This window comes from Palaemon carinicauda, chromosome 25, assembly GCF_036898095.1.
Source record: "Palaemon carinicauda isolate YSFRI2023 chromosome 25, ASM3689809v2, whole genome shotgun sequence".
NCBI lineage: Eukaryota > Metazoa > Arthropoda > Malacostraca > Decapoda > Palaemonidae > Palaemon > Palaemon carinicauda.
The window spans coordinates 24,424,633-24,659,632 of NC_090749.1; the positions used below are offsets into that span (position 1 = coordinate 24,424,633).

General features: G+C 42.3%; 1 protein-coding gene and 1 pseudogene across 3 annotated transcripts; both read left to right on the forward strand.

The window, feature by feature from the left end:
* Window positions 1–96,970: 96,970 nt before the first annotated feature.
* Window positions 96,971–204,237, forward strand: LOC137619213 (zinc finger protein OZF-like). 3 transcript variants are annotated; one of them, XM_068349395.1, is made up of 4 exons: window positions 96,975–97,065; window positions 136,228–136,361; window positions 201,988–202,065; window positions 202,208–204,237. In XM_068349395.1, exon 4 carries the CDS (start codon window positions 202,476–202,478, stop codon window positions 203,898–203,900), a length of 1,425 nt encoding a protein of 474 aa, XP_068205496.1. In that variant the 5' UTR covers window positions 96,975–97,065; window positions 136,228–136,361; window positions 201,988–202,065; window positions 202,208–202,475; the 3' UTR covers window positions 203,901–204,237. The 3 variants fall into 3 exon arrangements, with proteins under 3 accessions (XP_068205497.1, XP_068205496.1, XP_068205494.1); XM_068349393.1 differs by lacking the exon at window positions 201,988–202,065; XM_068349396.1 differs by lacking the exons at window positions 136,228–136,361; window positions 201,988–202,065 and having other exon boundaries at window positions 96,971–97,065.
* LOC137619355 (5S ribosomal RNA) lies at window positions 103,161–103,268 on the forward strand (annotated as a pseudogene).
* Window positions 204,238–235,000: the final 30,763 nt, after the last annotated feature.

The window sequence follows — 235,000 nt, forward strand, 5'->3', positions numbered from 1 at the left end:
GATTGATTGATATGAAAAGAGTTATGAGCGAAGCCTTCATTCGGGTTTAGAAAATATCCTTTTATTTCATTAGCTTCAAAAATGAATGGAGAAACCAAATAACAATATCATTTATGTTTGATGACGTCATCCATCAAGTTGCAGAGAATATATGATTTTAATTAATATTTTCCTTTTGCAGGTGTTCGAACCGATTAGATCTATTCCATCACAAATTCTGATGGAAATTGATTTCAGTGCACAAAACAGGAATTTTCCCTTTGACGCTGCTGATAATCAATATATGTATTGCATTGATAAAAGATATAATTTAGAATTTTATTATATTAATTGATGGATAGTATGTTACAAAAACATCACATTATACAAAAAAAAGTATTATAAAACGACTAATGTCGTCTTACGTACTGCAATTATTGTCCTAGAATGATCTACTCTCATCTTGGTGAGACGATCATAGATATAATATCATCATGTGCAAAAGCTTTCCTGCTGAAAGAGCTACACTTGGTACTAACTGAGGGTCGTCCGGGGTCAATATTATTCTCCATTACTTCTCCTGGTTGGGATCCGTCATTACTTCTTATGCTCCCTTTCAACCCTTTCAACCCTGAGAGAGAGAGAGAGAGAGAGAGGAGAGAGAGAGAGAGAGAGAGAGAGAGAGAGAGAGAGAGAGGCGTTATGTACGCCTCACATAATTTCAACCAGGAATTTTCCTTTTCTCCCGATAAAGTAACATTATCTTAACCATTTCCCTATACAGAGATAAAGTGATGGAATCTCAGCTCGTTCTGGCTTCGAGGTTCATCAAATATTATTTCTCAGCAATGAAAAGTCCAATTGAAGTTTCAGGACCACCAATGACAGAACATTTGTCCGTTTTGGCGGTATTCAGAGAAATGCATTTTCTTATCTCTCTAACCTGAGAGAGAGAGAGATGAGAGAGAGAGAGAGAGAGAGAGAGAGATGAGAGAGAGAGAGAGAGAGAGAGAGAGAGAGAGAGAGAGAGAGGGGGGGGGGGGGTTGCTACTTCAGTTTGAGATACTTCTTGTGTGTTCTCACGTAACTGTGATAATGACTAAATTCTTTGTTATTGTGAGAAACTGCAATGAGGATATATTGGTGGGGATTGCAAACCTCATCCTCTGTGCATATAGGATACATTTGTTTAATTTCTGAAGTCTCTCCTCACAAAATCAAAGGATAGTTACTGAAAGAGACGAAACGTATCTAAGAAACTTAAAAAGGATTATAAACCAATATTTATGAAACGACTTTGCATAATAATATGAAAAAGCAATATATGGGGATTTCCATCATACGAGTCCTTGAAATTATAAATTGCTTACTCGCTCTATATTTAATGATTCCTTTGATATGAAATGAATATCAATCAAACTTTGACACCAATTGTCAATTCGATCACTGAAGGGAGCAATAATAGGGTCATAACATGTTCTGTTTAATAATTCACTTTCAGGAAATTTGATCTTAATAACTGATCTTAGGGTTTAGTTAAAATCTCATCTCTCTCTCTCTCTCTCTCTCTCTCTCTCTCTCTCTCTCTCTCTCTGTATGTGTGTGTGTGTTTCTTTGTTCATAAACCCTTGTTTCCAGTGATATAATTAAAAACCTTGACCGGTTGATATCGTTATAGTTCAAAACGACCATTGGTTGACAACTCGAAACAATACATACTTATTTGGTTCTTATTTTTGCTTTTATCTTAGGTGATAAAGGCACTGTCTTATTGTTGGCCGCAACGGGGAAGGGCGGGGGGGGGGGGGGGGTAATTTCAAGGAATAATTTGATAATGAAACGATTACTCATGTTTTAATTGTACTCATATCAACCTACAATTATACCTATTCTTGCGTCATAGGACCAACTGTTTCGAAATGTATTCATTCATGTATGTATGTGTGTATGTATAACTATGGAGGAAATGACTTTATACATGATTGTTCCAGCAAATATCATATACTCTATGTTTTGATGTTCATATATGACCTTGTCTACAAATCAATGCCTTCTACGCTGTTTGGTGTTACGCTTTTTTCGTGTTCAATTGGTCCTTGAATATCAAAGCATTTTGGGATTTAATTCTTCGGAGGTTTAAATGATTTTCAGAATAAAAGCATCAGTCTCATTTCATTTTAATTAAAATTCTAATTGCCCCACTGTTTTGGGGGGATGTTGGCACAGGCAAACAGTCAGTAAATTAATGTCCTCTTTTAATAATAATCTATGACTTTAGGAAATGCTACAAAACTATATGACTCATTCAGTATTCTAAAGTCATTGAGTAAGGATGTGTTAGTGACATGGCTATCTGTTTGTTTTCTTATGGGAAATAAACTCTTATATATGAATTTCCAAGATTTCTTATACGTTTTCTTTTATATAATGGTATGGTGGACAAATAACAATGACATGTCTGGAAAAAAAAAACCAGAGGAAATAAATCTGACTCTCCATCGAAGGACTTCTGGACTCCAAGAACCAACAAATCGAATTGTTGGAAGGTCAATCCAATTGGGGAGGGGTGATTCAATTGCAAACCTCTTTGCCAAGAAGAATATCCCAGTAGACATAAATAGACTTGTATTTAGGTTTACGCTTCGAATAAATTCTGTTGCTGGGACTGGTTCTCTTTTTAAATAAAGATATATAGCAATAATAGCGGAACACTCTTATTGCCAAAAAGGGACTATTCTTGAAACTATGAATATTAACTTGGAAAGGAGGGTACCATATGTGTCTGCGTATTTATGGGTTTTAGAGAGAGAGAGAGAGAGAGAGAGAGAGAGAGAGAGATCGGGGATCATATTTACTATGTGGTGTTTGATTACCACTTTCCGTTAGTCTTTGGAAAACTTCCTTACACACCGCACAACTATTTAGCCTCAGAGGTGAAGTATGGGATCCATAAAGGCTTAATCAGACTCTGATGACAGTTGTGCTATTGGAAACGTCTCTGCCTAGCGATCTGCTGGACTGGGATTTGAGACCCGCTTAAACTCGGTAGTTTCTTGTATTGTCTGCAAAGTCACCATCATTTTGAGCTAGGGATGGGTTGTTTGGGGGGAGCCTATAAGTCTACCTGTTGAGTCATCAGTAGCCATTGCCTGGCCCTCCCTGGTCTTAGCTTGAGTAGAAAGGGTCTGAATTTGGGCGCTAATCATATGTATATAAGGTTAGTCTCCAGGGCATTGTTCTACTCGCTAGGGCATTTCCAAAACAGGGAAAATAGTCCAGTGAGGAAAGGAAACAAGTAAAAATAATGTATATATATATATATATATATATATATATATATATATATATATATATATATATATATATATATATATATATATTATTACTTGCCAAGTTACAGCCTCAGTTGGAAAAGCAGGGTGCTATAAGCACAGGGGCCCCAACAGGGAAAATAGTCCAGTGAGGAAAGGAAACAAGGAAAAATAATATATATATATATATATATATATATATATATATATATATATATATATATATATATATATATATATATATATATATATGTGGGTTTGTGTGTGTGTGACTGTGTGTGTATAGCCTATATGTATATATCGTCATCATCACCTCCTCCTACACCTATTGATGCAAAGGGCCTCAGTTAGATTTCACTAGTCGTCTCTATCTGGAACTTTTAAATCACTAGGCCTACTTTTCCCTTTATTGTCTCCTACTTCACGCTTCATAGTCTTCAGCCATGTAGGTTTGGGCTTCGAACTCATATAGTGCCTTGTGGAGCCCAGTTGAAAGTCTGGTTAACTAATCTCTCTTGGGGGATGCAAAGAGCATGCCCAAGCCATCTCCATCTACCCCTCACCATGATCTTATCCACATATGGGACTCGGGTAATCTCTCTTATAATATTATTTTTAATCCTTTCCTGCCATTTGACTCCCAGTATCCTTCTGAGGCTTTGTTCTCAAATCTACTGAATCTATTGGAAATTGTTTCATTGTCATACCATGACTCATGTCCATATAGTAACATCGATCTCACTAATCTGGTAAATAGTTTGATTTTTTATATGTAATTTCAGGGTGATATCATTTCCAAATTTTACTTGACCTAGCTATTGTCTGATTTGACTTTTCAATCTTTCACTAAACTTTAATTCTAAAGACCTAGTATTGGATATATATATATATATATATATATATATATATATATATATATATATATATATATATATATATATATATATATATATATATATATATATATATATATATATATATATATAAAACACAGCCATTTTTATTCCACTGCAGTTCAAAGGCCTCAGACATGCCCTTATTCATGTCTGGGGTTTGGACAATTCTCATCACCATGCTAGCCAACTGCAGATTGGTGATGGTGGGAAAATTTTGTCTGATAGCTCACAGGAAGCCAACCTATTATTAGTGACCCAGACTTTTGAAAAAGGAATAGTGTTTTTTTTTTGGCAGATTTCGATCGAAAAACTTACAGTACGAAAAAAGATATTTCAATTTTTATCATTCATAAAACATCAAGATGAAAATTGCAGATGAAATCATTTAGATGAAATTATAGATGATTGATTTTATTCAAATGTTAAAAGAGAAATTGTAAAGGTGTTTTCATTCATTAATTAGATAAAAGATTAATATTCTTCTGTTTCATAATTCACTAGACAAGTTTTTAAAAATGCATTCAAGATTTAATTCGTTCATAAGTGATTTAAAAAAATCACAGACATGTTTACATATTATCTATAATAATCTATATTTTTTTCAGTAAACTTCGATTAAAATTGATTTTATATAACAAAGTTCAAATGATAGTTATATGTTAGGTAATGATTCTAGCACTAGTTTTGAATTACTCTAGTGAAGTACGTTAATTTTCTATATAATTTATCAGTATATTGATACATTAAGCCTTTATTATACAATTAAAATGTATGAAGTAACTATTTGATACAATAGTACCTATAAAACATATTTTACATTGTGTTGAAGACTGCTAGGAAAAATTTGATTCTTGTTTTGAGGTAAACTAGATGGTTCTTACATTCAGAGATTAGGCATAACAGTCAGGTAGAATGATAATATATTTAACATCCCCAATGCACGAGAGAATTGAGCAATCAAGTTTCGAATTGGAGTTTCGTCAACCCTTCTGTCGAGAGGGTACTCAATAATAATACCACGGTTATTTATCAAGAAGAAAGTAACCTCCAATCCAAGCAATTTGATCAGCCTCTTTTTAAAATTCTGATTTCTTTTTCTATAACTATTTATGTTATTTTCCACTAAATATTCCACATAATATAAAGTTTTTTGTTCATATTCAACAACAATAATTATAAACAAAAAAAAAAAATTCCTAAAACGTTAAATAACCCAACATATTCAAAACACATCATCATAAAGATAAAATATCTTTCCATCTGATCGAACTCGTCAGGAATTTGCGGAATATTAACTGTTCACTGAGATTGGAGGAAACCTTTCCTGCTCCATCAGTATTTAATAAGTAAAGAAACTGAATGATAGAATACAAACGTGAAAACTTCATTTTCGTTGAATATAATGAAGGTTAATTTATGCAATTTTCTATAGATTTTGCAGAAAATAGAAGAACTCGCAACACAGTTTTCTTTCGTTTCTGTCTTGGCTTTCAAGGGGGACTAAATGAAATCTAATTCTATATCATCCCTTTATCAAAGTTTATATGTTAATAAATGTTGCATTTTTAATCCTTCTTATACTATAATGAGTTTTGATCTGTTTCTAATTATGTTTAAAGGGAAACAAGAAGATCTGCTCTTCTATTCTGTTGTAAGATTTCATAAAAACTTTCATATTTACGAAAACTATCTCACAAATTTTTAATATCAGATTTAGAGGGAGAAAGAAAAGATAGCAAACTTTGGAAAACTATAGTAATCATTTTCTTCCTCATTTACAGTGGCAATTCAATTAGATTGAGAGAGAGAGAGAGAGAGAGAGAGAGAGAGAGAGAGAGAGAGAGAGAGAGAGAGAGAGAGAGAGAGAGAGAGAGAGAGAGACAGAGAGCAAAGGGTTCTGTTCTCTATTTTTGTTTTTTCCGTAGGTTCTGAATGATGCTTATATAAGTACCAACAGTATTTCTGCAGCTCCAGGTAAAACCAATTCCAAAAAAAAATCCTACAGTCTGGCATCAAAAATTAAATACACAAAAGAATTAAGTGGCATTCATTGGTTGTTACAGTCAACAATTCTATGTAATCATGCCTATAAATAGGTACAGAAATCTAAGTAATTACAAGCTAAAATTAATGAGGTGCGTGAATTAACTTGTTATTTAAACACAAATCAATTAGTTTAAACACCCAATAGTGCATTACAGTTTGGAACAGGAAGCAACCCAGCGACCCCTTTTACTAATCATTGGCATTTTGCATAGCTAAAACGCACATACCAGAGCCCAAGAACACCTTCAGGTAAGAACTTTCTAGCTAAAAATGCTTCTTTGTAGATTTTCCTTTGTTCGTTGAAGTATACCACTAATATTACGTCCTATAACATCTCTTTGCCTATCAAAGTAGGGACTTAATCATTCTCCAAAATAGCCAGTGTACGAGTTTTATGGACGACATAACCAGGTTATGAGCGAATTTAAAAAGTTTCAAATTTCATGATTGCATAAATTAATGGTGTCAGATCCGGTTCGAAGGACCACTAAAAATTAGTACTTAATTTGATGTGTGGAAAGTGATTCCAGGAAAACCTACCAGCTCCGATTTCCGGATCCGGGATTGGAGAAGTAGAGTTCCAACACGCTCATATTCAACAAACCTGAGAGATTCAACAAAGACTCTTTGCTAACCATGCTCACGTTTCTTAGAGATAAAGTTTTAATTTGATTTATATCTTGAAAGGCAGCATAGAAATAAGTTTATATTTATTGAGAAATAAGTTCACAATAGAACTGTTAATATAAATACCTCTAACCGACAATAAATAAGTGATTCCTTTTGCAATGATGTAAGTCAAAATAAGAGGCGTTAATTTTCCCTCTGGAGTCAACTTGAAGGTTTCAAGACACTAAGAGGAAAGAAAAGAGATTCAGTTTATTACCAATTGTAAACAACAAGAAAAAGAATTTATATTTATTACTAATAGTGAAGCCGATTTGTAGTAACTGACTACATCGATGTAGGCGAGAGGTTTCATTAAAAAAGAATTTTAATAAGGTTTTTCTTATACCTCAAAGTAGATATTATTCCTTACAAGTAGATCAATTGGAGACGCATCATACACTGAAGGAAGGAACCCAGTTGTTACCACTTGACCTACCATTACCTGGACTGGAATTAAGCCTAAATAATGAAATCCCATTTAAATCTAGTTCTCTTAGGGAGATGCAATAGAGCACAAAGTATTGTGTAATATAGAGGAGGTTTTGGAAGTTAGCATCACGAGTTGATCAATTAACCAGGTCCAACTGATTCAGGTATATGAGCATCTAGGCAGTGTTAACATTTCAGGATGATGGAATAAGTTGCAAGCTCAATACTTAAAATTTCCTCTTTGATAGAATTTCTTTGAACTATTTTTGTTTATCTACATTGTGAATCGATATTCATTCAATTTTCAACAGACTTCTATATATATATATATATATATATATATATATATATATATATATATATATATATATATATATATATATATATATATATATATATATATATATATATATATATATATATATATATATATATATATATATATATATATATATATATATATATATATATATATATATATATATATATATATATGTGTGTGTGTGTGTGTGTGTGTCTATATATAAAATATAATATAATATTGTTTTACCATTTAGTATATAGCAATTAAACGAAAACTGTTTTGCAATTAATATTACGGTTTTATCTCTCTTCTTTCCGATTTCATTTACAAAAAGGATAATTGTCCAAATTCAAATTTATTCTCTAGATAACCATCAGCCCTTTTGTTCCAGAACCAAGCATTGTTCAATATCTTTTTCAGATACTGTTATCAAATGATGTATGAATGAAATGGATAATATTTTGGTCTTTTCTGATTCAATGCTACAAAGCTTGAGAACAATATTTGGTCGTTTCAAATCTAGAATGAAATGTGAAATTACTTATCAGTCATTAAATCACAATTAATTAAGATGGTTTTCAATATTATGAAAACATATTGGAAAGAAATTAAAATGATTCTGTAATGAAACTTACTTCTGGAGAAAACACTCCTTGGTTCCATCTTAATCATTTGTTTATACTTATTACAGCAATAAACACTTTATATTGAGATCAACATTTCTTTTAATTCATTTTCCTATTATGTAGTTGTTCGGTTGAATATATTTAATCGAATAGATTTGAACATGAAAGGGATCGAGGTATCTGCGGAAACAATGGTTGCACTCTTAGTAATAAATTAGGTAAAATGGGCAAGGATTGGGGGTTGGAATCCAGAACAACTGCTGTACCATTGAGAAGAACGAAGTGGTCTCTGTCTCTCTATAAGGAACCATCATTTTCCACTCAAGAAGAAGCGCTCAAACCGAATTTTCTTTTCGTGTTGCTTAATTATCCTTAGTATTAAAGTGTCTCAAAGAATTGTCCTGAATCCACCGCAGGTACGAGCTATTCTCTGTAAAGGTTAATTTCACCAATTAATACCTCATTAAGAACTTTGTCATTGAGTAGGATAATCACGCTGCCAACATTTGACAGCTGACTTTAGGAAGTCTCTCCCAAGGACTAAAGGGACACCTAGTACTTCAGTGTGATTAGTGTACCCTAATGGGTATGCAATAATATTTTCACAATTCATGTTGCATGAACTTGCACAAATAGTGGGATAATCTTGATCAGCCTCTTTCTAAAACTCTGATTTCTCTTTCTTACACTATATATGTAAAATATCAATAATTTTCCATAAATGTTACATAAAAAATGCAATCAATTTCTTAACAAATAAATATAAAAACAAACACAAAATCTTAAATAGTAACAATATGCAAGGCTGTTCAAGAGTAAATCATTACACAATTACTATTTACATATACAGTTCCCCAGACTGATATTAACCACGAAGGTTCCATCTCGGACTGTGAGTCAGCCACAACTCTCCTACAGATATAATTTTTCCGACATTCATTCCCTCATGAGGGTGGTTGTGGTTTGGTGGCAACGTCCTACTGACTCAATTGAGAAGAACAACGTTCGATTCTCTCTGCAGATGAGGGAGATAACTTTTGTTTCTGCTCTTATTGGTAATACTTTTATCGTTAGGCAAGATGCAGCTTAGATTGGATGGAAACTTGTAAGCTACACAGCTAATCATAATGAATAATAAAATGAAAGTGGTATTGCTTCATTTCACCTGTATTTTATTTTTACTGTTTTCATTCAGTTTAATCTTTACTTCTGCCATCCTTTCCAACCTTTGGTTTTGCAATCTCCTGATTCTCCAGATAATTGAAACTTTGCCTAACACACGGATTGGTAACAATAATTACAAAATGCAACATTATACCATCCAAGTTTGAAATTCCAAAGTATCAAAAATAAACTCCTAGAGTTAAGAAGAACATTCAATAATATAATTACTGTTTTCAATAAAACTTCTCTAAAACTGAGATTAAGCAAAACCAAAGAAGAATGAACCGTTGTAGAAGCCTTCACTATAAGTCACAAACTGCCTGTTTGTCTAAACAATAAGTTTCTTTCCTAGATATTATTATTATTATTATTATTATTATTATTATTATTATTATTATTATTATTATTATTATTATTATTATTATTATTTGCTAAGCTACAACCCTAGTTGGAAAAGCACAATGCTATAAGCCCTGGGGCTCCAACATGGAAAATAGCCGAAAGTTAACTTGATAAAACTCATAATTATTGTAAGTAAACGTTCAGTGTATTATCAGTTACATAAAAGCAAAATGGATTCTATAGGAATGTGTAGAAGTCATAAATTAAAGTAAGTTTTGGCCGTGACTTTCAGCCCAAAATGCTTCGCTTCCCCATCGGTACTAACTTAACTCTCTCTCTCTCTCTCTCTCTCTCTCTCTCTCTCTCTCTCTCTCTCTCTCTCTCTCTCTCTCTCTCTCTCTCTCTCAAAGACTTGTATTACTTGAGATTGTTATAAGTATGCTCGTATTATGTAGATCTAAAGTATCTCTGAAACTTTCGCATGCTGTATAGGCTCGACCTATTCCTAACTATACTCAAAACCTGTAACCTAAATTGATGCGGCCTAAATTACCTAGGTCTTCCACCTCTTCCCCCTTATTATTATTATTATTATTATTATTATTATTATTACTTGCTAAGCTACAACCCTACTTTGAAAAGCAGGATGCTATAAGCTTACGGGCCCCAACAGGGAAAATAGCCCAGTGACGAAAGGAAACGGGGAAAATGGAAATATCTTAAGAACAGTAACATTAAAATGAATATTTCCTATATAAACTATAGAAACTTTAACACAACAAGAAGAGGAATTAGATAGAATAGTGTGCCTGAATGTACCCTCAAGTAAGAGAACTCTAACCCAAGACAGTGGAAGACCATGGTACAGATTCTATGGCACTACCCAAGACTAGAGAACAATGGTTTGATTTTGGAGTGTCCTCCTAGGAGAGCTGCTTACCATAGCTAAAGAGTCCCTTCTACCCTTAGCAAGAGGAAAGTAGACACTGAAGAAGTACAGTGAACCCTTTGGGTGAAGAAGAATTGTTTGGTAATCTTAGTGTTGTCATTTGTATGAGAATAGAGGAGTATCTTTAATGAATAGGCCAGAATATTTAGTGTATGTGTAGGCAAACAGAAAATGAGCCGTAACCAGAGAGAAGGGTCTAATGAAGTACTGTCTGGCCAGTCAAAGGATACCCATAACTCTAGCAGTAGTATCTTGAAGGGTGGTTAGTGCCCTGGAAAACCTACTACCAATATTAACTTTGTAGGTTCCATTATTTGGGGAATATTACCTAAAAGATTTTTTCTTTACAGAATATCAAAGCATTTCTGGAAAAGTTGCCTGGTTGACAGTCAATTGGTTAGTACAAGATTACCTATATTAAAATTATTAAACAGTACTATTAACGTGGGTTAAAACCATATACATACACATTTATACCCAATTTCTGATTGCAATATTTAATGACACGCTGAAGCTGGAACATCTTACTGAGGGTGGGCTATCTTGTGTTAACAAATATTTCTTTAATAGAACAAATTAGCGCCTATGCTAGCCAGTGTCCGCCAATGTACAAACGTTCCAGATTCCATCAAACTATATAGACATTTCAATGAGAAATTAAATTTGGGTGCATCTTGCTTTAATCAGTTTAGTAACATTCTTAATTTGAATGGCGAGTCATGATGACAGCATTAAAATTTGATGATTTGAAGAATTAACCAGTAAATGTTTACAGCAGCTTTGAGGGCAGAATGAACTTAACTTCTCACCTACAAAGACTTCTGCAGCAAATATGGTTTATCTAAAGGTAATTGCATGCTTAGGTAGGTTGGTATATATTTACAAATGCACCGCTCAGAGTAAGTATGATATTTGCAGCTCAAAGATACTAAGATGTTTGCCAATTTAGGAGTAGGTATAATAGTTTAGGTTAATTAAGGTTGGGGTTTCTGCGAATTATTGTAGTTTTGTAACTTTGCCATATCATAAACGTATATGTATGGTCGTTTCGTATCCGATCAGAACTAGCGGAAGCAAGGTCTATAGACCTTGAGCGGAAGAGTTCAACTGTAGTTATTTTGTATCTGCGAATTTGGTCATTCCTCAACTTTATTTTCGGTTGTTTCTTAACCTATACAGATATGTATTAATTTTTTTTATTGTTCTTTGTTTTGAAACTGCATTGAGACACTTAATTTGTATATGTAAATGTTCATCGCAGTGTATTTCTCTGTTTTATCAGCTGGATGCAAATATTTCCTTTGTATAATACAATTGTGTAACATAGGCTACATAGGGTTTATATCACTTATAAGAACATTCGAATTTAAATAATTATTTTAGTATATATTTATGTATGCCAACAATATCACTTACTTTTTAATTGTTTCCGTTACTTTTTCATGTCTAAAATTGTTTGCTCAAAACTAAATGTACTTATGGTTTACTTAAGAAAAGAAAACATCGCAATCGTATTTTATCACATCTTTATTACATGCATACATACATATCCTACATACATACATACATACATACATACATACAGACAGGCAGAAATAAGACCTTAATAGAGTGTCTGCATAGTGAGTATAGTTGAAAAAAAAATAAAACAGTAAAAGGAAAAAGCCATTTAACCCTAGTGCATGTCTTGTGAGTCCATCTTTCACCTAGATCACATAAGATGGCCTGCTGTTTGGGGCATACAATTTGGTTTCACACAACACAAACTTCCATGATTTTTATTGTAGCACAATATAACAATTCTGACAAATTTGAAATAAAGAAACCTCACAACAGTTACGTTTAGTTTTCATGATTAAAACTGGGATTGTAGGAATAAGGTTTACTCAAGCTAATGATTGTTTTGAATGCCGGCTGATTTAGATCGTGGCTGATTTTGATCAGATTCGGACCTAACTCTTGACTGATTCAGACCATGTATTTAGACTGATTTGTATAATTAGTAAGGCTCATTCGGACCATTTGCTAGGAGGTTTTGAATGATTCGAACACAAACACAAAGTTACCTTTTTAGGCTCAAGCAATGACGTCCTGATGGATGGTTCCTTCAGTAGCTTCCTGAGGGTATATATGACTACAGTAAATATTCCCAGAGAATTAAAATAAAGGTTTCACAGAATTCTAACTTCTGGCGCGAGTACCCTTAAGGTTTCCCTTTAGGATATCGTATAATAACAGGGGACGTATGCTTGACACGCCACATAGCTATATGCACCCCACATAGCGTTTACGCTTCGAGGGGGGAAGTGAGGCAAGTATCAGGAGGAGCCATTACAAAACTCTCCTCCTGCGTTACTGTTACGGTACCTAGCGATGTAAACAAACGGCTGCCATAGCTAGCCGCCATCTTGGTTTACGTCACATCCGCACGCTTCATTCCTGTTTCTGTAGCGTACCTGAGCAGAGTGTTTTTCCCAGTGTTCGCTATTTAATTGCATCATGTCGCAATCTTCAGCCTCGCCTTCTTTTGGAAAGTTGAGTACCATATTCTTGTATTGTATAAATAAGCTAGAGCCATAAAGTAACGACTTGTTATCTTTAATTTTTGTGTTTTGCGGCTGAGCTGTGCCCCGACCGGAGGCATCATGTTTCGACGCTGTTACTCGCCTCACATGCTTTATTTAGTTAGCCAGAGCAACCTTCCCAGTCTTATAAATAATATCTACATTAGTTATTTAATCTTCATTGCTAGGAATTAGTTATATTATGCGTTAATATTCGTTTAGGCAACTATGTTAGCCTACCCAAGGTTAGATTGCTAGCCTAGCCCCTAGACTCGATAGCCTAGTGTTCATGTTTACTTCTTGCATGATATAATAAGTGTTCCTAGTGTTATTTTATAATAAAGATATAGGCATTCATACAAACAAGATTCAGTGATTGCACAGATGGTATTTTGCCTTCTAGGGAGTATACAATGGGTTTCGGTGATATTGGTAGTCGTCTCTCTTGCCCCTAACCTAACGCTGGGGCTATTGTATACTCCCTCACCTCCCTGGTTACCTTTCCTAAGGTAATCTCCTCCCTCTAAGGTAGCCTAGGCTACATCCTACCCCTCCTTACCTCGATTTGCTTTCGGGTAAGGTTAGGCTAGGATTTTTCCTACCCCACCCCTTGCCATAGTTCATGCACTTTGAGTTTGGGACGGAACCTCAGAGTACCAGTTGTTTGTCCCCCAGCCCCCCATTAGGAGAATGTACTCTCCTCCAGGTCCTAGCTGGAGGGTGAAGGTGGTGGGGCTCTGCCCTTCCCCCTAGTCCACACTTGGTTGGGTTAAGTCCCGTCCTCCCTGTGGCCTAGCGACTTGTCCTCCCCCTGCCCTTCCTGGTCTAAAAGACTAGCTCCCCTAGCCTAGGTTAGGCAGTCTGTGGGATTATGCTTTTTTATAGTTTAGGACAAGACATTAGTGCTGTACCTACTCTGTTCTAACCTACCTTAGGCTGGAGAATGGACTCTTCCTACCTAGACAGGCTAGCCATGAACACAATCTTCCCCCCCTCTGGGGGTGTTGGTGGGAACTATGCTCCCCCTTTACACCCCCCTCAGGACTCTCTCCCCTCCCCTTCTATCCCTTTGGGGTTAGCTTAGCCTTCACACCCCTGTCCGCCGTCCTACAACCCCACCGAGTGCCGGTGGGTTGCCGGTTCGGCTTGGTCCTTTCGTTGGTTAGTCCGTAATGCTATGCTGCCCGCATATAGTCGAACTATGGGCTAGCATTCGTCGGTCGGTCTGCCGGCAGAGGACCTCCCCTCTTTGATTGTTCTTCGGCCCTCCCTTGGGCCGCCATTGGCAACATAGCCGACTGCTGGCTCTCTGCCGCCGGATGAAAGGTAGCACCCTTCCCTTTCTTTTGAACACTCCTTCCAGAGGAAGATTGGGTTGGGTACTGGGTGTTACCCTTCCCTCTCTCTCCTCCTATCCTATCCCTCTCTCTCTTAGTGCCGGTCCACTGCCCCCCCCTCACCACTCTGCCAGCCCCAGGCCTCAGAATCTTCGGTGCCCTAACTGTCTCATTGAATGATGTCAGACTCGGTTACTGTCGACTGCCGCCTGCCGGCTGCCGGGGGCCGCCGGCTTACCGGCGATCTGCCATCACCTAAGGTGTCACCCTCTATCTCTGCCACATAGACTGATGGCTGGGAAGGGTCCATCCTTGATGGGGACCTGCCGGTGCCAGTCGAGCCTCCGGCATACCGCCATGGTGCCGTTGCCACCGATCCTGGCGTTACAGTGGACAGTCACTCCTCCCTCCTGCTGGCAGCTAATATTGTGCAGCTATGGATAATAGCCAGTACACCTATGTTATAGTTATACCCTAAACTTAAAACTATTATGTATAGTTGTACAGTAAAAAAAAAAAAGAAAAAAAAAAATTCCAGCATATAATCTGCGCTTACATGTGCAGTCTCTTGCCGGGACCTAATCTGATAAGGGGGCTTAGCTTATCCCCCTTTTTCTTAAACATTAAATGAATTCAGCTTCCCCCTCTTACTGTACCTAATTCCCTAGAGGAAGCTTAAGCTTGGCTCTTCCAGCACGGATGTTCTTCCTTCCCCTAGGGCCCATGACGGTCCTCTTCAATTAGTTACAGTATGGGGTCGTGGCAATTGGCTGGGCTGGATGCACAAATATGTGTCTTTCCTACCTCCTTTCCGGCCTACCTATCCTAAGCCTATACACACTGGAATCTTATATTGTAAGTTTAGTGGCATTCCTGCACCAGAAGTTCTGCAAGAGGGCATGCGGACCTCAAGAGGGAGCTTCTGACCTTGAAGAAGCAGCCGAAGAAGATCTCCGTCAAGGATCTTCACCCCTGTTCAGTGACCGATCCCTGGAGGCATGCAAAACACATGCCAATCACAACCGGACGCATTTTCATCAATGATAAGCTAGGTGCCGTCCCTCTCGAAGAGGTGGAGTTCTACCCTAGCTTCGACGCCTACCCGGACTGTTACATCCGTCTCAAGTCTGAACCAGTCTCCAAGGAGGAGACCTAGCCTAAGGAGGTCATAGTGTTTGACCACGCAAAGGCTCAAGCTAGGCTTGCTGACTGCCTCAAGAGCAGAGGATACACCAACTCCAAGATGCCGGCTTTGAGCAAGAAGCACCTGTCTTTTCTTGCTCCTCCCACCATGGTCTTTCCCTTCGTGAAAAAGGCCCTGAAATCCGTGTTAAAGACGGTGGAGGAAGAAAAACCCTACCCTACATTGGAGGAATGTAGGCCTCTCTCCCTCGCCCTACCTCCCGATGATAAAAGCTGGAAGGACATCCAGCTTACCTTCAGGGTTGGAAAGCTGGAGGCTGATGTCACTGGATGTCAGTTTAATGAAGACCTCCCCAAGCTCACAGACTACCTTTTGCGGCGGGAACAGGACACAAAAGAGAGGCTGGCCGCCTCTTTGTCTCTTCAAGTACAACTTGAGACAATGGCCGGGGACATTCTGGTCCCAGGCTACTACATAGTTCTTGCAAAGACCCACCTTGTGACCTTGCTGAAGGACTTGTACAGCTTCATCAAGGCCCGAAGAGACTGTAGAGAGTTTGTGTTTGCGGACGCCACCGTTAAACACGAACCCCAGAAACTGATATCCTCCAACATCTGGGGCAAATACCTTTTTCCAGTAGACCTGGTGAAAGAGATTGCGGACAAAGCCGCCACTGAGAATCGGAACCTTCTCAATAAGTGGGGCATGTCCCGAAAGAGGATATCTTCTCAGGATGACAGTCCACAGCCTAAGAAGAAGTCCAACAAGCCCCGACCCCAGCAGCGTCAAGCCAAACGCCAGTTTCCGGCAACCCCTACTCCCCAGATAGTGGCTCAACCACAGCAGACATTTCAGCTGGTCCCTCAGCCGGTCACCAGTCACCAGTTTTCACCCCTGCCTATGAAAGGCAATCCACTACCTTTCACCACAAAGGTAGAGGCTCCGGCAAGGACTCCTCTCAACGTCCATCTAGAGGGAGAGGGGGAAGGGGAGCAAGCGGCCGAGGTGGTAAACTCTCGGGAAACCAGAAGCAATGAAGTGCTTCCGGTGGGAGGAAGACTCTGCCTCTTCCAAGATCGTTGGACCTTCGATCCTTGGGCCCACAGCATGGTCAAGAAGGGACTAGGGTGGAGCTGGATAAAACCACCTCCAGTCTTCCACCAATTCTTCCAACCCTCAACCCCCATCCTGGAAGAATATGTCTGAGAACTCTTGAACAAGAAGGCGATCAAGAGGGTAAAGTCCACCAGGTTCCAGGGAAGACTGTTTTGTGTTCCCAAGAAAGACTCAGACAAACTCAGAGTCATTCAAGATGCTGACTCTTCAACAGATAAGAGCCCTACTGCCTCACAAGGCGTACACGGTCTCAATAGACCTGGCGGACGCATACTGGCACATTCCAATGAATCACCAGGCTTCCTCCTACTTAGGATTCAAGCTTCAAAGAAGACAATACGCCTTCATGGCTATACCCTTCGGACTCAATGTGGCCCCAAGAATCTTCACGAAGCTCGCAAACACGATCGTCCAACAGCTACGCCTTCAAGGCGTCCAGGTGATGGCTTACCTGGACGATTGGCTGGTGTGGGAGACATCGTCAGAAGAATGCTCGCATGCCTGCAGAAAGGTGACCCATTTCCTGGAACATCTGGGTTTCAAAATCAACACCAAAAAGTCTCGACTGTCTCCAGCTCAGAAGTTTAGATGGTTGGGAATCCATTGGAACCTTCAGTCACACCGTCTTTCCATCCCTCAGAAGAAAAGGAAGGAAATAGCCGGATCTGTCAAGAGACTTCGAAAATCCAAATGGATTTCAAGACGACAACAGGAACGAGTGCTCGGCTCCCTCCAGTTCACCTCAGTGACAGACCCAGTGCTACGAGCACAGCTAAAAGATGCATCGGAAGTCTGGAGACGAAACGCATCCATCGCTCGAAGAGATCTCAAGAGACCTCTGCCAACCAGGCTTCGCTCACTCCTCAAGCCGTGGTTGGAAGCAAAGACCCTGAAAATATCAGTTCCTCTTCCACCACCACCTCCGTCGGTCATCTTCCACACGTATGCTTCGCTATAAGGATGGGGAGGCCACTCCCACCAGCGACAAGTTCAAGGAACATGGTCTCCCCTATTCAAGACGTTTCATATCAACATCTTGGAGGCCATGGCGGTTCTTCTCACTCTGAAGAAACTGTCTCCTCGTCCTTCGATCCACATCCGTCTCACTCTGGACAGCGCCGTTGTGGTCAGATGTCTTAACCGTCAGGGCTCACATTCGCCCCAACTCAACCAGGTGCTGTTACCCATCTTCCGCCTAGTGGACAGGAAGAGATGGCACCTCTCAGCAGTTCACCTACAAGGATTCCGCAATGTGACGGCGGAGGCTCTATCGAGGATAAGCCCCATAGAGTCGGAATGGTCCCTAGACGCAAGATCATTCTCCTTCATCTCCCGTCAAGTCCCGGAACTGCAGATCAACCTCTTCGCGACGAGCGACAACAACCAACTTCCTCTGTATGTGACTCCATTAGAGGATCCCTAAGCGGAAGCGGTGGACGCTATGTCCATGGATTGGAACAGATGGTCCACGATTTACCTGTTCCCTCCACCCAACTTTCTGCTGAAAGTCCTGTTCAAACTGAGAACCTTCAAAGGAACAGCAGCCCTAGTGGCTCCCAAGTGGCCCCGGAGCAACTGGTTCCCTCTAGTTCTTGAGCTACAGCCCAAGCTGATCCCTCTGCCGGATCCAGTTCTCTCCAAGCAAGGTTCAGAAGTGGACTGTCTTCGCTTCATCAAAGAAAACACGAGACCTTCGTCTCATGATTTTCTCTCCCTATCCATGAAGAAAAGGTTTGGAATCTCGAAGAAATGTTTAGACTTCCTAGAGGAATACAAAACAAAGTCTACCAGAAGGAAATATGAGTCATCCTGGAAGAAGTGGGTGTCCTTCGTCAAGGCAAAGAATCCTACGGAAATAACCATAGATTTATGTATGTCCTTCTTCATTCACCCTCATGAACAAAGCTTAGCAACCAATACGATTTCCACTTGTAAATCGGCTTTGACAAGACTACTACTGTATGCCTTCCAGATAGACCTGTCCAACGAAATCTTCAACAAACTTCCGAAGGCATGTGCTAGACTCCGTCCTGCACCTCCACCAAGATCCATCTCCTGGTCTCTGGATAAGGTGCTCCATTTTGCCTCTAGCCTGGACAATTAATCTTGCCCTCTGAAAGACTTGACTCAAAAAGTTATTTTCCTTTTTGCTCTCGCCTCAGGAGCATGAGTCAGTGAAATAGTGGCTTTAACTAGAGAAGAGGGCCAGATACAGTTCGCCGAAACAGGGGAACTTACCCTCTTCCCTGACCCAACGTTTCTCACTAAGAATGAATTCCCTACTAAGAGGTGGGGCCCAAGGAGAATCTGCCCTCTGAAGGAAGATGTCTCTCTATGCCCAGTACAGAGTCTAAAGGTCTATCTTCGAAGAACTTCAGACTTTGGTGGAGGACAACTCTTTATAGGAGAAACATCGGGTAGTGATTTGTCACTTAAACAACTAAGGGTGAAAATCACCTACTTTATTCGCAGAGCGGATCCTGACAGTACACCCGCAGGTCATGATCCTAGAAAAGTCGCCTCTTCCCTAAATTTCTTTCAAGGAACGGATTTCGAAAGCCTTTGATCTTTCACAGGCTTGATATCCTCAAGAGTGTTCTTTAAACACTATGCGAAGCAGGTGCAGAAAGTTAAAAGATTCGTGGTAACCGCAGGTAGTGTATTCAAACCTGCTGCTTAGTGCTGCGTAGGACAGTGAGTAATTTCGGGACTCTAACTCAATGGGTGCCTGTGTTTTTCCTAGTGGGATACATAGTGATTTTTAAGTGCCACTTAGTGGCACGAAAGACTGTTCTTCTACAAGGTGAAGTAACATAGACTTGAACACGTGTGCCAGATGTTTATTTGGACATGAAGTGTATTGTGACTTAAAAGACTTTTAGTTCCTTTGAACCCATGAGTGTAATGGCATGTTTTTCTTTTCAGATTCTACACCCTTGTCTTATGTAGTCCTCAGTCTATGTTTATTAATCAATAATTTTATTGTAAATTATTTATCTTATTTCATATTATCGCAAATATTTTCTTGAATAAAATAGATTTTTGCTACTATATGCGTCTTATTTCGCCCCTCTATATGAAATACACTACTGTTACTGAGTTTTATTTGCCCCTATTTTAACCTCTATTATAATTCATGTTATAATATTGCTCCTGTCTGATATAAGCTCACCTAAGAAAAGTGAAATATTTGTTCCGACACAAGTACATAACTTTCCTGATCTGTCTACGAGACCGACAAGATCCTCATCTACAGGTGAGTTTGTCTTCATCAGGATACTTCGAGATGTTCCTTTCGTCCAAACAGGACTTCCCTGCCATGGGGGCAGGAAGCCATGTCATAGTTTATGCCATTGATAGTGACATGTAACGGAGATGTCACGGTCTCTAAGTTTATCAGACCAAAGGAATATTGTTTGAAGTAGAAGGCACTACCGAAACGGGGAAAATTCACGATACACTAATTCTCTGCTACACTTCCATCAGGACGTCATGGCTTGAGCCCAAAAAACGGATTTTGAGCAAAGCGAAAAATCTATTTTTGGGTAGGATAGTCATGACGTCCTGATGGACCCGCCCTCGTTCTCTATTCTGGCCCGTCAGGCCCCTCTCTTTTTTATTGTATCATGGAGGCTGACTGATACGCTAGATAGAATCAGGAATGAAGCGCGCGGATGTAACGTAAACCAATATGGCGGCCACCTATGGGGACCAGCTATGGCAACCATTTGTTTACATTTCTAGGTACCATAACAGTAATGCAGGAGGAGAGTTTTGTAACGGCTCCTCCTGATAATTGCCACACTTCCCCCTCGAAGCGTAAACGTTATGTGGGGTGCATAAAACTATGTGGCGTGTCAAGCATACATCCCCTGTTATTATTCGATATCCTAAAAGGAAACCTTATGGATACTCGCGCCAGAAGTTATAATTCTGTGAAACCTTTAGTCTGATTCTCTGGGAATATCTACTGCAGTCATATATACCCTCAGGAAGCTACTGAAGGAACCTTCCATCAGGACGTCATGGCTATCTCACCCAAAAATAGATTTTTCGCTTCGCTCAAAATCCGTTTTGACATAAAGAGGCTTATAACTAAGGCTTCCACTTTAGGAATTATTACCCTAAACTAGGGTAATTGGGACCTCTTTAGGGTAAAGTTGGGGTGATGCCATTATTAGGGTAATTTTAGAGTAATCAAGCCAAATTACACTCCATTCAATATGGATATACCTTAAGTTTATTTCCTAACGCTGGATGATTAATGAAATCTTAACGATTAACAAAAACAAAGGATTACGTATTATACTTTATTTTAAGGGCTGATCACATACAGTACGGGAACCCTACATTAGGACTCCCACAGTCATTTTATCATGTGCATTCCAAGGCATTCAGCATTTCACACCACATATTGCTTGTTTATTGTCAAATTCACACTATCGAAGTACTTAGAAAACAAGAAAGTCTTAGTTTCCTCTAGAAAGCCTTAATAATATCTTCAGTCTTTCAGGTGTGTAGTGGGCGCTTATTGTATAGTCTCAGGGGCGCACATTTAAAGGCTCTAGAGCCTACAGCAGACACATATCTGTGTTCCAATAATTTGAAACAATCTGTAACTTGTTTCGTTTCAACACGATTTGTTGGTTACACAATATGTAGCAATTCTCTCAAATACTTATGACGTCTGGTTCTGATAACTTGATGGATAATATTGTACATATTTTAAACTCAATTCTGACTGTGATACGCAGCCATTGTAAATCAAATTGGATAGGTGTGATCCTTTCTTGGAGTGGGACACCTTTTATCAGTCTGGCTTCTCTGTTTATTATGTTTTGTAACATAATTAAACAAGTATTTGAGAAAAAAATTGGGAGAGAATTGTTTGAAATAATGAGAAAGAGGCTCTTTTCGGTAATAATAGATGAAACAACAGATCATATTACTACAAAACAACTATGTATATTGGTATAATATTTTGATAAATGTAAGCTAGAAAACTAATTTGTGGATTTAGTTGAACCTCAGGATGATTCTGCTACCGATCTGTTTAATGTAATGAAAGAAAGTTTCACATAAAAAGGCTTCTCACTGGGGAACATAGTTGTGTTAATGGAGTAAAGCATGAGTTACTTTGGGTTGTGTTGGGTTATTTTTCCTCATCTATAAAGGCCAAAGTTTCTTAACGCTGATAACTTTTGCATTAATTTTACATCAAATGTACGTTCAGTAACAGTTGCTTATTAAAGGTCCGAGTCAACCAACCATGAAGGTCCAAATCAGCCTTAATAGAGGTCCGAAAGCGCCAAAGAAGATCTGAATCAGCCTGGTCCGAATCAGCCACGGTCCAAATAAGCCGTACCACGATTGTTTCTATGCTAACCAATGTTTATTATCATACCTTAACCATAGTAAAATATTAAAAAAAGTATTTGTTATTTGAATATTGATAATTGCTTTTCAAGGTCCCTATTTACTGTACTTTTTTTTGGCACTCTATTGATAATAACTTACTCTGTTGTTTGCTATAACTTGCAAACACAAACTTTTTTAATAATTATCTAATTAAAGTCCTTATCATTGACAATAGTCGGGTTCTGTATGTTAATAATGTAAATAATATGTTATGAAATAACTCATCGTAATCTCACCATATCATAACCGTATATGTTTGGTCATCTCGTAACCAATCAGATCTAAGGAATAAGTTATTTCGTAACAACAATGCAGTTCACCTCACTACTACCGATATTACCACCAACAACAAAGAACAGTAGAACAAATCAATTAAAAAAGCCACATATCTATAGACTTTGAAACGACCAAAAAAGCGATTATGAAATGACCAAATTCTCTTCTATGAAAAGGCATGATTATGAAATGCCCAGATCCCCTTCAGTCCCCCATAAGTAAGGATTGTATTCTAAGTTAGATTAGGTGGTGGAAATAGAAGTAGTTCCTACAAGAGTAAAAAGCATCATCTTTTTAATGGAGTATGACTTCAGTGAAGCTTGAACGGTTATTAAGTAGTTACTGTATAACTACAGGCATATGGCGTGTAAGACCCAGTCACCTGCCAGTCATTAAGACTGCCAATTTTGAATTTGTCAGCAAGCAATATGCACACACTCTTACTGTCTCTCTAATTTGGCTTTGTTCCTAAATGAAATACAAGGTATCAACCTTTAGTAGGAGCATATTGTTGGCGAAGAAGTTGGCCATCAGGTAATGGGGATGCCTCTCCTACCAAACAAATAGTTCACCCTTTAGTTGGACTTCGAGTGTTGGAGAGTACAACTGTACTAGGCTCCCTTATCTGGTTGTTTTAACCTTTCCTTTTCTTTTACTGTATTTTGTGCATTTGGTCTTACAGTCGTGTCTGGTATAGTAAAATTGGGTTTGGAGTGTTTCCTGATAACTCATTAGTGCATGTCACAGTTTCTGTGTTACCTAAAACTATCAAATAAAATTGTTCATTTGTTCCTGCACAAATACACACCATTCGCTCTTCACGATGGATATATTGTTCCGGCTTGTTGGAAAAGAAGCTATAGATTTTTAACATGAGGTAAACAACCTGCCACTAGTAAGCGATGGGTAGCGACGAATAGACCAACCACCCCACTCCTTCACTCCGCTAGACTCTACATCCACTTTTGATATTTTCTTGGAAGAAGGCAGACGTGCTCTCTCTTCCATTAACCCTTAATAAAACTGGCTATAAACTCTCTTTATTTCTTTCTTTTTTTTCTAACTCTACAGGTAATGCTCGACTTACGACCAATGCGACTTATGATGATTCGACTTTACACCGATTTTTTTCAGGGCGATGACGTCACAAGTTTATTGGAAATAGGACGAATTATAGTTTCTTGCATAAAAGTAAACTGATTTATCTTGGTAAAAAATTATTTTCTCTTATAGTTAAGATATAGAATCTCGTTTCAGTAAAATATACATTGCGAAAAGTTTTGATATGTCGAGTTCATATTAGATGACTGGTGACGTCATATCACTGGCGGAAAGCGACCGGGCAATGCAGTGATTTCCTTTCAATAGGCTAACGATTAGTATTAGTATTCCAATTATCAAAATATCAAGTAACGATACAAAGTATTTTGTCGTTCTGCATTGGTTGTCATGAGTACTACATAGCGTAAATTTGACTGGACGCTAGTTTTATTTAATCTCTGATAATAGATTGATATTTATCTAAAGAAAGTATAGTAATAGGACAAATATTTTCCTGAAAATTATATATTTCCTTTTACATTATAAAAATGAAATACTTCTGCTTGGTAAGTTATTATTTTCTTTTCATTTCTTGCAAGAAAAAAACAATAATTTACATATTTTGCACGTCATTCTTCGTAGAGTTTACGCTACGTGTCTTGTGACTTCATGTATCTGGTGGAAGCGCGCTGACAAACCGAATGATTTCCTTTCATTGTGTTACCGAGTAATCTTATTACAACATTCCCATCATTGAAACACCGTGTAACAATATGAAGTGTTTTAGCGGTCTGAGTATGAGATTAGTAGAGCTTACCGTAAATTTCAGAAAAAAGTCCAATGACGTCCCATTTCTGGTGGAAGGCGAGAGGAAAATCAAGTGATTTCCTTCCGATGCATTACTATTCCCATAATCGAATCATCGAATATTGATATAAAGAATTTTTTAATAATTTTCAAAAAGATATGAAGATTCAACTGAATTAAAAATCAAAATACACAGAGAGAGAGAGAGAGAGAGAGAGAGAGAGAGAGAGAGAGAGAGAGAGAGAGAGAGAGAGAGAGAGAGAGAGGGGGGGGATGCGTATTCCTTTTATAACTAATAATAATGTCTATAAACGGAATATATGGAAAATGTGATACCTTATGGCACTGATGTCAAGAAAATTTTATAAATCAATGTTATTTTTAATATATGTGCACATAATCGTAACACGGCAGCGTGACCTTGAGATCAGCTGATGTCAACCGAAAATAAATCAAAAGTATTTGCTGATTATTGATATGCTCCAGAAATTTAAAAATAAAATATAAACGTGCTTTAATAAACCACAATCAAATACAGTAATGTCTAATGAAATATAAAGGCTTAATATCGAACTAGAATACTAAATGAAGCTTTAAAAATGAACTACTGTACCTTATGCAATTGCAAGAGCGAGCACACACACACACAGATAAAGAGGTACAACAATTTTGTTTTATACCTAATGATTAGATGAACTGTATGGAAACTGATTACCTGTAACATATTTGCGCTAATGTAATATTCATCATGAAGATATTTCTAATAAGTTAAGAAATTATAAAAGGAAAAAATATGCCAGACATGTATTGATACGGTATGTAGCGGCACTTTCAGATCAGCTGATCATAACCAAAGGTTAACAAAATTTTCAGTACTTCTCGATTGTAAAATGCCTCCATAATTGATAAATAGAATACAAAAATGCTTTGATAGAGCATATGATATCCTATGAAATAAGAAAATGGAATAATGATAGACAGTAAGAAAATATTGATAAAATATGATCCAAATGATTGCCGAATCACAATGTATCATAATAAATCTACGGAAACTTCCCTTTTTTAGTTTAACATATAACGAGATCGACTTACGACACATCTCTCAGTCCTTATCTCTGTCGTAAGTCGACGACTACCTGTAATCGGTTTTCTAGGACTTATTCAGATGAGATTTGTCCTGGTATCAAAGGGCCCTCTTGTTGCACCTTCATATCCGCGCAGGAGACAGATCCTCATTCTGGTTGTTTTGGGTGCAGACAACACTCATGATCCACCGAATACTCACAGTACACCAAAACCAATTAATAACATACAAAATTCTCACAAAGAAAGTCTTGAGTTGAATTTCCAAACATCTATGTAGCTAGGGACAGATACTATTGGTTAGTTTAAGATATAAAAGGTTGAAATGTGGGAACAGAGCTTCTGACGCTGAACCAGATGAACTTTTGAACTTCTTTATCTCCTTCAAGATATTCTATCGTTGTGCGTAGTAACCAACTTTCAGAGTCACACAGGGTGTAGCTGGAAAATGTCTCCTACACTAGCGGTGTAACAGTCTCGTCTGCTTTTCTCGCTCCTCACCTGTAGTTTATATACGAGGGACCAACACTCCCGAATGTTCCTGATGGACGAGAAGGAACGCAAGGTTGAATTGGGTTAACCTCGTTGTCAAAATATGGTATTAGAAAAGAGTTTAAACTTTTTTGATAACCCATACCAAATTAAAAGTTCAGTTAACATATTGCCAAGTACTAAGAAAACACTTTTGAAAAAAAAAAAATCAGTATGATCTAATGGTAACTACTAATTAAATCAATATGATCTAATGGTAACTATTAATTATGAGGAACAAATATTTTTTATCAACTACTTAAAAAACGGATTTTGAGCGAAGCGAAAAATCTATTTTTGGTAAGATAGCCATGTCGTCCTGATGGAAGTTCCTTAAAGGCAGCTTCCTAGGGTATATTACAACTACGGCGATATTCCCAGAGAATTTACCTTCAGGTACCCAGAATTCTAACTCCTGGAGCGAGTATCCCTAAAAAGACCTTAGGGATATCGTAAATATCAGTGGACGTATTCTTGACACGCCTCATAGCAATCTATACCCCGAATAGAGTTAACACTTCGTAGGGGTAAAATGGCAAGAAAACGAAAACGATAAGAAAGGGGGGAGCCGTTCATAAGGCATCCCTCCTCCCCGTTTCGAAAGCGTGCCCTGCGCCGCTCACGGCGCCATCTGTATTCCTTGTAGCTATACACGAGGTGCTACAGATACTGTATATAGGGAGGGGTCCTACTATCCTTTTCACTCTTATTTATTTATTTTATTTTTGAAAAGGAGCAGGGCGGGTCCATCAGGACGACATGGCTATCTTACCCAAAAATAGATTTTTCGCTTCGCTCAAAATCCGTTTTTTGGGCTCAAGCCATGTCGTCCTGATGGAAGTATACCAGAGCATTACTGTATCTGTGGATTCTCAATACGTGCCGTACTCCTCAAGAATGTTTCTTAGTCAACTCGACTGACAGACCTAAGATGTTACCGTTATACATCTTTTCACTAATCATAAGCCATGAGAGTGCTTCCTGCCCCCTACAGGGAGGAGTCCTACTAGACTCTAGAAACGAACGAAGAGTACATATATACCTATGTATGAATCACTCGCCAGCCAGTACCATATAGTGGTCTCACTCTATATGAAGTAAAGCGAAGTCTTACGGGACTACAGTATCCAAAAGAAAAAGTCCCGACCAGCACCCTGGTCGTAGTAAAATTAGACAAAAGGTTATATCTGCGTAGGATTAAACTTGCTGCTACCACCATCCTCAGAAAGGGGTGGAGTCCTTATTGCTAAGGAAAGTATAAACCAGTATAATCCAGGCTTTGCATTAAGGAATAGGCTATTATAGATATCCCCGATTAATATACATAGGCTAAATGGTCAAAAAACAATATGAAATCAAAAATAGGTGAAGGAGACGCAAGGTTCCCGAGAACAAGTTTATTGAGAAACAATAAATAGACATGGTCACCATAAATATGTACATATGCTAGGTGGATGACCAACAATTTACACAAGTACTGTAGTGCATGGATGAATGATTATCTGAAAGAAAACATATGTGTCACTTACACATACCCCGGTATCAAACTTAACGTCCATGTTACTACTTTGCTGACAATAGCGTTGGCAAACGCTTGGCACACCTGTCTGTACTTGTGCTACCATCACCATAACGTTGGAACAGTCACTGTGGGCTCTGAGAGCCTTCACTACCAGTTATATCAACGCATATAACTAACCATTCACCCAAGAATCCAAGTCCCAAATGATTCCGCTGTTCCTCGCAGAGTTAAACAGCAGGGTTAACGACGCAACCAACTGCTACCACAGACCTCTTTAGCTGCTCCACTTGCTTAGCATAGTGGCGAAAGAATACCCTGGAAGACTTCCAGCCAGTGTATGAACGAAGGTGTTCAAAATCCATAAAGTTAAAGAAGTTTAATGATGAAGCAACTTTCCTCGGATCATGACCTGCGGGTGAACTGTCAGGATCCGCTCTGCGAATAAAATATGTAATTTTCGCCCTAAGCTGATTTAAAGATAAATTAGAGCCCGATGTTTCTCCTCTGAATAGTTGGCCCCCATGGAAGTCTGAAGTTCTACGAAGATAGACCTTAAGGCATTCTACGGGACATAGAGATGCATCTTCTTTCAGAGGGCAGATTCTCCAGGGACCCCACCTGTTGGTGGGCAACTCGTTCTTAGCGAGAAACGTAGGGTCCGGAAACAGGTTCAGTTCTCCCCCATCCAGGAACTGAACTCGGCCCTCCTCTCTCGAGAGGGCCACAATCTCACTAACTCTGGCCCCAGAAGCAAGGGCAAAAAGGAAGATCACTTTTTGAGTCAGGTCCTTCAACGCACATTCCTCATTATCTAGTAATGAGGCAAAATGAAGGACTTTGTCTAACGACCATGAAATAGGCTTTGGAGGAGCTGATGGTCTAAGCCTAGCACAGGCCTTTGGGATCTTATTAAACATCTCGTTAGCGAGGTCTACCTGGAAGGCATATAGAATGGGTCTTGTTAGAGCTGACTTACATGTAGAAATTGTGTTCGCCGCCAGCCCCTGTCCGTGGAGGTGAATGAAGAAGGATAGGCAGAACTCCGTAGAGATCTCGTGCGGGTTCTTATATTTGACAAAGGCTACCCATTTCTTCCATGCAGATTCGTACTGCCTCCTAGTAGACTTACACTTGTATTCTTCCAGGAAGTCGATACTATCTTTCGAGATTCCGAACCGTTTCTTCACCGCTAGGGAGAGAAAATCATGAGCTGCAGGGTTCGGGTTTTCTGTAATGAAGCGAAGACAGTCGACTTCTGGACTTGCTGGGACAGAACTGGGTCCGGGAGTGGTAGAAACCTCAGTCGTAGTTCCAGAGCTAGAGGGAACCATACACTGTTCGGCCACTTGTGGGCCACTATTGCTGCTACTCCCTTGAAAGATCTCAGTTTGTTGAGGACCCTCAACATCAGATTGTGAGGGGGAAACAGGTAGATCCTGGACCATCTGTTCCAATCGAGGGACATCGCATCTATTGCTTCTGCCGAGGGGTCCACGTATGGGGACACATATTTCGGCAGCTTCTTGTTGTCCTTCGTCGCGAAGAGGTCTATCTGCAGTTCTGGGACTTGTCTCAAGATGAAAGAGAATGATCCTGCGTCTAGGGACCATTCTGTCTCTATCGGTGTCACCCTGGATAGAGCGTCCGCGGTCACATTCCGGACTCCTTGAAGGTGAACTGCTGACAGGTGCCACTTCTTCTTCTCCGCCAGTCGGAATATGGCTAACATTACCTGGTTGAGAGGTGGGGATCTCGATCCCCGCCGATTCAGACATTTCACAACCACCTCGCTGTCCAGTACCAACCTTACGTGGATCGAGTGACGTGGGGATACTTTCTTCAGGGTAAGAAGTACTGCCATAGCTTCTAGAAAGTTTATGTGAAAGGTCCCAAATAGCTTGGACCAGATCCCTTGCACGTTTTTCCGATGGGAGTGACCCCCCCACCCTACCTTTGAGGCGTCTGTGTGTATTGTCACTGACGGGGGGGGGTGGCTGAAGAGGTAGAGACCTCTTTAGACGACTGGCTTGAGACCACGGTCTGAGAAGAGAACGTAGTCGAAGTGGGACCGGTCTCTTCAAGTCCCTTCGCTCTTTCGATGCAAAGGTTCTCCATACTCCCGCTGCATCTTTTAACTGTGCTCTTAGCACTGGGTCTGTTACTGATGCAAACTGAAGAGAGCCCAAAACCCTCTCTTGTTCGCGTCTTGATATCCTCTCGGAACCTAGAAGTCTCCTGACAGACCCCGCTATTTCCTTCCTCTTTGACATCGGGATGGAAAGACGGTGTGACACTAGATCCCAGTGAATTCCCAACCACTGGAACCTCTGAGCTGGAGAAAGACGAGACTTCTTTCTGATGATCATGAAGCCTAGATATTCCAGGAACTGAATCACTTGTAGGGAAGCTTGCAAGCATTCTGCTCTGGATGCTGCCCACACCAACCAATCGTCCAGGTAGGCTACTACCTGGAACCCTTTTAGGCGTAACTGTTTGAGAGCTGCGCTCGCAAGCTTCGTAAAGATCCTTGGGGCTATGTTTAGTCCGAAGGGCATCGCCCTGAAAGCGTAAAGTTTTTGTTGTAGCTTGAATCCTAGGTAGGGGGAGAGACGACGACTTATTGGAACGTGCCAATATGCGTCTGACAAATCGATGGAGACGGTATATGCCCTCTTGGGCAGTAAGGCCCTTATGTGTTGTAACGTTAACATCTTGAACTTGTGGTTCACTATGAACTTGTTGAGTGGTGACAAGTCCAGAATGACTCTGAGTTTCCCCGAGTCTTTCTTGGGAACACAAAACAGCCTCCCTTGGAACTTGATGGACTTTACCCTCCTGATCACCTTTTTCTCCAACAGATCTTGGATGTACTCCTCCAAAACGGGGGTGGAGTGTTGGAAAAATTGAGGGCACTGGGGCGGAGTACTGTACCAACTCCAACCCAGTCCATTTTTGAGAAGGCTGTGGGCCCAGGGATCGAAGGTCCAGCGATCCCGGAAATACTGAAGTCTCCCACCTACCGGCGACACTTCACTTTGACTGCCCTGCAGTCTTGCCTCCCTGGCCGCGACCACCTCTGAATCCTCGTCCCCTAGAGGGGCGTCTTGATGACCCTCTAGCTGCTCCTCTGGGTCTTGCACGAAACGTGGTCGACTGTCCCTCGAACACGGGATTGAATGCCGGGGAAGCTGATGACATGGCTTGGGGAACCCATTGGAAGGTGGTCGGGGTCTGGGCTACCAGTTGTGGAACCGGAGGCAAAGCTGGCTGCTGCGGCTGTTGTCTTTGCGGTTTGAAGGACTTGGCTGGACGGGAGGAAAACCTTGACTTCTTCGCCTTTCCTTTCGGCTGAGGGCCCTCATCCGGAGAAGACTTCCTCTTAAGGGACAGGCCCCACTTCAGGAGAAGATTGCGGTTCTCAGTGGCTGCCTTGTCCACGATCTCTTTGACCACGTCCTTGGGAAAGAGATCTTTACCCCAGATGCTGGATGAAATTAGCCTCTTGGGTTCATGCCTCACTGTGGCCGAGGCGAACACAAACTCCCTACAGGCCCTCCTTGCTTTAACAAAGAAATAGAGGTCCTTGGTTACTGTGGCCAGATGGATTTTGGCCATAACCATGAACATCTCTGGCATCTTGGGGTCGCTAGCCATCGTCTCCATGTTGGTCTGGAGAGACATCGAGGCTGCCAGGCGCTCCTTTGTGTCCAATTCCCTCCGTAGAAGGAATTCCGACAACTTGGGAAGGTTTTCGCCGAACTGCTGTCCTGCAATGTCGGCGTCCAACTTCCCAACCGAGAAAGTAAGGTGCACCTCCTTCCAGTCCTTATTGTCCATTGGCAATGCCAACGATAGAGGTTTACATTCCTCCAAAGACGGGCACGGCTTGCCAGCTTCAACCACCTTGATGACGGCCGCAAACCCCTTTTGCATAAAGGGGAAGGCCCTAGCCGGGGAGGATACAAAGGAGGGGTGCTTCTTACTCAAAGCGGCAACCTTTGAGTTTGAGAACCCCCTCTCCTTTAAAGCAGCTGTCAAAGTGGCTTGAGCCTTGGAGTGATCCAGGATAATCACCTCCTTTGGTTCCGTCTCCTCCTTCGAAGCCGGCTCCTTCTTCAAACGGACATAGCAGTCCGGGTAGGCCCCTCTACTGGGCCAGAATTCCACCTCCTCAAGGGGAACTGAGCCCAGTTTCTCCGACATGACGATCTTCCCAATCGTCATCGGCATGTGCTCGGCATATCTCCACGGGTTGGCATCCGAGCACAGAGGAAGGTCCTTAACGTTGAGCTTCTTTGGAGGTCCACGTGATGCTGTGATCTTCTGCATCTGGAGCTCCAAAGTAGCGGCCTTCTGATTATTCTCCCTCTGCATCTGTTGGATCATACCAACGATGGAAGAGAGAGCCTGTCCAAGCTCTGCTGGAAGAGCGGACGAGGTAGAGGGGATAGGTTCAGGGACCTGAACCGGCACGTCTGATGATACGGGAACCTCTTCCTCCACGGCAATAGGATCTCGATCCTCCTCCTCGCCCTCTGCGAGGAGATCCTGCTCCGCACGATCGGACAAGTCGGACATCTTGTCGTCCAACTGGATGTCCTGCATGGCGTCAGCGACATCCTCCTCCACTGGAATCTGGATCAGAGGGATCTCCGGCCGAGGCTGGGGAACAACAGCATCAGGGGAAGCCTTGGGAAAAAGGTATGCCCTCATCTTCTCGTTAGGAAGATAAGGTCCAGTGGTGTTTTTCTGAAAACCCCTTACCCATAAGCGAAGCCTCTCCCTCGCTGCATCTCTTGACTCCGCCGACCTAGGGGATTCAAAAGCCTCTGATAGCAGGTTAGTACATACAGCACATACCTGCGGATCCCAGTAACGATGGTCATCATTGGAGGCTGCACAAGCCGCGTGCCTCCTACACGAGGCATGTCCGCAAAAGTTCTTACTGCGGACATTGCAGAAGACACTATCACACTTCGGATGCTCCTCCTGTAAAAGAAGAAAAATTTCCATGAATATCAAGTGAATTTCAATTCACATGTAACAAATGAGTATTCAACAAGAATAAGGGAAAGACACCTACTTGTGAAACCCACACAAACACCTGTGGAAGCCCACCAGCCAAGTCACATAGTTAGTCTTTACTAGAATAACCAGAGAACGTATTTCCAAAGGAAATTAGGTGTAGCTCACACCTAAGGTAAAATATTACCATTCTGGCCAGGGATAAAAGAATTATCTTTTATCCTTGTAAGGCGACACCAGGTGATTGTACCAGTAACACAAGTAAGATAGAAAAGACAGTGTTGTAACCTACTACATCATGAACTCCCTTGGTTGAATATACCACCAAGAGAGGACTGATACAGTACCTGAGGGTGGTGTGCCAGCCGGCTATTGCCGATCAGCACCCCCCCCCCCTTGTTTTTCGAAAGGTAGATCTCAAGTACACAACATCAGATCACCTTTATTGGGGAGAACTCCAGATCCCATGCCTGAACCGGCCGGCAGTGGTTGCCGGACCGTAGCCACCCGGTTTACACTGCGTTGCCGGCCATCATTCTTAGTGGCCGGCTGACTGGGCAGTGTCGCAGGCCGGCCGGCAGCAGTAAACAAACCCTGCCGGCTGGCCCCCACACTAGGCAGCGCTCGGCTGCCGGCCCCACTTGTAGTGGCCGGCAGATGAGCAAGAGACCGGCCGGCAAAGGTATACACCCAACGCCGACCGACAGCAAGAGAACTGGAGAACACCCCTCCCCACCGACGGCCGGCCTGTAGGCCGGCAGACGGCAAGGACAACACATACTAAGAAAAATAGAATGAGTGCCGGGTTAAGAGACTATGAGTCTCTGGGCCCGGCACCCAAAAGAGTGCCGAAAGGAAGGGGAGACACTAAGTCAAGCTTCCTAACCGCTGCCTACTGAATCTTCAGACGGCAGCGATGGAGGGACCAAGAAAGGACCGGGCAGCACTCGAAGTAATGGTCTCTGCCGGTCGGCACACTTTGCCGGCCGACAGGAGACCACGTCAGTTCCTCATCCCAACCTAGGCTAGGCAAGGATGCAGACGACTGACACAAGGAACGGAAAAAAGAAGGGAAGGACAGAGGGTCCTATCCAACCTTACCTTGGTTAAGGGTCATTCCCAACTAAGACAGTTCATCTCAGTTAGAGAAAGACCCGAGAGGGAGGCCGGCACTACTGGCTGCCTCCCAAGAACCACGGCAAGGAAGGAATTGCCTTTCCAGAAAAGGGAACATATCCCGAGACCGGAACGGCAATAGGACAGTCTGATGAGTCACCGAGTAAAGGGATCACTACTGGAACCCAACAAGGTGGACCAAGGGGATAACCCTTAATGCCCGAGTCAATCAGCAAGGGAGACTCTGCCCCATGCCAGACAAACCGGGCTCAGACTAAACACTGTTGTACTGTCCCCCTCTGAACCAACACAGTTGGAACGGGAAGGTACAGTACTACTCCAGCATAGATATATTTGAAGATTAATTCAAATAAACCACTAGAGTTAAGCCTAAGGCTTAAACAGAGGGAAAGGGTTTGCCCCTTCCCCGAAGAGAAGGGAGCAAACGGGGAACAGATAATATTATAATGACCTAAGACAACCTAGCTTAGGCACTAAGAGAATCGATTACCTAATTCACCGAAACTCACACCAATACTATCTTGGAAGGAACTCGAAAAGGACTTATATGTATAACGTTGCCTAACGCTTAAAGCAATAAATTCACATTTGGAAGACTAATTATCATGCAGGAAGTACATAGGCCAACAACTAGCCTACGAAGACTAGTGTTGGCAGCCTTGGCAAAACTTCGCCAGGCACACTACTATCGCATCATAACAGAATTCCTAAATAAGCTAAGTAGCTAATATTTAAGCGCAAAGGGGCTGGGAACGTCGCTCTTGCTAACAAATAAATCCTATTCTAGCGAGCGACAGCATCCATGATGCCTCCAGCAGGCAACAGCTCTTGTATCAAAGATAACTCTTTTAATTACTTTAATTTTAACCAAGAGCCTACATTTATACATAAAAGAAATAGTACTCAACTTATCCGAGGCAGAAGAAGTTGGAGAAAGCATTATTAAGCGAGAAAATTCCAAGATTGGGTAGAAAACAGGGAAAACACACCGAGTCGTAGAGCTACGCAAAAAGGAATACAGATGGCGCCGTGAGCGGCGCAGGGCACGCTTTTGAAACGGGGAGGAGGGATGCCTTATGAACGGCTCCCCCCTTTCTTATCGTTTTCGTTTTCTTGCCATTTTACCCCTACGAAGTGTTAACTCTATTCGGGGTATAGATTGCTATGAGGCGTGTCAAGAATACGTCCACTGATATTTACGATATCCCTAAGGTCTTTTTAGGGATACTCGCTCCAGGAGTTAGAATTCTGGGTACCTGAAGGTAAATTCTCTGGGAATATCGCCGTAGTTGTAATATACCCTAGGAAGCTGCCTTTAAGGAACTTCCATCAGGACGACATGGCTTGAGCCCAAAAATAAGAATATTCAAACAGAAAAATAACGAATTTATTATTTTAAAAAGGGATGGTCCATGCGAGTTGAAATTAATATAATTTATCCTGTACTCCTAATTAACAAAGGTGATTAACCATTGGAATTCTGTGTCTTGCAATGCAAATTGAATCTCGAGGAAGACTCCTTCGTTTCATGGGGCATTGAGAATTCATCCTAAATGTCGCCTGTCTTTTCTTCCTGCCTACCAGAGGGAGAATCTTACCTTACCGCACAATCCCTGTGCCTCGAGGTGTCTTCTGAGACTGACCGATCTCGTTCTTGAGACAAATCTCAGGAACTAGAGAAAGCTGGGGTTATAGGGCACGCCTTGGCACAAGACTTCAGCTTAGACTTTCAGCGTTTGGAGGATACAGACGATGTTGCTGTACTGGAATCTCGATCTCCAGTAGATGAAGGCTTTCAGTGAGGCTTGCTCCTTCTTTGAGGGGAAGTGTCTCTTGGGGTGTCACTCATGGGAGAAGAACAGTCTGATTGGCAGTATTGCCATTTAGGATGAGGAAAGAGAGAGTGAGGATCATGAGAACAACAAGTCTATGCTTTTGAAGAATTAGGTTTCAATTGGTTTTGCACCACATTGTTTGTAAGATCATGAGCGAGAATGCTTGTTTATTTTGCCTTCACAGGCGAGCACACATGAGCCAGCGCTTGTGAGCATGCGGATGAACTTGGCCAATACTCAGATCATTTCCACTCTGAAGAATTTGAGGCCTTTCCTGTTCGTTACAGTATTCATGGTCAAGTATTTAAATTATAAATTCTTATTTTTCCTTTTACCTTTTGTTTTACAGTATACTGCACTTTAATTTTTTTCTCATCAGCCATCAATCATCTCATAACCATGTGGTTTTATTTCAGGTTCATGCAATGCCCTACACTCCTTAAGGGACTAGAGTAAACCATTTGGCAAAAAAGTACTTTCATAAAGTTCCACTGAATTGTAAATAAGAACTTTAGACATGAATGTTGATAATTATTCCTACACACTATACAAACCCCATATTCTTTACAATAGGAGAAGTAATCAGCGCTAGCTGGCATACTGTTATAAAACTTTTAACGAGGTGTAAACAACCGGCCGGTTTTAAGCATTTGTAGCTGGGAGAAGCACCTTCCCCACTCACGCACACCTTCTTCCCTTTGATCTCAGCCATGGTCGAAGACAGACGCCTCTGTCCACATTCCTAACTCTCTGTGCAATGAGACTTACTTTTTGTTAAATTCTCGGTTCATGAGTTAGTGTCTCGGAAATGTTGTCCTAGAGTTGAAGTTTTGATTATATCATGACTCCTTTACTCTTTAGGTTGATTAAAGATAAACATCTTTACTACCTTAAAGTTAGACTTCTTTTGAAGTTTGAATATCAGAAAACCTTTAGAATGGGATATTGTTCGGATATTGTGGCGTATGTGTATGCCAATCTGTTGATGGACACCCGTGAGCAACAAACAGTCTAGTGAGTCCTGCTGATTTAACATTCCGGCCATGCTTATTGGAAGCTGTAGCTTTGCAACTGATCACATGACTTGGTCAACGATCAAATCTCAAAATGCTCTAGAAGGTACCTCTCGGTACCCTCTGCGCATTCAAGTGGGACCTAGCCTTTCACTTGAGAGATATGCCAGCCTTTTATTTTCCTTTGAGCCTGCCGACCCTTCAAGGTTTTTGCGGATGAATTTGCTATGGTGACCTGATTTTCTACCCTGGTAGTTTATCTATCCTGGCAGCTCAGAAGTATTCTCACGGTCCTACGCAGAGTGTCCTAGCTCTTTGAAACTCCTATGAGATCCTGACAGCAGTCGCAGTGACTGAAGGCGCCAAAAGGTGAAAGCTAGCCTTTCACCTAAGATTTTCACTTAATGTAAGCGATTTCTAGCAAGCCTGGATTGTGGTGCCAAAGGTGAATGTTTTTTTTCCACCTGAGAGTTTGCTTGAAGCAAGTGATTTCTCTTACTCTCGTGAGTCTGGCTCATGACGCAATTCAAGCTCTTAGGAAGTCTAGATCTTGGCAACAAGGGTGAAAGCTAGCCTTCCCACCTGAGAGGTTTGTTTGAAACAAGCTTTCTCTCAACACCTCAAGACCTGGCTAGCCTGTGATTTGGAGTCGTGACAGGATTCGGGCTCACAGATTGCCTGGATATTGACATTAGGGGAGAAAACCTTTGGGAGAGTATTTCTTGGAACATACGTTCTTTCAGCGCCTCTCGACTCTGGCTCACAGTGATCTTGCATTGCAGCGCCAAAGGTGCAAATATATCCTCTTAATGGAGAGTTTGGCTCAAAACAAGCAATCTCTTATCCTCAAGTAATCCAGTCTCACAACACAACTCAGGATCGCAGCTCAAATCAGGCTCATGGCAAGCATAGATAACACGGTAAGCTCCTTGAGCTACTGACTATCTGACTAGGCCTCTAATTTGCTTAAAGCAATTAGGAATCTAGAATAAGTGGTTATACTGCTTGTACAAGGACATCATTTGAGGCTTAGAATTTAAGGATGTTTTATTAACAAGAAACCTGTGTTCTGGCGATAGTAATTGTATGCTATTCTGCGTTCACATTTCAAGAAAGTGTTTATGCAAACAATTTCCTTTGATAGCCTGAATCTCTGTCACAAGGCAAGAGATGAAGTTTTTGGATGATTTGATATTTTTCTACCAATTTTTTTCTCTTTATTAAGATTGCAATAATCCCAGGCTATCCTGTAAAGGTTCCAAAACTTTTTGGATGACTTGACTCAGGGATTCAGAAGTCTGTTGTTTGAAGAAATACAAATGGATTTAGATATGTAATTTATCTCTTTTGTGAATGCACGATCAACTCTATCCTAAAAAAAAGCAAGAATTCAGACTTCCTTGTGTGAAACACTAGTCTTCCCAGAGTAAATAAAAACAGAACGTTCTAGTACAGCGGTAAAGCTGTTGCCTGGCATTATGCATAGCAGCAGATTGATCCACAATGCCTTTGTAAATTTTTTACCTTGCTTTTAGTTTCTTGAGAAGCTTTATGCTAGAGGATTTGTACAAGCTTGTGTTCATGCATTAATATTTTCCGTTACTCAGCTGATGACGATCGAACAAAAAGCATGGGACCGTTTTCATTTGTGCAAGAAGAGTGAGAGGTGTCTGATAGGTACTAACACAGAGGCGAAGTGAATGCAAGTGACCTTTATACAAACTGTTGAGGGCAACAATGTAAAAAATAATTCAAACAATGTGAACCATGTTTTATCTATCATCAGTGCAGAAGAGAGCAAGAGACTGTTATGTGTGCAACCAATATAAAACAGATAAAAAAGCAATATCATTATATTGTATGAGCATGTATGTAAAACGTACGGTACATGGGTGCCATCCTAAAAAAGGACATGCAGGTGAAATAGCGCACATGGATATAGAGAGGCGAACTGTAGGTGGGTCATCTTGCAGAAGATATGCAGGTTTTAGACAATCAAGATACCCTGTCTTCTTTGCCACGGATGTTAATTAAGAAAGCCTGGGAGTGCAACGGATCATGAGGAAAGGGCCTGTGTAAGAGCACGCCAATGGTGGTTCGTTTACATCGGTGCACAAGATGATGTGGAGGATTTTTTAATGGTTACGTTCTGAGTGGGAACTTAGTCCGGGAAAGTCTCCTTATAACAGTTACATAAAGTTCAACAGGGGAGGATATGAGCACTTACTCTCGGGGCACAAACACCCTGCTAATACTTTACTGTCACAATTCACAAACCAACACTCTAAATACAAAGGGGGAAATTTTACTGTCCAGAGGCCGAAGCACTCCACACGTGGGATTAACAATAATTTATGGCCTACTCTAGCTTTGTCAGGTCTATAGTCATCTCATTCTCAGGCTCTGTTCCGGCTCCGTCCCAGCTACCCCAATGAAATGCTGGACAGTTATTTTACGTTAATGTAAGGTAGACAAAATCCAAAATGGGAGCAGTGATGTAAAGTAGTTAAAAAGTTTAAAGATAAGGATCTTTACCTTCGAAGCAAATATATCAATGCAAAGTTCCTCGCTGTTACCACCTATAGACTTACTCTTTAAATATTGGGTATTTTGTCCCGTGATCAACTATTCATTTCACACATTAAAATAAATGAGGGAGCAAAAATACTAAAGAGGTTTAATTAACCTAATATTGATTTATTCACAAATTTACATTGAAACAAAACGGACATCTTAACAAAATGGAATCATAAAAATGCAAATTAAAAGCAATTCAAAATTATAAAGATGATGGTTTAGACACGCGGTCTGCAATAATCAAAATGGGGTCTGGCACGTGGCCTACGTGACCCAGAGACTATGCTAGTCTCCAAGCAAGAAATAATAATGGAAAAATATTTACACACAATCCCACCGCACACAGTCCGAATAGTGTAATTAGCCAGGTTCCCTATCAAGTTAAAATTAGTCTAAGCTAATAAAAAACGGGGGAAAACTAAATGGCCATTGAAGAAGTACCTGCACTCCTTTAAGATTAGTCCTATGCCCGTGGTGGCTGTTGACCTGATTGTCGCACTAATCTCTTGCCTGGCTCACCCCAAGAATTCTCACTGTAGCTGTAACTAGGTACATCAGGGTCCTCTTCTTCTCAATCTCTCCGACCGGCAGCAACCTTTTGTGAGTCGAGTTTTGGGAGAGAGAGTGTGCGGGGTGAGCCAGAAGTGCTCGGGTTCAATGACCAGGCAGGTCAGCAGGCTAGGGCAGCTCCTCGTAGAATGTGCCGACACAGAGGTCGAGGAGATCACCTGGCTTCACCTTGCCAAACAAGTGACTGTCATGATGCGCACGGTAATCCATTGGGGTTGCCATATCGGGACTTAAGGACAGGGCAATATATTGTTGAAAGGAGTGCAGAGGAGGCAGGATTTTGTACTAAATACTTTAGAGAAATCTTGCTGCTCTAAGGGAGTTTATATATACAATAATCCTACCTATTCTGGCTCGCTAAAAATTGATATTTAAAATGATTAATTAGCAATGGACTGGTACGATGGGCATACATCTTAAAATTAACAAACCTTAATTGGTATTGAGAAATATAAGATGCATTAATTCAGCAGTATTGAAATTGATATAAAAATTGCAGTTTAGGAATTTAATCTCGACCCATGTAGTTTAAGGAAAGAACCAACATACGCCGGGGTTACAACTAAGGCCCTCTAACGTGCGTATCTACGCTGTGACGTCACGAGCATGGCGTGCGCCACTGTCAACAAGTTTAGGTTAGTCTTCCCTATATTTCGTTAAAGAAAACTAGATGTAGGAGAGAATGTTTAAGGGGTAGCTATAGTATTAGTAGAAGAGAGCTAAAAATACGATTGAAAGAAGAAGAGTGAAGAAAATTCTTCACAGATGACTTGTGTTGTGGTGTGTAAATCTCTGAGTATGTGTTGCTTTGCTAGGGACTTATATATATGGTGAGAGTGAGTTAATTTTCCTACAACATGATGTAGGTGCGTGTGAATGTCAGAGGAGATTGCAGATGGGAAAAAAATCAGAAGGGATGACCAACAGGTTGCCTTACACCATTACAGCTGCCAAGACATCCAAAGAGTCCTTAGGAGTGGTTCTTCATCCCAGGAGGACCAAGGGAAGCTGATTATACCCATTCAAGTCTTTGCAGAAGGACATAAAAGCTGCTTTGAGAGTGCAATGAAAATTTTCAACCATTCTATTGGCTTTTGGATTATAGGCTGTTGTCAGATGTTATATGATACTCAGGAGATTCGCTAATGATGTTCACAATTGAGAGGTGGAGGTGGTACCCCTGTAAAAAGTAATACAGTCAGACCTCATTTATTGCGGTTTCCTGCTTCGCGTTTTTTTGTTTTTGTTTTTGCAGCCAGGGAAAAACCAAAATCTTTGTAATGAAAAATCTAGGTGCCAGTCTTAGATACCATTGATTTCCTCTGTAAATAGTAGAACACCACCATCATCTCTATGGTGGAAGGTAAAAAAGATAGTAGACATATTTACCTCCAACCCACCATCTGTGTTGAAGGTAAATGGTCAATATATGACCGGAGCAATGGAGCCTAGTAATGCTTTGGCTGAAAATTTCTTCACTATATCATGCAACTGTATCATGCACTGTATCATTGCAACAGAAAAGGAGGAATCTTAAAAAGTTCTGTTTAACCAAATAGAATTGGATTCCATAATTGCATGCATCTGAGGATTAATCCTCGAGGAGTACACTGCAGGTGTCAGTAGAACTCGGATGTACATCGGCTGAGTTTTCAGATCACTGATACGTGGGGAACCACTAGCATCTGTCATTCTCCTTTGGAGGCTGTAGACTTATTTTCTAACTGTGCAGATTGATGAGTTTGATGTAAGGAAGGCTTGGTCTTCCTTCAGTCTTTCAGGTAGGCCTGCCATGATATTTTTGAGGGAGCTGGTAGCTAAGGCTATCTCTCTCCTTGTACTCCACTGTGAATTTAACTTAGTCTCAAATGTCCCCAGTGACGTCTGTTAACGTAGCTACTAACCAAGCAAGTAAGGTGGTGAAGGTTAGCTTTAAAGATTAAGAGATCTGTTGCCCTGTCCTTGGTGGGACTATGTGTTTCTACCATCAAAAGGTTATTGGGTCCTTTGACTGTCAAGATACGGTAGTACTACACTGGATCCCTCTTTCTGGTTTTGGTTCATTTTTTCCTTTTCCTACACATATTCCAAATAGTTTGGCCTGTTCTTTACACATTCTCCTCGTTCATCATACACCTAGCAACAATGCGATAAATGAGCAATTCTTCTATAATCACGCTGTTAACTACGGCCTTGGTTAAGTTAGAAGAGACTCTTTAGCTATGGTAAGCAGCTCTTCTATGAAAAGGACACTCCAAAATCAAACTAGTGTTCTCTAGTCTTGGATAGTGCCATAACCTCTGTACTGTGATCTTGGGTTAGAGTTCTCTTGATTTAGGGTACACTCGGTCACACTATTCTACCTTTTCTCTTCCTCTTGGCTTTTGAAATGGTGTGTTGGGCTTGGTTAATAGAAGGGTCATGGATGCCTTGTGGCTTAAAACAATTGGGGAACTTGGATGTGGTTTGTCGTCCTTCTTTGTGGGCCTTTATGCACACTTCTGTGCTATGTCGCTGGCTGCAGATACCGCAGATAATGGGGCCTGTGCATTTTTCTTTATTATGTCCAAAGCGTTGACATCTGTAACATGGAAGGGGCTCAGGTGTGTAATCCTCGATGGGGAAAGTACCCCAGACTCCTAAGTCCAGTTTGGAAGGAACTGGACCTATAAAGGTGGCGATGAGACGTCGAATAGGAACGTCATCCTTGCTTGTGCAGCGAACCGCACAGTCAATGTTGCTGCACGAAGTTACTATGGAAATAGGCATCGACACAGGATACCTGGTAATGACTGCCTTCTTCCTGATAAAAGCAGGATCCAGCAGTTTTAAGGTGGAGTCTTCCTGTAGGAATCTGGCTGTCTCAATGTCCTTGGGATAGATGATAAGATCACCTTTCCTGTTAGGTCTTGCAGTGAGTTTCATGCCAGGCTTGGCAGCCATGGCAGCAACAGAGGCATAAGAGAGCTCGTGGTTTGCCTGTGAAAGTCGAAACTTTGGCAGAGGCTTCTTTGGCTGTGAAGCTGACATGTTTTCTTGTATGGCAGTGGCTTCTTGCAGGAGAGTTTGGAGACAATCAGTGCAGTTGCAGTCCATGGAGTGGGCCCCTTGTTCGGTCTCCATGGCGTTGGAGGACTCAGGCTCGTTGGTAGAAGGGATGACCGCTGTTGCACCTGATTGCTGTGGAGTTGTAGGGACAGACAAGGACGAGTCTGTGCTCTCAGTCCTTGGAGTCACAATAGGTGATGTTGGGGCTGGTTCTGGCACTGATGAAGATTTGGCAGAAGTCTTCTTCCTTTTCTTATTCTTATGTTGCATGGCAACAGCCCATATATCATAATCGACGATTTTGTCAGTGGCATCTTTGCAACCCTCACAGTCACAGGAGATATGTTGATTATGTATTTCTGGATATACAATATGATTGTTTGTTGCTATGAGTTTAAAGATCTCAGTTCAGTGCTGCTGGTAAGCCACACAGCTATCACAGTCACAAGCTTGGCCATTGAAGTAGTCTTCACAGTGTCGACTTTTAGGTGGATAGAAATTCCATGCCTTTTTTCCCAAATGAAACGCGGACATTGTGCCGAAACTCTACGGGGATTGCAGTGAAAATTTCACCCCGAGAGATTATCCAAGTGTTGAACGAGAGCGATGTGTCTTTAATCCAGACGAGGAGTTGTTGTCGGCACCGAGTCTAAAACGAAACTGAGACATCTGATCTACCTTAATTTCATTGCTTGTCCAGACTGGGGAGCCTATCCACGATGTGTCATACTCATGTAAGGTTTATATAAAATCTCGAGCAGACTGGAATGGTATTTTGAGTGATCTTTTGAATTTAAATTAGTCACATTTGTACAAAAGTGCTAAGCCTGTTGTTCTTTGAATGAGAATCTGGTCAGCTTGATTAATAAGTGTATTCCCTATTATATGCTAAAGTACCGAGTGAAAGTTAAACCCTGGTTTAGTGATGATTATAGACATGCTTATTATGAGAAGTAGGAAGCCTATCGTCTTTGGAAGGGTAACAGATCAGATTTGATATGGAATAACTATAAGTTAAGAGCTTTTACTCAGAGACTCTATGCTTCAAATGAAAAGGGATACAATTTAACTAAGATAGAAATGCTTTCTGGTACAAACCAGGAGCCTAAGTGGTGAACTACCCTTAAATATACATTCTTTGATATAAACATACATAAGGTGACAGCTCTGTCACTCACTGTCCAAAGGAAAGGGTGATTCTTTAGGCTGATATGCTTGGCAATATGCTGAGTAATGAGAAACTTTATCTTTTCCATTGGCCATTCCAGCTTGTACTGAAGTCATACTCCTAAGTAAAGGAATTAGCTCTGCTGAAGTAATAATCTTTTTATAAAGGACTCAGGTTTATATTGCTGGAAAAATGATAATTCTAAGATATTTGATGTGTGTTTTTGGAAATGGGTTTCGAGGTGAATAACTTTGTACTGTATACCCAATGTAACTGATGGTCTCGCAGAAGGTGCTTTGCATTACGAAATATGTAAAGGGGTAGGAGGGGATTTTTAGATGCTTAAATGTATAACAGGAAAAAATGAAAGAGAGTTTCGAAAAAAAGAGTCTGTTATGCACATTTAGGAAAATTTACTCTTTAGAAAGTTGCACTTTTATTCTAGAAAACTCCAACATATTCACCTTTCCCTTTTCCAATTCTAGTTGTTCTCTATTATTTCAGCCTTTTCATCCCATTGGAAACTATCATCCAACTCTTGTGGCAAGATTGCGTAATCTACAGGAACTATCTGCAAGAGAAACTGTACTGGGAAAAAGGAAGAAGGGTCCTTGTTGGGTCATGTTGGAAGATTTTGATGTAATGTATGGTATGTCAGAATAACCAGTTTAGCAATAACTTTCTCTTTATTAGCTTTTGGAGATAGTATTGAAGAGGATGTCATTTTGTGATAAGGGAAGTATGAGGAGATCTGAATCCTCAGAGTTTCCAGTGAAAAGTGAAATTGAAGATTCGTCTTTACTCTCTGCAGTCAAGCCGGAAAATAATGATTTTTTTTTTACAGTACTGAGCTCTTTAACCACTTCACTGCGGAATGACCATAACTGATCGCTCAGACGATTGTGCCCATTCTGCGGTATGACCAGATATGGTTTCTTGTCGATTAAACCATTAACAATGGTGGGAAATGAAAAACAACCATCTCAGCAACTCAATATACTTTTACCGAAGGTTTTTTGCATTATATTAAAAAATGTCCTTACATACGTTTGGTAAAAGGAGATAAAAGGAATATTCAATATATGTTACTATCAGTGATACATCGGCAGAAATGTTCTCTTCTTTCCCGTTTCCCATAAGATGATTATATGGATAATCACTACACTCCCAGCTGAGAAAAGGAGTCCTGTCAGGTACTTATCTCAATAATCTTTTGCCTTGTTGTTAACGACTGTCTATCTATCAATATTCTAATACAAATTCACAAACAGGTGAATAATCACTCATAGATCTCTCTCTCTCTCTCTCTCTCTCTCTCTCTCTCTCTCTCTCTCTCTCTCTCTCTCCTGATATATATATATATATATATATATATATATATATATATATATATATATATATATATATATATATTTATATATATACATATATATACATATATATATGTATATATACAGTATATATATATATATATATATATATATATATATATATATATATATATATATATACTGTGCATATATATATATATATATATATATATATATATATATATATATATATATATATATATATATATATAAATATATATATATATATATATATATATATATATATATATATATATATATATATATATATATATATATATATATATATATATATATATACTGTACTTATACCTGTTGAATTCAGGTGTTTTGTACTTAGAATTGAAATCAACCCATCTTCACCATCGTAGCTAATTGGTAGTTTGTTACTTGGCATTTGATTAATGATAAATTTTTGCACATCTAGGCGTGTTTTTCATATTCAAATAAGCCATATATATTTTTGATACATTAATGTCTGGATTCTCCTAACGACCTGGGGATCAGAGCCCCAGGCCAAATCACACGAAGTAACAAACTACCAATTAGATACGATGGTGAAGATGGGTTGATTTCCATTCTAAGTACAAAATACCTGAATTCGACAGGTATAAGTACAGTAGAATTGTCATTGACTTTTACCTTTCCTCGTGGCCAAGTAGTTTAGTCACTGTCCATACAAGCTATCCGACCAGGGTTCGACTCCTGCCTGGACACAAGCTCTTGTCTTTGTGTGATTTCGCCTGGGACTCTGATCCCGAGGTCTTTAAGAAAATCCTGACATTAATGTATCAAAAATATATATGGCTTATTTGAATATGAAAGACACGTCTAAATGTGCAAAAATTTATCATTAATCGAATGCCAAGTAACAAACTACCAATTAGCTACGATGGTGAAGATGGGTTGATATCAATTCTAAGTACAAAACACAAAGGGTATCCTTATCATTCCTGCTTCTATAATTTTCTTTTAATTCTCGCAATTTAACCTTGTTTTCATAAATATCTAATTTAAACTTTTCATAAATATTAGTGTCGCATTAGTGTCAAGTTCACCTATGCAGTCTCTTCGGCCATTACTATTCACAAACCTCAGTTTGGTCATCTCTGCTTTTCTTGCTTCTGTTTTTCTTTCAATTTCATTTGCCACTTTACTTTTTGTTTCTTTTTAAATTTCTAGTTTTTTATTCTTTCTTACTTCTTCAACTTTAATATAATATTCATTGCATATCTCTTTACTAATTTTTCTCCAACATTCCCCATATGGTTCTCTTATTTGGTCTTCCACTACTTTCTTAAGTAGCCATTTGTTTCATAACATCACATTTTTCATACTGTATTCTATTTTCAACTGGCCGTATTCCTATTTCTGCTATTAGCCCTCAGTATGGTGTAGTAAAAATCTGTTTAAACAATGCTTCCATAATTTTGTACTGTTTACTCTCCAGTTCTTTCAATTCTTTTTTTTTCTATTACACCCCATGTCTAAATATTTGCAAACATTGTAGTTACTATCGTGAATTTTCTCCGACCTATTGTAATTAATGATTCTAGGCCCGATGGAATGGGCCGATGACAAGACCTTGAAGAGGTTTGCTTTCCAAAACTATTCAGGATTCAATAAAATATGATCACAATTTCAAAATTTATTAAAAAAATAACCATTTGATAGAGAAATAACACACAAGAACACTTTAAGCTAATTGAAAAATAGAACTGTCACCCTGAGGGGGTCTGCAACATGTGCTCATGAATCACAGAGTCCACGTTGGACTAAAAAAGACTAAATTTTCACAATTACAACAATTATTCCTTGGTAAATCACCTACCAAGGTTCACAAGCGTAGTCTGATGCATAAAACCAATACCCAGTCCCAGGGATGACAATTTTACAGATCGATATCAAGTTACATATAAAACTCACAAAAGGTACCGACCTGGTATCACGGTAGCAAGGAGCTGGAGACAGATAGACTTAACAATAGTAAAACTTACTGGGCTGGGGTCTAGGCAGGAATGAACGAGCGTCGTACTGGACAGCTCCGAGGAAAACTACGATCTCCCGCGCTAACTAAAGTGTCCTTGGGAGATGCGAGACAACTCTTACGTTATTTATTTGATAAGGGGTTTGATAAAGCTTCTTTATTGACCACAAGACGGAGAAACTATCAAAGTCTTACTTCAGATCAAAGGGTAAACTTAATGCTTCGGCTGAAGGCCATAATTTGCCGTAATCCAACAAACTAGAGAGTCCTTGGCTCTAAACATATACATCGATATTTTTATCGTGGTGAAACAGTATGATATCATTTTTGTAATTCATAAATAGTAAATACTTTGTCTCTCTGACACCCACCCCTTCCCCACCAGGTGGTTGAATTTTACGCCATAATACCGTCACGTATTGGACAACACTCATTCGCAGCAACGCCCGCGAGATCTCCCAATCTTACCCCAATTTAATGCAACGTTCATGGAGTTAAATGACGGGGATTTCGAATGATCAGATCGAAACTCCCGACAGGTACTACTACTGTCTCATAGATCTTTATTCTCACTAACAATGCCAAATCTCCTACTCTGTTACTGTCTCCATACTTCCTAACTTCCTGTACCATGTAGCCTATTCTATTATTGCTTCCCTTTTGCTTATGATGAGATTTTAGTTTCCTTTATCCTAGTACCATTTTCCTGATTATTTATATTCCTTAACTGTTTCTATCCTTCGGAGTTTCTTAAAACCTCGTCTTTTTAGTTCCATGGTTGATTTGTTGTCGGTGGAAATTGGGGGAAACAAAAATCCATGAAAGGACTCATTCATATCTTATACATGCAAAACAATACATCTCTCTGAAGTGCAAAGAATGTACCAGATATAATTGTGTACGTTTGGTGGTACATATCTGTTTAAGCTTAATTTTAAAAGCTTTTTGTTTTCTTATAGAGAGGAAGAATGAGTCGGCAAACTGAAGAGATATGAGTTGAGAGAGAACTTGATCAGGATGGATGGATGTGATGGCCATTGCAAGGTGCTTCATCAGGATGATGTCAACACATTTTATATTGTCTGGTCTTTGAGAAATGATAACAAGTGAAGCAGATGTCTGCATTGACATTAACAATGCCATGCTGTTATGAAACCCAAGAGACGATATACCATATCCCATATGTCGTTAAAGTTTCCTTAACAACCAAGTAACAAAACAGATTAGGGCTAACCAACCTCATGGTTTATTGCCCCATAAAGGTGCTGAAATCCCATTTTATGAGGAATTTTACATTGACATTTATCTTTCACTATCATAGATAAACAAAAGACGTCTGCTTTCATTGTAGAGATTTTTATCACATAAACTTTCCCCTACCCACAATGAAAATAAACTCCTAATCACAACCCCAAACTGAAGCCCTGCTTATGTCTGTATGTCTTTTTACTATCATTTTTTAAACTATTAAACATATGGGAAAGAATAAAGTGAGGATTTTATGCAAAATTTTCTATGGGTAATCATTCATAGTTTTGTATAAGTCCATTGAATAATAAAATTCACTCTACAGCAAATAAACTAAGATAAAAATAAAGGCCCTGGACAAAATATTAAGAAGATTCCAATAACAGAGGGTAGCTGGCAGATCTCGTCTAAGGAGAGTAAGAACTGTAAGTTACACTTCTCATAGTTTGGGGTGCTTATACATGAGAGAGAGAGAGAGAGAGAGAGAGAGAGAGAGAGAGAGAGAGAGAGAGAGAGAGAGAGAGAGAGAGAGAGAGAGAGCATGAAACTACGCTATGCATCCATTTACTCGTTAAGACGAATATTACATTCAACTTTTGTTTTTATGGTTGAATCCCAATAAGAGTCTCGATGAATACACATCTCCCTCTTATCTCGATAACCTTGACAAGATCAGGGTCACCAAACCGCATGCGCATGAATATACATATTTGGCTTTTGTCTTCAGATTGTAAAGCACCAGCAAGAAAAGAGTCACATCTTAGTTTTGCTTTCATGAAGGAAATGACCGAGTGTCAATTGTTTCACTTCCTAAGTCTCTCGTTGGCAAACAATATTTAAGAGCAGGTCTTGTGGCACCATTAGGTTTATAGTTTTACAAGTCAACTATCTGAAATACACTAACTTAGAGTTCTTTCAAAAATACAACTTAAATAGTTTAAAGAGTGAATAATGAGCAGACTTAAGGGGGTGACAGTTATAAAAAACAGATTTTGACACAGGAAAAATCTACTTTTTGTGTGAGATAGCCATGTCGTCCTGATGGAAGTTCCTCATTGGTAGCTTCTACTTAGGATATTTCTGCGAGTGATATACCAGAGAAAGTTTACCTTAGAGGTATCAATGTGAGACATCGCATCCATTCTTGTCGCTTCTGGATCTAAGTCTGGTGCTACATACCGAGGAAGCTTCTCGTTAAATCTCGTTGCAATGAGATTGATTTGCAGTTCTGGGACTTGCTCTAGAATAAAACAGAATAATTTTGTGTCCAGAGACCATTCTGTTTCCTGAGGCTTGGATCTCGATAGGGCGTCCACCGTCACATTGCAAACCCCTTCAATGTGAACTGATGAAAGATGAGATTTCCTCCTTTGCGCTAAAGAGAGAATGGCTAGGATTAAATGGCTGATCTGAGGAGATCTGGAGCCCTGTCAGTTGACACAGTGTACTATTGTATTGTAGTCAATGACCAATTTGATGTGTGATTTCATCTTTGGGTATAGTCTCTTCAGAGTCGCAAACAATGCCAGAGCTTCCAAAACATTGATGTGAAACTTCTTAAATGCAATCAAACATTGACACTGCAATTTCTTGGAAGAGGAGTGTCCCCCCCCCAAAAAAAAATCATTGTTCCGAGGCGTCCATGTGAATAGTCACAGAAGGAGGAGGGTACTGTAGAGGGATGTAGTTTGATACCCTCTTGGCAGTGGACCACGGCTTGGGCTGCTTCCGCAGTAAGACTGGAGTTTTGTGGTGAAGATCTCTCTGAAGATTGGATGCCTTTCTTCTTCAGACTCTGTTGGCATCTTTGAGTCTTGTTTTCAGGGTTGGGTCTGTCACAGTAGTGAACTATAACAACCCTAAGACCCTTTCCTGTTGCCGTCTGGTGAGTACTTCTGAACAAAGTAGTCACCTGATGTAGTTTCCGATTTCCTTTCTCTTGCCATGTCGTAGAGAGAGCGGATGTGACTGTAAATTCCAGGGAATTCCTAGCCACTGGAATTTCCAAGCTAAAGATAACCTGGACTTCTTGAGGTTGATTCGGAAGACCAGAGTTTGTAGGAAGTTCATGGCCTTTTGGGCTGTTCGAAGACATTTCGACTTCGTTGTAGCCGAGACTAACCAGTCGTCGAGGTACAAAATCAAATGAAGGCCTCTGTTCTGAAGTTATTGGACAACAGCCTCGACTAGATTAGTAAAAATCCTTAGAGTTATACTGAGTCAGAAAGGCAGAGCTTTCAATGCGTAGGCCTATCTTGCCAGTTTGAAACCACTGTGGGCGAGAAGCGCTGACCTATTGGAAGAGGCCAATAGGCGTCTGTATGTTCTACGGAGATGGTGTAGTGGGGTCCATATTCACGAGATAATCAGCATCTGGAACTTGTCTTTCAGGATGAATTTGTTTAGTGGCGACAAGTCCAGAATAGTTTAAAAAGTATTAGAATCTTTCTTGGGTATGCAGAATAGCAATCCTTGAAAGTTTTTGGATTTTTTGCAACGGATGACTATCTTCCGGAGGTCCTGAACATAATACTCTAAAATGGGGGCTGTGAGTTGATAGAACCTCTTGAAGCCTAGCCCTTTTGAGACTGCTGTGAACACAGGTATCAAACTACCATTGATCTCTGAACAGGTGAAGTCGTTCCCCTACCGGAAGCTCCTCATTGTTGTTGTGAAAGACGTGCATCTTTAGTCATCTTGCCTCTACTTCATCGGCCTCTAGTTTGACTGCCTCTTCTAGACCTTCCCCTGTTACCAGAGCCCTTTTTCTAAGCTTTGGCAGGGTAGAATGCTGTGGTAGCTCTCTCATACACCGGGCTGAGGGCTGGATACTGAAACATACTGCTGGGGAACCATGTACACAGTCTGAGAGATGGCGGCAACCGAGGCTACTGCGACAGGAAAGGATTTCCTTCCCTTTAAGGGACTTAACCTACTTGTCTATAAGGCTCTTATTCTCCTGAGCTGCTTAGTCCATGAATTTTTTAACTATATTTTCAGGGAAGAGATCATTCCCCCAGATATTGGAGTCAATCAGTTTTCTAGGATCATGTCTGATCGTAGCAGTGGCTAGGACGTGTTCTCTACATGCTCTCCTGGCTAGGAAGAAAGCATGGAGATCCCTATCAAACATGATTATGTGAGTCTTTGCCGAAACTGGGAAGAGATCAGATATGAAATTGTTTCCAATAAGCTTCTCTAGATCAGATTGGAAGGCTAAAGAGGAAGAAAGTCTCTCTTTAGCTTCCAATTCTCCATTTAATAGAGATTCTGCAATCCTAGTCAGTTTTTCGTTAAACTGTTTGCCTTCCGATGTCTTTATCTAGTTTTCCAACAGTGAAGATATTTTGGACATCCTTCAAGTTATTAGTATCATAAGGACTGGGAATGGCCTGCTCTCCACTATTGCTTTCATCATGGCCTCTAAGCTTTTAGAGCCAAAAGGGGAGACAATATCCTTGGGTGCCACAAAGGTGGCCGGTTTCCTGCCAAAGGCAGGAAGTTTGCTATTGGTGAATTCAGCAATATTCAACTCCCTAACCAAAAGGGATTGAGTCTTGCTATGGTCCAGAAGAATTGTTTGCTTAGGGATCGTATTATCACTAATGGACGCTTCCGAGTTAAGCCTTATGTAGAAGTAAGGAAAAATATCGATTGATAGAAAGAATTCCAAGTCTGAAACTGGCTAGGAGCCCAAAGTATCCCCAATATGGAGGAACCCTTCGGTTAAGGCCATAAGCTCGAAGCTGAGGAAGCCTTAGAAAAAGGTTCCTTTTTTCAAAGCTACTATCCTCACTGTTAGGTATGCAGAACAGCGTTCATATTTGGCGGATAGGTTCTCCATAATAGCTTTCATGAACGCCATTAATTCCAAGTTACTAGGAAGTGAAGGTTTGTCTAAAGTCTGAACTGGCATAGAGGTGGAAGCAGGGGCTTGAGCAGCAGTGATGGGGGAAAGTAAAGAGGCAATGGGAGCTGTACTCACATGATGTACATCCAATGATTCTTCTGAGGCTTCCGTGGTCAGCAGGATCTTCTCCCTCTCTGATGGCACAGAAGTAGACGACATGTTGTCAACGTCCAGACTCATAACTTGCAGAGAGTCTCGAACTTCCTCATCCGCATGATCTTTGGATACCGTCGGGAGTTGAATGGTTGGTAACTGATTACCAAACACAGAGGTGACCTCAGCCTTTGGAATGAGAAGGTCCTTCAGTTCCAGAGAAGGAAGATAAGACTTATCTTGTTGAAAGCTCTTCTGGAAGCCTCTTACCCAGTGTCAGAGCATCATACGACTTTGATCTCGAACGTCCAAGGAGACGTCAGTGGCATAGATGCTGGTATGAAGGAAATCCGTGAAAATCTGACACTTCGTAGGTTCCCAGATTGCAAATAATCCCTTGGAAAGATCTCTTGGAAACACGACAATCAGCATGTTTCCGGTAGGTCTTGTGGCCACAGGGCGACTTAACTCGCCTGGTACAGGTGACCATTGAACACTCCAAGTCATCAGCAACCTGTAAAGAAGAGACATTTCAATGAGTACATATCATTAAAAAATATATTTTCTGAAAATTAGTTTCACAGACCTCATCCTAAATTAAATGAACCTACTATCTAAAAAAATGGCTAAAGACCGAACATAATCAGAGCCTATGCCAAACAGCTCAGAAATCTAAAGAGATTTAAGAAGCAAAATATAATAACAATGTGATAGGAATAAGGAGGAAAGGTTCCCATCAAAGGGACACCCAAACCTCCAGAGTAGGTCTATCGGAACATCCTAAGATGGCAAGTTCACTCATCATACAGTTTAGACCAGCAACAGTTACCCCCAAGGTGGCAGCAGCTGCATTAAGGCAACAACTATTTTTAGTAGCCAATAAAAGACTGACCTGCCAATACCTCAGGCATGTCAACACAAGGCGTTAGTCACATTATAAAGTCAACAGGGGGAGAGTGAACAATCACATAGGGAAGGGTCCACATTCAGGGGAAGTACAGGAATGAAAGTCAGCTTATAAATGAACCTGTCAAGACCTGATCATTATCACTATCTTATGAAAAGTGGGGTGTAGCCCGTAAGATAGTGAGAGCCGTACAAGACAGCCAGGGCGCTAAAAATGAGAAATTCAAAGGATGTCCTGATAACCAGGCAGGATCCAATTGACCAACTCTGGAGGATAATTTTCCTGAGATGTGGGATAAGGCTGTACCTGAGGCAGCAGATTGAATGACCTATAGCCAACACAGCCAGTGCTAGTAGAACTCAAGCTGACAATACAGGAAGCAGAGACAGAAGGCCACACCTCTGTCTAGATAGGTTAACCAGGCCAGGGAGTCAAGACTTCATAGTAAGAGGGACATAGCACACGAAGTGAGTCTGTAGTCATAGAACGGGCTCTGAAAAGGCGGCAAAAGAGGACCCCATGGGGACCAACTCTACACCGAGATAATGTTAGGCCATAGGGAGAACTGTGCAGGCAAGCCTAGCCTACCCAATGGGTAAGGGAAAGCTCAAAAGCTAGGGTAAGATAACTAGACTAGAGGAACATAGTTCCCAGTACGGTCAGGTTATGATCTAACTAGGAAGGGGAAGGGGCAGAGATAACACCCAAGGGTGGTCTCTAAGGCGGCAGAGAGATTTTGACCTGGGGAGGAGAAAATCTCACCTATCTAGGGCCAGAAAAAATATCCTACAAGTAGGCATACTAACTGGCACAAGGATAAGGGAAGAAAGGGGTGGTGATGGGAGACTCAGAAAATGGTGAGGCGGCAGAACAGGAAGGTCCAACGGCGACATTAAAACAGCAATAGCGTTCCAGTGGGTCTGCCGTAATAGGTCACAGAGGACAAGTCCTCATAACCAGGCATAATAATGGTTAGGGCGGCACAAGAGGATCTACTTGTTAGCATCAGAACAGTCGGTAAAGCATTCCAATGGGTAAAACTAAGTAGACACAGGGAACAGCATCCCAAGACCTGTGCCACCTTGCTAAACATATAGGCTAAGTGGAAAATGAAAACAGCCACCCTAGGGCAACTGACAACACTAGCCAACTCCCAGAAGGACCTTCAAGATCGCAGCTCCCCGCCGTGAGGAATCGCCACATGGGAGGTAAGATAGCCTCATCCAACTAGTAAGGTTAGGTGAAAGAAGAAGGGGATGGTGCATGATTAAAAATTAACCAGGCATGGCAGCTAGCTAGCATAGGATACCCCAAGTCAATGCTGATAGAAATATCCAAGAAACACCAAGGAATGATGTGGGAATACCATAAACATACCACACCTTGAAAGAATAATGTAAAACATATTCTTCCAGTGATATGATAAGATGACTAAGCATTTCCGAGCAATTTTGTAACATGATGCAATGGCACTGACCGCATGCCGGCCTCGAAAAAATGAAAGCGTGCAAATCAAATAAAACACTGGATGGAGACGTGATATTCTCCAAGAAACGAAAAAGGGGTATTTAACTTGGTCAATGAGGAAGAAGCTGAAGCAAACTATTAGAGAATCATTAAAAAAAGCCAAGAAAAACAAGCGACCGTCAAAGATGGCGACTGCGAAGGGGAATGGATCAACAGGAAACATGTTAGTTGTAGCATATTGAGATCGGGAGTTGTAACGGCTTTCTTGCCCACATATCCTACCCTTACCTTATCCTTCGAGACAAGGTTAACTCAATTTGGGGAGGGATAACTAGGGCTTGTTATTAACACGTCCCTGATTTATACACGATATCTCTTGGGATATTTGCTCTGAGGATAAAACTCTGTTGATACCTCAGAGGTAATATATCTCTGGTATATCACCCGCAGAAGTATATCAATTAGAAGGTTTAATGTTACGTTCAACTATTGTACACGATGTAGATTATGCAAAATGTACAAATAAACTTTACTATATAATAAGCAAAACATTAGCGGCAATATGAAAATAATAGTCAGTAAACAGAAAATAGAACTATATTCAAGATTTATCATATTGTAGATATTTACAGCATTACACAAAAATCCACCGAATGCTCACAGCACACCAAAACTAATGGATAGATATACAAAGTTGTTACGAAGTAGGATGAGTTGACTTTCCAAACTTTTATAAAGCAAGGGACAGATGGCATGGAGTAGTTTCAGATATATAATGTTGACAAAAAGAAATATGGCTTCTGCTTCTAATGATGAATATTGATTCAGTCTTTTTTGTCTTCTTCAAAATACTTTATCGGTGTGTGTCTCACTAAAGTCCAGGGTCACAGAGAGTGTAGCTGAAGAATGTCTCCAAACACGAGCAGTGTTCAGTCAAGTTTCTCTCGTTTCTTCCTCCCCTTGTCCTATTATTCATCAGTCGCAACTGAGCTCCCGAGCCGTCAACAGCTCTTCTCTCTCTCTCTCGGTGATCCTCTCTAAGTAAAATTCTTATTGCGGTCACCATAGTGTATTGCCACCATGTCCGTCTTCTACCTTGGAGACTGGGCATGGGACTTATATTCAGAAGCTAACCGACACTGCAGGGACCGTTACAATGATCCTGAATGTGACTGCGACTGTTGTACATCGTATCAGAATCGAAATGTTCACCTGTTTTACACTGTAGGCCTTCGAACAACTAATGTGAAAGCCAAAACCCTGATTAACCATCATGTCAGATGCAGTTGCAAGGGATGCAAAGTCGCCTCTACAAATATCCTAAAGCATGTCAGGACCGCGAAACCAGGTACCAGGGAAGTGACTACACCCCCTCCCAAAAGAAGGAAGAGCCCTGAACGTCCTTCACCAGCGCCAGTACCAGCCCCACCATAGCCACTTGTGACTCCAATGACTGAGAGATCTTCCTTGTCAGTCCCTACAACTCCACAACAGTCAGTTGCAGCAGCAGCCACCCCTCCTACCTCAGCGCATGAGCCCTCCAATGCCTTGGAGACTGAACCTGTTGCGACCCAGGGGAACCATTCAGCGGACTGCAACTGCGCAGACTTCCTTACCAAACTCCTACAAGAAGCCTCAACCATTGCTGCAAGCATTCCAGTTTCACAGCCCAAGAAACCTCTGCCAAAGTTTCGACTTTTACAGACGGACTGCTCCGTCCCTTACGCCTCAGTTGCTGCCATGGCTGCAAAGCCTGGCATGCAGCTCACTGCTAGACCAAACAGGAAAGGTGATTTAATAATCATCCCAAAAGACTTCGAGACAGCCAGATCCTTCCAGGAGGAGCCATCTTTAACACTGCTGGAGGAAAGCAGTGATTACTGGGTATCCTATAACAATGTCTATCTCCATAGCCACATCATGCAGCAATATAGAGTGTGTGGTACGCTGTATGAGTAAAGACGACGTCCCTGTGAGAAGACTCATAGCCACCTTCATCGGTCCAGTGCCCTCCTCACTGGATCTTGGAGTCTGGGGGACGTTCCCCATCGAAGAGTATACACCGGAGCCTCTTAGATGCTACAGGTGCTAGTGTTTTGCCCATCACAAGGAGGAGTGCAAAGGCCCAATCATCTGCGGTGTATGCAGCCAGTGCCACTGTACAGAAGTGTGCATAAAAGCCCACAAAGAAGGAAAGCAGACAAAACCCAAGTGCCCCAAACGCTCCAGGCCTCACCATGCTTGGAATAGGCGCTGCCCAGAGCGACTGAAGGGGATAGCTGTAATAAAGAACACTTCCTCTCTAAAACAGCATAAACCACCTACAATCCAGCCACCTAAAGACCAGCAACCTCCTCGCTAGAGGAGACAACGACAGCCGCCTACTGAAACTGTTACTGTACCAGCCGCCTAGCCGCAACCAGCACCACTTCCTAAACCCACATCCTCCAACCCACCTCAATCCCTGACTCAATAAGTTGAGTCTATGTCCTTAGAAGACCTTATCCCTATTGCCTTTAAAATCCTCATCCGAGTCCTGTCCCTAACCAGTACTCCCACCTTTATGCAGTTATTGCAACAATTTCAGCTGCCAATCACCGAGCAGGGATAAGCTTATTTGCTTAAACCTTCTCCTTTTCTCTCTGACTAAAGAAAAAACTTCTCTCCTCTCCCAATCTCTCCTACTTACTGGGACTCGCTGCTATCAAAACTCTTTCCCTGACTAAAACGTTTCATTTCTTGGACCTAATAACGAGTCTTCTTTTCGGGTTACTTCCCTCCATTTCATGTCTAATGTCAAATCCCTCCTTAAGTATTTCATCCTCCACCTTTTCATGTTAAGTTACCCTTTCAAAACTCACCCTTTTGCTTTTTAATGTTGTAGTTTCGACCTCCTTTGGGAGGCCATCTCGTTCCAGGTTAATATACTCTAACAGGCTGTCCAACGACAAGACCCCATATCATGCTACAGGCAAGGCAATCTCCACCGAACCGAACCTGTCTATTATAGAGGGAACAATACTCTAAAGAATTCTGAAGCATTAGGACAAACATTATGCAATAGCCAGGTGCCAGGAACCTACTCTACAATCATCCGGTTGACCTCACATTCATCAGACGACTGGCAAAAAGTACAGTAGTTATGAGAAGTATCTAAAACCGCCAATCCATACCAACAACATCAGGCCAAAATAGCCAGTCACATTGAAGATCTATATGATGCATGGGAATACTAAGATGGGCACCAACCCCATGAACGGGAGCATACTTCTCAATAAACAAATGCTCATTTACAGGGACAACTTCCCTCTAAACGAGTGACAGGGCACAACCAGTATCACACATGATACAAACAGGGTGTAGTGAACAATCACCAACAGCAACAAACCCCTGACCAGTGTATGGCTTGTAAACCTTATCAACAGGTCTGGAACAAACACTGGAATTAACAGGCTTCCTGTCAAAAAACGTTGTCATTTATAGTGTTAACCTCTATTGGTAGCACACCATAACGAGGCTTTGGTAGAGTTACAAGAGCAACACTTTTATCCTCTTTCCTTTTCAACTTAAAACATTCAGACATTGTTTGACCTGGTTTCTTCCAATAATTGCATAATACAGAGCTGCTAGTAATAGAATTGGTATTAAAACTGATGCTTTGAGACTTGACAACATGCGAATCAGAATTAGACCTTTGATCTATATCATCAGTACCTGTATGGTTATCTGTATCCCTATAGTATTTTGTTCTATTAAACCTTTTATTATGAAACCTAGGCTCTTTGTGGGTCAGTTAATAACCATCAGCACATACAGCTGTTTCACAAAGGGTAGATAACTTTCTTTCATTTGAGTAAACCTTAATGTTCTCACTAACATGATTCTTAAACTGTTCAATTAAAACAGTTTCACTTAATCTATCAAAATCATCCCTACACTCTGCTGCTTTACACCATTTATCAAACTAATCTGATTGTTCTCTACTATATTCTACATATGTCTGCTTATCTGGTTTTGTCCAACTCCTAAACTCCATCTTATAAGCTTTAGGTGTTAATCTGTAGGCTTGTGGAAAAAAAAGGAAAAAAAAAAAAAAAAAAACATTTTTCAAGGTTTCAAAATCATATACTCTATAGGTTATTCAGGAATAGAAGCATAAACCTTTTGTGCCCTACCAAACAAAACTCTTTAAAACATATAATCCTAAAATTCTGCTGACCACTAGTTGGAACAACTAACAGTTTAAATTCAATACCAAAACCCTAATATCGCAACAGGCTCTGCCCCTCTCTTTTATTTTTCTCCTGCACTTCTCTTTCTCTCTATTTCCTTAATCTTTCCCATCCTGAGTACCTGCCTTTGAGCTATAAATTGGAATGTATCCAGGGGTACTCTTCTTTTCCCCATATTCCCCCCTTCCCTATTGTTGTCATTATGTTTAACACTAGTTGGCTGTAATACACTTGTGTTTCTTAGCTTTTGTCTCAAAACAGACTAAATATTCATCTAAATACTTAACATTATTTACATTAAAAGGAGGTACAACTCGATCTTCATTAAAAATGACTTACCTAGATTTTTTTCAGGATCACTAGAACGAGTCTGCTTAATTTTTTCTAGTCCTAACACTTTTTGAACTTTAAGCTCATGAAGCTCTATCTGAGCTTCCTTATCTTTGGCTCTCTACTCGCTTGTAATTGTTCACGTTCTAAATCTGCTTCCTTTCTCTCAAACTCAGTCTGAGCCTCTATTTTTTTTCTCTTAAACGAGCATCTATTCTATGCCTTTCAAGTTCCACAGCAGGTAAAGCAGAACACACTGATTCTCTATCCATCGTATCTAACACATTCTGAGGTAACACATCGTCTTTAAAGTAAGGTTTAACTAACACATGTTTAATATCCCCTTTCTTCATTGAATTTTTAACATTAAGCTCAAGATGTTTGCCTAAACTTACTAAGCTAGATTTCTTGAGATCACTTAACTTCTCAACTTGTGGATCCTCACAAAATTCGTCAAAAAACTCTACTGTATTAAACCCTGACATGTTTGCTGGCTATTTCATACTAGTAACAAAATATGTTTACTTCATGAACGATGTTTGAATTAACAACAGAATAACAACAACAACAATAATAACAATAGGGAAGTGGGGAATATGGGGAAAGGAAGAGTACCCCTGGATACAATCCAGTTTATAGCTCAAAGGAAGGTACTCGGGATGGGAAAGATTAAGGAAATAGGGAGAGAAAGAAGTACAGGAGAAAAGTAAAAGAGAAGGGCAGACCCTCTTGCGATATTAAGTTATTGGTATTATTTTATTGGTTAGCTTTTCCAATACAGAATAACAATTCAGATCCCAGCCAACCGCCCAATTCTGTTACATTCATCTACTGCACAAGACGTAGATTATGCAAAATCTACTCATATTTTTTTCTTAAACAATAGCAAAAAACTAACCTTAATATGAAAATAATATCCAACAAAAAGAAAATAAAACTATATTCAAGATTTAACATAAATATATACAGCATTACTCAAAAATTCATCGAATACTCGCATCACACCAAAACTAACCTGTGCCTGCAGTGTTCGTTTAGACTCGGTGCTAACAACAACGCTCCTGGATTATGTAATCGTAACCTCCCGAAATTTTCACTGCAGTTCCCGTAGAGTTCAACCACAATGTCCGTTTTTCATTTAGGAAAAAGGACATGGGACTTTTATATTATTATTTTAATATTATTGCTTTATTTTACTAAATTATTTTAAGTTTTTATAGATGTATAAGGTTTAATTACTGTATTGTTGAGGTTCAGGTGTTATTTCTGTCTGAAACTTGTGTATTAAAATTAAGTATATTTTTGTGGTATTTTCTTTGTCCCCTTGAATTGACTTTGCACTCTTATTGAAATTGTATACTATTCCACCTTTTGTGGACTTAGTATGGTACTTAAGTGAATACTGTTTGAAAAGTTTAGTGTTTTTGTGTGGTGGTCAAGCCATCAATCACAAAATGGCGACCGTGACAGGATCTTTTTGTTCCTAAGTATTCACCGGTGTATGTGCAAAGTAAATTCTTGGGGTTGTTTTTCAGGCAGCATATTTTCACCTCCTCGTGGTTTTTTTTTTTTTGTAATTTAGTATTGAGTGTATAATAGTGGTCATCATGGTTAATGTACTAGACCTCCTTAGCGGAGAGGGGTGGCAAGAAAGGCTTGCAGAGTTGAATAGGGAAGATTTGGAAATTGTAGCAGAACATTTTGAATTGGGATATGATGTGTCAATAAGAAAGGGTGTATTGCTATTGTAAATTTATGAATGTGTTAAAACTGTAAAGGCTGGTGGGGAACAAGTGAAACCTGATAAAGCGCTGTTGTCTGTAGAAATTTTGGATAGGCAAATTGCTCTGAGGCAGATGGAGTTTGATATAGAAAAGTTTAAGGCGGAGGAAAGAGAAAAAGAGAGGCAGCATGAGATTGCCATGAAAAACTCAGGTTCCTCTTCTTCCTCTCCCCCTTCCCCAAATAGGTCAGTAACGCCTGCTATTAATTTAGCGCAGGCTCTCAAATTTGTGCCTAAATTTGAGGAAGACAATATTGCAGAGTTTTTTGTATCATTTGAGAGGATTGCAGCAAGGTTGGAGTGGCCCCAAGAGTATTGGACCACTCTTATACAAAGTAAATTGATTGGAAGAGCTCAGAGGGTGTATGTAACTCTGGAGGAGGATCTGTCATCAGATTATGAGTGTGTAAAGGCTATCGTCTTGAAGGCCTATGAGTTAGTCCCTGAAGCCTATAGGCAACGCTTCAGGAACTTAGAAAAAAGTAGGGAGCAAACTTTTATTGAATTCGCAAGATCGAAGGAACAATATGCTAGTGATTGGTTCAAGTCCAAGGAAGTGGTAAATTTTGAGAAATTGAAGGAATTAATGTTAGTGGAGGAGTTCAAGAGGTGTGTTCCGGATAAACTGAAGGTTCACCTCGAAGAGTTAAAACTAGAGACCATTCAGGAGGTAGCCATCGCTAGTGATGAGTATTATTTGTCTCATAAGAGTGAGTTAGGGGGAGTAACAAAAATGGTGAAGTCCGGATGGGGTAAAGTAGGTAGGAATAATAATTTCAACAATAATAATAATTCTAACAATAATAATAATGCAGGGATGTTTACTAGAAATAATTATAGAGGTAATGATCAGGGCAATGCCAATACTAATATTAATTTTTCTCCTAACAGGAATAATAGACCTAAGATATATAATCCCGAGAAATTGAAAACATTGACGTGCTTCTTTTGCAATAAGAAGGGGCACGTAAAGAGCATGTGTTATGCATTTAGAAACTCACAAAATGCTAATGTTAGGCCAGTGATGGGTGTGGAAGAGAGAGAGAGAGAACCTACCCCAACAACATCTGCTGATCAATGACTACCTGGTTGTTTTGACAGATATTTGTCCTTCGGTAGTGTCTCTTTCGCCAATTCGTCCGAGAAAAGACGTGTGCGTATTTTGCGTGATACCGGTGCAGCTCAGTCTTTGATATTAAGGGAGGCATTACCTTGCAATTTTGTACCAAAAAGTGGGGAATTTGTGTTATTGGCTGGTTTTCCCGATACGGTAAAATCGTATGCCATGGAAAATTTTAATTTAATCTGCCCTTCCTTTGCAGGGAATTTGAAATTGGCCATCGTTGATAAATTTCCGGTTAAAAATGTTGATGTTGTGATAGGGAATGATGTTGCTCTGAAGAATAATACTTGTCCCATACTGATAAACCCTGATAGTGAAGTAGCAGCAGTTACTCGTTCTAGTGCTAAAGTTGTTGACGCTGCAGAGTCAACAATTGATCTAGATTTAAGTAGTTTAGAACGTAGTGATAGCGTAGTTGTAGATCTTGGGATTTTGAAGGACAAACTGAATTGGACTATTGAAGAGCTAATCAAAGCTCAGAAAAAGGATTTTCGGGATCTCCCTATTGAGTCAGGTGAGGTGACTGATATAACCGGTCCCAAATTTAAAATAATTAATAATATTTTATATAGGTTGACTAGGCCTATGGAGGCTGATAACTTTGATTATGAAATTTTGAAACAGATAATGGTTCCATTTGTTTACAGGAATGAGTTGATATCATTGGCGCATGAAAGTGGTTTGGCAGGACATTTTGGCATTCATAAGACTTCTGGCAAGTTGTTAATGAATTATTATTGGCCGAAGTTGAAGGCGGACGTAAAGAAGTTTGTCAATAGCTGTAATGTTTGTCAGAAGGTCGGTAAACCTAATCAGCTTATTCCAAAAGCGCCTCTATGTCCCATTCCAGTGGTTTCCGAACCTTTCACGGAGGTCATTATTGATATTGTTGGACCATTACCAAGGACTCGTAGTGGAAATGAATATATTTTGACTATCATGGATAGGATGTCTCGATATCCCGAGGCAATACCACTACGGACGATAAAAAGTGTTAAAATTGTAGATGTACTAATTGACTTTTTTACCAGGTTTGGGATGCCTAAAATTATTCAATCGGATTGTGGTTCTAATTTTGTTAGCAGGTATTTCAGAGATAAAATGGCAGAGTTAAATATAAAACATGTGACCTCTTCTCCATATCATCCAGAAAGTCAGGGAGCTCTGGAGAGATTTCATCAAACCCTGAAATCGATGGTAAAGAAATATTGTTTGATTAATGGTTCTGAATGGGATAAGGAATTACCTTATTTGTTGTTCGCTTTTCGTTCTGTCCCAAGTCAGTCTTTAGGTTTTTCGCCTTTCAGCATTGTGTTTGGCCATTGTGTTCGAGGTCCTCTTGATGTTGTTCGAGAGTCCTGGGAGGGAGACGTCCCTGAGATCAATTTATTAGATTATGTGTCTAATCTAGGTGATAAGTTAACAAAAGCTTGGAAATTTGCAGGTGAAAATTTATTGTGTAGCCAAAAAAGAATGAAGTACTTTTTTGACAGAAGGTCTAAAGCACGTGACTTTGCGGTAGGCGACAAAGTTTTGGTTTTGTTACCCATTCCTGGAAATCCATTGAAAGCATCTTTTTCAGGTCCTTGGAAAACTCTGAAAAAAATTAGTGAAGTTAATTATTTAGTAGAGACTCCCGAGAGAAGGAAACCTTTTCAGCTTTGTCACATAAATATGTTGAAGGCTTATGTAGAACGGGAGAAAGTCACTCCCGTGGCAACCATAGGGAATACTGTAGTTTCCGAGAACGATAAACTTTTTTCTTTTTCAGAGGGTGAAAGTATTGATGATAATTGTTTTAATGGAAGTGAATGGCGTTCAGATAATAAGAATTCTTTGAAACATTTTTCTGGTATGGTTTCTCATTTAAGTAATGAAGAACAAAAGTCTTTAAAGAAATTGGTATTTAATTATAATGAATTATTTTCGGATGTACCGGGAAGGACTAATGTCCTTGAACATGACGTGGACGTAGGTAGTGCCACTCCTGTGAAACGAGCGCCTTACAGGTTGAATCCCTTTAAAAATGAGGTTGTGGCGAAGGAAGTTGATTATATGCTAAAACATGACCTAATTGAACCTAGTCAAAGTCCTTGGTCATCCCCTGTTGTATTGGTAAAGAAACCCGACGGTAATTTCAGGTTATGTTTTGATTACCGTAAATTGAATGAAGTGTCTAAGTCTGATTGTTACCCATTACCACGAATTGAAGATTGTATTGATCGTATGGGTAAGGCCAAGTACATTAGTAAATTCGATTTGCTGAAAGGTTATTGGCAGGTTCCTCTTTCGAAGCGGGCAAGGGCCCTTTCCGCTTTCGTAACACCCCAGGGACTATTTCAATGTAAAGTGATGCCGTTTGGTATGAAGAACGCGGCTGCCACCTTTCAGAGGTTAATGAATACTTTAGTCTATGGTTTAGAGGGGTGTGTAGTTTATATTGATGATATTGTTATTTATAGTAATGATTGGGAAACTCATTTAAAACGTATTAGGGCACTGTTTGAGGTTTTGAAGAAAGCAGGTTTAGTAATTAATTTAAAGAAAAGTGAATTCGCAAAGGCAAGGGTCGTATATTTGGGTCATGAAGTTGGTAATGGTAAAGTTGCTCCTAAGCAAGCAAATATCGAATGTATTGAAAAAATGTTAATCCCTAAGTGCAGGAGGGATGTCAGAAGATTCCTTGGGTTAGGTGGGTACTACCGAAGGTTTGTTAGAAATTTTTCTGACATCGCCGATCCTTTGACTAATCTCTTAAGAAAGAAGGTAGCTTTTGTCTGGACTGATGAAACACAAAGGGCTTTTGATAATTTAAAAAGAGTATTAATTAATTTCCCTGTCTTAAGAGCTCCTGATTTTGACCTTCCTTTTTCTCTTGCCACGGATGCAAGTGACGTTGGTGTAGGAGCGGTGTTGTTGCAGAATGACGAGCAGGGAGTTTCTCATCCTGTCGCATTCTTTTCAAAAAAATTGTCCTCCGCCCAACGTAGGTATTCAACTGTGGAGAAAGAGACACTTGCGTTAATATTCGCTATTAATCATTTTCAGGTTTATCTCTCCTCCTCGGATACACCTATTGAGGTCTTGACAGATCATAATCCCCTGACCTTCATCAGCAGATACAAAAATAAAAATCAACGATTGATGAGGTGGAGTCTCATGCTGCAGGAATGGAATTTAGAATTTTCCCACATCCCAGGAAAAGATAATATTGTTGCCGATTTTCTCTCTCGCAGCGTTGAATATTAGATTATTGACAGAGGGCTATGCAGTTATTAAAGGTAGTATCTGTATCGTTCTAATTATGGTGTGTGTGCTGTTGAAGTGGGCATGTAGTGAGTAGAAGTAAAGGTATATTTAAGATTTATTAATCATGGTTTCTTTACAGAAGACTATAATGTTTTGGGTATAGTATATGGGATCTTTAAGGTTAAAAGGTGAGGGTGATCACTGGTACTTTCTAATGATTGATTAATTAGATGGGTCATGGGCTCACGGGTCTGTAGCACAACACAGCCGTTTTTTAGGCGCTACAGGCTGGTGTATGAGTGGTACCCTAGACTGATTTAAGGTTAATCTACTAAGGTTTAGAGGTTTCAGGTACGATAAGGTTTATAATAAGCTAAGAAAAGAGATAGGCACTAATCTGGTATTCTGTATTTTCAGGCTAATAATTACGCTTCATCGATTTTGTTTGTTTGTTTGCGCAGGGGAGTCTTGTGGTGGTCTTCTCTGTGTCGTTCGGTGTGTGTGTATGTATTGGACACTATGGTGATAAGTGTGATATATAACACTGAAATAGACAGTGGTTTTTGTGATCAACATTTATTGATAGTGAGTGATGTGTATCCCTGAAAAGGAACAGTGTATTGAGTGTGGAAAAGGTTATAGCTTTTGGACTATATATACAGAATCCGGTTGTTAGTGCAATGACTCTTAATTAAGTTTATTAATGATATGATTGATGTGAAATTTTTAGGTTTGGTACCTATTTATCGAATGGTGATGTTTTGGTTTTCTGGTTTTGGAAAGTTTACTTGTGATTAATTTAGGTTTAAGATTTTTTTTTAGTATTGGTTATATATTGCTATCCTTGTGAGCTGCAAACCTTGGTGCTTGCCCCCCCTCTTTCCTTTTGTTTGTCATGTTTTTGTAGTTTGTTTAATAATAATTTTTGAGTGTTGGTTTAATATTTCAAATTTTTGAGTGTTGGTTTAATATTATGTGATAACCTGTATGTTGTAATTCAAATCACTTTAAAAAAAGAAAAAAAAAAAAATTTTTTTTTTGGTTGGGTGAGGAGGTGTAATATTATTGCTTTATTTTACTAAATTATTTTAAGTTTTTATAGATGTATAAGGTTTAATTACTGTATTGTTGAGGTTCAGGTGTTATTTCTGTCTGAAACTTGTGTATTAAAATTAAGTATATTTTTGTGGTATTTTCTTTGTCCCCTTGAATTGACTTTGCACTCTTATTGAAATTGTATACTATTCCACCTTTTGTGGACTTAGTATGGTACTTAAGTGAATACTGTTTGAAAAGTTTAGTGTTTTTGTGTGGTGGTCAAGCCATCCATCACAAGAAGAAGAAAGACACTGAAGACTATTTCAATGGCCAAGTTTGTGACTGTAATAGCTGTGTGGCTTACCAGCTGCGCCACGCTGAGATCTTCAAAACCATAGCAAAATTGAACTTTTTTGCAGACCCAAAAGTTCAAAATCACCATGTCTGTTGTGACTGTGAGGGTTGCAAAGATGCCACTTTCAAAATTATCGAGCATGATAAATTGGTTGAAGTCAAGAATCTTGAGCACAAGATGAAGAAAAGAAAGAAGGCTTCTGTCACATCTTCACCAGCGCCAGACTTAGCCCCAACATCACCTATTGTGACTCCAAGGACTGAGAGCACAGACTGGTCCTTGTCTGTCCCTACAACTCCACAGCAATCAGGTGCAACAGCGGTCATCCTTTCTACCAACGAGCCTGAGTCCTCCAACGCCATGGAGACCGAACAAGGGGCCCACTCCATGGACTGCAACTGCACTGATTGTCTCCAAACTCTCCTGCAAGAAGCCACTGCCATACAAGAAAACATGTCAGCTTCACAGCCAAAGAAGCCTCTGCCAAAGTTTCGACTTTCACAGGCAAACCACGAGCTCTCTTATGCCTCTGTTGCTGCCATGGCTGCCAAGCCTGGCATGAAACTCACTGCAAGACCTAACAAGAAAGGTGATCTTATTATCTATCCCAAGGACATTGAGACAGCCAGATTCCTACAGGAAGACTCCACCTTAACACTGCTGGATCCTGCCTTTATCAGGAAGAAGGCAATCATTACCAGGTATCCCGTGACGATGCCTATCTCCATTGTAACCTCGTGCAGCAACATTGACTGTGCTATTCGCTGCACAAGCAAGGATGACGTTCCTGTTCGACGCCTAATCGCCACCTTTATAGGTCCAGTTCCTTCCAAACTGGACTTAAGAGTCTGGGGTACTTTCCCCATCGAGGATTACACACCTGAGCCCCTTCCATGTTACAGAGGCCAACGCTTTGGACATCATAAAGAAGAATGCAGAGGCCCCATTATCTGCGGTATCTGCAGCCAGCGACATAGCACAGAAGTGTGCATAAAGGCCCATAAAGAAGGACGACAAACCACATCAAAGTGCCCCAATTGTTCCAAGCCACACCATGCTTGGAACAAGCGCTGCCCAGAGCGTCTCAAGAAGATAGCAGCTATGAAGAATACATCCTCTTCAAACCAAAACAAACCAGCTCCATCCCAGCCACCTAAAGAACAGAGAACTCCTCGCCAGAGAAGATTAACTCAGCCAACTCCTGCTCCTGCTTCTACATCTACAACTGCTCCTGCATCTACACCTACAACTGCTCCTAAAAAGGACCAGCAACGAACTGCAACTGTTCCTAAGAAGGATCAGCACCGACCTGCAACTGCTCCCCAAAGGGACCAGCAACGACCTTCATCCTCATCCCCTTCCCAAACCTTGACTCATCCAATTGAGTCTTTCACCTTGCAAGACCTCATACCTATCGCCTTCCAGATCCTTACCAAAGTCCTCTCCCTTTCATCAACCTCCACCTTCCAGCAACTCCTGCAACAGTTCCAGTTTTCAGCCACTGAGCAGAGATAATCCTTCCCTGCTTGCAATCCTCCCCCTTCCAATTCCCTATTCCTAAAAGGAGAATAGTTATTACAAGGCTGTCTTCCTCATACGGAAACAGCTCTTGTTTTTCCTGTCTCCTACCCTCTTTCCCTGTTAACCCTCTTCCTACCCTATCCTTAGGGGGCCTTTCTCGTGCTTACTGTCCGAGCGTTGCACAGAAATGGCCCCCTCCCCCTTTCCATCCCAAGAGCAAGATTAAGCTTCTTTGCTTAAACCTATTCCTTTTCTCTCCTACTAAAAATTACTTCTCTCCTCTCCCAGTCTCTTTTACTTACTGGGACTTGCTACTATCAATACTATTTTCTCTGACTAAAAACTTTCTTTCGTGGACCTAAAAAGGAGTCCCCTTTTTCGGGTTGCTTTCTGCCCCTTTCCATATCTTGTCAAACCTCTCCTTCATCCCTCATACTACATCCTTTTATTCCTTATCCTGCATACTTTTCCTGTTCCAGACTCTTTCCAATCCTACCTCTTCTTTTTAATACACCATATTTGCTCCTTTAGGAGTTCTCATTCCAGATAGCTATTCTCTTAGGGGCTGTCTAGGACAAGAGCCCGTGTCATGCTAAAAGGCATGGCAATCTTGAAGAAGAAGAAGATGTACCTGCATTTACACTCTCTCTCTCTTACTCAAGAGACTGTTTATCAACAAATTTTCTTTTCGTGGACTAAAAGTGAAGTCTCCCTACTGGCCCTGTGGCCTTTTTTCCGTTGTCATGCCAGTAAACCTACCCCTTTTTACCCCTGTTGTTTTGCTTAGTGGTAGCAAGAGGGACCTGTCCCCCATTCAGTTATACGGGCATTGACTTGGAATCTGCTATGCAAATTCCAGCCCGTGGGATGCTTAGTATATTACCATTACCCCACCTGAGAACTAAATTCTAAGCTGCTGAATGAGGTTAAGCATTTCATTCGAAACTACCATTACTTTTTGGCCTTATATCATTAGCTTTGGCTATCTAGATTTAATGTAGTTTAAACCATCACCCTGAAAAGTTATATATCTCATTGATTTTTTTAACCCTTTTAGCATTAACATAAACTACTTTAACCCTGTTCAGATTGCAAATCCCCTTTTACAAATTTAATTTAATCATTTCAGATAACCTCTCTTATGAGCAGCTAATGCATGAGCCCGTGTCTTACACAAGGCAAGGTAATCTACACACACACACACACACGGATACATGTCCCTATGCACTGACGACGCAAGAGGCCGTGTCCAGTAAAAGGCTGGGCAATCTATCAAGCAAGCGAGCAAGGATAAATATATGAACTGCACAATAGAGGAACTGGGAACTGCAGCCCAGGAAGTAATCAGGAGTACAAAAATAGCAGGGACGCAGACCTACTGCACTGATAGTACCGTAGATCCTAGTATTTAGACAACAGGAGCTGCAGTATATTCCAATAACTTTTCGGCCAGCTGGAGAACATCCAACTGGATTCCCAGTCACATTAGAATATTACGGAAAGAGAGAGCAGATGAGCTAGCCAAATGCACCAGACGCATAGACAGAGTATAGGTACACAAGGGCCATGGACATAGTGCCTCCCCCATTGACAGATGCACGTCAAGAAAGGCTATATGCATCCACAGACTCAGGCTGGGGTATAAAGCAAATTGGGAGATGATGGAAAATAATAATGAAAGTACCTGTGAATATTGTGACGTCACAAAACAACAGGCTCCCATGCACTACCTGCTAGAGTGTAGCTAAAAAGCATAACTGAGAGATAACCTTCAAGCGGAAATCAACTCGTAACACGCCAGGCAGACTGCAGTCACATTGGTAAAAGCAATTATCGAAAATATAGAAATCCACAGACAACTGCTGTCAAACCTACCTCCGCTGAGGTAACAACCTCTGAAACCCTGATCAGAATCCATCTCATCCCCTCTCCGTAAGGCCCTAGACACATCATCCCCTGTATATTTCCCTAACTTTATCTACTAATAAAATATTCCGCAGGGACCCTAGTTGGACAACCCTACCTGCAACATTTTTCTAAGTTTCAAAGGCCTTACAAACCCTGCAAACTACCCTTATCCGTGACATAATAGACCCCTTCCACTACCACCATCATCCTTCCTCTGTTTGCATCTGTCTCTACAACTAAAAACCTTTCAAATTTCCCATTGTTTAACAACCAACCTGTATTTTATAGGTTACCTACGGACCGAACAAGGGAAAGGCCCGTACCAAAAAGAATTGTTGGCTACAATACAATGAACGAACGAAAGTTGTTACCAAGTAAGACGAGTTAACTTTCCAAACTTTTATAAAGCAAGGGACAGATGGTGTTGTGTAGTTTCAGATATAAACTGTTGACAGGAAGAATTATGGCTCCTGATTCTGATAATGAATACTAATTCAGTCTTTTTTATCTTCTTCAAAATACTTAATCGGTTTGTGTAGTCACTAAAGTCCAGAGTCAGAGAGGGTGTAGCTGAAGAGTGTCTCCAACAAAAGAAGTGTTCTGTCAGGTCTCTCTTGTTTCTGCCTCCCCCTAATCTCTAAAATGGGCTGCCAATATAAGAACCCGTGTCCAGCACAAGGCTGTACACTCTAAAAAGCAAGCAATGATATTTCTGCCAGCTCAAGAACTCTCCTATCTGGAACAAGGGACACCCAGCTCTCTGCCAGTTTGGTGGCAAAAATATTCAGCTCTGACATACACTGTCGACTTTCCAATAAGCTATTTTAGCAGAACCTTCATCTGTTGTTACTGCTATAGTAAGGAGCACTAGCACTATCAAGATTTCTGTTATGTTGACAAGAAAAAATTCAAGGAATACACTGCATACTATGATCAGAAGGGAAAAGCTGTGTTCCTTGCTCTCAAGCTGGCTTCAGAGCTTGGCTTGCAGCTTGATTGCGACTGTGTCCAGCACAAGATATTGTGCAGATGCAATGATTGTGATCTGTACCACGACATTGTATATCAACTTGTCAATAGAAGGAATAGTGAGCTTCCGTTGCACAAGAAACCACTATCACTGAAGCTCATCAACATTGAGATCCCACACTTCCATACCCCAGGAGTTCTCCAGAAGATACTGAAGACCCTGGCCGGCCACCTAGATAGCTCAGTTTTAAATTGAATCCAAATATCGACTGCACGAAAGCTACACCTAATAGATATTATCAAGAATGTGGTCTTACTGTTCTTGACCCTTCTCCTCAACAAGTGAGGATGCCACCTGCCAAGAAGAAAAAGAGTGGAACAACAGCGAAACCACCTACTGCCACCCCCACTGCCACACTACCTACTAACACTCTAAAAACAGAAAAAGAAGTGTCAGCCATGGACCTGGATCCTTCCAAAGACACTCGCCATCCTGCTCGGGCTGAGGCTCATCAGCCAGACTGAAATTGCACATCCTCCCTAATACAGCTACTTTCTGAAGTCACTGCCACACTCACCCCAACTGTTGGGCTTACTCCAGAACTTGCTAAAACCACTGACACACCCACTCCAACTGTTGAGCCTGCTCCAGAACCACGGCCCACCTCTATGGATCCAGAGCACCTGCCAAAATACACGTTACCAGCCGTGGAAGGTGTACCATCCTATGCAGCAGTTGCTGCCATTGCAACCTCGAACCAAGGAATAAAGATCTCTGCCAGAGCCATTCTGAAGGGTGACATAATCATTAAACCTAAGGATCAGGATAGCAATAGCCTTTTTCACAGGGAAACCTCCCTGGCCTATCTTGATCCTGCCAGGAAATTGAGGAAAGCAGTTGTCTCCAGATATTCTGTTAATATGCCACTGTCCTTCATAACTGACTGCAATAATGTTGCCCATGCTGAACCCCATTTAGGCAGCCATAAACAGCCTATCAGGAAAGTCATATTTACCTTCACTGGGCCAATCCCACAGTCAATGTACCTCAGACTATTGGGAATTTTCCCCATAGAGGACTTAGACATCGACCCCCTACGCTGTTTCAACTGCCAACGTTTTTGCCACCTCAACGAGAACTGCAGGAGCTCAACGGTCTGTGGAGTATGGAGCCACCAGCATCCCACCCAAGAATGCATTAACGCCCACAAGAGCGGGTCATAGACCCATCCGAAGTGTCCCAATTGTGGTGGATCTCACCACGCTGGGAACAGGAGGTGTCCAGAGCAATTTAGAAGATTGACAGCACTACAGAGCGTCCCACCTACCACTGCAGCAGCTGCCCCACCACAGCCACCTTAACCCCAAAGAGCTCCACGTTTCAGGGCGTCCATGTAAGACTTCCACTGATCCTGACCCAGTCACCCCCACTCCTGTCACTGCGGTCAAGCTCTTGTGGCTGAGCGACTGCACCTCCATACCTAAAGTTATGCTCTCGGGGCTGAGCGACTGTGCCTCCTTTCTGAGGGCCTGTCTTGGTTGTTTGCTGTTGGTCAAGCTGATTTTCTTGCATATGTGTCTAGTAACTTTGATTGCTCTGGTTTGAGCAATACACTTGAGCAGATTGTCGTGAGCCGAGATCTGGCCAGACTCTCACCGCACTGGTTGGGTCTTCCACCTTGGGGGCTATGACTGACTGTCTAAGAGCCCCATCCGTGAATAATGTCCAGGCAATCTATGCACGCACGCACCTGTCCTTTTATAATTGGATCAATACTCCAGAGAATTCTGGATCGTTCAAGGCTAACATTGAGCAGTAGCGACACTCCAGGAACCCACTCTCGAATCATCTTGTTGAACTCACGTTCGTCAGATGGCTAGCGCCGAAGTACAGTAGTTATGAGAAGTGTCTGGAACACCTGCTCCAGACACGATGATATTTTGAGTTACAAATACATTAACATTTATAACAATTAATCATCTATTTTTTTTATTTTTACATCAACATATATGAAATAAAACGAACTATTTTATTTTTACATCAATATACATGAAAAATAAGCAATTTTCAGAAGTTTAGTAATCCAATGTACATAAATTTACTGTAAAATATAACACTTAAGAGTACAAATTCATTACAAAATAATAAAGAGCGTTTGCTTACATTCTGGATTTATTATCAGTCCTAAAAAGGAAGTTGGTAGCGATGCCTTGATTTTTGTTTTGAACTTTGTTTTTGTTGTTTTTTTGGGTAGACAGACGGACACTGTCTTGACACAATTGCAGTTCTTGAAAGATGGTTTTCCAGATCAATTACTAAGGTTTTACCAGAAAACGTCATTTGAAAGATGATTTGTAATCTTCCCGAATCTTCCAGTATTCCAGGCAAAAAAGAAAATGCTCTGACACGAGGAGAATTGTAAAGGAAAAGATTCGTTTTGTGTAAAGTCAATTAGGAGGAAAACGTGGATTTTCTTTTAAGGTGCCTCAGACAAAAAAGTTTTAAAAGGATCCTTATTATGGGTTCGATGATGGCGTGATTATTAATTGAGGCCTGCAGGGGGAATCTAGGAGAGGAAGGGAAGAGCCTTAAGGCATTAATTTATCCCCCTGGAGTCAACTTGAAGGTTTCAAGAGACTGAGAGGAAAGAAAAGATTAAGAGTTTATTTCCAATTGTGAACAAGAAAGAAAGAGAGAAAGAATTTTCATCTATTACTAGTAGTGAAGTTGTGTAGTAACTGACTACATCCATGTAGGCGAGAGGTTTCATTCAAAAGTTACCTTAATGTGTCCAATGTGAGATGTTCTTTATTATACTTCAAAGTAGATATCATTCCTTGCAATGAAGAATTTAATTCGAGAGAAGAATCATACACTGATGCCAGATTGAAGGAACCCAATAAAGGTTTACAGGCCGCTCATCTGTGACAGAGGCAAAGGAAATTGAATTTGCCCTCGCAAGCAGGACAGATATTGCCTTAGAGACTGACCATATACACATATGATGAGCAATCAAGCACCTCTCCACCCAACCTAGGACCAGGCAATGGCTGCTGATGACTCAGCAAGGAAGGTGAGGTTGCAGACACTAAAGAAAGTATTCCGTTTGAGTGGGACTTGAACCTCTGTCCTGGGAGTGCCAGGCAAGGACACTTCCAATAGGCCACCACAACTTATAATTACTGGGATTGGATTCCAACCAAATGAAATAACTAATTAAATCCGGTTCTATTTGGATGATGCAATAAAGAACAAAGGATTGTGCAAGTTACAAAAAGCTTAATAATCTGAATTCAACATTGTTCAATACCTTTCATGAAATAATGTTATTAAATGCTATATGTATATGTTGGTCTTTTCTCCAATGCTGGAAAACAATATCCAGTTGTTACAAATAAATTAAGAAATGTAACATTACTTATCAGTTATTTTCTCGCAATCAATTAAGATGGTTTACAGCAGGTGATGAATAGAATAATTATTTTAATTTATGCAATATTTATTACATCTTTTATCACAAGACCAGAGGCAATGTAACTTCACAGTTAAAGTAAAGTAGTGAGTGCTCTGCCGAGCTATGAGAACACACTGTAGCCCAGTAGTTGAAATGGCAACAGTTTTAACAACTACTTACCATAATATTAATTCGATCTGATAAAAAGTAGAAACCATGGTATGATGGTTAAGAATATTTGTTGATGTCTACCCCTCATACAAGGGGGTATTCAATAATAACAATGTAATATGGCACACAAAATATTATTACCACCTCCACACAATCAATGGCATCATACTCTTTTTCAAATTCTAATTTCTTGTTCTATCACTATTTATGTAAATTTTTACTATATCTCTTACACAATATTCAATTTTTTTATTCAAAATGTTAGAAATAAAAATTTAAACTCAAAAAATACTTAAAAGGTGAAAAAACTCAAATTATATTATCATGATAGAAAAATACCTTTCCATCTGATCTAAGCTCATCAGGAATTTGCGTAATATTGAAAGTTCACTGAGATTGGAGGAAGCCTTTCCTATTCCATCAGTAATTAAGAAGTAGGGATATTGAATGATAGAATGAAAACATGGAAACTTTTTTTTCGTTTACTATAATCCCTATTTGTGCAATGGAACTTTTTATAGAATTAGCAGAAAATAGAAAAACTATCAACACAGTCCTCTTTCGTTTTCTGTCTAAATTTTCGAGGGGGACTAAATAAAACCTAATTCGTTATAATACCTTTATCAAAGTTTATACGTATATAAATGTTACATTTTAATTCTTGTTATTCTATAATGACCTTTGGTCTTTTATTAATTAAATTTAAGGGGAAACAGGAAGATCTGCTCTTCTATTCTTTCGTAATATTTCATTAAAACTGTTATGTTCACGAAAACTATCTCACAAAATTTTAATATTAGATTTATAGGGAGAGAGATTACTTTCTTCCCCATTCACAGCGGAAATTTAGTTATATATATATATATATATATATATATATATATATATATATATATATATATATATATATATATATGTATATATATATATATATATATATATATATATATATATATATATATATATATATATATATATATATATATATATATAGAGAGAGAGAGAGAGAGAGAGAGAGAGAGAGAGAGAGAGAGAGAGAGAGAGAGAGAGAGAGAGAGAGAGAGAGATGGCTTTACTAATCAACCTTTCCATCTCTATCGGTAAAATAAAACCTCCAATCTTCAACGTTCTATTACGATAAACCCAAAAAGGATAATAGAAAGTAGTGGGAAATGAGACAGAATAGAACAAACGGTGTCAGACATGGCAAACCCCGGCCCTCAAACGTGAGCCTTCATAATATGAACTATACCATTGCTCTAAATGTAAACAACATGAAAATAATGAATAATATTGGGATAAAATTTGTGGGAACATCAAAATAGAAAAATGTTGATGTCCATTTATTTGTCTAATCTTATGATTTGGATTTTTGTAGAGATCAAGCATAGATTCAAAAATATTAAAAAGGAATTTTACTTCTGGAATCATGCTTCGAATTTTAAGGAGACTGACGAAACGGTCCGACACTTGGTTTCTTAAATAAATGAAGATGACGAATGAGATTCAGTTGTTCTTGAATATGTTTGATGCAGAACTAAGACCTACAGATAGAGGTCTGTAGGTCTTGGACAGATCACAACTCCTAATAATCTCACAGTGTAGTGGCCGTGACATTCAATCCTCCACGAAGAGAGACTGCGTTCGATTCATGGATGAAATGAGGAGTATTGGGTTCGTTCTTTTCAATACTTTGGCGCCTCTGATGGTCCAATGAAAACAGGGGACAGTTTACTTGGTCGTTAGTCAACTGGGATAGGTTGTAGCCAGGTATAGAGGGATAGAATGATAGTAAAAACGGTGGATTAGAGAGAAAGAGATGGTTGAATAAGTAACCAATCTCATATTTCCTTTAGTCCTCTGTCAACATATTCCAGACAACATTAATCTAATAATAGTTGTATTTATGTGACATACGGATGTACAAACACTATACTAATGTACATGAAACAAAACCTCAATAAACGATTGACTCTAGTTCAAATCGAGGTACTGTACCAGCCATGGCTTGCTCAACCTCCTCTGACGTCAGACCATCAACGAAATACAGCAAATCCCAATTTTAGAATGCCAGTCAAAAGAAGTCCTTATAATCTGCAATTATCAAATAATATATTTTATCCCTCATTCCTGAATTTCCGTGACATTTCTAATCACTATTCATTCATGAAGTGCTTCTGGGAATCAATGCTTAGCATACATATATATTCTGCATCCAGCTGTCTTTGACGTTATGATAATTAGACACAGAACTGCTTCGTAAATGAAGGAATATATTCTCAAACTAGTAATGGTAGCAAGCTCTCTCTCTCTCTCTCTCTCTCTCTCTCTCTCTCTCTCTCTCTCTCTCATATGAACAAAAATCTATAATCAGTCTCTTAATTAGTCTGTTTTTTATGAATGCTTGAATTGCAAGAAGTGTTTCATGAAAAGACCTACGAAGATCTTCTATTTTCTGTTGGAGATATTTCTTTCTGAAAGAGAAATGTCATCAAACGTTCCGCCTTTGCAAATACTCATAAGTCATTGAGATAAAGAGAGAATTTCCTTCCATTTCGGAAAACGCCATTTCGGTGAAAGGCCTTTTGCATATGCCAACTTTATCTAAAACTGAAACATTCCAGTAATTATTCTCTTAACTAATGTCACAGACTTTGTTATTCTAATGACTATTGTTCATTAACAGAGATTATCCTAATCAGGCAAACCTAAAAGTCTATTCCTTTTTTCATAATATTCTCAATCATGGATCTATCAATTAAGCTTAATTGTTATGAATTGCTACAAAGGTCTTTTCTCAAGTTTTATTTCGGTCATTTGATTGAAGTTGATCCTCTCAATTATTACAGTATTCAACTTTTATTACAAAGGTTTGTGAAAAAAGGCGGGGAAATGTGGAAAAACTAGATAGCAATTGCTGGGAGAGAGAGAGAGAGAGAGAGAGAGAGAGAGAGAGAGAGAGAGAGAGAGAGAGAGAGAGAGAGAGAGAGAGAGAGAGAATTCTTCTGCCAAAACGCATTTCAACTTTGTAACTAAGAACATTACTACTTCCATAACACCAAAATACTTGTCATTAATGTGAATTACTTTGAGCCCTTTATTGTGAAACTTAATTCACGAGACTCTTTTAATTTCCTGTTTAATGGACGTTGTTATGGTTTATGGAATCATTTGGATCGAAGGATACAAGTTGCATGGATCTGATTGGTTCCTTCGAAAATCTTTGCTTGTGATTCTTGCTGACTAATTGTGGCTTCATGATAGAGAGAAGCAAGGAAGGAAGGAAGGAATCAAACAAGCAAGCAAGCAAGTAAGGAAGGAAAGAAGGTACCAAGCAAGCAAGAGAGGAAGAAAGCAAGGAAGGAAGGAAAGAATGAAGAAAGGAAGGAAGCAAGCAAGCAAGAAAGCAAGGAAGCGAGGGAGGAAGGAAGGGAGGGGAGAATTTTTTGGGATATACTCAGCTGTTTTATGATTGGCACTCAGAATATTAGATAGAAATAATGAATCTTTGATATCGAAGTAGATTCACATTTTTTCCTTCAAGTTAAAGTAACAATTGTAAAGGTGTTTTCATTCATGAATTAGCTAAAAGATGATTATTCTTCTGTTTCATATTTCACTAGATAAGTTTTTAAAAATACATTCAAAATTTAATTCGTTCAAAAGTGATTAGAAAAATCACAAACATGTTTACATATTTTCTATAATAATTCATATTTTTTCAGTAACCTTTGATTAAAGTTTATTTCATATAACAAAATTTTTAAGTTCAGATGATAGTTTTATATAAGGTAATCATTCTAGCACAAGTTTTAAATTACTCTATTGAATTACGTTTATTTTTTATATAATTTATCAGTATATTGATATATTAAGCCTTTATTATAAAACTACAATGTATAAAGTAACTATTAGATTCAATAGTATACATATAACATATGTTACATTGCTTCTTATTTTGGGGTAAAATAGATGGTTCTTACAATCATAGATTACACATAGTAGCGAACTGAGCATTTAGAGTAAATACTCTGGATCGTAACTATATTTAACATCTCCGTTAATTTCCCCAATCCGCGAAAGAATCGAGCAATCACGATCAGAATTTTTGTTTTGTCAACCCTTCAGTTAAAAGGTATTCAATAATATTAACACGTACCTCGGTGCTTTTTGAATACGCTACCACTCGAGCAACTTGATCATTCTCTTTTTAAAATTCTGATTTCTTTTTCTATAACTATATATGTAAATTTTTAGTAAATCTTCCACTTGATATAAAGATTTTCATTAAAATTTATCAAAAAATAATTATAAACACAAAAAATAATTCTTAAAACGTTAAATAGCCCAAAATTTCAAAACACATCATTATGATAAAATATCTTTCCATCTGATCGAGCTCGTCAATAATTTGCGTAATATTAACCGTTCACTGAGATTGCAGGAAGCCTTTCCTGCTCCATCAGTATTTTAATAGGTAAAGAAACTGAAAGTTAGAATACAAACGTGAAAACTTTACTTTCTTTAACTATAATAAAGATTAATTTATGTAATTTTCTATAGATTTTGCAGAAAATAGAAGAACTCGCAACACAGTTTTCTTTCGTTTCTGTCCTGACTTTCGAGGGGGACTAAATGAAATCTAATTCTATATCATCCATTTATCTAAGTTTATATGTAATGAAATGTTGCATTTTTAATCCTTCTTATTATATAATGAACTTTGATCTATTTCTAATTATGTTTCAGGGGAAACAGGAAGATATGCTCTTCTAGTCTGCTGTAAGATTTCATAAAAATCAGTTATATATATGAAAACTATCTCACAAATTTCAAATATTAGATTTAGAGGGAGAAAGAAATGATAGCAGATTGTGAAAACCTATAGTAATTATAGATTATTTGATTCCTCATTTACAGTGGCAATTCCATTAGATTAAGAGAGAGAGAGAGAGAGAGAGAGAGAGAGAGAGAGAGAGAGAGAGAGAGAGAGAGAGAGAGAGAGAGAGAGAGAGAGAGAGAGAGAGAATTTTTGTTTCTTCCGTAGGTTCTAAATGATGCTTATATAAGTACTGTCAGTATTCTCCAGGTAAAATCCAATCCAAAGAAAATCCTATAGTCTGACATGAAAGATTAAATATATACTAAAGAATTAAGTGGCATTCATTGGTTGTTACAGTCAACAATTCTAGGTAATCACACCTATAAAATAGGTACAGAAATGTAAGCAATAAAAAGCTAAAATTAAGGAGGTACGTAAATTAATGAGTTATTTAAACACGAATCAGTCAGTTTAAACATTCAATGTTGCATTACTGTTTGGAACAGAAAGCAGCACAGCGACCCCTTTTACTAATCATTGGTATTTTGCATAGCTAAAACGCACATACCAGAGCTCAAGAATACCTTCAGGGTAGAACTTTCTGGCTAAAAATGCTTGGTTATAGATTTGCCTTTGTCCGTTAAAGGATACCACACACATTACGTCCTAATACATCTCTTTGCCTATCAAAGTAGGGACTTAATCATTCTCCAAAACGGCCATTGTACAAGATTTTTGGACGACTTGACCAGGTTACGAATAAATTTACAAAGTTTCAAATTCCATGATTCCATAGATCAATGGTGGCAGATCCGGTTCGAAGGACCACTGGAAATTAGAAGGTAAAATTAATGTGTGGGAAATGATTCCAGGAAAACCTCCCCGGCCCAATTTCCGAATTCCTGGCTTGGAGAAGTAGAGCGCCAACACTCTCACATTCAACAAACCAGAGAGATTCAACAAACACTGTTTGTTAACCATACACACGTTTCTTCGAGATAAAGTTTTAATTTGATTTATATATTGAAGGGCAGCAATGGAATAAATTTGTATTTATTAAGAAATAAGTTCACATTGGAGCTGTGAAAGTAAATATCTCTAACTGGTAAGAATTAAGTGATTCCTTTTGCAATGATGTAAGTCATACTAAGAGGCGTTAATTTTCCCTCTGGAGTCAACTTGAAGGTTTCCCGAGATTGAGAGGAAAGAAAAGAGATTCAGTTTATAATCAATTGTAAACAACAAAAGAGTGAATTTACGTCTATTTCTAATAGTGAAGTCATTTTGTAGTAACTGACTACATCGATGTAGGCGAGAGGTTTCATTAAAAAAGAATCTTTATAAGGTTTTTCTTATACTTCAAAGTAGATATTATTCCATACAAGTAGATCATTGGAGACGCATCATACACTGAAGGAAGGAACCCAATTGTTACCACTTGACCTACAATTACTTGGATTGGAATCATGCCAAAATAAGGAAATCTCAGTTAAATCCAGTTCTCTTAGGGAGATGCAATAGAGCACAAAGTATTGTGTAATATAGAGGAGGTTTTGGAAGTTAGTATCAAGAGTTGATCAATTAACCAGGTCCAACTGATTCAGGTATATGAGCATCTAGGTAGGCTACAGGCAGTGTTAACTGTACCAACCATGTGTCACACAATTGTATATAATTATTTGGTATATATTATGCTTGTATCTGCGCTCTTCCCTCGCACTAAAAAGAACATGAATGATCATGTCTCCGTTTTGCTCTGTAACATTGTCTGTCTCTCGAACATGCTATGTCCTGTTGCCTTGAGGTTTTGTATATAAAGCAGAGTGTTCCTTAATAAACAACTCAGTTGATTGCATCCTGCCTTTGAGTTCAAAACCCTCACTCGGCACCGTCACATTGGTGACCCCTTAAGTCGACTCGCTCCACTGCCTTCCACCCCCACCTCCCTCGCCCCTCCATCGTTGGTACTATGGCGGACTCAACTAAAGCAGTTGGTGCTGCGGCCGCCCCATTGAAACTTTCACCGTTCGCCAGTGGAGAGGTGTTTTCTTGGTTTCAGCGTGCAGAAGTCCAGTTTCGTATCAGGGGCGTGACTCGCTCAACCACCAAAGTGGATTATGTTCTCGCGGCGATACCCGAGGACACCTTCCCAGAAATATCCGACTGGTTTTGTGAATAAGGAGACACCCCAATAGCATATGACGCCCTCAAAACATACTTTCTGCAGCAGTACTCGCCGTCGCCAGCCGCCCGTATAGCAAAGCTTTTTCAGCTCTCGCAAAAACCGTTGGGGGACCAAAGGACTTCGCTTGCCCTCAGGGAAATGACCAGTATCGCTCGCCTTCAACCTGCCGCAGACGGCTCTCCTCGTGAGGTGAACCTACTTCGTGCCCTTTGGATACGCCGTTTACCCGAACTTGTACGCGCTGCCATACCCGATGTCGATAGTTTACCCATAAAGGACTTGATGACCAATGCCGACGCCCTTATGGACAGCCACTTCAAGACCTCCATCAACGCCTCCAACCCTGACGACGAGGATGCCTATTCAACGTCAACCGAAGCTGACATGAATGCCGTAGGACATAGACGCCTACCCCGTGACATGCCGAAGCGGCGACAAAGCCACCCACCACCCACCAATCGCTCGCGCCCCAACGAATGACTTCTACAACCACTTACTACCTCCCATCCGCCGCAGTTTTGCTACTACCACTTCAGATTCGGGGCAACTGCGAAGAAATGTGCCAAGGATTGTCAGTGGCCAAAAAACGTGTAAGTAGGCCATCGCTTGTAGCGGTGGCCTCCCATGTTTCTAATCTTTTCTTTTTACAGGATGCAGGAACGGGCGTGCGATTTTTGGTAGACACGGGTGCTTGTCGTTCTCTTTTGCCAAGGAAACTCTTCAAGGCACGACGTAGTCTGTCTATATCTGCCGACGTCCGCTTGGTAGCTGCCAACGGATCTGCGATACCCACCTATGGTTACGAGAACCTCACATTATCGTTCGGAAACAGTAAATTCAATTGGAAGTTTCTCGTTGCTGACGTCACAATGCCAATCCTCGGTGCGGATTTCCTCTCTCATTTCCACCTTCTGGTCGATGTCGCCCACCAACGATTGGTCAACGCAGACTCATACTTGTCGACACCTCTTCAACCCGCCCCCTCTAACCTCGCTCTCCACATCAGCGCACCCACGGATGCCTACGCCCACCTCCTCATGTCGTACCCGGAAATTTTCCGTCCAGAACTTCGCCAAACGCCCACGTTTCCTGCCAAGCACGGTATTTATCACCATATCAAGACAACGGGACCCCCAGTCTTCGCAAAATTCAGACGTCTGGCACCGGAACGATTGGCAGCCGCCAAACAGACGTTCGCCGAAATGGAGGAAATGGGCCTTTGCCAAAAGGCCTCCAGCCCATGGTCGTCACCCTTACACATCGTTCTGAAGAAAGACGTCTCCCTCTGTCCGTGCGGGGATTACAGGCGCCTGAACATGCGAACAGAACCGGATCACTACCCCTTCCCAAACATTGCCGACGTGACCTCCTACCTGCGCAAAGCGAAGGTTTTCTCTACGCTCGACCTCCTAAAGGGGTATTATCAGGTGCCTATGAACCCAGAAGACATCCCCAAGACCACCATCACCACTCCGTTTGGTACATACACCTTCAATTACTCCTGTTTTGGCCTTCGTAATGCTGGGGCAACGTTTCAACGTCTCATGGATGGCATCTTAGGGGACCTCCCTTTCTGTGTATGTTATGTGGACGACATACTTGTGTTCTCCTCCTCAAAAGAGGAACACCTCCGTCACCTGCGCATCGTGCTCGACCGCCTGCAACAAAATGGCTTTGTAGTCCGGTACGACAAGTGTACCTTTGGCGGTACGACAAGTGTACCTTTGGCGCCAACGAAGTGCCGTTATTAGGGCACCGTATCACTCCTGAAGGAGTCCATTCCCTCCCTGAGAAGGTAGCAGCCGTTCAGAACTTCCCCGCGCCCTCGACCGTCAAAGCTCTGCAGGAATTCTTGGGCATGATCAACTATTATCACCGTTTTCTGCCAGCCATTGCCGCCACTCTTGCTCCCCTCTACGCCTCCCTCAAGGGCAAGCCAAAGGACCTGAAGTGGGGTCCCCTTCAAGAAGCAGCCTTCTGCAATGCAAAGAAGGCTCTATCAACTGCTGCGGCTCTCACTTTTCCTATCCCACACGCCCCTCTCCTTCTCTCCACCGATGCCAGCGACGTCGCTATTGGTGCAGTACTCGAGCAGGTGGTCAAAGGCTCGCCTCGCCCATTGGCCTTCTTCAGCAGAAAACTGTCCAAGGCAGAATCGGGTTATTCTACCTTCGATAGAAAATTGCTGGCGGTGTACTTGGCTGTCCGTCACTTTCGCCATTTCTTAGAAGGTACGCCCTTCGTCATTTGCACAGACCACATGCCTCTGGTGCACGCCTTCACGCCGTGGCTGAATACAATTGCACCCTCTAATACGTCCCTGGGAAAATGAATCCCGTTGCCGATGCCCTGTCAAGAAACAAGTTCGCTGCCGTTCAACTGGGATTGGATTATAACGCCCTAGCTGAAGCCCAACGACAGGATCCAGAGTATCAAGCTTGTAGGACATCCTGCACGTCCCTCCGTTGGGAAGATTTTCCCCTCGAAGACTCCAACACCACCCTCCTCTGTGACGTCAGTACTGGTAGACCGCGACCTTGGATTCCTGCTCCCATGCACCGACAGGTGTTTGATTTCATTCACGGCCTTTCACATCCCTCGTGCCGTTCTACTGCACAGCTGCTGAAGGCAAAGTTCATTTGGCACGGCATTTCTAAGGATGCTAAGGATTGGGTCCGCGCCTGTACTTCTTGCCAAACTTCCAAAGTACATCGACACACGGATTCAGGAGTGGGCACCTTTCCTCAACCTCAGCGTTGTTTCGCACACATTCACGTCGACGTTCTAGGCCCCCTACCCACATCACAAGGACATCGTTACCTGTTTACCGTCATCGACCGCTCCACTCGTTGGCCTGAAGCCATTCCCATGGAAACTGCAACGTCCGCCTCATGTACATCTGCCTTACTCTCTGGATGGGTTGCACGATTTGGTATCCCTGAGCATATTACTTCTGACAGGGGAACCACTTTCACCTCTTAATTGTGGACATCATTAGCAAATCTCCTGGGCATCACCCTATATCAGACAACGGCCTACAATCCCGCTGCCAATGGAATGGTTGAACATTTTCATCGCACCCTCAAAGCAGCTTTGATGTCCCGCTGCAAGGATTGCGACTGGTTTACTCAGTTTCCCTGGGTCCTCCTTGGACTAAGGACCACTCCTAAAGACGCCCTCGACGTCTCGGCAGCTGAAATGGTGTATGGCGACCCATTGGTCGTCCCTGCCGAATTTTTTCCTTTTACAATCTCCTCCGACGATCTCCAGCGCATACGTCATGTCGTGGGAAAATTTACTCCGTGCCGCCAGACTTACAAGCCCCCAGCGAAGCATCACATACCAACGGACTTGCACTCTTTAACGCACGTCTTCCTGCGCAATGACACTAGCAAGCCACCACTAACGCCCCCTTATACGGGCCCTTTCCTTGTGATCCGACGCAGTCCGAAAGCATTCCTACTAAACATTCTGGGCAAAGAAGACTGGGTCTCCATTGGTTGTCTAAAACCTGCTTATCTTCTGCCAGATGACCCGCCTACAGTTCGCCTCTCCAGATCAGGGCGCCCTATTTAACATGTACAGTATGTCATTTTTAGGGGGGGAACCATGTACCAACCGTGTGTCACACAATTGTACATAATTATTTTGTATATATTATGCTTGTATCAGCGCTCTTCCCTAGCACTAAAAAGAACATGAATGATCATTTCTCCGTTTTGCTCTGTAACATTGTCTGTCTCTCGAACATGCTATGTCCTGTTGCCCTGATGTTTTGTATATAAAGCAGAGTGTTCCTTAATAAACAACTCAGTTGATTGCATCCTGCGTTTGAGTTCACAACCCTCACTCGGCACCGTCACATAACATTTCAGGATGATGTAATAAGTTGCAAGCTCAATACTTTAAATTTCCTCTTTGATACAATTTCTTTGAACTATTTTTGTTTATCTACATTGTGAATCGATATTCATTTAATTATCAACAGACTTCTATATATATATATATATATATATATATATATATATATATATATATATATATATATATATATATATATATACATATGTGTGTGTGTGTGTGTATATAATGTAATATAATGTTGTTTTACCATTTAGTATATAATAATTAAACGAAAACTGTTTTGCAATTAATATTATGGTTTTCTTTCTCTTCTTTCTAATTTCATTTACAAAAAGGTCAATTGTCCAAATTCAAATTTATTCTCTGGATATCCATCAGCCCTTTTGTTCCAGAACCAAGCATTGTTCAATATCTTTTTCAGATACTGTTATCAAATGATGTATGAATGAAATGGATAATATTTTGGTCTTTTCTGATTCAATGCTACAAAGCTGGAGAAAAATATTCGTTCGTTTCAAATCTTGAATGAAATGTAAAATTACTTATCAGTCATTATATCACAATTAATTAAGATGGTTTCCAATATTATGAAAACATATTGGAAAGAAATTAAAATGATTCTGTAATGAGACTTACTTCTGAAGAAAACACTCCTTGGTTCCATCTTAATCATTTGTTTATACTTATTACAACAATAAACACTTTATATTGAGATCAACATTTCTTTTAGTTTATTTTCCTATTATGTAGTTATTCGGTTGAATACATTTAATTAAATAGATTTGAACATGAAAGGGATCGAGGTATTTGCGGAAACAATGGTTAGACTCTTAGTAATAAATTAGGTAAAATGGGCAAGGATTGGGGGTTGGAATCCAGAACAACTGCTGTACCATTGAGAAGAACGAAGTGGTCTCTGTCTCTCTATAAGGAAACATCATTTTCCACTCAAGAAGAAGCGCTCAAACCGAATTTTCTTCGTGTTGCTTAAATATCCTTAGTATTAAAGTGTCTCTCAAAGAATTGTCCAGAATCCACCACTGGTACGAGCTATTCTCTGTAAAGGTTAATTTCACCAATTAATACTTCATTAAGAATTTGGTCATTGAGTAGGATAATTACGCTGCCAACAATTGACTACTGACTTTAGGAAGTCTCTCCCAATGACTAATAGGAAACCTAGTCCTCCTGAGTGATTAGTGTACCCTAATGGGTATGCAATAATATTTTCGCAATTCATGTTGCATGATCTTGCATAAATAGTGGGATAATCTTGATCAGCCTCTTTCTAAAACTCTGATTTCTCTTTCTTACACTATATATGTAAAATATCAATAATTTTCCATAAATGTTACATAAAAAATGCAATCAATTTCTTAACAAATAATTATAAAAACAAACACAAAATCTTAAATGGTAACAATATGTAAGGCTGTTCAAGAGTAACTCATTACACAATTACTCTTTACATACATAGTTCCCCCGACTGATATTAGCCAGGAAAGTTCCATCTCGGACTGTGAGTCAGCCACAACTCTCCTACAGATATAATCACCCCGACATTCCGTCGGTCACGAGGGTGGTTGTGGTATGGTGGCAACGTCCTACTAACTCAACTGAAAAGACCAGCGTTCGATTCTCCCAACAGATGAGGGAGATAACTTTTGTTTCTGCTCTTATTGGTAATACTTTTATCGTTGGGCAAGATGCAACTTAGATTGGATGGAAGTTCGTAAGCTACACAGCCAAGTATAATAAGTAATAAAATTAAAGTTTTATTTCTTCATTTTACCTGTATTCTTTGTTACTGTTTTGATTCAGTTTAATCTTTACTTCTGCCATCCTTTACAACCTTTGGTTTTGTAATCTCGTGACTCTCCAGATACAAAATGCAACATTATAACATCCAAGTTTGAACTTCCAAAAGGATAAATAAGAATTATTTTAAAAAGAACATTCAATAATGTGGTTACTGTTTTCAGTAAAACTTCTATAAAACTGAGAAGAAAATTGAACGGTTGTGGAAACGCTCACTGTAAGACACATATTGCTTGTTTGTTTAAACAATAAGTTCCTCTCTTAGATATTATTCTTATGTTGTGAGAAGAAGAAGAAGAAGAACAAAAAGAAGAAGAAGAAGAAGAAGAAGAAGACTTGATGTCCATTACTGGGTCAAACTCTGGTGAAATGGTACTTCTCGAGTCATTCATTGGATGGGATTTGGAATATCTCTGGCCATGGGAGGAGAGAGAGAGAGAGAGAGAGAGAGAGAGAGAGAGAGAGAGAGAGAGAGAGAGAGAGAGAGAGAGAGAGAGAGAGAATAAAAGCTTCAATCTTTAAACGCTCTTTTTCGATAAACCCACAAATGATAATAGAAAGTAGTGGGAAATGAGACAGAATAGAACAAGCGGTGTCAGGCACGGCAAACCCGAACCCTCAAACGTGAACCTTCATAATATGAACTATACCAAAGCTCTTAATCTGAAAAAACATGAAACTAATGATTAATGTTGAGATAATATTTGTGGGAACATTTGAATAAAAAAAATTTTGATGTCCATTTATTTGTCTATTCTTATGATTTGGGGTTTTGCAGAGATCAAGCATAGATTCGAAATTATTATGAAGGAATTTTACTTCTGAAATCATGCTTCGAATTTCAAGACTAACGAAACGGTCAGACGTTTGGTTTCTTAAACAAGTCAAGACAATGAAGGAGATTCAGTTGTTCATAGATATGTTTGAGGCAGAACCAAGACCTACAGATGAGGTCTGTAGGTCTTGGACAGATCACAACTCTTAATAATCTTACAGTGTAGTGGCCAATGACATTCAATCCTCCACGAAGAGAGACTGCGTTCGATTCATGGATGAAATGAGGAGGATTGGGTTCGTTCTTTTCAATACTTTGGTGCCTCTGATGATCTGATTAAAACAGGGGATAGTTTACCTGGTCATTAGTCAATTAGGATAGGTCGAAGTCAAGTATAGATGGATAGAAAGCTAGTAAAAACTGTGGATTAGAAAGAGAGAGAGAGAGAGAGAGAGAGAGAGAGAGAGAGAGAGAGAGAGAGAGAGAGAGAGAGAGAGAGAGAGAGATGGTAGATTAAGTAACCAATCTCATATTTCCTTTAGTCTTCTGTCAACATATTTCCGACAACATTATTGTAACAATATTTGCATTTATGTAACATACAGATGTACAAACACTATACTAATGTACACAAAACATAAACTCAATAAACGATTGGCTTTAGGTCAAATCGAGGAACTGTACAAGGCTTGGCTTGTTCAACTTCATCTTACATCAGACTATCAACGGAATAGAGCAAATCCCAATTTTACAATGCTAGTCAAAAGAAGTCCTTATAATCTGCAATTATTAAATACTATTCTTTATCCCTCATTCATGAATTTTCAGTGACATTTCCAATCATTATTCATTCATGAGGTGCTTCTGGGAATGAATATTTATCAGACGTATATATTCTGCATCCAGCTGTCTTTGACGGATTATATCCTCCAACTAGTAATAGAAATCTCTCTCTCTCTCTCTCTCTCTCTCTCTCTCTCTCTCTCTCTCTCTCTCTCTCTCTCTCTCTCAAATAGGTATCTAAAATGTGAAAAAAACCTCCAATCTATCAATCAACCATACTCTTCAATATATTATTGAATTTCAAGTGTTTCATGAAAACACCTATGAATAATATCTTCTGTTGTGTGTTGGAGATATTTCTTTCTGAAATAGAAATGTCATCAAACAATCTGCCTGTACAAATACTCATTAGTCATTAAGTTAAAGAAAGAGAAGAAATTCTTTTCATTTCGGAAAACGCCATTTCGGTGAAAGGCCTTTTCAATCTGCCAACATTATCTAAAGCTGAAACATTCCAGTAATTATTTTCTTAACCAATAGGCCTACATTTGACTTTGTTATCCTAATGACTAGTTTTCATTAACAGAGATTATCCTAATTAAGCACACCTAAAAGTCTATTCCTTTTATCATAACATTCTCAATGATGAATCTATCAATTGAGTTTGATAGTTATGAATTGATACGAAGGTCTTTTCTCAACTTCGATTCAGTCATTTCATTGAAGTTGATCCTCTCAATCATTACAGTATTCAACTTTTATTACAAAGGTTTGTGAAAAAAAAGCGGAGAAAATGTGAAAAAAACTAGATAGCAATTGCATGAGAGAGAGAGAGAGAGAGAGAGAGAGAGAGAGAGAGAGAGAGAGAGAGAGAGAGAGAGAGAGAGAGAGAGAGAGAGATCTTCTTTTGCCAAATTAAATTTCAACCCTGTAACTAAAAACGTTACTACTTTCATATAGCACTAGAAGCCTTGATGTCAATAATGTGAAGTACTTTGAGACTTTTATTATGAAAAACTTAGTTCATGAGATTCCATTTAATTTCCTTTTTGATGGATGTTGTTATGGTTTATGAAACCCTTTGGATGGAAGGATGCAAGATGTAGGGATCAGACTGGTGCCTTCGAAAATCTTTACTTTTGATTCTTGTTGACTAATTATGGTTTGATGATCAAGAGAAGGAAGGAAGGAAGGAAGAAAGGAGGGAAGGAAAGAAGCAAGGAAACAAGGAAGCAAGGAAGAAAGCAAGAAAGGAAGGAAGGAAAGAAGGAAGCATGGAAGGAAGCAAGCAAAAGAGCAAGGGAGGAAGGAAGGAAGCAAGGAAGGAAGCAAGCAAGGAAAGAAGGGAGGAAGCAAGCAAGAAAGCAAGCAAGCGAGGGAGGGAGGAAGGAAAGGGAGAATATTCTGGGATATTATCAGCTGTTTTATGATTGATACTCAGAGTATTAAATAGAAATAATGAATCTTTGAAATCAAAGTAGATTCACACTTTTCTCCCATCAAGTTAAAGTAACAGAGACAAAATTTTTGTCAGGATTTTTTTATATTTATGTTACATCTCATCAAATTTTCTTTTTAGTCTTCGTTATTTTAAGTTTTGTTTGGTTCTTGTCTCTTTGCAATCTGGAGAAAAAAAAGAACAATCGATTTACCCGTTTGTAAACAAATATTCAACCAAATGTAATCATGAGGAGATTTTCCTTTGCAATTGCAGCGTTTTCTAAGGATTGCTAAATTCGCTGACATCTAAAACCAAACTCAGGATCCATCATTAGAAATTTCCTTATTATGTTCTTACGACGGTTATTCCTAATGGGGTAGACCCATCTGCTTCCTATAGAACATATCCGGTGATATTAGCTCTTCTGAAAGTTCATGTTATAACTGGGGAAATGTTGGAGTTCGGTTCCTAAGCAGTTTGTATGGCAAATCTAGTTTTGAATTAATATTTTTGTTTGTGTTTACCGACGAGAATATATTTTGATGTGATGATTCAAATTATCATCTCATCTTTTATTCGTCAATATTTATGAAGGAAGAGACAAGGGAGTTTGTGTTATGGATGTTGCTCAACGTTCAACACCTCAATTAATATATAAAGTTTAGACTTATGAATAAACTCCATAAATGATTTCTAAAGCAAAAAAGCAAAAGTTAAAACAAACAATATTTTATTTGAGTGATGATATTATAAGTTCTGTTTGAAGAAAACAAATCTATGACCAATGAAATGCAAAACAAGGAAGCGAGGAAAGATAGAAGAAGTATCACATTTAAGGAATGACCAAAAGGAAAATATCTAAATGAGCAGAAGAGTCGAATAGTGTTTGTTGCATAACAGCATTGGTGTTGCTGCAGGCGAAGAAACCTTTACTACTAAGTCACGAGAAGTTGCAACGATAGAAATGGAAGGATAGAAACAGTTGAGGAATATAAATACTTAGGAGATTGGCTCTACTCAGAAAAGGGAAACTATAGTCGTAGCAAAAGTAAAAGAGAAGTAAAAATCGAATACATGGTGCAAGAAGTTAGGAAGTATGGAGATAGTAATAGAGTAGGAGATTTAATGACATTGCTAGTGAGAATAAATATCTGTGAGACAGTAATAGTACCTACAATGTTTGCAGATATCAAGACATGGGGTGTAATAAAAGAAAAAGAAATAAAAGAACTAGAGGGTTTACAGTACAAAATTATGAAATAAATGTTTTGACAGGCTAGCTACCACAACCTATTGGGGGCTAATAGCAGCAACACGAATATGGCCAGTAGAGAAATAAGAAAGAGTATAAAAAGGTGATGCTTTTTCATAACATCGGGTGATAAATGGCTAGTAAAGGAGATAGTGGAAAATAAAATAAAAGAACCATATGGAGAATGTTGGGGGAAAAGATCATAGAAATATGCCAAAAATATGATATTGAAATTGAAGACCTACGAAAGTATAAAAATCAAGAACTCAAAAAAAAAAAAAAAAGAAATAGAAAGCAAAGTGGAAAATAAAGTTAAAAGAAAGATAAAAGAAAATAAAGCAGAGATGACCAAAATGAGGTTTCTGAATAGTAATGGCAGAAGTGATTACATAGAAGAACTTGCCACTGAAGAAGCAGGAATAGCTATGAAAGCAAGGTTAAATATGCTAGAATAAAAAGAAAAACTATAGAAATAGAAATGATAATGATAGACTTTGTGTGTTGTGTAGGGAGGCAGAGGATACTACTGAGCATACTTTTGACTGTAATAAGTTAAGAAACTTTAGAAGTAATAACATAGAAATGAGGAATTTAGAAATCCCAAATCAAGAGGTTCCCTGGTATATTGGAAAGGTCCCATCAGCTAGAAGTAAAAAAATGCAAGCTGTGCTGTCTGTGTAGGAGGTGATTAATGTTGATGAAATTTCTGCAGATTGCAGCATTTTGCACCTACTACGCTTTATCTAGTTTTGTGCCCAAAATCACAGTGTGATGGAGATAGCAATATGGAACCTGGAATCAGACACGTTTCCAAAGATAATCAAGATTTGCGATTTTCTTTACCAAAAAAAAAAAATGAAAAATTTCAATTATTTTTGTAATCTGGCTTAAATACATTTTATATGTTGAAAATTTAAAATCTAAATGATAGTTATATATTAGACAAGCATGCTAGCATGAGTTTTTAACTACTCTATTGAAATAAATTTTTTTTTATATAATTCTCATGGTATATGGATATCGACTTGAAGCTGATTAAGATAATATACTTATTATTTTAAAATATGTATTTTTGACCAAAAATATACAAATATTTGCAATAAATCATAGGCATAATCTCCATTCTTTACAGAAGTTGACAAATACTCTTTATTTCATTGTTATTATTTATAGTAATTTTAACCCTGGATAGGTACGGTCCTCGGACACCCCTTTAAGGGTATACTCGGACGCGAACGACCCCGACGCCAAAAAAAATTCTTGAAAAATCAGTTTTTGCAGTAACCTCCTTTTTTCTTTTGCCAAAAAAAACTTCAATGAATGCTTAAAACAACTGTAAAGATAAATACTACTCATCTGCAGAAAAACTATTTATTATAAATATTTTAAAAAATTAAGTAGAAAAAAAAAGACCTGACATAAAAATTCATAAAAAAAAAGTTTATACATATATACACAAATCCTTTTAGGAATTGATTCTTGAATGTTTAGGACACATCTTGATGTATTTTGGATGAAGTCAGACCCATGGAGGTGAAGGTGTGAAATGAGAAAAATTGGGTAACTTTTTTTGGCTAAAAAAAATTGTCCAAATTTCATGAATTTTTTTGGGTACCCAAATGAAATAGGAAGTGGCTAATTTTTTTAGGGAATAAACATATGTTATCCTAAAATAGAAATATGTAAAAAAATCTTCATTATTTTGTAAATTACATTTATATCAGGGGCCATATCTAAAGGTAATTTTTTGAGTACTTGGAAATTTCGTAGAAAAATACATATATTTAATATATAATATGATATTTATGCAGGTAAAAATATACCAAAATATCACAAATTCTATAGGGAACAAGAATATATATAGATAGGGCAGCTTACGATTCGGATATGTCCACAAAATGGCCGCCAACCACACTGACTCAGACTCCCTAATCTGCCACTTGAAATGTAGGAAGGGTATGTCAATTTCAAGGTGTTATTTACTAATCTAATTATTATTGGATATGCATAAAAATTGTATGGTGGGTTGCTGGATAATTGTCGATTATTTTTACGACTATAAAATTAAAATTCTGACCCAAAAAATTTTTTTTGAAGGGAAATAAAATCGAAAAAAAAAAATGTAAAACAATATTTTAGCTAAAAAAATTTGATGATATTCAATCAAAAAAAAAGTAAACAAAATTTTCCGACAAATAAACATCTAGAGGAATCATTACTCTGTGATAGTTCCTTAGTACGTAGTAATTTTGAAAGAATTGGGAAAAAACGAAAAAATGGCAATCACCGGAAAATCGAACACATACCTATATATACGCCATATCTGGCTAAAAAAAAGATAGGCATGGGTAGCCAGATCATCTAGAAACACTTTCCAACACTATAAAAATATAAGTTTTGCGACACTACTTGCCAATTCCTTACGGTAACATGACTAAGCAAAAAAATGCAAAACAAATAAAAAGGGGCACTCGTGGAAAAATGGCCATTCTAATATACGGCATTTAAAAAAAAATTCAGCCACGTGCTAGGCAAACCATCAAGGCATATTTTCCGACAAATAAACATATAAATGAAATATTACTCTGTGATAGTTCCTTAGTACGTAGTAATTTTGAAAGAAATGGGAAAAAACGAAAAAATGGCAATCACAGGAAAATCGAACACATACTTATATATACACGCCATATCTGGCTAAAAAAAAAATAGGCATGGGTAGCCAGATCATCTAGAAACACTTTCCAACACTATAAAAATATAAGTTTTGCGACACTACTTGCCAATTCCTTACGGTAACATGACTAAGCAAAAAAATGCAAAACAAATAAAAAGGGGCACTCGCGGAAAAATGCCCAACATTCTAATATACGGCATCTCAGATAAAAAAAAAGACATGCACGTGTTAGCCCAACCATCAAGGTACACTTTCTAACACATAAACATGAAAAAAAAATCAATAATATACGGCAATTCCTTACTACGTAGTAATTTTTACAAATATTGAAAAAAAAAACAGAAATTGGCAACCGCAGTTAAATACCCAATATACCAATAACTACGTCGTATCTGACAAAAACAAAATCACGCATGGGTAGCCAGATCATCTAGACACACTTTCCAACACTAAAAAAGCAAAAGTTTTACGACACTATTTCGCAATATCTTACGGAAAAATGACTTGGCAAAAAAATGAAAAAAAATTAAAAAGGGACACTCGCGGTAAAATGCCCGACATTCTAATATACGACATCTCAGATAAAAAAAAAGACATGCACGTGTTAGCCCAACCATCAAGGCACACTTTCTAACACATAAACATGAAAAAAAAAATGAATAATATACGGCAATTCCTTACTACGTAGTAATTTTTACAAATATTGAAAAAAAACAGAAATTGGTAACCGCAGTTAAATACCCAATATACCAATAACTACGTCGTATCTGACCAAAACAAAGTCATGCATGGGTAGCCAGATCATCTAGACACACTTTCCAACACTAAACAAGCAAAAGTTTTACGACACTATTTGGCAATATCTTACGGAAAAATGACTTGGCAAAAAAATGAAAAAAAATTAAAAAGGGGCATTCGCGGTAAAATGGTCCTCGTGGTGATGAACGACATTTTAACTAAAAAAAAAAACATGCACATGGTAGCCAAACAATCCACCAAGACTTTCCACAACTGATAACCTATACAAGTTGCACCATTCTACGACAATTTCATAATACGTAATAACTTTGATAATTATGCAAACTACCTCAGAAGTGTAAACTCGGACGCGAACGACCCCGACGCGTCTCAGAAATCGGGGAAGGAGTACAGCTACAGCAATGCACATCTGGACACTACTAGAGCGTGTAGGGGAGACACCTCCTGCAGGTCGATCACCCACAAATTCAGTCACAGGGGTGAGTCACGTGAGAAAAACCTGTTTTTTTTTGACGCTCGGGGTCGCAAACGACCCACCGTACCTATCCAGGGTTAAATCTCCATAGCTTTCTCAAAGTCGTTATTTTCACTTGAAAATTTGGCGCTAAATTCAAACTCTAACAAAAGATCTTATCTATTCCAAATTATGAAAAAAATATCTAGCTTTATTATCCACTTTTCTTTATCAAACTTAAACATTGATAAAATCTAAAGCAATTTTATTGAAAATTTCACTATGTTTTATCCAAATATTTCTATTATTTTTTTGACCATGTGTTCTTGCTAAATAGTCAGCTGGTTTTGATTTTACAAACTGACATTTACAATGTACCTTTAAATTATCGTGTTTTAAAAGTAAAGGGAGAATTATTGGCTTAGAATATATAATAAAACGAAATTTCAAGATACATTTACGACATATCCTCTAAAATAAACATTTATTAGGGATAATTCTAAAGCCTATACAATAGGTATATTATAAGCAATGTAACGTTGGCAATTTTAGTTGTTTTAACTGTCAATAAGTGTCCATAGCATCACCGTGTCCATGGATATTTTTCCTGTTCCCAGCGTAAAGAATATATATAAAAATATAGCTTATTAATTTAAATATATCAGAGATACGTTAAAATTTGATATTAATAGTATTTAAGAGTTGTATTCAATATTTACAGTATATGTGGTTTTGATTGTATTTTGTCTTTAGGTTTGTTGACAGCTTGTATAGGTCTCTTTGTCATGACGTCTGCTTCTAGGGAATTCTCCCCAAATTCGGAAAATCTGGTATATTTAGGGACGAGTTTTGTTTAAAAATTATGCTGCATTAACCGAAATCTTAGTGTTTATTGTTACAAAAAAATCTATGAAATCAATTAAATTGTATATTGTAACTCTAAGATACAATAGTATAAATGAAACGTATTTTACATTGCGCTAGAGACTGCTAGGGGGGAAATTTGCTTCTTATTTTGGGGAAAATTTGACGGTTCTTTCACAAATTGTCAGTTTGTTTAGGGAGTCTTCTAGGGATTAATTCCGACTTCATTCTTCTCTGTAAAACCATAAGACAGGTTATGACGTCTTTCTCAAATTACCTGCCAGTTAATTTCGTTGATTCTTCCTTACTTCATCCTTTATTGTGCACAAAAGTAAGTTTATATTGCCAATGAATCTCTTTAGTGTTGATTATAGTTAGTAATTACGTTTTCAAAGGTACAAGTTCATTTTATGACAGGACCGACTGAAGCCCTTATGATGACCCCAAGCAACATTGGATTGATGGCGTCCTTTGGTCCACAACAGCATCTGTGCCTAGTAATTACTTTTGCTTGACCATTTCATGCAATTTAAAGGCATAACTAACCGAGTGGTGGTTGCAAATTCACTAAATGGTCCAAATTCAATTTTCTCTGATTAAATTTCAATTGTATTTTTTGTGCTATATTGGTTTGGTTTTATTGTAGTTTAGTATAATATTAATTACGGCATTAGAAATTGCAAAATCTTATGTCCTCTCTAAATACAGTATTTTCAACCCCATGACCTACTGTAGGCAGCCACTGTAATGTGGATACAGACTCTAATAATGAAAATTATATATATATATATATATATATATATATATATATATATATATATATATATATATATATATATATATATATATATATATATATATATATATATATATATATATATATATATATATGTTATTTAAAATTTTGGATTTTATTATAGTTACGGACAGAGAGAGCTTTTTCACTGACAGGTGTTTCCTATAGATATAGCCCATTTGCATTGAAAATGTCCCTTATTTTCACTGCAAACATAAACTCGATTGCCTAAGAAACAATAAACAATGGGTTAGTGTGCGCAGCTCAGCATGTACCGCTTCAGTATGTGGGAACTTGGTGTTTTTCTTCTTTTGCAAGCGCACGGCGGAGCAAAAAACATGAGACTTCTAAAAAAAAAAAAAAAAATCCCTGTTCTTAAACGGTCCGTGTTTCAGGGTATATTTGCTGTTGAAATAAAGTTCAGATTTAGTGAAAACTCATTATTTACTTCAGATAAAACTTTTCTGTTCAAAATGTTGTTCTGTCTGTAACTATAATTTTACCAAGTTCTGTAAATTGTTTAATATTTTTAAATAATATAGAACTATATATGGGGTGTGTGTTTGATAGGGGCCACCTGTATGTATGATATCTAAGAATAAGACAGTGTAACGGGATGTCCCGGAGCCTGTTATCCCCCCCATTAGCTAAGTAGCTAAGGACACAGCTTGTATGTTAGGCTTGTTGGTGTCCATATTTAATGCTCGGTTGAGGAACTGGTGCTGATATACAAAGGCTCCACTTTATATTATTTTAGTTGCTTCTGCTTTGATAACTTAAATCGAGCAAGACTAAAATTTGAGACTTACTGTTCAAACAATACACGACCCTAATTTTTTTTTTATTAGTTTCCACGCCAGTTTTGAGTTGGACGCTGATAGCTGCTGTTCTGTTCGGTCGACCATACAGCTATTTTGAAATGGCCGAATGTCTTGCATTTAAAAAGCCTCGGTCAATCCCCCAAACCTTGAATTGTTCCGTAACCGAAATACAAACCACGCTATTTATATTGGGTTTACCTTTTGGCGTAGCTGAAATGGCGAGCCATTAGAATTTAACGAGGGTGTATTACCCCCGCGCTAGTTAGCAGGGGGGTAGGGGAGTGGTAGCTAGCTACCCCTCCCCCCCTCACACACCGGTGAACTGCTTCACTTCACTTTTGGCTCAGACAATGGACAGACGTCTCTGTCTTTGTCCTCCCGTGGCAGCCATTGTTTGTTTTGTCTATACTTAATAACTTACTTTTCTTTTACTCAATATATATGTAAACATTTTTTCGTGTTTATGTATATATTTGAGTATAAAAATCAGTAAGTTTCCTTTTCAGAGTTTGTGCTTGTGTGTGTAGTGTACGATATCTCCGTGGAGCCCTCGGCAGTTAGGCCACCATGGTGTAATTTCATGGGTACCGATCGAGTTTGACTACGGTCTTTCTCTCTCTCTCTCTCTTTGAGGTCGTTCACCCTTTTACTGTTTTTTTTTTTTTTACTACGTCTGAGTAGCTTCCTTCCCGTGTGGGTGTGGTTGCTACGCCGTACGTTTTGTCTCAATTAGTTTATCAATCTAATTGTATTTGTTGATTTTTCAGCTTTGTAGAACGATTCCTTTCGGGGTTTTCGTTCTTTCTTTAGTGTTCATTCATTTTTAAATTACATAATTACATAGTTACATAATTATAATTGTTATAATTCTGTGTTGGTTACAGCTCTCCTTCCGTGAGTGTAAGTGGTTGTGAGGGCACGTGCCTGTTGTGTAATTCTTGTGTTCCTTTCCCTCGGGATGCCTCTTCGGAGCCTTCCCGGTGGAATGAATGTTAACTAATGATTTTTGTTTTTATTTTTCACAGTTACCGAGCTAGTTCGTTTCTGTAATGTGACAACGGAGTGAGCTGTCTTGTTGAGGCCTGAGGATTCGGCTGTTGCTGCCTCTCCTATAGATCTTCGTCAGGGGCGTGTCTCCTTCTCCTGGTAGTACTCCCGTGACGATTGACAGCTCTCCAGTTCATTTTAGAACACTCAGGAGGCTCGCCTCTTTGGGTGGGTAACTTTCCTTCTGAGGTAAGTTTTCCTGTCCAGGCTTGAGTTTTTCCCCTTTGGGGGTTCTTCTCTTGCCCTTTTTTTCGTGCGACTATGCTCTTGGTGCTGAGCGGTCGCACCTGCAGTTACGCTTAAGGGGCTGGGCAACTGCAGGGCTCTTCGGAGGATTGCTCTTTTTAGGTCACTGGTTGACCCGTCTCTTCTACGAAGTGTTTCTCTTTCGTTCGCGAGAGAGTACACTCTTAGAGACTCCTCTTCAGAGGACTCTTCTGCTATTGTTGCTGTTTGCCGCCTTTGCCGTAAGGCTCACCGTCTGCTATGTCTTAAGGGCCTCCCATCTCCCTATAAGGGTGCTAAGAGGCGCCATTTTGAATCTCCGTATGTAGCCTGCAGCTCCCTCCTCTTTAGATCTCTCCGGGGATCGATCTCCAACGCCTTCTTGACATTCCGCCCCTGGTGCAGATGGACAGCAGTCTGACCTCCTCTTCAGACAGACAACGGTCCCTTCGGGGCAAAGGGTTGCCTCCCACGGGGGTGCTTCCCTTGCGTATCAGGGTTCACCTGCGTGCCCTTCTGCAGTGTTCTCTCCTGCTTAGTGTTAGCGCACAGGCGCTCTCCTGCTCAGTGTTAGCGCACAGGCGCTCTCTTGCTCATCAGCGTTTTCCTTATCGCTAGCGCTCTCCTGTTCGCCAGCGCTTTCCTGTTCGCCAGCGCTTTCCTGTTCGTCAGCGCTCTCCTGATGATCGTCACTGCTGTTCCTGTTGGTTCCTGATACACGCCCTGTGCGCCCACGTTCGCCCGTGCAATCTAGAACTTCGGTTCAGGTCTTGGACAGGGACTCTTTTTCTACGCACAGGATTCTACACGTTGCCTTCTGCTCGCCAGCGACCACAGACGCGTCAACGTTCGCCTGCTCGTTAGCGATCTCCTGCGCGTCAACGATCGCCATCGATCTGCCACGCGTGTCAGGTCCCCTGGACACCAACAGTAGCGATCTAGCGCTTGCCTGCTGTGGACGATCTCTGGTAGCTGAGTCTTGCCGTAGATCTTCCTCCTGCTCGCCAGTGCTCACCTTTACTTCTCTCCTTCTGTGCGCCAGCTTTCTTCAATTGACAGCGCACATCTGCGCGCCCTTTCCTGCCACACACTAATGGGCGCCAACGGTTTTTCTTGACCGTCCAGGATCACCTGATTGACAGCTCGCTTCAGCTCTCACCTTCCTGATGCACCTGCGCGCCTTCTGTTTAGTGCGATGCGCGCTAACCATCCCTAGTCTCTTACGCGTTAGCGATCGCCTACGCTCCCGCGCGATTCTTAGCGCCAACGCGCCATCGCTTGCCAACGCGCCATTGCTTACCAACACGCCATCGCTTGCCAACGCGCCTTCACTTGCCTACGGGCCATCGCTCGCCAAGACGCGCCATCGCTCGCCAAGACGCGCCATCGCTCGCCAAGACGCGCCATCGCTCGTCAACGCGCCATCGCTCGTCAACGCGCCATCTCCAACCTACGCGCCATCGGTCTCCCGACCGCCTGCGCTCACCCGCGCCCACGTGCCTGCGCGACCACACGCCCGCGCGCCAACGTGCCCGCGCGCCTACGCGCGGCCGCACGCCCACGTGCCTGCGCGCCCGCTCACATGCGCTCCAATGTTCGCCCGCGCGCGAACGAACGGTATCCCATTGCGCGGACCAAGAGTGTTCCATCGCACGAACCTACGGTGTTCCGTCGCACGAACCAACGGTGTTCCATCGCGCGAACCGACGGTGTTCCATCGCACGAACCGACGGTGTTCCATCGGGCGAATGCCGGCTCGATTCCTGCAGTATCATTTGCTCGCCTACGGGTCATCACTCGCCTGTGAACTTTCGGATTCCAAACACCAGCTCTCGCCCTTCCTACCACGCTCACCCTCCTCCTGCGCTCCCTCGCGCACTTTCATCTGCGCTCCTGCGTGCCCGCGCATGGGCGCTTCACGTTCGGCCACGTGCAAACCATTGATTTACCATCGCTTGAGCGCCATGGCGATTGCGACTGCGATTCCTGTCGGGCATTCGCAACATGGCCAGCCTGGCGAGTCTTCTGGAGCGTATTTCCAGAACACGGTCTTCACCCCGTAAATGCAGAGCATGGCACATGCAAGAGCAGGAAGAATCTTCAGGGAGGTCTGAGCAACATTCTTCTTTCCAGAACCGGGGTTAGCCCTTCCTCGTCATTCCCTGGAAGGGTCTTGCCAGGGAGCTTTCCGTTCGAGATTTCTCCGTCGGGCAAAGGGTGACTGGTTTAGCCCTTCCTCTTTTCCATCTCGTGGAAGGGGCTTACCAGGTTCTTTCCCTCCTCGGTTGCGACCCGAGGTTTTGTAAAAGGAAGCTCCAGGAAGATCATGGGTACTTTCCTCCTCTCGGGCTCAAGCACCTTGGCGTTTTGTCGCCAAGTTTCGAACTTGCAGGCAAGCTCGATGTTGGACCATCTAGACGCAGTGACCGAGGGCTTCCTCTCGGGTGTCTCATCCTTGGATGTCGACAAGCTCAGACACTCTTCCATCCTTGGGAAGAGCTTGTTTGTGCCCAAGGACTGAGAAGTGGACAGCGGTTGTGCGGAGGAAGTCGACTTCCGTTTTCACTCCTCCAAGGCGCTTTCTTCCAGACCCTGCAGGCCTCCAGCACCTCTTCTTTCAGCCTCGTCGGCCTAAGTTATCGGACCGGCTACGGCAGCTAAGACAAGGTGTCCAATAGCAGTCCCCTCCTATCAGGGACAGGTAGCACGGGAGACTCTCCCGGGGGGGCATAATCCTAGAGGGAGCGGCCGAGTTCACAAACTCTAGGATTTTCTCCCCACCCCCTTGCAGGTCTCCCGCTGGAAGGACGCCTAAGGTTACTCATCCGGATAACAGCTTCCCGATGCCGATTCCTGCACGATCTCCGTGATAAGCCAAGGATAACGCGCCTCGCCCTTACCATCTCTCCGTCTCTGTCAGCGAATTCAGTGTCACTGAACCTCTATGCCATGGGGTCGGCAAGAGTTTTGCCCGTTTGGGCAGAATGATCCATGCCTTAGGAGAAGCTCCTCCATAGGGTCGTCGACGGCTTCACCCCCCGGCTTCTTCAGTCGATCCTTTCTCGTAGGAAAGCATCTGAGACGGGAATTCCGTCGTCGGCCTCTCAGCTCTGATCAAGATTGTCGAACAAACTTCGTCCAGCGTGGAACAGCAGCATCGATCAGACTGGTAAAGAGGCGGCAGGACTCCTTAGGCCCTGGATCGGAAGGACGTGTACTTCAAGTTTCCATTCCATCTATCTTCCAGGAAGCTCTTGGAATTCAGCCTAGACTTAAGATGCGGTGTGGCGATCCCGCCGCGGCATCGCAGGTTTTTCCCCAGAGAACTCTCCCTGCTTTCCTCATGGCCGCTCAGGAGCAGGCTTCCGCCTCCTTCGCCTTTTGGAGGTCTGGTCAACTCCGGTAGGCTCGGGTTCGACCTTCTTCACCGCCGGGACAAGCTTCCGGGTCCTTACCATGAGTGTGGGATCGTGGTAATTTGCTAGGAGCCTTCTCTACTTCTGCTTCAACATCTGGAGTATCTAGCCATGATATTGAGACAACGGCCTTACCACGTTGGAAATCCCGCTTCTCGTCCGATCAGCGAAGTTAAGCAACGTTGGGTCTGGTCAGTACTTGGATTGGGGACGCCAGACGCTGTTGCCTCCTTCGCCGAGCCTTCCCTTCAGTTGACTGTGGCAAGGCTGAGGAGAGTCGCAGTACCTATTCTTAGTCAAGCAGAGCTTTCAGCCCTACCTTGGAACGTTTCCTAGGTCTCTTTTCCTCATTGACCCGTCTAAAGTTCCAAACGGTCGCCTCAGGATAAGTTCCCTGTGGGGCGGCCCAAGTTCCGGTGGTATCAAAGCAACGATTAACCGGACTTTCTGGCCCCTATGGGACCAGCGGAACGTTTAGACCTGCAATGGGTGTTGACCTATGTAACCTCTTGATGGGAGTGGATATTCTCGTCCTTTCCCCACATTTTGATGCTGTTCTCGAACTCGTCAAAGAAAAGGGGGGGGGGGGGAGCATGTTCTGGTTCAGGCCTATAGTCAGGACCTGAAGGATACCTCTCCATCATTCAGGCAGGCTTAGGGGCCATAGTCTGGCCCCTCTACAGATCCTACAATTCCTGCCCAGTCGCTCCGTGTGCGACGACTTCATGGTACTGGCGTATTCCAACCAGCAATGGACGCATTTTCATATATTCGCATCTTGCAGTAGAGATACTGAGATGATCCGAGGTCCTCTCAATTCCACTATCGGCTCGCTCATTCTGGGCAGAGGAATGTTCTCTCCGACTATCTGAGCAGAGCCTCGCAGATAGGGGGTACCTGGGGGTCTTTGGCCTTTAGAAACCAGCAAGTCCTGGCCCGTGGGACCTGATCGCGACAGCCTGGAACTTCAAGCTTCCGCTGTTCTTTCCCCCAGTCTCAGACCCCAAGACTCTTTGGCAAGATGCTTTCCGGTGATGGTGGGACAACATCGACGCCTGCGTCTTCCCACCATTGTTGTCTGTTGAGAATGGGTCTCAACAAGACCAGGTTGTCTGTCAACCTTTCCATGGCCCTGAGAGCTCCACTGTGACTATACGCGGAACGGTTTCCGGACCCTCTGCTTCCCCTGACGGAACTCCCGGGAGAGCTTCTCCCACGGCACAGGCTACTCAAACAACCACACTACAACATCTTTCATGAGCCGTGGCATCGCTTCGGCTTCACTCCTGGAGACAGTACGCCGCCTCCTCAAGAAGAGACAACCCGCTACAGTCGCGGAGCGGAGGTCGCGTCATCCGCAGGGGTCTACCAGGCGAAGTGGAGAGTCTTCTGTGGTTGGTGTCGTGGGAGAGATACCTCTTCCCTTGAGGCCTCTTCTCCAGCAATAACGGACTTATTGCTTTTCGGCGGGAGGAAACTCCTTTCCGCTCTAGGCAGTGAAGCCTGTCGCTCAGCCTTTCACTGGCCTTCAGGCTGAAAGGAATAGACTTTTTCCTTCCCGCTGGACTTTTCTTCGCTCATGTGAATCTGCGAACGTCCCTGCCCCCAGTCGGAGTGAGACCTCCTCCATGGAGCATGGTTCAGACTTTTTAGTCCCTTAAGAGATCTTCTCAAGAACCATTACGTCAGGCCTCTGATCGTATTCCGTCTTGGGGGATGGTGCTCCTGCTCACTCTGGCCTCGGCCAGTGTGTAAGCAATCTTCTTGGTCTCGTACGACTCTGCCTTTTCTAAGGAATAGGGGAATGCAACATTCAGGTTCGCTCCTGAGTTGTTTGCTAGACTCAGAATCTTGTGGTCCCGGCCCTTCGGTCCAACTCCTTCAAGATTTCGAGTCACCATTCTGTGTCACATGACCCAAACCTTCTCCTTCTTGCCAGTAAAGGATTCGAGGGATTATCTTTGGGAACAGCTGCAGTTTGTCCTCACGTGCAGCCGGGTTGGGAGCACAGGAAGGACACAGGGGAGAGTCACCTGTATACCTCTTCAGCTCGGACTCAAGGACATTCATCTCGACCTGAATCCAGACCCTCCCCCGTCACGTCGCCCTACAGCACTATGTCGGATACATCGCAATGCCCCTCGCCTTTGAGTAGTCCTACTCTGTGACGCAGGTGCTACAAGCTGGAGTCTGGAAGCGTCTAATGACCTTCGCAGCCCGCTTCCTGCAGGACGTGACCCACAGGAGTATCGATACGTTTGTATCGCTTTGTGGTGGCTACAAAACAGCTGGTCTAACCTCAGGCTCCTTTTTGGACAGGTAGCAGAAGGTTGATGGCATTGTTATCAGGTTTTACTCTGCATGAACGAAAGAAGTATGTCTGGCCCTTACTTCTTTCTTCATTGTCCCCTCTACTGGGGAAGCAGCATCCTGGTCTCTGCATAGCTGACCTCAAACCTCTGCAGGTAAACCATGCTTCCTTGTGTTCCGAGTATTGAGGCAATACTGTCGCGTCCCCCATACCCTGACGAGGTGGTATTGGGAACGTCCTAACCCAGAGTTCCTTTTGGAACTCCAGGTCTACTGCCTAGGACGGGTTGCACTTCTTCCTTCACACACAAGCTTATGTAGGCCACACGTTTCCTTGCGGAGCAAGGAACTTGTGAGGTGCAGGGTCTCCTTTTCTCGAGTGCGACTCACTCGGATTCTGAGTCCCAGAGTAAAGCCAAAGCCAGTATGACTGGGGACTTTCCACCCTTCCTAAGGGGTAAGTCAACCAATGTAAATAGCGTGGTTTGTATTTCGGTTACGGAACAAATGACAAATTCGGAGATAATTTGTATTTTTCCTAACCATACAAACCTTAGCTATTTACACATACTTGCCCGCCAACCCTGTCCCCCAAGACAAGTCCTACCTCTAAGTGAAGTGAAGCAGTTCACCGGTGTGTGAGGGGGGGAGGGGTAGCTAGCTACCACTCCCCTACCCACCTGCTAACTAGTGCGGGGGTAATACACCCTCGTTAAATTCTAATGGCTCGCCATTTCAGCTACGCCGAAAGGTAAACCCAATGTAAATTGCTAAGGTTTGTATGGTTAGGAAAAATACAAATTATCTCTGAATTTGTCATATTTCCAATACAGAAAAATAAAAAATCCAATCAAAATCAGCAGGTTAGATTCCTCCCTCCATTCTCACTCTCCTCTTCACTTTAGGGACTTCCTGAAATTTACTGGTTGATTTCAACATGTTTAATGGCTAACATTTCTATAACTTATTTTGATTGTATCATAACTGCCAAATACTCAGGCGTCCATCATGTCAAATTGCAAGCGAAACCATGGCAGATCAGCTACCAATTTTAAAAGTGTTTATAATGTTTTCCTTCTTAATGAGAGAATGCCTTGATGAAGTCATTGAGCTTCAGCACGGCATTTCATTCCCGTGCTGAAACTTGATGACGGGCAAGAGGGCTCTCGAACTTGGGGAAATTGCTCCCCCAGTTCGAATCTAAATTTCTCTCTTTCACCTTTTTCTTTTTCTCAATATTACTTCGACCTTATCCTAATTTCATAAACTTTGTTTAGTCTTGCTTTCCAAACTCTATGAGAAAAATTTCCCTCTATGTGTGTATATATTATGTACACATATATTTATCTTTTTTTTTCTCCTATGGCTTGGATGTTTTTACATCCATTGTAGCCCCGGCAGGGATGTTCATACATCCTTTATTGCTGCCTGCTTTGATGAGTGGGAGGAGGTATCACGGTTGGGAGGTGTTTGCATTCAAAGCTATATGTGAGAGTATTGGATGATTTCAGCCATCCCGAAGATGGTTTGGACCTATTTGGCGGAACTATTCTCAAGTGTTGGGTCTTCGGAATCCAGGGGGATCCAATGCTTGGGGTAGGACTCTCGGCTTTTGGCCGGAAGCCCGTCATTATAGGTATGGGGAGGATGATTCCATAATTTCTTGGTCTCAGTCCTAACAGGCGGCTTCAACTTACACCTGTGCCTCTATATCTGTTTTGATGCTATCCTTCGGGTAGGGTATGGAGTGGACCATCTGAGAAGTATACTCTCATTGTGCCGATAGTGGAGAGTGCAAATCTCCTTTCCGACGTGTGATGGCCTAACATTCTCGAGCAGGTACATCAAACTTACCCTTTTCTCTCTCTTTCGTCTAATGGATTCTTTAAGGAACGAACCCCCATCCCCTGGATACGCTGACTCTCCCCCGGCACTGTTGACGACCTCTGCTAATGTGATAAGGGAAAGCTCTGTTGATGACCTTGGAACGGGAAAGGACCATTCTACTGATATTTCTAAATCAAGTAATTTGGGTAACACGAGGAAACTTTGAATCCTCCATGTTACACAAATTTCAATAGAGACAAATTAGGATGATCTATGTAAAGCATTTGAATGCTATGGATGCATAAAAGAAATAAGGATGAAACTTGAAGCTGAAACTTGGGATTCATGGATATCTTATAGTAGTTATGACGAAGCATTTAGTGCAATAAGTAACTTGAATAATATTAAAATTAATAACTTGAATGTCGCTTCTGCTCTCTGCGATAAGGTACCAAAAGATTTGGATGTGTAAAGGCCTGCCGATTGGTTGGAAAAAGACACAGATTTGGTTATGCCCTCCCAGAGAAATCCAAAACCACTGATGTGGCTTATAGCTGAATCAAAGGGGGTTACAGGGAATTATTTTAAAATATGCAAATTGATTCAGAAAAAAGTAGGAACTATTGCACCAGGCGATATATCTCGTTTCGGAAAAAATAGTTTCCTTATCCATGCCAAATCCAGTACAGAGTCGTTAATATTGTCCAATATGAAAATAAGTAATGATGACATCAAGTTAGATGTCAAACCCCACCTAAATTTTAGCTACGGAAGGGGCGTAGTTTTTAACAGAGATCTATATGATTTTACAGAGGAGGAGATACTGGCCATATGTCCATTAAATGTATGGAAAGTTCATAAAGTCCCAGGTACATCAATGATAATCCTTACGTTCCAGGATGCTGATGTACCTTTTCATATTATTATCGAGAACGAAAGGATTAAAGTAAGACCCTTCAAGCAGAAGCCATTGCAATGCTTTGTTTTAAATTTGGGCACCCGTCCAAAGTTTGCAAAAATGAGAAGATGTGTGGAATTTGCTCCAAATCTTACCATGGAGAGTGTGCACTTGGAGCCAGGTGTTTAAATTGCAGCTCGAATCACAAATCCACAGACAAGAGTTGCGAGCTATATAAATTGGAGGAAGCTGGCCTCAACAAATCAAACTTAGAACATATAAGTGTGACCCATGCCAAAAGACTTAAATAAATCAAATACATATGCTAGGGCATTAAAATCAAACCAACCTAGCGCTGCCAATAGCTCAAAAAAGTATACTATCTGACAAAATGTCAAATAACGAGGTAACCATATTACCTCCTGAGGCTTTACCACGGTGTATTAACACTAGGTCATTGCCCATTGCTGTACAGCCTTCAGCCGCCATTACAAAAAGTAATACAAACCTCTCTCAGACCATGTTCTTGCCTGATCTGATGGAGGTTCCACTTAAGACTAACTTACCTGATGCACCTGTTGTGGGAAAGGTGCAAAAACCTCGAATCCCACCATCTATTAATCGCAAAAGAGAGACCTCCATCTCTCTCTCCACCCTCCATTAGAAACGTTAAGGTTATGACATCAAATAAATTTGATGTTTTGTCTGTTGATGTTTCTAATGAACCAGAAGATGGACTGAATAAATCAGAAATTCAAGTTGAGGTCCACCATCCACCTCAACAAATAGATAAAAAGAATACAAAGAAAAACACAAATGTAAAACCCAACATAACAAGACCACGTCTGAAGAAACCTACTGGTAATAATGTTAAATTAAAAACTGCTAATGGGAAGACCTCATCCAAGATGTCTTCCAGAAATAATCCATAGTTTTCTCCTTCATTTTGCAATGGAACTGTCAGGGTTTGAGGGTGAAATATGAAGAACTTAAGCTCCTAATTCATGAGCATTCCCCCATAATTGTATGTCTACAGGAAAGTATGCTTGATTCTAACACTCCTAGACCTCGAGAAGATGTTAGCTATAGAACACCATATAATCAACAAGCAGGGAGCCATGGTGGAAGTCTCATGTACATTCGTCGAGATGTTCCCCAAATACCCATGTCTATACGTACAACCCTGCAGGCAGTTGTTGTACAAATTGATATAGGGAGAAAATATACAATATGCTCTCTGTACTTACCTCCAAACCTCCAAATGATAATATTTTATATGATGATTTAGCAGAGGTCATTCAACAACTCCCTCAACCTTTTCTCTTACTGGGAGATATGAATGGTAGACATCCTTTATGGGGTGATGGTTTGGCCAACACAAGGGGCAATATTATCTCATCAATTGTGGAGAATGAGGATGTGGGACTCCTTAATACAGGAGAGCCCACACACTTCCATGTTCATACAGGTACTTTGTCATGCATTGACCTTTCAATTGCAAGCTCTAACTGCCTTCTTGATTTTGATTGGAGGACATTAGATGATTGGCATACTAGTGATCATGCACCAATCATTATAAACACCAACAAGGGTCCGCCTTTGCAAAGATCACCACGTTGGAATCTAGACAAGGCAGACTGGGTTAAATTTTCTGAGCTAAGTGAAATCGAAGGGAGAGCAGAACAGTTTGAAAGTGTTGATGATGCCATAGACCTACTAAATGGAACTCTTCATACAGCAGGAGCCAATTCAATTCCCAAAACAACACGGTTATTCAAACGACGACCAGTCCCGTGGTGGTCTTCAGAACTAACTGCACTCCACAGAGCCACAAGAAGATCTCTAACACGATTGCGTAGACGCAGAACTGATGAGAATTTAATTATGTACAAGAAATGTAGAGCACAGTTCCGTCGTGCCATGAAAGAAGCAAGGCGCCAGTCATGGATGTCTTTTGTTTCCTCCATTAACAGTAGAACACCACCATCTTCTGTGTGGAGGAAAGTAAAAAAGATAGCTGGCAAATTCACCCCCAACCCACCACCAGTGTTGAAGGTGAATGGCCAGTATGTAACTGAAGCAAAGGAAGTTAGCAATGCCCTGGCTAATCATTTTTCAAATGTATCCAGCAAGTGTGAAGGAGCCCCTGGTCACCAGTATAGGAGCACTGGAGAAAAGAGAATTTTAAATTTTGCAACAAGAAGGGAAGAGTCGTATAATTCTCCTTTCACTGAAAGAGAATTTGATTCCACACTTGCTCATTGCAATGATACAGCCCCTGGACCTGATGGAATTCCATATGCAATGATTAAACATGTACATTTTAATACAAAGCTATTTATTTTAAGCATTATTAATAGAATATGGCATGATCATAGTTACCCAAGTGTTTGGGAACTAGCCATTATTTTAGCCTTTTTAAAACCCAGTAAAGACAAGTTTTTAGCAGCAAACTATCGTCCTATTGCATTGACATCTTGTTTATGTAAAATCATGGAGAAGATGGTCAATGCAAGGCTGATATGGTACCTTGAAAAGAAAGGTATTTTATCACCGATTCAATGTGGATTCCGAAAAATGCACTCAACGACTGATGTGTTGATACGACTTGAGTCTTCTATTTGTGAAGCCTTTGCTTCCGAACAGCACCATGTTACAGTATTTTTTGACCTTGAAAAGGCATATGATACCACATGGAGATATGGTATTCTTAAAACCATTCATGAAATCGGATTCAGAGGAGAGCTGCCACTATTTATTCAGGCATTTCTTTCACGTAGAGTTTTTCAAGTGAGAGTGGGGGAAACTCTATCAGAGAGTAAGTGCCAGGAAGAAGGAGTTCCTCAGGGTAGTGTGCTGAGTGTAACCCCTTTTGCACTAGCAATTAATGGGATATCCTCAGCCATTCCCCAGGATGTTCTCTCAACATTATTTGTGGATGATCTCTCAATATCATTTGCTGGCATTAGAATGGCAATGGTTGAGAGAAAAATCCAACTCTCTATTGATAAAATTATCCAGTGGGCTGACATGAATGGATTTAAGTTCTCGACAAGTAAAACTACCATTGTCCATTTTTATCGTATCCGGGGAGTACATCCAGACCCGGATATATACATTAAAGGTCAACGGATACCATGTGCAAGAGAAGCTAAATTTTTAGGTTTGATATTTGATTGTAGGCTTACATGGGTTTCTCACTTAAAAGCATTAAAAGCTAAATGTGTTGAAGCTCTGAATATCTTAAAAGTATTGTCCCATACATCGTGGAGGGCAGACCGCAATACTATTTTAAAATTATACAAGGCCTCGATTTTTTCCAAAATTAGTTATGGTTGTGAGGTATATTCTTCAGCCACCCCAAGCCGGTTAAAAATATTAGACTCGATACATCATGCAGGTATTAGATTGTCTACAGGAGCTTTTAAAACCTTGCCTATCCCAAGTCTCCTTGTTCATGCTGGAGAGTTACCTCTAGACCTTTACCGAATGTCTTCCATTCTTCGGTATTGGTTTAGATTGCAAAGACTCCCTAACACTCTAGCCTTTCAGACTGCAAGCCTTGTAAGACACGCATCATACTTTGAGTTGCACCCAAAATCTCCTCAACCTTATGGCTTTCGGGTGAAACGATTATTAAATAGTCTGGATATAATTAGAAATAAGGTACTTCCATTCAAGGTATCATCAACGCCTCCATGGAAGTTACCAGAGATATCTTTTTGTAAATATTTTATTGGAGATAAGAAGAATATGCCAGACCTAGAAGCCAGGTCTCTTTTTAATGAACATGTTAAAGAACATAGAGGATCAACTTTTATCTATACTGATGGCTCCAAATCTGATGCTGGCGTTGGATTTGGAGTACATAGTAATGGTTTTAATTGTAGAGGTGCACTTCCTCTGACCGCTTCCATATTTACTGCCGAACTGTATGGCATATTTGAGAAAATAGCGTTGGAGAAGGAGGGTAATTTTACAATCTTTAGTGATGCAAGGAGTGTCCTTCAAGCTATGGAAGTTTTTAATTCTAATAACCCTCTAGTTTTAAAGATTTTAGAATGGCTTTTCATTATTGGACGGAGAGGTATAACAGTTCAATTTTGTTGGGTTCCAGAACATGTAGGTATGACCGGGAATGAGAAGGCAGATTCACTGGCTAAGGAGGCTGCATCCGAGTTGCTGCCAAGAAGGTATCCCATTCCCTGTAATGATTTCTTACCTGACATCAAGAAATTGGTTTGCAATAAATGGCAACACCAATGGGATAGTCAAGATGGCAATAAAATGCGAGAGATAACAAATGACATATCTCCTTGGAGGTATAATATGATGTCCCGAAAATGGGAGACGTCTCTTTGTCGTCTCCGTATTGGTCACACTCGGTTGACACACGAGTTTCTGCTGAAGGGCCAACACCAACTGTATTGTGACGACTGGTTAGTACCTCTAACAGTAAGGCATTTGTTGACCGAATGCCTCAATTATAACAACTTGCGGAATAGATATTTGTTTGAGGCTCGAGGTGAGGGTGGCAGGTGCATCCTTGCCAAGATTCTTGGAAATGATGTGTCCTACCATGCAAGTGGCATTTTTAGATTTATTTCAGAAGCAGGTCTTATGAAAAATATTTAACTTTTATGACATTCAACTTTTATGATTTTAATTGAATACTCTTTTATTTTTTATTTTATTTTATTTATTATTTTTGTATACATAATTTAAATGTTACCGGCGTCAATGACCTTAGATGTTAGGATGCCTGAAAACTTTAAATCATTCATTCATTATAATGTTTTTGATGGCGACAACTAGCTGAAACCGATAGTCTTTAATTATGGTAGTTGACTCTCCACAACTCAAAAACTTTTAAAATTAAAAGCAGATAATATATTAGTATCATCTTACATGAAAAGTAGCAGTAGAGTTATTTTGGGGTTTGAAATACATCTAGGGCTACTGAAAAATATTATCTAAAAGTAGGCTACATAAGCTATTTGACTGTGTTCAGTGTGTTTAATATACCATTATCAAACTCAAGAGAAAACAGTTGTCCAAAAGTGACTTTTTAAAAATGTAGCCAAATTTGAGTTGTTCCGTAACCGAAATACAAACCAGGTTATATACATAGGGTTTACTTTCGGCGTAGCTGAAAGGACGAGCCATGAGAATTTAACGAGGGTGTATTACCCCAGCGCTAGTTAGTGGGGGGCGGGTAGGGGAGTGGTAGCTAGCTACCCCTCCCCCCTCACACACCGGTGAACTGCTTCACTTCACTTTTGGCTCGGACAATGAGCAGACGTCTCTGTCCCGTCCTCCCTTGGGAACCATTAATGCTTTGTCTTACTAATTACTTACTTTTCTTTTACTTAATATATATGTAATCATTCTTATGTTTTAAATATTAAACTTAGCCGGTGAATGTATATATAGCTTACGTCTTCAACGGTCGACAGATTCCCAAAACTTGCGAGCGATCGCCATGAAGGCTGCTGGGTGTGCCCACCAGCGCCGACTATTGGCCAGATACCGCATATACTTCTCAACCAATTCAGTTCTTCTCTGTCGGTGGTAGTGACAGCATTGGTTCTGCTCGCGCTTAACCTCAAGTTTCTACTGATTGGTGAAGTACTTGTTCATGATTTTATGGTATTCGCCGTGTTGGATTATTCTCAAGTAATTACGATCTTCAAAAGAAATTCTTTTGAAAGGAGAGAAATTTTTTTTTTTTTTTTTTACCTTTGCTTTTTGTTTTCAATCTCTCTGGATTTTCCATAGATAAAAGATGGCTGACCCTTCCCTCGTGTACGGAAGTGTGTTAAAGGCTTTTAGTAATTATTTTATCACTTTATAAATTATTGTTGATATTTATAGATTTACTCTCTATATATTTTATATCTCTCCCGCCTTTATTAGGCCTCTTCGATTCGCTTTCCATTTATACTAAACACCGAGATAAATTTTATATTTTTGTTTATAAGCGACCTATGTCTATTCTTTGTAGGCAGTACTGACTTGGAAAACGAAGTTAAACAACGCTGAGCCCATTCAACTTTTATATTTGTTTAGATTGATGAGATGGATATTTTTAGAAAATATTTTAAGAAATTTATTCTTTGAATAGTCTTCCTGCTGTTTTCAAAGATGAACTAACGTTTGGCTTATTTATGCTACGCAGTTTGCACTCTATCGTTACGATAGAGAAAGAGAGAATCACGGTTTCACTTTGCAGGAAGAGTAAATCGATTTTGACGTTTTGTTCATTCTTCTTACAAACTGAAGTTTTTTAAATACTAATTTAAAGGAACATGTTAATTTTCAATTTCTTAGTCCTTTTAGTATTTTCCTTTATTCAAATAACCTTTTATTGACGAAGAGTGAGTGAGCCATTCTCTTGTGAGTGGCAAGAGAGAGAGAGAGAGAGAGAGAGAGAGAGAGAGAGAGAGAGAGAGAGAGAGGGGGGGGGGGGAGAGAGAGAACGTTCCAAATCTTTATTCTCGTCCCAAGTCTCTGTACAAGGAATCTGGGAGTGAGTAACGTTGTTCTTCTCGATTCAGATATTTACTCTCGTCCCAAGTCTCTGTACGGGGAGAGAGAGAGAGAGAGAGAGAGAGAGAAGATAAAATGTTCTAGTTTTTATTCTCATCCCAAGGCACTGTACGGTGAGAGATTGAAAACGTAGTCCTTAGTGATTTAGTTTTAGTCTCCTCCCAAGTCACTGATCTTTTTAACTTTATATATTTCCGTTTTATTCTATATATATGTATATGTTTATTAATTTTTGCATGTGTGTTTCATTTTGTACTAATGAGCTTACATTATACGACATATTTCGCAATTCTAACCTTTTGATTTAAGGGAAAATTGCGTGCTTCAGGTAGAAATCAGCTTTATTCATGTCTAATGTGAAATTATTAAAAAATGCAATGTCATGTAGAAAGTGCGAAAAACATGTTCAGTGTTGCGGAGGGTTTGTTTGTTCGTGCTTGTCACTTGCCTAGTCCGAGACCTCTTTCAGGCTCCCCTACCCCAGGGAGAAGGAATGTCGTAGGACCTAAAGGAGTGAGAGGTGTAAACCAACGAACAGACGTTCCCTCAAAGGTATTAGACGTTGCTCTTCAAGCACGTTCTTACCATAAGACAGGAGAGACGAAGTTCTCCTTGTCTCCCGATGATTCGTCTCTTTAAAAACCTTGGCGTAAGGTTTCGAGACGGTTGAAACGTTAATTAGTTCCTTCAGAACAAGTTGAACGTCCTAGCTGTAGTCATCATGAGAGTCCCGTTCATAGCGATGACGTTCATGTACAGACGTTTTCGACGTCACGATCTATTCTGAGTGCGGTTGATCCGAAGTCAAGTGTTTTGCAAGATATGCTGTTGAAGCTTTCTTCTTTAATGAAAGCTTACGATCCTGTTCCTGTGCGAAAGGATCCTTTGCTTGTTATACGTCACGGTTCTGGGATACGTGATTCAGGTCTTCAACCTTCTAAACGAGATTTGTTACGTCACGATGACGTTATCCCTAGTGTCAGCTTTGCTGTTAAATGAGATGTGGAGCATAAATCTCGATGTAACTTTGATCGACAGTCAGTTAAGTTGAGTCATTACATTGATCAGCAGTCACTGCAGTTCCGCCGAGACTTTGAACGTCAGCCACCGCAGTCACAACGTGACGTTGAGCTGCAGACACCGCAGACACGACGTGACGTTGAGCGGTAGACTTCGTAGACAGGACGTGACGTCGAGGGTCAGTCACCGCAGTCACGATATAGCATCGAACAGCAGTCACCGCTGAAACTACGTGACGTTTGAACGTCAGTCACGTCAGTCACGACGTGTAGTAGAATAACATTCTCTGCAGTCACAAAGTGACATCGACCCTCCAACTTTAACTTCTGTTTATATACAAGTTGATGTAGCCTGTCAGGCTTTTCCTTCACGTCATTCTGAATATAAATCTCCTTCTCGCAAGACTTTAGATTTATCAGATGTGCCTTCTGAAGATGAAGTTGATGACCCCCTTTCCACTAATGTACCTTTGGGGATTCATTCAGAAGAGGAGGAACCTAGGGTTGTCCAACAATCCCTTGTTTTAAAATTATGAATTTCTTTAGGGAAATTTTGTCCTACTCATTTTGTAACGGGTGCTCCACGTTCTCTGCCGTCTGAGTTTACTCTTGGCATGACTTTCTTCGACTCCTACATATACGAAGTCAGTTCTCTCTCGTTCTTCCAAGAGAGCCATGCGCTTACTGGGAGACTGGTTGGAATCCAGGAGAAATTTAGGAAAGTCTGCTTTTGCTTTTCCTCCTTTTAAATTACCTTCTCGCTCGAGCGTCTGGTGTGACACAGGAGGAGTTCTCGGCTTGGGAGTACCTGCCTCTGCCCAGGGAGACTTCTTAAGCCCAGTGGACTCTCCTCGTTGTCTAGCCATGAGACGCTCCAAGATTTTATGGTCTTCTTCAAAGTTAGACCATCTCCTGAAAGGAGTTTTTCGAGTGTTTGAAGTTTTTAATTTTTTGGTTTGGTCTCTGGGAGCCTTAAGTAAGAAGGTCTCTCAAGCGGACAATGTATTGCTGTTCAAATTATGTCATGCATGAACAAGGCCATAAGGGATGGCTCCAATGAACTGGCAGCCACGTTCACTGCAGGAGTACTTAAGATGTAAGTGCACTCAATGTGTTCATTGTCAAGACAAAGTTCACGATGAGGACTTCCAAATCTGTCTTGGCAGCAGTAAGGGAAGGCGACTGGATGGTCTCTCTCGACCTTCAGGATGCATACTTCCACATCCCGATTCATCCAAACTTTCAACAATATCTGAGGTTTGTGGACGGGAAATTAGTGTACCAATTTCGAGCACTGTGCTTCGGCATCAGTCCTGCTCCTCTTGTTTTTACAAGGCTCATGCAAAATGTAGCAAGCTTTCTACATTTTTCAGGGATCAGAGCCTCCCTTTATTATGACGACTGGCTAATCAGGGCATCGTCATCAAATCGCTGTCTGGAGAACCTTCAATGGATATAGACTTAACCAAGGAGCTAGGTCTCATAGTGAACGTAGAGAAGTCGTAACTTACTCCATCCCAGACTATTCTTTATTTGGGGATGGAGATACAGTGTCGAATTTTTCGGGCCTTTTCGTCTCCCACAAAAATGGAACAAGCTCTGTTAAAAGTCCGTCATTTGCAAGAGAAAAACAGTTGCTCTGTAAGAGTTTGAACAAGCCTCGTAGGAACTCTTTCTTCGCTGGAGCAGTTTTTTTCTCTGGGGAGACTCAACCTTTGCCCTCTCCAATTTCACCTAAACCATTGCAACAAGGAGAAGGCCTTAGAGAGTATCTTTTTCCCAATCTCCAACTCAGTCAAGACATGTCTGACTTGGCGGGACAGCAACGTCAGACTTCGAGAAGGTCTTTCGCTTGCGGTCAAGAACCCAAACCATGTGTTGTATTCAGATGCATCGGATTTGGGTTGGGAAGCGCCACTGGACAGTCTGGAATGCTCGGGTCCTTCGCCCACGGATCAGAAGAAACTCCATTTAAGGCAAGAAACATCTCTTTTCTGACAAGATTCGTGCAAGGAGAAATGAATGTCTTAGCGGACTGCCTCAGCAGAAGAGGACAAGTCATCTCCATGGAGTGGACGTTGCACAAGACTGTGTGTGAGAAGCTATGGATGACATGGGGTCAACCCACCATAGATCTTTTTGCGACTTCACTGACAAAGAGGCTCTCGACTCTCTGCTCTCCAGTTTCAGATCCAGAGGCAGCCCACATAGACGCTTTCCTGCTGGACTGGTCTCACCTAGACATCTATGCCTTCCCACCATTCAAGATCCTAGACAAGGTTCTTCAGAAGTTCGCCTCTCACGAAGGGACCAGGTTGACGTTGGTTGCTCCCCTCTGGCCCGCGAGAGAGTGGTTCACAGAGGTACTTCTATGGCAAGTAGACATTCCAAGAAGTCTACCGTTGCGGATGGATCTCCTGCGTCAGCCTCACGTAAAGAGATTTCATCAAAGCCTCCCTGCGCTTCGTCTGACTGCCTTCAGACTATCGAAAGACACACTAGGGTTCGAGGGTTTTCGAAGGAGGCAGCTAGAGCGATCGGGAGGGCTAGAAGATCCTCTACCATCAGGATTTATCAATCTAAATGGGAGGTATTTAGAGACTGGTGCAAGTCCTCTTCTATTTCCTCTTCCAGTACCTCTGTAGCGCAGATTACAGATTTTCTGCTTTATCTGAGAAACGGTCGCTCCCTTTCTGCGTCCACCATTAAAGGCTACAGAAGAATGTTAGCTTCTGTTTTCAGGCATAGAAATTTAGATCTATCTAATAACAAAGATCTTCAAGACCTTCTTAAGTCTTTCGAGACTTCCAAGGAGCGTCACATTTCTACTCCTGCTTGGAACTTGGACGTGGTCCTGCAGTTCCTTATGTCAGACAGGTTTGAACCGTTAAATTCAGCCTCCCTGAAGGATCTTACCCTCAAGACTCTTTTCTTGGTGAGCTTGGCTTCTGCGAAAAGGGTTAGTGAGATACCTGCTTTTAGCAAGAATATCGGCTTCTCCGCTAATGAAGCAGTATGTTCTCTTCAACTTGGTTTCTTGGCCAAAAATGAACTTCCGTCTCGTCCATGGCCTAAATCATTTGAACTTCCTAGTCTATCTGAGATTGTTGGGAATGAAGTTGAAAGAGTGCTGTGCCCCGTTAGAGCTCTTAGATTTTATTTATCTAGAACTAAACCGCTGCAAGGTTTTTCAGAGGCTTTATGGTGCTCCGTTAAAAAGCCCTCTTTGCCTATGTCGAAGAATGCGTTGTCTTATTTTATTAGACTATTGATTACAGAGGCACACTCTCATTTAAGTGAGAAGGATCGTAATTTGCTTAAAGTTAAGGCTCATGAAGTTAGAGCAGTAGCAACTTCAGTAGCATTTAAACAAAATAGATCCCTTAGAAGTATTATGGACGCGACCTTTTGGAGAAGCAAGTAGGTGTTCGCTTCATATTACTTGAAAGATGTCCAGACTCTTTATGAGGACTGCTACACGTTGGGACCATTCGTAGCAGTGAGTGCAGTAGTGGGTGAAGGTTCTACCACTACATTCCCTTAATCCCAAAATCCTTTTAATCTTCTCTTGAAATTTTTAATCTTGTTTTGGGTTGTACGGGAGACTAAGAAGTCTTTCGCAATCTTTTGATTTGGCGGGTGGTCAAAATATTGTTTCTTGAGAGCGCCCAGATTAAGGGTATTGATGAGGTCCTGTTGTAGGGGGGTTCACCCTCATTATAACAGCTCCTAGAAGCTTTTCAGCATTCTGAGAGGATCACTGGGCTTCATAAGGATAGCAGACTAATGAGTCAGAGTATTCATCAGAGTCAGCTTCCTTATCAGGTACCTATACTTAAGTTTGTTTTTTGAATATTTGTCAAAAACTCTTGAGCCTATACGCCTTTATTGTTTTAATACTGGTCTCTACCCACCACCATGGGTGTGAATCAGCTATATATATATATATATATATATATATATATATATATATATATATATATATATATATATTCACCGGCTAAGTTTAATACTGTATTTAGAAATGATATTTTCAATTTAAAATAAATTTTTGAATATACTTACCCGGTGAATATATATAATTAAAGGCCCTCCCTTCCTCCCCGATAGAGACCCTTCGGACTGAGAAGAACTGAATTGGTTGAGAAGTATATGCGGTATCTGGCCGATAGTCGGCGCTGGTGGGCACACCCGGCAGCCTTCATGGCGATCGCTCGCGAGTTTTTGGAATCTGTCGACCGTCGGATACGTAAGCTATATATATATTCACCGGGTAAGTATATTAAAAAATTTATTTTAAATTGAAAATATAATTTTATGTATATATTTGAGTATAGAAATACAGTAAGTTTCCTTTTCAGTGTTTGTGCTGTGTGTGTGTAGGAAGTCCACTCATTGTACGACAACTTCTCCGTGTGGTCTCAGGCCACTACGGTGACTTTTCATGGGTCGCGATCTCTCCCTTGGTCCTTCGGTCTCTCTTCGGCGGGCTTCGTGGGGAATCGTCATCGCTGGACTCTACTTACTAATATGTTCTCCGCTGTTCCTCCTTCCCTACGGGGAACTTGGTCTATCAGCATGGGGAACTTGGGAGTTTTTGTTTGACTACGGTCTCTCTCTCTCTCCTTGAGTTCGTTCACCCTTTTATTATTATTACAAATTACGGTAGCTTTCTCCCCGTTACGGGTTGAATTGCTTTCGTTTATTGTCTCAATTATTTTTTTATTTAAATCTAATTGCGTTTGTTAACTTTTCAGCTTCTGTGTAGAACACTTCTCTTCGGGGTTCATTCGTTCTTACGATTAGTAACATTCTAGTTGAATTACATGTTTATAATTATTTTAATTCTGTTTTGTTACAGTTCTCCGCCTTCCCTCCCCCTTCCCGTGAGTGGCAGTGGGGAAGGAGGGCGCATTACTGTGTGTAATTCTTATTATTCTTATCCCACGGGGGTTCCTTTTCGGAGTTCCCCCGGGGGTTCCTCTTCGGAGTTCCCCCGGGGGAATTAATGTTAACTAATTGTTTTTTGTTCCGTAACCGAAATACAAACCACGCTATTTACATTGGGTTTACCTTTTAGCATAGCTGAAATGGCGAGCCATTGGAATTTAACGAGGGTGTATTACCCCCGCGCTAGTTAGCGGGGGGGGGGGGTAGTGGAGTGGTAGCTAGCTACCCCTCCCCCCCCTCACACACCGGTGAAGCTCACTTTCGGCTCGGACTGGGACAGACGTCTCTGTCTTTGTCCTCGCATGGCTGTTTGTTTGTTTTGTCTTTACTTAATCACTTACTTTTCTTTTACTCAATATATATGTAAACATTTTTTTCATGTTTGTATATATATTTGAGTATAGAAATCAGTAAGTTTCCTTTTCAGTGATGTGTGTGTAGTGTACGATATCTCCATGGAGCCCTCGGCAGTTTAGGCCACCACGGTGTAATTTTATGGGTTGCGATCGAGTTTGACTGCGGTCTTTCTCTCTCTCTCTCTCTCTTGAGGTCGTTCACCCTTTTACTACGTTTCTACGTTTTGTAGCCTCCTTCCCGTGTGGGGGGGTTGCTACGCCGTACGTTTTGTCTCAATTAGTTTATGAATCTAATTGTATTTGTTAATTTTTCAGCTTTGTAGAACGATTCCTTTCGGGGTTTTCGTTCTTTCTTTAATGTTCATTCTTCTTTAAATTACATAATTACATAGTTACATAATTATAATTGTTATAATTCTGTTTTGGTTACAGCTCTCCTTCTGTGAGTGTAAGTGGTTGTGAGGGCATGTGCCTGTTGTGTAATTCTTGTTTTCCTTTCCCTCGGGATTCCTCTTCGGAGCCGTCCCGGGGGAATGAATGTGTACTAATGATATATGTTTTATTTTTTTATAGTTACCGATCTAGTTCGTTTCTGTAATATGGCAACGGTGTGAGCTGTCTTGTTGAGGCCTGGGGATTCGGCTGTTGCTGCCTCCCCTTTGGATTTTCGTCAGGGGCGTGTCTCCTTCTACTGGAAGTACTCCCGTGACGATTGACAGCTCTCAAGTTCATTTTAAAACTCTCAGGAGGCTCGCCTCCTTGGGTGGGTAACTTTCCTTCCGAGGGAAGTATTTCCTGTCCAGGCTTGAGTTTTCCCCCTTTTGGGGGGTTTTTCTCTTGCCTTTTTTTTTGTGTTACTATGCTCTTGGTGCTGAGCGGTCGCACCTGCAGTTTCGCTCAAGGGGCTGGGCAACTGCAGGAGCCCCTCTTCGGAGGATTGCTCCTTTTAGGTCACTGGCTGACCAGTCTCTTCTACGAAGTGTTTCTCTTTCGTTCGCGAGAGTACACTCATAGAAACTCCTCTTCGGAGGATTCTTCTGCTGTTGTTGCTGTTGGCCTCCTTCGCCGTAAGGCTCACCGTCCGCCTCGTCGTAGGGGCCTCCCATCTCCCTATAAGGGTGCTAATAGGCGCCTTTTTAAATCTCCGTATGCAGCCTACAACTCCTTCTTCTTGATCTTCCGCCCCTGGTGCAGATGGACAGCAGTCTGACCTCGTCTTCCGATGGGCAACGGTCTTCCTGACGGACAACGGTCTTCCGACGGACATCAGTCTCCCGGCGGACAGACAACGGTCTTCCGACGGACATCAGTCTCCCGGCGGACAGACAACGGTCTTCCGACGGATATCAGTCTCCCGACGGACAACGATCCCTTCGGGGCAAAGTGTTGCCTCCCACGGGGGTTCTTCCCTTGCGTGTCAGGGTTCCCCTGCGCGCCCTTCTGCTATGTTCTCTCCTGCTCTGTGTTAGCGCACAGGCGCTCTCCTGCTCCTGCTCAGTGTTAGCGCACTGGCGCTCTCCTGCTCCTGCTCAGTGTTAGCGCACTGGCGCTCTCCTGCTCATCAGCGCTTTCCTGATCGCTAGCTCTCTCCTGTTCGCCAGCGCTCTCCTGTTCGCCAGCGCTCTCCTGTTCGTCAGCGCTCTCCTGTTCGTCAGCACTCTCATGATGATCATCTCTGCTGTTCCTGTTGGTTCCTGTTACGCGCCCTGTGCTCCCACGTTCGCCCTCGCGATCTAGAACTTCGGTTCAGGTCTGGGTCAAGGACTCTTCTTCTACGCGCAGGTTTCCCCGCGTTGCCTTCTGCTCGCCAGCGATCACCAGCTCGCCAGCGACCTTAGAGGCGTCAACGTTCACCTGCTCGTCAGCGATCGCCATCGATCTGCCACGCGTGTCAGTTCCCCTGAACACCATCAGTAGCGATCTAGCGCTCGCCTGCTGTGGACCACGATCTCTGGTAGCTGAGTTTTGCCGTAGATCTTCCTCCTGCTCACCAGCGCTCACCTTTACTTCTGTCCTTCTGTGCGCCAGCTTTCTTTAATCTGCAGCGCACATCTGCGCGCCCTTCTTTGCCACGCACCATTGGGCGCCAACGTTTTTCTGACCGTCTAGGATCGCCTGATGAACAGCTTGATTCAGCGCTCACCTTTCTGATGCACCTGCATGCCTTCTGTTAGCGCGATGCGCGCTAACCATCACTAGTCTCTCTCGCGTTGGCAATCGCCTAGGCGCCTTCGCGATTCTTCACCTGCGTGCTAGCGTTTTGTTAACGCACCACCGCTCGCCAACGCTCCGTCGCTTGCCGACAGGGCATCGTTTGCCGACGCGCCATCGCTTGCCAACGAACCTTCACTCTCCTACGGGCTATCGCTCGCCAGAACGCCCCATCGCTCGTCAACGCGCCATCGCCCGCCTACGCGTCATCGGTCTCCAGACCGCCTGCGCTCACCCGCAGGCCCACATGCCTGCACGCCTACGCTCATGCGCGACCGCGCACATGCTCTCCAATGTTCGCCCGCGCACGAACCAACGGTATTCCATCGCGCGGACGGACGGTGTTCCGTCGCGCAGACGGACGGTGTTCGGACGGGGTTCCGTCGCGCGGACGGACGGGGTTCCGTTGCGCGGATGGACGGGGTTCCGTCGCGCGGACAGACGGTGTTCCGTCGCTCGAGCGCGAACCGACGGTGTTCCATCGTGCGAACCGACGGTGTTTCTTCGCGCGAACGTCGGCTTAATTCTTGCAGTATCCATTGCTCGCCTATGGGTTATCGCTCGCCGACCAACAGCTCTCGCCCTTCCTACCACGCTCGCCCTCCTTCTGCGCTCCTTCGTTTGCGTGCCCGCGCATGGGCGCTTCCACGTTCGCCCACGCGCATATCATTGATTTATCATCGCGCGAGCGCCAGGGCGATTGCGATTGCGATTCCCATTGGGGTTTCGCAGCATGGCCAGCCTGGCGAATCTTTTGGAGCGTATTTCCAGAACGCGTCCTCACCCCGTAAATGCAGAGCATGGCACATGCAAGAATAAGAAGAATCTTCAGGGAGGTCTGAGCAACATTCTTCTTTCCAGAACCTGGTTTAGCCCTTCTCCGTCATTCCCTGGAAGGGAATTTGGCGGGGGGCTTTCTGTTCGAGATTTCTCCATCGGCCAAGGGGTGACTGGTTTACCCCATCCTCTTCCCCATCTCGTGAAAGGGGCTTACCAGGTCCTTTCCCTCCTCGGTTGCGACCCGAGGTTTTGTTCAAGGAAGCTACAGAAAGGTCATCGGTACTTTCCTCTTCTCGGGCTCAAGCACCTTGGCGTTTCGTCGTCAAGTATCGAACTTGCGGGCAAGCTCGATGTTGGACCATCTGGACGCAATGACCGAGGGCTTCCTTTCGGGTGTCTCATCCGTGGATGTCGACAACCTCAGACACACTTCCATCCAAGTCCTGGTCTGGGGGAACTGATCGCGACAGCTTGGAACCTCAAGCTTCCGCTGTTCTTCCCCCCAGTCTCAGACCCCGAGACTCTGGCAAGATGCATTCCGGTGATGGTGGGACAACATCGACGCCTGCGTCTTCCCTCCTTTGTTGTCTGTTGAGAATGGGTCTCAACAAGACCAGGTTGTCTGTCAACCTTTCAATGGCCCTGAGAGCTCCACTGGGTCTATGCGCGGAACGGTTTCCGGACCCTCTGCTTCCCCTGATGGAACTCCTGGGAGAGCTTCTCCCACGGCACAGGCTACTCAAACAACCACACTGCAACATCTTTCACGAGCCGGGGCGTCGCTTCAGCTTCATGCCTGGAGACACTACGCCTCCTTCTCAAGAAGAAACAACCCGCTACAGTCGCGGGACAGAGGTCGCGTCATCTGCGATAGTCATCCGCAGGGGTCTTCCAGGCGAAGTGGAGAGTCTTCGGTGGTTCGTGTCGTGGGAGATATACCTCTTCCCTTGAGGCCTCTTGTCCAGCAATAACGATCTTATTGAAGCCTGTCGCTCGGCCTTTCCCTGACCTTCAGGCTTAAAGGAATAACTTTTTCCTTCCCGCTGGACCTTACCTCGCTCATGCGAAGCTGCGAACATCCCTGCCCTAGTCGGAGTGAGACCTCCAACTTGGAGCATGGCTCGGACTTTTTAGTCCCTTAAGAGATCTTCTCAAGACCCTTTACGTCAGGCCTCTGATCGTATTCCGTCTTGGGGCTCCTGCTCACTCTGGCCGCGGCCAGTGTGTAAGCAATCTTCTTGGTCTCGTACGACTCCACCCTTTCTAAGGAATGGGGGAAGGCAACATTCAGGTTCGCTCCTGAATTGTTGGCTAGACTCAGAATCTTGGGGTCCCGGGCCTTCGGTCCAATTCCTTCAAGATTTCGAGTCACCATTCTGTATCTGATGTCCCAAAACCTTCTCCTTCTTGCCAGTAAAGGAATCGAGAGGTTAGCTTTGGGAACAGATGCAGTTTGTCCTCAGTTGCAGCCGGTTTGGGAGCACAAGAAGGACATGGGGGAGAGTCACCAGTATACCTCTTCAGCTTGGACTCAAGGACATTCATCTCGACCTGACTCCAGACCCTCCCCCGTCACGTCGCCCTACAGCACGATGTCGGATACATCGCAACGTCCCTCGCCTTTGAGTAATACTACTCTGTGACGCAGGTGCTACAAGCTGGAGTCTGGAAGCGTCTAATGACCTTCGCAGCCTGCTTCCTGCAGGGCGTGACCCACAGGAGTTTCGATACGTTTTCTATCGCTCTGTGGTGGCTACACAACAGCTGGTCTAACCTTTTTGGACAGGTAGCAGAAGGTTGAGGGCATTGTTATCAGGTTTTAGTCTGCATGAACGAAAGAAGTATGGCTGGCCCTTACTTCTTTCTTCATCATCCCCTCTACGGGGAAGCAGCATCCTGGTCTCTGCATAGCTGACCTCGAACCTCTGCAGGTAAACCATGCTTCCTTGTGTTCCGAGTATTGAGTCAATACTGTCGCGTCCCCCATACCCTGACGAGGTGGTATTGGGAACGTCCTAACCCAGAGTTCCTTCTGAAACTCCAGGTCAACTGCCTAGGACGGGTCACACTTCTTCCTTCACACACAAGCTTATGTAGGCCACACGGTTCCTTGCGGAGTAAGGAAGTTGTGAGGTGCAGGGACTCCTTTTCTCGAGTGCGACTCACTCGGATTCTGAGTTCCCGGGCAAAGCCAAAACCAGTATGGCTGGGGACTTTCCACCTTACCTAAGGGGTAAGTCACCGAATGTAAATAGCGTGGTTTGTATTTCCGTTACGAAACAAATGACAAATTCGAAGATAATTTGTATTTTTCCTAACCATACAAAACTTAGCTATTTACACATATTTGCCCGCCAGCCCTGTCCCCCAAGACAAGTCCTACCTCTAAGTGAAAGTGAGCTTCACCGGTGTGTGAGGGGGGGGGGGGGCAGGGGTAGCTAGCTACCACTCCCCCCCCCCCCCCCGCTGCTAACTAGCGCGGGGCTAATACACCCTCGTTAAATTCTAATGGCTCGCCATTTCCGCTACGCTAAAAGGTAAACCCAGTGTAAATAGCTAAGGTTTGTATGGTTAGGAAAAATACAAATTATCTTCGAATTTGTCATATTTTCACAGTTAACTATCTAGTTTTTTCGTTTGCCTAATGTGCCTACGAAGCAGAGCTGTTCTGTTGGGTCCTGGGGAGTCTGCCGTTGCCGCCTCCTGTACGAATTCGTCATTGGCGTGTTCCGTCTCCTAGAAGTTCTCCCGTGACAACTGTCAGCTCCTTAGTTCATATAGAACGCTCAGGAGGTTTGCCTCCTTGGGTGGGTTTTTCCCTTCCGAATGAGGCTCCCTTCCCAGGTATGAGTTTTTTCCCCTTCAGAGGGGTTTCTTCTACCTTAATTTTTTTCTGGTCCTCGGGCGGTTATGCTCTTGGTGCTGAGCTACCGCTTTTGTAACCATGCTCAAGGGGCTGAGCGGTTGCAAGGCCGGACCATGGTGTTCGTGTGATTTTCCCCTTGGTGCTGAGCGGTCGCACTTGCAGCTACGCTCAAGGGGCTGAGCAACTGAATGAGCTCCTCTTTGAAGGGTTACTTTTTATGGTCAGCTTGCTGATCCAACGGCCCTAAGGGGCGCCTTCATCATTCTCTTCTACCAAGTGTTCTTCTTTCTCGTTTGCGAGGGAGGACACTCATAGGGACTCCTCTTCGGAGGACTCCCTAATGCTGTTGTTGCTGAAGGCTCAGTTCCCCCCTCCGAACATCTTCGAGGGGGCAGCTGAGTCCTACGGTCTCTCCTGCGAGTGTCTCTCCCCCTCGGGGGAGTTCACTAACAGAGACTCCTCTTCGCAGGACTGATGATGGTGCTCCTGTCTGTGGTCGTCCTCATCTTCAGCCGCAGAGGATCCTCCTCGACGAGAACAGACTGTTGCTGCTTCTTCTCTAGACCTGCGATCTTCGACATCTGCCAGATCTTCTTGTCTTCCTTCTCCGTTCCTGGACGCAGTAGCGCTGTGGGAGCCTCCACCCCGTTTTCCAAACGGGCGCCGGTCCCTTCGGGGCTAAGGGCTTATCTCACATGGGAGTAAGCCCTTGGGTGCCAGGTTTTTTTACCTGTGCTACCTCGTTCTACTACGCGCTCGCGCGCAGTAGTTCGCAAATGTTCCTGATGTGCGCAATGCAAGCCTACACGCCCTCGTACCCACGATCTTCGGATCTGGGCGCAAGTCTCCTGCTGTGGACCAGACTACTGCTGAATCGACCATATCGGCGGCTACGCGCCATGCGCGCCTACGGTCTCCTGAACGCCCACAATCGCCTGCTTGCCAGCACACATCTGGTCACCCTTTCCTGATGTGCGCTTTGGGCACCAACGTTCGCCCTCGCGCCCACGATCTCCGGATCTGGGCACCAGCAGGGAGGTTGTTCTTCACTGAACTCCACGTACACCTGCTCGCCAGCTCGCATCTGCGCCACCTCGCATCTGCGCCACCTCGCATCTGCGCCACCTCGCATCTGCGCCACCTTCCTGTTATGGGCATGCGCGCCATCGTTCGCCCACGCGCCCATGATCTTCGGATCTGGGCGCAGGCAAAGACATTTTCCTGATATGCGCATACGCGCCATCATTCGTCCACGCGTCCAAGATCTTCGAATCTGGGCGCAGGCAAGGAGTTCTTCCTTTGCGTCCTTGCCGACGATATCTCATACGTCTGACCGCGCATTTCTCAGCTGGCCACATAACTACACTTCTATGATCTTCTGGTTCCTGCCTCATCATGCAGTTCAAGAAGTTCCTTCGCTAGCACACAGGCGCTCACAGGTTCTTTTATACTTACAGTGCCTCTACTTCATCGCCGCCCAAGAGATACCTCACAGGCATCCCTGGGCTCTCCTTTCACACCAGCGATCTTCTACCAGCCCACGCGATTCGTCGCCTGCGCACAAGCGTTCTAAACGCCAACACTTCAATCGTCATAGGTTTCCTACGCGCCCACGCGTTAACTCTCCTGTACTCGAGTGGTCGCTATGCGCCACCGCTTGCCAACGCACCATCGCTTGCCAAACACGCCATCGCTTGACCGCGCACCATCGCTTGACCGCGCACCATCGCTCGGCAACGCGCCATCGCTTGCCAACGCGCCATCGCTTGCCAACGTGCCATCGCTTGCCAACGCGCCATCGCTTGCCAACGCGACCTCACCCGCCTACTAGCCCTCGCTCGCCAGGTCGCGCCATCGCTCGTCAGCGCTCCATCGCTCGCTTACGCGCCATTGGTCTCCCGGCCGCCTGCGGTCGCCTTTACAAGCGCGCGCCCGCGCGCAACGCACCCACGCGCAACGCACCCGCGCACAACGCACCCGCGCACATGCGAAACCTGTGTTCGTCTGCGCGCGAACCAGCGATTTTCCATCGCTCGAGTGCCAGCGCTATTCCCGCCAGCGAGCCATCGCTCGCCAACGCGCCATCGCTCGCCAACGCGCCATCGCTCGCCTACACGCCATCGGTCTCCCGACTTCCAGTGCTCGTCCTTTCAACCGCGCTCGCCCTCACCTGCGCGCCCACGCGCACTTTCGACCGCTATTCCCGTAGGACGGGAAGCGTGTTATTGTAACACGGGCAACCGGGCGAGTCATCTGGGGCGCGTACTTCCAGTTCACAATCTTTTAGGGCTGGGAGCCCCGTAAACGCAGAGCATGGCACATACAAGAGCAGGAAGGATCTTCTGAGAGGTCTGGGCAACATCATTCTTCCTTTCGGGCAGTCCCCATCATCTCTGCTCCTCAGGATCGTTCAATTCCCTTTCCCCTAGCGGGAGTCGCTGACACTGCATCTGTCAGCCGTCAGCAGAGGAGGTACTTTGAGATCATGGGGGAACCTGGTTTTAGCCCTTCCTCTCCACCATTCCGTGGAAGGGCCTCCCCAGGGAGTTCTTCTCTCGAGAAGTTCTCCGCCCGGCTGGTGACTTTCTCGTCTTCAGAGATCTTAAAACCAGAAGAGAGCCGCAAAGTGTGCCATGCGGGCCACTTCGTGGCTGGATGTCTGGCTTGAATCTTTGGGCATCCTGCTGCAATCCGAGATTTTGTCCAGGTAGAGCTCCAGGAAGGTCATGGAAACTTTCCTCCTCTCGGGCACGAGCTTTTCGTTTCCCGGCTCACTAAGTTTCGAACTTGTGGGCAAACTCGATGTTGAAGCATTGAAATGCAGTGACCGAGATGTTCCTCTCGGAAGTCCCAAATGGATGTCAGCAAGCTCAGACACTCTTCCACTCTTGGAAAGACCTTGTTCTGAGCCCAATGACAGGTAACGGACAACTGAGCGCGCAGTAGTTCGCAAATGTTCCTGATGTGTGCAATGCAAGCCTACGTGCCCTCGCGCCCACGATCTCCGGATCTGGGCGCAAGTCTCCTGCTGTGGACCAGACTTCTGCTGAATCGACCTGATTGGCGGCTACGCGCCATGCGCGCCTACGGTCTCCTGAACGCCCACGATCGCCTGCTCGCCAGCGCACATCTGGTCACCGTTTCCTGATGTGCGCATTGGGCGCCAACGTTCGCCCTCGCGCCCACGATCTCCGGATCTGGGTATAAGCAGGGAGGTTGTTCTTCACTGAACTCCACGTACACCTGCTCGCCAGCTCGCATCTGCGCCATCTTCTTGTTATGCGCGCCATCGTTCACCAACGCGCCCATGATCTTCGGATCTGGGCGAAGGCAAAGACATTTACCTGACATGCGCATACGCGCCATCATTCGCCCACGCGCCCATGATCTTCGAATCTGGGCGCAGGCAAGGAGTTCTTCCTTCGCCTCCTCGCCGACAGTATTTTATACGTCTGGCCGCGCATTTCTCAGCGGGCCACACAACTACACTTCTACGATCTCCTGGTTCCTGCCTCGTCACACAGTTCAAGAAATTCCTTCGCTAGCACACAGGCGCTCACAGGTTCTTCTAGACTTATAGCGCCTCTACTTCACCACCGCCCAAGAGATACCTCACAGGCATCCCTAGGCTCTCCTTTCGAACCAGCAATCCTCTACGCGCCCACGCGATTCGTCGCCTTCGCACAAGCGTTCTAAACACCAACGCTTCAATCGTCGTAGGTTTCCTACGCGCCCACGCGTTAACTCTCCTGTACGTGAGCAGTCGCTATGTGCCTACGCTCGCCAACGCGCCACCGTTTGCCAATGCACCATCTCTTGTCAAACACGCCATCGCTTGACCACGCGCCATCCCTCGGCAACGCGCCATCGCTTGCCAACGTGCCATCGCCCGCCAACGCGCCCTCGCCCGCCTACGAGCCCTCGCTCGCCAGGTCGCGCCATCGCTCGTCAGCGCTTAATCGCTCGCTTACGGGCCATTGGTCTCCCGGCCGCCTGCGCTCGCCTTTACACCCGTGCGCCCACGCACCCGAGCACACTCGAACCTGTGTTCTCCAGCGCGCGAACCAGTGATTTTCCATAGCTCGAGCGCCAGCTCTATTCCCGCCAGCGAGCCATCGCTCACCAACGCGCCATCGCTCGCCTACACGCCATCGGCCTCCCAACCTCCAGCGCTCACCCTCACCTGTGCGCCCACGCGCACTTTCGCCTGCGCGCCCTCGCACCCACGCGCACTTTCGCCTGCGCGCCCTCGCACCCACGCTCCTGCATGCCCACGTTCGCCCGCACGCGAACCAACAATTTGCCATCGCGCGAGCGCCAGGGTGATTTCGAACGCTATTCCCGTAGGGCGGGAAGCGTGTCATCGTAACACGGGCAACCAGGCGAGTCATCTGGGGCGCGTACATCCAGTTCACGATCTTCTAGGGCTGGAAGCCCCGTAAACGCAGAGCATGGCACATACAAGAGCAGGAAGGATCTTCGGAGAGGTCTGGGCAACATCCTTCTTCCTTTCGGGCAGTCCCCATCATCTCTACTCCTCAGGATCGTTCGATTCCCTTTCCAATAGCAGGAGTCGCTGACACTGCATCTGTCAGCCGTCAGCAGAGGAGGTACTTCGAGATCATGGGGGAACCTGGTTTTAGCCCTTCCTCTCCACCATTCCGTAGAAGGGCCTCCCCAAGAAGTTCTTCTCTCGAGAAGTTCTCCGCCTGGCTGGTGACTTTCTCGTCTTTGGAGATCTCAAAACGAGAAGAGAGCCGCAAAGTGTGCCATGCGGGTCACTTCGTGGCTGGTTGTCTGGCTTGGATCTCTGGGCATCCTGCTGCGATCCAGGGAGAGCTCCAGGAAGGTCATGGAAACTTTCCTCCTCTCGGGCACGAGCTTTTCGTTTCCCGGCTCACCAAGTTTCGAACTTGTGGGCAAACTCGATGTTGAAGCATTGAAATGCAGTGACCGAGATGTTCCTCTCGGAAGTCCCAAAGGGATGTCGACAAGCTCAGACACTCTTCCACTCTTGGAAAGACCTAGTTCTGAGCCCAAAGACAGGTAACGGACAACTGAGAGATGGAAAAAGCGAATCACGGTTCGCTCCTCCATAGGCGGTTGCATTCAGACCCTACAACCTCCAGCGCCTCAACAACAATAGCCTCGTCAGCCTAGGACATCGGAACCAGCCCCGGCAGCTAAGACAAGGTGTCCAAACAGCAGCCCCCTCCTGTCAGAGGCAAGAAGGGCGGGAAGTCCTGGGGAAGCAATAATCCCGAGAGAGCGGCCGAGGCCGCAAATGCTAGGATTGGCAACCCCCCTGCAGGGTCTCCGATGGGGGGATGCCCAAGGTTGCACGCTCAAGTGGCAGCAGCCCGGGGCCGATTCCTGCACGATCTCCGTGATCAGCCAAGGAATCGCGTCCCGTTCTTTACATCTCTACCTCCACTGACAGCAAATCCAGTGTCGCCGAGCTCCTATGCCATGGGATCGGCAAAGGGGCTAGCACTTCGGGCAGGAATCGAGACCATGCTCTAGAGGAGGCTCTCCAAAAGGTCATCGACGGCTTCCCCCCACGGCTTCTTCAGTCAACTCTTTCCTGTAAGAAAGCGTCCGAAGTCTGGAGACCTGTCTCGACCTCTCTCCCCTGATCAAGTTTGTCAAACAAACTTCGTTCAGCGTGGAACAGCAGAGCCAATCAGGCTTGTAGTGTGACCACAACTCTTCATGTGCACACTGGAGCTGAAGGACGGGTACTTCCAGATCCCGATCCATCCGTCTTCCAGGAAGTACTTGGAATTCAACCTAGAAAACAGTTATACCAGTTCAAGATTCAGTGTTTTTCGACCTCCCCGCAGCACCTCAGGTGTCCTCCAGAATGTTAGAATGTTCACCCTGTTATCTTCATGGCTAAACAGGAGTGGCTTCCGTCTCCTTCGCTTTCTGGAGGACTGGCTATCCCAGACAGTCTCGGAATCTACCCTTCCTCAACACCGAGACAAGCTTCTGGGACTTTGACAAGATCTAGGGATCATGGTAATTCTCGGGAAGTCTTCTCTGCTCCCATCTCAACAACTGGGATATCTAGGCATGATATTGGACTCCAATCTCCAAGCCTTCCCATCAGATGGCAGGCTAGCAAGGCTGAGGAGAATCGCAGAACCTTTCCTCAGACGAGGAGAGCTTCCAACCCAATCTTGGTTATGCCTCCCAGGTCACCTTTCCTCCTGGCCAATCTAGCTCCAACGGCCACCTCAGGATGAATCCCTGCGTCAGCGGCCCAAGTCCCGGTGGAATCAAGACACAGATTCCCCGGACATTCGGGTCCCTTTGAGACCTGCGGAATGAATGGACCTTCAGTGATAGCTGACCTATAGAACCTTTGCAGGGGAATGGATTTTCTCGCCCTTCCCCCTCATTTGATGCTGTTTTCGGACTCATCAAAACAAGGGGGGGGGGGGTCCACGTTTCGAATCAGGCTTATGGTCAGAACCAGAAGGGTACCTCCACATCAATCTGCTAGGAATGAAGGCCGTAGTCTGGCCCCTCAACACTTCCTACAGACCATGGCGAGTCACTCCGTGGACGACAACTCCACGGTAGTGACTTTCGTTTCAGCAAGCAGGGAGGTAGCTCTTCATATCAACTTTCTCATCTTACAGTGGGGATACTGAGATGAACCGAAGTCCACTCATCCCCTGTCGGCTTGTTTCATTCCGTCCAAGGAATGTGCTCTCCGACAGTCTGAGCAGGATTTCACAGATAGAGAGTACCAAGTGGTCTTCGGCCCCCCTTGGTAGCCAACAGGTCCTGGCCTTGTGGACCTGTTTGCGACAACCTTGAATTTCAAGCTGCCCCTGTACTACTCCCAGTCCCAGACCCCAAGGCACTCTAGCAAGATGCCTTTCTACACGGTGGGACAACATCGACGTCTACATCTTCCCACCGTTCTGTCTGTTGAGAAGGGGGCTCAACAAGACCAGGCTATCAGTCACCCTGTCGATGACTCTGATAGCTCCTCTGCGGCATCATGCAGAGAGGTTCCTGGAACTTCTACATCTCCTGACGGAACTCCTGAGCTACTCAAACAACCACACTATGACATCTACCACAAGCCGTAGCATCGCTTCGGCTTCATGCCTGGAGACCATCCAGCATCCCCTCACAGAGAGAGGCGTTCCGCAACAAGTTGCGGAGTGGATGTCTCGACACCTGCGGAAGTCTTCCGCAGGAGTCTGCCAGGCGAAGTGTAGAATCTTCTGTGGTTGGTGTGGTGGGAGAGGTACCTCTCCCCTTGATGCCACTATTTCAGCAATAGCGGAGTCATTGTCTATCAGCGGGAGGAGATGCTCCTGTCGCTCTCGGCGGTGGAAACCTATCGCCCAGCCCTTATCCTGGCCTTCAGGCCGAAAGGAATAGACATTACCTCCTCGCTGGATCTTCCTTCGCTCATACGTAACTATGAACTTACCTGCCCCAGTCGGAAATGGGACCTTCTCCTGGAACATGGTTCGGGCTCTTAGGGCTCTTAAGAGATCTCCTTGCGAACCATTACACCAGGCTTCTGATCGTCACTGGTCTTAGAAGACGGTGCTCCTGCTCACTCTGGCCTCGGCCAAGCGTGTCAGCGAACGTCATGGTCTCTCGTACGGCGTCGCCCACTCGAGAGGATAGGTGGAGGTAACGTTCAGGAACGTCCCTGAGTTGGTTACTAGACTCAAAATCTGGGAGTCCCGGACCTTCGGTCGACTCCTTCAGGATTTTGAGTCTCCGTTCTGTAACAGATGACCCAGACCTTCTCCTACTAGGCCCAGTAAGGAGTCGGAAGGGTTATCTTTAAGAACAGCTGCAGTTCGTCCTCACGTGCAAGCCCTGTTTGGGAGCACAGGGAGGATGGAGAGGAGGGCCTTCAAGAATGCCTTTTCAGCCTGGACGCAAAGGATCATCCATCACGCCCTGAATCCAGATCCTCCTCCGTCACGTCGCCTTAGGGCACACAATGTCAGAGACATCGCAACGTCCCTGGCCTTCAAGAGAAACTACTCTGTGACGCAGGTTCTACAAACTGGAGTATGGAAGCGTCTAACGACCTTCACAGCCTACTGCCTGCAGGACATGACCCACTGGAGCCTCGATAAATTTATCGGCCCTGTGGTGGCTACACAACAGCTGGTCTAACCCCAGGCTCCTTATTGGACAGGTAGCAGAAGGTAGAGGGCATTGTTATCCGGTTTTAGTCTGCATGAATAAAAGAAGTATGCCTGGCCCTTACTTCTTTCTTCATCTTCCCCTCTCTTGTGGAAAGCAGCATCCTGGGTTCTCTGCATAGCTGACCTTAAACCTCTGCATGTAAACCATGCTTCCTTGTGTTCCTAGTATTGAGTTAATACTGTCGCGTCCCCCATACCCTGACGAGGTGGTATTGGGAACGTCCTACCGCAGAATTCTAGCTAAAGGATTTCAGGTCGACTTCCTAGGACAAGTCACACTTCTTCCCTCCACACACAGCTTATGTAGGCCGCACGTTTCTTGCGTAGCAAGAACTTGCGAGGTGCAGGGACTCTTTTTCTCGAGTGCGACTCACTCGGATTCTGAGTCCCCGGGTAAGCCAAAGCCAGTAAGGCTGGGGACTTTCCACCCTTCCTAAGGATAAGTCACCCTATGTAAATAGCGTGGTTTGTATTTCGGTTACGGAACAAATGACAAATTCGGAGATAATTTGTATTTTTCCTAACCATACAAACCTTAGCTATTTACACATATTTGCCCGCCAGCCCTGTCCCCCAAGGCAAGTCCTACCTCTTAAGTGAACTGAAGCAGTTCACCAGTGTGTGAGGGGGGAGGGGTAGCTAGTTACCACTTCCCTAGGCCCCCCCCACTAACTAGCGCCGGGGTAATACACCCTCGTTAAATTCTAATGGCTCGTCCTTTCAGCTACGCCGAAAGTAAACCCTATGTAAATAGCTAAGGTTTGTATGGTTAGGAAAAATACAAATTATCTACGAATTTGTTATGTTAGGTTAGGCTTATATTAACTTAGATTCTTGTCTTTCAACAGTTAATGCAAGATAAGCTACCTTAATTCAAAAAATAATTTTCCCTAAATACAATTTGGATCAATGTTTTGTCAACATACTTGCGTTGACGTTTTTGCAGTGTAAATGATATAGCAATGCAAATAGAGAAAAACTGAAAACTGCATCAGTAGGATAAATTTTCCATACAGTTGCATGAACGACGGATCTTCGGCATGTTATGTTATAAGTGTCTTATCTAAGGGAGGTTGTACTATCTGTAGTAATGTTGTTCTATTACTCAAAAGTGGCACAGCCACTTTAATTATTTTAACCAATTGCTAATCCCCTATAAGAACTAACTATAAATGGTCATGCAAACCAATTTTTATCCTGGTGTTTCTTTTACTTTTTATTCTCCAGAGGAATAAATCCTTTTCCGAGACATGACGGGAAGTCTGTGTTGAATTAATCTTAACCACGCATTGATCAAAAAGATTTGCAGCTTTCTCAGGAGAGACAGTATAAGAATAACGGCCAAACTACAGTGGTGGATCGTGAGTAAAACTTATAGAAAAATTTTGGGAAATGTATAGTACATTTCTTCCTAAATATATTGGATAATTGGATAATTTTGTACTCATTTTGCCTTTTCTATTACTTGAATAGTATTTTGCTAAGTGCTTTGGGGGTGGGGCACTGATGGCATTGGGACCCCAAGCAGCCACTTAGTTTACCTATGCCTTGATCCATTCCTGGATCAGGATACATTATCAATCAGGTTATTTATATTTGATGCTGAATAGACATTATTGGTAGCAATAGTTTGCCAGCTGACTTACTTCACAAATTAATTTGCTCCTATATGAATACAAACCTTCGTTCTTTATTAGTGTGTTCTATCAGCATGGCTGGAATTTTGATTGGTAAAATTTATAATGAGGTGTCAGTAATTATTGGCTAGTGGCCTGGAACCCCCTCGTACAGTGTTGCTCACCCCATCACCGAGGATGAAGGAAGACAGTGAGATTACGAGCTACTTTGCTTGTACCCATGAGTGGGTTGCTATGTGCTCGACTGCTCCTAAGAGAGCACCACCTCTTCTGTTCACGATTATATTCTCTTACACTAGTGCTATCTCACTTGTCAGCAATCCTGACCCTTCTGTTCACGATTGCACGCTCGTACTTGAGTGCCACCGCATCTGATCACACCCAGCAATGGGAGCACCTCCTCTCATGCTTGCAATGGATCACTCACTATCTCAGCTGTTTTTCGAGAATTCTCCCCTTCCTGAGCTCCACTTCTCATTCATGAAACTTATAGCATTCACATGCTCGCTCGCTACTATCTATTCATGCACAAGTGTGCTCACCTGTTGGCATGCGATCTACTTTTCCCATACAACCTTCAAGAATGCTCTGCTCATCTGAAAAGAGCTCACATTTGCCTTCTAGTAAGGCAAGAAACTTTATAAATCCTTGTTCCCAATGAATTTCGCGAGGCTAGAGATTTCTTAACGATAACTTTTCTTCCCTGAAGTTACACAATGGTATGTGATACAACTACTTACACGCCGGCTACCTTTCCTCTCCTACTAGAATGAACATACACACTACCGGTAGGATTAAGGGCTTTGCCCTTCTCATCCTTTCATGCACATGTACCCCTTAGCTTTTAGGAGAATGAAGGGAAAAGATGCGTACCAAAAGTTGTTTCTTTTGGGAACACATTACACCATGTTTGTCAACTGTTGATCTCAACCAAACGCTACTGTATATACTTTGGTGACTTGCATGCTCTTCCATTATACAATACAATAAAAGAGGGACCTAGGATCCTTCTCATCATTTGTAGAGGACTTGCATGCTCTTCCATTATACAATACAATAGAAAAGGGACCTAGGACCCTTCTCATCGTTTGTAAATCCTACGAGAGCTTACTGGCATGAACCCGAGGTTTCCTTGTGCCCTGCAGTTTTGTGATTTGAACTTAGGGGAACATTCGGATTGTTTGCTCTCTGCAAGACATGTTGCTTGCCTCGCCCTTGCTCTTCACGATTGGTATTATCCCTTAGAATTAGTTGTTTTTTGCAATTATAAAACTTGTGTGATTAGGAACTCCACGATCATCTACCAAAATTGAAAACTCTACTTCTCTTAACTGGAATACAAGCCTACGCTAAGTATTTAGTGGTATTACTTTTGGCGTTGCTGAAATGACGAGCCATTAAAATTTAGCGAGGGTTAACTACCCATACCGCAAATTAGCGGGGGTGGGGGTAGCTTTCTCTCGCTTCCACTCACGTACCGGTGATTTAGCTCACTTTACTTCTGACTCGGATGGTGTACGGTCGTTGCCGTTCCTCACGTTCACTGTTATTATTGGACTGCCATTAATTCTTTGTGTTTTTTCTTTGTGTTAGTGTGTGTGTGTGTGTGTTAACTTCTGTGACCATGAGCACCTGCCTTGGACTCGATGGCCGGCCTTGCGGAACCTATATGTCAGCCGTGGAGACCGATCGCCACACCCTTTGTCCCGCTTGCAGAAGTCAACTGTGTGATAATAACAAACTGTGTAGTGAGTGTCAGGAGTGGTCTGCCTCCCAGTGGGAGAGGTTTGGGCAATGACGGAAGCAGAAGTCTAAGCACGATATTTCTCTTATGAAGGTTCCGTCAAAGGGGGAAAACCCCAAGGCCTCTTCTTCCGCCTCCCAACCTTCTCTGAAGCTCTTACTTGTCGAGTAGTAGCGTAGACCCTTTTAATTGCGGCCAAGCCCAGTCCTCAAGAAATGGTGTTGCTTCCCCTAGCAAAGCTGCCCCACCACTCCCCCCGGGTGAGGCCCTGTCTATGTATTCTGTTTTACAGATATGGTCATCTTTGGGGCTTCTGGGTCTGCCCTCCAAGGACTCCTTGCTACAGCTCATCCTCTAGGGTGTAAGTGTGCTGCCATTGTCGTCGACTTTGAAGGTAGATCTTCTTGCGCTCATCAACGTCGTTGTGTCAGGAGTGTCTTCTATGGTTTTTGCCGACACCCCTGCTCCTCCAGACTCTCCAGCTGTTGCTGTCAACTCGATATCGCTAGTTCCTAATCATCCTTTGAGGGGAAACTTAGTCCTGCATGTTTCCTGCGAGTGTTTCTCTTCCCGGGGAGTTCTCTCATAGAGACTCCTCTTCGGAGGAATGCTGCTGCTTATGGTCAGCTTGCTTATCCAACAGCCCCTAGAGGGCATCTCCTTTGCAGAGCTTGCCCTCGACTCCGCCTTAGAGGTCGTCCTTCACCACCGGTTAAAGGGTGCCTCTTTGGCACTTCATCTTCGCCATCGCAGCCATCCCCCGGAGAGGAGTCTCCCCTTTAGTCGTCTCCTGGCCCTCAACCTTCGCCCGTTCCTGGACCTTCCGACAATGCAACTGCTAGTCCTTGGACTTCGGTCCTCAACTCTTCTTTAGATCATTCGCGATCTCCATCGGTGGATGTTCGCCATTCCAAAGGGTACATCCCTGTTCCTGTGCATCCTACCAGCCAACCTGCCGACCTACCATCACTATTCCTGTCTCCGGAACAGCCTCCTAAGGCCTAAACTAAGCATGGAGCTGCACGCCAATGCTCTTCAGCTCACCAGCGCCCTGCAGTGCACCAGCACTCACCAACATCTTGTCAGTGCAAGTCTGCTCTGTCATGCCTTACAGAGCGCCCTGCTTTTCAGCTCGTCAGCGCCCTTAAGACAAACAGCCTTTATCTGCTCGCCCTCAGCACCTTCCAGCGCAACCTCGATAAAGAGAGCAACAATTGCCAGCTCGGCAGCGCTCACCAGCCAACCTACGATCTCCGGCGCAGCAGAGCTTGCCGAAACCTCAGCGAGCGAACAACTTCGGTCTCCGGTTCTCCTATATGACATCTAGAATGCTCTCCTGTGTGCCAGCGATCTCCAGCGTGCCAGCATTCTCCTGCGTGCCAGCACTCTCGCCGTACGCCAGCACTCGCCCGCACGCCAACACTCGCCTGCACGCCAGCACTCTCCACTGCCAAAACTTACAGCTGCTCTCTAGCAACCTCCAGCACTGCGTCGTACTACGCTCCCGCGCTCTCGTGCAGTCGGAGGGGACTGCACAACACCCTGCGCACGGTCTTTCTAAGCGCCCGCGCTCTCCTACACTTTCTAACGAAGCTGCTCAGCGCTTCACTGCATGCTAACGCTCTCTGGCACACCAACGTTCTCTTGTGCACTTACACTCACCAATGCACCAGCGCTCGCCAATGCGCCAGCGCTCACTTGCGCATTCGTGTATTGACTAGCAATAGGAACATCACATTGACAGGTCACCATCGCCTCGTTGCCCTCCCCGCAAACCCCTTTAGCGCGTCCGCCGGGGAAAGGGGAACGGGCCTCTACAGAAGGGTTCAGGATTCCGAAACTGCTTCCTCTAAAGCTTCCTCAGAGACTCGTTGTAGGGAACCTTCGGTCCATTTCCTCTTAAGGGATCTGTCTGACAGTGTGTCAGTCAGTCAACAGCCATAGTTCAGTGCTAGGGTCAGGGCAGTTGTACAGGCCTTTAATCCAGCTCTGTCTGGCCGCTCTTCGGAGCATCCTACAGTTACAGCAGACCCTCTGCAAGGAACCATGACTTCTTCTCTGCTGAAGAGGGAAAGAGGAGTCTCAGATTCAGCCACTACCTTGAGGGTAAAGCTGACTGCGGTTAGACCATCAAGGCCAGCTCCTCCTGCATCTTCCTTTAGATAGTGTCCTACCTTATCAGACTAGGGAGTTGCATGAAGAAAGGCCCTCCTCCCTTCCACCTTCGGATGAAGCCTCCCCTCACTCGGAGAGTTTCCCACCACCAACGGAAATCAAGAGGGACACGTCTTCTCGGCCTTCGAGCTGGAGTTCTACGTTCTTCCTCAGAAGGTGTCCAAGGACTACAAGACTCTTCCAAAGTCCTCATCTAGGACTTCTATTTCTGCAGAAATAGCCAATCGCTTGAGTGATGTCCATGACCCACCCAAAGAAGAGCTCTTGGGGATGGAAGAGGGAGACTTCGCTGCAAGTCCAATCCAACATTGGAGAGCAAAAATTGTCATAAAATGTATGCAAGGACATGGTCTTATACCATTTCTTTGGCATCTAGAAACCCTCAAAGACCAGTGCAGTCTGGCCCTTGTCTCAAGGGCTGAAGGGTGCCAGGGCTATGATTGCCCTAAAAAACTTTGAACATGCCTCCTCCCAACATTCAGTCTCTACCAATAAGCTTCTCCCACCTCCTCATGTCAAACAGAGGTATTTTGAGATTCTGGAGGAGCCTCGTCCAGCTCTACCTCTCCATCACTCCTTGGAAGAGCTCACCAAGGGTCTCTCTGGAGAGAAACTCCAATCGACAGGTCTCTTTCTAGGCAACCGATATCCTTAACCAGGAGAAGGTCACTAAGTACAACATGCAAGTTATTTTGTGGCTTTGTGTCTGGTTAGGGACCTTGGGAATCCAGGTACAAACTGAAGATTTCTCCAAGGAACGTACCAGGAAAGCAATGGAGGCTTTCCTGCTCTCGGGCATTCGCACTTTCGAGTTTCTCGCCCACAATTTTCAAACATTTGAGCTAATACTATCCTGAAACGTCGGGACGCGGTGTCTGAGAGGTTCTACCAACAAGTCCCAAATGACGAGATCACTAGGCTCAGATATTCCTCACTAGAGGGAGCCTATCTGTTCGAGCCTAAGGACGTGGAACATGCTGCTGAGAGATGGAGGAAGTCCCATCAGGACTCCCTCCTCCACAGGGCTTTGACTTCAAAGCCCTATAAACCACCATATCCTTAGCAGTCCCGTCCAGCTAAGACCAGAACGAACAAGACAGCAGCAAAGACTATTGTGTTAAAAAAGCCCTTCCCTGCCAAGGAGAGGAAAAGCACCAAGTTCTCCAGGGGAGGAAAATATCCTAGAGGGAAAGGCCGAGCCTGCAAACGCTAGGATAGGCACTACCCCTGCTTGTCCATCAGTAAGGGGATGCCTAAAAAGTTGCTAGGACTGGTGGAAGTAACTTGGGGCTGAACCCTGGACAATCTCTTTGATTTGTGTAAGGTATTGCGTCGCACTCATAACATCTCTCCTTCCCCTGACCCGGAATCCAGTGTCAATAGACTCCTTTGCCATGGGATCAACAAAGGGGCTGGCCCATCCGGTAGAAGTCCAGGACCCTGTTGAAGAAGCGAGGTCCTCAATGGGACCCCAGGCTTCTTTAGTAAACTTTTTCTTGTGATAAAGGCGTCTGGGTGTTGGAGACCAGACATCGACCTCTTAGCTCTGAACAAGTTTTTCAAGCAAACCCCGTTCAGCATGGAGACGGCAGACACGGTCAGACTAGTGTTTAGATCACAGGACTTCATGTGCATACTGGACATGAAGGACGCATACTTCCTGATCCAAATCCATCCGTCTTCAAGGAAGTACTTGGGATTCAGCCTAGACAACAGGGAATACCAGTTCAAGGTACTGTGTTTCGGTCTCTCCACAGCACCTCAAGTGTTCTCCAGAGTGTTTGCCCTAGTGTCATCTTGGGCACACAGGATTGGCATCCGTCTCCTTCGTTATCTGGACTACTGTCTAATCCTAGCAGACTTGGTGTCAACCCTTCTTCAACATCAAGACAAACTTCTGAGGATTTGCAAATATCTGGGGATCATGGTAAACCTAGAGAAGTCCTCCCTGCTCCCTACACAGAGACTGGTATACTTAGGCATGATAAAAGAAACCAATCTACACAAAGCCTTTCCATCTGACGACAGAAAAGCAAAGCTCAGAAAGGTCGCTAGACCCTTTCTCAGACGAGAAGAACTTCCAACCCAGACGTGGTTACATCTCCTCGGTCACCTTCCATCACTGGCCTGTCTAGTTCCTAAAGGTCGCTTAACCCTGGATAGGTACGGTCCTCGGACACCCCTTTAAGGGTATACTCGGACGCAAACGACCCCGACGCCAAAAAAAATTCTTGAAAAATCAGTTTTTGCAGTAACCTCCTTTTTTCTTTTGCCAAAAAAAAACTTCAATGAATGCTTAAAACAACTGTAAAGATAAATACTACTCATCTGCAGAAAAACTATTTATTATAAATATTTTAAAAAATTAAGTAGAAAAAAAAAGACCTGACATAAAAATTCATAAAAAAAAAGTTTATACATATATACACAAATCCTTTTAGGAATTGATTCTTGAATGTTTAGGACACATCTTGATGTATTTTGGATGAAGTCAGACCCATAGAGGTGAAGATCTGAAATGAGAAAAAAAGGGTAAATTTTTTTGGCCAAAAAAAATTGTCCAAATTTCATGAATTTTTTTGGGTACCCAAATGAAATAGGAAGTGGCTAATTTTTTTAGGGAATAAACATATGTTATCCTAAAATAGAAATATGTAAAAAAATCTTCATTATTTTGTAAATTACTTTTATATCAGGGGCCATATCTAAAGGTAATTTTTTGAGTACTTGGAAATTTCGTAAAAAAATACATATATTTAATATATAATATGATATTTATGCAGGTAAAAATATACCAAAATATCACAAATTCTATAGGGAACAAGAATATATATAGATAGGGCAGCTTACGCTTCGGATATGTCCACAAAATGGCCGCCAACCACACTGACTCAGACTCCCTAATCTGCCACTTGAAATGTAGGAAGGGTATGTCAATTTCAAGGTGTTATTTACTAATCTAATTATTATTGGATATGCATAAAAATTGTATGGTGGGTTGCTGGATAATGGTCGATTATTTTACGCCTATAAAATTAAAATTCTGACCCAAAAATTTTTTTTTGAAGGGAAATAAAATCGAAAAAAAAATGTAAAACAATATTTTAGCTAAAAAAATTTGATGATATTCAATCAAAAAAAAAGTAAACAAAATTTTCCGACAAATAAACATCTAGAGGAATCATTAATCTGTGATAGTTCCTTAGTACGTAGTAATTTTGAAAGAATTGGGAAAAAACGAAAAAATGGCAATCACCGGAAAATCGAACACATACCTATATATACGCCATATCTGGCTAAAAAAAAGATAGGCATGGGTAGCCAGATCATCTAGAAACACTTTCCAACACTATAAAAATATAAGTTTTGCGACACTACTTGCCAATTCCTTACGGTAACATGACTAAGCAAAAAAATGCAAAACAAATAAAAAGGGGCACTCGTGGAAAAATGGCCATTCTAATATACGGCATTTCAGAAAAAAAAAAATTTCAGCCACGTGCTAGGCAAACCATCAAGGCATATTTTCCGACAAATAAACATATAAATGAAATATTACTCTGTGATAGTTCCTTAGTACGTAGTAATTTTGAAAGAAATGGGAAAAAACGAAAAAATGGCAATCACAGGAAAATCGAACACATACTTATATATACGCCATATCTGGCTAAAAAAAAAATAGGCATGCATAGCCAGATCATCTAGAAACACTTTCCAACACTATAAAAATATGAGTTTTGCGACACTACTTGCCAATTCCTTACGGTAACATGACTAAGCAAAAAAATGCAAAACAAATAAAAAGGGGCACTCGCGGAAAAATGCCCAACATTCTAATATACGGCATCTCAGATAAAAAAAAAAGACATGCACGTGTTAGCCCAACCATCAAGGCACACTTTCTAACCATAAACATGAAAAAAAAATCAATAATATACGGCAATTCCTTACTACATAGTAAATCTTTACAAATATTGAAAAAAAACAGAAATTGGCAACCGCAGTTAAATACCCAATATACCAATAACTACGTCGTATCTGACAAAAACAAAATCACGCATGGGTAGCCAGATCATCTAGACACACTTTCCAACATTAAAAAAGCAAAAGTTTTACGACACTATTTCGCAATATCTTACGGAAAAATGACTTGGCAAAAAAATTTAAAAAAATTAAAAAGGGACACTCGCGGTAAAATGCCCGACATTCTAATATACGACATCTCAGATAAAAAAAAAGACATGCATGTGTTAGCCCAACCATCAAGGCACACTTTCTAACACATAAACATGAAAAAAAAATGAATAATATACGGCAATTCCTTACTACGTAGTAATTTTTACAAATATTGAAAAAAAAACAGAAATTGGTAACCGCAGTTAAATACCCAATATACCAATAACTACGTCGTATCTGACAAAAACAAAGTCATGCATGGGTAGCCAGATCATCTAGACACACTTTCCAACACTAAACAAGCAAAAGTTTTACGACACTATTTGGCAATATCTTACGGAAAAATGACTTGGCAAAAAAATGAAAAAAAAATGAAAAAGGGGCACTCGCGGTAAAATGGTCCTCGTGGTGATGAACGACATTTTAACTAAAAAAAAAAACATGCACATGGTAGCCAAACAATCCACCAAGACTTTCCACAACTGATAACCTATACAAGTTGCACCATTCTACGACAATTTCATAATACGTAATAACTTTGATAATTATGCAAACTACCTCAGAAGGGTAAACTCGGACGCGAACGACCCCGACGCGTCTCAGAAATCGGGGAAGGAGTACAGCTACAGCAATGCACATCTGGACACTACTAGAGCGTGTAGGGGAGACACCTCCTGCAGGTCGATCACCCACAAATTCAGTCACAGGGGTGAGTCACGTGAGAAAAACCTGTTTTTTTTTTACGCTCGGGGTCGCAAACGACCCACCGTACCTATCCAGGGTTAAGGATGAGATCTCTCTAGTGGTGACTCAAGTCCCGGTAGAATCTGGCTGTCTATTCCCCGGACATTCGGATCCCTATGGGATCAGCGGAACAGATGGATCTTGAATGGTGGGTGGCTGACGAGAATCTATGAAAGGGAGTGGATCTTCCCCTCCTCCCCCCACGACTCAGGCCTCTGGTTGGTGTCAGAAGAGTACCTCCACATAAATCTCCTAGAGATGAAGGCTTTCTTTCTGGCCCTTCTACAGTTCCAACGGTTCCTGGCGGGCCACTCGGTGGTGGTGATGAGCGACAACAAGCAAGGAAGTACCTTTTTGCAACCCCTATCCCATTTAACAGTAAAGATACTGAGATGGGCCGAAATTTACTCAATACCACTATCGGTACGCTTTATTCCAGGCAAGAGGAATGTGCTCGCTGACAACCTGAGCAGAGCATCTCAGATAGCGAGTACCGAGTGGTTTTTGAATCATCTAGCAGCCAACAAAGTTCTGACTTTGTGGGGTTCTCCGACAGTGGATCTCTTTGCAATGGTCCTGAACTTAAGGCTCCCATTGTACAGCTCCCCAGTCCCCGACCCCAAGGCTCTCTGGCAATATGCAATCCAACAACGGTGGGACAACACCTACGTTTACGCCTTTCCATCATTTTGTCTGATGAGGAGGGTACTCAACAAAGCTAGAGCATCGGTCAACCTCTAAATGACCCTCATAGCTCAGCTATAACATCATGCAGAATTGTTTACAGACCTTCTGCAACACCTGACAGTCTCCAAGAGAGCTTCCTCCACAACATCATATGCTCAAACAACCACATGCCAGCATATTCCTCAAAGACGTAGCTTTGCTACGACTTCACGCCTGGAGATGATCCAGCATCTCCTCTCTGAGATGTTTTCGCAACAAGTTGCAAGCAGGATGTCTAGATACCTGCGAAAATCATCAGCAGCAGTCTTCCAGGCAAAGTGGAAGGTCTTCTGTGGTTGGTATCGTGAAATGGGTATCTCTCCACTCAATGATACTATTCCAGCAATAATGGAGTTCTTCAGGTATTTGCAAGAAGAAATGTGCCTGTCAGTCTCGGAGTATAAGGCTATCGCTTAGCCTTAAACCTCGCCTTTAGACTGAACTTAATGGACATTTCCTCATCGCTACAACTTTCCTTACTCATACGGAGCAATGAACTTGACTGTCCTCAGTCTGATGTTAGACCTCCCACATGGAAACGTGGTTTGAGTTCTCAGGTCTTTTAAGAGACCTCCATATGAACCATTACGCCAGGCAACAGATAGCCACCTAACTTGTACGATGATGTTCCTTCTAGCTTTGGCTTCGGCCAAGCTAGTCAGTGAACTTTGTGGTCTCTCATACAACATCGCCCATTCAAGGTGATGGGGAGAGGTAACGTTCAGCTTCGTCCCTGAGTTTATTGCTAAGAATCAGAACCCAGGTGTAGCAGATCCTCGATTTGACAACTTCCGGATTTTGAGTCTTCGTTCTGTAACAGATGATCATCTCTTACTCTACCTAGTGAGGAGCTTGAGGCTGTACCTTAAGAAAACAACCGCAGACTGTCCTTGTGTGCTTGCAATCTTCATCAGCACAGGACCATGCACTGAATCCAAACCCTCCTCCTTCACGTCGCCCCAGAGCTCATGATGTTAGGGGCATTGCTACGTCACTGGCATTCAAGAGAAACTTCTCAGTGACGCAGGTTCTTCAAGCTGGGGTGTGGAAACGTCAAACTACGTTCACATCCCACAACCTGCAAGACGTGACCCACAGGAGACTCGATACGTTTCCTATCAGTCCTGTGGTGGCTGCACAACAGCTGGTTTAAGACCTCAAGCTCCTTATTGGACAAGTAGCAGAAGGTTGAGGGCTTTGTTACCCGGTTTTAGTCTGCGTGAATGAAAATGTTTGACTGGCTCTTATTCTTTTTTTTCATCCTCCCCTTTCTTAGGGAAAGCAGCATCCTGGGTTCTCTGCACAAGCCAACTTCAAACCACTGCAGGTAAACCATACTCCCTTGTGTACCTAGTATTAAGACTATTACTGTTGCGTCCCGATACTCTAGTGAGGTGGTATTGGGAAAGTCTTGGTTACAACAGTTTTTCCTTCCAAAAGCTAATGAATAACTTTAACCGGACGGTCACACTTTTATATATCTCAACACACAGCTTGCTTAGCGAGGTGCAGGGACTTCTTATTGTCAAGTACTGACATACTCAGATAAGGAGCCAACGGGTAAAGCCAAAAGCCAGATTGGCTGGGACATTCACCTTTCCTAATTGGGGAGTCATCCCTGATAAATAGCGTGGTTTTTATTCCGGTTATGGAACAAATGACAAATTCGTAGGTAATTTGTATTTTTCCTAACGATACAAACCTTAGCTATTTATACAAACTTGCCCGCCAGCCCTATCCACCTTAAAGTCCTACCTCCAAGCAAAGTGAGCTAAATCACAGGTGTGTGAGTGGAAGCGGTAGCAAGCTACCTTCTCATAACCCCAGCTAACTAGCGGTGTGGGTAGTTAACCCTCGCTAAACTTTAATAGCTTGTCATTTCAGCTACGCCAAAAGTAATACCCCTAATAAATAGCTAAGGTTTGTATCTTTAGGAAATATACAAATTACCTATGAATTTGTCATTTTGCTGCTGTAAATGTTTTTAGAATATTTCATTTTAATTTTTCATTACTTATATCGTTTATTTATTTCCTTATTTCCTTTCCTCACTGGGCTGTTTTCCCTGTTGGGACCCTTGGGCTTATAGCATCTTATTTTCCAACTAGGGTTGTAGCTTATCTAGTAATAATAATAACATGGATGGCTAAAACTCAGAATTAAGTGCATGAAAGCGATTCGTTCCAGCACTGTATACAAACTGTATGCTCTTTACATAGGAGTATTATTTTGGTGCTAGCCTAAAACCAGCTATTAAAGCTTTTGTGAGGTGTAACTACCCTCCGCCAGTTAACAGAGGGCGGTAGAAGTGGTAGACTCACCTCCCTGTTTACTTCAGCACTAGTAAACAACCGCCACTTTTTAGTTCGGCTCTTGGGATATAGAAATTGTAAAATAAAGTTTTAAATATAAAACTTACCCGCTGGTTATATAAGAATGGCTAGCGTCTCTGATGCCTCGGTAGGAAATTCAAAACTCCTGCGTGGCTATCGCAGATATTCCAGGTGTACACTAGTGCCCTCTCGGTACAACAGGTAGAATTATACCCACCTCTTCAGATTTTCCCTGCCGGCTTGGTCGTCGGTTCTATTGGAAATTCGCTCTCGCATTTTACTCTGTTTGGACGTTATTTGGTGATGTATTAACGTTTTTTGAGTTTAGGCTTTTGCCTTTTTCTTTTATTTGAACTGTGTTCACGTATTTATAATTTAAAAGGTAAGATTAAAAGATGACGTCACAGCCTTATGTCGTAGGCTATAAGTCGACTTGCTTTTACAAATAATTATAAGTGAATACTTTCTTTTGAAATATTAAGTTATAAATTTAATTAAAGGATTATTAATCTAAGATAATTTGATCCTTTTAATAGTTTTTCTTGAGGTAATCTTCAATCTGTTTGCAAAGATTAACTAGCGTTCAGTTGTTACGCAGTTATCAGTATTGTTACAATACTACAATATTTTGTAGATATTTTTATGAATAGTACATTCTTCCTACTTCTCAAGTTTTTTATTTTGAAATTAATTGATCCTGTCAGTACTTTCCCTTAGTCAGAATGGATTTATTCTGTTATAAATCAATCGTGACAGCAAACTAAGGCAAGTGGCTGTCAATTGGATGTGGATATGGAACAGTGCAAGCGCGTCCATGTTACCACTGATGCGCCTGCTTAGCTCCAATCTCTGATTTGTTAGAGGTAGACCCGGATGAGGTTCTCTCTCGCAAGGATAGAAAAGAAGAGAAACCACCTCAACATTCGGTGGACTTATATAAATCTAGTCTTCTCGGAATTTTTTCCTGACTGTTTTACACCAGTTACTCCGCGATCTTCCCCTTATGAGTTTACCTTAAGTAAGGCAGTGGAGACTTCCTTCTATACATAAAAGGTGATTTCCTGTTCTAAGAGAGTATTGAAGTTAATAAGAGCATGGATGAATTTATGGAAAGCTCTGGGCAGGACATGCTTCGCTTTCCCACCAGACTAGTTAAATTCTAAGTCGAACGTTTGGTATGAGACAGTCTTGGGTTTGGAAGTGCCTGCGTCTGCGCAGGGAGACTTCTCAAACCTGGTAGATTCTTCCCGTCTCCTGGTTATGAGAAGGAATAGACTGTAGTGGTCAATGTCGAAGTTTGACGAGCTCTTGAAAGAATAGTTCAGAGAGAGGAACTATTTAATTTACTTGAGTGGTCACTGGGAGTCTTAAGCAGAAGAGTAACTGAGATAAAGGACACGGACACAAGTAGTCTTATCCAACTTATGTCTTACTTACTGCAGGAGTTATAAAGAAAAGAGCTACTTTGTGTTCCTTCTTTTCTGAGGGTATAACTCCATGTTAGAGATCGGAGTTGCTTTTGCGCCCATATCTTCAGCTCCTTTTCCGCAGGATTTAGTTAAGGGTGTGCCTGCAAATTGGGCTCAGAAGACTACTCAAACTTTGGTTACTAAAACAGTCAGTAAGGTTTTACTTAAGCCCTTCTATTCTCGTAGAACTAAGGAGGGGACATCATATTCTCATTCTGCCCAACCTTTTCGAGGTAAACCAATAGGTAGAAGTACTTTCAAACCAGAGGCAAGGAAGCAAAGGTAAAGAGGAGTCAATCCCAGTCGAGGCAAGGTTTGACTGCTCTCCCCTTCAAGCAGCGGTGGGAGCCAGGCTAAACAACTTCTGGCAGCCCTGGTAGAAGAACAGAGCGGACCCTTGGTCCGTACGTCGTCTATTTAATCAGAGCGCAGCTTCAATTGAATGACATTTGACGTTCTTCCTGTCTACTAGACTAGTAAGTTAATCGCCAGGTAGGCACGCAAACAGAACTTGCTCTCCTAGCAGGTGTGTTGCGAATCTTAAGTGGGAAGCAATCGAGTGTGTTTTTTCTTCCACGAGAGGAGCGGAAGTCAGAAGAGTTATATTTAATCCTGGCTCTTCTTCTGGAATCTGAAGCACAGTCAGGGAAGACAGAGTTGGTCCTCTTAGAAGGTCGCAGAGCCTAGACTTGGTCATCAACAATCAATACGTCCGAGACCTTTCAGGAGTTATATGTTTTCTAGTAATTTATCCCTCAGTTACTGATGTTTACTGAAAGTTTTTCTGTTGAAAAAAAGGCGACGTGTTAGCGGCAAAAGCGCGCAAGACGTATAATTCTTCGAGAGAAGAGGTGCTCAGTTTTCTTCTGTTTACACTTCCTCCCTGCCCCCAGTTTGAGGAACTGTTTAGTACTTTCTTCTGGGTTCGGGTGACTACTGTTAACGATATCTCATAGCATGGGATACGTTCAGGTCACGCACTAGGCACACTGGGAATGTCATAGGGACTCTCCCAGGTCGCTCTCGGGGCTGCGGATGATGATCTATTCTAAACTTCGCTCACGCTTGAGGTGGTGCACAAGCTGCCCCGCGAGTGTAGGGTTGGTGAGAGCTAAAGGAGGTAAATTTCATCTCTTTTTAGCGTTTACGATTTCTGGGGGGAAAAATGTTTTCTCCTAAAAGAGTGAGGACTACCACTAGATCAAAGGTATGGTTTTCCTTTAGTATCATATAGCATAGTTCTAGATGCTCAGCAGCATCTCCTCGCAAAGATAGGCTCTTGTGTCGGGAGGCGGTAGAGCAGACGCTTGTAGCGGCTCAGACGCACATGCATGCTCAGACGCACATGCATGCTCAGACGCTGACAGTCAAAGTTGATCCTTTCAACTAGTTGTCCCATCCTCGCGGTCGGCGGGATACCCGTCTCCACTCATGCGGACGTATACTACACGCGAGCATCTCTCGACAAACATGGCAACCTGAATTCCTAAGCAACCTAGACGCATGTTCCAGCCTGGACATATACTGGATAAGGTCAGTTGGGTTTTTCCGCATCATGTTAGACTAACAGTTGCTCCGGTGTGCCACTGACCGGACACGATACTGTTGTCCCCGGGCAGCACGCTGTAGATTTACAGCAGGCGAGTCGTACACAGAGCGCTGTATCCACTCGACAAGGTGAACGCATACAGCATGCTAGCACCCTACGGGAATGCAAGCAGGGGTGACATTTTAGTCGCATATTAGACGTATACAATCTAGTCGTTGGCTCACAGCAGTATGGACAGACTGTTGTCTTGTCTTCCCGTTGCTCTCACCTCACAGCTAACGCTTTCTTGCGTCAAACTTTGACTTCGTGTGTTGAACATTTGTTTGTACACATGATCAGGTCTTAACTTCACAGCATGAGGTTCATGTGGTTGATGCTTCTTTTCAGCAGGCCTAGCTTCAGTATTGGTTTCTTGTGACTGATATGGATGCATGTTGGGAGGAGGTCTAGATCTTGTCTCTCTCTCTCACGACTTGATGAGCATATACTGCAGGCTGGAACCATACTGGTCCCAGGCTGGGCTCATGCTGGGTGTTTGCTGGAAGCATGTCATCATTCCGTTTTTTTCCTGTGTCAGGATCACGAACACTTTATTTTCTAAACCATCAAGCTTTAGGTATAGCTGCCTCCAATATTTTCGAACACCCCTATGATCAAGAGGCTGTTCGAAAGAGACAGCTGAGGCTATCGCTGGTACAAGGGACCATTGCCTCAAGGTTTTACAACCTAATTAGGGTGTTTTATGGAGTAGTATAGAGCTAAAGCGCTCTTCATTTGGTAACTATGACAAGTGGCCTGTTTCTCCTCAGACCTTGGAGGGAAAACACATTTTTTCCTCGACCATCAAGGGAGTATGCGGGCAGTTGTCTGCAGACGCAGAAGATTGCATCTATCAAATAAAGACCTTATAGATCTTCTCAGGTCATTAAGATAATTTAGAAGGGTCAGCAAGATGCTCCAGCCGAAATTTAGGATTCGTTTCTGGAATTTTGCGGTAGCGACAGATCCGAGCCTTTACACTTGGTTTCATTTTAAGGCCTAACTTTGGAGACTTTCTAAATAAGTCTACTATAGTTGAGAGCCAGTGAAGTTCAATCTTTTAGCAAGAACATAGACTTCACAATGGTTAAGCCATAGGCTCCTTGCATCCTGGATTCTTGATCATGAACAAACGATCTCATCCATGGGCTAAATCTTTCGGGATCTTTATCCTCTCAGATTTGGTTTGTGAAGGGCTATGAAGAATATTTTACGCGGTTAAAATGATGGAGTTTTATCGGGTCAGGACCAAAGAGGTTAAGAGCCGATTCATGACCCTTTGGTGCACGGTCAAGAAGCCTGCACTATCTATGTCTAAAACGCTCTATCGTCTAGTATAGACTTTAATGACAAGAGTTCTTTCAGATTGTTGGGTAGCCCATTGTAACATGTCGAAAGGGTAAAGACTCATGAAGTTAGAGCTATAAGAGCTTCTGTAACTTTTAAATTAATTTGTTCTCTGCAAAGCATCGCGTATACAGCCTTGTGAAGGGGTATTCCTGTATTAGCCTTGCTGTTCTTAGATCGTATTCGCCTTGCTGTTCTTAGATCGTATTCAGTCTCTTTATGAGGACGTCTACGTTTTGGGTTCACTCGTAATAACGAGTGAAGTAGTAGGTGAGACATTCACCACTACATTTCCCTATATTCCTAGTACCCCTGTTCTTCTCTTGGAACTATTATATAGGTTTTTATGATTGTATGTGAAGATTGGTCGACAATCCTCCGCAATCATTGACCTAGCCAGGTGGTCATTTTGTTCCTAGAGAGTGCCCGGAACAAGGGTATTGGTTGAGGTCCTGTCATGTTATAGGTTATTGAACCGTTTGACAGCTCCTAGAGATCATCAGCCCCCTGGGTGGACCGCTGGATCTTCTAATGATAGCAGACAAAATGAGGCAGAGCATTACTGTCGGCTTCCTTATCAGGTGAGAACCTCTTAAGTAGTTTGTGTAACGCTTAAGTGAATTTCCAATTAAGGTGTCAATCAGCCATTCTTATATAACCAGTGGGTAAGTTTTATATTTAGAAATAATATTTTCATAATAAAATAAATTTTTGAATATACTTACCCGCTGGTTATATAAGTTAAAAACCCACCCTCCTCCCCTCTAGAGACCATGGGGCATGGAAAATCTGAAGAGGTGGGTATAGTTTTACCTGTTGTACCGAGAGGGCACTAGTGTACACCTGGCATATCTGTGATAGCCACGCGGGAGTTTTGAATTTCCTACCGCGGCATCAGGGACGCTAGCCATTTTTATATAACCAGCGGGTAAGTATATTCAAAAATTTATTTTATTATGAAAATATCATATTTATAAATAACTAGTCTAATAGCAAAAAATCTCCTTTTTATTCTTTTTTTTTCAGGTGTGACTGCCCATGATATCCTTAAGTATGCAGGTTTTTCCCAGCAATGAAGGATGCTGTTGTGGTACTTTCATGTTGGCAGAGGAAATGGATCCTCACTGTGTCTGTCCTGCGTGTAGGAGTCACTCTTGCAAACAGGAGTCTACTTACCAAATCTGTCGAGAGTGGTTTCCCTGTTATTGGTTGTTGTTTAGCAGGGGACGGAGGAAGGCGAAAAGGGATCCTTCAACTTAAAGGTCAGCCTCGAAGGGGAAGAATCCTCACCATCAATCTCTGTCGACTCGACCTCTCCATGATGACTCTCGCTCGACTTGTCCTGGGAGTTGGATGAGTACGGTGTTACTCATGTGATTCCGGGACAACCTTACGTTTCGGGGGCCTTCGTTGTTTCCCCCTAGCAAAGTAGCACTGCCTGCCACCATAAACGAGTCTCTCTCTGTCAATGCAATTCATCTGCTTTGGCCATCCTTGGAGTTCACGGGTTCCCCTTGAAAACAAAGGTTGCAGCATGTCTTGTGGATAGGTACGCAATGGGAGCAGACATCTTCACCAGGGATTGATTCCAATTTTCCCCCATGAGACTCCATAGGTCAAAAACTGAAATATTCTTGCTCGTACTCGGCCGTCTTAACTTCAGCTTCTGCTTGACCCGACATTCGCTCTGCTTTGTCGGGGAGGTAGGAGCAGTTGCTGACAAGCACTCCTCGGAGTGACTAGTTCCCAAATCCCTTTGGGGGTGAATCCGGGGACAAACTTCGGCTACGTCCTAAGGGAGGTTCAAGGAGTAGATCTTCTGGCTGAGTTTGCTCAGCTGGAAGGGAGACTGAGTGACCTGCCTGGAGGTTCCCCTCCCGGTCTTGGACAACCTTCCCATCTGAGGGACTGTTGTTCTTCACCAGGTGTTGGGCAATCTTTCCTTTTGAGGGAAAGCTCCCCTTCCCCAGCTCGTTGTGAGATTTGCCGTCGGAGGCAAAAGTGGTTAATCATTCCTCCTGTCCACAGGAGCTACAGTTTTCTCCTGAGAAGTTTCCCTCCAGGGTTTCCACTGAAGGGTTTGGATTCATCCATGCCCTACAATAGTCCATTAGAGCACAGCTTTTCAGAGCTGTACAATGATGGTTTGAGGCAATTGCCTGTGATCCCTCTCCCTTGTCGTCGTGTCCGCAGGGCACAGCGTAGCACTAAGCAAGGCCAATATCCTGAGCTTGCACCTTTGCTTTCTCCTTTTCACAAGGAAGAACCTGCTTCACTGTCTATGCCCAAGCGCTCAGCAACTGCCTGCCCTCCATGACACGCTAGAAAGTTGGCGATTTGACCAACTTCTAGTGGATGAGTTTTGTGCTGGGTTACACACCCTACCACCTAATGAGGTGGGAGGATGAGCTCATCTGCTTGAAGAAGGTGTGCATGCTACCTCTGCTACATGCATTGCTCTTCTTTGGCAAGTCTTCCATCTGGACTCACGCGTGCAAGAAAAATCTTCCAGAGCAAAGGCCAATTCTACCTTGCTGGTGCGTGCCGTAGTGTGCAGAGAGATGAGCGCACACAGGTAGACTGCTTCTTACCTATGCAAACTGAGAAGGGTGCGCGCTCAAGTGTACCTTATCAGCTTTTGCCTTGCTAGCGCTCTCCTTTTACTCAGTCTAATTTGCGGTAGGAACAGTGAGTTCTCCTGCAAAGGAGGGTAGATTATCCTTTACAGGCTGATCATTCAGAAGGACATGTTGATGGCGCTCACCTCTGTAGGGAAGACGAGCAGAAGGATGGACATGATCTGACATCTCAGCTCCTCCCTTTCCTTGGCACTCCACTTAAGCCAAGGAAGCAGGCGCATGGGGCCCAATCAGGAACAAATGCCATTCTGGAAAGATTTCCCTTGCTTTCTGCACCTTGTCCAGACAGTGAAGCAGGCAGTCTCTTGACCAACTGTTTGTTCCCCGAAAGTTCCTTCCCCGAGTGTTCCTATCATCCTGCTAGAGTCCTCCAAGAGGAGTGACTTTCCATCTGATCCCAGATGCAGTAGCGAGGTTAGGCAGCCACCCCCTCTCCCCCTCCCATCCCCAGTCTGAAGACCAAGCTACGTACTACTCAGTATCTGATATGGGATAGGCTGAAGTTAATTCTGATTGTGCCACAAAGGAGGGAAAGGAATCAGAGGGCAAACACTCCCCTGCTGGGTGATCTTGCCCCTTGAACAGGAGTAGGCTGACCGCCCTCTTTCTGCAAGTCCTGTCCTTCATAAGGAGGATCAACAGTATATGGGAGCCTGATCAGGTCCCAGCAGAGGGCAAGTACACATTCCTTGACCTCTTAGGCAATATGCCGAGACCCTAAAACTAAAGTAGCCTTACCGTGGTTAAGGGGAATGAAGGTGGCAAAGTAGAGGGCCTACACCCAAGTGGCCGGAACCTCGGTGCCTCTGACATATGAATTTCTCTTGGTTACTTTGTTCTCCATACATCCGGCAGTGGAAGTAATTTGAGATGGTAGAGGATAATCTATATCCTCTACCAAGAGATCCAGCAATCTTAGCTCTAATTCATAACTTTTCTTTGGCCAAACTGGCAACCTTGCCAGTACACTTCTCTGTGGGAGACATCACCAACAGGGAAAGGATTGCAAGTGGTTCTTTGCAATCAGTTTCATGGTTGGATTACTGATTAGAACGGTAGGTTATCTCATGAAGAACGAAGACCTCTCCATCCTTCAGAGGAAGGAAGCGTTGTTGCCCTTCCTCCTCTTGGGGTCTAGGATTCTTGAGTTTCTAACCAAGAACATCGTCAACCAGTGGGTAAATTGGGTTTTGAGGTGCCTCGATGAGGTACTTGCAAAATTCCAGCGGCAGGTACCAAAGAGAGAAGAGACTAGGTTGCACAATTTAACTTTGAGTAATTCCCTATTTAACTTGAAGGACATTGAGGCTGTTGCCAAGAGATGGAGGAAGGCAAGCCAGGACTGACTCCTCAATAGGTCAGAGACCTCATGTTCCCACTTAGCAGTACCTCCACCACAGAGATCTCCGGATAAGGCTCATGGGTTGAAGAGGAGCTCCCAGGCGAAGCAGGCAGCGCAGACTCAAGCCCACAAACAGCCCTTTCAACATAGGGGCTTGAGGAGAGGCAAGTAGGTAAGAGAAGTAGACGTGAATGATCACGGTAAAGATGTCATTCCCCCAGTCAATCTACTGGTAGGAGTATGCCTGAAGAGCAGATGGCAGAGATGGATGTTCCACAGAGCTGAACTTAGGTCGGTTTCCATACTAATAAAGGGATGCATGTTCCTATTCACGAGCTCTCACCCTCTTCTGACCCTCTATCCAACGATGTCAGATTCCTACGTGAGTGGGTTCGCGAAGGAACAGGCCCTTTGGGGCAAAGTCTAGACAATGCTAGGGAAGGATGCTCTCCAAGAGGTTCCGGAAGGGTTTCCAGGCTTCTACAGTTGCTTATTTTATGTAGAAAAAGCATAGTGAGGCTGGAGACCAATCATCAATCTCTCGATCATGAACGAGTTTGTACATCAGACCTCGTTAATGATGGAGAAGGCCCAGATGTTTAGACAGGCCGTCAGACCAAAGGACTTCATGATTTTGTTAGACCTCAAGGATGTGTATGTGTAGATCCACATGCATCCATCCTCAAGTAAGTACCTGAGATTCACATTAGGAGGAAAGAAATACCAGTTCAAGGTTCTGTGTTTCAGCCTGTCCATAGCAACTGCGGTATTCATGTGGATCTTCACCCTAGTGTCCACCTGGGCACACAAGAATGGCATTCATCTCCTTCGGTTCGGTATCTAGATGATTGGCTGATTCTGGGAGACTCGAGGGAGTCCCTTCTTCATCAAGATAGTCCTCTTAACAAGAGAATGCCTTAATGAAGTTATTGGGCTTCAGCAGGGCAAATCATTCCCATGCTGAAGCCTGGTGACGGGTAAGAGACCTCTTGAACTGGGAAATCTTTTACCTTATTTTGACTCTATATTTCTCTCATCCCATTTCTATTACTTATAATTGCTACATTCTCCTTCATATTTATCCATTATCTCCAACCTTGCTGTCAAAACACTCTTTCCCACTTCACCGTCAAGATTTTTTTCGGGGCATAGTATCCGGGACTGGAATTGTTTTTTTTTAAATCAATTGTTGGAGCTGTGGTGTTCTTACTAACTACCCAATAATGATTGGACACATAGGAGTGTCAGTATTCCCATACTGCCACACAGAACTATTTTCGAACAAAAAACTTGGACTTCAGATTCCAAGGGTTGACCGGTTTTGTAGAGATAGGACTCTCGGCATTCTGTGTGGTTTGCCTGCCACTATGATTAAAATGGGGATGACTCTAATCTTGAAATGCTCTCAGTCCCATCAAGTGGGTTTGGCTTGCACTTGAGTCACTCTAATCATAGAGGTACCATCCATTTGTGGTAGGATAGGGAGTGGATATTAGGGAAGCAGCTCTTGCAGGTGTCATTTGTGGAAAAATTAATTCCATTATAGGTTAATGGGGTCCTCTTTGGGATTTGAGACAGTCTCATTATTTCTTCTCTTATGCTTGTTTTTTTTTCAGTACTAGTATTACCTCTTCCCTCCCCCTAAAAAATAGAGTAAACTTAATGTTCCCCATACCCCTAGACCAGGTGGCGAACCGCAGATACCATTGACGACCTCTGCTAATTAAATTAAGGAAATTCTGTTGATGACCTGAGAGCAAAATAGGAACCATCTACTAATGTTTCAGAACCAGGTAAGTCGGGTAACACGAGGAAACTTTATATCCTTCATGTTACCCAAATACCAATAGATACTGATTATGATAAGCAATATAAAGCATTTAATTGTTATGTGTTGATAAAAGAAATAAGAATGAAACTTGGAAATGAAAAATAGCATTCAAGGATATCTTATAATAATCATGACGAAGCGTTTAATGTAATATGTATCATAAATAATATTAGAATTAATAACTTGATATCAAGGGTACCTTTGTGATAAGATACCAAATGATTTAGATGTGTATAGACCTGCTGACTGGTTTGAAAAAGAAGTTGATTTAACGATGACTTCCCAGGGAAAGCCAAAACCACCGATATGGCTTGTTGGCGAGCCTGAAGGGAGTACTGGGAATTATTTTAAGATTTGCAAACTAATTCAGAAAAAGGTAGGAACATTACACCGGGTGATACAGGGTGACCAAAAAAAAAAAAAAACGGTCATCACCAAAAAACGAATAACTTCCAAAATTTTATTTAGATCGACACAAAACTTTAGCTATATTAGGTCAAGCCTGTGTAGCAGACATCTCCAAAGTTTCAAGTCTGTACATCAAACACACTTTGTTTCACTGGCTCTCCAAAATGTGCTCAAAATGAGCTCCCCGGTGATGCAGGCACATTTGGATCCGGCCAGACAAGTTCTTGATGACCCTCCCGCATTCCTCCCTTGGGATCACTCTTATTGCTTCTGTGATTGCTGCTTTGATTGCTGCTTTCATGTCAGGGATAGTCTGGGGGTTGTTTCCACATACCCTGTCCTTAATGTATTCACAGATATAAAAATCTAGGGGGTTCAGGTCCGGTAAATGCGGCGACCACTCGGGGTCACACCTGCGGCTGATCAGTCGGTCAGGGAAACGCTGCTGTAGCTATGCTAATGATTCGTTTGAAGTGTGAATGGTGGCACCATCCTGCTGGAACCACTGGAGGACCCTGACTACTCCTCTCTGTCGACCAAGTGCTGTCCTGAACTTGCCAAGCACGTGGACATATCCCTCAGTGTTGATTGTCACAGACCGCTCGTTGTCGTCCTCGAACCAGGATGGTCCAATGATGCCATGTTTGGAGATGACGACCCAGGCAGTGCACTTCACCGAGTGTAATGGCCTTTGCAGACAGTGCTCAGGGGTGTGCTACCCCAGAAGATATTGTTCCTTGAGTTCAGGTGACCCGACAACAGAAAATGCGCCTCGTCCGAAAACCAGACATTGTCAAGGAAGTCTGGCACAGTGTCAATCTTGTTACAAAACCACTGGCACATGATCACTCGCTTCCTCATGTCGTCAGGTGAAAGCTTGTGTTTAATTTGTAGCCTGTAAGGAAACAGGTGGAGATCTGCGTTCAAAATTCTTCCAAGCTCCTGACTTCGCCGTCGCACAGTCTTGCATGGGTTGCGGACAACAGAGTCTCTGACTGCAACAATGTTGTGTGGTGTCCTTGATGATTTCGGTCGTCCAGAGTGTGATTATCTGTTAGTGTCTTTACAATTAAGGTTATGCACAATCCCATGGGTTCTGAACTTGTTGACCCATCTGTAGATCATTGAGTGGACAGGAAATTCTTGATATCTGAACCGTTCTTAAAATTGTGATTGAGCTGCGTGAATAGACTTCAACCGAAAATATGCCTCAACTATAAATATCTTTTCCTCAGTGGTCCATGGCATCTTGAAGGTTGAATTTGGTAGACACTTCGAACATTTTTTTTTCGTAAATCTGAAAAATAAAAGGAATTGATTATTTCAAAAGTTATTCAAGTTTAGGTGATGACCGTTTTTTTTTTTTTGTCACCCTGTATATCTCGCTTTGAAAAAAATAGCTTCCTCATTCGTGCCTGGTCATGCACGCAATCGGCAATTCTGTCTAACCTTAAAACAAGTAGTGATGATGACATGTTAGATATCAGACCCCACATAAATTTTAGTTACGGAAGAGGAGTAGTCTTTATTAAAGACCTATATGAATCTACAGAAGAGAAAATACTGGCCATGTGACCATGAACAATGTGGAAAGTGCATGAGATTCCTGGGATGTCAATGATTATCCTTACTTTCCAGGATGCTGATGTGCCTTTCCACATTGTTATTGAGAAGGAAAGAATTAAAGTAGGACCTTCCCAACAAGCCACTACGATGTTTCAATTGTTTCCATTTTGGACATCCTTCTAAAGTTAGCAAAAATTAGAAAATTTTTAGCATTTGTTTCAGATTTTACCATGGAGAGTATACACTTGAGGCCAGGTGTTTGAAATGGAACTCAAAACATAAATCCAGTGATCCTTCTCTCTGGTTACATTTCATTTTATCTTTGCCTACACTTAAACTGAATAGTCTGGCCTATTCTTTACATAATCTCGTCTGTCCTCATACACCTGACAACACTGATATTATCAAACTATTCTTCTTCACCCAAGGGATTACTGCAATGTAATTGTTCATTGGCCACTTTCCTCTTGCTAAGGGTAGAAGAGACTCTATAGCTATGGTAAGCAGATCTTCTAGGAGAAGGACACTCCAAAATCAAACCATTCTTCTTTAGTTTTGGGTAGTGCCCTAGCCTCTGTACCATGGCGTTCCACTGTCTTTGGTTAGAGTTCTCTTGCTTGAGGGTACACTCGGGCTCACTATTCTATCCAATTTCTCTTCCTCTTGTCTTGTTAAAGTTTATATAGTTTATATAGGAGATTTGTTCCGTAACAGAAATACAAACCACGCTATTTAATATGGGTATTACTTTCGGCGTAGCTGAAATGACGGGCCATTAGAATTTTAACGAGGGTTTACTACCCCCTCGCTAGTTAGCGAGGGGGTAGGGAAGGGTAGACGAGGGGGTAGGGAAGGGTAGCTAGCTACCCCTTCCCCCCTCACACATCTGTGACTAGCTCACTTTTGCTTTTGGCTCGAGTGATGAACAGACGTGTCTGCTCCCACCCTCGCTTATTGACAGCCTTTGATCTTGTTTTGCTTTTTCTTTTCAGTGTGCTTAGAAGTTAGCCTCTACTATGCGGAAGTGTCCTGGATTACCTGACCGCCCTTGTGGTACATATATGTCGGCGGTCGAAACGGACCCTCACACCTTATGTCCTTTTTGCAAGGGCCAACGGTGTGACAGAGATAAAGTGTGTAGTGAGTGGGAGAAGTTTTCCTGGCACCTGAATAAGAAGTCCAAACGGGATATTTCTCCTTCAAGGGTTTCCTCTAAGAAGGAAATTTCCAAGGACTCTTCTTCCGTAGCCCAACCCAACTCCGCAGCTCCCACTCGATCGGTCTCTCCCGAGAGGCCGTCGAGGGGTAGCATAGGCCGTACTTAGGTTGACCGACCTAGGGGTTCGGGAGAGGGAGTTGCCTCCCATAGCGAGGCAGCTCCTCCTCCTCCCCCGGGGGAGGATATTTCTGATAACAATGTTGTTAATGATGATTTGTTACAGCTTTGGGCTTCCTTGGGGCTTAAGGGTTTGCCCTCCAAGGAAGCCCTGTTTGACACAATCAGGTTGGGGACTGCTGTCAAACAGTCACCAGCGGTAGCAGAGGTTGATCCTCTATCTAATGTCGACGTTGTTGTGGCAGGGGCTTCCGACGAGTTATGTCAAACCCCTGCTTTGGTTCCTATTGCAGCTGAAGGCTTAGTTCTCCCCTCCGAACATCCTTCGAGTGAGGAGCTAAGTCCAACGGTCTCTCCTGCAGGTGATTCTTCCCCTCGGGAGAGTTCACTGAAAGAGACTCCTCTTTAGAGGACTGATGATGGTCTACCTGCCGCCCCCAGAGGACGTATCAGACGGAAGGCTCGCCCTCCTCTTCGCCGTAGAGACCTTCCTTCTCCGGTTCTTCACCTTCGCAGTCCCCCGCAGAGGATCCTCCCCGCCGTGCACTGACCGTTGCAGTTGCATCCCTGTACCTCTCAGCTGTGATCGTTCATGATCTCCTTCGCCTGCCAGACCTTTGAACCTGCCGTCTCCGTTCCTGGCTGATGACGCGCTGTGGGCGCCCACGCACCCCGTTATCCAACGGGCATCGGTCCCTTCGGGGAGAACGGGGCTTTCCCATATTGTGAGTAAGTCTTTTAAGTGCCAGGTATCCCCTCCGCGCCAACGTTCTCCTTTGCGCTCGCGCGCAATTGCGTTCAAGCGCTCGCCTGCTGTGAAGTTTTCACACCGTAGACCTTCACCTTCAGAGACAGCGCCCCAGCAACCTCCTGCAGCTGAGACTACGCGCCAGCGCTCTCCTGTTCGCCAGCGCTCTCCTGCTCGCCAGCGCTCACCTGCACGCCAGCGCTCTCCTGCTCACCAGCGTTCTCCTGTACGCCAGCGATCTTCTCCTCGCCAGTGCACAACTGCGCGCCCTCTTATTGATGTGCGCCACGTGCGCCACGTGCGCCCACGATCTCCTGCGGGGCAGCGATCTTCACCTCCTCGCCAGAGTTTGCCTGCGCGCCAGCGTTCGCCTGCTTATGCACGATCTCCGGATCTGGGCGTAGGAGGGAAGAACCTTGCTTCTGTGCTTCCTCTTCCTTCTCCAGATCGCGCAACCGCACGCCACTGATCTCCTGATCGCCCGCGCGCTCCATCGCCTGTGCGCCATCGCTCGCCAGCACGCCAACGCGCCCACTCGCCCACTCGCCCTCTCATAGATCGCCTGCGCGCCCGCGCGCCCTCTCGCCCTCTCATAGATTGCCTGCGCGCCCGCGCGCCCTCTCGCCTGTGCGCAGTCGCTCGCCTACACGCCCTGCGCGCCATCGCTCGCCAATGCGCCATCGCTCGCCAACGCGCCAACGCTCGCCCGCCTGCCCACGCGCGCCCTCGCCATCATCTCTGCGCGCCCATGCACGAACGTTCGCCCGAGCGCGAACCAGGTAAGATCCTATCGCGCGCGCACCAGCGCGAACCCCAGCGCGATTCCCATCGGGAGGCACGACGTGAGCCACTTCGCGAGCCTACAGTAACGAGAGCTGCCAGGTCGTCATCCTCACGTCCCCCCCCCCCGCAAGCGCAGACCAGTGCGCTTGCAGGAGGGAGGAAGGTCTCCAGATAAGTCCAGGAACCAACCTTCTTCTTCTTCTCTTTCTTTTCAGGCAGGCCCAGTTGTTGTTTCTACTCCGAAGGATCGCCCGATCCCCTTCCCTCCAGAGGGAGTCTCTGACAGTGCAGCTGTCAGTAAGCAGCCATGGTTCGGGTCTCTCATCAGACCAGTCGTGCAGGCTGTCAAACCTGCCTTCACTGAGATGGGCCTCAAATCAATGGCGGCTCCGAAACCACTGACAAGGAAGAGAGGAGTAGAAGTCGTGGTAATTTCTCCAAGGGTCAAGCTGGCTCCCCGGACATCTTTGAGGAAGGCTCCTTCCCCCCCCACCCCCCACCCCCCGCAGACTTTCTCTCCCTCTCCTGTGGATGAGAATTTTCCGTCCTCAGGGGAGTCTTCCAAGGTGAGGCATTCTCCCATCGCACCAATGGGAGAAACCCCGCCTCGCGCAGGAGAATCGTCCCGGGTTGGGGCGGAGAAGAGCCCTAAGACGTCATTGTTGGAGTCCTGTATCCCTCCCAGGAGGGAACCTAAGGACTCCAAGACAGTCTCCAAGTCATCCTCAAGAATTCGCCCAGAGCCGACAAGACCCGCAGAGAACGTCCACGTGTCCCTCCAAGAAGAGCCTTTGGGGACGGGAGACTTTGCTGCCAGTTCTCCAGGAGGGAGCCACAGGAGTCAGAGCATGCCTTCTGGCAGGTTCTGACCTTGATGAGGCATCTCAACAGGATTCCTGATCCTGAGATTCCTCCTCGAGAGGGCAAGGACACGGTCCTGAACCGAGTCTTTGGCACTCAGAAGCCCGCTAAGGCCAGTGCAGCTTTGCCCTGGTCCCAAGGGGTGAAGAGTGCCAGGGATAAGGTTGAGGGCCAGCTCTTCGAGCTTGCCTCCTCCAGCCGTTCCTCTGCTGGCAACAAGCTTCTCCCTCCTCCTCATATCCACCAGAGGAGGTACTTTGTGATCATGGAGGAGTCTTGTTTAGCTCTTCCCTTGCACCACTCTGTGGAAGAGCTCACCAAGGGAGTCCCTCTTGAGAGACACTCTAGCCGGCAAGTGACTTTCTCGGTGACAGAGATCCTAAGCCAGGAGAAGGTTGCAAAGTGTGCCATGCAGGCTACTTCGTGGCTGGACATCTGGCTGGGGTCTCTAGGCATCCTGTTGCGATCCGAAGACCTGTCTAAGGAGAGCACCAGGAAGGCCCTGGAGACCTTCCTCCTCTCGGGAACCAGCACCATTGAGTTTCTGGCCCACCAAGTCTTGAACTTTTGGCCCTGTTCGATCCTGAAACGACGTGATGCGGTGGCAGAGAGGTTCTACACGAAGGTCCCAGCCGTCGAGGTCAGCAGGCTCAGACATTCTTCCATTTTGGGGAAGAATTTGTTTGAACCTAAAGATGTGGAACAGGTAGCCGAAGGGTGGAGGAAGTCCAGCCAGGACTCCCTCCTTCATAGGGCTCTTACATCGAAGCCCTATAAACTTCCGGCACCTCAACAACCTCGCCCGTCCAAGACGACGAAACTGGCTGTGGCAGCAAAGACAACAGTGTCGAAGCCCTTTCCTGTCAAAGACAAGAAAGGCAAAAAGTCCTCCAGGGGAGGCAAGAATCCTAGAGGGAGTGGCCGAGGCCGTAAACGCTAGGATTGGCAATCCCCCTGCATGTCCATCAGTGGGGGGATGCCTTCAAAGTTGCGCAGACAGGTGGCAGCAACTCGGGGCCGATTCCTGGACAATTTCTGTAAATAGTCAGGGATATCGTTTCCCGTTCATAACATCTCTACCTCCCCTGACAGCGGATCCAGGGTCGTTGAGCTCCTTTGCCATGGGATCCGCTAGGGGGCAAGCCCTACGGGCAGAAGTCGAGACCATGTTAAAAAAGGGCGCTCTCCAGGAGGTCGTCGACGGTTCCCCAGGCTTTTTCAGTCGACTCTTTCTTGTAAAGAAGGCTTCTGGAGACTGGAGACCAGTCATCGACCTCTCAGCCCTGAACAGGTTTATCAAACAAACCCCGTTCAGCATGGAGACGGCGGACACGGTCAGACTTGCGGTGAGACCACAAGACTTCATGTGTACACTGGACATGGACATGAAGGACGCGTACTTCCAGATCCCAATCCATCCGTCTGCAAGGAAGTACTTAAGATTCAGCCTAGACAGCAAGATCTACCAGTTCAAGGTGCTGTGTTTCGGTCTCTCCACAGCACCTCAGGTATTCACCAGAGTGTTCACCCTGATTTCTTCGTGGGCACACAGGATCGGGATCCGTCTTCTCCGTTATCTGGACGACTGGTTGATCCTGGCAGACTCTGAGTCGACCCTTCTTCAACACCGAGACAAGCTTCTGGGACTTTGCCAAGATCTAGGGATCATGGTAAATATCGAGAAGTCTTCTCTGCTTCCAACTCAGCGACTTGTATATCTAGGCATGATCTTGGACACCAGTCTCCACAAAGCCTTCCCATCAGACGACAGAATAGCAAGGCTGAGGAGGGTCGCAGATCCTTTCCTCAGACGAGAAGAAGTCCCAGCCCAATCGTGGTTACATCTCCTCGGTCACCTTTCTTCACTGTCCCGTCTGGTTCCAAATGGTCGTCTCAGGATGAGATCCCTGCAATGGCGACTAAAGTCCCAGTGGAATAAAGGACACGATTCCAAGGACATCTTGGTCCCTATGGGTCCTGCGGAACGGACGGACCTTCAGTGGTGGTTGACGGACGAAAACCTATGAAAGGGAGTGGATTTTCTCGTCCTTCCCCCGGATTTGATGCTGTTTTCGGACGCCTCAAAAAAAGGGTGGGGGGCCCATGTTCTGAACCACAGGACCACAGGCCTCTGGTCAGAATCAGAAAAGTGCCTCCACATAAACCTGCTAGAAACGAATGCCGTATACCTTGCACTTCAACAGTTCCAACAATATCTGGCGGGTCACTCTGTGGTGGTGATGAGCGACAACACCACGGTAGTGGCTTACATCAACAAGCAGGGAGGTACCTTTTCAGAGCAGCTATCCCATCTTGCAGTAGAAATACTGAGATGGACCGAAGTCCACTCGATTCCACTATCAGCTGGCTTCATTCCAGGCAAGAGGAATGTGCTCGCCGACAGTCTGAGTAGGGCATCTCAGATAGTAAGTACAGAGTGGTCTTTGGATCGTCTAGTAGCCAACAAAGTCCTGACTTTGTGGGGTTCCCCGACGATGGATCTGTTGGCGACAGCTTTGAGTTTCAAGCTTACGCTGTACTGCTCCCCAGTCCCGGACCCCAAGGAACTCTGGCAAGATTCCTTCCAACAACGGTGGGACAACATCGACGTTTACGCCTTTCCCCCGTTCTGTCTGATGAGAATTGAACTCAACAAGACCAGAATATCGGTCAACCTTTCGATGACCTTGATAGCTCCGCTATGGCATCACGCAGAGTGGTTCCCGGACCTTCTGCAGCTCCTGACGGAATTCCCGCGAGAACTTCCTCCTCGACACAAGCTACTCAGACAACCACATGCCAACATCTTCCACAAAGCCGTAGCATCGCTGTGGCTTCATGCCTGGAAACTATCCAGCGTCTCTTCACAGAGAGAGGCTTTTCACAACAAGTTGCTGAAAGGATGTCCTGACACCTGCAAAAGTCATCCGCAGGGGTCTACCAGGCAAGGTGGAGTGTCTTCTCTGGTTGGTGTCGTGGAAGGGGTATCTCCCCACTCGATGCCACTATACCAGCAATAGCGGAGTTTCTCGTGTATTTGCGGGAAGAAATGCGCCTTTCAGTCTCGGCAGTGAAAGGCTATCGCTCAGCCTTAAGTCCCTCTTAATGAGAGAATGCCTTGATGAAGTCATTGAGCTTCAGCACGGCATTTCATTCCCGTGCTGAATCTTGGTGACGGGCAAGAGGGCTCTCGAACTTCGGGAAATTGCTCCCCCAGTTCGAATCTAAATTTCTCTCTTTCATCTTTTTCTTCTGCTTAACATTACTTCGACCTTCTCCTAATTTTATCAAATTTCCTTTCTTTCATCTTGCTGTGCTATCTCTATGATTATTATTTTTCTTAGTTATATATATATATGTAGATGTATGCATATATATATATATATATATATATATATATATATATATATATATATATATATATATATATATATATATATATATATATATATATATATATATATATATTTATTCATTTTATTTGTTCATTTATTCATTTATCTATTTTTTTCTATTTTATTTAAATGGCGTGGATATTTCCACATTCGTTATTACTGCCTGCTTAGATGAATGGGAGAAGGGATCACGGTTGGGAGGTATTCGCATTCAAAGCTATATATGAGAGTATTGGATGATCTCAGCCATCCCGAAGATGGTTTGGACCTTTTTGGCGGAACTACTCTCAAGGGTTGGGTCATCGGAATCCAGGGGGATCCAACCCTTGAGGTGGGACTCTTGGCTTTTGGCCGGAAGCCCATCATTACAGATATGGGGAGGATGATTCCATATTACTTTGGTCTCAGTCCTAACAGGCGGGTTTAGCTTACACCTGTGCCTCTATATCTTTTTTGATGCTATCCTTCGGGTAGGGTATGGAGTGGACCATCGGGGAAATATACTCTCATTGTGCTGATAGTGGAGAATGCAAATTTCCTTTCAAACGTATGATACTTTCTTATAATTCTCAAGCAGGTACCCCAACAAAACAACAAAAAACCTGAAAATCCCACCCTTAAATATGGACCCTTCAAATACTGACTCCCCATCCCCTGGATTTGCTGACTCCCCCCCGGCACTGTTGACGACTTCTGCTACTGTAATTAAGGAAAACTCTGTTGACGACCTTCGAACTAAAAAGAACCACTCTACTGATGTTAAAAAATCTAGCAATTTGGGTAACACAGGGAAACTACGATTCCTTCATGTTTCCCAAATCCCATTAGAGACAAATTATGATGATATATATAGAGCATTTGAGTGCTATGGATTGATAAAGGAAATAAGGATGCGACTTGGAGATGAAAAATGGGACTCTTGGATATCTTTTGAAAGTCATGATGAAGCGTTTAATGCCATAAGTAATATTAGTAGTATCAAAATTAACGAATTGAACATCATGGGAGCTCTTTGTGATAAGGTCCCAAAGGAATTGGTTGTGTACAAACCTGCTGATTGGTTTGAAAAAGATAGAAATGTACCCATGCCTTCACAGAGAAAACCCAAACCACCAATGTGGCTCTTAGCTGAACCTAAAGGGATAATAGGGAATTATTTTAAGATATGTAAGTTTATCCAAAAAAAAAGTAGGAACCATAGCTCCTGGAGATATATCTCGTTTTGGGAAGAACAGTTATCTCATCCATGCCAAATCTTCGACTCAGTCTGCAATACTGTCTAACTTACAGACAGGCAGTGATGAAATTACATTGGAAATGAAACCTCATCTAAATTTTAGTTATGGAAGGGGAGTGGTCTTTAATAAGGACCTATACGAATTTACAGAGGAGGAGATACTTTCTATGTGTCCATTAAATGTATGGAAAGTGCATAAGGTTCCTGGAACTTCAATGATTATACTTACTTTCCAGGATGCTGATGTACCTTTCCATATTTTTATTGAAAATGAAAGGATTAAAGTTCGGCCTTTCAAACAAAAGCCCCTGCAATGTTTTAATTGTTTTAAATTTGGACACCCATCCAAAGTTTGCAAAAATTGAAAAATGTGTGGTATTTGCTCCAAAACTTATCATGGAGAATGTACACGAGGCCAGGTGTTCAAAATACAATTTGAATCATAAATCAACTGATAGGAGATGCGAACTGTATAAGTTGGAGGAAGCTGCCCTAAACAAATCAAGTTTAGAACACATAAGTGTGGGACATGCAAAAAGACTGTTGAATAAATCAACCAGCTATGCAAAGGCCTTAAAATCAAAGGTAAATTTACCACAGGAGACAGCAACCCCACCTAGCACTGCCAGTAATTCTAAGAAAAGAAATACAACCTCTGATGATAAAGTACTGCATGACAAAGTAATCATATTGCCTTCTGAGGCTCTGCCACAGCGTATTAAAAATGGGTCATTGCCCATTTCTGTACAGCCTTCGTCCCCCATTACCAACAATAGTACTAACCTCTCCCAGGCCATGTCCTTGCCTGATTTGATGGAGATGCCACCTGACACCAAGTTACCAGGTGCACCTGTATTGGGGAAGGTGCAAAAACCTGGTAGCTCAAAACCTACTAATCGGAAAAGAGAGAGACCTCCATCTCTCTCGCCCCTTCCATAAGAAATATCAAAATTACGACGTCAAATAAATATGATGATTTGTCTGTTGATATTTCTGATCTGGAAGTCAATTTAAATAAATCGGAAATTCAAGTGGAGGTCCACCAACCTCCTCAACAATCAGATCAAAAAGACAAAAAGAAAATCATAAATTCTAAACCCAATCTATCAAGACCTTCTTTAATAATACCACCTAAAAATAGTGTTAGATCAAAAACTGCTAATGGGAAGACTCCATCCAAGGGGTCTACCAAATTATAAACCATAGTTTTTTCCTCCATTTTGCAATGGAATTGTCAGGGTTTAAGGGCCAAATATGAAGAACTTAAGTTCCTTATTCATGAGCATTCCCCCATAATTATTTGTCTACAGGAGAGCAAACTTGATCATAATAACCCTTGTCCTCGCAAATACATTAGTTATAGGACACCATATGATCACCAAGTGGGGAGCCATGGCGGAAGTCTCATATACGTTCGTCGAGATGTTCCCCAAGTTTCTCTGTCTATTCGTACACCTCTGCAGGCAGTGGTTGTACAGATCGACATAGGGCGAAAATATACAATTTGTTCTCTGTACTTGCCTCCAAATGATAACATTTTGTATGACAACTTAGTGGAGGTGATTCAACAACTCCCTCAACCTTTTCTTTTACTTGGAGATTTGAATGGTAGACATCCTTTGTGGGGTGATGTTTTAGCAAACACGAGGGGAAATATCATATCATCAATTGTGGAAAATGAAGATGTGGGACTCCTTAATACAGGAGAGCCCACACACTTTCATGTCCAGACAGGTACCTTGTCATGTATTGACCTAGCAATCGTAAGCTCTAATTGCCTAATCGACTTCGATTGGAGAACATTAGATGATTGGCATACTGGTGATCACGCACCAATCATTATAAACACCAACAATGGTCCACCTTTACAGGGATCGCCACGATGGAATCTTGACAAGGCGGACTGGGATATATTTCGTGAGCTAAGCGAAATTGAGGGGGATGCAGGACAAGTTGAAAATATCGATGATGCCATAGACTTACTGAATGGAACTCTCCATACAACAGGAGTCAATTCAATTCCAAAAACAACAGGGTTATTCAAACGACGACCAGTCCCGTGGTGGTCTTCAGAACTAACTGCCCTGCACAGAGCCACAAGAAGATCTTTAACACGATTGCGTAGACGCAGAACTGATGAGAATTTAATTATGTACAAGAAATGTAGAGCACAGTTCCGTCGTGCCATGAAAGAAGCAAGGCGCCAGTCATGGATGTCTTTTGTTTCCTCCATTAACAGTAGAACACCACCATCTTCTGTGTGGAGTAAAGTAAAAAAGATAGCTGGCAAATTCACCCCCAACCCACCACCAGTGTTGAAGGTGAATGGCCAGTATGTAACTGAAGCAAAGGAAGTTAGCAATGCCCTGGCTAATCATTTTTCAAATGTATCCAGCAAGTGTGAAGGAGCCCCTGGTCACCAGTATAGGAGCACTGAAGAAAAGAAAATTTTGAATTTTGCAACAAGAAGGGAAGAGTCGTATAATTCTCCTTTCACTGAAAGATAATTTGATTCCGCACTTGCTCATTGCAATGATACAGCTCCTGGATCCGATGGAATTCCATATGCAATGATTAAACATGTACATTTTAATACAAAGCTATTTATTTTAAGTATTATTAATAGAATATGGCATGATCATAGTTACCCAAGTGTTTGGGAACTAGCCATTATTTTAGCCTTTTTAAAACCCGGTAAAGATAAGTTTTTAGCAGCAAACTATCGTCCTATTGCATTGACATCTTGTTTATGTAAAATCATGGAGAAGATGGTCAATGCAAGGCTGATGTGGTACCTTGAAAAGAAAGGTATTTTATCAACGATTCAATGTGGATTCCGAAAAATGCACTCAACGACTGATGTGTTGATACGACTAGAGTCTTCTATTTGTGAAGCCTTTGCTTCCAAACAGCACCATGTTACAGTATTTTTTTACCTTGAAAAGGCATATGATACCACATGGAGATATGGTATACTTAAAACCATTCATGAATTGGGATTGAGAGGAGAGCTGCCACTATTTATTCAGGCATTTCTTTCACGTGGAGTTTTTCAAGTGAGAGTTGGGGAAACACTATCTGAGAGTAAGTGCCAGGAAGAAGGAGTTCCTCAGGGTAGTGTGCTGAGTGTAACCCTTTTTGCACTAGCAATTAATGGGATATCCTCAGCCATTCCCCAGGATGTTCTCTCAACATTATTTGTGGATGATCTCTCAATATCATTTGCTGGCACCAGAATGGCAATGGTTGAGAGAAAAATCCAACTCTCTATTGATAAAATTATCCAGTGGGCTGACATGAATGGATTTAAGTTCTCGACAAGTAAAACTACCGTTGTCCATTTTTGTCGTATCCGGGGAGTACATCCAGACCCGGATATATACATTATAGGTCAACGGATACCATGTGCAAGAGAAGCTAAATTTTTAGGTTTGATATTTGATTGTAGGCTTACATGGGTTTCTCACTTAAAAGCATTAAAAGCTAAATGTGTTGAAGCTCTGAATATCTTAAAAGTATTGTCCCATACATCGTGGGGGGCAGACCGCAATACTATTTTAAAATTATACAAGGCCTTGATTTTTTCCAAAAATTAGTTATGGTTGTGAGGTATATTCTTCAGCCACCCCAAGCCGGTTAAAAATATTAGACTCGATACATCATGCAGGTATTAGATTGTCTACTGGAGCTTTTAAAACCTCGCCTATCCCAAGTCTCCTTGTTGATGCTGGAGAGTTACCTCTAGACCTTTACCGAATGTCCTCCATTCTTCGGTATTGGTTTAGATTTGTACCAACCGTGTTTCACACAATTGTACATAATTCCTTTTGTATATATTATGGTTGTATCTTCGCTCTTCCCTCGCACTAAAACGAACATGAAAATTCAAGTCTGGTTTTTCCTCTGTGATTTTGTGTCTTGTGAACTTGTCATGTCCTGTTGCCTTGAGGTTTTGTATATAAGGAGAGTGTTCCACAACAATATAACTCAGTCGTTTCCAATCTGCCTTTGATTTCACAACTCCTCTCTCGGCCCGTCACATTGGTGACCCCGGAAGTCGACTCGCTTCCACCGCCTTCCACCCCCACCCCCTCGCCCCTCCATCGTTGGTACTATGACGGACTCTACGGCAGTTGGCGCTACGGCCTCTCCATTCAAACTTTCATCGTTTGCCAGCGGAGAGGCGTTTGCTTGGTTTCAGCGCGCAGAAGTCCAGTTTCGTATCAGGGGCGTGACTCGCTCAACCACCAAAGCGGATTATGTTCTCGCGGCGATACCCGAGGACACCTTCCCAGAAATATCCGACTGGCTTTGTGAACAAGGAGACACCCCAATAGCGTATGACGACCTCAAATCATACCTTCTGCAACAGTACTCGCCGTCGCTAGCCGCCCGTATAGCAAAGCTTTTTCAGCTCTCGCAACAACCGTTGGGGGCCCAAAGGGCTTCGCTTGCCCTCAGGGAAATGACCAGTATCGCTCGCCTTCAACCTGCCGCAGACGGCTCTCCTCGTGAGGTGAACCTACTCCGTGCCCTTTGGATACGCCGTTTACCTGAACCTGTGCGCGCTGCCATACCCGATGTCGATAGTTTACCCATAAAGGACTTGATGACCAAAGCCGACGCCCTTATGGACAGCCACTTCAAGACCTCCATCAACGCCTCCACCCCTGACGACGAGGATGCCTATTCAACGTACACTGAAGCTGACATGAATGCCGTAGGACATACACGCCTACCCCGTGACGTGCCGAAGCGGCGACAAAGCCGCCCACCACCCACCAATCGCTCGCGCCCCAACGCACGACTTCTACAGCCACTTACTACCTCCCATCCACCGCAGTTTTGCTACTACCACTTCAGATTCGGGGCAACCGCGAAGAAATGTGCCAAAGATTGTCAGTGTCCAAAAAACGTGTAAGTAGGCCATCGCTTGTGGCGGTGGCCTCCCATGTTTCTAATCTTTTCTTTTTACAGGATGCAGGAACGGGCGTGCGATTTTTGGTAGACACGGGTGCTTGTCGTTCTCTTTTGCCAAGGAAACTCTTCAAGGCACAACGTAGTCTGTCTACATCTGCCGACGTCCGCTTGGTAGCTGCCAACGGATCTGCGATACCCACCTACGGTTACGAGAGCCTCACATTATCGTTCGGAAACGGTAAATTCAATTGGAAGTTTCTCGTTGCTGACGTCACAATGCCAATCCTCGGTGCGGATTTCCTCTCTCATTTCCACCTTCTGGTCGATGTCGCCCACCGACGATTGGTCAACGCGGACTCGTACTTGTCGACACCTCTTCAACCCGCCCCCTCTAACCTCGCTCTCCACATCAGCGCACCCACGGATGCCGACGCCCACCTCCTCACGTCGTACCCGGAAGTTTTCCGTCCAGAACTTCGCCAAACGCCCACGGTTCCTGCTAAGCACGGTATTTATCACCATATCAAGACGACGGGACCCCCAGTCTTCGCAAAATTCAGACGTCTGGCACCGGAACGATTGGCAGCCGCCAAACAGACGTTCGCCGAAATGGAGAAAATGGGCCTTTGCCAAAAGGCCTCCACCCCATGGTCGTCACCCTTACACATCGTTTTGAAGAAAGACGGCTCCCTCCGTCCGTGCGGGGATTACAGGCGCCTGAACATGCAAACAGAACCGGATCACTAACCCCTCCCAAACATTGCCGATGTAACCTCCTACCTGCACAAAGCAAAGGTTTTCTCTACGCTTGACCTCCTGAAGGGGTATTATCAGGTGCCTATGAACCCAGAAGACATCCCCAAGACCGCCATCACCACTCCGTTTGGTACATACACCTTCAATTACTCCTGTTTTGGCCTTCGTAATGCTGGGGCAACGTTTCAACGTCTCATGGATGGCATCTTAGGGGACCTCCCTTTCTGTGTATGATATGTGGACGACATACTTGTGTTCTCCTCCTCAAAAGAGGAACACCTCCGTCACCTGCGCATCGTGCTTGACCGCCTGCAACAAAACGGCCTTGTAGTCCGGTACGACAAGTGTACCTTTGGCGCCAACGAAGTGTCGTTCTTAGGGCACCGTATCACTCCTGAAGGAGTCCATCCCCTCACTGAGAAGGTAGCAGCCGTTCAGAATTTCCCCACGCCCTCGACCGTCAAAGCTCTGCAGGAATTCTTGGGCATGATCAACTATTATCACCGCTTTCTGCCAGCCATTGCCGCCACTCTTGCTCCCCTCTACGCCTCCCTCAAGGGCAAGCCAAAGGACCTGAAGTGGGGTCCCCTTCAAGAAGCGGCCTTCTGCAATGCAAAGAAGGCCCTATCAACTGCTGCGGCTCTCACTTTTCCTATCCCAACCGCCCCTCTCCTTCTCTCCACCGATGCCAGCGACATCGCTATTGGTGCAGTACTCGAGCAGGTGGTCAAAGGCTCGCCCCGCCCATTGGCCTTCTTCAGCAGAAAACTGTCCAAGGCAGAATCTGGTTGTTCTACCTTCGATCGAGAATTGCTGGCGGTGCACCTGGCTGTCCGTCACTTTCGCCATTTCTTAGAAGGTACGCCCTACGTCATTCGCACAGACCACATGCCTCTGGTGCACGCCTTCACTCGACAGTCTGACGCCTGGTCCGCCCATCAACGCCGACATCTCTCCGCCGTGGCTGAATACAATTGCACCCTCCAATACGTCCCTGGGAAAATGAATCCCGTTGCCGATGCCCTGTCAAGAAACACGTTGGCTGCCGTTCAACTGGGATTGGATTATAACGCCCTGGCTGAAGCCCAACGACAGGATCCAGAGTATGAAGCTTGTAGGACATCCTGCACGTCCCTCCGTTGGGAGGATTTTCCCCTCGAAAACTCCAACACCACCCTCCTCTGTGACGTCAGTACTGGTAGACCGCGACCTTGGATTCCTGCTCCCATGCGCCGACAGGTGTTTGATTTCATCCACGGCCTTTCACATCCCTCGTGCCGTTCTACTGCACAGCTGCTGAAGGCAAAGTTCATTTGGCACGGCATTTCTAAGGATGCTAAGGATTGGGTCCGTGCCTGTACTTCTTGCCAAACTTCCATATTACATCGACACACGGATTCAGGAGTGGGCACCTTTCCTCAACCTCAGCGTCGTTTCGCACACATACACGTCGACGTTGTAGGCCCCCTACCCACATCACAAGGACATCGTTACCTGTTTACCGTCATCGACCGCTCCACTCGTTGGCCTGAACCCATTCCCATGGAAACTGCAACGTCCGCCTCATGTACATCTGCCTTACTCTCTGGATGGATTTCAAGATTCGGTATCCCTAAGCATATTACTTCTGACAGGGGAACCACTTTCACCTCTCAATTATGGACGTCATTAGCGAATCTCCTGGGCATCACCCTACATCACACAACGGCCTACAACCCCGCTGCCAATGGAATGGTTGAACGTTTTCATCGCACCCTCAAAGCAGCTTTGATGTCCCGCTGCAAGGATTGCAACTGGTTTACTCAGCTTCCCTGGGTCCTCCTTTGACTAAGGACCACTCCTAAAGACGCCCTCGACGTCTCGGCAGCCGAAATGGTGTATGGCGACCTGTTGGTCGTCCCTGCCGAGTTTTTTCCTTCTACAACCTCCTCCGACGATCTCCAGCGCATACGTCACGTCGTGGGAAAATTTACTCCGTGCCGCCAGACTTACAAGCCCCCAGCGAAGCATCACATACCAACGGACTTGCACTCTGCAACGCACGTCTTCCTGCGCAACGACACCAGCAAGCCACCGTTAACGCCCCCTTACACGGGACCTTACCTTGTGATCCGACGCAGTTCGAAAGCATTCCTCCTAAACATTCGGGGCAAAGAAGACTGGGTCTCCATTGATCGTCTAAAACCTGCTTATCTTCTGCCAGATGACCCGCCTACAGTTCGCCTCTCTAGATCAGGGCGCCCTATTTAACATGTACAGTATGTCATTTTTAGGGGGGAGCCATGTACCAACCGTGTTTCACACAATTGTACATAATTCCTTTTGTATATATTATGGTTGTATCTTCGCTCTTCCCTCGCACTAAAACGAACATGAAAATTCAAGTCTGGTTTTTCCTCTGTGATTTTGTGTCTTGTGAACTTGTCATGTCCTGTTGCCTTGAGGTATTGTATATAAGGAGAGTGTTCCACAACAATATAACTCAGTCGTTTCCAATCTGCCTTTGATTTCACAACTCCTCTCTCGGCCCGTCACAGATTGCAAAGACTCCCTAACTCTCTCGCCTTTCAGACTGCAAGCCTTGTAAGACACGCATCATACTTTGAGTTGCACCCAAAATCTCCTCAACCTTATGGCTTTCTAGTGAAACAATTATTAAATAGTCTGGATATAATTAGAAATAAGGTACTTCCATTCAAGGTATCACCAACGCCTCCATGGAAGTTACCAGAGATATCTTTTTGTAAATATTTTATTGGAGATAAGAAGAATATGTCAGACCTAGAAGCCAGGTCTCTTTTTAATGAACATGTTAGAGAACATAGAGGATCAACTTTTATCTATACTGATGGCTCCAAATCTGATGCTGGCGTTGGATTTGGAGTACATGGTTTTAATTGTAGAGGTGCACTTCCTCTGACCGTTTCCATATTTACTGCCGAACTGTATGGCATATTAACCGCTATTGAGAAAATAGCGTTGGAGAAGGAGGGTAATTTTATAATTTTTAGTGATGCAAGGAGTGTCCTTCAAGCTATGGAAGTTTTTAATTCTAATAACCCTCTAGTTTTAAAGATTTTAGAATGGCTTTTCATTATTGGACGGAGAGGTATAATAGTTCAATTTTGTTGGGTTCCAGCACATGTAGGTGTGTCCGGGAATGAGAAGGCAGATTCACTGGCTAAGGAGGCTGCATCAGAGTTGCTGCCAAGAAGGTATCCCATTCCCTGTGATGATTTCTTACCTGGCATCAAGAAATTGGTTTGCAATAAATTGCAACAGCAATGGGATAGTCAAGATGGCAATAAAATGCGATGTATAATACGATGCCCCGGAGGTATAATATGATGCCCCGAAAATGGGAGACGTCTCTTTGTCGTCTCCGTATTGGTCACACTCGGTTGACACACGAGTTTCTGCTGAAGGGCCAACACCAACCGTATTGTGACGACTGTGTAGTACCTCTAACAGTAAGGCATTTGTTGACCGAATGCCCCAATTATAACAACTTGCGGAATAGATATTTGTTTGAGGCTCGAGGTGAGGGTGGCAGGTTCATCCTTGCCAAGATTCTTGGAAATGATGTGTCCTACCATGCAAGTGGCATTTTTAGATTTATTTCAGAAGCAGGTCTTCTGAAAAATATTTAAGTTTTATGACATTCAACTTTTATGATTTTAATTGAATACTCTTTTATTTTTTATTTTATTTTATCTTTTATTTTTGTATACATAAATTAAATGTTACTGGCGTCAATGACCTCAGATGTCAGGATGCCTGAAAACTTTAAATCAATCAATCAATCAATCAGCCTTAAGTCTTAATTTCAGGCTCAAAGGAATGGACATTTCCTCTTCGGTGGAACTTTCTCTACTCATATGAAGTTATGAACTTACCTGCCCTCAGTCGGAAGTGAGACCTCCTCCATGGAACATGGTTCGAGTCCTCAGGTCTCTTAAGAGACCTTCTTTCGAACCATTACGCCAGGCTTCTGATCGCCACCTGACTTGGAAAACAGTGTTCCTACTTGCTTTGGCCTCAGCCAAACGAGTCAATGAACTTCATGGTCTCTCGTATGACATCGCCCATTCAAGGGGATGGGGGGAGATAACGTTCAGATTTGTCCCTAAAGGGGGAATATAACGTTCAGATTCGTCGCTGAGTTTGTTGCTAAGACTCAAAATCCAGGATTACCGGAAACTCGGTTCGACTCTTTCCGGATTTCGAGTCTCCGTTCTGTAACAGATGACCCAGACCATCTACTACTGTGCCCAGTAAGGAGTCTGAGGTTCTATCTTAAGAGAACAGCTGCATTTCGTCCTCGGGTGCAAGCATTGTTCGTGAGCACGGGAAGGGCGAAGAGGAGGGTCACTAAGCGTGGATTCGCAGGGTTATCCATCATTCCCTGAATCCCGACCCTCCTCCGTCACGTCGTCCTAGAGCACGTGATGTCAGAGGCATTGCTACGTCCCTGGCATTCAAGAAGAATTACTCAGTGACGTGGGTTTTACAAGCAGGGGTTTGGAAGTGTCAAACGACCTTCACAGCCCACTACCTGCAAGACGTGACCCACAGGAGGTTCGGTACGTTTTCTATCGTCCCTCTGGTGGCTGCACAACAGCTGGTTTAAACCTCAGGCTCCTTAATGGACAGGTAGAAGAAGGTTGAGGATATTGTCACCCAGTTTTAGTGTGCATGAATGAAAAGGTATGCCTGGCCCTTATTCTTTTCTTCATTCTTCCCCCTCTTGGGGGAAAGCAGCATCCTGGGTTCTCTGCACAGTTGACCTCAAACCACTGCAGGTAAACCATGTTTCCTTGTGTTCCTAGTATTAAGATAATACTGTCACGTCCCCATACCCTTACGAGGTGGTATTGGGAACGTCCTAACCTAGAATTCCATCTAAAGGACTTCAGTTCAACTGCCTAGGAAGATTCACACTTCATTCCTTCACACACAAGCTTACGTAGGCCTCGGTCCTTGCGGAGCAAGGCACTTGCGAGGTGCAGGGACTCTTTATCTGTAGCACTGACACACTTGGATACTGAGTGCCCGGGCAAAAAGCCAGTAACGGCTGGGACTTACCACCCTACATAAGGGTTAAGTCACCCATATTAAAAAGCGTGGTTTGTATTTCGGTTACGGAACAAATGACAAATTCGTAGATAATTTGTATTTTTCCTAACCATACAAGCCTTAGCTATTTAATCAAACTTGCCCGCCAGCCCTGTCCCCCGGGAAGTCCTACCTCTAACAAAGTGAGGTAGTCACAGGTGTGTGAGGGGGGAAGGGGTAGCTAGCTACCCCTCCCTATCACCTCGCTTACTAGCGAGGGGGTAGTAAACCCTCGTTAAAATTCTAATGGCTCCACATTTCAGCTACGCCGAAAGTAATACCCATATTAAATCACTAAGGTTTGTATGGTTAGGAAAAATACGAATTATCAACGAATTTGTCATATTTATTTTAATGTTGTTACTCTTAAAATATTTAATTTTTCCTTTTTTCCTTTCCTCACTGGGCTATTTTCCCTGTTGGAGCCCCTGGACTAATTGCATCCTGCTTTTCCAACTGGGATTTTAGCCTAGCAAGTAATAATAATAATAATAATGATAGGAGCTGCAAGCTTTATAAGTGGGAAGAAGCTGCCCTCAACAAATCTAGTGTAGAACACACAAGTGTGGGACATGCGAAAAGACTACTAAATAAATCAAACAGCTATGGAAAGACATTGAAATCTAGAGAAAATATACCACAAGAGACATCAAACCCAAGTAGTAATGCCATTAGCTCAGAGAAAAGAAATGTATCATCTTATAATAAAGTATTGCATGACGAGGGAAGCACATTGCCTTCTGGGGCTTTGCCACGGTGTATTGAAAGTGGGGCATTGCGCATTTCTGTTCAACCTTCCTCCCTCATTACCAACAATAGTGCTAACCTTTCTCAGGCTATGTCCTGGACTGGTTTGATGGAGGTTCCACTTAGAACCAACTTATCTGGTGCACATGTAGTGGGGAAGGGGAAAAGCCTGGTAGCTCACCACCTATTAATCGGAAAAGAGAGACCTCCATCTCTCTCGCCTCCTTCCATAAGAAATATTAAATAAAGTTATACCATCAAATAAATTTGATATTTTGCCTGTTTATGTTTTCGATCAATCAAAAGAATTTAGATGAATCAGAAATTCAACTTTAGGTCCACCATCCCTTCAACAATTAGATCAAAAGAATACAAAGAAAAAGACAAATGTAAAACCCAATATATCAATACCCTCTCTGAAGAATCCTCTGGAAAAAAGACCAAGAAGTACTAATGGGAAGACTTCATCCAAGGTATCTTCAAAATCATAAACTATAGCTTTTTTCTCCATTTTTCAATGAAATTGTCTGGGTTTAGGGGCCAAATATGAAGAACTTGAGCTCCTCATTCATGAGCACTACCCTGTTATTGTATGTCTATATGAGAACTAGCTTGATGCTAATACTCCTAGTCCTCAAGAGTATGTTAGATATAGGACACCATATGATCAACTAGCAGGGAGCCATGGCAGAAGTCTTATATACATTGGTCAATATGTTCCAAAAAAATCTTTGTTTATCTGTACCCCTCTACAGGCAGTGGTTGTACAAATAGAAATAGAGAGACAATACACAATTTGCTCTTGATTTGCCTCCGAGTGATAACATATTGTATGATAATTTAGTAGAGGTGATTCAACAACTCCCTCAACCTCTTTTCTTACTGGGTGATTTGAATGGTAGACATTCTTTATGGGGCGATGATTTAGTAAATGTAACGGGCAACATTCTATCATCAGTTGTGGAGAATGAAGATGTAGGATTCTTTAATACAGGAGAGCCCTTGCACTTTCACGCTCAGACAGGTACCTTGTCATGCAATTATCTAATTGCCTTCTTGATTTTGATTGGAGGACATTAAATGAGTTGTATACTAGTGATCATTCACCAATCATTATAAACACCAATAATGGTCCACCCTTACAGAGATCGCCACAATGGAATCTTGAGAAAGTGGATTTCGTGAGCTAAGCTAAATTGAAGGGAATGCAGAAGTTTAAAAGTGTTGATGATGCCATAGACTTACTGAATGGAACTCTTCATACATCAGTAGTCAGTTCAATTCCCAAAACAACAGGGTTATTAAAATGGCGACCAGTCCCCTGGTGGTCTTCAGAACTAACTGCCGTGCACAAAGCCACAAGAAGATCTTTAACTTGATTGGCCAGGCGCCATACTGAGGAGAATTTAATTATGTACAAGAAGTGTAGAGCACAGTTCTGCCGTGCAATGTAAGAAGCTGGGTGCCGGTATTGGGTATCTTTTGTTTTCTCAGTCAGCAGTAGAACACCACCATCCTTTGCATGGAGGAAAGTAACAACTAAAAAGGAGTACAATTTAACCATAACAGAAACACTTTCTGGTACAACTCAGGAACACAAATGGTGGTCTACCCTTAAATCTGCACTCTTTGGTGTAGATGCAACAGTTCCTCCTTTACTTAAACCAGATGGCTCAGTCACTCACTGTCCAAAGGAAAAGGCAACCCTTTTGGCTGATGTTTTTGACAGTAAACAGAGTAATGAAAAACTTGAGCTTCCTCATTCCTGTTTTCCTGAGGCTAAACTAACTAGTTTAGCTTTTCGATCTCGTGAGATTAAAGCTCTGTTGATGGACCTTGATGCTTAGGGAGGTATAGACCCAAATGGTATTTTTCCTTTGTTTTTTATAAAGACAGCAGATTTCTTAGCTCCAAAGTTATCTGTTATTCTGCGCAAGTTAGCAAGAAGAGGAGCTTTTAGCACTAGTTGGAGAATTGGTAATGTTACTCCTCTATGTAAATGTGTTTGTGGTAGCTCAAGTCCCACTGATTACCGCCCAATTTCCATAACTCCCATATTATCTAAAGTTTTTGAACGTCTTCTGGCAAAACGTCTTAATAGGTTTGCTGAAGGTAATCATCTACTCCCTAGTTTGCAATTTGGTTTGCGTAAAGGCCTTGGAGCATGTGATGCCCTTCTTACAATCTCCAATGCTGTACAGAAATCCCTTGATTGTGGTTGGGAAGTTCGTATGATTGGCCTTGATTTTAGTGCTGCCTTTGACCGTGTTAATCATGAGGCCCTTGTTTTCAAACTGAAACAGTTGGGATTGGGTGGGTCGTTTCTTAGCATTATTATTGATTTTTTAAGTAATAGATATCAAAGAGTTGTTGTTGATGGGCACCATAGTGATTATAGGAATGTGATATCCGGTGTTCCACAGGGTAGTGTTCTTGGCCCATTACTTTTTATACTATATACACATGACATGTGGTTTGGCCTAGAAAACAAGCTTGTTGCATATGCAGATGATGCTACTCTCTTTGCATCAATTCCATCCCCTGAATGTAGATCTAGGGTTGGTGGATCCCTTAATAGAGATTTAGCTAGAATTAGTGCATGGTGCAGATTATGGGGTATGAAGTTGAATCCTAACAAAACTCAAAGTATGATTGTAAGTAGGTCAAGGACGGTGGTTCCTCAACATTCGGATCTCAGTATTGATAATGTTTCTTTAAATATGTATGACTCTTTCAAAATTTTAGGTGTGATTCTCGACAGTAAATTTACTTTTGAGAAACATATAAGGTCTGTGTCTTCTTCAATTTCACAAAAAATAGGCTTATTGAGAAAGTCTTTCAAGATTTTCAGTGATCAATCTATTCTGAAGAAGTGTTTTAATTCTTTCATTCTACCTTGTTTTGAGTATTGTTCTCCTGTCTGGTCTTCAGCTGCTGATTCTCATCTTAATTTGTTGGACAGAAACTTACGGTCTATTAAATTTCTTATTCCTGATCTAGATATTAATCTCTGGCACCGTCGTTCAATTAGTTCATTATGCATGTTGCATAAGATTTTTCACAACTCTGACCATCCTTTACATTCAGATCTCCCTGGACAATTCTATCCTGTTTGTAATACTAGGCAGGCAGTTAATTCTAATAGCCAGGCCTTCTCCATCACGAGGCTCAATACTACGCAGTACTCTAGAAGTTTTATTCCAGCTGTGACCAAGTTGTGGAATGATCTTCCTAATCGGGTGGTTGAATCAGTAGAACTTCAAAAGTTCAAAGTTGGAGCAAATGCTTTTTTGTTGACCAGGCGGACATAGTCTTTTTATAGTTTATGACATTTTTTTTTTTTTTTGATGTTGATAGTTTATTATATGACATGTCTGTTTTGACGTTGTTTCTTATTTTAGAATGATTTATTGTTGATTTGTTCTCTTCATTTATCTATTTCCTTATTTCCTTTCCTCACTGGGCTATTTTTCCCTGTTGGAGCCCCTGGGCTTATAGCATCTTGCTTTTCCAACTAGGGTTGTAGCTTGGATAGTAATGATAATAATAATAATAGCAGGCAAATTTATCCCCCACCCACCACCACTGTTGAAGGTGAATGGTCAGTATGTGACCGGAGCAACTGAGGTTAGCAATGCCCTGGCGGATCATTTCTCAAATGTATCATGTAAGTGTGAAGCAGCTCCTGGTCACCAGTATAGAAGCATGAAAAACATAAAATTTTAAATTTTTGCAACAGGAAAGTAAGAATCTTACAATGCTCCTATTACTAAAAGAGAATTTGATTCCGCACTTGCTATGTGTAATGATACAGACCCTGGACCCGATAGAATTCCATATGCAATGATTAAACTTGTATCTTTTAATGCTAAGTTATTTATTTTAACTATTCTTAACAGAATATGACATGATCATAGTTATCCAAGTGTTTGGGAACTAGCCATTATTTTAGCCTTTTTAAAACCCGGTAAGGATAAGTTGTTCCATAACTGGAATACAAACCAACGCTATTTATAGGGGTATTACTTTCGGAGGCGCTGAAAAACGAGCCATTAGAATTTTACCGAGGGGTAACCACCTACCCACTAGATAGTGGGAAAGGGAGTGTGGGGGGGGGGGAGTTAGAAGATACCCTTCTCACTCACACACCTGTGACTTGTATTCACTTTACTTTTGGTTTGGGGCAAGAGACATTGTCTCTCTCCCTTCTCCAATTGACCGGCCTTTTGAATTTTTTATCTTATGTTTCTCTTTTTTACAGTATATATGAAAACATTCTTTGTGTTTTTTATATATATTTTAAGCTCTCTTTACAGTGAATGTTGCTGTTTGTGTGACAGAGTATTGCGGCAGATTCTCGACGGCAGAAAATCATCCTTTACGACTTTATTCCCTTGGACAATGGACATCCCGTAGACGGGGTCCTTTAAAGTGATTTGGCTGCCACTGCAGGGGAGTCGTCATCATTTGGATATTCTTGTTTGGATATTCTTCTGTTTGGATATTAACGTCACCATCCCTTTTACGTGTTCTTAGAGGGAATATGCTTGCAGCCTTCACAGAGCTTGACTTTGGTCTTGCTCTTTCTCACTGACAACGCTGCTCACTTAATGTGAGTGGCCCATAAATCATCTGCGGGGAGAACACCTTTCCGGTCACAGGTTAGGTTACGCTTCCGAATGGTTTTCTTCATTAATTGAAATAATGATATTTGGTAATTTAACTTTTCAGCTTTGATTCCGCTCTCCCTCCTGGGATGATGGTCTTACGGCCTTTTCTTGCCGGCGAAGGATGTGCATGACCTTAGCTTGTCCATTTTTCCTATGGGAACCCCCTTCCCACCGGTGGGCTGATTGGTTCTCCCGAGTAGTTTGTTTTGTCTGCTGAATCTGCTGAATTAATCAATTGTAATTCTTTTTTTTTTTTTTTTTACAGTTTTTACGCTACCGCTCTCCTCCCGTTAATGGTGACCGGGGAAGGGAGTGTGCAGTCCTTAATTTGTGTCTTCTCTCAGGGGACACCTTCCCCGTCCATGGATTAGGTGCTAGGGAGTTTTTTGTTTTCTTTTTTTCCTCAGTGAAGCCATATTTCCTCGGTCGGCGAAGATAGCCGACGTAGAAGAGCAGTTTTGTTCGTTCCTGTGGAATCTGCTGTCAGTGCGTCATCACTCTCCTGTTCTCCTGCGCCTGTGGCAGCTCCTGATAAGCACACTAACCTTCAGGAACTAGCTCCGGCTATGTTTTCTCAGGTAGTGCTCAATACAGATCTTCAACTTGAACAAGGCTTGTTGATGGGAAGCAAAGGTCCGCCTCCAAGGTTTGGACCACTTCCCCTTCTGAGGGCGATCTATCCTCCCCAGGTGTGGTGTTGGGCTGTCCTTCCTTCCGAGTGAGAACTTCCCATCATCATCTCTGTCTAGTAACCTTCCCGCCTGCGAGGAGAATTGCTGACAGCTATATCTCATTAGTTGTTGCAGTTTCTTTGCCAAAAACATGCCCCCCCCCCCATGCTGAACCAACTCTTCCGTCAGGGGCAGAGCAAAGTCCAAGTCAAGTCTCTCCTGCGGCTGATCACCTCTCTTGTTCACGAGAGAGACCACCTATAGAGAAACCTCTTCAGAAACCTTCCAACTGAGCAATTTTCGTCATGGGTGTGCTCGCCGAGTTCGTAGTCCTCTTCGTCTCCTCATACTCGCTCATTCACCTTTAGCAAAGAGACGTCAGTTTGGCTCGTCGTCGACATCTGCAGAACAATCTCCTTCAGAGGAACTTCAAGGTCCTCGCCATTTGTCCACTCCTGAGGTATTGCCTTTGGGACGAGTCTCGTCAGTCTCACTCCTCTCCCTCTGGTTCTTTACCCTCGCCTGTCTCACCGGACTCTCCTCGGACTTGCCGTTTACTTGTTCAACACTCATCTCTGACCTCTCGCCATCGAACTGATGTTGGAGCCTGCCGTCGCCCATCGAATCTCTGGATTCCTGACCTGCTCGCTGGCGTCTTGCTAACTGCCGATCAATAATTAATCATTTTCCAATTGCCAACTCACTGATTGTCAAACCTTTCTGCTGTTCCTTAGCTCACTGTGTGTCGATCTCAAGCTCGCAGAGCTCATCTAAGGTTTCCGCTCACTGATCGCCTACCTACAGGTCTCCGGTCACCAGCTCACCGATCGCCAGCTCGCAGGTCTCCCGCTCACAACTAGACCATTCGACAGCTTGCCATCCACCAGCTTGCCTATTTTGCAACTCCCTGTTTGTCAGCTTGCTGTTGGCCAGCCTAACTTACCAGCACACTGATGCTAAGCTCAACAATTGCCGATCGCAAGTTCAGTGACCGCAGATTGCCAAGCTGATTGCCAATCGCCTGCTCACTGATTGCTCGATCTTTCTTTCACTGATCCTCGATCACCAGCTCACTGATCGCTTATCTCCGGCTCGCCAATCGCCAGTACGCCGATCGCCACCTCACCGATCGTCGAACCATACTGCTGTTCCTCAGCTCACCGCTTGTTGATTGCCAGCTCGCCAAGCGTTATTTCAGATATCTGGCCACCCAGCGATCGCTGACCAATGATCACCAATTTGCCGATTCGCCAGCTTGCCAATTGCCAATTCACCAGCTTGCCAAATGCCAATTGCCATTTGCCAGCTTGCCAATTGCCAATTCAATGGCTAGACAATCTCCTCCTCCTTACCGATCAGCGTTTGACGACTCGTCGTTCGCTATCTTGGCATGTGACAGCTTTCTGTTTGTCAACTTGACGTTTGCCTACTTCCCGTTCGCTGTTCACCAGCTCGTGTTCATCGCTAAGCTAGCTAAAGATCATCTTCTCTCCTCTCTCTTGAACTTGCGCTACTTGGTTAGCCTTCACATATAGAGTTGAAGGAGCAGCTCCCGAGTCTCTCATCGGAGAGTGCTCTCATCTAGACAACATAAATTGTCATCTCACCCCTCTCTTTGGCTTATGTTACTTTGGTAGCCCTCCCATGTAGAGTTGAAGTGAAGGAGTTTAATGCAGTTTTCCTTCTGGGAACCTAGCCCAGCACCCTCCATCGACACAAACAGGGTTTCTTCGGCCCCGAAGTTTTCATTGCCTGCCAACTTCAAAAAACCGGCAGTCATGTTGCCAGGTTTCTTCATTGAATCCAGCACGTTCGCAGACTTTCATCCTTCATGAACATACGTTTTTCACTCTCACTTCGTTCCTTCTACAAAAGGAGGCAGATCCTTTGAATCTGTTCCTCCCCCTGCACCGGGAGGTACAACCACATGGGGTTACCACACTCCCTCATTCACTCGTTTGAAGGTTGAATTCAAAGCTGTCTAATGTGACAGTTATGGCAACTTAACTGTTGGAATTCCTGTCAACCCTAGGATGGGCAACCCACTAGAACACAAGAGGTTGCCGGCATCTAGTATATTCCCAGTCTCCGTTGGCCTATAAGCCCTCAGATCTTCCAGTGAGCACCTTCGGCCTCCATTTACGAAATCCTTGCATGAAGAAACATATTGGCTCGACCCTTCATGAGACTCACTCATGCTTGTGAATTTGGACAATGACTGTCGTTCGTAACTGAGCTTTCCCTTCGACCAGAGTTGTTCAAGATGATGATCTTCTTTTCTTATCCTAGAGCAAGGTTTTTCCAGTAATGGTGAAACCCCTCCTACGAGCTCAAAATACTTGGCTCATGTTTTTGCCAAGGACAGAGTGTCCACATCCTGCAAGAGATACTCTTGACTTTTCCATCCTCCTTTAGGAAGTGGGAAGTGGTCTGTCTTTTTCCTCGCGATTGGAACATCTAGTCTCATGGGAAGACGCGGTTCGTCAATATATCACCAAGCTTCTTACGTCACTTCTTAGAGAAGTCTCCAGCTTAGTCTCTCCTCATGGAATGAGTTTGATTTTCAAACCCTGTCGTACAAGGGAAAGGCTTGCGATCATTCAAACACTTAGCCCATGGCTTTTGTACAGGATCGACCACTAGAACTAATGCTCCTGTTCACCTTTTGGGGACATCCGTCTTCTTGCTGTCATGTCAGGGAAGGGTGCTCCAGTTAGCTAAGGACCGAGGGTAGTCACAGGGGTTTCTACCCTAAGGTCAACCTTCCCCCTCAGGATTGGCCTCGTGTCCAAGACTTTAGATGACTGGGTCCTCTTAACAGTCTCGAGCTCCTCTGAGACATCTCCTTTAGTTTACCACGATCTGAGGACTGGAGCAATATTAGAAGAGACCCTACTCTCATATCGAATGTGGATATTTATAGACATGGTTATCAGCGCGCAGAAAATCTCCGCAGGTTCGATAAGACTGCACTAGTCTTCTTCAAATTCAAACCTAATCAGGAACAGCCAGATCACAGGTCCTTCGGCACCAAGTATTTTCTTTCCCTCTGGTTTCCACGAGATCTGAGCAAGAGAATGTCCAGACAATGAGGTTGCCAGTGAGAATTTAATCTAAGGAGTCAATCTCCTCGCTTTTTCTCCGAATCGATTTCCCCCCCCCCCCAAGATACATCAAAGAAAGGGAGGGGGCCATGCTCTACCACTCGGCTAATGGGCTGTGGTCAGAGTCCGAAGGGGACCGCCTCTTTAAACCTCTCATTTAAACCTCTCAGAGAGGAGGGTAGTCTTCCTGCGGACAAGAGGTACCATCCCCCTTCATGGGGAACTCATTTTTGAGCTCCGACTAGTTTCTTCTACAATGCCCGATGTTTACCTTCAACTTTGGATGAGCCTCGGGGGATGGGAAACAGAGAACTGCCTCTAGGTGATTGAACTCTCCCTTCCGTTGTGGAGAAAATAACAGATTATGGCATCAGATGTTGATCGAGTCTTTCCCTTCTGGAGACAAGACTTCCTTCTCTCGTTGGTCTACCCCTCGGAAGATTCTTCCAGCGAAGATGAGGATTCATCCAATCCCCTGCTGAGGAGGTAGTTCCTCCACCAGCCACTATGCAGCAATTTTCTTGATTGCTGGAAGGATCGTTGACAGTGGCAGCAAACGATGGCCACCTTTCTCATCTGCAAGAGAATCTTCCTTTTCCTGGTTTTTCTCCCCTTTGGGGGGGTCCCTTCTAAGGGAATTAGTTTCACCTGTTCTCCGCCATTGCCCTTCAGAGCAGGACTTGCTATCAGCACTCTTGTCTTGTTAGAAGTCTCGTCTCGCCTACTGACGTAGATCCTGAGAAAACCTACGGGAATTGGTTTCTTCCATCAGACGCCTCTCACTAGCAAGATTTGCCATGCCCAGCAGACTCGTCTTATCAGCAAGATTTTCCTTGCCCATCTGACTCTTCATTCCCAGTCGACTCATCTGCAACTCCTCATGGAGAACCCTCTCACCGACTATTAACAGTCACATACAAACATCTTTAAAAAAACAGTACCTTCGCTATAACTTCACGTCGGGAGACTATCCTGCTCCTTCTCTCTCAGGGAGTCTCTCCCTCAACATATTGCAAAGAGAATGGCTGGATAGCTGGATAGATCTTTGGCTTCGGCCACTCCAGGCTAAGTGGAGTTAGTTGGTATCGTTGAAAGGTATCCTTCCCCTCGATACCAATATGCCAGCTTTAGGGGTATTCCTCGGTTACCCTCGGGAGGAGAGCGTCTCTTGCTCTCGGCATTGAAAGGCCACCGCTATTCCTTGAGCTTTGCCTTCAAACCAGAAGGAATTGACCTTTCCTCCACGTCAGCATTACTCCTCATACAGAGTTTCGAGCCTACAGATCCTTAGTCGGAAAAGAGACCTCATTCCAGTATTCCAAGCAGCTGAGGTTTCTTGACCTTGATGACAGGTGTCCCACTTGTGTTGACTTCCTCCAAAAGAGTTGGCAAAACCCATGAGATGCCCTTAATGTGGGCCATTCACGATAATGGACCAAGTAGCGCTCGACCTCGTTTCTAGCAGCTCAGATCCCAGAATCAAAACCCTTCGGTCTGAGAATCCTTTGCAGCATAACCAATGATCCAGATTAACAGTTACTATGCCAGAAAGAAACTGGAGGACTTTCTCGAGGAAATTACGAGACCTCAACCAAAGTGTCAACACTCTTCATCAGCATGGTCAAAAGGAGGATCACGAAGAACACCTTCTCTGACTGGATTCGCAAGGTCATGGACTTTGCACTGAATCCAAATCATCCGGCAACACGTCGACCAGGGCACTGGACGTCCCAAGCATTGCTACGTCCCTGGCGTTCGAATTTATCTACTTGGTGATGCAGGTTCTACAGGCAGCCATGTAAAAATATCACACGGCCTTCGCCGCCAACTACATGCAAGACTTGATACGATCTCTATCGATCCTGTGGTGGCTACAAAACAACTGGTTTAACAACTCAAGCGCCTTGATGAACAAATAGTAGCAGATTGTGGGCATTGGTTACCCTGTTTTAGTCTGAGTGAATAATTAAGAAGAACTGGCTCTTTTTTATCTTCATCCTCCCCTCTTCTGGGGAAATCAGCATCTAGGGTCCTCTTCATAGCTGAACTGAACCACTACAGGTAAACCATTGTTCCCTTGTGTAACCTACTGTTGCATCCCTATACCTTGGCGAGGTGGTATTGGTTATATCTTGGAGACCTTGGAGAGATTCCTCGACAGTCACATTGCTAGTATCACAAACACAGCCTGTATAGGCCGCTGACCGTACTTAGAAAGATTTTAGCAAGGTGTAAGGCTTCCACCTACTATATGCTAACACACATAGAAAGGAATCCCCGGGTCAAAGCCAAAAACCCGGATTGGCAGGTACGTCCACACTCCTAATGGATGAGTCAGTCCCTATAAATAGCATTGGTTTGTATTCCAGTTACAGAACAAGTGACAAATTTGGAAGTGATTCATATTTTCCCTAACGATACAAACCTGTAGCTATTTATACAAATTGGCCCACCAACCCTGTCCCCCTTGAAGTCCTACCACCAAGCAAAGTAAATTGTAGTCACAGGTGTGTGAGTGAGAAGGGTAGCTACTACCTTCCACCCTCAGCTAAGTAGCTGGTAGGTGGTTAACTCTCGCTAAAAGTCTAATGACTAGTCTTTCAGCTTCGCCGAAAGTAATACCACTATAAATAGCTACAGATTTGGATCTTTAGGAAAAATACAAATTACTTCCAAATTTTTCATTTTCAGCTGCAACCTATCGACCAATTGCATTGACATCTTGCTTATGAAAGATCATTGTGAAGATGGTCAATGCACCACATGGGGTACCTGGAAAAGAAGGGTATTTTATCACGTATCCAGTGTGGATTTAGAAAAATGCACTCAACGACTGAGGTGTTGATGTGATTCAAATCCTCTATTTGTGAACCCTTTGCTTCCAAACAGCACCATGTAACAGTCTTTTTTGGCTTCGAAAAGGTATATGATACTGCACAGGGATATGGTACAATTAAAACCATTCATGAATTGGGATTAAGAGGAGAGATACCATTGTTCATTCAATAATTTTTTTTTCAAGTGAGATTGGGGGAAACTCTATCGGAGAAGAATGGTCAGGAAGGAGTTTCCCAGGGTAATGTGCTAAGTGTAACCCTATTTTTACGACCCATTAATGGGATATCCGCCGACATTCGCCAAGATATTCTCTCAACATTATTTGTAGATGATCTCTCCATATCATTTGCTGGATCTGGAATGTCGATAGTTTAGAGAAAAATATAACTCTCAATTGACAAAAATATTCAAGGGCAGATATGAATGGATTTAAGTTTTTGACAAGCAAAACTATTGTTGTCAATTTCTGTCATATCCAGGGAGTACATCCATACCCGGAGGTATACATCAAAGGTCAATGGATTCCATGTCTATGTGAAGCTAGATTTTAAGGATTGATATTTTATTGCTGTCTTACATGGATTCCTCACTTGAAAAGCTCTGAATCTTTTAAAAGTTTTGTCCCATACATCATGGGGGACAGACTGCAAAACTTTTAAAGTTATACAAAGCTTTGATTTTTTAAAAATTAGCTTTGGGTGTGAAATATACTCCGCCGCCACCCCAAGCTGATTAAATATTTCAGATTCTATACACTATACAGGAGCATTTAGAACCTCCTATCCCAAGCCTCCGTGTTGAGGTTGGAGAATTACCTTTAGTTCTCTACTGAAAGCCTTCTATTATTCGGTATCGGTTTCTATTGCAAAGAATTTCTTATTCTATATGAATATATATGAAAACTTGTATTAATGTACAAAATTATCATTAACCATGACCAAGTATTGCAAACTTCCCAACAGGCTAAAATGGTGGAGATTGGTTGATTTCGATTCTAAGTACATAAAATATGAATTCAACAAGAATAAGTGTGGGGACTTGTAATCAACTTTCATATCTCTTTGTGGCCTGAAAGACAAGATAAGGAATTTTTGGAAGATTGAATATCATCAGAATCTGTATCAGAGTGCAAACCTTATAAGGCATTGTAGATATTTTGAGTTGCACCCAAAATCTCCTCAACCTTATGATTTGGGGGTAAAACAATCAATAATCAGTGTTGATATAGCAAGAAATAGTTCTTCCATTTAGGATATCACCAACCTCTCCATGGAAATGACCAGATATATCTTTCTGTAAATATTTCATTGGTACTAAAAGGAATATGACTCACAGCCAGCTCTCTTTTTAATGGAACAGGAGTATTGGGTCGTTCTTATAAAGAGAATAAGAAGTTTTGCAAAGAAGGGAAAGAGTGGGGAAGGATCTGGAGAAGCGTATGATAGAGTTGATAGGGAAGCGATGTAGAAAGTGATGAGGTTATATGGAATTGGTGGAAGGTTTTTACAAGCAGTGAAGAGTTTCTATAAAGGCAGTAAAGCAGGTTCTAGGATAGGAAATAAAGTGAGCAAGTGGTTTCCTATGAGAGTGGGGCTGAGACAAGGGTTTTGGGACGTTGCCATGGTTGTTCAATTTTTTTGTTGATGGAATGGTGAGAGAGGTGAATACTCGAGTGCTTGGTCGAGGAGTGAAACTTATAAATGAGTGATCATGAGTGGGAGGTAAAGCAGTTGTTGTTTGTGGATGATACTGTACTGGTTGCAAACTCGGAAGAGAAGCTTGGATGATTAGTGACAGAGTTTCAAAGAGTAATTGAGAGAAGTAAGTTGAGAGTTAATGTGGGTAAGAGTAAGGTTATGAGGTGCATGAGAAGGGAGGGTGGTGCTAGGTTGAATGTCATGTTAAATGGAAAGTTACTTGAGAAAGTAGATCAGTTTAAGCACTTGTGGTCTGTTGTTGCTGCGAATGGTGAAGTGGAAGCAGATGTTCATCAGAGAGTGGATGAAGGATGTAAAGTATTGGGGGGCAGTGAAGGGAGTGGTAAGAATATAGGGTTAGGAATGAATGTAAAGAGAGTTCTGTATGGGAAAGTGAATGTACCAACTGTGATGTATGGATTGGAATTGTGGGGAATTAAAGTTACAGAGAGACAAATTAAATGTTTTCAAGATGATGTGTCTGAGAAGTATTACTTGTGTATCTCGATTAAATAGGGTTAGGAACGAAGTATTGAGGGTGAGAACGGATGTGAGAAAAAATTTAGTAGCTATAGTGGATATGAGTGTGTTGAGGTGGTTCGGCTATATAGAGAGGATGGAGAGTGGCTTTCTGCTTAAGAAAGTGATGATTGCAAGAGTTGATGGGAGAAGTACAAGAGGAAGGCCAAGGTTTGGGTGGATGGATGGAGTGAAGAAAGCTCTGGGTGATAGGAGGATAGATGTGAGAGAGGCAAGAGAGCATGCTAGAAAGAGGAATGTATGGTGAACGATTGTGATGCAATTCCGGTAGGCCCAGCTGCTTCCTCTGATTGCCTTGGTGACCGCTGAGGTAGCAGCAGTAGTGGATTCGGCACATGAAACTTCATTGTGGTGGGTAACGGAGGAGGGTGTGCCGTGGCACCCTAGCTGTACCAACCGAACTCGGCTGAATCCCTCATCAGGCTGGGAGGAGCGAAGAGAGGAAAAGTCCTAATTTTGTTGCTTTTTTATGTTGGTTATCCTCCAAAATTGGGGAAAGGGCCTTGGTAAATAGATAGGTGCTGCAGAACGTAGGGAGCTGATTTTTGTATGTACTGATGGCTCCAAATCTGATGCTGGTGTTGGGTTTGGAGTATATAGTAAAGCTTTTAATTTTAGAGGTGCACTTCCTCTAGTCTAAAGATCAGAACTTAAGGAAAAGGTTACTGGTGTAAAATCTCTAAAATGGGGCATAAAAGAAGTTTGGTTTAAATGTTACACAAAAGCTACTCAACTGATTTTGACCAAACCTGCAAATAATGACTCTATACCATTTTTGATAAAGTACATCAAAGTACAAGTACACAGCAGTACTTTAAAATTAATCTATGATATTTTTACACAGCATTAAGAGTTTGTTTTATAATAATTGGCAACAGCATTGGGATAGTCTAGATGAAAATAAGATGAGAATAGTAGGAGACATCTCTTTATCGTGTCCTACTTGTCGTTTCCGCATTGTTTATACACGTTTTAACTAATGAGTTTCTGATGACTAGAGAACACTAGACATATTGCGATGACTGTTTGGTGCCCTTGACAGTGAGGCAGTTGTTGATAGATTGCCCCAATTTCAGCACCTTTAGAAATGGATATCTGTCGGAGGCTCGAAGTGAGGATGGCTGGTTCATTCTTGCCAAGATTCTTGGACATGATGTATTGTACAATTTTAGCAGTATTTTTAGATTTATTTCAGTAGCAGGTCTAATGAAAGCTATTTAACTTTTATGAGGATATTTTTAATGTTATTCTTTTAAATAGAATTTCCTTTCATTCCTTAATCGTAACATATGATAATGGCGTCAATGACCTTAGATGTCTACCCAGCTCCTCTCCAGCTAATCAGCGTTGGGTAGATACACCCTGACAAAAAGCCTATCAGCTGGTTTCAGCTTTGCCAAAATAAATACTCCATAGTAAAGAGCTCCAGGTTTGTATTGCTAGGAAAAATACGTATTTCCAAATTTGTTATGTTTTTTTAACTCTTTATGACTCATTATGACTTTTAAAATTTTAGGTGTGATTCTCGACAGGAAATTTACTTTTGAGAAACACATTAGGTCTGTGTCTTCTTTATTTGCACAAAATTATTAGCTTATTGAGAAAGTCTTAAAAGTTTTGGTGATCAATTTTTTCTGAACTAGTGTTTTAGTTCTTTGATTCTACCTTGTTTCGTGTATTGTTCTTTTGTCTTGTCTTCAGCTGCTGATTCTCATCTTAATTTGTTGGACAGAAACTTACGGCCTATTAAATTTCTTATTCCTGATCTTGAGGTTGATTTCTGTAATATTGTTCAATTTGTTCGTTATAGATGTTGCAAAGGATTTTTCATAATTCTGACCATCCTTTACATTCAAATCTTCCTGGATTGTAGCACCCTGTTCATAATACTAGGTATGCAGTTAATTCTAATAGTCAGGCCTTCTCCATAAAAAGGCTCATAACCACACAGTATTGTAGAAGCTTTATTCCAGCTGTGTTTGAACTGTGGAATGATCTTCACAATCGAGTAGTTGAATTGGTAGAACTTCAAAAGTTCAAACTTGCAGCAAAAGTTCTTATGGTAAACAGGCTGACATACGCCTCTTTTTATGGATTTATATGAAAGATCTGTTTTAATATTGTTACTATTCTTGAAATATTTTATTGTTTTAATGTTGCTACTGTTCTTAAAATAGGTCATTTAAATTTTTTTGTTACTTTTCATATAGTTTATTCATTTCCTTTTTCTCTTTCCTCACTGCTATTTATTTCCTGGTGGAACCCTTGAGCTTATAGCCTCCTGCTTTCCCAACTAGGGTTGTAGCTTAGCTAGCAGTAATAATGATAATAATAATGATAATAATATAGTAATAATAATAATAATAATAAGAATAATAATAATATCCCGCCGCAATAGCTCCAACTGGTTTACTCAGTTTCCCTGGTCTTCCTGGGGTTAAGGACCATTCCTAAGGACACCCTCGATGTCTCGGCAGCTGAAATGGTGTATGGCGACCTGTTGGTATTCCTTGCTGAATGTTTTGCTTCTGCAACCTCCTCTGACAATCTCCATCGCCTACTATCTCATGTGGTTGGAGAATTTACACCTTGCTTCCAGATATACGAGCCCCAGTGAAGCAACACATACCAAAAGATTTAAACACCGGAATACGTATTTCCATGCACACCGACACAAGCAAGCCACTGCCGAAGGGCCCTTTCCTCATTATCCGTTGTAAACTGAAGCCTTTTATAATTAACATTCATGGCAAAGAAGACTGGATGGTAAAATTCATGCATGACCCAGGGCTTATCACTTTCTCTTATTTTTAACAGATAGGGGGAAATAGTGTAGTCTATGAGCCAGACCAGATATTGGTACCACCTGGGGTGGCAAAATGTCACTGTATTTTCTTGATAGGTATATATCCAGAGATGAAAAAAAAAGTCTGAAGCCAAGCTTAGATCAGTAGCTTAATGCTAATAATCACCTGATGAAGATCTACGAATGGTCCCAATATGGAATCCTAAATTTTGGGGTAGGGGAAATATAAATTGCAATATATTTTGAAGTAATGGTTCAATTACTACGTATGACCACTCAAAATATTGGGAATTTTATATTTTACATAATTATATATCACATTTGCCCATATGCTGATGAAGTAGGTCACTAGAGGTCAATAGGTCAAAAGATTTTGCCCTTGCATAAAATCAGTAGCTCTCTTCAAAAAATCACCCCAGATACTGAACCAATGAGAATTTGTTCAATGAAATGGGCTCAGATTGGAGATAATAAGTGTCCAAATCCATTTTATGCCTAGAAATGTTAAATTTATTTGTACCTGAGGTATGATACTTAACGGTATTTGACACATTTTTTTTTAAAAAGCCTATTTTTAGCCAGAGAAGAAACAAAATGAAATTACTCAATATTCAGATCTTTTAGTATGCATGTTTTGCTGAAATCTGTTTTTAACCATTAAAATATTGCAATATGCATATACTAGGCTACATTTTGTCAGGTTTACAAGGGACGAAGTTATTTGATAGCCCTTTAACCCATTTAAAACTCGAGGTCATTCGCCTCTTAAACCAAAGGGGTCATGGTGTTTCTTACTCAAAACTTGAAGAGATTGTCACAGCTCTGTGTATTCATAAGATGATGTTGAACGAAGTATGTGTTGCCATGCCAAGAGTTATCTAGCCTAACGTTCAAGTGACATTGGCATATGGCAATATTGATAGGAGGGAGGAGACACTGAGCGGAGGAGGGACATCAGACCGAGTTAACAGCATCATTACACAGCCCAGGGTGTTTGGACCACAACCCCTCATGCTGGATCAAATAAATGAAGAGAAGCGAAAACATCGAACCATAGAGATTGAGGAAAGGCTTCCTTCCCTCTATATTGCTGAAAAGCGTTTTGGACCTCCTCTTCGTTGTTATGTGGAAATGGATGACCAGACAATGAATCATGAAGTGAAAAAGAACACTCTGCCTTGGTTCCTCACTCGTGCACATTGTGTTTTAAACCAAACTGTGGGGAGCTGGACAGGTTTCAACATTCAAGTCCATGATGAAGTACAGATCACCCCTGGTGAAGTTGGTTATCTACCCAGAATAAATGCCCCTGCCACTGAGCTGTCTACTGTCCATGAGGTGTTGTGCCAGTCTCAACTAATCAGAAGATCACTAGGTCTTAGTAGCATTATCATTGTGTTTGACCAAGCACTATATGCCAAAGCAGCTGAAATAATTTGGAAGAAAAGAGATACATTTTGAGAATTCGTTCCTCGCATGGGCACATTTCACACCCTGTGTACACTCTTTAGCATCATTGATAAATGATTCCAAGATGCTGGGTTGAGAGATCTTTGGATTGAATCAGGTGTCATTGCTGAGGGGTCAGTAGTAAAGCTACTTTTGGTAAAACAGTACAATCTTTCAGTTAGGTTCCACAAACTATTGTATGAAGCTCTGCATCGTCTTGTCTGGAAAGGGTTCTTAGAAATACACGGAGAAGATGAAACTGCCTTTCGAAACTTGGTCAACACATTTTCCTAAGATATGTGCCAGGAGACCTTCACAGAGACACTGAGCACCCAAGCATTTGTGTCACTGGCTGAACGTTTTGAGGCATACAAAGAGAGTCTGCGCCAGGATTGAGGGGATCTAGCATTATTTTGGATATCGCACTAGGACATGGTAGACATCCTGTTGAACATGCTGCGAGCTTCTAGAGAAGGAAATTGGTGTCTCCATCTGTCTGCTATCAAAGACATGATACCATGGTCTTTAGCATATAATAAGCACAACTATGCCCGGTATCTTAGCACCTATTATGCAGAAATGACAAACCTGTCAACAGAGCACCCAGATGCCCTGGAGCACCTCCGGAACGGCAGGTTTTCCATTCAAATTGGACCTGCCAATCCATTTGGAAGGATTCCTGTGGATAAGGCCATTGAGGAGACAGTGAATAAAGACACCCAGACACCTGGAGGGACAAAAGATTTCAGCCTCAGGCCAAGTACAGTACACAGATACTACCTGACTGCAGAGTACAGAAGCTCATTTCTTGGTTTAATGAAAAGTGCACTGAGGAGTAGCCAACCATTTTGCCACCCTGATCTCACTGCATCAGGGATAAAGAACGATGAAAGGGCAGTATCAATGTCGGTCAGCATGTTTGATGAATACTGGACAAATCCATTCGGTGTCTCCCATGAGCTAATCAGCCTTTCCACAGGAATGAACTTTTAGGGGCCAAGGTTAAGGGAACTTAGCATTTAAAGAATTTTACAATGAAAGGCTTCATATCAGTGCCACTAAGAGTTTTTTTGACCCACTAAAGAAACTGGAACTGAAAACATTCAGTGATATTAAAAGGAAGAGTTCTGCGAAAACACAGTGACGGAGTGTCATCATAGCTGCTGACGCTCATTGGACGGGCCAGAAAGCTGGACATGAGGAATGTGCTATTATATCGTCTTGGTCCTATACCTTGGGCATTAGCAAACCCTGAAGGCACCTTACGAATGCTCAATAAGGCACTGCTCTCCAAACGTCTGAGAAAGGATCTTTCACCAGACGATACCATCCCGTCTAATTCAGCTTGCATCATTGATGGAATGGCCATTGTACAGAAACTAATGGCCAACACCACAAATGTCTCTTTTGAGATGCTTCCAAGTCCATCTTCTCTGCAATCCAGAAGGAGGGGAGAGTTACCTGTCGAATTGATGTTTTCTTCGACATATACAAAGAAAACTCCATTAAGAATGCTGAGCGGGTGAAAAAAGGGTCTGAGGGTGCTATGATGTTTGGTAAGATTGTATCTGGCCACAGTTTGAAGCAGTGGAAGAATTTTCTACATAATGGAAACAACAAGACCCAACTGATTGAGTTTCTTGTTGATGAATGGAGCAATGGAGCAAAGTCTACGTGAAAGGTTGAAAAAGAAAGAGCTTTTCCTAACACATGGAGATTAATGCGTACGAGTTACAAAAGACTCAGTCTCTGTCATTCAAGATCTACAGAGTAGTCAGGAGGAGGCAGACACCCGGCTACTTCTACATGCAGAGCACTGTGGCAGGTCTGGTCTGGCAGCTGTTGTCATCGTATCACCAGACACTGATGTCTTTATTTTGGCTATGGCTTTTACACCAAAGTTAGCATGCCATGTATATTTCAAAGTGAGTTCAAAGATGCGTACTGAATATAAAGACGTTAAGAAGGTTTCAGATCTTCTCGCTCTCGAAAAATGTGCCTGTCTTCTTAGTTTCCGCTCTTTCACAGGTTGTGACACTGTGAGCAGTTTTGCCGGCAAGGGCAAAGTCTCAGTTCTCCGTCTTCTATATGATAAAGACCACATGACAACCCTTCAGTCATTAGGCCAATCAAAGAACCTATCGAACCAAGCAATCAAACAACTAGAGGCACTAACATGTTCCCTTTATAGTGCCAGGACAACAATTAACAGTATAAATGAGTTGTGTTTCGCCATTTTTTGTTCGAAGAAAGGCGAGGCTGAGTCTTGGTAACTGCCACCATGTGCATCTTCCTTGCTCAATCACTGTAAGAGAGCCAACTATCAGTGTGCCATCTGGAAAAGAAGTTTGGAAAGGAATCCAAATATTCCTTCTCCAGTTGGCCATGGATGGAAGGTAGATGGAGAGCTAGTGATCGACTGGGGCGACGCACCACCTGCCCCTGAGGCTGTCATAGAGTTGATCGCCTGCAACTGTCAAAAGCAGTGCTTGAGGGAGAGTTGTTCTTGCTTACAGAACAGAATGAGGTGCAGATACCTTTGCAAGTTACAGACATGTAGCAACATGGAAGAAGAGGACGAGGAGGAGCAGGGGACTATTGAATTTGAAGGCTCATCTGATGATGACAACACTGATGAAGAAGGAGATAAAAAAGTTTACTGATTCAAAGAGCCGGAAAAATATCCCGGGGAGCATGACTTTAAGGTTGGAGGTAAGTAGGCCTATAAATGCAGAAAAATTGTTAGCAAGTGTCAACATTATTGTATTGGTTGAAAGATGGTTCACTATATTTTTAGGTTTTGTTCTGTCAGACAGAAGTAACATGCATTTCCAAAGTTAAGTGGTGTATTTGCTTGACCTTGACCCAAGGGCATTGACCTTTAAATGTCAAAACAGTCCTAGATGAAATAAACTCATTCCGACATGATTTTTTACCTTGGTGGGGAAAATCTGTTTGTAAAATTGCACGAACGAGCAACAAATTGTCATCTTTATGTTTGCAGGTGTTTCATTAAAAAAATTACCTTTTCCAAATATGTGACAAGTACCATACCTCAGATACAAAAAAAATATAAAATTTTTAGGCACAAAATGGAGTTGGACACTTATTATCTTCTATCTAAGCTCATTTCAATGGAAAAATTCATATCGGTGCAGTAGCTGGGGAGATTTTTTTAACAGAGTTACAGATTTTATGCATTGGCAAAATTTTATGACCTTTTGACCTCTAGTGACCTACTTTATTGTCATATTGGAAAAACTTATATATAATTTTGTAGAACATAAAATTCCCAACATTTTGAGTGGTAACTTGCAGATATTGGACCATTACTTCAAAAGACATTGCAATTTACATTTCCCCTACCCCAAAATTTTGGATCCTATATTGGGACCATTCGTAGATCTTTACGAGGTGATTACTAGCGCTAAGCTACTCCTCCAAGCTTGGCTTACAACTTTTTTTTCATCTATGGATATATACCTTTCAAGAAAAAAAACAGTGGCATTTTGCCACCCCAGGTGGTACCAATCCATACAATTCTTGGGTCTGGCTCATGGACTAGTGGCCTCTGTTTGTTTCTCCACAGATCAGGACTGGAATACTTCTAGGGAAGCTACAGGGCCTTCCAGATTTGGTTTCAAGGGGACTTCTAACCATCTAATCAGTGAGTCTCCAGAATTAAAGGACTCATGTTTTTATAGATAGGACAAATACAAATTACTTGAAAAATTTTTCATTTTATTTCATAAAACTCCAACATTTTGATTTCACCCTACTCCAATGATAGGTTTTCTCTGTTATTTCAGACTTTTCATACCAAAGGAAATGATCATGCACTTCCTGTGACAAGATTGTGTAAACTACTGAAGATATCTGCAAAAGATACAGGACTGGGAAAAAGGAATAAGAAAAGATACAGGATTGGGAAAAAGGAAGAAGAAGAAAAGGAGATATAGGACTGGGAAAAAGAAGGAATTGTCTGTGTTGGTTCATGTTGTAAGGCTTTGATGTAAAGAATACGGGGTTTAGTGTTAACTTTATCTTCGGACACTGTTGTGGATAATATTGAAGAGGATGTCATCCAGTGATAGGGAGAGTATGGGGAACTATGAATCATTAAAATTTTCAGTAAAAACCGAAATGGAAGAATCCTTTTCACACACTGCAGTCAATTTGGAAAATAATCGTGTGGTTGACATTATCGGGCTCTTTGAAGATGACTCTCTTCATGACATGGAATTCAAAGCAGAGCCAGAAATAGAATTCAAAGTAGAGTCAGAAATAGAATTCAAAGCAGAGCCAGAAATAGAATTCAAAGCAGAGTCAGAAATAGAATTTAAAGCAGAGCCAGAAATATTTGAGTCAAGTGAAAGTGACATGAAATATTCTTTGAACTCGGATGCATCAGTGAGCGAAGAGGATTTACAAATCGGCAAAAGGGAAGCCGATAAAGAGGAGGAGGAGATTGTAAGGACAGGTGTGAAAGAGGAATGTGACATACAGTTGGGATCCAGTAAGAAAGAGGACAAAGGAAAGGGAAGAGGAAAACGGAAAGAATGGCTGCCGAATAAGAAGGAGCATATTGAAAACAGTAGCTCTGAAAAACCTCTTTGTAAAAAAAGTGATTCTAAATCTCACACTGATGTTGGTATGATGTTGAGTGGGAATTATGCAGAAAAGCAGTTTATTGAAGTACTTAAAACCTCCAACACTCACAAGCTAATTCCCACTGGAGGCCATTTCAGATGCAAAGAATGTGACAAAACATTTTCTAACAAAATTGGTCTTGAAGCACATTATGGGACTCACACTAGGAGGCGGTCATTCGAGTGTAGTGAATGTGGCAAAGGGTTTTTTTGGAAAAAGAATCTCAAAGTACATTCAAGAACTCACAATGGGGAGAAGCCATTTAAGTGCAATGTCTGTGACAAAGCATTTATTCGAAGAAGTCATCTTACAACGCATCATAAAATTCATACTGGAGAGAAGCCATTTAAATGCACCCTCTGTGACAAAGCATTTTCTCGGAAAGACAGTCTTGCAATGCATCGTAGAATTCATACTAGGGAGAAGCCATTTAAATGCAGTTTCTGTGACAAAACATTTTATCGGAGACATAGTCTCAGAGAGCATCATAGAATTCATACTGGGGAGAAGCCATTTAAGTGCAATTTCTGTAACAAAGCCTTTTCTCGAAGTCAAAATCTTACACTGCATAATAGAATTCATACTGGGGAGAAGCCATTTAAATGCAGTTTCTGTGACAAAAAATTTTCTCAGAGACACCATCTCAGAGAGCATCATAGAATTCATACTGGGGAGAAGCCATTTAAATGCAGTTTCTGTGAGAAAACATTTTCTCAGAGACATCATCTTAGAGGGCATCATAGAATTCATACTGGGGAGAAGCCATTTAAATGTAGTTTCTGTAATAAGGCTTTTAACAGGAAATCACATATGAAATGTCATATGAAGATTTGTGCCAAAGAAAATTTGTAAGGAATTGGGGAAGTCGTGTTCTTTTGAAAAACGAAATTGCTGTTACAAAGTGATTAAATTTCTATACCTAATTAAATGGAATTGAGTCCATTACTTTGCAAATGATTTTTTATGGGACTTTTACAAACAAGTTGATAGGAATTTTGATCAAGAAAGAAAAACATGTTCGAATGGATGAGATCTGGTTTTCCTTGGTGATGTCCAGTTGGTTGTGATGTTGTCATCTCTTGTTAACTAGTTTTGCACCTCATCGTTGTACAGTATACAGCAAAACTGGTGGTACCGGAATTCATTGATTATCGTTTGAATGTTACTAACTGCAAGCTCTCACATTCTTCACATTTCTAATGAGACTAGGTTCCTAGGACAATGAATTTTGAAACTATCTTTTTATGAAAATATCATCTAGATCATTATGGAAAAATTGACCCAATAATCTTTAATTGTGATCAAATAAAAAAAATACCTAATTTGTCTGACTTTTTAGCCACCATAGTTATGTATTTAACGTAAAAAATGCATTGAAATGTAGTTGTGGGCAAGGTCTAACCGGACATCAACTGACAGTCTCATTATGGCACTCTCACAAGCAAGTCATCTGTCAAATATGGTTGGAGCTACCCATCAGCTATAGGATAACTGTAACTTTAGTTAGGCTTATTTCACCAGATTCTCTATAAAATATTGATGCAACCAATCATCTTGACATCAATGAAACAACTGTTTCTAGAAGGCTAAACGACACAGTGAAGGAGAAAAATTGAAAAACCATCCTAGGAGGTGAGAGACCCCGCTACTGCACAACTGCAGATGATGCTTAAGATTTATAAAGCCAATAGCATAGGCCTAGACTCCAGAGCCATCCTATCATCATCATCACCATTATTATTATTATTATTATTATTATTATTATTATTATTATTATTATTATTATTATTATTATTTTTATTATTATTACTGTTTTTATTTTTATTATAATTTATGGTACGTTGTTATTGTATTTCTTTAGAATGTGCCCACAACACATGTGTCTGAATATGCCTGACCTGATTATAGTTTTCTGTTCGTAAAGTAAAAGTAAAATAGTTGAATTAATTGTATTTCTAATATTCATTTATTTACTTTTCCTCAAACTGAAGAAACCCATTGGGAGACTAGAATTATGTAAGTAAGCTATGACTTGAAATAATTTATTGCAAGTTTTGAATTCACTATCCTAACTAACGTTTGTTTCATACACAAAACGAAATAAGCAAATAATAAGTAATAATTTTGAAATCATACCCCAAATGCATAAGTTGTTATCATTAGACTATAGCGGGCTGCTTAAACTTTTCTCCATCTAGACATCCTCTTTCCCAATTTGAATCCTTTTATGTAGACAGACTATTCAAAGACTAGTCTCACCGACTCCCGCTTAGTCACGTTAACAAAGAGATTTGTGCTTCAGTAACATATTTGATATTTGTTAGGAAATATCATTTTAGCTTGAAATGTTTTTTTTTAATCTAACATTATTCAATGATAAAATTACCCATAACAAGTGACCAACGATGTCTCATGCATACACATGTTTACAGAGTGAAATATAAGATTTAATACTAATTGTCAACTTAGGAACAATTCTTGTCTGAAGCAAAAATAAAAAAAGTTTCACCAGTTTTGTTTCATACTGTACTGTACCTCTGACTCACTAATTATTCACACCCTTTCTTACATAAGAATTTTTGTCAGTTAGAAACCTGATGAGTATTTGTGGAAATTAAAGAAAGGATATACTTGGACAACAAAAAATAAAAGTGTTCTAAATGCATTTGTCTACTGATCTCTTGTGCTGTATGTGCTGGAGGAGAAACATCATTACTGCGGTACATCTTTCTTTTATGATCTTCGAACAAAGTGAAATTTCACTCAAATGATATAATTTTATGCTGAATTTGTTTTTTTATTCTAACTTCTATTATTTGTTTACTCTTATACGTCATGCAAACCTTCGACCTTAGGTTCGATTATGACTTCAAGTAGTAGTAGTAGTAGTAGTAGTAGCTGATGAGTAGGCCCCCAGGTAGCTTAACTATGTTACAGTTTCTGTGGTACCTGCTGGTGGGAAATACACTTTTTCCCGTTGGGTGACATTTCCGTTGCTGTGTTTGTGACCACAACAAGAATCTGAGGTGCTCTGTCAGCAGACGGCTGCTGAGTGTAGAAGGGAGGGGCAATGCGCCCTTTATCCCTTCCGCAATATCACATAATCACTTCACTATGAATATAATAGCTTTTTTACACATAAATTCAGAGTGCTTTACTGTTATTTAGAGTAAAATAATATAAATATAATTCAGATAAACTATTCTTTAATAACTTCATAAGGATTAGAAGGATTTTTTGTTTGTTTAGAATGAAATACAATATAAAATAAAGCAAGCTTTCAAAAAAAAACCAAAGGAACATACAAATGTAAGGTATCAAAGTAAGTGACAAATCTTGTATGCAACTGCTGAGGACGGATCCGCTGCTTCGTAGTGATACAGACAAGCCAGTAAGTCCTCCTTGAGTCCCCACCACTGGTGTCTTTTGTTGCTCATTCATCCCCTGTGTTTCCCAATACTGAATTTTCTCTAACACCAAAGTACTGTGATACTCTAACATTGCTGAGTGATCAGGTTAGTTTATTGAATGTACATATTGTGCACTTCTCCATTCTGACTCTATTCATGATCATCATTTCATACCTTTCAAACTAATCAATAATCTTTCCAGTTAACCCAACCATCTTTGATCGGCTGACAATCTTGGGACAGGCTGTGCCAAAGCTAGTGGTGCAAAAGACACTGCGAGTTATCTTGCATACTCTTCTTGTGCATTGATAATTTGTCAAACTTTGGCACTAGTTTTCTTACCCGATTTGTGTCCTTGCTGATAGAAAGGTTCCTTTTCAATTTGAATTATGAGGGAAAGTTCAGACTTCCTAAGTACAAAACATTAAATTGATATTTTTGTCGGATAGACTATAAAGGAAAAGGAATGTTTTTGTGTCTGTAAAATTGTAAATTAACTTTTAAATATTTGTTCTAATTTTTCATGCTTGTTTGTATGTAACTGAAGCTTATTTTTCAAATATTTTTATGCCATAACAAATAATTGTTAATTTGAGATATTGCATTTTTAACATGCATTTTACAATTTAATAAATATTATTTATAACTATTTTCATATTTCATTTACACTTTAGTTCCTTTCACACTTCCTTATTATGAAATTAACAGGTCTCAATAGAAAAAGCATTTAGAAGATGAGATATTTACTTTTGGATCTGACACATTGGCTGTTAACAAACAAGTATTCAAAGAAGAAGAAGAATATAAGCCTTGGTGCAGAGGCTATAGCACTACCCAAGACTAGAGAACAATGGTCACTTTGGAGTGTCCGTCCTCCTAGAATAGCTGCTTAACATAGCTAAAAAGTCTCTTGTACCCTTACCAAGAGGAAAATAGCCACTAAACAATTACAGAGTAGTAGTTAAACCCTTAAGCGAAGAATTGTTTGGTAATCTCAGTGTTGTCAGGTGTATGAGGACTTAGGAGAATATGGAAAGAATGGGCCAGACTATTCGGTGTATATTGAGCAGATGGACAAAAGTCTCTCATTATTATTTATATGTTGTTTACTTGTAATTCCTATTTTTTCATTTTATTGTTTATTATTAACTCTTATCTGGCTACTTTCTTTGTTGGGCCCTTTAGACTTGAAGCATTTTGCTTTTTAAGCCAAAGTTGGGACTTTTCTTTAAGTGATTACAATACAATATATATGTACAGTATTTATTAAGATTCGGTCTATACATTTAGAGAAAAGGCAGTAAACTACCCTGTGCATATGCTTCTTCAGGAATGCAGCATTTACTAGAATTTTCAGATTCATTCATAAACTAACAATATGAAACAGTACAATATTTCACCCGTCTCTAATTCATAAACCGCATCGCTGTTGTTCTGCTGTAAATCTCATGGTTTGATTTAATCTTTCCTCATTAGGTAATTTTATTTTCAGAACAGATGTTATTCTTCTATTTTTATACTGACTTTTTACGCCCTTCCATGAGAAGAGACCAATGTACAGGGCCTAACTTGTGTTTTATATCGTGGGTTCTGCAGAAGTTGGTATTTTCAAAGTTTATTCGCAACTTATTGGCATCCAAAAGATCCACACTCATTAAAAGTATCTTATGAATCTCCCAATGTCTTCTTTGACATCAAAGGAAATATTAGAAAAGCTTTGAACAGTCACGTAAGCAAAAAGAAGAGGTTGGGAAGAGATATAAAAAGCTATATCGATATTCCAAGTAAGCCTATCAGTAAACAAGCTACGGTGCTACTATAGCGTTAGGTCTACCGCACTATAGCGTGAGATCTACTCCCCGTTAGTACTATAGCGTGAGGTCTACTGCTGAATTATTCGTCCCTCATAGATAAAACACATTTCATACATTTGCTTAAGCAATAAACACCTAATTTAAACATATCTTAGAAATGACTTAAATAGATAATTGGATATTTAATTACATTAAAAAAAAAAAGGAATAAAAGTAAAAATAAACATGTTATCCTATATTTCCATACATTTATTCTAGCGATACACACTTCGTACATCATCTAAGAATGACACAAATAAATCATTGGAATATTTTCTCATCACCTTCCAGCAAAAATGATCAAGATGAGACTGGAACAGCTGACGACCAACACCTTACATTCTCTTTAGAATCATCGTTTTGTATATCCAATACAAAGAGAAATATTATTTCTAATATTTCACAGACTTAGGTTGCAATGCAATTTATTGTTCATGTCCGTAGAATGGAAAAATTTATTTCCTGTACGAACAGACCGTGTAGTTTGACAACCCTTTTGAGAACAACGTAACACAAGCTTGAATTCTCCTCCTCTGTTATGCTTTCTTTTTTCCTGCACAACAGAACCACATTTATGGCATGGATCTGCTTCTTGAACTGTTTCCAAGAGATTGTGCTCTCTTAGAGAGGCGAGTGCTGCTGCTTCTGTCAGAATGACTCTTCTATAAAACTCCCTCAGCAACATTTTTAGTACCTTTAATCGATGATATCTCTTTTAGGCCAAGGGAAAACTGATTTAGGAGCACCGTTTGCTTCCTTTTATATGGGCAGGTCACGTGGACAGGTCAGGTTTTTGATGGATTTGGGCAGTTCACATGTTTGATGGTTAGGTGCGGGTCTCTGGGACACTGGTCAGGCGGTAGACCTCCCCCTCCACCTGGGTAGGCGACATATGACGGTAGACCTCACACTATAGTAGCACCCAAGCTATTGTCTCTACTGATCAATCTATAAATCTTGAATTGATTGACAGAAAAGGTAAGAGCAAATCTTGCCATAGGTTCACTGTTATACCATTGATTGTTAGAATACTGTTTTGAGTGAACTTTTATTTTACACGTGGTTCAATTTGACTTCCGTCTCTTAACTCAGACATATTTCAGAATACCATATACAATATTCTTCCATACATTGCAAGGTCAAGGTGTAATTATACATAACTGCAATTCTGCAAGGTTAAGTTCATCATTTCTTTTTCTTTTTAGCAAACACTCTTGAACTGCTGTTGCATAATATAAAAAATAGTTTGTTCCATAACTGAAATACAAACCACGCTATTTAATAGGGGTATTACTTTCGGCTTAGCTGAAATGACGAGTCATTAAAATTTAACGAGGGTTTACTACCCACACCGCTAGTTAGCGGGGGTAGGGGAGGGTAGCTTGCTAACCCCTCCCCCCCCCCCGCCTCACGCACACCTGTGCTTGAGCTCACTTTGCTCTGGGCTCAGATGGTAGTTGGACGTGTCCGCTTTCATCCTCGCCGCTCATTGGCAGCCATTAATGCTTATTTTTTTTTTTTTCTTCGTAACAGGTTTGTGTGTGAATTTGGCCTCTGCGATTATGCGCACCTGTCCAGGATTACCCGACCACCCCTGCGGAACATTCATGTCGGCGGTCAAGACAGACCCTCACACCCTTTCCCCGTACTGTAGAGGTCAACGGTGTGATAGTGATAACAAGTGCGGTGAGTGTATGGAGTGATCTACCTCCCAGTGGGAGAGGTTTTCTCGGCAACGTAAGAAGAAGTTCAGGTGGGATATTTCTCCTTCGAAGGTTTCTTTGAAAGGAGAAAAACCTAAGGACTCTTCTTCCATTCCTCAAACCTCCTCCGAAGCTCCCACTCGGTCGGTCTCTTTCGAGAGACCGTCCAGTGGTAGCGTAGACCATTGTACTGTTTTCCATGCTCGGGGTTCGAGAGATAGCGTTGCCTCCCCTAGTGAGGCCGCTCCACATCTCCCCCCGGTGGAGGATGTGTCACTAACCTATCTTTTGCAGCTTTGGTCTTCCTTGGGGCTCGAGGGTTCGCCCTCCAAGGAGGCATTACTTGACTACATCCGATTGGGTGCCGCTGTCAAGCAATCGCCTACCGCGGCAGATGTTGATCCTCTGTCGATTGTCAACGTTGTGGTGTCAGAGGTATCCAATGCGGTATCTCCTAATACCTCTGCCTCTTCAAACCCTGCAGTAGCTGAAGGCTTAGTTTCTCTCGTTCCTGCTCAACCAACGAGGGAGAAACTAAGTCCAGCAGTCTCTCCTACTAGTGTTCCTCCCCCTCGGCGGAGTTCACTTACAGAGACTCCTCTTTGGAGGCCTGCAGAAGGTCAGCTTGCTGATCCAATGGCCCCCAGACTGCATATACACTGCAAGGCTCGCCTTCCTCTTCACCAGAGAGGCCTGCCTTCATCTGCGGTGAGGAGGCGCCTCTTTGGTTCGTCATCGTCGTTGCAGTCCACCGCAGAGGAGCCTTTTCAGCGATCAACGACTGTTCCTGCTATTGTCCTGGACCTCTCAGCGGATCGTTCGCGATCCCCTTCAGTGGAAAGTCGTCCTTTTAAAGAACACGCTCTCCTGTATGCCAGCGCTCTCCTGTACAATAGTGATCTCCTGCGCGCCAGCGCTCTCCCGCTCGCCAGTGGCAATGCACAGCTATCATCTCTCCTGCGCACCCCCGATCTTCGGATCTGGGCGCCTTTGGGAAGTCGAAGGTGACTTCTCCTACGCGCCAGCGCTTGCCATCGCGCCGACACGCGCAGTCTCCAACTCGCGCCCGCGAGGATACGCGCTTGCCCACGCCCCTTCTCTCCTACAGATGAGCGCTACCATGCTGACGCGCGCCCACACGCACGGGCTTCAACTGCGCGCCCGCACGCCAGGGGTATCCTTCCTGCGCGTGCGCGCCCTACGACATCTGCTGGGGCGCGCGAACTCTCGCCCGCACGTCCAACGCCCTGATCCTGCGCGCGAACTTTCGCGCGTGCCCTCAGTCTCCTGCACGCTCTCCTGTGTGCCCACAGTCTTCCACGCGTTCTCTTATGCGCCATCATTCTCCTGTTCGCCCGCGCACGCACTCGTAATCGCCCGCGTGCACGCACGCATACGCATCAGCAGCAGTCTCCCGCTGGACAACGCACGGCAAGGTCGCCATCACCTCATTCCCCTCCCCGCAAACGCATAACAGTGCGCATTGCGGCAGAAGGGAAACATCCAGAAAGCTCCAGGATCCCTTTTTCTTTTCAGGCGAACCCACCTTTGGGAACTCCAAACTCCTTCCAGGGATCCGTCAATCCCTGTCCCTCCAGAGGGAGTGTCTGACAGAGCGACTGTCAGTCAACAAACTAGGTTCGGTGCACTAATCAGAGTGGTTACGCAGGTTTGTAAGCCAGTTCTCTCTGAATTGGGTCACAGATCCTTGGCTGTTTCGACTCCTCTGAAAAGAAAAAGAGGAGTTCCGGACGTGGTAATTTCTCCGAGAGCTAAGTTGACTCCATGCAAGCCTTTGAGACAGGTTTCTTCACCCCCCCAAGACTTTTCCCCTTCCCCTTCACTGCAAGTCCGACTTCAGGAGGAGAACTACAAGTGTTAGAGCATGCATTTTGGCAAGTTCTGACTCTAATGAGGGCTCTCAATGGGTTTGCCGACCAAGAGATCCCTCCTCGAGAGGGCAAGGACACAGTCTTGGACCGCGTATCTGGCACTCAAAAATCTTCTAAGGCCAGTGCGGCTCTAACCTGGTCTCAGGGGGCTAAGAGTACCAGGGACAAGAAAGCTGTACAGCTCTCCGAGTTATCCTCCTCCAACCGTTCCAGTGCCGGCAACAAGCTTCTCCCACCTCCTCACGTACAGCAAAGGAAGTACTTCAAGATCTTGGAGGAGCCTTGTTTAGCTCTTCCTCTCCACCGTTCGTTGGAAGAGCTTACCAGGGGAGTCCCTCTTGAGAGACACTCCAACCGGGAGGTCTCGTTCTCGGCAACCGAGATCCTTAACCAGGAGAAGGTTGCGAAGTGTGCTATGCAAGTCACTTCGTGGCTTAACATCTGGTTAGGGACCTTAGGTATCCTGATACGCTCTGAGGATTTCTCCAAAGAACGTACCAGAAAAGCTATGGAGACGTTCCTCCTCTCAGGCACTCGCATGTTCGAGTTTCTGGCCCTCCAAGTCTCGAACTTGTGGGCAAACACCATCCTAAAACGTCGGGATGCGGTGGCTGAGAGGTTCCATCAGAAGGTCTCTAGCACCGAGATCAATAGGCTCAGGCATTCTTCCTTAGAAGGAACGAACCTGTTTGAGCCTAAGGATGTGGAGCAGGCCGCTTAGAGGTGGAGGAAGTCCCACCAAGACTCACTCCTTCATAGGGCTTTGACATCTAAGCCCTATAAGCCTTCAAAACCCAAGCAGTTCCGTCCGACCAAGACCACTAAACCAACGGCAGCAGCGAAGACAGTGGTGTCTAAGCCCTCTCCTGTCAAGGATAGGAAAGGCAAAAAGTCCTCCAGAGGAGGTAAGAATCCTAGAGGGAGCAGCCGAGGCCTCAAACGCTAGGATTGGCAGTCCCCCACCGTGTCCAACAGTGAGGGGATGCCTTCAAAGTTGCGCAGACAGGTGGCAGCAACTCGGGGCCGATTCCTGGACGATTTCCGTCAGGGATATCGCGTCCCTTTCACAACATCTCTTCCTCCCCTGACGACGAATCCAGTGTCATCGAGCTCCCTTGCCATGTGATCAGCAAGGGGGCAAGCCCTTCGGTCGGAAGTCTAGACCCTGTTGAAGAAGGGCACTCTCCAAGAGGTTCTAGACGGGTCTCCAGGCTTCTTCAGTCGACTCTTTCCTTTAAAGAAGGCGTCTGGAGGCTGGAGACCAGTCATCGACCTCTCTGCCTTGAACAAGTTTGTCAAACAAACTCCGTTCAACATGGAGACTACAGACACGGTCAGACTAGCAGTGAGACTGCAAGACTTCATGTGTACACTGGATCTAAAGGACACATACTTCCAGATCCCAGTCCATCCGTCTTCAAGGAAGTACTTAAGGTTCAGCCTAGACAACAAAGAGTACCAGTTCAAGGTGCTGTGTTTCGGTCTCTCCACAGCACCACAAGTTTTCACCAGAGTGTTCACCCTAATATCTTTGTGGGGACACAGGATCGGCATCCTTGTCCTCCGTTATCTGGATGACTGGTTGATCTCAAAGACTGGTATATCTAGGCATGGTTATAGACACCAATCTCCACAAAGCCTTCCCATCAGACGACAGGATAGCAAGGCTGAGGAAGGTCCCAAGCCCTTTTCTCAGACGAGAAGAACTTCCAGCCCAATTGTGGTTACGTCTCCTTGGTCACCTTTCATCAATGGATCGTCTAGTTCCCAACGGTCGCCTCAGGATGAGATCCCTCCAGTGGCGACTCAAGTCCCAGTGGAATCAAGGTTACGATTCCCCAGACATCCTGATTCCTGTGGGACCTGCGGAATGGACGGACCTCCAGTGGTGGGTGACTGACAAGAACCTATGAAGAGGAGGGATCTTCTCTTTCTCCCCCCGGATTTGATGCTGTTTTCGGACGCTTCAAAGAAAGGGTGGGGGCCCACGTACTGCACCACACGACCTCAGGCCTGTGGTCAGAATCAGAAAAGTACCTCCATATCAATCTCCTAGAGATGAAGGCCGTCTTCCTGGCCCTTCAACAGTTCCAACAGTACCTGGCGGGTCACTCTGTGGTTGTGATGAGCGACAACACCACAGTAGTGGCTTACATCAACAAACAAGGAGGTACCTTTTCAAAGCAGCTATCCCATGTTGCAGTAGAGATACTGATATGGACGGAAACCCACTCGATTCCACGATCGGCACACTTCATTCCAGGCAAAAGGAATGTGCTCGCCGACAATACGAGCAGAGCGTCTCAGATAGTGAGTACCGAGTGGTCTTTGGATCATCTAGTAGCCAACAAAGTCCTGACTTTGTGGGGTTCTCCGACTTTGGATCTGTTTGCAACAGCCCTAGACTTTAAGCTTCCCCTGTATTGCTCCCCAGTCCCAGATCCCAAGGCTCTCTGGCAAGAGGCTTTCGAACAACGGTGGGACAACATCGACGTTTACGACTTTCCCCCATTCTGTCTGATGAGGAGGGTGCTCAACAAGACCAGAACATCGGTCAATCTCTCAATGACACTCATAGCTCCGCTATGGCATCACGCGGAATGGATTCCGGACCTTCTGCAACTCCTAACATAGCTACCAAGAGAACTCCCTCCACGGCACAATCTGCTCAGACAACCACATGCCAACATATTCCACAAAGCTGTAGCTTTGCTACGACTTCACGAAAGGAGACTATCTAGCATCTCCTTGCTGAGAGAGGATTTTTGCAAGTTGCTGTCAGGATGTCTGGACATCTGCGAAAGTCATCTGCAGCAGTCTACCAGGCAAAGAGGAAAGTCTTCTGTGGTTGGTGTCGTGGAAGGGGTATCTCCTCCACTCGTTGCCAATATTCCAACAATAGCGTAGTTCCTCGTGTACTTCCGAGAAGAAATGCGCCTCTTAGTCTCAGCAGTGAAAGGCTATCGCTCAGCCTCAAGTCTAGCTTTCAGGCTGAAAGGAATGGACATTTCTTCATCGCTAGAACTTTCTCTACTCATACGTAGTTATGAACTTACCTGCCCTCAGTCGGAAGTGAGACCTCCTCCATGGAACGTGTTTCGAGTTCTCCGGTCTCTTAAGAGACCTCCCTATGAACCATTACGCCAGGCATCAGATTGCAACCTAACCAGGAAGACGGTGTTCCTACTAGCTTTGGCTTCGGCCAAGCGTGTTAGCAAACTTCATGGTCTCTCGTATGACATCGCCCATTCAAGGGGATGGGGGGAGGTAAAGTTCAGCTTCGTCCCTGAGTTTATTGCTAAGACTCAGAATCCGGGAGTAGCAGATCCTCGGTTTGACTCCTTCCAGATTTCTAGTCTCCTTTCTGTAACAGATGAGCCAGACCATCTCCTACTATGCCCAGTAAGGAGTTTGAGGCCTTATCTTAAAAGAACAGCTGCAGTCCGTCCTTGTGTGACGGCATTATTCGTCAGCAGAGGGAGGACTAAGAGGAGGGTCACCAAGAACATCATCTCGGCATGGATTTGTAGGGTGATTCATCTGGCCTTAAATACAGATCCTCCTCCGTCACTTCTCCCTAGAGCACATGATGTCAGGGGCATACCTACGTCCCTGGCCTTCAAAAGAAATTTTTCAGTGAAGCTGGCTCTTCAAGCTGGGTGTGGAAGCATCAGACAACCTTCACTACCTGCAAGACGTGACCCACAGGAGGCTCGATACGTTCTCTATCGGTCCTGTGGTGGCTGCACAACAGCTGGTTTAAAACCTCAAGCTCCCTATTGGACAAGTAGCAGAAGCTTGAGGTCATTGTTACCCAGTTTTAGTCTGCTTGAATGAAAAGGTTTGACTGGCCCTTATTCTTTTCTTCATTATACCCTCTCTTGGGGAAAGCAGCATCCTGGGTTCTCTGCATAGCTGACCTCAAACCACTGCAGGTAAACCATGTTCCCTTGTGTTCTTAGTATTAAGTTAATACTGTCACGTCGCCATACCCTGACTAGGTGATATTGGGAAAGTTCTAGTTTCCATCTAAAGAACTTCAGATCAACTTCCTAGGACGAGTTACACTTCATTATACCTTCACACACAGCTTGCGTAGGCCGCAGTCCTTGCATAGCAAGGTTTTAGCGAGGTGCAGGGACTCCTTATTTCTTGGGTGCTGACCCACTCAAATAACGAGTCCCCGGGCAAAGCAATAAAACCAGTACTGGCTGGGAGGTCCACAATTCCTAATGGGTGAATCACCCCTATTAAATAGCGTGGCTTGTATTTCAGTTACGGAACAAATGAAAAATTCGTAGATAATTTGTATTTTTCCTAACTATACATACCTTAGCTATTTAATCAAACCTGTCCACCAGCCCTATCCCCCTTTGAAGTCCTACCTCCAAGCAAAGTGAGCTCAAGCACAGGTGTGTGTGTGAGGCGGGGGGGGGGGGGGGTAATCAAGCTACCCTCCCTTACCCCCGCTAACTAGCGGTGTGGGTAGTAAACCCTCGTTAAATTTTAATGGCTCATCATTTCAACTACGACGAAAGTAATACCCCTATTAAATAGCTAAGGTTTGTATAGTTAGGAAAAATACAAATTATCTACGAATTTGTCATGCTCTGTAAACTCATACTTGTATTGTTAAGAAATATATTATGTTTATTCTGGCACTATATACAGACCTTACACTCTTTACATGTGAGTGTTATTATTTCAATGATAGCTGAAACCAGCCATTAAAGCTTTAGTGAGGTGTAATTACCCTCTGCTAGTTAGCCTTTGGGGTCAGCGGGCTTAGACTAACCTCCCCACTCACACAAGCACTAGAAACCAATGGTCCCTTTTTATTTCGGCTTGGTAGCTTACGTATGTAGTCTTGCTCTATCATCAAAACCTTTTAACCAGTTTATGATTAATTCATTTGTTTTAGATTGTCCTATTTTACGTAAGACAGGCTCTTATTAGGATGCCAGAGAGTTTAAGATCAATCTCGCAGTTTATGATTAAAAGCACTTGGCTTAAAAGTGTAAAAAAATTGTTTTTTTTTTCAGATGGTGACCAAGACTTTCCTTTTGTGCGAACTCAGTTGTTTCCCTTAGGGCAATCTGGATGAATGACTGTTCCCTAATTAATATTACGGTATTATTATTATTACTTGCTAAGCTACAACTCTAGTTCGAAAAGCAGAAAGCTATAAGCCCAAGGTCTCCCAGAGGGAAAATAGTCCAGTGAAGAAAGGAAATAAGGAAACTAAAAGAAAAGTAATTAAAATTATTATAAAGTGTTTTGAGAAAAGTAACATGAAAATAAATATTTCATATATAAACAATAAAAACTTTAACAAAGATAAGAGGAAGAAAAATAAGATAGAATAGTGTGCCTAAGTCTACCCTAAAGCAAAAGAACTCTACCCCAAGACAGTGAAAGACCATGGTACAGAGGCTATGGCGCTTTCCAAGACCAGAGACAATAGTTTGATTTTGGAGTGTCCTCCCAGAAGAGTTGCTTACTATAGCTAAAGAGTCTGTTCAACCCCTATCAAGAGGAAAGTAGCAATTGAACAATTATATTGCAGTAGTTAACCCCTTGAGTGAGGAAAAATGGTTTGGTAATTTCCGTGTTGTCAGGTGTATGAGGACAGAGGAGAATATGTAAAGAATAGGTAGCCTATTCGGCGTATGTGTAGGCAAACGGAAAATGAGCGGTAACCAAAGAGAAGGATCCAATGTAGTACTGTCTGGCCAGTCAAAGGACCCAATAACTCAGCGGTAGTACCTCAACGGGTGGCTGGTCCCCTGACCAACCTACTACCTACAAAGGGAAGTCCTTCTTTTGACACTTTTAGGTCTCCCCACTAAGGAATGGTTCTGAAAGTGTTAGTTTACTGCAGAACTTTCTGCTTCTGCTCACCCTTGTTTCTGCAGCTTTGGCGTAGGAACAATAGCTGTGGCAGACTGGTTTCTTATGGGATTTTTCAGTCAGAGTGATTACTTCAGGGGGAAACCAGAAACAAGCTTTGGCTACGTTTCACAGGCAGCACTCGGTGTCGAACTTCAACTTGAGCTCAGCTCGTTGACAGGAAGTAGAGAGCGCAGCGGAAGGTCTGCCTCCATGGATTTAACAACTTTTCCTTCTTACAATGGAGTTATGATTGAAGTAACACCCAGCTACTTTATTGAAATGAATGGCCTCCAGACCCCAGCGCCAGGTCTTATGGCCCAAATTCCATGTAATTATCCTTTTCTAGCGATCTCCTCTGAATAAGGATGAGAGAGGTTTTGCCGTGTTCTCAGAGGCTTCGAATTCTGTCCTGCCAGAGAGAAAACTCCGACCTCATTAACTTTTTATATTCATGATGCAATGCAATAGACTTACTTGCCTTTTATCTGGGACACCTTTCAGGTTATTTTATCTCTCTCTCTCTCTCTCTCTCTCTCTCTCTCTCTCTCTCTCTCTCTCTCTCTCTCTCTCTCTCTCTCTCTCTCCTGTGCATAACTATATACGTTCAAGTTTTCTTTAATTACTCAAATCATGAAACTGACTTTATCCTAAAAGCTCAGCAGATTTCCTTGTCCCAAAAAAGTCAAAGCCATTTATTCAAAATCCAATTTCCCTCGTCCTGAAGAAACAGATTTCAAATATTTATAAAATCACCCCAAATAAAGTCTTAAGACCAGATTATCCCCATTTATGGAGAAAACAGATCCGCCTGCGGGAACACAGAATCACCAAAAGTTGAAGAAATATGAATCTGGGTCCATCATGCACCCGGTGCAAACAGAGTACTTTCATCGTTTGCAACTAGTATTTCCAAGCAGAATAAAAAGTGTTTTTTTTTTTTTTTTTATAATAATGAATCTTATTGATTGAGTGAAAAGTGTTATTGATAATATCTTATTCACAAAACTATCCACGCTTTAGTAAAACCGATGTGTGTCATTGTAATATCTTGAATGAATACGGGAATTCAAAGAAAAAGGTTTTTTTATAGTACCGAAAACTGCTATCCATAATAGTCTATATGAAGCATAAATGACCAACTGCTGTGTCCATAGGGTAGGGATATTTCTGATAACTATAATCCCCATAAATGAATCAACATGTTTGCTTCGCTCCGTTTTGTACCATACAAATTTATTATTCTTTAAAATAAGAATAATTTATTACTATAAATATCAACCATTATACAATATCTAGCTTTTTCAACATAATTTTTATAATAATCTGTGGACCATTTAGTACTTATAAACCATTAGATTTTCCTTTCACAAAATATGACAACAAGATATTAAATTATGTAATTTAAACTAAAGGAGGACAAAGATAACTACTACTATTTGATACTTCTTTATGAATATTAATGATCCCTTGATTTCAATAAACACGTTTTTACTATCAAACAAAAGGCATTTTCTTTTGCGAAGTTTTGGGAGATGAAAATACTTCTACAACCAAAACTCATTTAATAGAAATGAAGCTTTCAATGAATGACGCAACTAGTGTATTTCTCTCTTTGCCGATTTAGTCCATAGTGAAGTGAGAGAGAGAGAGAGAGAGTCTTACAAGCCCAAGGGTTCTAACAAGAAAAAAAGCTCAGCGCAGAAGCGGAATGGAGAAGCAAAGATTAAACTTTAAAAAGAGAAATGATAAACCTAAGACGTGTTAAGAAGAGTAAAGATTTCAAACAGAAAAGAAAAGTTTAGACTATTAGATAAATCTTGCGTTAGTCAATTTGTAATTGTCCCTTTATCGATTTATGACTTGATCCGGTATTCAATATGTGGACGGACTCTTATTTAACATCTCTGGGCTTTAGGGGATTTTACGGGTGTTCAGGTGAAGGGTTAGGGTCACAAGGACTCACAACTCACGGGTGTTCAGGTGAAGGGTTAGGTTCACAACTCTAGGAAAAGTTCTTTGTATTGTGTAACAGACTATTCTCTCTCTCTCTCTCTCTCTCTCTCTCTCTCTCTCTCTCTCTCTCTCTCTCTCTCTCTCTCTCTCTCTCTCCACACACGTACGTGAGCACACAGTGCAGTCTATTGTTCCAATATATCTTGAAACCTTCCCATTCCATGAAAAGGAACCCAGCCGTCAATCAATCAATCAATCATTTCCGATCCCGACGGTATCCTTGGCCACAACCTCCCTCCTTCCTTCCCTCCGAAAACTGTTGGTGACTTTCCTTATTGTTATTTACTTATTCATATCACTAAGAGATAGGTCACATGTTGCAGATGCAAACTATCATAAATATTATCATATTTTACCGTATTTCATTCTAACAACACCCCCCCCCTCCTGCCAAGCAAAGGTCATATGTAAGTCATGCAATTATATAGTGAATAATTAATATCCATGATCATTTTGAAAGAATTATTTATCATACTGCAAGCTTGGTTTTGGAAATTCCTTTAGAAGCTAACACTTTCAAATTGAAAAGGTATCTGTTTTATGTATGGATGAAGAATTACTCGACCACAATGATTTCTAGTTACAAACAATATACTATACATACAACACAAGGGCACGCTAGAATAAGACGCACTTTTTGTTAGTATGCAAAAGATATTCTTTGTGATTTTGCGCAAAAGGTCTCTTATCAGCAATGTCTATTCTTGCATGAAACATTAATAACATAGATATGTCAAGAAAAAGACAAGAAATTAATTGATCAACCAACTACAATGAAACATGGCATAATGAAGATAGTGTTAATGGTGCTCTTCTAGAAGTAGCGGCCAAACTCAGGTTTTCCAACATGAGGTTTTAATTAAAAAAGAAACATTATTTACACAGTCTGGTTTTATCTTTGATGCTTTGTAATTATGTTAGGTTATGTTGATCTCGCCAAAGGTTATCAAAGGATATTTTGGTGCTATTCGAGGCAATTTTAGTCTTAATTGTAAGATAATTTTCCAGAAAGGAAAGGCTCTGATCCAATGATGATGGTTATAACAGAAGAGCTTTTGCATTTACCTAAATGATTATCATAAATTTCTTGAGCACTGCATATTTACACTCATAATGCAAATGTATTTGAGTATGATCATACACAAACACACGCACACATTTATGACACCTAAATTATGACCAATCACATCCTCTCTGTTTTAGTGTACTGTATATAACATTGAAGTTTCTTAAAAATATCAAACTAAGTTCATGTCCAAATGTTTAAAATGAGGAAATCGAACCTCCCAGAAAGACACAGTATAAAAGAAATGAAGAAAGTGAAGGAATTATTCCTCTGCTGGAATCCTGTGTAGGATTCAATCGTTCCTAATTTAGACATCGGTGATTTCTGAGATTTCCTGAGCTTCAATCACAGCGTTAATTGCATTCCATTGCCTTTACATTGTAGAATGTCAATGTCCCTTGCCTCTGTCATTCATGAGCGACCTTTAGTAGGTCAGTAGGGTAAATGACACCCAGATAAGAGAACCCTTTTTCACTGGATGACAGACACATCGCGTTCAGGAGATTACTCGTAAAAAAAGAAGAAACTTCTTTCTGGTATGAATGATTATATCCTGAAAAACTTTTAGTGTCGTTGGTAGATTGTATTTTGCAATGATATTAAGATGGCGATCAATTATTCTCAATTACCAAACACGATTTTATTCCCTTTATTTTGATTTATTATATTTACTACGAATCGATGTAGAGGATATTAAAGGCAAGACTCAGAATTGAGAAAGATTGATTTATCTTCACTTTATTCAATAACTACCTATCTATCTATCTATATATATATATATATATATATATATATATATATATATATATATATATATATATATATATATATATATATATATATATATATATATATATATATATATATACGTATATATAAATAAATATATATATATATATATATATATATATATATATATATATATATATATATATATATATATATATATATATATATATGTATGTATATATGTATCGTCACTACCAAGTCGAAGTGGCGTATCTCAGTTTTTTCACTTTTTCAGGAGATCCATCTAAAGTTTTAGAGCCAACGTTTCTGTTAACTGCTCGTTTAATTTTAAAGGTAATAAAAATAAATTTCGTACAGAGCTTTTCAAAAGAATGCAGTTTGCCTCGAGTGTAATATAATGGAAAATTGTTTACTCTTTCCTATGCTTAGGGGGGGGGGGTTGAAATAGATACGCCCTTTCGTCTTTTACGAACATTTCAAAACACATTAGTTACGCCTACTTGTATCCTTTAATTTATTAAGAGAAGGGTCTGAATTTACAGAATACATCAGTTATGCTAAAGATGTCCATCTTTTTCTTATGAAAATCCCTGTCCTTACCGTTCACATTGTCGCAAAAAGCATTAGTTTGATTAACTTCATCATTGAGGCTGATATTTTTATGGTTTTATAGTTCGTGTGTTAATTCATTCACATCATGGAAATTAAACTTATTTTATTTTTTTAGAGATATTTTAGAAATGACTCTCGGAAATTATTGCTTGGGTAAACATTTCATGATACTAGAGAATAATGATAAAAAATAATAGCTCATACCTTATTGACAATATTCAATAATAAAATACTTCCTTGATGTACACACGATGAAATCTATAAAAGCTATATTTACGTTTTTAAGAAAGGTTGTTTATGGCACATAAGTGCTATGAAAACTTGCTAGTTTAGTGTGGCAAAGATCTGAAGAAATAAACATACTCTGTACCTCTGACAACTGGTAAGGCACTATTACAAAATGACATCAAATCTTCATACTTCTCCTTAGAGATCTTTGGAGGTTCAGTGTAGAGTTTATTAAGCAGTATGTTGTTTGGGTCAGGCTGCATTCGTTGCTTCAGTGTTATAGATCTGAAGTGTTCATTTAGGTGACTAGTTTTGAAGAAAATTTTATTGACAGAACTCTTTTGCACCATTACCTCTCTCATTTCTGTCCAGTTAACAGAATTTCCTTGGTCGTCTATACTAAAATCGAGAAAATTAAGAATCTGGACTGGACTAACAAAATAAGGATTTTTTTTTCCTTGCTAGTTGAAAAATGGGTATTAATTGCGAAGGCACATAAAGGTCACCAACATTGTTAAGGGCAGTACTGATGGCACTGTGTGCAGAGTCACCTTCGTTTTGGCCGTGATAGGCCTCGAGGAAAATCAGGTGTATCTTTTCTATACTGCTCAGTCTGCTTACTGAAAGCAAGAGCATGGCTGTGATTACAGAATTTTTTTTTTGTCCAGGACACCCATCAGCACACAGTTTTACAGTTCTGACCCCAGAAGCATCCAGTTTATAAAGGTAAATACTTAAGCAGGTGGCAGTTTCAGAGGATCCTCGTTTTCCTTGTCTTTCATGCCAAGTAAAACAATGACAAGCTTTAGATTGCAAGTCATAGATAGTAAGATTATAGTTAGCCAATCTCCTTTTATAATTAACTATGTTATCATTTGTCCTTGGGAGGTAAACGACCTGCTGGAGGTCAAATGTTGCTGTAGTGAGATAAGGATCAGTATCATGTTTAGCTCCATCTTTCTTTCTCCTCACAGCTTCCTTCTCTTTTATGTGTTCTTGAAATTGGTCTTGAAGCTCTGTTTTCTTTTCTGTATTTCCTTTTCTGTAATTTTCACACAGCTTACAGAGATCCTTCTTAGGATTAGGGAAGGAAATATTTTGGCCCCTTAGGACCTCGCAAAAAGTTGTGTAGCTTGCCGATATGCCTCTTGAAGAATTTCCTTCTAAAAACATAGCATGCATTTTCTTTTTGTTAAGGTCTGAATATATAATCTCGCGTTGAATTTTGACGACATTAGTGGGATTCCATTCGTGAAAATCGATTAACATACCCAGTGATTGCTTGTCTTCTTGCTTTGTCCTCTTTTTCATAACTTGTAGATCTACCCCCTCTCTTATCTTTTTCCACTGTACCTGTAGACTGTCACTTACTAATTGCTGTTCTAAGAGTTTTTTTTCCGAGATATTAAGGGTGCTCAAAAACATAGTTTTGCAAACAGGCAGATGTTCTCCGTTCTTTGTCAAGGAGTAGTACAAAAAAGAAGATCTTCTAGAACCCTGATCTTTCACAGTTCTCTGCTTTACCTTGGTCACTTTCACAAAGCGAACAATAAACTCTCTTTTCAGTTGAAGACTATTGGTTCCGTAATAAGCTTGAAGTATGTCCTTCCTTTCTGCTTCTGAGAATGACGAGCATTTTTAACTTAGTTTACTGCAAGTAACTCCATTACAACTAGGCTTAATAATGTTCTATGCTGCAACAATTTTTCTTTTTTTTGGGCTTTCATTACCCCTTAGTCTGTTTTCATGAACCGTCACCTTTTATTTTCTTTCCTTTTAACAATGCGAGGAAGAGCACCATCCTCTCTTTCCGATCAGTCCACACGAAAGTCTTCAGGTTGTTTTTCAATTGGAGGTTTCCTAAACTACCCTATTAAATTGGCCTTGTTGTTTTTGTAGTGAATAGTTTTAATGAGAGAGAGAGAGAGAGAGAGAGGAGAGAGAGAGAGAGAGAGAGAGAGAGAGAGAGAGACGTAATTTGAAGTCTATGTTATGCAGTGTCACAACATTCAACGATACAAATGATTTTATGATGTCATATATGTCCGTTAAAACTTTTTTGTAGGGTACGTTTTGTTTACACTCAAGCGTAAATCGATGAAATTTGTTGTATGGTGATTTAAATGATATTACAAATAGGTGTATCACAAGATATGCCTGTTTGCCAAGTTGATATTACTCTTTTTGAAATGCTACAAAGAGACGTAACTTTAGTTACGCATATGCGTTTCGTCAATGGTTTCTCTTTTTTTATTTACGTCCTCACCTAAAGATGCTCTAATTCAGCAACCGTTAGGCGTACAGATACGCCACTTTGTCACACTATAAAACTCGCCGCGAGAAACATAATGGTGACATAATCTAAATTTTCAACTTTTTTGAGATACGCCCCTTTCTCACGGCAGTGACGGTATATATATATATATATATATATATATATATATATATATATATATATATATATATATATATATATATATATATATATATATATATATATATATATATATATATATATATATATATATATATATATAATATATATATATATATATATATTATATATATATATATATATATATATATATATATATATATATATATATATATATATATATATATATATATATATATATATATATAAATACAAAATCTATGTTTGGGTGAGGTAGCCATGTCGTCTTGATGGAAGTTCCTATTAGGTAGCTTTCTAGGGTATATTTGACTAAAGTGATATTCCCAGAGAATTTTACCGTAAGGTATCCAGAATTCTAACTCCTGGAGCGAATATCCCTAAATAATCTCACAGGGATATCGCATAAAATCAGAGGACGTATTCTTGACACGCCACATAGCTATCTTCGCCCCGAGCAGTATTAATGCTTAGAGGGGGATATAGTGACAAGAATCCGAAACGAGAATGAAAAGAGAGCCGCTCATAAGGCATCTCTCCTATTCCGTTTCCAGTGTGTATCTGATGAAGGCGGTGGCGCCCTCTTTATTCCTTGTAGCGATATACGAGGTGGTACAGATACTGTATTATAGGGAGGGGTCAATAAGCCCTTTTACAATAAAAGGAAGGGCGGGTCCATCAGGACGACATGGCTACCTCACCCTAAAATAGATTTTTCGCTTCGCTCAAAATCTGTTTTTTGGGCTCAGGCCATGTCGTCCTGATGGAAGTTTACCAGAGCATTAATGTATCTGTGGATTCCCAGTCAGTGCCTTACTCTCAAGAAAGTATTTTCCTGCTCCATCTAGACCTAGACCCCTATGATGTTACTGTCATACATCATTTCATCTAAGCATAAACTGTTAGTGCTTCCTGCCCCCTACAGGGATGAGTCATACTAGACTCTGGAAAAGTCTCGAGGAGTACATAAAAACTTATGGATGACAAAATGACAAGCTTGTATAGTGGTCTCGCCCTATACATTATAAAGCAAAGTTTGTATAAGAGTCGCCAAAGTCAGAATGAATTTGTGACACCTTCCCCAAAGTGACCACTCTTAGTAACTATTGGATAATGGTTGTATCCACATAAAAACAAATTTTGCCTCTTTGCCACCAACCCATTAGGGTACCACGTCAACCCCTCCAAGGAAGGGTTAGAGTGAGTGGACTTTTGCTTGAATCAGGGAACAGTCTCGAAAGACATACCATGATAAAAATATCCATATTTTGATCTTAATGCTCAGTACATTTCTAATAAAATGAGTGAGGGTGAAAAGACTCATAAGGCATCTCTCCTATTCCGTTTCCAGTGTGTATCTGATGAAGGCGGTGGCGCCCTCTTTATTCCTTGTAGCGATATACGAGGTGGTACAGATACTGTATTATAGGGAGGGGTCAATAAGCCCTTTTACAATAAAAGGAAGGGCGGGTCCATCAGGACGACATGGCTACCTCACTAGTTCATTATGAACTAGTTTATCAAAATTTAACAAACGAACATATCAGATCACATTTATATAATCTATATAATGTGGATGACATGCGTAAAAGCATAAAGAAAAACAGTCAACAAAAAATATTGTTTCATCTACTAGGAAACAGATTTGCCACTTCAATAGAATTATTAATAATAATGATATAGTCTGTATACTGTTTACATACTCTAGCGTAAAAAATGCTTGGCACAAGTGTCCATATTATGCTATAGATTACCGACGTCAATGGAACAGTTCGTAAGGACACTTTCGTGGCTTGTCTCTTAGCGTGTAGTAACATACAGTGACTACACGCGCACCCTCTTAATTAATCATCCCAAATTAATTACACTGTTCCTCGCAGACTTAAAACAGAAGGTTAAAGAATTCTACCTGCTGCTACCACAGATCTCATAAGTTGCTCCACTTGCTTTGCATAGTGCATAAAGAACGCCTTGGATGACTACCAGCCGGTGTGCAAACAAGGATGTTCAAAGTCCATATCATTAAAGAAATTTTATGGAGGAGGCAACTTTCCTCGGATCTTGACTAACGGGTGTACTGTCTGGATCCGTTCTGCGAATAACACGGGTGAATTTCGCCCTTAGTTATAGATAACTTTGAACCCAGGGTTTCTCTTCTGAACAGCTGTCCTCCCATAAAGTCTGAAGTTCTATGAAGATAGACCTTTAGACACTCCACTGGACATAGAGATGCATCTTCCTCCAGAGGGCAGATTCTCTAGGGACCCCACCTGTTGGTGGGTAGCTTGTTCCTGGTAAGAAACGTTGGGTCTGGAAATAGAATCAGTTCTCCCTCCAAGAACTGGACGTGGACTTTCTCTGTAGAGAGAGCCACTATTCACTAACTCTGGCCCCCAAGGCCAGTACAAACAGAAATATGACTTAAATTGAAAACCTTCTAAGCCCATTCCCCATTGTTCATTATTTATACACAATGGGGAATCATATCTAATGACCAAGCAAATGGTCTTTGGAAGCGCTGAAGGGCTAGTTCATTAAGAACGTCGTTAGAAAGGTCGACCTGTAAGGCATATGGTATCTGATTTGTCAAGGCAGGCTTGAACAATAAAATTGTGTAGGCTGCTAAACCTTGCTCATGAAGGAGAATGAAAATGATAAATAGGAATCTGTCGGGATTTCTTTCAGTTTCTTCACCTTGACAAAGGATAGCTATTTCTTCCCTGAGGCCTCATAATGTCTTCTGGTTTCCTCCAAAAGTCTAAACCGACGTTTAAACACCAAATCTTTTTCTCATCGTTAAGGAGAGAAAATCATGAGATGTAGGTTCCGTGTTTTCTGTGATGGAGTGAAGACAGTCGACTTCCGTACTCGCTGAGAAAGGGATGGATCCGGTAGCGGAACGAATTTTAATCGTAGTTCCAATGCCAGAGTGAACTACATGCTATTTGGCCACTTGTGGGCCACTATTGCAGCTTTCCCTTTGAAGGATCTCAGCATATCGAGGACCTTCAAAAGGAGGTGTGCAGAGGGAACAGATAGATACAGGACATCTGATCCAGCCCAGAGACATAGCGTCCGCTGCCTCCGCTAACGGATCCTCGTAAGGGGACACTTAACGAACTATTTTCTTGTTGTCTTTCGTCGCAAAGAGGCCTATCTGCAGCTCTGGGACTTGACTCGAGATGAAGGAGAACGATCTTGCGTCAAGGGACCATTCTGACTCTATAGGTGTAAACCTAGATAGACCGTCTGCTGTCACATTGCGGAACTCTTGAATGTGAACTGCTGACAGGTGCCATTTCTTCGCGTTTGATGAATATTTTCTCCAGCCTCCTGTTGCATCCTTAAGTTGTTCTCTTAGCACTGGATCTGTTATCGAAGCAAACTGTAGAGAGCCCAGCACTCTCTCCTGTTTGCATCTTGATATCCATTTGGATTTCAATAGTCTCTTGACAGATCCTGCTATTTCTTTCCTCTTCTTACTAGGAATGGAAAGCCGATGTGACTCCAAATCCCAGTGGATTCCCAATCACCGAAATTCTTGAGCTGGAGAGAGACGAGACTTTTTGATGTTGATCTTGAATCCCAGATGTTCCAGAAAGCTTAGAAGCTTGCATGCATACTGTCCTGGATGCTGCCCACACCAGCCAGTCGTCTGAGTAGGCTACTACTTGGACCCCTTTTAGGCGTAACTGATGGACGTCTGCGTTAGCGAGCTTCGTGGAAATCCTTGGGGCTATGTTTAGCCCGAAAGGCATGGTTCTGCAGGCGTAAAGTTATCAAAGTAACTTGAAGCCTAGGTAGGGGGAGAGGTGACGAATAATTGGAATGTGCCAATAAGCGTCAAACAAGTCTATAGACACAGCATGTGCCTAGAATGACTCTGAGTTTTTCTGAGTCCTCCTTTGGAACACAAAACAGCCTTCCTTGGAATTTGATGGACTTAGACTTCCGGATTACTCTTTTGACTAAGAGCTCTCGGACATATTCTTCCAGAGCGGGGTTGAGTGTTGGAAGAATTGAGGAAATTGAGGTGGAGGACTGCTCCAGCTCCAACCTAGTCCATTCTTATTTAGGCTGTGGGCCCAGGGATCGAAGGTCCAGCAATCCCTAAAAAGCTGTAATCTCCCTCCTACTGGAAGTATCTACTTCTGCTGTTGTGGACCTGAGGCCTTGCCTCCTTGACCGCTTCCTCCCCTGAATCCCCTTCCTCTTGAAGGGCGTCTAGAAGAACCTCTGACTGTTCCTCTGGATCTCGAACGAAAGGAAGAAGTCTGCCTTTCGGAGGCTGGGTTAAGAACTGGCGACAGTGTCGCCGTTTGTTGAGGTACCAGCTGGTACGTGGTTGGAGTTTGTGCCACCGTCTGAGGCACTGCGGTCACAGGAAGTTGTTGTTGATGTTGGTGTCGGTAGGGTTTAGCCGGCTGAGAGGATGGCCTAGGCCTTTTGTCTACTACCTCTTTAACCACTTCATTGGGAAAGAGGTCTTTACCCCAAATACGAGAGGAGATCAGTTTCCTCGGTTTGTGCCTCACCGCAACCGAGGCGAACACGAACTCTCTACAGGCTCTCCTAGCTTTAATAAAGCTATAGAAATCCTTCGTAACTGTGACCAGATGGGTTTTGGCCACAACCATGAACATGTCCTGGTTCTTGGGGTCACTTGCCATCGTTTCTAGTGTTGTTTGCAACGACATCGATGCTGCAAGTCTTTCCTTTGTCTCTTGCTCTCTACGCAAGAGAGCCTCCGATAGTTTTGAAAGCGCCTCACTGAACTGGCGTTCAGCAATATCAGCTTCTAGTTTCCTGACTGAGAAGGTAAGGTGTACGTCCTTCCAGTCTTCTTGGTCCAAGGGCAAGGTCAGAGATAACGGCTTGCACTCCTCCAAGGAGGGGTATGGTTTCCCTGCCTCCACCGCATTTAAGGCAGCCTTATATCTCTTTTCCAAGAAGGGAAAGGCTCTGGTAGGAGAGGCCACAAAGGAGGGAAGCTTCTACTCAAGGCAGGCACCTTTGAGTTAGTGAAGCCCCTCTCTTTCATCGAGCTCGATAGTAACGTCTGAGCTTTACTATGGTCAAAAACTATGACCTCCGGCTCCGTCTCCTCCTTTAAGGCTGGCTCCTTCCTAAGACGGGCATAGCAGTCAGGATAAAAATCTTTGTTGGGCCAAAATTCCACTTCTTCCAGGGGAATTGCTCCCAACTTTTCTGAGATCACGATTTCCCCGGTTGTCATTGGCATGTGTTCGGCATACCTCCAAGGATTGGTATACGAGCACAAGGGAAGATCCTTCACGGTGAGCCGCTTTTGGGGCCCACGTGATGCTGCAAGTCTACGTAACTCCAGTTTCATTGCAGCTTCCTTCTCATCATTCTTCCTTTGAATTTGTCGGATTATCTCAACAATGGAAGAAAGAGTCCTTCCCAGCTCATCTGGGATTGCAGACGATGTAGAAGGAACCAGTTCTTGGTCTGGAACCAACGTAACCGACACTTCGTCGATTTCTTGCTCTTCTACTTGAGGAGTATGAAACAGCTCCTCCTCTTGATGTTCTCCTAGAAAGTCCTTCTCAGTAGAATCCGACACCTCCGACATCCTATCGTCCACTTGGATGTCTTGAAGGGCGGCTTAGACTTCAGAATCTACCGGATTCAGGGCAATTGGTATCTCCACCTGAGGCTGGGGGATGATTGCATCAGCCGATGCTTTAGGGAAAAGGTAGGCCCTCATCTTCTCATTTGGAAGGTAGGGACCTGAGGTGTTTTTCTGAAAACCCCTCACCCAGGATCGTAACGTTTCCCTGGCAGCATCCCTTGACTCCGTTGACTTAGGGTCGTCAAAGGCCTCGGTAATCAGGTTAGAACAAACTGTACAATCCTGAGCATCCCAATAGCGGAGAACACCTCTGGAGGCTGTGCATGCTGTGTGCCTCCAGCAATAATGATGTCCACAAAAGTTCTTACTGCGGACATTACAGAACACACTCCCGCACTTCGGATGGTCCGCCTGTAAAGAGAAGAAAAATCCATGAGTATCAAGTGAAGGCTTTCACTTATATTGAAACATTTAGCTTATATAGAAAATGTTGCATCCTCGTCCCTTTAGTACTTAGGTCCCAAGAAGACAGGTTGATAATTCACGTACTTTATTCTTGTATATCAAATACAAGTAAGCAGACCCATGCTTCTGCTGGGGTCACAGTTCGTGGATGGCCGGGGAGACAACAACAACAACTCCAAGGTTCAACATAGTAGAATGAGAGAGTAGTGTTTCTCAATACATTACACTCCTCCCCCCTTAGGTTAACACACAAAAAATTAAATTTGTTCAATGAGTCTCCTAGGTTTTTTACTTACTCTGTTAGATTTTCTTACAATGGCACCAGTATCACAATTACTGTTCTCTGATCCTACTACTTCTACATTGGGATTACAAATCCTACTTGAGTTCTGAATAGGGTTATTTGCTTCTTCTAATCCTTGTACATTATTGGGAGAAGAAACTACAGGAACAAAAGGAATCATTGTATCTTTTAATAGTGATGATTCATCAGTTACTCTAGTATTATACATTTTTCTCTCAAATAACTGTGATAGGTGACGCTTCCAAGTCAAAATACCATTAACATCTACAGAAACTAAATAATTCCTTTCACCCAGAACTTTGATAATCTTAGCTTCTACCCATTCTGGTCCTTTACCAAAATTCCTGGCATATACTGCATCACCAACTCTGAATTTAGACTCATGAACGTAAAACTCGTCTCCTTGTTTAGGCATTATAACATCTAGTGGACCCTTAAATTTCCTTCCAAATAATAATTCAGCTGGGGAGCAGCCAGTAGAAGACTGTACTGTACGTCTATAGGTATACAAAAATTTTGCCATTCTGGTTTTTACAGGCAATTTACAATCAAACTTTTTGAAATTAGTTTTGAATATTCGGACAGCCCGTTCTGCAAGACCATTTGTACTTGGATTATATGGTGCTCCTGAACAATGTCTAACACCATTTTTCTGAAAGAAATTCTGAGTCCCCCTAGCCATAAAACAAGTTACGTTATCAGATACAATTGTATCAGGAATACCATAATTAGCAAAACATGACCTTAAACATTGTATGGTATCCTCTGAAGTTATATTCTTACAAGCATAGACATCAATAAATTTAGAAAAGGAATCAATAATAATCAAATATTGCATGTTGTCAATGGGCCCACAATAATCTACATGCAAGCGGGACCAAGGTCTATCTACTGACGGCCAAGATAAAGGTGAAATGGTCTTATGTTTGAGATTTGTTATACATAATGCACAGTTGGAAGATATTTGTTCCAAATCTTGGTCCATATTAGGCCAATATACAAAAGACCTTGCTTCGGCTTTCATGGCAACAATACCCTTGAAGCATTTCCATAACACGCTTTCTCAACATTTCAGGAACCAAAATACGATTCCTATACAGTAATACATTATCATGCAAAGAAAGATCCTTTCTCAATTTATAGAATGGTAACATACAATTTTCCATCACATTTTCCTTGGGGAACCCCCTCCTTACATAATCTCTTACTCTGCATAAAACAGTGTCTCTTTCTATACATTCTTTTACCATTGTAACATCAAAAGAATTCTTATCCAAAATATTAATCAAATTTACATATTTTCCTGGTACATGAAAATCAGTATCATCTCTACATAATGGTAGCCTACTAAGAGCATCTGCCACTGTATTATACACTCCCTTAATGTGCTCAATTTTAAAATCAAAACCTGATAGGAATAAAGCCGACCTTTGAATACGAGCATTAGATAATTGTGGAATACTCTTACTAGGGTTAAATAGATGAGTCAAGGGTTTACGGTCCGTCCTAATAACGAACTTCCTACCCAAAAGGAAATCAGAAAACTTCTTGACTCCAAAAATAATGGATAAAGCCTCTCTATCAATTTGAGAATAATTACACTCAGCATTAGCTAATTTTCTACTTTTGAACGAAATGGTAGAAATTTTACCCTTATATTCTTGTTTAAGAACAGCTGCCACTCCTACAGGGCTAGCATCAACTTCTAAAATCATGGTAGCATTGGGGTTAAAATTATCCAAAATATCAGCTCTACCCAAGGCTTCTTTAATACTCTGAAAAGCTCCTTCATGAACTGCTGATCAATGAAACTCAACATTCTTTTGTGTCAAATTATATAAAGGACATAAAATAGAACTGAACTGAGGTACAAACCTATTGTAGTAAGTGCATAACCCCAAAAATGATTTCAAAGACTGGACAGACTGAGGGGTTGGAGCTTCCAAAATTGCCTCTATTTTCTTTGGGTCAGGTTTAATTCCCTCTCAACTTAAAATGTATCCTAAATAAGGTACTTCCCTAGAACCGATAATACATTTATCTTTATTCAATTTAACATTTCTCAGTTGCAAAATTGATAAAACCTTACATAAACTCCTGTCATGTTCCTCTTTGGTAGCTCCGACAATCAATATGTCATCTAAAAATACATGAACACCCTCAATATTTGCCAATAATTCAGAAATAAACCTCTGAAATATACCTGGTGCTGACGACAACCCAAAAGGCAATCTGTGGAACTTATATAATCCCAAATGAGTATTCATAATCAAATATTGTTGAGAATTTTCACTCACAGATACCTGTAAATATGCATTTTTCAAATCCAATTTTGAAATATATTGACAAGAACCTTTATTTGCCAAAATATCATCCAATCTCGGTAATGGAAAGGTATTAACACTTGTTTGGGTACTGAGATACTTAAAATCTACACAAATCCTTATTTCACCATTAGGTTTCATTACAGGAACAATAGGACTGGCCCAATCTCCTGCATGCTCGGACTTGCTCACTATATTTTTACTTTCCAGTTCTTTCAAACTATTCTCAATTTTACATTTATAATGATAAGGCACAGATCTGGCTTTAAAATACTTAGGCACAGCATTTTCTTTTAACATTAATTGACATTCATAATTTGTAATGGGTGATCCTTCCACCACCTGATACTCATTGAACATTTTTTACACAATCAAGCTTAAGCCTAGATGCACTACTTGGGGTAATAAGAGGACCTTTAAATTTATCATCACTCACATTATCAACTTGTACCCACTGGTATTTCAATTTCTTCATCAAAGACCTGCCTGCTAAATTTAAATCATTATCTACAACAAAAAACTTTTGTCCCTTGACCATTTGGCCTTTAAAAGAAACATCACAATTTATTTCACCATACACTTGCATTTCCGCTTTATCATAATTAGCTAAGCGTTTCCTTGTTGGTAATGGTGTTAAATTCAATTTATTAGCATCATGCCATGAAATAGTGGATGCACCACTGCCAGTGTCTAATTCAAATTCTAGGGGAAACCCATTTAACCTTAAAATTTCTCTATATGGTTCCTCATAATCATCGACAAAGTCAATAGAATTCACATCAAAATCCAAAAAGTTTCAATAAATCATAAGAATCATGAAAATTTTCATTAACAGGAATATGCTTACTAGTAGACTCGTCTACATCATGCACTGTATTAACATTCCTAGATTTATTTCTAACCTTTTTATTGGAACACACTGTACTCACATGGCCTTCCTTGCCACAGTAATAACATTTAGCATTCTTAAATTTACAGTTTTTAGCTAAATGGTTATCACGCCCACAATGAATGCATTTACCTTGAGCTTTATCATAATCACTTTTACCTCTCCCCTTAGAGTCTGCACTAGAATTAGGCCTAGTTACTTTATGCCTAACCTTGTTAACGGTACCTGATGGCCTATTATCTGTAAAAGAACTTGAAGTAGGACTACACTCGGTAACATAGGCAGTTTCTAAATTGATAACCTTGGCAAGTAAATCACGAGAGGAGATGGATTTAAACTCAAAAGGATCAGCTAATAAAACCTTGAAATATACTTCATTATCAATACCAACCAATAACTGTTCCTTCAACCTTCGGTCAAACTCATTATTAAATTCACACTGTTGAGCTAATAATTTAAGTTCTGCATAATATTCCTTCACTGACTCACTACTTTTCTTCTTCCTCTGTAGGAAATCACATAATGCTCTATGATAACTTGGT

Bases quoted from the DNA above. Each gene is read 5' to 3' on its own strand.
- LOC137619213 (XM_068349396.1), top strand. From the start codon at position 202,476: ATGTCATCCAGTGATAGGGAGAGTATGGGGAACTATGAATCATTAAAA.